We start from the raw sequence: 226,385 nt of genomic DNA on the forward strand, positions 1-226,385 counted from the left end.
ACAGTCTTAGAGGTGACTAGATATGGAGTTAGACTTGAAGGAGCTAAAATAAAACGACGTTGACGCGGATTAATGGCGTACTGCGTGAAACTTTCCTACGATTTTGCACGATCGAAGTTGACGTCGACACCGCGCGTCGATGTATATCACGTATCGCGATTCGATGATTTTTTGGAACGCGTCTCGTTAATCGTAACCACCACCTTAAGACTCGTATACATATTCTACTAAACGCACCAGATAATATCCTTTCTTAACGATGTTTTTACACTAAACTTTTAATATAGCCAAAATTTTAATGACCGCATTCGCGCGTCGAACAAAGGGCGAACGAAAAACAAAAAACGAAAAAGAAAAAAAAAAGAAAATAAAATATATATACGAAGCATCAACTTCCCTCGTGCCATCGATACATCCCGGTCGTTGATTTTACGCGAAACCTGCGAAACGCGACTTGCGTCACTTACGTTCCGATTGAAACAACTACAAGAAGAAAAAAAAAAGAAGAAAAACGACGAAACACTACGTACATACACACTCGCGTATACATACACATACACACACACAAAGACTTCTTTCGTATCGATCGATTATAACGACCATTCGTGTGCAAGTAGTCGTGATCAACGAAGCGCCAGCCTCGTGAATATATCCTAACATTTCAAACATTACTGATACCCGAAATAAAATCGACGACAAATCGAAATACGGTCGTTGTTAAACCGAACCGTGTCTGTTTGTTTTTTTCTCTCTCAACAACTCCATCCCTCTCCTTGCCGGTAATCGTTAATTAATCGGTAATTAGAAATGGAAAAGATTCTCGGACGCGAGAGTCTTCTCGAACGTTTCTTAGAACAACGCTCGTGTCTTTCGATACACCCGGTACGCATTCGGGGCCATCTCGCGAGATTCTCGACCGCGAACGATTCGACGTAAGGGCAACGGAAAGCGTAATCGAGACCGGAAGTCGGTGCTCGTTCGTGCGGCGCAAGTAGCACGGCGAAGTAAACGCACGGATGTAAATTGAGCGCATCGATCCTCCAATTTACAAGTAACAAAGGGCACCTCCCGCTCGTTGCTGATTCACACAGCACGTAGGAACCAATCAAGCGCAAAGCACACGCGTTGAAATCGTAAACGCGGCCCGGTTTATTGGCAATTCGGGATCATACGTGCTGTAAATTCCGACCGAGCTTGATTAGATTGTCGTTCCGCGGATTTGATAATGGCTGGATTACCTATCAATCGAATAAATCAATCGAAACTCCCGGCAAAATTTCGCCCAACCTCGCTACCTGGGAAACCGACCGGGCGAAATTTATTTTCGACCTCCGTTTGCCTCTCGGTTCTCGTTATTGGCCGTCCTTACTCTTCGCGGTTATCCGTACTCGAATTTAATGCGTTTCGAGAACGCGCAACGTGTCACCGGCTCGAAACCTGCACCGTGGTGCAACGAAAGAGGGACGCGGGAAATTTAATCGCCCCGATCCACGATTGTACGATCGCTCCGTCTCCTTATCGTTCGAGGCTCGCTCGAGCTCCGTTTACATCGGCGAAAAGAACGAGAAACGAACGGACGTGGCTAAACGAACGGGACAAGTATGGAACACTCAAAGCGAATAGGAAACACCGAGAACAAGTGGAACGCAGTTACATTCGATCGTCGGCCGTTTTCTTTGTCCTTTGTCGGATACGCGTTTCTCGTCCAACATAAAATACATTCGAGTTCGGTATCGTCTCGTCGTAAGTACCTCGTGGATTCGTACGTTGTTCCGAGACGATAAAGTAAAAATTGTTGAACCTTCGGTTTGTCGGTTCGGTGACGTTTATTCGTGATTCGCGCGCGATTGTTTATCATCGCCCGACGCGCAAAGTTCTCGAGCGTCGTCCGAAAATCGCGAAGCCCGAGCGTAATCGGATTCACGGTCCCCCGTTGGGATAACAAGTTTTCGCTTTCCGATCGTTTTTTAAAAGCGACCGGACAAAAGTGTCGCGGAAAAGTTCGAAAGGAAGAGAGGAAAAAAAAGAGGAGGGCCGCCAAGGACGAAAGGTGTGCCGGAGGAGCAGCGGTCTTTCAACGATAATTAATTTTCCCGCCGTAGCTGGGTTCCTAACGAGCTCGTTAAAAAGTTTTGACACGTTTAGAGCCGGAAATTCGGCCGTGCAAAAACCATTTAAGCTTCTTCCCTCGACGGACCGAAGCTGAACGAGCAGTCGGTCTCCTCGTTCGAGCCTCTGTCGCGAACGAACCGCCTTCCTCCTCTGTCCTGGCTTTTTCCCCGGTTTCCGGCCCCGGTCTCGCGCTATCGCTTACGCGTGGATTTCCCTCGGTTCCGGGCCGACTCTAATCTTTGCTCGTCAATGTCGAGTCTCTGTCGATTACTCCGATACGGAGGCAACGACGAGGGCGGAGAAAGGTCGAAAAATACCCTGGAAAGGAAATATATACACTCCTCGAGAAAGGGTGGAGGAACCGCGGAGGAAGGATCTCGGAAGAACGTCGAGAAAGTGGAAGCTGGCACGAGCCACTCTCGTTGTTTCGCTCTGGACGATACGTCGGGCCAGGTTTACGGCTTGAAACTCTGCCTATAAATTTTAACCCTCGATACGACTCGTTGCGTATTATACGAAACCGGCGAGTCATATCTAGAGGGCTCGTGTTTAGCGGAACACCGTGGTGTCGCGATACTTTTCCGTATCGCGGGACTGGCGAGCAAAAGTTTCGAACAACGCGAGAATCGCCACCGAATCGTAAATCGCGAAAGGTATCCGCGCAGCGGAACGTTACGAGGGACGCGAACGCTCCGCGAGACGTATCGTTCTCGATTCTCGTTCGTGGTAACAACCGATCGACGGAAACCTCGGGGGACGAACGTTCGTTCGACCGAATGGATTCCATTTCCAAGGAAGAATCGAAACGAGATCGAAGTCGATCGCGATCGATCGCAAAGTAGAGAGCGATATCGAAGCCGGCCGGGGGCGGAACGAACGAGAATCCGATACGCGCGAATCTTCGCGTTTCCCATCGATCTCCCTATCGGTGTCAAAACAGCCGCAACAACTTTCCCGTACAATAATCCCGCGGCCGATGAACGTCGAGGCGAGCCAGTCACGCGCACCGAACCAACGGGATCGAATATCGGTGGCCTGAATTCCGATCCTCGAGCCGTAGGAAGATGAGGTATCAAGTGGAAGACGAGAGTAATGACCGACGCATAAGAGGGAAAAGGCGCCGGAGGGGTTGCGGTGTCTAGCAGAGGGTGAATTAATGCCGCATTTGCTGCACCGTCGAGGTCAGTGCCGGCTTATACCTACGATCGGGAATCAAATATCGGTCGCAAGGTTGATCGTATCCGAGCCCGGTGTGGCCGGCTTTACGATTCGGTCAATCGTAAACCCCGATGGCCAGTCGTATCCAGGTACAACGGGACGACCGATCCGCGCGAGAAACCACTTCCAACGCCGAAACCGCAAGACCCCCGGTAACGTTTGACGGAACCCTCTCTTCGTGAATATTATATCGCGGCCCGTGATCGAATCGATGCCGTAGACAGAGCCACTCGACTCGATTCGATTCGATTCGATTCGATTCGATTCGATTCGATTCGAATTCGTGCGTTGCTCCAACGAGCCGATCGAGTCGCTTCTTTCTCCTGACACAGCACGCGCGCACCGAATCGGTCGGCTCGACTTTTCGAATAGCTCGAAAAATGACGAGAAGACGGTGATCGTCTTTTGTGCACGGCTTTACGCGCCGATTCGGTTTATCGTTCAATCTACAGCTTCTCGTTCTCCGCTCGGATTTCTTCGCCCGTTAAATTGCCGTCCGAGTCTTAAATTATCGAGAGAGCGAGCGCTCGCGCCGCGCCGGTTGTTCGCCGCTCTCTCGAAACATCCGCGCGGAATACTGCTCAAGAATTTATTTATCGCTGACGAACCCGGACGTTTCACCGGTCAAACGGGAAAATACGAAACTGGCTGCTCGCGTGAAATATGTACACATCGCGGCCCTTTGAGAACTAAAGTTACCCCGCCGCTTTGAACCACCTCTCGAATTTGTTTCGCGCGCGCGTCCGCAAAGTGCGCGCCTGAGCCCTTATCTCGCGATTCTAAATTAACGTTGCGCAACGAACATCGGGGAGCCTTTAAAAATTCAGAGATATTTTCAAACGGTCTCGCAGACCGTAACAACAACCGCGGAGGAATTCGGGAGCACGAGCAAAACGTCGCGGAACTAACCCGCCGTGTTTTCAAACGTTGTTCCTACTTTCCTGCGGCGGTGCATACAAACTGGTCCATCTCGCGGATTAAGGAACAAAACTGTCGGTCATTGAATAAATTTCGTAGCAAATGAAACGCAAATTTCAGCGCGCTGCTCCGTAACGGTAACGGCATTAGCACACAAATTAAAGGGAACGACTCTAGCCGGTTCGTAATATATCTTTCGCAATTTCGACTCGTTTTCTACGAATCTCTGATCGCTCACCCGAACTTCGATCCCTCGGTGTTGTTCGAAAAACCGTGGACGCCGAATCCGGACAGCGGTTCGCCGGTTACGTGGTCGTTGGATACGCTGCGCCACGGAATCTCTGTAAAATAAAACGCCCAGTTTATGAAAAGAACGTACGCGAAACACGGAGGGAAAAGTTACGTCGGGAACACCGAGTACTTTATTAAAGTCGCGTTACGGGCGTTCGAACGGCCGCGTGTTTCGCACGGCGAACGTTAAAGCGTCTTAATTCTCTCGAAGCGTATAGAAAATTTTCATCCACCCGTAACACCTTAAATTCATAACGCGACCGAGTTACGTACGCGCGAACGCGGAAGCGGACCGGGCCACGCTCGCGACCATTGTCCGGGATTATCGAATTACCGTACACTTTTTCTTCGTGCTTCCGTGTTCTCCCGCGGAGAGTGGCTTTTATTTTTTTATTTTTTTTTTCCCCACCCTTCGGGAGAACGGGACGCGGACACGAACGAGGACTCGTACGTGTACACGAGCAACGGACTTTACGAACTCGTCGGCGGCGGGAGCAGCACGCGTCCGGTGGGAACGCGTTTTTCCGCGGAAACGAAATTGAATGGGCGCAGTTTACGGCGCGAGGAATCGTGCGTCGTTATCCGGTACGCGAGATGCGTGTACGCGGCCAGTTCGCGCTTTTACGATCCTCGTAACTGCGGCTAATGTTCGCGCGGCTGGCTTTGCGGCCCGTGATTCGCCGGAGACGTATCAAGAACGTTTCCATTCGAAGCGGATCCATCCGTACCGGCGCGCGAACGTACCGTTTGATCGTTTTTTGACCGAACGCTGACTGCACGTCCCGAGACGAGTGCAGTTTCGAACAACGCTGCAACTACTCGATTTAACGAAACGATGTTACACGGGGAATATTCTTGCCACTTTTCGCGCAGAGCTCGACAACCGTAGAAAGGACCGCCGAGAGAGCGCTACGAGATAACGCCAACGAATTAAAAACAAGGGAAAAAATACGAGGTAGCGAGAACCGCGATAATACGAAAGGAAAATTATACGAGGACGGAGAGAGTGAACGCTCGTTGAGAGAAGAGGACGTACCAACGTTCTCTCCTCTCGCGGGGATGTTTTCCGTGTTCTCCAACTTTTAGAAACGAAGGTATCTTCCTCGTCGAATCGTTTCAAGATCGACTCGAAATAGAGCTTCCTCGATAAAAATCGGACAATCGGTTCGCGATCGACGCCTCTTACGAGTATTCGTTCGAGTTTCGAGGAAACTGAACAATTGCAACGAACCACGCGCCGCTTTCCCCGTCGCATCGTCGTTTAAATAATACACGCTACATCCGCGCAACGATCGAAATAATCGGTTATTCTCGGTATGTGGGCCGACCGGTTTTCTTTCGATTATTTTTGTCGACGCTATTACCGTTCGACCTGGCCCGATTCGGTCAAAAAAGACGCGCACGCGATTCGCGTAGCACGGGTCGGCAGTTCGATATTCTACGCTTTGCATACTCTCTCGCGGACACAACACCGGCGTAGGTAGCTTTTTTTTTTTTTTTTTTGTTCCCCTCCTCTTTTTTCGTTTCTTTATCGAACAACGGTAACATCGTTTCGACGCACTGAATAGTATCAACGGGAGATTGCGTTGCAATCTGCGTAAATCGAAACGGAGATTTCGTTGTCGAGCGTATTTCACGGCGGAATATGCAAATACGCGTTCCGCGGGAACGTAACGCGAAATCGTTGCGTCAAAAATACACGATTCGAAAACGACACCGGCGACTCGTACGTTATACGCGCGAGAGGAAACATCGGGACTGGCTGGACGAACCGAATGAATTTTTCGGCGATCGAGAGAGCGGGGATGGGTGATTTTCTTTAAAAATAATTACTTTATTCGCACTCTAGACTTTTTGCAGGTGTATATACATACATGAACAAGTTCACGCGATATCGGTAATCTGTACAAATTATAGCTCTCGCAGTACAAAAATACCGTTGCTTCCATATAGACGATCGGTTGCCGCGGGGGTTGCGGCTGCAGCGTGTCACGACGAAAATCAAAACGCTCCTGGCGAGTAATTTTCAAAAGGAAGGCCCAAATCGCTCAACGAATAACGCCCACACAAAGGACAAAGAGTCGCGGAACGGACGAACGCTGCGTAACGATTACGGCACGCAACGATCGTCCTTCGTCGACGCGTCAACAGGGATATATTAACCGTTTTCCGCCGTAATCTCTAAACAATCGTATGCAAGAAGGTACGTACAGTAGGTACAATGGGTGGAACGAGCGCAGCGATCTCGCCAAGGGTCGACGTGACATTTCTTTTTTCTTTAAAACTCCGAAGAAAGAAACTTCCGCGAGGGAAGGAGAAAAACTTTGATTCGGATCCGTCGAGCACGGCACCCCGTGGGCAAGAAATATCTTTTCGACGCGTTCCGCGACTCGTACCCGACAGGGGTATCGATCAACGGACCGCCCGTGTCCGCCTCGAGTGGATCGCTACATTCGTTCCACCCGTTGTAGAAACGAGTGTGCATCGAGCGCCAGGCCGTGCCCAACCGACCCTGGCGTCTTATCGTCGCCGTTCAACGATAATAAAACAAAATATTTTTAACTTAACGGACAACAAGCAACAAGGGAAACGAACGATTTTCGTGGTACCAGCGCACAAAAAATAGAATAAAAACGCAATAATACAACCGGAGAAACAACAACGCCAAACTGGTTTCTCTATCGAAAGGGGGAGGAGACGAGAGGAGGAGGACGCGGACAACGACTAAATCAAGCAGAGACACGATCGTGAAACGAGACGGGTCGGTCTTTTCTCCTTTTTGCGTTCTCGACCGATCGTCGAACGTCGGTGCGGACCTCGGTGCAAACGCCGCCGATGCAAACGTCGGACAGGATCGTGAAAAAGCCGTCGAGAAGAATCGGAATTCCCCGCGCGGGGACGATCGGTTCCCCGATGACTCTTCCGGCGGCGAAGAACAACGGGGAACGGGATAAGAGTAAGCTCGTGACTACCAAAGTACGATCGCGGTGAAAGCGTAAACATTGAAAAGAATTCGCGGAGCTCGACGTTCGTGACTCGTGTTTCGCTCTCCTCGGTTAGTTGACCTCCTCCTGCTTCATGGAGCTGAACTCCTCCAACATCGGCTGCAGCCCTTCGGGAACTTGTCCGGCGTCCAAATCCTGAACCCACTGTCGATACTGAAAAGAAAGTAACAAACGACACGATTACACGATTGTCGGATCACGCGCGGTCTGGCGTCGTTCGTTCTACTCGGAGCGTGCGTTTTTTGGGAATATCTTCGGGAAACTGGAGGGTTAGCACGGAATAACTGGGTTAGACTGGCTCCGATCTTCGTCCGGTGTTCGGGAAACGGGAAGCGAGGAACGGACGTCGTCGGTCGACGGAACTGGAAAAAAAGGTGGACGCGATGACGAATTCGTCGCGACCGTGTTACTTCGAAATCGATGGAACACACGCTTTAGCGATGACGATACGGATACGTACCTTTTCGAGTAGTCTACGCGCGTTGCTCTTGATTTTTCCGATGCTCGATCGTCGGTAGCGAACGGTGAAACTTGGACGTTCGCTTTTTTGAAAAAGAATCTTTGAACCGCGCGATTCGTATTCCCCGGCGCAAACGGAAACCGAGAGAGAAGACATTGGAAACGAAAGATACGGGATTTTCCAATGTTTCCACGGTGCTCGCATCTTCCGTTGCGATCTAGATGGCGGAACTAATTCCGGAAAGTTCCAGGCAGGCGTTGGTAAGTACTTGAAACCGGGTAGGAAGGAAAAAAGAAGAAAAACGCGACGTGTTTACGGTCCTCCGGTAAAAACTTTGCATCCTACGGCCGTTGCTCTCCTTCTTCTCGGCTCGTTCCAAATTTACGATAATAACGCGCGGAATGCCACCACCCCCGGCGAGCATGCGACTCGGCTTGGACCGCGGGGGAAAAAAATAAACGGGCCACGGCTATTCGATCGAGAACGCGTTACGACTTTAAAGCGCAACGACCCGCGAGAAAAGTTCGCGCGAGCAACAATGGATACGAGCGACTCTCGCGTTCGTCTCTCGCGAGGAAGGATTATCTACGCGGTCGTCTCGAGCCAAGATCGAGACAAGGATCGAAACGGGACTTACCATGTCCAGCTCCTTTCGAAGAGCGAGCACAGCCTTTTCGCGATCGGCAACCAGCTCTTCCAGATATTGGTACCTCAGCTTCTTTCGAGCACGACACTCCCGCGCACTCTGCCGACTTCGTTCTGCGAAAACAAACGAAAAAGCGCGAAACAGTTGAGAAAACGGTCCTGGAAGCTCCCTATCTTACGCACCCACCCGCAACCCACGCACACGTTGAACGGTATCCGCTACGTTTCGGCGAATCGAGCGTATAAATTTTTTTACGAACCGAAGACGGGGCACGTCGCGTTAACGACGCGAAACGGATTTCCCGCTCGGCGTCTGGCGCCCTCGAGATAAGCGGAACGGAAATTCTAATAACGCTCGACGGTATTTTTTCGAAACGATGTTTTCTCGCGCGACTTTTCTCGTCCAGGAAAGGCAAACATCGCGTCACCTTTCGATATCCCGAGAAATACGAAGGGTAATGCCCGACGACTGTAAAAATTCGCGGCTCGTAACGGTACCTCCGGAAACGCGTTAAAGGCGCGTTCGTGCGCGCCAACGTGCACCATAACGGAGCAACGCGTACGATTTTCTTTCCGGATAGACTCGAATCGTATCGACGCGGTTCACGGTCCACCGAACGATCATTTCTCGCGCGAATCGAAACGGTTTCGAGGCGACGAGTGTATCGTGCCCGTGCGATTCGACCGGAATCCGAAACTGTAAACGCGCTAATCGATCGTATCGCGAACGACAAAACACGGCGAAGAAAATTATTGGGCGTTGTTCGGAAAGTCGTTTCGTTTTTTTCTCGGTGAAAATGAAACACGATTTTTTCAGAGCGCGTAAACACTTTATTAAATTGTATATTCTCCGTTTTGGAGAACGCAACGACTATCCGAACAACCCGATGTTACGCAAAGATTGCAGATGTCCCGTGTAAAGTGGAAAACGATCCAACGATCTCGAGAATATCGGCGCGTCGCCGTCTCGAGCGAAACGAAACCGTGTCCCCGCCGATCGCGAGGAATCTCGAACACCGAAACTCGCACCCCATAGAGATCCTCGCTTTTAACCGTGCGATCGAACAACAATCCCTGTCGTTGCCCACACATTGCAAGACCCGCGTTGCGGCTAGACCACCGGCGAACCATTCGATGCGAGAAAAACGAGCGTCGGTAAATATTCCCCGGTTCCAGTCAACCCCCGGAACTCCCATAAATTCTCCGCGCAAAAATTACAAACGAAGGCGAAGGACGAGAGCGCGCGCGCGCGTGCGCGTGCGTGCGTCCATCGGGCGATAAATTCGCGGATGTTCGAAACGCGACGAGTGATTTTTCACCGGCGGGAACGCGATTCCGTCGGCGGTTTACGCGGCGTGCCAGCGTGGATATTCGCGAAGACGAGGGTAGGAAGCGAGGACGGATAAAATCGATGGTAAACGGGCCGGGTCGGTGCAGGATATTGTAAATTTCGCGTCGTTTCGAAACCGCGGCGCAATAGAGCCCTTTACGTTCGAGGATCGCGGCTATTATCGCGTCCACGGCTCGCTAAGCCCGCCTTTTACACGGCGATAAACGTCCCCGTCGCTCTCTCGCGCAGCGGAGACCTTCCGTTTTAAAAAGTAGCTGTACCTATCACCGACAAGGAGGACTGCTATCGGCTCTTCGCGAGATCCACCAGCCAGATCCAGACCGAACGGAATTCCATCGGAAAGATATTCGTCCCGGCCGGCACGGCGCATTAGGGGTTCGAGCAAGCTTGCCGGATAATCGATTCTGGCTCGACGCGGAAATTAAGCGTCCTCGCGGAGCCAATTTGCGGCTCCATTTAGGATCCGCCGGCGGCCGAGCATCTGGACGAGATCGAAGAAACTCCATCGGCCCTCGAACGAACACTGCCGGCTGCGACCGCGCGAGAACAGTTTCGCGAATCGTAGCTATCCTCCCGAAGGGATGGATTCCGTCCGTGCGAACGAAATTAGGGGAAATTTGATTCACGTTCGGCCGATCGCCTCGACATCGAGAATCGCGACCGACGGTATATCGGGGAGAAAACGAGAAGAACTCGGAATACGAGGAAATTGCGCGACGCCGCAACGTCGATACCGTGGTAGGAAAAGCGCGGAAAGCCCCGCGAAACTGGGAACCAAAATGGAGAATTACGGAATCGCGTACAACAAGAATGTAAGAGGAATCGCGCGGTTCGCCCGCAGAGCCCGGGAATAGCACCCGGATTGCGGACGCGAAAGTTCGTTGGTCGTAAAACGAGCTTAAAGCCCTTCCACCGACCTCCTCCCGCGACCGTGAGGCTTTCTCTCGACGTTAGAAACCAGTTTGAATGTGCGGGGGAGCAGCCGGGGAGATAATGCACACGCTATAGAAACATCGAATCCGCAGGAGGATAGTTCCGTCTGCGCGATTTCCTCGGGTGCTCGTAGCCGAAGACGGTATACCGCGGAGAGTCGAGCCCCTGTCAAAAATGAGAAAGAAGGACCAAGGAAAACGGCTAACCGAACTCGAGTTCACCTTCGATCGAACGTCGAAAGAAAACTTTCGTCCGCGAAAGGGTACCGTTGCTCGTACGATCCAGGGAACGTGGTGATCGCGAACGTTTACCACCGATTACTATTACGATCTATCCCGAGCGAATATTTTTTAACAATTACCAACTCGACCGTAGTATCTTGCCTCTCTGCTCGAATAAACGATTCGTTCCAATCGAATACTCGCTCCGCTGTCCATCGTGTTTGCAAACGACACCATATTTTTCTAAACCGAAAAATATCGCTCGCGATAGACCGCGAACGGGCCAAAAAAATAACACCAGAAACGGTTCCAAACTGGTAAAAATCACCGGGCGAAATATTAATACACGGATCGCGACAACAGACCCGTTTGCCTCTCCTCGACGTCTTCGACGAAGCTTCTCCTCGGAAAACCGACGAAATTGCGAAATTTCCCGCGATCTTCCGTCGTTTCGGTACATCAGGAGGCCACCGACACAGGGAACATCGGTTCCCGGTGGCAGGCTGACCCGACATAAATATTCATTTCGCGGCGGAGATAAATATTCCTAGGGTGTCGCGAGTCCAGGACTCTCGGACGGCCTCTCGACGCTCCGCAATCAACGGACGTGTAATTTCTCGCGCGTCCCGTGTAACGCGCCCGGTTACATCTTGTTTTCACCGGCGAGGTAATCCGACTTCTTAGGCGCGCGACACGGCCGGTTTCGTGTTCGTGGTTGCCTCTCGGAGGAAACACGTTTCGAACGATACCGGCTACTCCCAAAGTGTCCTACCGGTGTTACGGCTTTTCGATTCCGTATCGAAAACGTATCAAATCGAAGAGTAGAACGCAACTCGATCGAACGCGTTGGGAGCGCCGATTTTTTTACGCGAAAAGTGAGGCACTCGAACGTACGATACGGGAAAGAGGGACGTTCTCGATAAAGAGAACATCGATTTGCGCGATGCGCAGAAACGATCGCGAGAATTCGTACGTTCGAATACCTCGGTTTGTTAGAGATCGTACGGATACGTTAAGAAGATTTTTACCGAGCTTGGCTTTCATATCCGTCCTCTCGGACGCCTTCCTTCCAGGCTTCCGTCCCCTCTTTCCCCCCTCTTTCCGGTCACCGCGAGATCCCTCCTGCAATGAAAACAAATTATTGTAAAATTGCCACGGACTTTGATTTATATCCCGAAACTTAACCGACGCGAGAACACTCTCTCCGCAAATTACGAGCGGAAAGTTTCGATAGTCGTCGCGCGGTCCGCACGAGTGTACGAGATCTCTCGTCCGCGTTTTCGAAATTATTCGACCGAGTACTCTCGCGCGAGTTCTCGCTTACTCGTACTCGTTCCAGTGTTACACACTCGCGCTGCGAAAGTAACGGAGAACACGACCGCGACTCTTCGAGCGCGGATCATCGGCCGTTAACGTCGATAATTTCGACGCAGAAGCGGGCTAGGTAGACCGAAACGATGCGCGAGTCCCCACGGCGACGTAATACCGCTCGATCCGTTGTTACTTCCTACCGCTGATTAGTATCTCGAACGAGTAGCTTCGAGTTCGCGTGGTAACAACGCCCGACGTTTTCAATGGAAACAAAAGCTTATCGAGTCACGAGGAGCGTCTCCGTTAAGTCCGCTAAAAGCTCCGCGCGAAACCTCGACGTTGGCTGTAACGCGCGGCCGCGCGGCCGTTCCGCAACCCCGTCGACTACGACGGATCTCCATCGTACCGACGCTTCCCTGGCTCGAAACGACCTCGTGTTCGTAACGCGCCGTTCACCGAATCGCGCTACGGTAAAAGACCAATAACGATCCTTTTATCGTCGCTCGAGGCGTTGAACGCGTTCGACCCGACGCGACGGCGCACGATTTCGCAGGTTCCTCGTCGGGTCCAGACGCGGCTCGAGAGGCACTGAACGTCCTTGGGATTATAAACGACCGACGAGTCTATTAGCGAGTCAATTCGCCGAGGGCGTGTCTTCGAACACGGGAAACCGCTCCTCGAGGAAACGACGGAATCTCTGGTAAAAGAAGCGCGAGTAACCTTGCACGGAGACCAGCTCGCCGGTAGGGTCCGATCGAGTGTTCGTTTTCTCGTTCGTTCGATTCGCCACGAAGCTGACGATTCTCCTCGAGATCGAAACACGCTTCGTAACGAACTGTTGCACGAATCGCGAACGTTTGCAGATCTTTCGACTCGACGCGGCCGTTGAAACCGGGAGCACGTGGGTAAATGAACACCGAACGGAATCGACGGAACGGAACTAGAGTCGCACGAAGAAAGAATCTTTGAGTTACGAGTCATAGAGTTGAATCGACCGGGCAAAGCTACACGAGGAATCGTCGTCCTTGGCGTAACGTTGGTTGTTCCGCGAGGACTTTCGGAGGCCATCGAGAAAACTCGGTTCGAAGCGGCGGAACGCGCGTTGTATCGACGAGTTTTGAGACGAACGATCATCGATACGAGAAACAGGGGTCGAGAATTTTCTCGTCCGGGAAAAACAACGGACGACTCCCGATCGCGAATCCGAGCAACGAATTCGATCGATAGCGGTAACTCGCGCGCGAACTTTGCGAACGCGGACTCGGATCCTTGGAATCTTTTCCGTCGAAGAGGGGAAGAAGAGAATCCATCGGGGACGAGTCGAAGATCGATCTCCGGGTCCAGCTCGCGAGGAAGAAAGGAGGTCGTCGCGCGCGGGTATCGTACACAGCGTAGGCGTGTCGCGACCCCGCGCGACCCGTTAAAATTTACACGTCCCCGGAGCACGGTTGTTGCGACGAGCGAAGAGCCGGCCGCAGGCTTAGCTATGCATGTGCTCGAGGGTGACAAAATACAAATTCTGCCCCCTTTTAGGGGAGCTGTTTACCTTCGGCCCTATCCCTTTCCTTTCAATCCTATCTGGTATTAAATCTCCTCGAATCCTCTTTCTTTCCCTCGACCGCTTCCGACTTGTATACCCGGTGCCTTTGCCCCTGTCCCACGACTCTCGTTCTCTCTTTCTCTCTCTCTGTTTCTCTCTCTTTCCGTCTACCCTGTCTATCGTTTCGGTCCTGGTCTCTTTCCACTCCCGTCACGGTCTTTGTGGACGGAAAATGGAATTGATGTCTCGCGACGAGTAGCGCGATACGGGAACGCGCTCGTGCGAGGATTCCACCGGTCGCCCGTGATCCTCGGAGTCTGTACCCGAGAATCGTCTATCGCGAACATCGTCGAACTCGCCTTAAAGCCGAGTACACGATTCACTCGCGAGAACGGAACGGTTAAATGGAAAAATTAGATCGAGCTCCTTTGTACCACATCCGTGCACAATTTCGATCGCGAGATACGTCGGACTCGGCGCGTACGAGCTTCCGGAACGTCTGGAAACTCGGCGAACGACGCGTCGCGACGCGTTCATTCGCGCTGACGCTTCCGTCGATTTCCTGGCCGACCCTATCGCGACCGACGATACCTGTACGCCATCTCCGTGGCTGACAATTCCGATCGCCCGGCTACACGTATTCCCGTACATCCGATCGGTGCAGAAACGAACCGTCCGGTCCCTGGAATTCGTTCACCGCTCGAAAACGTTCGTTCCGCTCTTAAAACGCCCGTGCTGTTTTTTTTTGTTGGTAACTCGACCGCTGTGAATTATTCGTACGGACGTCGAACGGAAATCTTCTCCTCTGAGCGTGATTCTCGAAACACGGAGAAAACACGACCTTCGAAAAGTATTCCGTTTGTCCGTATCACCGTGGTGTTCGCTACGTTTCGCTTTTAGACGATCGAAAACGGTAGGTTCGAAGACGGAGTTGTATCGCGCTCGAAAATGCTAGACGAATCTCCGTGTTCGAACTTATCGTTTCGAATTATATGAACTACCGAATCGCCCTGAACTCTACCGAAAAGACGAACGCGTAAAATCTTTTTAAAAGTACTTTCTCGATGAAAAGCGACGAGAGTCGACTCGAACGATAAGATCGAGAATCGGGAACGATCGTAGGCCAGCGACTCGAGACGATCTTTCGCAAGGTGACGATCGTTGGAGGAGCCGGATGTTCGGTAGGACGGCACCGCGGCACGGGCCGGAAGCTCGTAAACCGCACTGTAAACGATCGAGCACAGAGGCTTTGTAGTTTCCCAGTTCGCCGGGCGATTTCCTCTTACGCGTATTTCTCGGGCGCAAAGGCCGGGTTACGCGGCTCGATTCGCGCCAAGGCTTCGCCGCGCGGAGCGTGATCGAATCTAGCGGCGTGAACGCACTCCTCTCGTCTCGGCGGCACACACGCGGCTCTCGGTTTCTAGTATAAACCTTCTACGAGCCGAACGCGCGACGCATGGCCGCCCGATCGTGTCAAAGGCGCTCTCGAAACGACCGAACGCGCTCGAACAATTAATACACGGGTAGCCATTTTCGGAAGCGACCTCGAAGCGAGACGTTCCACCGGACGTATACGTTCTCGCGTGCAAAAGACCCCGCGTTTATCTCCGCGTATTTTCCGTCAATATCGTCGACGATGCGTTGAAAATTCTTTCGTCTCTGTCCGTGTTGAAAAGCACTCGCGAGAATTGGGAGAAAAACGGGAGAGTGTTGCTCGCGTAAAAATTGACGGGAGCGGTTGAAACGTAAAACGACCGGACGACGAAAGAGAGAAGCGGGAAGATTTCGGCGTAATGAGAGTAACGGAGAGAGGGTGGGAGGGTGGAACGGTGAGACGGTGGCTAACGCGTTTAAGAGAGTCTCGCTAAGGGTCTCCCTTCCGCGAGTAATTCCGTTAATAATGAAAATTAATTGAACGACGAGTTCTTTCCGTGAAATTTGAGAGCGGTCTCGGTCGAGGGTGGGAGAAACGGAACGAGAACGGTTCCTCCGTGCCTTTGTAATTAAAGGCTTTCCACTCGAAAGGCGATCGTCCGGAAGTTGTTCCGCGAACTAGAAGGAATGGAGCGCGCGTTAGCGACCGGTAATTCGCTCGGCTGGCTTCGATGTAACCGCGAGTATCCCGGAAAAGACGACGTCTTAACTCGCCGCGACGATAAACGCTCGGCCGCTTCGTTTTACAAACGAAACGAACGCGAATGGAACGAAACATCGGACACGAGAAGAAATTTTCATTCGCGGCTGACCGAACTGCGCGCAACTTGTCCGAAAGCGACGATCGGGGCCGCGCGCGAGAGAGTTATTTATATTTCGCGCGAAACGAATTTCGCAAGACATCGATCGTCCATCGACGATCTATCCACTCTTTCGGCGTCGATGCGTAACCCTCGTTTCCAGTCCCCCGACGATCTCGGTGGGAAACTTTTTTCCAAAGTTACGATCGGGCCGCGATCGATACGACCGAACGATCCGCGATCGGTCGTTTCGATACCGAAAACGTGCTAGGTGAACGCGGACCGGTCGGAGCGTAGGCGGCAGCCATTTTCGACCATTACCGCTGAAGCGAACCTACCGCGCGCGCGGTTACCGAATCCGACCAGCGTACAACCTTATTATTACCTCCGTTCGTCGAAGGTTGCGCGATCCTCCGCTCTTCCAACGATGACCCAGAAAACGAGTCTCGCAAGAGGAAGTCGCGACTCGAGCGAGCGCTTCTCGAACGGAACCGGGCACGGATCGCGCGGCCCGACGAATGTAAATGAACTTCAGAACGGGCAGCTACGCTCGGCAACGGTCCTTTCGATTCGAAAGCGGACTTAAATACGGAACAACGAAGAAACATCGAGTTGGCTTTGTTTCCGACAAGCGTTGCGGTGTTTCGGGACCTCGGTTTTCGGTTTCTACGTTAGTTTCTTTCGCTCGATCGAGTCGTTTTCCGAACCGATCGCGTCTGGAATCGTGAAATCGCGCGAACCTTCGCGAACGATTCTCGAGGATACGAGGAACGATTCGAACACGGCCCGTTATTTCTTATTCGACGTTACGAACGAAACGATTCTCCGAATCGATGGACGACGGTCCACGGTTCGTTTCTACACCGGTTTCGCGAAATTCCCGAACTCGGTTCGAAAGGATCTCGCTCGGGCGACGAGCTTCGGGACCGACACCGAACGTTACCCAGCGAAATTCCTATCCCGTGGAAAATCCTAGCCGTGAGAACCTTCCGTTCGCTGTTCCTCCCTCTTGCATATTGGAAAACTCGTTGCATGTAAATCAGACGATCGAGCTCCGCGCAAAGGCGGAGGCGTCTCCGGTGAATCTCGTGAATTCGACATGAAATCGAAAGGACGACGAGGACGCGCTGCTCCTCCGAGGATCGCGCGAACGGTCGCTCCGACGAAAAAAGAAAAACCGGTGGGCGGGGTGGAGTGGGAGGGAGGGGGGTGTGTGTGGAAAAAAACGAGGCAACAACGCGGAACGCGCGCGTTAAAGCCTCCTTGGGCTTTTCCACGTCATTGTTCGCCGGAGACTAACGCGACCGGATGAGAGAAGGAGAAAGAGGAAGAGGCGAAGGGAGCCTCGTAATTTTCCAACCGCGCCACCGACGCCGCTACGTAACAATGAACGGAGGGAGGTTCCGCGAATACAATGGCAAAGCGCCACCGCGAAATCATCGCGCCACCCCCCTCCTCATTGCCACCGCCACCGCCGCCGCCGCCGCCACCGCCGCCACCGCCGCCGCCACCGCCGCCACCGCCGCGAAAATCCCGTAAATTTACCTGGACGCCGGTTTTCCGCGCGAAATTCGCGGCCGTGAGCCGAGCTTTCCATTTAGAGTCTAATATATCTGCCGCGGTCGATGTCGCGCCGCGATTAATGCTATTATACAGGCGTTCTCGAATCGCGGTTTTTTTCAACGTGGTGCCTCCCGACGTCGAAACGGAGGTAAACGAAACTGCCATCGTAAACGCGTCGTCTGAAAATTCGACGACCGAACAATCTCTTAGGATAAGTACCGGTATATTTGTCTCGCGGTTAGTGAACCGTTCTTCGGTCCCGCGTTAAAGACTTCGACGCGCGATTTCTTTCGACTTTGAACGATTCACCGAAAATGTACACGCGAAACGTTTTCACGGTAACGATACCATCGGTCGATAGTCGTCGGTAATTATCGCTCGATTTCGAAATCCGTACCAACGACGAATCGGTGTATCATCGTCGGCTAACGTGTATACACGGTCTGGCCAACGTGTCCGTCCATTACTCGTTATTTTTATTTGCGTCGGACAGTGCAAACAGTAATAGTCGCGTTATTTACTTTTCGCGGAACCAGCTACATTGACTAGAACAAATTGAAACAACTAATATCGTATTACCGACAATGTCTACTAAAACCAACGCAAATAGAAATAATCAGTAACGGAGAGACGCGTTCGTTCGGGCGATGGTACTTCGTCGCACGCGTCCCCGACGAATTTACCGGATCGGATTTTCTCTCAAAATGAAACCGCGGTATCGAAACAGTTTATTCGACGTTTTCGATTTACTTTCCACCCGTATTCTCACACCCTTTGTAACCGCGCGTACACGTTCGAAAATCCTCCGCGACGTAACTCCCCGAAAATGCAGTTACCAGCGTGTCGTATTTTACGATACATTCGTCGATTCGAGCGTAAAAATTTTTTTCTCTCGACCACCGAAACGATCGGTTCGACCTAAGATTCGCTCGATTCGGGTATCGTCGCGATACCGCGCGAGCGGGAGTTACGACCTCGCGGAATTCGCTCGAATTACGATGTACAGGTCGGAACACGGTTCAACTATTTAGCTGCGACCTCGTCCGCTATTCAACCGAGGTGTGTGGCAAGGGGAATACCAGTTTACACCGACGACTCGATTCGATTCAACGATAACAACTTTGTACAAATATTTGAGCGTGTATCTCTCGCGCTGGCGCTCGCACGCGCTCGCGAACCCGACGAGATTGCGCGCGACCGCCAGAAACCTTTTGCCAGAAATGCCTACGCGACGATTTTTGACCCGCGCGCCGACTCTTCGCCGAGAGCTGCAACGCGGTCGGTTATTTCGCGTCTAAAAGTAGAATTTATGGAAGGAAGGTCGAGGGGAAGGTATCGAGAGCGAACGTTGCCTCGTATCGATAAGCAGTCGTCGCGAGAGATTTACGAGGCGAGGAACATCTGTCGCGACGATGTTGTCGTTCGCCACGCTTCGATCGCTTCGCAAAACGTATCGAGATCTCGATAGGACACACTGACCGGAAGATGATTACGATGTACTCCGCCGCGAGCCATTGCATCCCTTAACGACCGAGTTCGCCCTTACGGTTCTCTGGGTATGTCTTGCGCAGTTGTACGATCAACTTGGTCCGATTTATTTCGAAACAGGGGAAGCGTGACGGCGAACCGGCCGAGAGAGCAAATATATTTAAGTAGCGTGATTTTCGAGTCGACGAGATAAGTAGACATTGTACGATACGATTGTATAATTTATACGCAAACGACGCATCGACCACGATCCTACGCTTTTCGAGAATACACCGAGCGATCGGAGAAGAGAAGATATCGGCAACGATCGCGTCCGTTTCGCGAGATTTAAAGCGAGGAAAAATTCGAGAAAATTTCAAGCTGCGACCCAACGGGACGCGTACAAATTTTGCAACGCGTAACGAGTTTCGAGTCTCTTCTCGTCGAGCAACGGCCGAAATTTCAACATTCGCGAACGACGCGCGAAATCCAAATCTCGCGACAGTTTTACGCGAATTGCAACGGTGAATACTGCCGAGCAACGTTACGAAAATTGCGCGGTTTCTTTGCTCCCTTTAACGCGACGTACCCGGAACCCTGTCTCCCTTGCCAAGAATCTCCCTTCCACGCTACACCCTTTCCTTCCGTCGACGTAACAGAATATTTTCATCGCGATTCACGCACGTACCGATATCGCGTACGCGATTCGATGGTTATCAACTGCCGAAAGCGAACAAATAGGCTCCGCGTAACGTGTTTCTCGTTGCCGAGTGAATCCGCTTGGGACCGAAAAGTGTTTGCAGACACGAGCCAGTAATGAAGCTCGTAATTTCGAGGACACGGTGGGTAACAAGGTAGGAACAGTGAAATAAACGGTGCGCCATTTATCCGACGAGATATTAGGAAGAGGCGATGTTATCGAGTTCTCTCGATCTCCGTGGTGTCGTTACGCGAGATAAATCGCGCGTTGCGAATATTTAATCGATCACCGTTTCGAGCAACGAAACGATGAAAATTAATCATCGATCGATCGATCGATCGATCCATCCCTAAGATTAATCACATTTTTTAAAACGAATTAAAATTAATTACAATCGAAACTTACATTAGAGAACGAAGAAACACCGATGGAGACCAAGTACCTTACGATTCCTAACCTTCGTGCTCGAAATATGTCGCTAGACGCTCCAAAAATTCGAAGATACGAGTAAGGTCCGGCAAACAGCGCCACGTTAAATTATCTCGGACGCGTCGTTCGTAAATTACGAGCTCGACTTAGGTTAAATACGAAACCGTTTATCGCCGGGAAGCCTACGAACGCTCCGCGACAAACTCGTTTTTCCTTACGATCTTGTGTACGCGTTAGAATTTTTGCGATCGAAAACACCGTCTTCTCTCACGATAACCGCGTAAATACCGCTGAATTGCGCAGTGGCGTCGCGTGTAGGCGACCGAGTCCAACTTGGCTATGTACGTATCGCGATCGACCGGCGTTTCGTGCGTAACCGCGTCGAAATTCTTTCTACGAGACTCGCGAACTTTAAAATCGTTCTCGTAAACAAGTGTCATCGATTTCGTTGTCTAACCGGCGAAAAAGTGAGCACACTGTTCGTCGAACCGAATCAACTGGGCATCGTTGGAAAATAGGGCGCGTACGAGACGTTTCGGAAACGGAATTAATTCAACGATTGGTTCGAAGTAAACAAATCTCACCGCGCACGCATGGCGAAGACGCTGTAAAAGGTCTTCTTCGACGATAGAAAAGCGAGTAAAAAGTGTCTATTGCAACTCACCGGTGATACGCGACGTGCGAGCTGTGTCAACTGCGCAGTTGTCGAGCTAGAACACTGCGTTCAGGGACGTGGTGCTCGGTACCGGTGCCCAAACAGTGCGACCGGTAGCACGAAAGATCATCGCGACGCGTAGCGGCGATTTACGGAAATACGCGCAACACTGACTCAACTTTCAAACTTCCTCAACGCGTAGGTAAACCGTGCGTTTCATTTTTCGACCGATCGGAAATCGTCTAGATCGTTCGACGAAGTTCAAATCGATAACGTTAATGGTTCGTCTCGTATGTTTAATACGTTGAATAATCGTACGTTCACAATTTGGCCACAATTTGTACAAAACCCTAAAAGTCACTTTTACGTTTAATACTTTTCTTGGGGTCAAACGATACTCTGTCAGTTCCTGCTACTTCGTATTAGAGTTTCGCAAATGCAGTCGCGTTGCAATGACGTGTATTGTTCGATCGGATACTTTTCAATACGTTTATCACTTGTTTTGGACGAAAAATTGACACACTGTGTTGCTTCTTGCTACAACTCTTTTGCTAACGGAATTAAACAGTCAAGTATTAGCAGATAATACAGAGAACAATTGTCGCGTAATAAATCACGTGCACTATTTATCCGTTCAATATTTTCTCGTATTGCGCAATCTATTTATTCTTCGAGTATCGCTTGAACCAAAGTAAACTCGGAATAATCTTCTCGCTCTCTTATTCTTATGATACATTATTGTACGTCGTATCGATGTATTCCCAATGTTAAAATCGATTTACGTGCATTCTTTGTTCAACATTGTGAGCAAACCATACATTTAACGAAATAAATCGCGTGGCAACGTTGCGTATGAACGTTAAATACCGGGCTATCTTTTATCAAAACGGACTCCCGTATATTCCGCGCCTGATGATCACATGATCGTTTAAAGACAGCAACGTCATCGCTTGACGATCGAATGAACGAAAACGCACAAGTGGCGCGATCAGTTGACAAGAATGCGAAAGAACGAGCAAAACAGCGCATCGAGCGCTACCAGCTTAACTATACGACACACTACGAAACGGCACACACAAACGATAGCCACCCTTCGGTTATGCGTGCCCCCTCCCCCTTTCCACGATCTCTTGCCAAACCCTCGATCCTACAGGTTCTAACATCGGACGTAAGAAACAATACCCTTTGTCATCAATCTGGAAACAACAAATGTCCCAAAGAAACAGACACATTGTACGCGCGCCCTCTTTGCACAATATGGTGTAATCCGTTTAACGCGCGTAATCTTGTTGCCTGTTTTTCATGGCAGTTTGCATCACGCGAGCACGTTGTCACTTTGTCGCTTCCACAAATTGTCGACTCACCGTTTCATTTTCTGCGATACACATGGGCTCCACTTCCATGTCTTCCGTAGATTTGCTTCTTTTCGACGTTTTACGAGAGAATTCTTCGTGACACGCTTTGTTCGATCGTGATTCCGTCTTATCTTCGACACTTTGCAACAACGTGTGTCTGTTTACAAACACTGCAAGGTCACACGGCAGACCCCCAGATCTCCGACTATCGAGTATTTTCGATTACGTCATGATCAGCAAGCGTCGCGCCACTTGCGGCGAAACAGTGAAATACCTTGAACTTGCTATGAAAATTGACGGTCGATAAACGAGCGGATGCTTTCTACGCACCTTTTGAAAATTTAACCATTTGAAATGTTCTTTTGTCCGGAAATGTTAGATTACTCGAAGAAACATTACTCTGTGATTGAAATCCCCCGTTAACGTGAAATATTTTGACATAGAAATTATTACATCGAAGCCTAAAAATTTCGTACAATGAGCGAAAAGGACCAATTTGATCCTGAATACTTCTGGATCCTACGAACGTGTACGAACGCTTTTAACGTTTACTTAACTATGCTTCATTTTATCTTTTACGATAACATCATAAATACCCAACCAAATTCTAGCCGTAAGTTACAAACGACATCCTTACAAAAAGATCCTTGTCTATAGCTCTTTAAGATCGCTACGAGGTTATCAACGTTTAAAGTATCATCTCTCACAATAAATGTAATAAAGTTACAGAGGCTTTATCATACTCGTTATTTATGGCAGCGATGGACCTTCTGGTATATACTATATTACAATAAATATTAAAGGTCAGAGCATGGAAAATAATTATATAAATAAACATACACTTTTTTATTATTTGTAATATAAATATCTACGTTCTAAATATTGTATCGAGCCGACTTCGAGTTCCATCTTTTTATATAAAAAAAGTTATATTTTAAAATGTATAATATTCGCTGTTAAATTTATTTGCGTCTGTATTTGCGTAAATATTCATTATCGTACAAATCGTCTCGATAATTTCTATCGTAACGTCTATTGTAAGGATAGTACCATTCTCGTTCGTAATACCTTTGCCGACTGGGAAAATATCTGTAAATAAATAATTGTCAATTTGACGTGATGCGACTCAAACACCGCGATAAAACCTTAATGGTAGCACGAAATTACCGATAATTCCTCGAACGAGGTATAACGTAGGGATCTTCTTTGTAGTAATCTCTAGGTAACGTATCTACGTTATAACGGAAATCCCTGTACAACGGTTCGTAATCGTTACGATAACGAATAATTGGATGTGACTTTTCCTTATGATAATAAATCGCTTTCCCATTTCGATCCAAGTATCGTCCTGCCTCGTCTTGAAAATAGTTTCTTCTGTTGTCTTTGTACAAATCATTTCGATATCCTCCGGTATAATCGTGATAATCGTTAATACTAAATAAGAGGATAAAAACGATACTTTAATTTTCTTCGTTTTACTTTTCTATACACGTAACAATTACACAATATAGAGTATATCACGATATTGAATTCCATCTCTCGTTTCTTTATATAATGTACACGTCACACTTATTAAAAACCATCCACATTAAAATGTTGGATATTCATAAGATGACCCGTGGTAACTTACTTCTTTCTATTGTCATACGTTCCCTGATTTGCTCGATCTCGTTCGGTGTAGGAAACATCGTGAGCACCGTCCCTGAACGAGTCCTGCGATTTTTGCCCATAATAACCGCCGCTATTCCCCGACGACCTATGGCCCCCCTCATTGTCGGTATCGTCGTAAAAGCTCGAGCTATTTCCCGACTCGTCCTTATGGTAGTTGTTGCTAAAACCGGTCCTGCGATGCCCTTTTTTGTAATATTCACCGCCGTGCCGTTCAAAAGAATTCTTCCCCTGATCGATGGCTTCGAATTCACCTAAACTATGCTTCCCTTTGTCGAACCCTTTGCTCATCGTATCTCGATCGTCGTACCTCTTTTCATCCTGCTTGCGCTCGTTAAATCCTAGTTGCCCTCTGTTACGAGCGTCGCTACCTTCTCTACTTAGTTTCTTATCATCGAAAATTACACGGCCCGATTCGATCTTTCCTTGCACGATGTCCGATAAGGAAGATCCTGATTGTTCATCGCCCTGCGGAGTAATAGAATCAGAGGCACAAAGAGTGCGTTGAACGAACACGAAAAGTAAAATATTCCAAATGAAAGGTGACATGTTTGAAAGTAACTTCCATTAATGTTAATGATCAAATTTGTCGACTGACTATTTGTCGAACGGTTCGCCTTCTCTTATATGGAAGGGAACGACCTTGTGTAGGCGACAAAACGAAACGCATCCTGTGCAGAGAAATTGAAACGTCCATTGGAGAGACAACGAATTAACACGACCTTCGAGACTTTTCCGTTCTTCGCATTAGGAAATAAGCCGGTCGATCGATAAAGCGAAACGACCGAATTGATCCGCTGTATTCAAAATTTCGCAAAACTATTGTTACAAGAATAAATATTGTTTGAATCCAGACACTTTATTCTATTTAAAACACTCGTTACGTTAAGATTCGTTTAATGCGTTAAAACTTACAAATAATACAAAAAAAATGATTTGAAATAAATTATTCCTACGAATATATTATTTACAGGTTACGAATACTATTAGAGGCACCTCTACAGTATAGTTGTTAAAGGTAAAGGTAAGAAATATATAGATATTGTAAAAAATATTCAAAACTTATATTTTACGTCGTCTTCGTGGAAATTCTCGGTGCAGAATTGTACAAGACGTTTTAATCATACTCTAAGTATCGTAAAGGGTAAGATGGGAGGGGAGAAGAAGGTATGCGGTATATAATACATCACTAATTGTCATCTGTGTTTCAAAAATATCGTAACTCTTTCTAAATAGTACTTTCACGCACACTCTCTTTCTCTTACACTCTGGTTATTCATATTGATCGTTTGACCAAGTAGCAGCATACCAAGCTATACAGTTTTGCAGTTTTTAACACAATTTAATAATCGAGATAACTTTTCTCCAATTGAAAAACCTAAAAAACTTTAGTAAACGCTAGAATACATTAAATACATGTTTCACTTTATTTTTCTTTTTGCGTTTATAATTAACGTAGAAATGTACAATATTTCGCCGTTCTACTGCAATTCATCTGCTCTTGCAAATAAGAAAGTCATCGTTTTCTTATCTGCGTATACCATTTTACGCTGTACGAATAAATTAGAAAATGTTCATTCGATTATGAATCAACAATTTGGAAGGCAATGATTTTAATTTCGAATATACGTCGAAAAATATAAGTACCATTCTTTCTGTATTAGATTACAAAATCATAATTACAGTTCGTGCGTAAAAGAAACACCTTTCGAAATGTTCTTTATTCGCTCGGTGATACAGAATGGCCAGATACTACTGGAACCCACAAAAAGCAAATGTTTACTAACAGCGATAGCTCGCCCCTCCCATACCGTGGCAGTATGTAAAAATAAAAGAAGCACTTCACAATTAGGTTTCTCGATAAAACAAAGTTACGTCAGTACACGCGCCACCGTATACCAGTAACTTTCAATTGCTGGTAGACTCGTATGAAAATTATCAAGCAGCGATACGCCGTGAAATAAAAAATGGATCTTCATAGACCACCCCATTCTCGGCGATGAATGGACGCTAACTTATTTACAAGTGTCTATACGATTAACATACCTCCATAATTTATACTTACTCTGTACACGCACTTTTTCAAACTACTACGAATGAATTAATATATTTACATAATTTGGCGGTTTGTTAAAATACTTAAAAATTGATGCGATACAATACTATCGCGGCACGCTATTCATCAGCTGCGTATGATTTTGGTCATCCACAATGACGCGACTTGTAGTAATGGAAGAAATTCTGATCAGTCCCACACTTGTTTATTTTCATGAAAAATAATATAGATTTACTGAAAAGTCCGCCTATAGATTTCTATGAAATTATTATCCGTTCACTGGCTTTTCTCATTATGTTCAATATAATCTGCGTCTATAGTGCACGTTATTTGACGGTGATAATATTATTACCATTGTGATTCTTCTTTAGACTTTAGTTTAACATCTTTTTTATGATATAAGCGTGGTATTATATAGAATATTCGTCCTGATAAGTAGTACACTGCGCATTTGACTTGTTAGGTTTTTGAATATTAGTACTAACTGGTGAATTACTTGGAGAATACTTCATTTCTTGTAATTCTTGTAGCTCCTTTAATGACCTCATCACCATTTGAACGTCTTTCTCTTGTTCCGTTGGTTGCACTACATTACTTACAGGTTCTTCTAGAATGATTCCAGTATCTTTTCGTTTGTCTGTTATTCCTCTCGGAATCACATCATCGTTAATAATTTGGCTCAAGTAATTAGTAGCAGCAATTGTCTCTTCGTTTTGTCTTTGCTCTTGCTCTTCTTTCGTAAGCGATGGTTGCTGTTGTTGCTGTTGCTGCTGCTGTATAGGCGCTACATCTGAATTAATATGCCCAACTTGCTTTTCCAATACTTTTGAATCCTTCTTTCTTTTTTTAACATCGTGTGATTTGTGCTTAACTTCCATACATCGTTCTCGTTTTTTATCCCTTTTCTCAATCTTATTAGACACATCGATATCTTTGTCCTCTATTTTTTTATCATTCTTGGTTTCAGTATTTTCATGTAGTAACCTGTGTTTCAGAGATATAGGTTTTGAATGTTGTGATGTTTGATTTGCTGCAGGATAGTTAGAATGTTGAGATTGTGTACATGAATATAAAGCTTCCTGTCTGTGTACGGAATGATGTCCACTTTGAGGCACTTCATTTGTATTTGGAAGAACATTCGAAGTTTCAGAATAAGCCGTAATAGAAACTACGTCTTTTTTATTTTCACTCACTTTTGTAGACGATTTGTGGAACTCATTAACCGGAGTGATCGAAAGTGAACTATTAGCTAGATCCATCAAATTAATCATTTCCACGTGACATTTAGCTGGCTTTTGAGCCATCAATTGAGCTGTAGGCACAACTGAAATTTTACCTACAGTGGAATTACTAGTCGTAACTGACGAATTTTCGTGTTGCTGTGTAGAGTTACAAGTATCTTTATTTTTATCCTTATGTTTCATACTATGTTGTTTCTTCTCGGTACCATCATTTGACTTTATTGTTCCTTGTTTTACATAATTTGTGGAATTTTCCGTAATATTTTGAACTTTAGATACATTTCCTGGCGCTTTTTCTCTTTCTTGAGAGGAGGTGCTGTTTATGGTTGATGTTTCAATCTTTCCAGCTGAATTGTATATGACATTTCCAGAAGAACTGGTGGTAGTACCATTGCCGATCTCTTTCAATTTCTTCGGTTTTTTCTTCGTGCTAAAATCAAACCATTTCATGGTTAAGAATAATATTACTAGAAGAGATACTATATATCTTTAAAACCTAAAAAGAATGCAAAAGAAGGAAATGAAGTAAAAATTACGAAATCATCATCGAGCCACCAAGACTTTAATAATAAATAATAGATAATACCACAAATTTTGAACAAATACTACAATCAATTTAAACAATTATATGTCTACATGGAATGATTCAATCATAAGTAAATTTAATTTGGTATTCATATTACGATATTATTTAGAATAAATGCAGTCAAATGTTGTATAATATACAAGCATTTTTCTACATATCCATTATTTTTAATCAAGGAGTAGAAAATATATTATTAATCCAATACAATCACCTCCCTAAAACATAAAATGACCGCAAAATAGAACTATTAATTGTGATAAAACATATAATTTCCTTAGTTATTATTTACAAAATAAAGAATTAAATGTCGAAAAATGTTACGCTTTTAAATATCAATTTAAACAACATCAAGTTTTTATGTTAAAGCATTTAACATAACAGAAATTTAACATAAACTTAGAGCTATATTAATATTAAATCAATACTGCTACTTACACAGGTTCAGACTCGTCAACAAATTTTAACAAAGTATGCACCGTCATGTATCCTTGCGGCCACAATGGTAACACCTGTCGTAGCAAAAATGACCCAACAAAAGTGTATATACTCAATTTTCTTGGTCTTAAAACATTGTAACATTGTCTCCTAGCATTCGCAATTTCGCAAACAAGTTTTCTGCAAAACGAAATAAAAATATAATATACCGATACAAGATCGTTTTTACTGAATATATAAAATCAATTTTAAAAAATTTACTTTGCTTCTTCTGTCCAAGGAAATTGTCTTTTAGGAATTTTTGCTTTATCCGAATTCTCACAATTGTCTTCATCATCGGAACTCACAGCATCAGCTGGCGAACCTTCCATTTTCCTAAAAGGAGACATTGGTTATAAATAAAGAAACGCTATATGATTATCGAAATATTTATAACACAGTGATGATAACGAATGATGATTAGCATTTATTGTTGATCAAATTTCATGATACAACAAATGTTTGTATTTTATACCAAAAATTCCTTCATTAAAATTTACATGTAATCGTCAAATTTAATTGCAATAAATATAAAACTCTATTGATATACAAAAAAGATGATGCTTATGAAAAACTAAACACTGATACTGATGATAAAAAGCCCCGTAATTTTTCCGCTATCTCTATTAGATTGGCAAATAAATGAGAAAGAAATGGTATTCATTTTCTACATATAGGTCGATCTAAATTATTTTCATGTATATGAAACATTGAGATAGCAACAATAAGTAAGCATGAATAGAGTAAGGGAAAAAGAGATAAGATAGACAAAAAGGAAGATAAAGATAAAGAACAACCGGAAAGGCGAGAATAGAAAGGGGATTCCTCTTACGAGGGGCACCTTACCAACAGTACCGGTATATATCCCAGTATAAATGAGGACTAAGAAATAGAAAATTATTGTAAGTTCCCATTCTAAATTATATAGACAAGTTCTTTTTACTAATATAAGAAAAAAATGTATGTCCTGTAGAATCCAACAAAATAGATATCAAATAACAATCATTTGTGAATAACGAATTGGATATTTTGATAAATACTTACTTTCCTTCCGCGACCGTTTGACACTCCAGATACTTGCACATCACAGATGACATTATATTATTGATGACTTCTTTTAACCTACAATAATATAATATTAGTGATTGCAAAACCATAAAAGTGTATTTCAGATTATGAAAATCTTTTTGTAAAATAAATCTGTAAGAATGTCTTACCTTTGTATAAGATCCTTTATTTTATAATCAAGATCTTGCACATACAATTTCTTTGCCCTATTTTGAAGGGCTATTTTACTACATGGTAAAAATCGTGCTAGGTGCCCATATGTTTCTGACCTCAGATTTGGGGAAGAAAGCATCCTCAATCTTTTCTCTAAACTGAAATAAAAATATTAATATTAAACATTTATCTTGTACAACTATCAAATATTCTAAAGCTGTTGCATACCTAAACAATAATGCAGTTACTGTTGGATTGAAAAATTTAGTCTTTCCTTCTTTACTATTTTCGGCACGTGCTTTCAATTTATTAACTATTTCTACAACATTTTCTGGAAGAGAATCAGGCAAAGGTGCTCCTTCTTTATCAATATCATCACATTCAGATTCTGTACCTATACATCTAGATTTGCCAGAGTCCGTAGTGTCTCTACTTGATTCATCTTCAACTCTCGCAGCATTAACTACACTCTCTATTGCATCATCAATATTACTATCTTTACCACCTAATTTTTTTAACTCTAACTTCTTCCCATCAAAACCATTGCTGTTAGATGTCTTTTTTTCGAACTTTTTATCTGACGTACTTTTACTCTTTTGCGTATCTGTTTTATCAGATTTTTTCTTATCTTCTTGATCCTCTGAAACTAATATTTAAAAACCTTTTAGAACTGTTTTATATTATTATTATAAGAATATTACGATCATTGTCAAAATTTATCCTATATATAAACGGACCACCTTCAGCATCTGTAGTTTCCCCCTTCTCCTTTCTTCTAGTCAAAGTATCTCCATCCTGTTGAGAATTTTGCTGATCTTGTAGATTTTGGGATTTCTTTTTCTTTTTGATAATATTTTCCTGAGCTTTCTTTTCTCCATTTTCATCTACTTTTTGTTTCTACAGAAAGTAATAATATTTTTAGTTCAAACTAGCAATGAAATAAAGAATACTGTGGTATAACTTTAATTACTTTTGTTGGTTGATCACCAGTAATATCTTCAGCTTCATCTTCATCCGTTGTGCTAAGAGTTCTTTTTTCTGATCTTTTGGGGCTATCCACATCCTCAGTATCTTCTTCGCTACTTTCACTACTTTCATCATCATTGCTATTGTTATTGTTGTTATTATTATTATTGTGAACCAATACATGTCGATCAGCTGTCCTGAATTCAAGAGCCCCACAATTAATATAAAAACCTCCATGAGCTGTAGTCACCTCTTCTGGTACAATTTCATCATACTACAATAATAAAATGATATATAATAGCACAAAATGTGCGACGACTACAATTAATAATAATAATAATAATAATAATAATAATAATAATAATAATAATAATAATAATAATAATAACAACAACAACAACAACCGCAAATAATAATGTAATAAATAATAATAACATAATAAATAATTATATAATAATAATATAATAAATAATAATAATAATAATAATAATATTGTCAGATCTTGCTTACTGCATCAGTATTGTCAATGAAAGAATCATTCTCATCGTATCCAGCTCCCAAATCCACATAATCATCGTATTTATGCCTTTTCCTTCCTGTAGTAGATGTTCCCTATAATAAAGAAATGTACAATGAATACTGAATTAATTTTCACAAATAAATTTTTATTCTTAATTGTTCCAAACATAATCAATTATATTTTACGTACGTATTTCGCCTCAAATCGTTTTGCCATATCTCGAAGTTTATCATCCTCGTCGTCATCATCGAATGACAGTCCGTTAGTTGCATTTTCTTCACCTGACTTAAGCTCTTTTCTACGTTTTTTCTACAAAATAAAATTATCCATTTGTTTAAACTTGAACGATAATACATCGTTTCCAATTGTTAACCGGATTTCACCTACTAACCCACAACGAATTGCGGTGCGCTTTAACTCCGGCGCGTACTTTCACTATTTTATCAAAAATTCAGAAATAGTCCACGTGTTGCGCACGCACGCAATTCATCAGCTTTGTTTTTAATACTCCCATTAATTAAATTCAAATATCACGCGTATCAATGCAGAAAGCGTAAAAATGCTTTTTTAAAATTGCCAATAACTTAAATATCGATATATTAAATTATATTTCGCTAAACATCGCATATACAAGAATGTTACATTTAATGTATTTTAAACTGAATGCATAAATAAATATAAAAAAAATATTAAGTGTACTTGCAATTCATTTATTAACAAATATTTAACAAAGAAAAACAAACACACGAGCGCGCGCGTGCACACACACACGCGCGTACACGCACACTTAATAACAAGAATGCAAAAAAAGGTGAGGATAAATTGATTCAAAAGAGGACATAAGCTATCCATTGATACCAGGAGCACATACTACACAGAAAGCATCACTCTAGCTCTTTCCTTTGAAACGCGCAACTTCTTGTTATCTACTGTTCTCCTAATACCAGAGACGCTACGGCGACTGATTGATCCCGACAAAAATGCAATTATCAATAAATTCGAACTTGAGCTTTTCATCTTATAAAAAAAAAACTAAAAAATAAGTTGCGTAAAATGTTTATAATCATGTAAAAAATGCACAATTTGAAATATAATGCTATATAAATTATATAATTAAATTACATACGCGTGAAAGTAGAAACCTTTGAACTATTATAATACAATCACATTTTAGTGCGCATTAAAAAAGTATTCTATATCTGCGAACAATATTTTTTATCGTCATCAAAATATTCGGTACAGATCTCATCCAAATCACAAAGGCGAAATTTAAAAGTAATTGATTTTATGTTTAGATTACACTAATAAAAAATGTAATTACGGAATGAAATCTATTTTATCGTGTCGATACATTATATCGATTGTGTTGAATCATAAACGATTAAAAAATAAAAGTCGTTGATCTTTCATTTAAATGCAACTATCTAATGATACGTGTATTAGTATATGCAGAAACGCTTTCATAAACTTTTAAAGAGAATAAAATTACAATAATTATACTTTTGAAACTCGATTCACGTTTTTTCTTTACTTGTGACAAAATTCATTCATTTTAAACAATAAAGATATTATCATTTAAATAAAACAATAATATAAACTAATATAAAGACATAATCGGGCATTGCTCTAAATATACAAGTTTAGTCTAACGTGCAACGTGTTACATAGGCGTCGATGAGCGCGAGTTCGTTTTCAGTGCATCGATCATAAAATTAACATCGAGATTTCCTCCATACACGCATAAGATCACCGCGATAAGCACGCGTAAAGCTCCGCAATGTATCGTAAAACATTTTAATAAAAGTAGCGTAGCTTTATGAACGCTTAAAAACTATACAAGCATACGCGTACGAATAACAGTCACGTCGTTTTGGAGAATTCGCAATGCCGGATTGTATTGTCTTATAGGAATAATTCCATATCTATTTTATACATGCTAAACAATGATTGTCGTGAAAACGATTGTTAAACGTTCGTTCGTAACTAGGTTTCAAAGAAAACTTCTAACAGACGGTGCCTTGTGTAAGCATACGTGACACGAACGTACACCGGCAACGCGTTGTGACGTTTCTATTCGATGGCTCCGAATTGATCACACCTTTTTCTGCCAGTCTATAGGCGCACCAACGATGTATACCCTGACCGAAAAAGAGATATGCGAATAAGAAAACCATACGTATGGCGAGATACCCGAATCTCATACGGCAATCGCGACATGACAATTCACCTAAGCGGCGCGCACAAGTTCTCCTCGTTTCATGCAATACGAAAATGGTCGATCCCATTGGAATTTTTGCAGTTTCTTGTCAAAGTATGTACGCGAAGCAAAATCATAGCCGGTATTTGCCTCAGCCAACGAGATGTTTTGGCAAACGTGACCGTATGGATAGAGCGTCGTGGGTTTTGTTTTTCTTTTGGTATATGCATTAACGAGTGAAAGGAAGAAACTGACCTCGGCTGCTTTGAGGAGCTGTGCATAGTTGAACTCAGAAAATGCCTCCTCGTTCGACTCTAGCAGGGTGAGTGTAAAGCGGAAGGAGGGCGCGAGCTGTTTGCCCTTTTCCCCCTTTTTCTCCTTCTTCGCAACGTAGCCCAAGGACTCCGGAAACTCCAAGGTTTGCAAAGGTACCCGTTTAGCCTCTGACATTCCTACATTTGCACCGAACTCAACGTGGATCACGGAAACACTGCGAACACTGCGGCAACAACATGGTCCTTTCTCTTAAACACCGCACCAATACCGCCACTCGCACGTCGCCATCTTCGGCTCGACTGTTTTTAGAGTGCGCTGTTGATGCCGCCGCCACACCGTAAACTTAACGCATGCGTCTGACACTACAAATAATCTTAAATGCCGTTTACATCGCACGACTGCGATGTTTTACATGAAAGCAGACTTAATTGTTGCAATAAATTATTGGATATTTTAAAAATATGTAACTATTTTAACAATATATCACAGTTTACGATGAAATTCACTTTAATAAAATAATGCAACTATGATCAATTGTTTAATTATGCCACGATAACAATATGTACTACAAAACGCCTTAAGCTTACAATATTCCACCACTCAAATCAGTCGGTTTGTTTTCAATTAAAATTAAGCGATAACAATTCAATTTGCACACGTGCTGTTTATTATGCTACACTCACACAATCGTTACAAGCTGTAATTCTGTCTATACAATGTATCTATCAAAAATGTATGCATTTATATACTTTATAAACGATATAATAATTTTGTTTCTGTATACAATTAAAAATTCATTTCAAAACTTATACTTCATGCCTGCAATGGTAAGACCAGATCAGTTTTGTAAGTCATAAAGTGTTTATCTGAATAAGAGTATCCAATTAATACCCAGCTATATTAAAAATGTACAATTTATATATATAAAAAAAAGCATTTTATAAAAATGCTCGATCTGTGTTCTACTACTAACTTAACCAGGAGTACCTGGATCGTTCTCAAGATTTGTTGGTTTGTTTACAATTTTAATTGCAGAAAATTGCTGACCTAAAATCTTCATCACTTCGGCATGCTTTTTGTTATGCTTTTTCTTTACAACATTGTAATTTTCTTTTACATAAAGTGCAAATCCAGTAAGTTCTTTTTTGGGTGTCCGTACTTGAACGATTCCAGATTTTGTTGTTTTATTTAATAATAATTCAAATTTTCCGTAGCAATGGCCACACCGTTTCTTTTCAATATCCAGAGATTTTGAATGTCTACCAATGCTAACACAAAAATTTAATTACGTATTAACAAATATGTAGATAAATAAATCCATTATACCTTAGAAATTTTATGCAAAACACTTTACCTGTACCCGCAGCTTACACATTTATACGTGAATTTTGTTTTAATTTTATAGTCATGACACCTTCGAATTGGTGGGAGCTCAGGAAATGTTTTCATAGCTTTATTAGCCCTAAAATGTTGTAAATCAAAATAATATTAAATAAATATGAAAATTGTAATTAATATTACTACAATGTACCATCCTGTCCAAAATGGACCATGACCATCCGAAACATCATTTATTAACCAAGCTGCTGCATGACACATTTCATGAATTAAAGTATCTCGAAGTCGATCTGGGGTATCTAAAACCTATACAAACGATTATAAGCTTAATTTAAATCTTAATTTGTTGTCTTTCTTTAAGAAATAAAACGTACTTTTGTTGCTAGAACTATTCTTGAAGACCTCACGACACCTCCAAGTGTTTTCAAAGATTTCTTATTATAACAAAAACCGGCACTTCCTCTCATACGAATACTCCACTCGATTAACATATCTTTTGGTAATTTGTTATCAAATACATTTTCATTGTATAGTTTATATAAATGATTACACAAATTTTCTTTACTATTCTTATAATCCACTCTGTACCTTTTAGCATTTGGATGTACATTAGCAATGGGAACATTTTCAGATAAAGAAGCTAAAAAACTGTTATGTTTTTCATATTTTCGGTTTCCAATTGATTTAATTGCAGAATTTATCTTAGATATATTTCGTGAAATTTGTATAGGATCTATAAAAATATTAAATATTTATGACTGAGACATATTATTATACAATTATAATTTAGTAACATATGTAAAATACCTTTTTTAGTTTTAGGTTTTAATGGTATATCATCACCAGGATCAAATTCACTGGTACTTGAATGTTCACTCTCATCGTCGCTAAATAACAATTTTTTTCCTCTTACTTTACAGTCTTCATTACTGTTATTTTTCTTCCCTTCACTTTCAGTATCTGTATCATATATTGCAATACCTCTACGAAAATATATTACAATAATTATTAACAATTCCCTCATACTTGTAAACATTCTAAAGACATATTCTTTACCTTTGTACAATTGATGGAACTGTTGATTTGGATTTTACTCTAATTGTTGATAATCTTGGATTTGTTAGGGCAGTATAGTACGAAGTTTCACATCCGCTTTCCGATGAGCTTTCATCATTAATAAAACTACACTTTTGCTTAACATTTTTTCGTGTAGCTTTTTTTGTCGAAGATATTTGTGCTTTCAAATCCTTTAAGGCTGAATAAAATTTTAAATATTTATTATTTTCCATTTAATATACACACAAAACCCAATATAATCGCGGTAATACATGTAATAATATATAATGTAATAACTTACGCATATTGCTACCATCATCATTCGAATCTGTTACAGCAACTTTTTCTCCATTTCTCTTTTTTCTGTAATATGCAGAATTTAATTGTAGTGTTATAAAGTGAAAAACAATACTTGTAATTTACCTTTCAGTTTGAACAGCTCTGTTTCTTGTAGATATTACATGCTTTCGTGGTTCAGATTTTGGAAACAATATATTTGCTTTTTCTCGCCAAGATGCACCATATAACTTGTCTAATATATCTGCACAATCCATAACATCTATATTTTGTGGTTTATGTATTGTAGGAGTTGAAAATATATTATTTGTATGATTATCCTTTGATGCAGGAAGTTGAAGAACATTGGTTCTTGATAGCTGTGTAGATTCGTGCAATGTAATTTGTTGCGATACTACAGGTTGAGTTATTTTATTGCAATCTTGATTCGTTATTTTTTCATTCATAAATATATGTTGTATCTTTCCTCTATTATTTGGAGTTTCGTAATTCATTTCTAATCTTTCTAGACTACTGTTTCCAGAACTAAAATCATCTTTATTACTGGCAGGCACAATATCAATGGAATTATCACTTTTTGAATCAGGTGAATTAGTCATGAGCCATGTTGAAATTTGTCGCTTTTTTCTTTCTGATAATTCCATGCAAATTGTCCCCTCATCTTTACTTGCATGTGGCGCATCTAAAAATCGACTAATATGATTTTTATACAAGTTTGTTACATTAACTTCGGACCCTTGAATAACATCACTCTCAGAATCTATTACAGTTTCGTCAATAATTTTATTGTTTATTTTTAAATTATTTTTGGGTGAAACAGCTGGATGTAAATCACTGTTTATGCTTTCGTCAATTATTAAATTTTTCTCTCTCCTTGGTGATTCGTACACCAATCTTGATGACTTTATATTTTTTATAATATTTCGAGCATCTTTTCGTGTAAACTGTTTCTTCAAGTTGTTATTGTCGTTATTATTAGCAATTGAAACTTGACTAGGTTGGTCAACACTTTTAGAGCTATTGCTACAAACATCAGAACTTGATATTAAATTTCTTTTATTCACTGTAGTACTATAGACCTGAGTAATTGTATTTGATCCACTTTTTATATTATCTGGACTAGAATTGATATAACTATTACTAGTTTTATCAGTGTTTTGAATATATCTTTTACATGATTCGCTACTGTCGGATGAAGTATCATCGGAAATAAATAGTGTATTATTCCTATTTACATTTTTTCTTTCCCAATTACGAATTGAAAGATTGTGTTTTTTCTTCTTCCGCCATGTTTGAAAGAATCTATCTTCTTGAGTATCTGAAGAATCTGAAGAATCCACAACATATACTTCTTTGTTTATAGTAAAATGTTTGTTGTATGTAAACTTCAATTCAGGGGAATGTTTGAAACTACAACAGCTAGAACTAGAGTCACTTATCACTATTGTATCTTTCTCATTGTTTGCAATTACATCTTGGGTATCGCATATAGTAGAATTTGGCGATAATTTTAAACAAAAGTTTTGCGACTCACTTACAGATTTTTCTATTTCCTCATCAGTCTGCATTTTTATATTTCCATACTCTTTGCATGTTTTCTTTTCTTGTACATTATTTTTTAATTCATAAAATATTTTATTTCCTACAAAAATTAATATAAAATTCAAATAAATACTATACAACATAAATATTTATATGAGAAATAAAGTTTTAAGTTTACTTACTGTGTTTAGACATTCTCAGTTTACATGTAATCTTTAAAACAAGGCTTCAAGTCATTTATTTCAAGTATATATTATGAACAAAACTAATAAATAGAAAGTCTCTATTCATTTCTAAAACAATAACATAATAAATATTTTGTATTACTTTTAATATATAGTTTTTCTTTTCATAAATTGAAATAAATCTTGAAATATTTAAAGGACACATGTGTAAACAAAAACACAGTGTAATTCAAACACATGTATCACATAAAATTGAGAAAACAAAATAGGAAATATTAAAATATTCTCGTTAGTACATACAGTAGAAAATAAAGAATTAGATTATGTTAGAGTACACCTACTTTGTGAATTTTTGTTTCAAATCTTTCAATTCAGGATATAATCTATAAAAAGCCGTTCAAACTTTCAATCTCTCGAGTTCGTTGGAGTTCAATCCAGCCAACTGTGCGGATATAAGTACCAATATGTCGAATCCTCTATGCTAAAAACTGTAACGATAGTCAATACCTCAAATTAAACATAGCATGCGTTTAACAATAAAGAAAGAAAAAATTTCGCAAAAGAAACTAATTGCAAAGGGTTTAAAAAAACAAGAGAAACCTAAAATTACGATTTCTTTCATAAACACATAAGATACAGAATAGATATTCAATTTTAACGGAGTGGTGTTACACGATCTGAAATACCGACGGTCGTATAATTTCAATTGTACTGATGCGACATCTTCGTTCAAGAACGACGATTCAGAGAACTGTGTTCAGCTGAAACACTGAAGTCGGTAAAGGTAGTAAACTTAAAAAAGTCATTCATATGTATTACATATAATCCTGTCAAACCACACTGCGCAATCTATTAATAAGATTAATTCCTATCCCCACAGATGAAATGTGAAAAATGTTGGTAACGCGACACTAAGAATATTTCCAATATTTCAGCTAGCCTTATAGGTTAATAAAATTTTTGCAATTTCATTTATCCTTCGGTCCTACTCTATCATACCTCATATTTCTAAGAAAGAAATAATCGAACTACAATTACTACGTTCAACTTAAAACTTATTACGGATCGCATAAAGACAATGCAAACAAAACGAAAACAGAAAGAAAGCTGCACACGTTGCACGAAATGAATTTATTGAAATAGATTAGAATTATCTTCATATTCTTAGGTTTCATTAAAATACTCAGACTTTCGTACAGGTTACAAATATGTTCAATGTTACAATATTACATAGTAACTACATACATTCATAAAATAATTTTCTAATGTAGTATAAAAATTCATGATAAATTATGAAACTTTTCAGTCGCTAATGGTTCTAAAACTGCTAAAGAGTCTTTGTGTCGACATCTAGCGACCTGGATAAAAATTATTCCTCGACAAACTTGGCCTAATAGCCACAGATTGCGCTACTTGTACTTGAAATTTGCATACTAGATTGTATATGTAACAATAATATTCTAAAATTATAAATAATAATAGTTTAAAAGTTTTACAATGGAAATTAAGAAGTATTAAAAATAAGTTAGATTTATATTTTTTGCTGTAGAAGTCTCGTAACAGTTTCAGTGAATATTTGTTCCTAAACGCGATTGTTATTAACATTTACACATATTCTGAATATTAATCTGCATAAATGCATAAATAAGATGCGTATTTTAAGATTAATAGTCGGAATAAGCATAAATGTTAATAACAATAGCGGAAATGAACAAACATTCACCGAAACCGTTTGCCTTCGCAGATTTCGCAATATCTTAATGTTTATTTATCATAATTATTAACAACCGTCGTAGGACATAGTTTACACACAATTATCTCGAAATAATGCGAAAATAAAAATGATTCTAAAAAATACTGTATTATAACTCTTATTACAAGGCGTAAGAAAATGTTTATAAAAATGAAAGAAGGGAACTGGTAACCGGTTACATACGTTTAATCTTTTTTCTTTGATCGAAACATAATTTGTAGTGAAATTGTTTATAGATTTCTTTTTGTGTTTATCCTAGAATTTTTGTGAATATGTTTTCGTGATAAATCAACGTTTTAATTAAGCATCACAATATTGCGACCAACCCAGAGAACAAACATCTTAGAAAGCTTTGCTTTCGTCATGATTGATTTTTACTTCGGGATTGGGAATTTCGTTGTATTATTTCGTATAAATAGATGGATCAGGACATGACATTTTATGGCTCGGAAACTAATATCATTGTTGCTGTTCGCGCGGAGAATAAATATCGCTAGATATATTCCCGTATATCGGCAAGATGGGAAGAAGGGAAAACATATAGTAAATGGATAATATTTGACGAGTACGTGATAATGTTTCATAAAAATGAACGGAAACGTATTCTTCGCAGACAACACTTTGCTCTTTTGTTCTCGACAATTGTTTATTAACAAGTTTTGAAGAGGAATCGTTCAATGATAAATTATAATATGTTAGTGTATTTCTGTAGTCAACACAGTTAATCACAAATTACTGTGAATTGTAGAAGGACAAAGATTAAGAACGATGACTTAAATTGCACTATTTCTTTGTCGATAAATGTTTTGGCTTGAATCCAAATGTTAGCCTAAAGCTATTTAGACGAGTTCGAGAGAGTTCATTTAACAGCCGAAAATCTCGCTAAAAGTAATATGTTTAAAACGATAAGTACGGTGATTTACCACGATACAAAATCTGGATGACTCGATCAGCACGCAGCATCGCAAATTATCTGATCCATATCGCAAAGTTTTGCTTAAACGTTTCTTGTTGAAATCTTTCTCGTTGAAGAATCATTTATTCGCAACGGAGAAACACAAATATTAAGAATATATCGCAAGATATTGATAAATACACATATTGCGCGTTGCGTAACGTATTAAATATATTCTTCGTTTCCAATATTCAATTATAGAAGACGAATTTATATTGTACAAAAAAAAACACTTTGTTCGATATTTTCTTAGATGTTTCATCTACGAGATGATATCTTCCCTCTCCAATACTGTAAGACTCATTGGTCTTGAGATAACATTAAATTTGCAAATTCAATTTGAGAGAAGATTTGATGTATTTTTCACCACTCGTCGAGACGAGAAAAGACTATCGATGAAGATCTGCGTAAAGATTTTATCATTAATTTTTATCGTTAACTTGTTTGCGAAGTTTTGAGCGTTTAAGGCGCTTCCGGGATTCGCGAGCTAAGAAAGAGTGGTAAGTGGTAAGTTTTTGGCAATAAAAAATGAATCCAATCAAATTCTTCGTTCGAATTTTAAAATCGATGTATTTTTCCTGCGAATTTGGTATAATTTTCTAAATAGAAGATCTGTATGTTTGTAAAACGATACGAAGGGAAATGTGAACATGTATATAGGTCAGTGTATATTTTACAATCTAAAAGGTTGTTTTTACACGTGTCGACGTTTAATAAATTCATAGTCATAGTCAGTGCATCGATAACACTGTGATTTGCTATTCTAACTGAGGTTTGTATTGGTCTTGCACAATATTTGTCGGTACGCGACAGCGCATAAATTTAAAAAATATCAAGTTCGTAGCATAATATCCCGAACTCGTTTAAACAACACATACGACTATTGATAATTTCGATGATCATTTCCGTTAACAAGACAGACAGTTTCGAATTCCATAGAATTTCTCTACGTCTCTAATTTAATAACTTGTTAACACGTCTATTCCGTTGATCGCTCGATAATCTCTTTCTGGCTGGAAATATCGACCAGAGTTCGCGACAACGAGTCCTCTGCTAGCTGTTCAACATGGGAAATTATTTTCATTCAATAGCGTACGATATTTTTATGAAAAAAATCTTTATCCGATACATTAAACCCGGTTATACGACTCACCGTGCAATTTATACGAAGGAGACTCTCATCTTATATTTAGTGCCGCTCCTCTTAAAATGTTCGTAACTATTTCAAGCGTCAAAGTACTTGAGACGTTCGGTGTCTTCGATCGATCCTGGCACGCATGTGAAGCCCAGTTTTTCCACGAGTCCTAAGCCCAGTAAGAACTTCGGGACACATAAACCCTTTCTCTTGACAGGATAAGTCAGGGGATTAGAATCCTGTTTCGCTCGAAAGGGTACTACTCGGTGTCTTATCAGTTTACAGCGTGCGATGCTTTCGAGATAACATTGTTATAAATTAATGCGACCTTGTTCGTTTCTATTTTTCTCTTTCTAAGATATCAAACGGTTCAATTATCCGCAGACGCGTTTGCCGTTTCAGTGATCGTTTCGTTGTGATCAACGATCAGATACGTGTCTCGTTCGACGAGATTTCAACCTTATCGAACGTCTGGTATCTCACTCGTCCGTTCTTTGCATGCACGAGAAGCGACGATTTCTTTGGTACCCGTGGTAAAGGTTCACCGGTGATTTCGTCGATATCTTTATCGTTTATCGACGAATCGTTCTTGCCCGCGATACATCGTTTTTCCCTCTCCCCGTCGTTCGATCGCAATTGATCCGCCGCGCGCGAACCGCTTTCGGCTCGAGTCGACGCATTCTCTCTGTACCCCAAAGAAAATCACAAAACGTGATGTTTACTCGTGTCCTTCGCGCGGATAGAAGCTAAGTTCGTATATACCGACCGGTTCGTATGAACCGGCCGTGAAAATTAAATTCGACGAGAAAACAAAGGAGGAACTCGAACGGAGAGGCTGTCAAACGCAGGGAATAAACGATCGACAAATTAACAAGCGTTTTGGCTTACTTGATGCTACGCGAGTGTCTCCTTCCGCGAAACACCTGGTATACCGTTCTGGGTCCACCACCGTAAGCCATACTCGAGTCTCTCGTGCTGCTGAGGTCGACCCTTGTAATGGAGGGCCTGCTTGGATAGCAGCAAAGTGTCTCCTTGAAAGCGCCTCGATACTTCGCGCTCATCACGTTATACAGAATTGGATTTATGGTCGTGGTGATGTAGTAGAGACAACCGCTGACTAGGTACAGCCATTGATTCACGTCGGCGAACATTGGAACTCGATCTCGATATACGTACAACAGTCGCTGAGCGTGGAACGGTGCCCAGCAGATGAAAAATAATGTCACGACGGCACCTGTGGAACGAAATCATCGATTTCCTTTTCGCGGACGCTTCGGAGTCATTGCCACCGTCTATCGTGATAAAAAAAAAAAAGAAAACATCGGACGCCACGCGATTAATGCAGCGATACTCCTCTGTTATCGAATAAAAAACCAAACGGTATTATCGATGAATAAATCGACACCGCTTTTGACTCGAGTTCTCAGCTTGCGATGTTAAGGTTCCAAAACGTCCTCGAAAGTGTTGTTGCATATATGCGATTCGATACAACGAACGAGATCAATTTTTGTCGTATTCCACACATCGTGGAATACGATGTGTAACGCGTTCTGCTCCGAAATTAAATACAGTACACGGCTGTGAAATAAATATCGACAGATTACGGTTAAATTTCGGATCCACTAAAATGTCAAAGCCGATTTTACGTCCTAGTTTTCAATCGCTCGTTCGGTTATGTATTTGCAAATAGGTGTTCCTCGGTACTCGGTAGAAAATTTTGATCGAATTCTACTCGCGAACCGGTTTTACAATTTTTTCGCTTTCAAATCCGTCAATGCTTCGATTAACGGACGAATGGAAACTTAGACGAATAAAAGCGAAATCGAGGGAAAAATTCGATAGAATTGAGTAGAAGTAAAGACGTCTTTGAACGCGCGAGAACGTGCCCACCGGAAGTTTGCTCTTGGTGTCGCCTATTATGAACGAGGATGACTTATACGGAATTTTAACGTTTCTAACGAATCGAAGCATCGACTCCTTCGTAAATTTTTAAACACGTTCATCGGCTCCTTTGTAAATTTTTAAACACGTTCATCGGCTCCTTCGTAAATTTTTAAACACGTTCATCGGTGTTTCATCGGTTTTGAACACGTTCATCGTGTATCATTCGCGTGAAATAGTACGTGCCGTCTAATGAATCGGAAAAACCCTCGCCATAGAATGGACACGCGACAAGATCGATACATTTACAGAAACGATACTGGTTACTCGATCACCTAAACGGGGAACGAAAAATGAAAGGAAACAGCCACTTTAATTAACGTTTGGACATTTACTCAGCACCCGAACGATGGTTTTCCGTGACTGAGCTTGCCTAGTCTCTCCGTGAACGGATCCCTCAACGGTGTGCTCGAGGCTGCTGGTTTGTATTCGAAAGCCCATCCGTGCGTACAGCACCGCTATAAACGCCATCGGTAGAAAGAAGAACAAGAAACAACTAAGTTCGTACAACGGGAATTCGGGTAGGTTCTTCATCGCGCAAATCGCCGATTCTTCCAAGTATCCTTTGGATTCTGAAATGCAAAAGTGTGATATAAAACGCGTTCGACGTTATTGGGAAGGAAACCGCGCGTTACGCAAAAGGCCATACGTTCTGAGCGCCAACGCGAGCAATCGATGAGAAAAGTGAACCGTCTCGGAGTCACTGAGACGAAACGTTTAACGTCTGTGTACGCGCGTTTACATAATATCTATCTACAAGCATCCTCGGTAACGTCTGTATCGATGTTGCAAGTGAAATTACCGCGAAGTGGTTTTTAATCGGTGTAACGTTACTTCGCATGGGAATGTGGGAATGCAAACTTTTCTCGTTACGTGTAAATGTAATTTAGCCACCGGGGAGTTGTTCCAATTCCTATTCCACGAAACTTCTAACGAAACACGCCACTTCGTATGTAGCGACTGCCCGATAAAAAGATGAGAGGGTTTAATATTCGCGATTAAGAAGTTTCGTTCGTACGCAAATAATCAAACGCACAGAAAAGGAAGTACTCGCCGAAACGGTCAGGGAATGTGAAACTGCTCCTCCTAATTAATGTTCGATGTTAAGTTCGACAACGACCACGGGTTACACGTTTATCGTACGAGCACTGGAAACCTCGATACACGGAAACTAGCAGTGAAATTTAAGCAGAAACTCACCCAGCGGATACTCGATGTAATTGACAGTGGTGTAAACAGCGAATGGCAAGGCGAAAATAAAAGCTATCAACCATGCAGCCAAGATAAATCGTATAGGGACCTTCACTCCGCTCGCGTAACGACGAAGCGGATGATAGATCGCCAAATACCTTTCTAATGAGAATGCCACTATCGTCAATACCGACACGTACGAGGACCTTCAACATGGAAAAGGACACGATTCTTTTAAAGTGTAATTTTTTTTCGGATCCAGCGTTTTCCTGTACGGTAATGTTACATCGACTTACAATTCGGAGAAGTACGCTCGTAATTTGCATATTACTAATCCCCATTTCCATGGATACTGTTCCCAAAGTACACTCAACTCCGTGGGTATACCTGAACAAAAATCGAAAGACTTTTATAGTTTAGAACAGAATCGATTCGAACGAAAATGTTGTTCGATACCGTACACGCGCGTTTCTTGAAAATTACCTCTTTTTAGACGAAATCGAGTTGTTGAAGCAAAGAATGTGTTACAATAAAATATATACGTAGTTGTTAAATCAATTAAGGTGTTCGTACGCAGCTAGCGGCTGACACATCTCCTAATAAATAGGGTAAATTTTTCCTAAATGCAAGCGTACGCACGCAAGCAGGATATGTAATGTGTCGTTCAAAAAATATTACATTTTTCGTTGGCAAACGGCGCATACATATATTCGTGTATCGAACGTTCGTCTCCCGAATGTAAAATAAATAACCGTACGTGCACCGACTTTCAATAGCAATAGCTGTTCGGAGGAACTTTTATCGCATACAAAAATAGATGCTGACAATAATTGTATAATGGAAGAATGATGTAACGTGACACGGTATAAATTGTTGGTATAAATTGTTTACGTGTCCTTTCGATGATCTGCACGATAAAGTTTCGCGAAAAGTCGTTTCTCCATAATTTAACGATGAACGGAGAAATAGAAGAAAGTACGATAATTTCGCGTTTGCATTTGCTTCTGAAAAAAAAAATCGCATTCGAGCTTTCGTTTCGCTTTTTAGCACCTATGAAATTTCGTTCAAACTTCGTCGATTCAAAGCCGTCGGGACGTTTCGCGAATTCAATCGTCGCGTCGATTGAAAGTATTCTACAAAATAGCGGCTTCGAAGAACAAAACGATCGAATCAGTGTACGCAATTTAACAATAAGGCTGCTTTCGATGCAAATAAATCCATTCAGCGGAATCGCAATCCAACACTCGGTACAAGTGAGATATCGCAACGAGTAACACGATACCCTTCGTTACATCGAGAAATATCGAACAAGCCATTAGTCGGCAATTAACGTTTGATTCGTGACGATCCTGCAAATATTGACTCGTAAGATACAGCCCTGCATAAAGTTACGAACTAAATAAACCAATTAATCGGTTCCCGGTGCAACGTAGGTGCCGCATCTATAAATGATCCGATTGTTTTTACTCGATCACCATTTTCGAAAACGAAACCAAACTCGATAAAACTCGTCGGTTCGATTCTCTTATCTACGGTTCTCGAAATGCCCCCAGCTAACGCATCGCATAATTCACCGCTGTCGCCACGGAAAGAAATTGTTCGAACCTTTGCTATTCGAAGAGCAATCGTGCCCGTACAATTTTCAACACACCGATTGAAAACCCACGCGATACATTACATTTTCCACTATTTCTCCTTTCCCGTATCAAGATTCATTTTTGTCGTGCTTCGAGATGTACCCGCGAAAACGTAAAATTTAGATGGGCGAGGAAATACGACGCATGCATACGTAAGAACGCAGTTCCTGTATCCCAGAATCACGTACTTGAACGACTTCCGTCTACCCATAAAACGCGTCTCTTTTCATTTTTTCGATCCATTCCGATCGTACCCGACCTAGTTGTTAATTAATCACGAACGCAAAGAAATGAGACGATTATTTCTTTCGATCGTCGAACGGTTCAAAGAGTTTGTCAATTTTGATACAGCTGGAAACAATTCGAGGATTAAAATGGAAACAATGTGGAATCTAACGAGTTTGAATGTTGCCTGGAACACGTATCCTTTTCTCCAAATGCACGTCTTTTATCACGCGTACTACTGTAAACTTACAAAGTGCATATTTTCCTGTATCCACCGTCGTATTTTCACGACATTGAATCTTCTACCCCCAAGAAATATGCATTTTCCGCTCGGAAATCAAAGCACGAGTGTTATGTGCGTAAAGTTGTAACTTCGAATAAAATTTCGTCTCTGTAGAACGTACTTTCTACTGTGTTTACTTTGACGACATCCGAATCATTTTTCGATAATCATTTTCGCGAACCTCGCAAATATCGCGTATTGAAACTTTGAAAGGAAACTTCGTCGAATAGAGTATTAATATCTGCGAGATGCGCGAACGAATATTCGAACAGCAGATTCTCGTGATTAAATTCTAAAAGCTTCGCTAAAAACAGGTTCAAAAGTAGAGAGAAAAGCACATGGCTGCTCAATACGTCGATGATCGATTTTAATAAAAAACTTTGACATTGCTCGAAGCATCGAAAGAACTTGTAATCATAATTGCAACATTACTGGTACGCGTTTCTTATACTCGTATTTACTCTTACTTCTAATTCATCGAATCAGCTAACTCTTCTTCAGGATGCTTATTATTGTTTACTAACGATCAGTGCATTTGTAGAGTAGATTTACACCGATTAACATCCACGTACACAATTTGGTTGCTCGTGTACGATATAAAACAACGTTTCGCACAACGGACGAGGAAATTGTCGGTTTTGTTTTCGTTTTCGTAATTTATCTACCCTCGACGAAATCAATTAATCATCGTAAAAAATATCTCCCGATAGTCAGTTCTATTATCCAACAAACGTTTAAGAATTATCATCTGCAACGGTTTAAAATGATGATCAAAATGCATTGTGTCTTTAGTGAAATAGTCGTTTGTTCTTAAAGAAATTTTTGGCGAATAAGACTGACACAAACTACATGGAATATATACGTATGTATGGGTAGTATAATAATTAACGAGCACGTGTAAACTCACCCAATATTAAAAGCAACAAATCGGACACCGCCAAATTGAACAAGTAACAGTTTGTCGCCGTGTGCATATTAGGGTGCTTTCTGATGACGATGCAAGTAGCTATATTGCCAACGAAACCAGTTACGAAGATAACGACGTAGACTAAAGTAACAGGCAACACCATTATTAGGGGCAAGTACTTGAGGCCCAGAACTTTGTTCAGAAATGCCGATTCGTTTAGATACGTATGGTCGCTAATGTTTTCCAAATACAAATATTCGTCCGAAATATTCATCCTTCGCGAGTCTTGGTCACCTTTCGAAGCGAAAATTGATCACTTTTGCTCCGTACCTTTCAGCTCGCGCAATAAAAGTTTATCTTCGCTTCGAAAACAACAGTCATTTTTCCTGTCGATGGCTTTTCGTTTAATATCGCGCGAAACAATCATTCGGTAAGTTACACCAAACATTCTACCTCGTAATTTTGTTTCTCGATGATATCGCGCCGTTTTCGATAAACAATTTACCCGTTACCGATCTGCGCCGAGATCGTCCGTACTTGGATCGCGTCACAAATGGATAAACATAAATTTTCAAGTCGCAAGTGTTTCGCGACTCCACTCGTCGATATTACTTGTATCCCGAAACCGAGAGGTAAACTCGACAGTTCACTGCTTGGCAAACCGTGGACAAGTGACGTCTCTCGAGTGTGCTGCTTTTCACCTTCGCACCACGCGCCCATCCACTACGCATCCAACCCTCAACTTTAACCCCCGCGTACTCGATGCGAATATTCGACAAGTAAAATCGAGACCACCCTGCGAAACGAAACGATTCGAACTATTTCGATGGCAACTTCAACGGCGTGATTACGAGAGGGATCTACTTACTTAAATACGCATACTTTGCGCGCTGTGTACAGCCCCGTTAACTCTGCTCGTAGAAACTTCTTAACGTAGCGACATCCAGGCCTGAATTGAATTAAACGACGGTTTAACATCGCTATTGGCTTCGACTTGTTGCTTATCCGCCTCAACGTCGAGAGTACTCAAAGCGACGATCTAAAACAATTACTTGTAAATCATTTTTTTCACGCAACCGTTACAGAGAGCGTACATCGTTCTTGATTCGTATTCCGATATTTTTATTACGTTTCAACGTATACGATTTAACGCGCGATGCGACGCAAATATTTCAGTAGATTTACCGTTCAAATTGCCGGCGCGATACAGTATCGATGCACATTTGCATTATTTCGGTCGAGAACTTCCGATCCCAAGACTCTCCGTATCTCTTTCGTAATCTTAAATTCCCATTATGTCGCGCAATCGCTCACGAATCTTGTTCTCGATCTTTGTCTTCGCGATCTCGTCTCAGATTTTCATTCATTCGTGTACCGTCTACGTTACGAAAGAATTTCTCATTGCGCGAAAACTTTTGACACTTCTTTATTGTCCGACGATGCACCATCAACCAAGAAGTGCACCATTTGTTTCCCCCGTCGAGGAGTCAAGGTTTTCCGCAATAGATATTCGGCCATTTCACCGCGACTATAGAACGGGTATTCGAGGATTTTCTTCGGCGCGTGTATCTGGTGAAAATGACAAAGCCCAAGATCCTCTTCGAACACGGGAAGGAATTCCACTGGCTCGGCGTACCCGTCGATGATTAAAATTATCGTGCCGAGAGTAAAAATGTAGAGAAAGAACTGAAAATTATTTCATAGATCTAGTAGAACTACACCGTGTAAATTCTCAAGTTGAATTTCAAGCTCGTAACTAAATATCATAGATCGTTAACAAAATGGAAATGATCCTTGTCTCCAGAATTCAGATCCAAGATTGATCTTCTCTTTCGTCGACTTTTACAACCGCGGGAAACGATAACACGTTTTACTCGAGCAACGTTACAACGTTATTCGTGAAATCTTTCGTAATACGATTGCACGACGAATGAACGTGGACAAAAACGGAAACTTTGGGCGCAAACGTGATCGTTTTCTCGACGTCTACGTACACCTTTACCTTCGACGTCTTCCGACCGAGCACCGACATAATACCGTTACGTTCTTTTACGTTTTTGTCCTTATTCAGTCTACGAAGAAGCTTTCAGACGATAAACATTGGATTAGAAAACGTTGCGTCTGAAAAGGAAAGAGGAAAATCAATAGGACCGCGCAATCTAGAGAACATACACGAATCTACTGCTATCGCTATCTTTCGAGATACGAATTATTACCCATTGCAATGATTTTTCTCCTCTTAATTGGGCGAAAATTTGTCGAAGAATGCATTCGTATACGGACGAGACAGACTCGATCGCTATCAAGATAATCAGTTCTGCGAGACAATTTAAAGATTTCAGAAAATCAAACACCATCGTTTTCACTTTCTCCGAATACTTTTTCCAACATTCTATCGTCGACGATAGAATATTGTGAAAATATATTAGACGGTTATACAGAATTTAGGTTACACTTTTCATTTTGACGAAAGGAACAAAGGAACTGGCGGTGCCGGCACGTATTCATTTGTTCGGTCTGGAAATTAATCCACAAATTTGTTATCCGGTAAATTGATAGTATTGACTTCACTTTGCGAAAATAGAGTTTCTTCGTTAGTGCCGATGGAAAACCTGACCGAGCGAGATAAATGAATTGCGTAACAAGGTAGTCAATAAATGAAACACTATAGTAATACCGTTTTCTCGAACACAGAACCCATTGTAATGGCTTTAAAAACTTTTCCCTACGCTTTCGCAAACTTCGACGTTAATACTATTACCGTTTACATTTTTCAATCGAAAGTTGCTACTTTTCTTTCGGAAAATAGCATCGAATGGGAATTTTTAGAACGCCGAGACTATATCCGGGCACAGTTAAAAATATTTATAACAGTTTCGTCAAAGAGGTACACAGCACCTTTGAAGAGCATAGTTAATACACTGTTAATGATATTCAAGCGCTTTGATGCAAAGTCTCTAGCTAACGACTGTTTTAGGCTAAACGATTCGTAGAGCTCGTATTGCTGGTCAGTTTTTGAAAATAATTGAAAACCCAAAGAAGACGGGAAAATAAAAATAATGTTTCTGCTCGCAAGTAGGTATATGTGTACTCATTTAGTCCGAAAGTTTACCATATTCATGGAATACGTATCTGCATGAAATTTCCTCGCCGAAATGCATATCATCTCGGTAAAATCTTACGCGATTGCAATGTGTGTCGAACGAAAAGAATTCGAAGAAATCGCAAAGAAATATCGTCTAACGAACTGATTAACTAATGGACGTTTATCGTTGAAATCTTTTACTAAATACATAAATTTTATAATCGGATAAAAATGAACATAAAAAGAATACGATTGTACGGTACATCGCTGGACAATAAATAACAATACGATCGATTAATTTACAGCTATTATTTACAAGTATCGTGTAACAGACAATGCTTAAATCAGTTTAACCGTTAAAAATGTACAGTTTGTGTAGATCACAAAATACTATTGGCGGTAGACTCTGAATTTTCTCTCGTTTGCCTTTCAGACGTAGAACTCGTGCTGTTCGTTTGTTCTCGAGCAACGGAATGCATTCGATCGAGAAGAGGTCTGGACGTGGAATCTTCTTTCTTCAACGGGTATGATTTACGAGGAACATTATCGTTCATGTTCCCGTCTTTACTCACACTTTCTCGACTTGTAGTGAATCGAAACATTTCCTTCGCTTGGCTGATGGTATACCTAAACAAGAATTATATAAATGTTGCCGACCCTCGGTATAAGAATATTATAATATTTAACGTAATATCGCGTGAGTACGACTTCTTTAACGTTACAACCTTACTGAATGCTTAAAGTTCGTGTTGTGCGTCTTTCCCTTTGGATTGTTTTCGGATATCTGCAACTCCCTGGTAGTCCAGCTCCTTCTTCCCATCTTTCTCGTTGTACAGCAGATCGTCTGTCTGAACGCGTTCCGATACTTCATGCTCATCACGTTATATAAAATAGGATTCACGGTTGTGCTGAAGTAATAGAGACATCCGCTCAAAATGTACAACCACTCGTTCAAGTCCGGATAATAGTCGGACTCTTGCGCGTAGACGTAAAACAAACGTTGAGCATGAAACGGAGCCCAACAAAAGAAAAACAATATGACCACAGCGCCTGCAACAATCCAATCGTTACGATTTAGACGTTCTGTTCAAAAGAAGAGCGAAGAATTATTATAAAAAATAACAAGGACAAATAGCTCGGTCTTACTCAACATTCTGATAACGGATTTCCGGGATTGAATTTGTCTGGAGTTTCCATGAATCGTGCCGTGCACGACCGAGTTTAGCGTGTCCCGTGTACTGTTCCATATCCTCAAACCCATCCTCGTGTAGACCACCAAAATCACCAGCATCGGTATAAAAAAAAATATGATGCTGCTCAACTCGTAAAGCGGGAATTTCGGCATGTACGGTAGGAGCATCGCGCAAATCGCCGAATCGGCCGAATAATTACCCGAACCTGTTCAATTTTATATTTTTTATAAGACGCTGACCGCACGTAATCTGAACGATGAGATGGAATTGAATCGCTTAATTAACCTGGTGGATACTCGACCAAATTGACTTTCGTATAGATCGCGAACGGTATCGCGCATACCAGAGCTATCGACCACGCAGCCAAGATGAAACGTATCGGTCTTTTGAGACCGCTTATCGTGTAAACACGAAGCGGGTGACAAATGGCCAGATATCTTTCCATGGAGAAGGCCACTATCGTGAGGACCGACACGTACGAGGACCTACCGAACAGATGCAACGTGTCAGACGCAAAGATCGTTGAAGTATGCGTATAAAGTATAACCAATGCTTCCCAGTGATTTCTTACATTTCCGACACGTATGCTCTTATCTTGCAAAGGACGACTCCCAGAGCCCACGGATATTGTTGCCAGAAGATGCTCAACTCGTTCGGTAATCCTGAAAGTGACCGAACAAACTTTGATAACGATCAATCGACGCGATAAGGATCAATCGATGAGAATATTTCGTTCCGAACGCTTTAACAACGGTAACACCCCATTTTTATTCTTTTTCTATATCGTTATCTGTGATCTGCTTTTGCGACGATCGTGCAATTGACGTCAAACGTCTCTGTCAGGACGCGGAATGACTAAGAACCGCAAGCAACACGCCGGTACGCAAACTCGTTTTACCAAAAGTAGATTTACGACCGACTTAAGCTCGGTAGGTAATTAACGCGTAAACGTCACGATATTTCACGACGATGTTCAACGAGAGAAGAAACTGCAACGGATTCAAAATTTATCGCGCATTTCGTACAAAGTGGAATTTCTGCTTCGTCGTTTGGAGCTTCTTTCAGACAAAGAGAGAGATTTCAGCGACTTATAAAGTCTACGTGAACTTTCGCGGCGCATCCTCGACGAATCCTCGAGACTTTACCAAACTTGTTTCGACGAATTTACATACGAGTTGCATGTTGATTAGCGTGTAATTTACGGAAACTGTGTCAACCCGTTGAATTTCCTTCTCGTTCGTCGAAATACCACCGCGTTCCATTTAAATGAACCCCAATGCTTAAACATTTTTCCAATATAAATAAACCGCGATCCGTCGGAAAACTGTATCAATTCTCGAATAATATCGCGCTTGCGTATCAATATTTGCCAAGTTAAAATGACCCAGTTATGTTTGTTGTTCGTCTCCCTTTACGAAGAAGAATTAATATCTATACAGCAACGTTTATTACCCTATAAAAATCGATGCCTGATATCGATATCGCGAACTTTTGATCGTACCGAGTGTGCGCAAGCATTCTGCGTACCTTATCTCGCGACAATTGTTTCGTCAAACGGTTTTCATCCAATCCACGATGCAACAGGGAATTCAATTCGTCTTTGCGCTACCGATGATCGATGCCGAAACAAATTCGTACTATTCGCTCGTTCCTAGCATTTACATCCCGTAAAATCTATTCACTTTCATTGCTAGGTACAGTTGCACAGACCGATATTTTCATCGAGTTCGACAAAATCGACACCTTGGAACACCTTGGAACTCTCAAAGGTGTTGTTCTTACAGGAAGTTATTCGATATCGTGACGTTCGCGCGTTCCAAAAGAAAAGTCTCGCGGTTTTTCTCATTGTACAAAAAGATACGTATGCCTTGCGTACAAATTTTCACGCTCCACGATAGAAAATGTTTTGAGATTCGTTAAATCGTACTTTCTATCTTCATTATCATTTGATAATTCTTGAACTACCGGTTCAACTATTCGGGGAAGGAGAGCAACGCGAAATAACACGTGAACGTTTACGGTTGGTAAATTGCTTCAAGATCGAAATACTTATACGTCACGACGTATACGTAAACGTGTGAAATCTCTTTAATTCATTCGTGGCGAACGCTCAACTTTTAACCCTGAAAACCCCACGTAGTAGCGCAAATAAAAACATTACGATTGACAAACAGCCCACTGTACAGATAACAATCGCTTATGTACACACGAAGCGAAGATTAATTTAAAGCATTTATCTTCGAATTTTAAAGGAATAAAGAGAGACAAAATGACAATCGTCTCGATCTAAACGCGATGATTCCAGTTTGACCGAACTTCTCTCGAGAATCTTCTCTATCTCGCTGTTCAATACTATAATAGTTATGTATATCGTTCGAGTTTACTTTAATCTCGTAAGTCAAGACCGTTCGGTCTTATTACTTAATAGTTTTGAACGTTGTCGACGATATGGACTAATGAAACTTAACCACGTATTATTGATTTTTAATCGCAATCGTCTTTTCGTCGGCAATACACGCTTAAGCCATTATTACGGTCCGTCAAATACGTTACGACATTCCACGCGCACGTAATTGAAATCGTTAAATTAAATCGTGTTATTTTTGTTCACACTTTCCTGTTTATCGTTATCGGTATATTTTAATCGGCTATCGAAATATCACTGTTCCCGATTGAAACGATGCCACCGTTAAACGAACCACTCAACGAACGCTGATCCAGGGGCACAAGCGTAAATCGAATTCGGTTAAAAACGAATTAATATCGCGTACAGTGGCGCTCGTTCTCGATTACCTTTATTAAGGTAACCGTTGTTAAACTCGTTTATCGCATTTTATTATCCTCCTTTGTAAATTATTATAAATTATCTGGAAGGAAACGCGAATCAACGGCTCTCGGTGAGACGATAAATTTGATGTATTTCATTTCCGTGTTACGCGCGGTAACATTTCGGTAAACATTTAAAGTGTACGGTCGACAAGACGGATACAGTGAAATCGAAAATGAAACGAAGCGCAAAGAAGGATGGGAGCGCAAATTGGACGGAACAAACAACAGGGAAAGAGATCGATCGAACGCGGAAAAAACTCACCCAACACGAGTAGAGTAAGATCGGATATAGCCAGACTGAACAAGTAGTAGTTGGTGGCGGTTTGCATCGAAGGATTTCTAATGACGACGATACATGTGGCAATGTTCCCGAAAATGCCAGTGACGAATATCACCACGTACGCTATCGTCAACGGTATCACCATCCTCATGGGCAGATACTTGGGTCCAAGTACCTTGGTCAAATATTCGGCTTCCGTCAAATTCCTCAAGTCCCAGTCCTTCCAGAAATCGTGCAAATCGCTCGCATCTTCGTTCGACGTTTCCATATTGACTATGTCTGTTCGGAAACAAAATATTCTCCCTCTACGTCCGACGAGATCTGCCAAAGGAGTTCAACATTTGCCGAGAATTTAAGAAAAGACGGATGCCGTGAACACGGATGTTTGTAAATATTGTTAGTCCAGGGAAAACGGTCTCCACGAGCCCGTCAACGGCCTATTTTAAGAATCTCTATTCGTATCTCTAGAAATAATTATCGCGTGTAAACAAAGCATTCGGTCGTGACTAGATAGTAGTCGATTCAAGAGAACGCGGTCGGTTGATCGTTAATGGGCCACCGACTGAATGCAAAAAGCTCGTCCGGTTTTTTTCAAATTGGAGCTCCTCCGCGGTGTTACTTCGCCACGATCGATAGAAAAATGTGCGTTCGATTCGTGCGTTCATTCCATCTTGAGACGATAGTCGTAGGTTGCCCTCCAGCCGATTTAATCTGCCATTTCAACTTACGATCGAAAATTGGCTCTATCGCGAACTTATACTTCCTGTTGATACTCCACCGGTGATACTCATTCTTCTTCCGCGAGATGCGTGTCATCTTGACATCCTTGATTCGGTTCCCGGGCCGTAGTATGTCTTTTTATTCTTCTCGGTGCAAAACGCCGTACAACAAAGGAACGGTCACCGATCAACTAATCGATCAATGATAAAAAAAATCACTCGCACGAAATATCACGACTTTCCGACGATAACGACCGTTTATGCGCGAACAGCAACACGTGGACTAATAGTAGAAATCGCGTAACACCGAGAGAGTGCGGTAAACAGAATTCAATTTAGAAACATTGCGTACCGTTAACGGATCGGGAAGCAATCACTCTTTGAGCTTGTCGGTCGATGTCGTTGACAGAAACGAAAATAAATAGACGAAACGAAGAGGAGGACAGCGAGATCGGTGAATCTCGCTGACGGGTGCGTGACTACCGTACAATGCGACTGAATGTAGTGTTCTTAGCGATGCCTTTGGACACCTGACGTTGCGACAACAACCTCATCCTCCTCCTGATCTCACTGATAAGAAAATCGGTCTAATATATCGTTCAATCGTATCAAGATTCTCAGTGCATTCAATTATCGCGTTTCTAACTCTCTCGGTGCGCAACGCTACAAATTCGCTAGACACAACTGAACGTAAATGCAACCTTCGCTGGAAAACCACGAGAGTACGCTGTTTCTGAATAAAAAGGACACGATGTTTTTTTTTTTTTTTTGCTTTATTTCTTTTCATATTTTAACTTTTCCTCGAAAATAATATGTTTACCAATAGGAATCGTAGTCCGGTGATTACATATTTCTCGTTGCTTGTATTCGCTTGAAATTCGTAACATTCGGTGACTGTACGTAATTACGCGTCGCTATCCAGTTATTCGATATTATTTATCTTTAATTTTATGTCGACGGTGGTCATTCAATCGGGGATCATTTCCGTTGAATCTTTTAAATTTATCATCGATGGTTACCATACTCGCTATAGATAATAACGGAACGCTGGAAAATGTTAATTCACTAAAGGTAGAACGTGTATAAAATTGAAAAAATCATACTAGCCGATAAGATTAATCAAAGACGTTGCAACGAGATAATTTTTACGATAACGTTCATTTGCGTCAAACGTAAGAATATTTTTATTCCGATGATATATTAATTACTGCGAGACAAGAACTTCGATCCTCTTACAATACTTACAACTTGACATTAGTCGATGTATAAATAAACGAATTGAAACTTCGATCTACGAACAAATGTTATATTTTAACAATAATCTAAGTAACTATTAATGTAGTTCGTTGAATATTTTAACTATTTTCAAACATTATTAGAAAATGAAGAATTAAATTAAATCGACTACAAAATAAAAGTATGTATATATTTATTTACAACTTTGTACTAACAAAATGTTAACTAGAGTCAGATTCGTTGGAACTTGTTTCACTGATGTTATCTTTTCCATTACTATTAAGTGGTAATCTATTTGTATTTACAAAAAGATTGTCCTCTTCGTTATCATTTTCTTCTCCATGCTTGCTGATTCTTCCTTCATTTAACTGTGGAATTTCATCGAATTCTTTTGGCCAACAATCCCGTGCACGATACAATTTTTGATGTTCCTAGCGGATAAATTCTTATTTTTGTCTTCTTTTACGTTTTATCATAGATAAAATTACGTATATTTGAAATAAAACCTACTCGGGTCAATATTTTAACGATCTCTGCCTTTACTTTATCTCCTTCTGGTATTGGCTCTACCAGCACGAAATCTCCTCGTTTTACCCAAATGTTTCTTCTAAACTTCGGTGGCATAGACACGAGATATTGATCTCCGGTGAAATTTACAACTTCGTGAAGATTATTACCACGTGATTCAATTATTCGTACAATTGATTGCGATTCGGTAGGAAGACTCATATCTTCGACTTCTTTAACGACATGTTTCCGTTTTGTTGCTTTAGACATTTTTATCTGTAAATTTAAATATAAAAACGATACTAAACATTTGATCTTTTACAGTAAAATAAACGACAGTTTTATATTTTGTACCAGTTCCTTTAATTAATCGATAATGCTTTGGTATTCATTGAATGTTCGTAATTAAAAATACTATAGTTTTCGATTAGGTACTTCTTTCTTTGTTTTTTTTTTGTTGTGCCAAGGTCCTATACATCCTCCTGTTTTCTTTATAACCGATAATATGTCCAAACTCTCTCCAGGTGAAATATTATATCCATTTTTCAATCCATGGACATTCGAAAGTGTCTTGCAGTCATCCCCTGATTCTTTGCGTAAAACGGTATCTACTTCCACGGAAGTGAAAAACGCTACCGACATTGGAAGGTCTTTCATTCCAAGCCTCGAAGCGCAAAAAGATCGTGTTAGAAGATTGGTAACATGCATGGCGAGTGCGGCGTTATATTTGTAGCGCGATGGTACTAAATATCGCACTTCGTCGTGAAATGATAAACAAAATCTTGCTTTGTCTTTCATAAGCCATCTCATTGAAACTAGCATCAAATGCAAGAAATCAACTGCTCCGCTTTGAACCACCCAATTAACTTTTGTAGGCAAATATTTTTCACTGTTCGTTTCATTTTCTAGAGCAACAGTTAACCTGGAATTTAGGAAGGGAGTAACAGGATGAGGGCTCAGAGCAATATTCTCCAGACTGTTGAACATTGCCGATTCTAAACCACCCAACCATTTAGGTCTCTCAAACATTTCTGTTAATGTTTTACCCGATAGCTTTGATATTTCGTAAGCCTCGTAAACTGAATATTCTATATCATTCAGGTTATCGTTAATATACTCGGGTTTCAATCTGTATATTTTTCTACCTTTAGTCATCGTCAACATTTTTCGAGATTTACGTGCAGCTTCTTTATCCGTCATAGATGGATTAAATTGTTTTAGAAGTCTTTCTGCAAATATTCGTCCTGCACCATAAATTCTAGCATAATTAAGAATCTTAGCTTGGTTTCTGGAAATCCCAATAACTTTTGCTGTAATGCTATGCATATCAGTTTCATTAGACTTGTTGCCAACTAGAGTCATCCAACCAAATGGTGTGGCTCCATGAATTTTTTTATAGTAAGCATCTCCTATAATCGATGCAATCCACAGCTCTTGACTATCAACATCTGCACCAACAATATTATATCCTGGTGGAGCTTGTATCATGGCCCGCAATTCAGAACCAACACGTTCAAGGTGAGCATTAGAAGCAGTCATCCATGTACATTCCACTGCTCGTCTAGTTAATGTTCCACAAGCAACTACCAAAGGTAAAATTGCCCCATACTGTATTGACTTTTCTATTGTTTTAACAGCGTTTGGTAAACAAAAGTTGTCGAACCATATTACAAACTGTGACATGATCCTGTTTCTATTATTTCTCCAATATGACAAAAATTTAGTAATTTCCAATACTTTTGCGGCACTGCTATCTAAACCAGCAAGAACGTTTTCAGAAAACTTATTCAAAAAATCTTTAGCCAATGGATTACCAACATTGTACTTTGCTCCATTTTTATGTGGCAATTTAAGAAAGTAACAACAATTATCTATAACTACATTGCACCAAATGGCACTCCCTTTATAAATACCATTTAAACAAGAATTGGATGCATCCTTATCTTTCTTTTTCCCGAAACACGAAAAATTTTTCTTATGTAACTCATTTTGCATGTCTTTATCCAGAGTTGACATTGTATAATGCATTATATTGGATTCGCATGTTTCTTGTGATGAAGAACACTGAACCAAAAGCTGTTTTAAAGGCACTTTAGTTTCAATATTTAAATCATTATTAAAGGGTACTAATATACCCCAACCTTTTTCTTTTATATGATGCAAAGGATAACCGTCCCATTTCAGATTCAACAGTTTTGGTACAATTTGCATGGAGGTACTTATATTTTGCGGACCTGGTGCCCAATCTTTATCATTGGGTTTAGAACAAAGTTTTCTATACCATGCAGGATACCCTGGCATATGTGGTAATTTTGCAGGTAAAAGTTCTCTTGTTTCTTTCAAATAGGAAAATTCTTTTTCCAAAATATCTTCTTTGTCTTCTTTATCTTCGAGATAATTTTGGGAATCAGTTTCTTCTTTTTCTGCATTTTGCACTTTATATTTCTCTTTAAATTTTTTTTTCATCAATGACGATTTCCCTTTAATATCTTGAGTACTCCAATCTTCGTTCCACATCCATAAATCTTCCTTGTATTTTTCATTGTGCATTAGTTGACAAACATCATTGGCTCTTTTAGCGAGAATAGATTTGGTCTCAGAGTTTAAGTTTTCGAACATAGTCTCTGATTCGTTCAAATACTTGAACCAATTAGAATTTGTAGGTAAATATGCTGTTCCAAGCTCTAACATTCCTGCTAAAGTAACAGGATGGGGAAATCTTTCTTCAAAAATAGGAAATACCTGGCATAACACTTTATATGTTGCAACTACATCATGTGCACAATAAGTCATCAAAGATTCAAAATCTTCTCTCACATCTTTCAAAGTTCCTTTTACAAATACATTTCTGAATTCTTTATTTAATTCGATGCCACAATAAAGTTTATGTACTTCTGCTAAACTATTCAAGGAAGTTATCTTGTGCAAATTAGATTTTTCTTCTGTATCTTTTTTTCCTCTTAAAATAGATCTTTGGTAGCTATTAATTCCACCAATAGAGACATGAAGTGACATTGTGTCAATGAACCGCAATCCTGTATGATTCAACCAATATTGTTCTTTAATCTTACTCCTATCAAATGATACATTGTGACCTACTATAATTTTCTTTTTTTTATGATAGTTACTTAATTTTTCTCCATATTCTGTAGATTTACTTTCCATTGGAATCAAATGATCCATATTAAACTGTTGTCCTTTAAAATTTTTATTTAAACCGCTTATTAAACACTTCGATACCCAACCATACCATGCTTGATTAGTTACTGCAGTAGCAATTGTTGGTAAAGGCCCTTCTTTCATACAAACTTCTACATCAAAAATTATACCAGGTTCTAATGGATAATCTACAGTCTCTGCTCCATCGCATGTATATCTGGTCCATCCTTCCTTTAATAGCCATTGATCTGGCATTTTAGGGATATTTTTTATAATGTCTTTTATAATTGCTACATAAGGTTTAATTTGTTCCTTGCCAATGTTATAAAAATGTTGTTCTATGTCATTTCCTTCTAAAGGAGGTAATTTAAGATCTACCTCCGGTAATCTAGTTGCATCTTCAATTTTTATCCCATATGAATTTAAATTGTATTTTATAGATTCAATTTCATTCTGCGATATCTCTTCTTGCTCATAAGACTTTTGGAATATTTGCTTGTGCAATGATTTTGAAAGCATTTGCATATTAATTTCATTAATTCTTGTGTTATCATTATTAGACATTTCCGTATCGTCTTTTGCATTTTCTAATTTTGTTATGTTTTGACATTTTATATTGGTATTAACATTATCCTTATAATTGTTTATGTCATATTTCTTAGTATTAAAATCATGTTCAAAATTTATAGATGTATTGGGTGGATTTTCTTCTTTTATATATTCTTTACTTTTATTTAATGAAACGATTGAAGCAGAAGTTACAATTTTAAATATATTATCTCCATCGATATCATTTTGTTCGTTTTTATGTAATTTATCAGTATTCTCTATAGAGGTTAGAGTATCCGAATTGCATTTAAAAGAATTATGTTTCTTAATGCGAAAAACTTCGTCCTTCAACTTTTTACTTTCAACGAAATTAGAATTATGTTTCGCAACACAACACTTGTAACGATTGGAAATACGAATTAATGAATTTCTCATTTCTAATCTGATCTGTTTATATTAGAATGAAAAACAATGTGTTCAACACGTGACTTTATTATTATTTGCATCTATAAAATGTGGTACTAATAAACTATATTAAGTAAAATCTTACCTGTCAAATTAAATTAATTTAGAAATATGACCCAGAAAAATGACGTATATAAATAACGAATATTTTAAACAAATCAATAAATGTAATAAAGTTAGAAGAGTAAAATGTCAAATATTTGAACTTTTATGTCGCCATATTGTCTCGGAACGCGCAATTTTAAAATCACTCATTACTGCAGTGTAAAACGGGTAAAAGATTCGTGTAATATCTATATTACATATGCTTTATTATTACCTACAAATATATCGTATTCATTTTCGGTAACGAACGCCAGTCACAAAAAAGATATTAGTAAATATAATATTTACATCGTATAGAAATATAATCTAAACAAACGGATGTAATTAGAACATACACATTAAGACATATTCTTGTTTTATTTATCCATGTTATTACTTTCATGCATAAAATATGAACATGAATTAATATTTTGGGATATTTACAAATGTCATGTATTCTTATTAGGCGCTATAGTGATCACGACGACATCTTCGTAGCGTCTGCCAGTTTATTGTGTTCATCATGGCTTCGACGGGTTAGTGTATATTTAATATTTATATTTTATGATTTTTTAATAAAATGTCTTCGTAAAGACGTCTCAAATATTTATTACGTATTTGAATATTTCGGAACTATAATTATTTAATCATTATACATGTAAAAATAATATAATTTCATTGCGGACTTATACTTGTCGTCATTTTTTATACTTTTTATTTAGTTTTACGCACGAATGTCTATAAGTTTTGTTTAATTAAACGAAAATAACAGTAGAATTTATTATTCATTCAGAATCCTTGGTATGTGATACACTCGATTTAAGTGGTCAAGGTCTTAAAAAGCTATCCCGTTGTCCGTCAGATGCAGATATCAGTACATTGATCATAGACGATAATGAGCTACCACGTCTCGATAATCTTGATTCTTATCATAGAATTACCAAGGTAATGTTTCTATATGTGAAAAAATAATGTATAATTTTATGCTCCATATCTTTATATTACATTCTACTATGCACTTTTTTTATTTACATATTAGTTGTAATGCATGATATAACAAATAAATAATTGTTTTTAAAACTAGTTCAATATGAACTTTCAGCTTTCAGTAGTAAGAAACCAACTGTTACGGATGTATGGTATATCAAAGTTACATAATCTTGTAACTCTTAATTTAGCAAATAATGGTATAATAGCCATAGAAGGCATAAAGGACATGATAAATTTACAAACGCTTTGTTTAGCTGGTAACAATATAAAGGTATGTTAGATATAATTATTTGTATAGGATGTTATAATGAAATTATTCATTATGTAAGTCTATTTCTATACCATGTTAATTTTGTATAGTCCATTGAACACCTGCATACAAATACAAAGCTGGAGCATTTGGACTTGTCTGAAAATAGCATCAGTCATATCTCAGATATTTCATATCTACGAAATTTGAAGGTAACATATATTTAATTTATTGTTATTAGTTTAGCTCTTATTCTATTCTTAAACCAAGAATGTAATAACAATTATCTAAGCATATTTGTTCTTAAATATAATGATATTAATAACATTTTAGGAACTTTTTCTGCATAACAATCGCATAATAACGTTAAGACAATGCGAACGCTATTTACCTACTTCTTTAGAAACATTTACATTGGCAAATAATAATATTACTGATTTAAATGAAATGTCACATTTAGCTAATTTAACGAATTTAATAAACTTTTCAATTGCCAATAACCCATGTGTTAGTGTGACAGGTAACAGTATGTATCCTTTTTATTATTTAAATATTATATTCCCGTTTGAAGTTTAGAGGTGGATTAGTGAAATAATGCAAACAAATTTTGTCACAATATAGACAAAAATATGTCATGTTTTATTATATTTAATATCATTACATATACTTAGAATTATTTTTTGTCAATAAAATAATGTGCTTGTAGAAAACTAGATACAAAACAGCACCATTTTTATTAACAGTAGATTTACAGCTATAGCTTATTCTTCTTAACAAATAGCTTATAGCGGGTTTGACTGTCGTCCTTTTGTTATCAATTGGTGTATGAGCTTGAAATCAATTGATGGCTATCCTGTTGATCCTATTGAAAGGTGGGTCTCTTTGTAAAAATATAATTATTTCATATATAATTTAGTAAACAGAACTGTATCAGTTCAAAAAATCAAAATTTATTTGAAACAATGGCCACTCAGTTTAAAGGCAGAGTGGCTATATTCTCAGGGACGTGGCAGACAATTCCGTGTTGGTGAACATGCACTACTTGCTCAGTACCTAGCATCTGTCTGCCCTCTTTCTGGTGAATCATTAGAAAATGAAACTGACAGGAAGCTTAGGCTGATTTTGAGTAAAGCACAACATCATCAACAACAATTAAGTCAACAAAGTGATACTGGAAACCTACACAGCTTAAGTAGCGTCGGAATGAGTCCTTCTCCAGCTACTAGGCGTAGACTTAGTCATAACAGGACAAGTTCTCCTAGACGTGCCAGTGAGTCTAATTAATCCTTCCTTTCTTTTGCTCTTGCGAGTACAATCAGAAACCATTTAAAGTTTTTCTATGTATAATTGCAAACGTGGACTAGTAGTAATGTACACTTTCCAGTCGTCATGCACATTATATATGTTCTAGTTATAATGTGTTTTCTCTAGTTGTGCCAATGTTGACATACTATGAAGATAAATGCTTACAATCACCAAAATTTTATGAAGCAAAGTACTGTGTGTGCCATTCGCCTTGTAAAGGTATCCAAAGTCAGAATGAGGATTTATCATATATGGCTATAATTGCATAATAAACATGTGTAAAAATCTAAAACAAATTTCATTCATATTTCAATGAAACTAAAACTGAAAATTGGTTTGGTAACATTTAAGGTATAGTGTTGTGCATTATAAAGAAATTTGATCTTTGATTAATGCACATGTTTATATCTTTCATGCCTAGTACGTAGTATGTTTTTAAATGACTGCTTTTTTTAAGCTTATAACGCAAATGACTTTGGAGAATGAGAAATAAAAAAGTGTTATGACAATGACGCTAATTAAAGGATTTGGTTAGCAAATTATCATTTGACGATTTGGAAATACATTTCACATAGTTCACATTTCTTATATTGTTTGTCTAGTTCTTAGTCGAATATCATTTGCACGCTTTTGCTAGCAAAGCTAGCCCTAAAACATTTTTAAGTGTAAAGGAATATGTAACAATGTATAAAACAAAATGAAAATACTTAAAATGTGTAAAATTTAATTAGGTTCATCAAGAAATTCGTTAAGAATAAGGTCACCAGACAGAATGATATCTAGTTGTCATACAGATGCTATGGTTTCTTCGTGCCATGGACTATTAAATGAAAATCATGAATCGTTAATGACTCAAAGTTTGGATCCAAATATGCTTTGTGGAACCTTAAACAATAAGATGTCAAATATTGCTGTTTCACAAAGCATCGAAGGTAAGTTAAAATCATTGCTATATTTCCATTTATCCATATATTTAAAAACCATTGGTTTGCAGAAACATCTAGTCCTTTACAAGCTGCAACAAAATTAGTACCAGTTCCAGAGTCTTTAATGAGTCCAGATTTTCGTCCACCTTCTGGTCTTTCACGAGTTTTACCAAAAACTCCACCAAGTAAATTAACATCACCATGTCAAATTACAATGCCCAATAAACTCACGTCCGACGGAGATGGCAAGGCTATTCCAATTATAAATACCGTAAATCCAATGGCAAAAACGAATCTCAGTTCTGTGAAAGCAAATGCACTTGTAAAAAGTAATTCTGCAACAAACTGCAATATTGGGAAACCAAATATCGCTAAACCAATTGTCATAAATGCTAATAAATGTCCCCATGCTGTGAAAATTAATAATTATGTTCAAAGTAAAACATTGCCTGGCAAACGAAGTACAAGAAATTCGCCAAATTTAAGCAGAAACATACAAAGGCCTAAAAGCGCAAATGACAGAATTAAAGGCGGTGTAATTAAAAAAAGTGGAGATGGAGATGCAGGTAATACCACTCAAAGCAGTGATGAAGATAATGAAGTTTGTCAAGCAAAATTGGACAGTATTCGCCATAGAGCCATTCAAAGAAGACAGGAGGACAATAATAAAGGTAAAGGTTTCTTGAAAAACAAAATTTTTCAGAATATAATGATTATTTTTTCTTATATTGTTTTACTATACTATTAAAATAGACCAAGACGAAGCTGAGAAAGCAGCAATTTGCATCCAAAGAATGTGGAGAGGCTACCATACTAGAAATCTTAATAAGAAAGCAACCAATATACTGAAGATTATCGAAATGACAAGGACAAATAAATATATTCAGTATGATGTTTATTCTCTCGTTGTTTATAAACAATATGTTACTCAAAATCTTACATGCTTTGTTAATTTTCTAGGAAACTTTCCACTGACATGGAGGCTACTAGAACAGCTTTGGAAAGCGAACATAAGTTGCAATTATTACAAATGCAAGCAATTAATGCACTATGGAAAAAAGTTGTAAGTCTTCAGCCTAGTGGTAATCGAGATTCTATAATCAATGATAATGAAAACATTACGCAAAATGTAGATGTTGTGACCAATTTAGCACAAACATGTAATTTGTTACATTCCCAGGTAAAATACCAATTACGTTTCAGTAGTCTTTCAAATAATCAAGTAGTGCCTAAACAGTTGGTACATGTTTAGGTTCAACAATTACAAGACTCTATGTCAGAAATAAAACGATGCATGTCAAGTATGCAATCAAAACCAATTCTTATCGATAATGCTGTTGCAACTCAAACTGAAATATCTGCTGTTCATACTCCAGCAGGTGAAGAAAATACATTCCCTTATGCACGGCCACATAGACCACAGACTTTGCCAATTCATCAAACTATTCACGAAGGAAATGAGAATAAAAGTTTTGCATCTAATCTGATCGACAGTGTGTTAAAGAAAGTTTCTCAATCTACTGATACAACAGATGATGAAGTTAATACTGATATACTAAATTCTAATGAAAATCCTGAATTATTGAATTCAAATGAACATCCAGATATGTTCAAAAGTTGTGAAGAAATTGTTGAATCTGACTTTAAGGATGTAATGGAACACGATGCTAAAAATGAATATGATGTAATTGATAATACTGTTATAAATGGAGAAGTTTGCGAAGAAACACTGTGTAAGGAATTGCACCACTTAATTGAGACAGAAATTGCAACAGAAAATAGCAAAAAACTTGAGAAAGAAGATAATTCAGAAGAAATTGAGAAAGAACAACTTTAATCTGAGAAAGTGTACAGGAAACAAAAAAGATGAGAGTGGAGGTGCAAAGTTATAAACTCTGAATAGAAATTATGAAAAAGAAATGCAAATTCCAGCGAATAGTGTCCAAGACCCAAGTGAAATTAATATATGTAACTAAAATGCTCACTGTACATAAGTTCAAAAAGTAGTCTTAATTATATTGAGACAACAAAATTTTATGATTTTAGTCACACAATATTTCCTACAATTTATAACAAAGGAAGATCAGATACTTTTAACAAAATTTAAAACTTGCTGCAGCATACATCAAAAAATAACAAGTACCAATTACATAATATTTATGAACTGTGTCGATAAACAATTTTATCATATATTGTCATACATTGTGGTCATTGAAGCAATTTTGAAATTTTTCCGTCCACATATCTGGCTTCTGAAAATTTCATCGGTGTACAAAGTGTGTATTAATAACGTTGTATATCGGAAAAAACTTTGCTCCTTCTTAAAAACAAAAATATTACTGTACAGGATGAACTACGCACTTGGCACAGTGAATTCCAATGCCGTTTGTCGGTTCTCAGATTGAAGTAGCTTCTAGAGTCATAGAAGAGCATTTTGATATATAAACGCATTCTTTATTAATGGCAGAAGAATTTTCCGTTTTGCTAAGAAGTTGTCTGCATAACACTATATAGGTAATTATTATTTTTATGTATTTATTTTCTTATTTATCTATTTATTAAGAAATATGACCTCTAGTGAAAATTAATATTACTGGCAAAGGTAGTTGATAATAGAAACATTTTTAATCTAGTCACTGCGATAACTCATATGCTTATAACTGCTGTAGATATTAACTGAAACTTGTTACATAGGTATACAGTGTTATTAAAACAAAGAAACTTAAATCTTTCAACGAAAACGAATGATTAAATTGTTGAAAAAAGATGTGAGTTTTTAATTATAACCAAAAATTGCATTTAGTGACCTTTCATATGCATATACACTTTTTAAGTTGTTTTTTATTAAAAGTATTTAGATATAATAAATAACTGTTGTTTTAAGAATACTAATATAATGCCAGAAACTATATGTCAGCTTCTACCGAAATCATACCGTAATATTTATTTCACTTGACAAGTTTCCATTGTGTGTCACATAAAAGACATTTTAATGCTCAGATTTGTTAAGAATATAATATAAATATTTAATAAAGAGCATACATTGAATATTTATTTACAGTGATATTTACTTCTACGTAATTGACAAACTCTTTCATTACATTTCTTTCATTTTTCATATTACGCGTGTATTTTACCTTTTGTACCAAAATACACTGCTTCAAAATTTGATAGAAAAATGTCATATACAATAAAATACGTAAAAGGAAAATTCACTATATTAAATGAGCACTTAATGCAATACAAACATTTTTTTCATACATATTAACTTTTAATAAAATATATACAAAACAAATATTTTTAACATTGTCTAATACCTATAAGTTGTGCTATATTGATTTTCACAATAATACGTTAAACACATATGATTCTAATATTATGTTTTAGCATTAAGTGTTTTCCTTCTTTTTTTATACTTTACATTGTTATCAAACAATACAAATAAGCAAGTATATCAACAAACAGGTACCTTACATATTGTTCTTAAAGTAAATTTACTAAAATGATATTTATCTTTACATTGTGTGCTTAAGCTTCATATTTTCCCTTATGAGAGAAACTATTCTTAAATAATTTTTAATATTTTAAGTTCAAAGAGATTTTTGTCGATGATAAAATATAAAAGTTAAATGATATATGCAAACATATATCACGTATATAACAAATTTACAAAATTTATTAAATATTATTAGAGTTTTATATAAAAATAATGATATTATATATATTTTTAATGTAAAATATATGTATCAAAACATTTTGTTATATTTACAAACTTGTTATCAAATATTTTGTTTTCATTTGAACATTCTTTGACACGATGCTTTTTCAATTGCTAAATATGAATTCATAACTTTTTTAACCTTCTCTATTTCCATTAAAATATCCTTATTATTAGGAGATATTAACAATGCTCGTTTTAAGTCTCCTAAGCCTAAATCATATTCATTTAATCCCATATATGCTTGACTTCTACGAAATAATGCTTTACTATTATTCTTATCCAACTGCAAAACCTAGGTACAAAATTGGTATTAAGAAACTGTTAAAGTAGCTTATGTAGTACATGCAATACAAGCTCACCTCTGTACATAACTTTAGTACTTCACGATGTTTCTTGGCTTTTAATTTAACAGCTGCAAGATTAAGCAGCAGAGCCATTCTAATATTTACTATTAATTCACTGCAAGGATCTACTGTATCCGCAGTCTTGATCATCCACTTATAGTAGCGTAATGCTTTCTTATATTTCCTGCCTGCATCCACATAATTCTTTTGTGAAAAATAATCATTTCCCGAAACTTTTATCTTCTTAATAACCTCCATTATGTACTTGTACTATAAATATTTATGAATGCTGTTAAAAAACATTTCATTCCTAAAAAACATATATTCCTGAAATACAATACTTGCATCAAATCCTTCAATGTGCATGGAATAATCCCAATCTTCTGGCCATGGAGTAAAAACATCTTCTGTACCATCGTTTTCTTCTAAACCCCAATCTTCGACTTGCGTTAGTTCTCCACAATTAGTTATATGTATTTTCTATGATAAAAACTACTGAAATCATTAAATTACTTTGCATATAAAACAAAAACACAGAATTTATTTTTACCTCAAGTGGCACATCCTTTATTGTAGTCACTTGAGACACTTCCAATATTACCCCCATTCCTTTTAAAACTTTACCAAAAACTACATTGGTATTGTCTAAATGCGTACTGGCCGAGATAGTAATAACAAATTGAGAACTGTTGCTATTAGGATAACCTTCGTTTACCATACTTAACAACCCACCCGTTGTATGTGAAAGCTTGAAATTTTCATCTTCAAATTGTGTTCCATATATACTTTCACCACTTGTTCCATCAAAATTTATTATGTCTCCACCTTGGATCATAAACTGTGGTAAAACTAAATATGGTTTCATTAAGGGCATTACTATTTATATTAACTTGATTGAATATCACGATCTTTTTTATTGTACCTTTATGAAATATTGATCCTTTGTAATGCAATTTTTTGCCATTGATCCCAACACCTTTTTCTCCCGTGCATAATGCACGAAAATTTTCTGCTGTTCGTGGTACAACATCTTTAAAAAGTTGTATTACAACTCTTCCAACTGCATCACAGTAACATATAAATCAATGACAAAATCCAAATACAACGTGTTTCAAACCAATAGTAATAAGATACAATACTTTAGTTAAAAGATGACATATTTCTCCCTGATTGTAACCTCATACAATGTATTACCTTTCTCCGATTCAATTGCTACATCCAGAAAAACAATTGGGTTATCTTTGATTTTAATATTTTCATTCATTAATGAATCTTCCATATTCTATTTAATAATTATAAGTGTACGAAGTCGGTTTCCAAAATGTTTCCAAGTACTGTCACAGACGAAGTATCGTCTGCTGTGCTATTGTACTATTGTACACACACCGGAGGTAAGCATGAAATCACGAACGAAATGTAATAGCATTTTACCTTACGGAAATAATGTCACGCGATCTAACATGCCGACCTGTTAAAATATCAGTGGTTCTAAAGCGACCTCTTCGTTTGAGAACGGTGATTTCAAGAACTATGTTCAACTGGATCATAGAAGTCGGTAAAAGTACAATACCGAAAAAACACATTCCTATATATTATTTGTGGTTCTATCAAATCTATCAGGCTCAAAAAATATTATAACAACAAGTTCTTTCATTCTCGCAAATGGGGCTTCAAATATTTTAGTAACGTGAAATCAAGAATATATTCAGTTTCAGCTACCCTAAGAGCTTGCTTTATCAATTATATCTATGGCTAGTACGTATGTAATATAGTGCTGCCCTCTACTACACATCTGTATTATATCACTTCTACTCAATCGCAAATTTTTTATTTAGTAATTGTCATGTATGTCTTGAACAATACATTGCAATGAGTTGCAAATTATAAATTAATACAAATAATTATTTAAAATTTACTTAAAAGTAACGAATATTTTTGTTTCTTTAAAATGTTTGCACTAGCAAAATGAAGGTCCCACCGAGATTTGAACTCGGATCGCTGGATTCAGAGTCCAGAGTGCTAACCATTACACCATGGGACCTTTCGGTGAATCCTTCTATTGATATTGTATTTATTTCTACATAATTTTTAGTTTAAAAAATGTAATTGTATAATCTTAAGTAATAGTAATTTCATGTATTCGACCTTTGAAATATATCCTTTTTATCGAATTAATATGGAACAAAGTAACACATTCACATATATATGAATAGAAAACACAAGACACATTAATTTTTTTATATTGTTGTAATAAGTATAACAATGAATTTTTTGACAGTATAACATATAATGTATATCACTTTGTAGTAATTTTTTTATACATTTATGTGTGTGTACATATACGTATGTATATGTACACATCGTACATATATTTTATACGATTAACTTATACCTTTAAATTCAATAAGAATTGTCTCTATAAATTATAGTAATATACAAACAAGCAATTCGGATTATCAGTACACAGATCATGTATAATCAAAACTCTAAAAGCTTATCTAACACTATAGTGTATTACACAATGTTACTATTATAACTCTTACACTTTGATACCTGTTTGAGAACAGTGATTATATGCTTCTTCTTTTAAAATAAATTTTTGTACTCGTAACACCAATTTTATAGGTAATAAACTTACAGAGATGTTAAGAAGCTTTCTATGTTTAAACGAACAATGCGTAAATTAACAATATTTCACGCGAAAGCATTGTTCATACTATTTGAGCAATAAAAATTTACATTTTACTTTATCTGTGTGGTAAGACATCAAATAATGTGCAATTACTATCTTATGTTTCCTTTCTACTCTGCCTCATTTGTTTCACACAGAAACGAATTTGGCTAAGAGTCTGAATAGTTTGAATAACTTCCTTTTCTAGTAATAGAATAATATGTAGCCAATATAAAGTAACGTTTTCAAAGGGTGTGGATTATATATCATACAAATAGAACCCCAAATAGAAATGCTGTTTCTTCTAAAGCCAAGTTAGATAAAGGTGCATGTTTAATGATTTAATAAAAAAAGAATAAGCGTTCTTGATCACTTCTAGGTAGTAATCTCCAACCACGTTTAATGGTTAAATATTGAACAATTGCCCGTGCGCAAATCATAACACCTAAAATTTAAATAAAACATATTTGTAAAATTTCCTTAGTACCTTACTACGATTGATGATTAATTAAACTAATACACATAGAAAAATACAAACCAAATCCCATTATCACCCACCACAGCCATGAATTTTCACGTGATGCAAGGTCAGTGGAATGTTTAACAATCAATGTCCACTTTGACAAAGATAAGCCGATACCAGATAATGCTCCATATCGTGATGCGATTGTATGACAGAAGCACATTAAAACTAGAAATCCGATCCAATTGAACAAAAATGCAACTGTAATAAGTGAAGAACATTTTCATTAGAAATGTGATCAGAAGAGTAAACAAATACTATAACTTACCCCAAAATGCTGTAAAGAACATGAAATCGGTACCAAGTAAGTCATTTTCTGAATCTCCTTCTGCAGCTTCAGTATCTACAGCAAGAATTGCTACAGGTTGTTGTAGTCCTCTCAAATGGGAAAGCTATAAAAACAAAAGTATTTACTAACTTTTATTTAATTTCTACAAATTTTTATATTATTATTAATTTGTATGAATATTGCATCAAATTACTGCACGTATTTCAGGATGATGTTCGCCTTGTAAAGATTTTTCACGTTGAACTTCTTCGTAACTGGGTAATTTTGTAGCTACTTCGTAAGGTGGTGGAGCTTTTGGAGGTGGTATTTCTTCTCCTTCGGCCTATAATCATAACTTTGTTAATACACATTGAAATATGCTGTACCAAATTTATATCGTACCATTTGATGTTCAATCAAAGTTTGAGCTGTAGCAATGTTTTCCGAGCGATTCATCATATCATTTTGTATAATTGGTAATGACACAGTTAATGTAGGTATCTCGTTTTGAAATGATGGCTCTCCATTTAAATCACTTATTGTACGTGAGGGCTAAAAGTGAGTTATAATTGCTTACGTTTAACATTTGTTATCGATAAAGGTAATCTACTTAAAAGGATCATATCTGCTTATACTGATAGTAGAAAGAAATCATATGTTGCTTTTATCTAGTGTTATGGAGATTAAAACAATATAACAAAGTAAACACTGTTTTTATTTTCTTTAACTTTTAATCTCATATTCCATTAAAAAAAAACAATTGTGGATCGGTCAGAACAATGTTTTTATCAGTTTTTTTGTGGCAATATTCGTGCACCATTCGTATTACAAAACGTGGCGATATTATTTACTGCATGTAACATCTATTCACTAAACAAAAGATATTGGGATTTGGTTGTTACCAACGAATTGTAAACTGACCAGTACTGTCTTTCAAACATCACATATGAACAATATTTATCATGATTCGTGTCGTTTACAAAACATACCATATTGTAACGAATATTATTATCCATTCCTGGCAAAATTTATACGAAGCTCGTGTAAATAATCCTAATTTCGTGCTGGAAATTAAAAATACTGTTTTTGTATGTAACGCTGCTTTCTAAGGCAGCAAAAGTTCTTACAATCGATGGCTGACAGCTGGCTAGGCTGTACCACCGTGATCGTAGATTTTTTCATAAAATCACGTCTATCAATCTCAATACTTTTTCTAAATGAATTTATTTTATTGTTATTTACCAATAATTCAATTCTTTCAGTTGGTCAAATTTTATGTCTTAGTATGTTTTAACTACAAATATGAATTATTTATTTGAAATTTTATATAAAAGAAAAGTAGAGGAACCAAATCCTGATTGGTCGTTAATGAATTGTCTTTGGAAATCAGGTTGTAGGACGGGAATCTAACAAACCGGAATTTTTCTTCCTACCGGAAGTGTAAGTTTAGTAATTAATGACATGTTAGTTATATAATTTGAACAAAAAAACATTATATTCTTTTCTAATAATAAGCAATTACATATTTATAAGGCTCGCTTAGTCAATCGAATGCCTAAACGGTAAAGTGAGACACTCGTTTGATTCACGATCATTGGAGGGGGTAATTTGGATAACGTCGTCATGCACAAACGACGCTCTACTCGTCAGTCAGTCGCTTGCCGATCGTGAAACAAGTACGGGGGTTGTATTATGTCGGAGGTATTCAAACTGGGTGATCTAGTATGGTGTGTACTCGTAACGTGATAATCATTAAATGTTTGTAATAAAAGTAGTGAAATAAATATAATAGTGATAATTAATCGATCTCTTTATGGATTTTAGGGCGAAGATGAAGGGATTTTCGCCTTGGCCTGGCCGGGTAAGTTCGAGTTAACTGCTAACGGTTCTGTGTTAACTACATTTCGCTTAGCCGTACGCGCCACGAAGTCAAACGCGGCCATCATTTTTGGCGGGAACGTGTTCAATATAATCTTGGAGTTTTTTAGTTACACATTTTAATACCGCGAATGAATATGTTTTGTACAACTGTCGACGCCACTGTTGGCTCGCATTGCATATCTCCCGCCACACCCGACCTTCGAATTCAAATTGGCGCGCAGACTACGAAAATATAACCTAAATTACGTTCTGTGATTTCATAACTTTTGCCATGATGTTCCGAGAGGGACTAAAACTTAAATGTTTACATTACATACTTCTGAACAGCTATGCAATATTTTTACGTACATTTAATTTCATTGCTAAAAATGAAAGAATTAAAATTTTGTCATTATCTTAGCGTTTATAAACGATATATTCGTTGAATGATATTAGCGCGGTAACTATGATATTCCTATCGTCTAAATGAATTTGAAAGGTTTAATATCTACAGAACAAATATAACTCTTTTGTTTAGAATGCTTTATTCGTCCCTTGCATTTATTTTATGCATAGTTTTATTTATATACGAAAGTAGGAAATATCGAACAGTTTTATCTTTTTTGTTTAAGATGAAATTATTTCTCAACTTATACATTATGAAAGTTGTGCATTACATTCATACTTTCTAAAATAGAAAGACAGTAATATATTTCAAATAAAACAGTTGACACAAAAATTTGATTGAAATAAAATATAATACAATATTATGAAATATTATATATACTTTTTATGCGTAAATATATTTGCAATAACAGTTAATATGTTATAAAATATGCAATATAATAATATAATAAAAGAATGATTTGCCATCATTTTTTTTCATATACATTCTTTTTCATTTGCTGTTTTAACTGAAAAATATTTGCAAATTACAATTTGCATTATATATTAATTTTCCCATGGCATCTTAAGGTGTCTAATCCTTCAAAGGACTTAAAGAAACCAACAAATACTAAGAAGGGGCCAGTTCAATGTATTTTCTTCTTTGGAACAAATAATTAGTAAGTTTTAAGCATATTTTTTATTTTTTATCTTTTTATGTCTCCTTATGCATTGACTTTCAAGACTTATAAGAATATTTCTTATAGCGCATGGATAGAGGAGTCCAATATAAAGCCATACCTAGAATACAAAGATACACTTATAAAATCTAGTAAATCTGGTGCATTTAAAGATGCAGTAGAAGCAATAGAAGAATTTATTGCTAATGGAGAGGTAAGTTACTTAATAATTGAAAGTTGTATCTGTATGTTTTTGAGATTAACAAAAATAAAACAGTGTATGAATAAATAGTGAATAATACTATCAGTTGTAGTTTCAAATAATAATATGATCATAAATATAAAAGAATAATTAATCATGCATATACAAATATTAATTGCAACGAGTCTTTGGATGCCATATTATTTGCTTCAGGTGTTTGAGGATGGCTTAGATCCTGATTCCTTATTCGATAGACTAAAAGAAGAAAGTTTATCAGAGAAGAAAAACATAGCAAAAACACCGAAGCCTCGTAAGGTTAGGTTTATGCTATAAATTAAGATCTTAAAAAGTTAATTTTTTGCTTTGTATATGTTTTATATAAATATTTGATGAATATTATTATTAATTACTGTTATTATTATAAATTACTGTTGCAATGTATTCTATGTATAATATAAATTCTGAAATTATTAATTTAGGAAACACCAAAAACTAAAAGATTGGATACCAGTGCGAGTGATGCTCGCCGTCCAGCCAAAAAACAGCGTAGGGAATCAAGTACAAGTAACAGTAATAGGGTTGGCAGCATAAGTCCTGCGCTAAATCATTCTACTCCTCCCAGAAAATCAGGATCAACACTCCTTAATAGGCCCGCAAATATTGCTAGACCTGTAAGTATATTTTATATATTACTACTCCATAATAATAATAATAATAAATACATTACGTTTTTAATTCCTAATGTAAAATAAAAATGAAACAGCCCAATTTGAAATACCAGTTGTAAAATATTTGTTGAATCTGTGAGAATTTGACACTCGCAGTAAGGGTTCTTAACTAAATATTTAGTTTCAGTAGGAGCTACAATTTATGCTTTTTAAAAATAGTAAATTTCCATTTATGCTTACCTACTTGTGTGAATAAATAAACAGCAACAACATTATGCCTTCTTTGATTCCTTTCCACGATCGTACAATTGCTATTGTTCTTTATAAATTGTAAAATTTGCAAAACTTATCATTAAAAACATATACATAACACATGTATGTAGTACATAACCACATACCCTTTCTATACAAAAGTGTCTATTTATTAAAAATTACGAATAATATATAATTGCATATCATTTGTATTTGCAAATTTGACCATAAACAATACAAATGCATTTTAGTAAAATTTCAATTAATAATTTAAATATTTGAGACTTAATTTGTTTAATTGAATTATAAAGTATTTGCCCACTGACATTAATTTTTAATGTCTTGTTGTAATGCTATAATTAATTTTCGCAATCACATTAAACAGTGCTTTGATAATCAAATATTAAGGTAGTTTATATCATCCTTTTTTTTAGTTTCTATGAATAGTATAATAATATTGTTAATTTGTGTCTTACTTAATAAAAGTAACACTTCATATAAATAGCAATTTAATATATATCTCACTGCATAATTTTAATGTATTTTTTAATCAAATTTTTTGCTATTTGAAGGAGAATCATGAAAAATATTTGAAGCAAATTACATATTAATATAGTTAGTCTGCTCTATACATAGAATTGTGAATTTTTTTCAATTAAAAAATTATTCAGTTTTATATTATAAATAAAACTCTATAAAGTTTTTATTTTCAATGTTGTGCAAAATAATAATTTTGTAGATGAAAATAGCTTTTGAATCTATATTTTTTATATCACTGTATGTTGATTGAGAACTTGGTAGTGTGGTCTTCAATTTTACACAAAAATTGATCGCTATGCCGGTTTTTGATATTTTCATAACACTTTTTCCGTTTGTTTCTTTATTCGAAACTTTTGAATTGAGGCAGAATTGTCGGAAATTGTATTGTTAATACCTTACTACCTTGCATGGCAGGTGACACCTCCTTTAGACGTGGAAACATTGTCGCAAACTCTTAAAGAGAAAAACATCCTTCCATCAACCTTGAAATTTGGGTTCCTTGGTTTGGGTATCATGGGTAGCGGCATCGTAAAAAACCTGATCAACAGTGGGCACAGCGTAATTGTGTGGAATCGAACACAAGAGAAGGTATGTACCGTTCATTTATTTATAATATAATATGACGATATTACGGTGGATATACGGCTACTATAATACACGAGGGTCACATATTACGGAGAATGCTGCCCTCCATTTATACTTATAAAAAAAAAAAAGGTCGTGAAGAATTAATTGTTACTTTACATAATACATAATGGCATCGTACAATTTTTCTATTATTTTGTTCCTAACATAGTGAATTTGCCAAACAGTTTATTAAACATTCAGAAAAATTGAGTTTTATAAACATTTTCGATAAACATTTTTTTCAATTTTCGAATAAGCACAATAACGTTATTCGTTATGTGAAGTGCACAATTATCATCTTGTTATTGCATTGTCGGCAAATATGACATTGCCGGTTTCAAGACTTCGACAACGTATTTCGCTTTCGATAGCGAAATTTCAATTTCGCGACGCGCAGCTACATTCCTGGGCAAAAAGATAGCACACATGTGCTATCACTACATTCTCAGGGATAAATTCAAAATTCTCCAAATGTGACGAATGGTACATAAACGTTACCTTATAGTAACATAATATACGTCTACAAATCGAAGCTTTGTTATTTTTCTCTGTATTTATTAATATTGATAAGCGGCCGGTGAAATGATACCACAATTAAATTTTCATAATAATGGGTCACGGGAAAAAATTAAATAAAGGGAAAATTGAAACAATTTCGAAGATTGCAAAGTCAATGAAGAGAAGATGGAAAGTTCTTTACAACCTATTAAAAAATGTAAATAATTACGGTCCAAAGAAAAGCAGTGGACGACCCCTCGCGATTTCTATTCGTGAAACACGTGCCGTTTTGTCTACTGCATCAAACTCGTACCTCATAAGGAAGCTAGGAATATAAGGAGGATTGTGTCAGATTTGCAAAACGATATGTTCAGTAGAAGGAGAAATGGTGAAGAATTATATTTATAGACGAGAAAAGATTCAATCTGGATGATCCAGACAGCTTTGATTATTACTATCATCGCGTACAAAAAGAGGAATTGACAAATGTGCGACCTCAAATTGGTGGAGGGAGTATAATGATTTGGGCGGGTATTGGTTACAATGGAAAGACTGACATCGTATTGGTTGAAGGCCGTATGAATGCCACCGCTTATCGCAATTTAATACAACAAATTAAGAAGTAGTATGCGGTACACATTGTTGGTAGCAGTAATTTAATTCTTCGTTAAAACAATATTGAAGTTTGTACTACCAAAATTGTTCTCAAAATTATTTTTCATATGAAAATATTTCGCGTCTTAACTAACCAGCACACTCTTCCGATTCAAATATCGTTAAGATTGTTGGAGACACCTCGGAATAGTTTATAGAGAAAATAGGCAATTTTAAAATATTCGTTGAATTTGGACAACTTTGAATCCATTCTTGTGAACTCAATGATGATAGCATTCGTGTGCTATCTTTTTGTCTGGGAGTGTACCTTCTGTCGAGAGTTATTTGACCGATTCCGTTATGAGACGTTCAATTGCGGTGTTTCATTTTTCGAAAAACATTTGAAAGAATTTGTGGAAAGAGAAAGGGAGTAACATGGGAGAACAAAGTAATTCAAGAAACAATCTTGTTTATTCAATTATTCTGTAAATTGAGCATGTTTTTAAATCGACCTGTTTGAAATTACAATTTTAAAAAAGCGTTAGGACGATAATGAAAAAATTAATCGTTTGTCGGGCAAGGAGTGAACAACCGTACGGAGACAGAGATATTTGAATTGTAAAAGAATTCAGCAACTCGCTGTCCTGACTAAACGTTTTGCGCGATGGAAAACCATATATATACATATATATATGCACTCGTTACAAGTTTCAAGACATTTTATGTTCTGTTTTGCAATCGGAAAGTTCGTGATGTAAATAAAATGTTTAATTTTCTCTAACAGTAGTAATATTATTTCTATAAAAAGTAAATATAGATTTACGAATTATTGTTTGTATCTGTAACATGTATTTATCGCCAGGAGATTTATTAAAAACAAAAAAAAAAGCGGAAAAATACAGACCACCGAAGCACTCGAAATATCGCGATAAAGTTGTGTTTTTGTTAGAGAAACTTCAGGGTATCGACAAATTGTTATGCAATTCGAATAATCTAATGTAACGAAATATGGTGCATCCGCACAGATTTGCATTATCTTTCGTTTTGCTAACACAGTTTATAATATCTTCCTTCAGGAATGTGTTCATAGTATTTACTCCACAGCCTGCTTTTGACGAGTGGTTTTCTGATAAAGTACGTCTGTCGCCATCTAATTCACGTACCTAAGAGCGGTAATAACTGTTTAACAATAATTAATCCCGTAGTTAGTACTGAAAATCATTTAGAATGAAACACAATCAGCGTCTAGCATTATCGAAAATTAAACGTTTACAGAAACGGTTTAGCGAGTACTACATGTGATTTTATTTGGTCAACCCTTAACCCCTTGCCTTGTAATATTATGTCAGACTCGTGATACACATTACAGGATAAACATAATAAACACGACGGGCAGCATTCGTAAAATTAATTGCATTCAGTATTATCGTGTAATGTTTAACTGTTTTTTTTTTCTTTCTTTTTTTTTTTAAGAAACAATTTTTGAAACTTTCTTGTCACGGTTTCGTCGGCTTCCAGCCTTATCGATAAAGACAGATTGGACGTTTGTTCCGGCGCGCGAGGAAATTCACTGCGCCACATATAATCACAAGTTAAATCGTAAAGCAAGGGGTTAAAAGCATGCGATTGAGTGATCCCTTATCGTGTCTTGCTGCTTCAGAGAACCTTCAGATTTATAAAAGTCTTCATAGAAGTAATATCTTTCCACGTTTCATTTTGGATGGTATCTACGATCGATTTTTAGTCGAATATATTTATATATCGTATATTTCTACGAATTGCGGCCACATAGTTTTAACGAAACGATTAATCGAAGATGACAAGCAAAATTTTACAGTTGCGTATGTGAAGATGAAACTTGATGAAAATTTTACGAAATCGGCAATATCGAGCTCTTACTATTTCTCTCGTTTTTGCAACTAGTCGATCGACAACTGTTCGTAGCAGAGTAGTATTATAATAAAAATAATACTTGCCCGAAAACATAAATATTGAAAATGCACGAGTACTTTAGGAAATGTCGAGTAACCGAGACTGTGGTTCAAATTGAGTCGGGTTCCAAAAATTTCTGGCCACATAGGATTTCTTGGATACATACAAGGTCTGCAAAACTGTTTTCCACGACTACAATATTATCTCTCTGGAAACAAGACTGTCTTAGTACCATCTCTTTTTTAAATAATGGGGAGAAGCGTCGCTTACAAAAGTTGTACGACTTCAAAAGGAGCATAATACGGTGGTAATAGTTTCATTGTGGTGAAGGCATAGAAAAGACTTGAAAGTCAATTCCGTTTCTTTTAATTGAGACACTCAGCTTTTTATAACAAAACTCAATAGAGGAGTGAGTTTGAAAATAAAAGTATTGAAGTAAAACTGACGGTTGTCAGATAGTTGCTCTTAAAACTAACAGTTTTCAAAATGTGCGACTACTACAGTATTAAAATTGTCATCTTTGTACTGTGTTACGAGTATGTTTCCTCACCTCGAACATAAACGAACAATAAATAATATTCTAACGTTGGATTAGAAGGCGATTCTCTGAAATTTGCTATTAAAATAGCAAAAATACGAAAGTGAATCACCCGTATTGTTATTTTTATTATTTTTTTTTGTACATAGCAAACGCCTATTTTTTATTATTATACTTTTAGTTTTGTTTCGTATATTCAAATTTAAAATAAGAATTACAGCCTATTCTTTTCCCTTGAATTTATTCTATTGAACAGCGTGTGGAGTGTGAAGAACTCTAACGCCTGGATTGGTTTCCTTTTCGTATGCTCGAGTAATCTTATGTGGCAAGAAACTCACGAGATCGCGATAAAAGAATTCGATACTACGCGACACGAAGTTTTCGGATAAACACACACCATTCATAAATATAAATCGTCTACTTGAAAAACTAGGAAAGCGTAGTCTCAAGTTTATACGTGTGTCGCATCAGAAAGAATAGTATTTGTAATTATATAATTCTAGATAACAAATTGTTCAAAAATGACGGTGGTATATTCAAAGTTTCAGCCGTAATATCTTGTATAGGATAAAACTGTATTCGCTGCAACGTCGAGCACTATACAAATCAAAATGGCGCGCGTGCATCGCAAGCCCGCAAGGTACGCGAAAATGGATTACAATTGATAGTTCAGATCGTGCGAAGCGCTACTTCGCTACCCATTGCTAAGATTTACAATTTGCCGCACATCGTCAAATACATCGTCTATTTTTCTAACGGCGTTACGTTACACGAGATTGAACGAGTTTTCGGTAACGTAGTTTGTAATGACAGTTTTTCAGTCGGACAACTGCCCCGTTTTCCCGCGACTCGTCGTCCCCGTTTTCGAGGGATGATAAAATTTTATCTCTTCGAAGGCGTTGAAGCGATCCAAAAATAACGTCACGCAGCTAACTCGCGCTAGCTGGCTGTCTTGCCCATTCGACGCTGTGTAACGTAGTGGGGAGGGTTACGGGAAGGGATGGAGCGGGTGGAAGGGCGGGAACGAGAGAAGAAGATGGGAAAAGGAAGAAACCCAGAAACTCTCGCGCGTTTTAATACATTACCTCGAATTCAAAGTTTCACGGATCAGGAAACGTAATTACGCTTAATTTTTCATCAATTGAATACAGAATATCGCTGTTTAAATATGCACATTAAATTGTTTGTTTAAATCATCGGAAGCGCTAGAAAGTTGTTCGTACAGAAAATGTTTGGTTTTGAAAGGAGAAATCCGATCGTGCAACTGAATATTTTTCAGACGCTAATTACGGCAGGTTGTTCGTTTTTTTTCTCTTCTTTTCTACGGAACATATTATATAAAAGTCTAAGGTTAGGTATACTTCACGAGTAACGCAACAATTACGTTATCATGCGTTTCCAAGAGCGCTTCCTTATTAATTTATCGTTCCATATGAATCAGTATCATTAAGCTGTATATTTGTATTCTACCACTTCATTATACGCCCTAAGAAGAATTCAGTGAGCTGAATAATCTCCACTGCTTTCAGCTTAATGCAGTGGTTCTCATCTGTTATTTCGCAGATCAATGTGTCGTGGATACCAATACATTGCATATATCACGGTTGAGAATCATTGTCCTACGCTGGAAATCGGTGTAAATCTATTCGTAACGATATCTCGAAAAGGGTTGATCAGAGATTCCTGTTATTCGACTCGTGAATTACATTGTAAGAAAAATTTAACGAATATATATGATTCTATTTAAAAAAGACACGGTAGTAATCTTCAAATCTCGGCAGCTAATGATAAAAACGAACGTTTGTATGAACAACTTCCTTCCATCTTCGACGGTATAATAATTGTGTCTATATATTTAAACCGGTTATACTTGAAAATAAGTATATACTTTTTATTAATGTCTGTATTATATTTTGTTCGTTTACGGTGTTTCAGCGCTTGCGATTACAATAAAGTATAACCATTTGTAATCGAAAAATAGTTTTTCATAATTGGTAAACACGTTTGATTGTTTTTTAATTGCATTTTTGTTCACCTTTTTTCCCCCTTTGATCATAGAGATGATCAAATATTGTAAGGTCAAAATAAATAATGTAATATCAACAAACTGTTCCCTGGCCAGGCAAAACTTTACAAATTATCTATAGGAGTTGAGTTATCATGAAATGAAATATTATGAAATGTTGCCAAGTCGAGACCCGTAGTTTCACGTTAACCGTGCATTAGTCTAAGATACAACTGGTTTAAACATTATTTTGACGAGACTTTGATTCTTTTCTGGTTGTATTTTGTAATCGGAATTATTTCAATTTTCTAGAAATTCTTCGGCGCGCAATCAGCGCTCGTGTAAAAATACAGAAGGGGAAAAGGAAATCGACCAGAATCCATGGCTTAGGCCGTCTGAACTGTACGATGATAAATTGTACCGTCATTATCGTACCTTTGCGATGGCGATTATCGCGATTAGAATATTCTTCTGTTTAACGCCTCTAAATTGAGGTCTGTCTACCAGTCGTATTAACCAATTGAATCAGTCGATCTTTTTGATAAATTCTTTAAATTTGTTTTAATGTTACAAGTAATGATTTTCGAGCACAATTCTCTATAAAATAATCTATTATAGAAGTAAATCGAGACTACAGCGTTTTGTATATGTAATGAGCAATCTAGTTGACCAACATCAATTTCGAATGAACGTAGGAAGACGCGAAGAACGGAATTTGCAACTAAAGGGGAAAAGTGAAAAACGATTGAAAATTCCTTTACGCGGGTCGAATTATTTCAAGAAAAACATGCGAACAGCTCGATGCGTTAAAAAGTTCAAAATTTCTTTTGAAAATGTTACAAGTGATCGTCTTTCGAAACGGAAGTGGACATGACGGTGTTACGATAATTAAGTACATTCTTCTTTTGCTCGGTAGTATGATGCCTTTTTTAAAATAATTATATATTTTACAGTTCAAACAAGTTGTACTTTACCGAAAGAGAGATTGACTGGATGTTGATAGTCTGATCTATTATCGAAGTCAAGAGTGAAAGAAAGAAAGAAGAACACTATCTAAACGGAACAACAAACACCGTATCGGTTTTATCATCGGGCATCGATCAATTAGATAATCATGGACGATGCTTGCCGAATCGCGGTTCAGTCTTTCGTTTAAATATTATAATCACACGTCTGCAAACTGCTAAATCACACGCACAGTTATTTACAGCAGAATAGTGAAGCGAGTCGATCGATTTCTTCGAAATCGTTTTACCTTTCGTGAAATTGACAACTAGGTGAAGTTATTACAGTACCATTGAGTACGCGCGTCGACCCCCTCTCCGTTTCTTTCCGCTAGTTACTTTCAGCGACGTTGGCTTTGCGGCAGATCTGGCAGTAACACTATAATGACATCTTACGATTTTTTCTAGCGCTTTCTTCCAAGACCGTTGATAAATTAAATTAAACAGGCGCGAAGTGCAAACGCGGACAGGTTGCAAGTTTGTCGATCGGATCACGAAAGAGACCTTGGAAGCTGTCCGCAATTTTTTTTTTGTCCCCCCCGTTCTCCTTAAAGAGCACACGCACCTACGATCGACTGCTTCATCGATATCGGTATAGGAACACGCGTCCTGTCCCTTTGGTACTCGTAGGCGGTCTTATTTCGTCATTTTAGAGGTATATGTTCTCTTATTAAGCGTAAGAAAAGAAAAAAAATTCGCTTCAAATAGTCCCACGAGAAAAAGGTACCGCCGTTTATCCTCGCGAATACATCCTTCACTTACCGGTGTAGAGGCACTTCTATGTATATTTTTCTCACATAATGATCCAATGGCAGTACATTCTCGTCTTAATTGTAATCCTGCTCCTATAAAGATAGGTTAGTACCCTTAAACACTTGTTCCAGAGTCGTCTAGAGTTTGGTTTCGTGCGGTAGGTCGGGTAAACTGGTGCTGGGCACAAATAGACCAAGAACCTCCGTCGTCTCTTTAGGCTCTTTGGCTAAGACTTCGGTACTGAAGCCTCTGAAGTCAGATCTGACGTGATCCGCGTCTTTGTACACTGACGATGAACTTCCATCTTCCTCGATACTGTGCAGCATGATCGGATGTGGTAACGTCCCGTTGGACAATAGATCCAATCGTGGTGGCGGGCTATTGTCCTCGATGTAATTTATATGAATTCCCTCCAGCAGGTTTACAGCTCCGTGTGGACTAGTCGACGAGAGTTCCGTAGGCGTGTAATACTCGCTGTTCAGATCTTCTATGCTCGCACCGTTCGTCAGATCGTTGATCTTCGCCTTGAAGTACATGTCCACGCGAACGGAATCATCCTCCTTCGGATGGAATACCATCGAATCGCTTTTCCCGCAAGAGCCACTTCGACAGTTGTCGAAATAAAAGCTCGGTAGATTCTCTAAAACTTTGTTCAACGTCTGCTGCTGGTACTTGTAGCTCTCGCGTAATCGCAATACCTGATGAGCGCTGAACTTTCTTATCTTGTTACGCTGGAAGACATAGTTTTCTCGTACCCAATTCAGCTGACCGGTCGAGTAGTCCCGTGCCTTTTTCACCTGTTTCGGGATCAGAAAAATAGTGTCGTGAAATATTCGTAGATTACGTGTAAAGGATGGTTTGCCTGTTGCCTATATAAACGTTTCTCGTTCTCCGTGGAAACATGTACAATTTCGTTGCGATCAATTACGTCGTTACGATATTAAATCACGTTGTACTGTCAACGCGCAGGGTACTGTTTTGTTCTACGTTAATCCAAGTATTTTTACGGTACCGTTTCATTACCTGATCGTAATACTGATCTCTGAGTGCCGTAAGGTGGCTTGTTCCGTAGTCTCTTATGTCCCTTATGTGCCTCATTTGACCTTCGTAATTGTCACGAATCCATTCCACTTGCTGAGCGCAATTCTCTTTTATCCTGTGCACTTGCTGGGTGTAATTTTCGCGTAACTTCTCCAGTTGTTGACTCTTGTATTGCTCGATGCTATCCAGCATTTGATAAATTTGTTTGGCGCGTGGCGTAGAGCCTACGCGTCTACAGCACAAACACCAGTTCAAACAGCCGCACCTGTAACGGAGAGAAGCAAACAATTCATTCGTTGCACCAGTTGCATAGCGAGTTTACGTTACGCGTGCTACCGAGCCGATCCGCCTGTAGTAATTAACGTAGTTACAGGTGATCCACGCAGCAAGGTTTCACGCGAAACGATCGCTTCGGTTTAACATTGATGTGTGGGGTGCGTAGAGGTAGATACTTACTTCACCAAGAGATAACGAAGCAGTTGCAAGAACAGCGTTAAGAGAAGAAAGGCCGTAGCGCTTGCAGCGCCTACCAGGATACTGATGATCTGGATTCTGTATAACGTTATCGGATTCATCTGCAAACTAATATAGGTAGTGGCATTGGAAATCGGGTTGACCGCAAAACACTTGTATTGTCCAACATCCTGCCTGAGCAACGTCGTGATGTACAAAGATCCATTCTCGAGGATGCGTACGCGACCATCGTCAACGAACGGTACACTTTGTTCCCATCCGTGTACGGGAGGATGTTCGACAAAAGCGTCGGGAAAAGCTGGATCAGGATTCCAGTGCAGTACCTGGAGAGTCGGCGTGACCCATGTTAAGGATGGCGTGGGATTGCCGTTGAACTCGCACTCAAGGAGCACAGAGTTTAACAAGAGATATTGTTGAGCGGGTGTGGCGTATGCCAAGAACGGCGGGGTGCAGTTCAAGTAACGAAGAGTTTGAAGGATATCGGCGGCCCCGTCGATCTCGTCGCCGCACCTGAAGCCGCTTTGGAAAGCGGTTCGTAGGTGCGCCTTGCTCTCGGCCCACTTGACGAACCAAAACATGCGGCAGTCGCAGGCCCACGGGTTCCCTTGCAGCTGTAGCTCGTTTAGAAACGACAGCTGCGCGACGTTTGCCGGGAGGAAGGTCAGATTGCTATCGCGTAAATCGATCTTACGAAGGGCCGGTGTGCGATCGAGAGCGCGCCGAGATATCTCGCGTAACGGGCTTCGATTAATCTCCAGTGTTTCCAGTGCCTCCAATCCCTTGAGGTCTTCGTTACGGAGTATCTCTAGCCTCGCACCGGACAACAGTAGAGCGCGTAGCTTTCCGACCGGTCGCCAGACGTCTTGCGGAAGCACCGTGATCGGTAGAAACCTCAAGTTTAGCCATCGTAAATTCGACAGGCTCTGAAACGTCACGCTGGACAAGTGAGTGATAGGATTCCCAGAGATATCGAGATGCTGCAGGGATACCAGATCGGCGAAGAGGCCGCGCGGTATCGTGTCGATCTCGTTGTTGGCCAACTCCAATGTCTTCAATTCGTTCAGCCCGGAGAACAAACGGGATGGAAGTTTGGTGAGTCGGTTCCCGGACAATCCGAGTTCTTGAAGGTGCTTGTTGGGCCTGAAGCTATGATCCGGCAGAGACACCAACAGATTACGGGAGAGGTCCAATCGGGCTAGTGCTTTCGACGTAGCGAATGCTTGGTAGGGAAGTACCGACAGTCGATTCCGCGACAAACCGATCTCCTCGAGATGATCCAAACCTAGGAACAGTACTCGTGGAAGTATGGTCAGTCGGTTGCCAGTGAGATTCAGGTACTGAAGTTGGTGCAACGGATGGAAGACGTCCGACGGCAATTCCGCCAGTCTATTGTCACCTAAGTTTAGATGCTCGAGGAACGTTGTCGCGCGAAATACGCCGGACTCGACGCGCTGTATTCCGCTCGAGGTCCAGGCGAGGCTCTTGAGACGAACGGAATCTTCGAGAGCTGCAACGGGTATAGTAGCGACTCCAACGTTTTTCAACACGACGTTCGTCGCCTGTTTCGGTAAGCCAAGTCCGAGGAAACTTCGTTCCTCGCAGAGCAGAATCTGTCCATCGTCCACGCACTCGCAACCCGTGGCACATTCTATGTCTGACGAGGACGACGACGGCGGCGGCGGCGTCGGCGGCGACGACTTCGCAGACCCTGGCGACGGAAGTTCTCGTCGATGATCCTGCGTATCCGCGACGTGCACTGCTATGAGAAAAACGATTAACCACCACCACGAGTCCCACGCCAAAACCCGTTCCCTCATTCCTATGACCTGTAACGTGACGATTTTCACGCATACAATCAAGAACTCCCATGTCCTGATGTCTGATCTTTGCGAGATCCTATTTGACGATTCTTCTGCGAACTCTTCGAGCTTCGAGCCACTGTACCGGACACCGTTTTGTTTATCATTTGCACTTTCGCTTCGTAAGAGGAGTACTCTAACGGAAAATGTATATACTGATCGTCGTTTTATAATTCCTCCGGCGCCACGTGCTCACGCGGAAACGCAAGCTTCTACGTAGGTATCCCTTTCGACTTTACTATTTCTCTGTGTGTTACCTACCTACCGCTGAGCGAGGATCACGGACAAGCCGCGAAGCACTGACCGTGTCTCTCGGCTGTGGGCAAATGGTGAGTTAACCAATGGTGTGTTCTAACCGTTCGCAAAAATTCGGCCCCAGTGTCTTATGGACGTACTGAGATCGCTGAATTTATCGATGGCGGCAGTGATGTTGCTGCGATTGCCGTGTCGAGCCGGTAACATAATTGTGCGCGCTCTAATGGAACGACTGATACAGAGTTCCGAAAATTGGACGGGAAGGGAAAATCTGCCACCGATACGACAAGACGACGACGACGACGACGACGACGACGGCAGCGGCGACGAAGACGACGTACACAACCACTCGCGCGCACAGATACGCATGTGAATGGGTACCACATACAAACGGGCCCACACATCCACGCACATACACACACACGCACACACATCCACACCCAGCTTCTATGCCTTTCTTTGTCGTCGTTGTGTATTATTTCTTTTTCTTTCTTTCGGTCCTGTCAATCGTGTGTCACAGCGACCAGAAGGTTACTCTTATTTCGCATGTCACATGACACACTCGTGCATCGCGACACGACTAGCGTCGTCCGTCGCGTTCCAAAGACAAAAACTAACTGCGAGATCCGAGTACGGCCGACTCTCGCTTCTCCTCGTGGTAGCCCTTGCCACATAGAGCCGGCAACGTTGCCAGCTCGGTAACCGCGCCGACGCAAAACCGACATCGTTGCACTTCGCAACGTAAACCGCCCCGACGGTGAGAAAGAGAGAAAGCTACAGATGATCAAACACAGCCCTTTATCCTGATTGTTGTCCACCGGCGAAACCCTACCGACCCACGATATTTTACTGCTCAAAGATGTCTTTGTCATCTAGCATTTCCATTATTTACCATTTATATCAGTTTTTGCGGGCCAGCGACTGCGCGTACGCACGCATACCTAATTGTCAGTCTCGTGCACTTTGCTCCACGGTTGCAGATTCTTCTTGCATCTATTAGCTCGGAGCATGTAACATCTCATTTTCTTTTAATCTGACTTTAAACACGTTTAATTTGTTTTCACTCGTCGTTCGTATTTTTATTAGATACAGGAGAGGCACATTATTCAGAACTCGGTGTTTTCTTTGTTACTCGATTATTGTTTCCACCAGTTTGGAGAAGACAATTCATTTCGAAAATTGAATTTGTTCGTTTCTCTGACTGATCGAAGGCACTATCTTAAGCGTTATATTCATAACGTGAAATAGGAAATGTTAAGTAACAGACTGAGAATCTCTTTTGAGAGCTAATGCACTCACGTGGTAGGAAACTATGATGGGTTTAGCTTCTCCTTGTATTTATTAATTAGGCGATTTTTATCTACAATCTTTCTGCCCTGGTAAGCAGCGTCACTACCGGTTGCACAGACAAACCTTTCGAATCTTATTTCGTAAAAAGAGAAAGAACAGTATGCTCGTCTTCGATTGTGTACTGTATGTAATTTACTTTTGGCTTCCGATTGGAGCCACAGTTTAATTAGCCAAAACTCGTTAAGGTTCTCTGTTCACTCACGATCAAATACGAACGAAATTGTTTGTTCAAGGATAAATGAAATCGATTTCAAGGAAACATGAAGTTCGACAAATTTCGCAAGTGCATTACGCGATTAAATGTACCTTTTCCTTGATTAAAACTCATTTTCTCTGTTCGTATAGCTAGTCTAGCTGACTTTCTGGTTCTGTTGAAAACAATATCTTCGGCATTTAAAATGATAAATTCCAAGGCCAGTGCGATCTCGTCTATATGATTGAAATAATTTTGTTACGATAATAGTCGAATTACTAGTTACGAAAAAAGTTCGATTACATCGGGAAGTTGAATTTTAAACGGCCAATTCGTAATTTTATTTACCATAAATTCGAATCAATACCATCGCGTAGAAGGAACGGTGTTTGTTACCCGTTATAGTTTGGGCAAAGAGTTTGACGTGTATACTCGCATTAATAATGTCTCGATCTAAATTCAGTCTGCACGAATAGAAATTTCATTTGTACGTGATCACGATAATATACTTCGGGATCAATTATAAAAAAATTAACAACAATATGCTTGAACAAACCGTCTACCGATACATTCGTTCATGGTATCACATTACGCGCCTCTGCATATTTCAATAACGTTCTCTTGATACTGTAGATGCCATTAGTTTCGCTTCAAATCTTACGAACACCGTTCCATTATCGTGTAGGATCGATCTAAAATACCTTAGTCTCGATTTTCACTTAACGTTGAAACACGACTGTGTTACAGTATAATTATATTTTTACACTTACAAAAAACGTTCGAAAGCGTGTCTGCGTGCCAACTACGTTCATCAAGAAGAAATGATAGTTTATTGGTAATGGATGTCGTCATTAACGCGTGAATATAAAATGAAAACAATCCAATGAGAGAGTGTCCAACTAATATAGTAATTTGTTATAGTCGTAAAGAGGTTGCAATTTTTATAACGGAAATATTTACATCGTAACAGACTCTCGTTGTAACATAAGATGGCAGACTACGACTTATGTACATACGGCTGTTGTTCTATAAATGACAAAGGATAGCGTTTTACATGGAACAACAAAGTCGCCCTTGAGAACTGTACAACTGCTTCGATCGAAAGAAAGCACTTCCATTGAATTATATTCCTTTCGAAATTAAATACTTTTTGCGCGAGTAACTTATTTCTGATTTCTTTTTCTTTTTGTTCTCAAATTACGCATTACATTGAATACTTACTAGGTGTTCTACGTATTACTCCGAAGTTCATTTAAATTCGATATCATGCACTAGTGCGATGAAACGTCAATTATGAATCACTTTTTAGCTTCTTTCTTTCAGACTTTTTTGCTCGCGTACGGACAAAGTCATTTCAAGGCTCGTAAAATCATTTATACTAAAATTTACACTACCACCTCCGTCATTCGAATTATAAATATTGTGTAAACTCATCTTCTTTAAAAATGATAAAGAAAATGTTAATTTCTTTATCCTAATAAAAACTTTATCCTAAATTACTCATTCGAATTGTCCACGTGCACGATTATACAGTTGTAGCTATCGTTCAATTTTGAATACCGTGCAATCTATAAAAATGAATTTTCCGCGTCGTATGAACAAGAAAAACAAGTAGAGAGAAGAGATAATGCTGCAATTTAGTTGTTAGAGAACGATCTTCGTTCGGGCTTCCAACGATCATACGCCATTCGCCTGTTCGCAAGACAGTATCTATTGCATATTTCTTACGTGTCTACGAATGTTACAGATTCCCGAATTTACAATGATAAAAAGAAACTTTTACGCGTTTTATTTCACACGATATAAAGTGAACGATAAATATCTAAAATCTTGCGTTCAAATAGATTTGGTACACGATACCATATGTTCGTTTCGCAACGGAAAGTTTAAGGTAAATAAACTCCATCGTAAAAACGTTCGACTACCAATAACATATTCCAGACAGTATACGTATTCAAATTAACGATAACAAATACATGGAATGGCCGGTCTATGATATTCTCCAGTTGCGCTTACAGATACGCTTGATAAGCGCTTAGTTTGCGCATATTTTATTCCTCTTTATCTTTGTTGTTCACCATCAAATTTCACCCCACCGTGCCTCATAAACTGGATTCAATAACGTTGCAAAACATCGAATGCTTATCGTTCTTTTTTATCAATACGTAGAACTAGTTCTAAACTCTTGTTACATGCTTGATTGATTTACACTTTACACTTAAATTTGAATTAATGCTTATTACGCGACTCGAGCCAAGTCCGGAAAATCGCTTTTCGGATCGTCCTTTAAAACTAGATTTGCGTGTACAATACCTAATAAGATCGCGTTGGACCATTGTAGGTCACGTTGTGCTAAGACCATGAAAATCAGTTTCTCCCCTTTCTCCATCTTCTTGGCAGTCATGGATCAAGGGGAGCAGCTGTAAGGGTAGGAACATCCGGTCTTTTATTCTAATCCATTATGTTTTGTAGGTACTTCCCGTTGCATCATTCTTCCGAGGTAAAAAAGAGTGTAACCTTTGACGGATTTTTAATGTTACCCAAAAACGTGAAACAAGCGATACGTTATTTCGATTCTTAAATGTGATTCTGCATTGTCAAATTGCTTAGTCTTGGTGCTTCGGCAGAAAGTAAACATGAATGAAAATGAACATGCAATTATTGACTAACAGGTGTTACGTAATAGATAAGTGGAATAGAGGAATGAATCCTTGTAAAGAAAATGCTTTAAGTAGATTGATAGCATTTGCACAGCTTTTATAAGTCGTATTCATTCTGGAACATTCATTGTGAAGGAAACGTGTACCATCGTTCGCGGAAAATGTGAATAAAAAGCTTGCTTATTCTCGTTCGGTGAAATAAATTAACAAACGATACGAAAGTATTCTTGAACGTATAAGGATTGTTTTTTAATCGACAAACAATTCTAAAGATAACTTATTCAGCGGCGTTACGTAATATCGTTGGCACACAGGTTTTCAGAGGGCCGAATACGTAAGACGAGTAGTAACGATGGTGGCGACGAGGTAGAGGGAGTAGCCGTTTCAAAAAGCGGTGTGTTCTTTCGCCCTTCGAGATGTCGCAAGATTAAAATTTACATAAAATCGTGTTTAAGATAATATGCAACTCGAATCGAGCGAAACGATAGATTCTCAAATTTGATTCGAGAACAAACACGATATTCGCTCGTTCGGTGTGTGTAATACCTTTCTTTATTGCATAATGTCGGTCGTGACTATTTAGTTGTTGGCTGGAAGGAAGCGTACCCCTCGTATTCGAGTTAAAACGGAACGGGCAATGTAAGAAAGGAAAGGCCTCCGCGGTCGAGTCGAGGCGATAGTGTTGGTTGCCAGTTACACGAGAGAGACGACGAGTTGGCATGGAAGCGAGAAAACGCGAAGAAACTGGGAGGGAGAGGGACACGGTCGTGCGTCGAGCAGCACCAGTAGAGCTCGATCAGCTGGGAACACAGCGACGTTGTCACGTTTCGTCGCGTGACCCCCGGCTGGCGACCGTGTCTCGGCTTCGTGGATCAATATTACAGAGATCCGACAACCTCGCACCGCTATCCGACTCTTTATTTATACGTGTCGGTCAGACGGCGCAGGCCCGCTGCGATCCTTCCTTTGGTCGCTTTTGTCCTTCGTCGCCTTCGTCTCCTTGGCCTTTGCCGGTTTACCACGATTCTGATATTTTTGAAAGGTTAATTCGCCTCGTCGAGCTGCAAATCTACCCGAAACAGGAATGCCAAAATGAACGGGCTATAGACAGAATCGATCTTGGCCATTTCAGAGTAGAAGATTCCTTCGGTGCATTAATCTCGTCGCGTGTATAATATTTTTAGGCCGACGTATATACGTAAGTATGTATATAGGTTCGAATAATCAGGGACGTACGAACGCGCGCGAATTACAACGCGTTTCGGAAAATGGTTCGAACGAACACGTGTCGTTCCAACCTCACTTTGCCGACTCGTCTACCACATAATACGAACTAACAAAATGCTAACGTTGGTCCGATCTGAATACGAAATTGCTGTATGTATGCAGCACAGTTTGGAAACACTCTCGTGCGCTATCTTATCTTCGTATTGTATATCTTGATGTCGAGGAATAATTTTTGTTGTAAATCGGAACAGTTTTTTTTTTTTTTATTTGCCGAACATTTATTTTAGTTCATTGCCCGTACCAATAAAATATTCGATTTGCGGTAAAATAAAATTTCAGATTTCTTCGTTAGAAAGTACAAGATACCGTCGTCGTATCCGGTTTCTAAAAATTTCAAGTGCCCATTAAGTTTAAGATATCTGTTTAAGCTATCTTACTGCGTAGCTTTTAGAAAATTTTCCGCTACAGGTACTACGAGGAGCAAGAGAGCCGCTAATTACTCTTCTGCTGTACGTACTCTTCCTTCCACTTTGTTTTCCTTGTCCTCCCTTATCTCAACGTACTGGTTCTTACCAGCGTCGCATCAGCAATTCGGTCAAATTAATCCCCAGTCGAGTTTCCGCCCTAGCGTGTTAATAATAATCGATACACGGTGTCTAAGGGAGCTCGAGAAATACTCAAAACTCGACATCTTTTTGTTTCGAGTGAAAACTAAGTTCACGTAAATAGGCTCGAATACCAAAGGTATATTTATCGACTCATTTTTCGTTTATCAGTTATTCTCTCGTTTACAGTAACTCCTTCGTGCAATTTATTAAAACGCTTCCGAAGCGATCTCTTGGAATTCCAACGGAGTCTTATTCGCGTTCCGATAAATCGTTTCTTTCTTCGAAAATTCCCACGGTTCCGCCATCTACTGCTGTTTCATTTCCTAATTGCGAACAGCGCACGAGCTTAACAATCGCGCGAACCTCCGCGATTAGAAATTTTATATTATTAAACGGTTTCCGTGCGTTCACCGTGTGTTGCAAAGGTCGATATACTTAGTCCCTCTACCTGTACCCGCACAATTCTACATCCGCCACCTCTGTAACTTGTATTCTGGCACGTCAGTTTCGTACTTGTCCACTCGACTGTCTCTTGTGTCGATCAACACGTATACACGTGGATCTTTCCGCCACCGAGTGTCCCAGTTTTTTTTTCTTCTTTTTTCTTTCTTTCTTTTTCTTTTTTTTTCGAGAAAAGGGAGCACTCGGATACGAGAGGGAGACACTATCGAGTAAATTAGGCTTCACACGTGCTCGACATCAAGTTGTAACATTTCCAAGGATAAAAAGCATTTTAAAAGTATTTTTAGTTCTACATGATTTCATTGTCATCATTTTTCATACTTGAACTGAATTCTTCTGGCGTTTTTACACATCCGAACGATTAACAGTCCACGGTACGTGTACAGAGCGCTCCAAAATGACTGCTACATCTTGCAAGTAATTCACTCTCGCTAGAAAATATCGAAACTATAGAAATACTATTTTTATACGAGTTTTCGTTGCCAGAGAATTGATTTTGAGCATTCGTGGAATACACGCGTGTACTTTTTCACGATTTATTTTTCCAACAGAAATCTGCTCCCGGTTTGCACCGCGTATTTCAGGACACCCTGTACTTCGTTTTAAGATCTAGTGGATCTTTATTCGCTGCTGCTTAAACAAAACTTTAACACGTCGATTCCAGTGTTTAACGTCTGCAACAAATCCACCCACGTGTTATGTGGGCTTGAAATACTCACACATGGCATGGAATAGTGAATGCTTCCTGCCTATATACGGTTAGGCACGGTATACATTGTTATCACTCAAAATGTACAACTGCGCGTTCTCATGGCCCAAAGATGAAAATTATTCGGATTATTAAAATACGGGTTGCTACGGTTACTGCCGTGTACCGTAAATATTAATATATGCATAAACGCGAAAATCAGGGAACGTAACTTTCCAACGAGGAATTCTAGGAAGTAGAAAATTTCATAATCATGGCTTACTACGGAGACATTCGTAATATTTTCGTAGCGACACTTGCATTCGAAAGAGCGGAACGCACGCTGGATGCAATCGGAGTACAATTGCTTCGAGTATGCGATTGCATTCGTTTCTGGAAACCGTTGAATTTTTCCCTCGTGTAAGCCATACAAGTCAGTTAAGTTGATTCAAGGTCACCTGATAGTGCACGCGATCACACAGGAAGTTTATTTTGGTATGAACTTTTCTTATATTGGAGCAGAAAATCTGAGTACGTTCGACAATTCCTTCTTACATTTGTAATAAATTTATGTTACACAAAACGCTTGGAACTGGAATTGGTATTGCGTAAATGAAATGTTGAAACATTACAAATATGGAAAGATACGTACGAAAACCATTATATTATTATTTTGTCGACGAGAAGGGTCTACGTAAACGTATATGCAAAAATCCGACGAGAGTCTAAACGCGAGCCTAGTCCAAAGTAACGAAAATAATTACATTTTAAGTTATAAAATCAACTGCACTTTCGTGTAGGCGTATTATTTCCTTCCGGTTTTGTAATTTGGGCATGTGTAGCAAACGGACGTGGCAACGATGCAAGCAATTGAGAACTCGAGGACATACAACCGCTTTGCGTTGCATCCGCGTATGTTGCACAAAAAGAGACAAAAAGAAAAAGGTTGCTTGGCCATTACTCTCTTAGCCGTTTTCTTTTCTATTTAACGCTTACATTCAATTCTCCTTTACGTCCACATCGTCTACGAGTGGAGATTAAGAAGACTATCAAATTATACAATAAAACACTTTACCCGTGATAAAAGAAAGACACGTTAACGCAATGATATTCGTTGTAGGTAATTCTTGTTTAAATTGCATTCAAAACAAGTTTGTGCCGTGTGTGATGTTCGGTCGACACTGCACTATCTCGGTTCAATTTTTAATTGATCATTGTATCTTACGTTACACGCCAGTGCATAGAAATGCTATTTTTACCCAAATAAATTTTACGTGCAAAATAATACAGGTCAGGAATACGATCGATGTATACTTTCTGCTCGATTACCTTTGCGCACGTGCAACGAAACAATAGAAGAAGCAAATCAATTTTTATATTCGTTTGCTATGGTATTGCTTTTGTACCGTGCACGTATGAACGTATTTCGTAATTGAACGTGTTTAAAATTTGTTCGTGCTTCGTTCATAAACACGAAAAGGGTTACGAAAGATAAAAGGTTGTTTACTTTTCTCCTTCCTTTTTTTTGTGCAACATTTAACTGACTTGTTAACTCGACACGATAGCCGCGGTAAAATATGCAGCCGTTAATGTTACAAGTTACAAGTATTATTCTCTTTCAGTGACTTCGAACTATACAGTCATGAATTATCTTATGGCACGTCAATAAAAAATGTCGGAAAGTAATAGAGTTATTGTATTACAGTAGATCAGTGTTCATCATTGTTCGATTTAATAACGTGAAGAGGATTTGTAAACCCTCGAAATCTAGAAACTTGATGATAAAATGTAAATTGTGCGAGAAACGACGCCATTGTACATTTGGAAAATACATTATTGATTTTGCTTAGTAGTCTAGAAAAGGATCAAGACTCGTGAACAAACATGGCATGAGGCCAGATATTCGATGAAATTTAATAAAATGTTGGCACTAAACGCAACGGATTTCATTCTTCGATCTCATTGTCTGTATCGTTTCGGTTAATATAACTCTCAAACGTTGTATATTTGTATACAGATTCGCTATAGATCCTACGTTCTTGTAATTTGCTTCGTCGTTTTTACATTTGCACTTCTCAATTGGACACCATCGTTTCCGACGTACCGAAAGCCCTGAAAATGTCCAGAAACTCTTCGAAATATTGTATCCAATTTGCGATGTCGTAAACAAGACAAAACGGCTTATGGATTCCTTGAACTTGGATCAATGCATAGGTACACCTTTCAGTTTCGAGCGAGAAATATCTTTAAATGATGTAATGGCGTCGTTTGCTGATGTGGCAAGCTAGTCTGGAAACGTTTAGCGTCATAGCCGTTGGAGCAACGTACGTGACAAGAATGGCGACGGAAATGGCGAGTGGCGAGTCGTGGCGACATCTATCGGAATCACGATCGTCGAACTTACATTGCGTTACTGCATCACACCGACTGATGTCGCTACGATGCTGAAAGCAAACCAATCAGGGCCGTGACAAGGGTTCAACGATCCCCTTAAATAGAAAAAAGAAAAAGAATATCTATATTAGTTGAACACATTATCCGTGGATCCCGGAACATTTTCTATTTTTAGTTCTAGCGATAAACCGTTGGTCACGGTCAGTCTTGGTTCTCCAATCAATCTCGGTTGGAGAAAATTATTTATATCTAAAGCGGGGGATTTTTTTTAATTATCGCGGGCGGGGATATTACAGTATAAATTTAGATTTTATAAATAAAATAATATTTTACACACTTATATATGAAGCAATTGACCTACTTTTCCCGATTACATGTTAAAGAATATTCAGTTGAACGTTATTTTCTACTTTACAGTGTGCAGACTTTGTAAAAGCAGGAGCAGACCAGGGTTTAACGCCATCCGATGTTGTGCTTGCTGCCGATATTACGTTCTCTTGTGTAGCCGATCCGCAGGCTGCCAAAGATGTGAGTAACGGAATGATATCAAATTTTCGTTGTTCGCGATTCATGGTACAATCGACGAACTTGTGTACCCGTGGTTCGGGCAAATTCGAAACCGTAGACTAGAACTTCTTTTTGTACAAAAAGAAAAAATTACATTTCCAAAGAAGTTGGTTTCGAAGATTCATTGGACACGCGTACATTTCCTATCCGATTGTATCACGAATTACGTTCACGAATTATTCTGCACACGACATTATACATCGAAGAACATCGAACGAACGAAACGTTCGTATTGGTTGTAAGTGTAAGAAACGCAATACGATGAATATTTTGTAGATGGTTTTTGGAAATTGCGGAGTTCTTACGGAAATATCTCCAGAGAAAGGATACGTGGAAATGACCGGTATAGACGCGGAGACGTCGCAGGACATCGCCGAGGCAATAACCGCGAAGGGAGGACGTTACTTGGAGGCTCAGGTACAGGGTAGCAAAACACAGGCGCAAGAGGGTACTTTGGTAATCCTTGCGGCCGGCGATCGGGCTTTGTTCGATGAGTGTCAGTCTTGCTTCGAAGCGATGGGCAAAAACAGTTTCTATCTCGGAGAGGTCGGAAACGCTTCCAAAATGAACCTCGTGCTTCAGTTAATGGCGGGGGTCACCCTTGCCGGTTTGGCCGAGAGTATGGCACTGGCGGATCGCGCCGGTCTTCAGCAGAAAGACGTACTGGAGGTCTTGGAGCTGACATCGTTGGCTTGTCCTGCGATTCTTGACAAAGGGAAAGGTATTGTGTTCTTTCCTTCCTCCTTAGTCGAGTATAGGTAGTTCCGATTCTTCTTGGTTAAGCGATGTCGATAATCTCTATAAACTTTTCAGCCATTATCGAGGGTGGTTTTCCAACACAGTTACCACTGCAGCACATGCAAAAAGACTTAAGACTCTCTTTAGGTATGAGCGATCAATTGGAGCAACCGTTGCCGTTGGCTGCTGCCGCGAACGAAGTCTACAAGCACGCTAAACGCCTTGGTTACGGCGAACACGATGCCTCCGCTGTTTACATCAGAGCCAGGTTCTAACGGAGCATGCATCGTCGAGCTTTCGCTATACCATATTTATTGCAATATCTAACGTTGTTTCCCGTCGCTACCAGAGAAGAGTAGTGCGCTATTAATCGAGAAGTAGTGGAATCACTATCGGATGCTAAAGAAAGCACTGCGACTGTTGTTGATACGTCGTGAACTTGTTGAGATGTAAAATAAGTTCTGTTATTTACTGTAACGAACCGGAACCAAATTCGTCATATTTGAATGCGTATACAGTGAACTTTCTGCACAGGCCTTGTAGCTCGATTTAACACGATGTATGTATAAAATATGAATATAATTGTACGTTTTTTTACGGTTTTTTTTTTCTTTCTTTTCTTTCTCTTTAAGAAAACTCGTTTTTCGTACGTACGAATTCTTTTTCGTTTAATATACAGCGACTACTTTTCTCGATAACAGCATGGGTCATGATAGCCGATCTCTCGAGTCGTTTCCCGACTTCGATCCCGTAAAACGCACTCCTCGCTTAAAAACTTGAGAGACTTGGGACGTGTCGAAAATGTGCCTTACGATACCGTTTGAAACAAGGCTTTTTGATTCTTTTCTTTTCCGTTTTTATGAGGTTGCACAATAACGATTAAGGTACTTTGAGTATTTGTGAATAACGCAATACAATGAATTTAAGTTACACGATGAAAATTGGCGGGACGATGCACAGGAAAATGAACATTATATTAGACAGAAAATAATGATTGTAGATAGATTATATGCTTTATTGGTGCAATTATAAGGTATAATAGAAGGACCATGGTTTCGATTTTGTAAAGAAATTGTGGCAATATTTTAGAAGCGTCCGTTGAACAGAGTGATGATTAGATGACGTGGCCAGAGATTTTTACGATTTCCTTTTTACCCGTCCTTTTATTCTAACAGTAAACAAAATTTTATATTACTTTTACTTTACCGTTATATTTAGAATATTTCTTACAAAATTCATAGTAGTGTGCTTATTAAGTATCAAAGCGATGCATTTATGAGTATAATTTATAAATTTGTATAAAATACAGAAGAACGTATTTACCCATGTATTGTCATCGAATTATTCGCCCTAGGAAACTTCTGATGTATCGCTGAAAAAATTACATTTTTTACTTAGAAATTGAATACTTCTTGCGTTTAGCGCTATCACCGCACTGTTTCATTTTTGTCGACATGGCTTTTAACGAATAAATCAGTCAACAACAACGCGGACTGAATCCGTCATGGTAGCGTTACAAAAGCGATAAGAAGTAGACAAAAATATAGATCGTTAATTAGTATATATGTACATTACTATATGTGGAGACTTTTCGTATTTGACGGGTATCTCTTTAATTACTACTAATAAGATTAAATCATTACTCAACGAGGTATAGATTTACATGGAACGAAGGCATGAAATGGGGTGTGATCTACTGACGATTGATAAAAATACTTAATAAACGAGTACTTTTTCTTATTCGTGTTACTTCGTTGGGAATAATTGGAGTGCTCCTTTTACTTTGGAAATTCCATTCAACGTTCACGATTATATTTTCCATTACTTCAACTTTCACAGCACCGCACGAACAAGCGTTTTACGTTTGCATGAAAACTTAATGCTTGTAATATGAAAACTATTTCCACGAATCACGATTTTCTACTAACTTTCATAATTGATGGTATCGCATGTTCAACGAACATGGACGTGTCGGGACAGTTCTTAGAACGATTTCCACGATAAAACGTACTCTGCTCTCTCTCGTGTGCACCGTGTTGCGAACATTTTACGAAAAGAAGGGAATCTTCTTGATGAGGAGGGAAGTGAGTGGCGCTTCCGTTTCCCAGGACGGTCGTGCGAGTCTCACAAGCGACACGCGACGAAGTCGAGAGCGGCCGAAAGGTTGCGAGTTTGTTCGCAGATAAATTTGTTACGGAGTCGGTTGTACGAGTTTACCTACATTAAGAGACGAGTAATGGACAAATTCCCCCCTCCCGACTATCAGATATCGGACGATAGTTTTTACAAACTTTCTTCACTGACAATCGGTAAATATTTTTCTAGAAATAATTTAATATCGACTGAAAAGTTCATCGAAAATAATACCGATGGACGATGCTTGATTTTAACGATGGATCAATGTATGTACTTCAAAATTTTTCATCGGATTCTTTCTGGATACAAAGGAAAACTCGTATCGTTGACTCGTTCATACAGACACTTGAATGCGTGGGAAATCACGTACCACATAGCTATAACAGTGGCTAGGCGCCCATATCATATATTGTATATGTAATTAGATTATGGATAGTTCTAACAATACAATAATAAATTGTACATCTATGAGATGAAACAGGAATGATGGAAATAGAAAATATTAAATATTCTACAGCAACATAAAGAAAAAAAAAATATATATATATATATATATATATACATATAGCTAGTAAAGTGTATAAATCACAGAGAGAGGGAGAAATAATGCGTGAGTGCGATTGGGTGAGTGAGAATACGTCATGAGCATTGCGTCAGTAACTGACGTTATATGTTTTGTCACGAAATACACTGGTTTTTGAATAAATATCTATTTGAATTACGAAGATTAATATTCAATGCTTGGCACCGTCAGCGGCTTCTGTGTATCCTTTCGTATGTAAATTTCCCTGCCTGTTTTTTTTACGATAACGTACGTTACGTGCATTCTTTTTGAACGCCTACAATTGTAGACATTGATTTTTCTAATGTAATAATAGTTTATGCCTCTCACCCGCGGCAAATAGTTTATCTTTTAGTTACACCCTGTGTAACGTATAAGCTAATCCATAATTACAATTAGTTTTGATCATCGTTTGTTATGTATCTCACCAATTATCTTTGATAACTAAAGCAAAGGACTAATTCGAAGAAAAGTGGAAAAAGCCACTGTCGATATCGTTGAAAGAAGTCGTGCGAAGCACGTGCCGCGTTCTCTTGGTTCATAGGCGCCGCGAGTAGACCGAATGATATTGCACGATTATAGAGGAAGCCGGTTCGTGTGCGCACGCGTCTCCGCCGCTATGGTCAGACGTGTGCGTGAAAGTATCAAACGAGAGTGGGGATCGAAGGCGGGTGAGGGAACATAGGTGGGGGCAGAGGGGTGGAGCAGCCGCTGTCTGATGACACCTGTAGCTCGACCCCCACGATCAGTTCAGCCGCGACCGTCCACGCGCCGTCTTGTTACGACGTTTTTGCACAGCTACCACTTTGCATATCCGTGTACACTTGCGCATGTATACATACATAGTATCGCACCTAATAGTCTACACTCGCGCGCGTAATTCACGTGTTAAGTATGTGTACGAACGTCAGTAAGCGCACACGTGCAAACGGGTAATTTTTACCCTTTACCACGTGACAAGAACGTCGTGCGCATCTGCCATTATTGCGAGCCAACTGTCATTGTGCTCTTTTTCGTTCGAGATAAGAAAGAAGAGGAACGCAAGAAATAATCGTACATTCCAGTATGTACTATGGATATTGTGCTCTGCCCAACGATTGACATTTTACAAGTATTCTTTCTCCCCATATCGACCAGCCGTCTGTTCACGTACGCCGTTGACAACTGCTGCCAGCTCCCTCTACCCGTATGAGGCAAAACTTTTACGTTTGATTCTAGCGTTGATAGATGCTCGATACGATTGACGCCTATGTAGATCCTAGGAACAAGGTCGTCGATGTAGAGCGTTACTTTCTAGACGATGAAGTACATACTCCGCGATCGTTAGATTCGAGTATTATTATCGAGTCGGATTATTTGCGAAACAATCCCGTGAAACTCTTATTTTCTTACGTGACGCGCGATTGGTGTTGCGTTTATAATTTTTATCGTACGTAAAACTTCTATCTACATTTTCTCGTGGTATTCGAGTAGCTGTTGACATTGATAACGTTGATGCCTTACGAGTTCAGAACAACAGAGTTTTTCTTAGACGAGATTGAAGTGAACGTTCAAGAAATTACGGTCGTTTTCTTGGTAGTGTTTCTTGGCACGATCTTGCGAACGACCTTATTCCTAGGGAATGATCGGTGGTGTTGCGACTGTGCGCAAGAAAACAGAACGTGGCCTGTATGCCCGGCAATGCGAAACGAAGGTGGCGGAGGGGCATGTTTCTCGCGCGTGTATTCACAACGTATGTCGCACGGCACACGGAAGCAAAAGATTCCAGAAATTGTGCTTGTGATCCCGACTATTCTCGTGTACATAACAGTGAGGTATATGGTAAAGACGCAATGACATACCTTTTTCGCGCAAACTTACGACGTTCGCTTGTTACGATCCAAGAAATCGAGGAATTAACACGTAACCTCTGTAAGTATCGAAAGTCAGTAAACCTGCGTATTAATTACGTATATTTCCCAAAAAATATCGTGTTTCGTAAATGTATTTTCTTGTTCGGAATTGTCGTTGGTACGTAATTTATTATAACGCAAATCGTCAATTTATTTACAATTTAATTCACATAGATTCTACGTCGATTCAAAGTCGATTTTTATCTCGACGTCATCGGTTCTATTTATTTTTTACACTGGAAGTACAATACTGTATCGTCGACAGTTGGAAACGTACATGACAGTTTTGCAAAGAAATTCCAAGAGAATAAATGCAAGATTAAAGCAACAGTGTCGTGGGATGTCATGAATACATCTTTTTCCGCCAGATGCCCTGATCGTCACCGAAGCCGATCGTCGCTTATACGTGCATTGAGTTTGAAAAATAGCTCGTGTCGTTTGGGACGCTATCTCTCCATTCCTCTTTCTATCTTGGTCTCTCTCTGCTGCTCGGTAAATAAGACGCGTGCTGTATCTACGCGTATCAAGTGCACATGTGTAGGATAAATAAGCGAAATCGTGTTGCACGTACAATAGCCCAGTAAGTGTTAGTATCCACACATCTTAGACGTGGATCCGACAAATATAGATACTCGCGATGGCAGTGTACGAGCACTCACACCAGATAAAATAGCGTAGAAAAGGAGGTGAAGGGAAAACGGGACGGAGAGATGGTAGAGGAAATAGCGTGGACAGATTCCATTTGTGTTAAACAGAATCACCGTATTTCAAGTAGAAATTTTATATCAAGGTAGAATCAAAGTATTTTTTTTCTCTTCGTTTCTCCTAATCGATCTCAAACTTGTCGATATTATTCGTGAATTGAAACAAGAATATCTACATTGCGGGTTTCGCAATAATTATATAATTTTTGTCGTTAGAAAACAGGCGTATTTGTTTTCTTGTCGATGAAAAAACAGAAACGATAATTTCTCTTTCTCGGCAAACTCAAACGTGTTGTGTGTATGCATGTAAATGAATAATAAGGAGCCGAGACGCTGGCAAACGACGCATCGTGTGTACGGTTACACGATGAAGCGAATGATGGCATATTCTTCGGTGTGAGTGCAATCGTGTTTGCATCGTTCGGACTGGGGTGGGGATGGGTAAGTAGAGTTAGGAGGATCAGCAGCAGGTCCGGTGGGGCAAACAGTGTGGACAGGTTGTGTTCGTGTTAAGCCGAGTCTCGTCGCCTCTCGCATTCCGAGACGCGGATTCCGGAGCGGTTTTCTTTCAAGAAAGAGGGAGGGAGAGACAGAAAGAGAAGTGGAACGCTTACGGTACCGATTTTCCAGTAAGCATTCGAGTCTACACGTTCCTTTTTTCGTGGTAGTCGGTGAGGGCGCTTTTCTACTTCGAACAGCGTCGCGCACAAATACACGAACCATAAGGGTAGAACGATCGTTGCACCTACAGCTGCTTATCGACTGGATCACGATCCCACTTAGCGTACGTCCTTGAATCACGTAACGCTTTTACTCCTCAACTTTTCGTCTCGTTACTTATTCTTCGAAAGTATCTTCGTTTACAGACGGAAAATGCGTGCAGCATTCTTTCCTAAAATAATGTACAGTACGACCTTGGAATACCCATAATATTTGAATATTAGTCGCTTAAAAAAAAAATTCTTTTTAGCTCGGTTTGGTTTAAAAATGACACGCGTTAGGTAGAATTTTGTCGAACAACGAAAGGGTCTGATACAAATTGGACAAATTGTACCGAGGAATCGTTCGAAAATGTTAGCGACTCGATGAGTAGGTCATTTGCCCTTGTTATGCCGGATACTTTCGACTTGGGTTGCCGGCGAGAACGGTACATCGGTTCGTAAAAGGATTGCGGACTGCTCGCGTGTTTCTACCGATCCGAGTACGCTATTATTACGATTTAACGTTCGACGTATGTCGGAGATATTTAATCTACGGTACATCAGGACTTTTCGTGAAATTTCAGAGGTCGTGAGCGTTGGGTTCAAGTTACAACCAATATTTCGGATTAGTACAATTGTCGTTTTTAAAACTCAGTACGTTTGCCTTGATAACGTCGTTTTAAAATTCGGATCGTAGAATTAGGAAAGATACAAAAGGGAACGATCTGCCGTCGTATCGATAATTTTAACGTACGTTCGATTCGAGAGTCGCGGAAGATACAGTGAAAGTGCATAACAGGGTTAGAATCTGTGGGAGAAAGGAATAATTATAGCTTATGACACACTGTTGCAACGGACGATTTCTTGCGTACCCAATAATACATTCCTTGGGCATTCGTATATATTTTTTTTTTTTTCGACAATTGTGTCGTTTACAATTTCCTCCGGTGTACACGTGGCATAGTTTTCAACTAGGAGAATTTTTTTAAGAGTTAACGAACGCTCGTTGCGAGAAATTCTTTACCTCTTCGACGGGACGAGTAAAGATCGATAGTTTCGTTTGTGTTACCGTATCGTAAAATTCGAACTTCGAAGAAACAACTTTTCATATACATTGACCTAAAAACGACGAATGTTTCGAGCAAACGAGTTCATGGTTGCCAAAAAGATGCATCGCGCGTCACGAATTTGCATTGACAGGTCAATAGTCGCGCCATCTTGGAGTCGCACGACCAATCGTAAGATCGGACAAGTAACACGTGGTCCTCGAAGTCCGCGCAGAGTGTAGTTTACGAACGGTAAATCGAACGCGAGGGACGCGGCGTTGGCCTCCGTCGTTCCTGCGGTCTCTCCCGGGTTCCCTTAGTTTATAAATAAACGACGCGCTCGATGGACTCACCTGGCACGTTCCGCTTTCAACCGTGACACTTATCTCAACGTTTTCTACGCCTGGAAGACACGTGTGTGGATCGTTGTTCCCGGCCATTCGACCAGGTTCACCGCTGCAACGATTCCAACACCATCTGATTCTCAAACCACGAACAATGTATCGACGTTCGATCCGATTACCGAAATTCGTCGCGTTCGAAGCGTCGCTCGAGAAATGAGAAAATTCACGAGGACTCGCCACAATGTTTCTTAGACCGCGCACTGCGAAGACTTTCACTCGAGCGGTTAGAACGTATCTCGATTTTGGCGCCAACCGTATTCGATGCCTTACAACCGTCTAAACTACCGTGAAGAACGAGCGTCGAGCGCGTTAAGTCGGTGCATACGAAAAGCTTTTCTCCGAAGTTGAATTTGTACGGTACTCGAGAGAATTTTTTCAGAAATACACCCTACCGTAAATAATCTCCGCATTCAGGGATACCGACTCGGTAAAATTAATTCCCAACGTACATATGTACGTACATTTATATATATATATATACATATATATATATATATATATATATTTAGGATGTTCGTGAGTTTGGTTTACCACCAAATACCGCCAGATGGCGATCGACATAGTCGTATCCCGCGGATATTAAGTATGTAGTTACTATTCCCACGTACAGGAGTCATTATATTCGATCTCGAGTTGTGGAAAATTGATAATATCGTTGAGGTTACCATCGTTGCCGAGTTTAATCGATCGAGACTGATCAATTAAGATTATACGCAGCAGCTAGAGATAAAAACATGGCCAACGAAATATTAATTCGCAACGTGTCGCCGTAAAGCGTCGTGGTTAATTTTTCGAGATCGTATCGGCGAGTTTTGACGATGTCAGAGGAGCATAGTGGGGCGGGGGAAGAGAGAGGGGGAGAGCTGTTGTTTGATAGTCAACCATGTTTGGGCCGAGTGTTCGCACGTGTCGAGGGAGCTCGGTCGGCAGCAGTTCGAGGGGGAAACAACGCGCTTGGAAATGGTGTTCGTTAAACGAGAATTTCTGCCTTTAGGTGGCCACCGAGCGCGAAGAGAGGATCGTCGATGTCGCTTAACGATCGATTTCGAAAGCCGCTGAACCTACTGCGATATTGAAGAAAATGGTTTATCCGTCTAGATAATTGGGCGAGAGTACGCTCGGCGAGACGTATTACCGACTCGTTGACAGTGTTGTTGTTCGGCCCGTTATCTCCGCGGATGATTTCATCGAGGAGATCGTTGAACACGTAACCGGCGATAGAGAGTTGTCGTCCAGTCGGCGATGTAACGCGGTCCCGTGATATGCGTTCACGCGAGTGCCGAGTATTCTTTTCCGAGCGTCGAATAAGTTGTTTTCGCGGAAAACGATGCGTTGCGCGCGTAGCAAAACCGAGTAGCCATATATCGTGGGTACGGTGAATGGAAAGTTAACAGATCACGCGACAGTGATGCAGTGCCGTAGTGTCAGTGCCAAGTGCCACGTGCCCATTGCTTGGATTACTTGAAGATGCCGTCGTCCGGTGGATACTATGACGACAGGAATCCTCTGCTCAAGGGCACCTTATCCAGGTGAGTCCCACGCGATTCCGTATCGAATTATCGTCCCGGTATCGTCCGTACGTACGCCATATGCGATCGGTTCGAGGTTCGAGTCGCGTCGGTATCTGCCGGATCGCGTTGCGCGATTCCCAGAAAAAGTAACAAGCGCGAAGAATGGTTGGTTCGCGCGTTGCAAACGACCGGAGGAAAGTGTGACACGAGAGATTCATTTTACCCGATTACTCGACCAGAGTGGGTTGATCTCCTTGGTGCCTAACCGGTCTGTTGGTTCGCTTCTGTTTTTAAATGCGCGTCGGCCTCCGTTTACGACCCGAGCGCGTTCGATCGTCGCGCTGCGAAGGCTCCGTGGCTGGAATCGACTCGAATCGACTCGAATCGACTCGAATCGAATCGAATGGAATCGAATAATTCGTCGATTATCTTGGAAACGGAACTATCGGTGATCGTCGATCTCTCGGTTCGCGCGTCCCTGTCTGCTGTAATTTGTAAACGAGCTTTTCTCAAACGACCTTCCGTTTACCGATCGATTTCGCGTCTACGACGTTCGACTGCCAACGATCCTATATAGGGCGCAACGCGATGCAAATATTTCGCGAAAGAGACGAACGCCGCGGAGTAAGGGCAGAGGAAGGTCTCGCCGCGTCAGCGTTTCGCTCGCACCTGTCACCGGGTACTGTGTTTAAGGTGACGTCGTACGAGATTTATACGATCGACTCGCCGTAATTCGCAAATAGATTTCACCGGGCAACGAGGAACTTTCATACGCGCGGTGTCGAGAAGAATGGATTCCTCGCTATAAATATTAACAGAGACGCGCCGTTTCGTCGATTCTCTTTCTCCGTTGGACAAAATAGAGAGAAAGTGTATTCGACTTTCAAGGTCGATCGAAAACATCCTTCAAATATCTACGTACAACGAGTATACGTGTGCCGGAGATGTGGTAAATATTGTACGAGTAGAGACCACGAGAGGCGACAAAATCGAATCGAGTCTTCGGACGAGAATATAAAACGCAAATATGTGTAAAGTTTCATCAAAGTCCATTGAGCCGTCTAGACGCGATCGCGTTAATAGACGTACATACGCACGCGGACGTACGTACGTACGTTCGAAACAAATTTTCTCGATCGTGTACTTTCTTTTCTATAGGTCGTCGAGCGAAAACGACCTCGAAGAAATCGTTCCATCGGTGGGTTCGTTCCGTCGAACAATTTCACCGTGTTTGCTAGAATTTTTTCTCGAGAGTTCGTAATCGACGTGTTTCCGCTCGAACGGTGTACCCGGTATACTCGGTTATCTGCGCGAGGAAACGGGAGTCCATAACTCGCGTGGAGGCCATCGCGTCAATATCGACTTACTCTCTCGAGTCGGCATCGCGGATACGCGAGTGTCCCGCTTAAAGTATCGAACGCGGTAAATCGTTTCGTGTACGCGGATAAACAACGCCGAGGAGGACCGGGACGAGGACGATCGCGACGAAGGCAAGGCGGTTTCGCGAAACGTTTGGTTCACGCGCGCACGTTTCGCGCCTCCAACGATGCGAGATACGCGCGTAGTACGGGGAGGGCGCGTTATCGCGGACCGTCCGCGCGAAACAATCCCTACGTAATTCCATTTCCATCTGGTGTACGATCGCGCGGGCGAACCGGCGAATCGTCTCGCTATTATTCCGCTGGTATCCACCGTTTCTTTTCCAACGGCGACGATTTACCAGGAATCGGGCTGACGTAACGTCGATTCGTCGTGTACCGTTAGGACGTTTCTTCGAAGAACGAGTTAGCGGACGAGACGAGCGAACGAGTTAGCGCGCCTCGAAAACACGAGGAAGAGAGAAACAGAGAGAGAGAAATCGAGCGTCGAGCCGCCGACTACCGGATAAATTTCATCTTTCCGTAGCAACAATGCCGGCACGTCGCCTTTGTCTCGGTTCTCGCTACGTTTTTCGTCGTTCGCGTTCCCCACTCGAACGCCGCTGTGATCTCTCGAAAAGCAAGTTATTCTGGATCGGACCCAGACCCGATCCAATTTACAAATATCGCGCGGCGCTGGTCCCGAGCGTCTCGCGATGCTACCGACGATCGTTCGCCTATGAAATTTTGCAGGATCGAATCGAGAAACGTCGTCGTCGAACGAAACGCACGGTTCGACGAGTTGCATTACGCGCGAGCGACCGAACGAACGAGCGAACGAGCGAACGAACGAGCGAACGTGCAGCCGCATAGAATATCGTAATTGGTCGACGCGTAGCCGACCAAATGAACGATGGTCGACGTAAACCACGAGGGCAATGGACGGGAACGCGGTAAAGGGATATCACGGAATTTAAGGCGCGCACGCGCGTCTGCGTAATTCGCTTAGGTGGAAGCGTGACGAGTGCATCGGCTGACAGTGACCTAAAAACCGATAGGTATCGTTCGGAATCTCGGTTTCCGCATCGACGGCCAATCGGACCGATTAACCGAAACAAAATCACCGACGGACTCGAGATAACCATCGACGCGATATCGTTTCCGAGTATTTTTCTTTCTTATTCGTAACGAGCTCTAGGAATCGTTCGACGAACGAGAACGCGGTTTGCCGGACACACGGCAAACAAAGTCGTACAAACGTGCAACAAGAACGTCGATGGATCGGGCTCACCGTCCCTGACCTCCCTCGTTCCTCGGCAATTTCGGATGGAATATATCGCGGATCAACCGTGTGGAATAGAGTTTTGATCGAGATGAGAATTTCGTAATTGGAAGTGTACGAATGTGGGACAGGGTCGTACGAAAAATGCCGCGCCCGTGTGTCTACGTGTCGCGACAACAATTCCTCTTTCGCGCGAAACAATTCGGACGATTCGTAAAGTTCGCTTTCGAAAGTAGGTCGCGCTACGTCTTTACAATAATAAAACTAATAATAATAAGAAGAAGAACAACAACAACGAGAGGTCTCCGTTCTACCGAGATCGTACGTACGAAAAAGGAAGTAAACGGTAGCGCGTTATTCGGCGAAGAAAGTAAAACGAACCGTGTACGATCGGTACGAATACGAGGTACGGTCGTACGCTGTTATCGAATTAACCTCGAAAGCTGTATAATACCGACGCGATAAGGGAATAAAGATCATGGAAAAGAGAAGAGAGAGAGAGAAACTGAAAATTGAAAAATAAGAATAAATCTACGAGACGATTACCTCGATAAGAAAAGGAAATATTACAATGTAAATGAAAATAATACGAGCGGCTGAACGTAAAGTTCGGGGACGATAGCAACGGAGAAAAGTAAGAAACATCGTAACAATGATACCACCGGTTATCTTCGACGATGTTCTACGACGAACGCGGTGAATTTTTACGGCGATAAATATTCTATTCCCTTTTCCGTGCGATTCGAACGATTATTTCTGCCATATACAATGGCCAGGTTTCGAGGTTTTAGAAAAGCTTCCAGCTCGATCGTACGTACGATATTCGTCGGCTCGAAACTGCCTTGACCCATATGTGGGTCAGTGGTCTGCGAACGCGTCAAGACAGAAATACAATAAAAGAAGTTGGGGTAAACGTACGGTTCTGGTTCTCCAGTTGTAACCATCTTTGCGTTCCAGTGATATAACCGATACCGTCCAAAGTTCCACGAATAGCGCGCGATATCTCGTGCATCGTTTCGTCGACTAGTTTGGAAACGGTGTTCTTCGAGTTACTTTAATTCGTCCATTTACTTCCCGATAAGAGGGTTCGAGAATCGTACGGAGCGAGGAAATTTTACGAGCGTATAAAGCGCGAGCTCGGTGGGGGCAGGGAGGATTGGAAAATCGTCCGAGCGCGTCGAAGTGACCGAGTGGCGAACGAGTTAGTTTTAAGGGCGGTCGTAAGAGCCGGAGTTTGGAGATTCGCGAGGGTAAGGAGAGCAGAACGAGTGTTCGGGCTTTTAGAGAGTTTACGCGGAACGCGAAGAGAGAAACTGTTACGTTGGCGCGCGGATTCGTTGTCGGCGTATCGTGTTCGGTGAACCTTCGTCGAGCACGATTCGGGACCGTTTAACGCGGGAATTGTTCAAAATAGGATCGCGCGTATCGAAGCTTTGCGTTCCGTTCAGCGATGGGCGAGCAATTCGCGCAACGCGAAGGTAACCGCGGCTCGGGAACAGGTCCGAACAGGGCTTTGTTTACCTTGGCGATCTGCACGAAATAATACGCGACCGGTTGTGCCGGGAGTCGTGGTTCTCGTTTCGCAAAAACCTCGACTCGATGAGCGATTTCACGGCACTGAAATCTCCGCGAAGCAAATCGTGACGCGAAGAGAAAGCGTCGGTCTAAGCATCGGCAACAATGCTCAATGACGGTAATCGTTCTGCGACGATCCTCCGAACGTCCTCGGTTTTCCGATATTTTTTCCTTTTTTTTTTTCTTTTCTTTTCTTTCCCCGAGAAACGCCGCTTTCGCGACGCCGCATCGGTGGTAAATTCGCGTCTCGTTTCTCCGTCCGCTCGGCCGATTGCACGGTTCGACGCGTGTATTTTTAACGAACGCCGCGATTTTCCTGACCGAAAGGTGTCCTCGGTCGCCGCGTTGGAAAAATTCCGCGATCTTTCGTACGACGCTAGGTTCGAACGGGAGAGCGATACGCGGCGAACTCTCCGAATCGGTATCGCGAAATTGGAAACCCAGGTTCAGCGGTGTTGGAACACGGGGCAGGATCGTGGCCGATTAACGCGCCGAAGTAAAGACAATTCACCCTTGTTTGTTCGATCGTTGGGTCCATTCGCGCGGACACCCTTCTTCGCGCCTCGTTTAATTTACAAACCTCCCTGTACGCCCCGCTCCTACCGGGGTATAGATTTCGTTGGGCGCGTAGCTAGACCCGCGAGCGTATTATCGACGATGCTTCTGGCTCGAGGCGCATAACTCGGTAATGGTCCCCGGTGGAATTAAACCCGCCGCGAGTAACATATTCTCTCTCCGACACAACTAACGAGCTTTCGCGGTGGAGGCGGTGGAATCGGTGGAGTCGGTGGAGTCGGTGGAGGTGGCTGCTGCGTTTGTTTCGCGAATTTCGCGCGCGCGTGGGACGCGTGTCGGGTAGGCGCGGGCGGTAGCGCGAACGCGATGGTACTCTGATTTCAAAGGGTGGGGGCGCGAAAGGTGCACGAGCGAGGGCTCGGATGGCACCGCCCTTCTGTTCTCGTTATCGTGCGGCCGGGATCCTCGGGAAGAGACGCGTGGTTTCGGGGCACACCGGTCCACCGTCGTTGAATTCTCGCCACTCGGACCCGATGGGAACAAATGGGATTCACCGTAAGCGAATTAATCGCCGCGACGTGTTCAATCGCGCATCTACGCGTCGCCGAGCCCGACACTGTTTCCCGCGACGCGACGCGACGACGGTGAACATTCCAACGTCGCTCGCCGTCTCTCTCGGCTGGTATCGAACGTAGGACGACCGTGGAATACAAGCGAGATAATGAGAAACCACGAGGGAGAAAGGGTGGAAAGGAGGCGTACGGAGATAGGGTGAAAAGGTCGAGCCGCGCGAGAGGCGGGGGTAGATAGCGGTTGCCCTTTTATTTTGATTATCGCGCAGCCAGAGGGCGTTGGAAAGGCAAGCCCGCGGCCCTCCTGGGCTTTCGTCTCGCGCCGCTGCCAACGGATCGAAGTAATTGCGTTAATAGGTGTAATTAATTAGCGGCTTGACAACTCTATACTTTAATCCGACGGGGGGTAGGTGCGGAGCTCCGGTAAGCGATTGTGGCCGCGCACACGAGCCCGATACGCGGACAACGCGGCCAACGCGGCCAACGCGTTTCGCGAGCGGATTTCGGATACGTAAAACGAGAAAATTGAGTCGACGCGATCGTGTGTCGCGCGCGACGACCTTGTTCCCGAGATCGCACTCGTTCTTTCGTTTCGACGAGTCTTTCGAGATCGGTTTCTCGAAACTTCGTTTCCCGAAGACGGGTGTACGATTTCGTCGACCGATCGAGAACACGCTCACGTCGAGCCGTACGAATTTGACAATTGGCGGCGCGAGCTTTCATTCGAGAGAAATCTACATATTTTCCCCAAGATCGAGGAAAAGACGCGCTTTCGACAACCGTCCCGTTTTTCCGTCCGTCACCTTGGCCCGGTATACAACCCCTCGACGGAAAGTCGCGATACTTTTGCGTCGCGCGAAAACGACCGTCGAACGAATTCAACGACGCACGGGGTTGCAACGTCGAAGGTCGCGCGACGTTTGAAACGACGGGAGACCGAGAGGATCTCGTCGTGCATCGCGCAAACACCGTCACGGTGGATCGTCGATCGTTTCGGGTTGCAGCGTTTCCTCGAAAAGTAAGCAAATACTTTACGCAACGGTAAGGTGGACGTAACTCGGAAAGAGAATCGAGGAAGGCGCGCACCGCCCGCCTATACGTCACCGGACACTCGTTCGTCCGGCTTGAAAAATGCAAATTAACACGTCGAGTGCCGAGCGAGTTTCTCGTGCCTTTCCATTCGCGCCAAATGCCGCAGAGACGTTCTCGGGTTATCCTCGACGTTTGTTCGACTTATTGCGCAAAAACCGGGAGCGTTCGCGAGTCCTCCGTCGATTAACGGTATTACGAACGATATCGAAACGATTTACCTTAGAGTTTACCCGTTCCGGACGGTCCAAGACGGAACGGAATTCTTATCCGGATGAAAATCTCCAAGAACGACCAACGAAAGATAAAGAAATTTTTATTCGTTCCTGGTCGAATAAAAATTGGAAACGGAATTGTACAACGATATTGTATCTCGCTTTGAACGCGAAAAAATTGATCCGAGTTTATCTCGTCGGCTCGAATAAACGTTGCTCGCGTTGTTTTTATTCCAACGAAATTGTTCCCGTCTCCGCGGTCGATCCGTCGGACAAATCCTATCGAAATTACGAAGCGTTGAACGTTCGAACGAACAACGGTACGCGGTTTTACGCGGAATTTGGAAAACTGGGCCGTGTTTGGGCCCGGATCGGTAGCGCGACGAGAGAATCGTGAAACGCGGGACGGCAAACCGGGCCAGTGGCGCCGTACTTCTTTTCTCGTTATCTCGACCGCAGGGTTCCAATGGTATGCAGCGTTCTTGGTACAGTAACCCGTTTTTTTCTCCTCGGCTTATCTCTCGAGTAACGAATTCCCCTTGCCAAACGGAAAAACGTGACGACGCGAACGATCCGATCGGAAGATTCGAACGTACCGTCGAACGTGTTCGCGATGGCAAATTTATCGAAGCTAGAAAGTAGCATGCGAGTAACAACACAGCGGTCACAATCTTATCTCGGATGTCACGCTGTCAAGGCAAAACGTTTGCCGGTCGAATGCACATTATTCGGTACCGAGGCCGAATCCGTTCGCACGATCGAGAGAAGCGCGCCGTTTGCTCGACCGCTGTTGATAATTTCGTCGAAGAGAAAGGCCTTGGAGCCGCTTTCGCCGGACTGTTTAGAGTCGAAGTTGGCTCCACTGTAGCGGGCCGAGGAACGCGAAGAAAAATGTAGCGATACTCTCTTTAAAACTAGAGAGGCTTCTTCGTATCGGGCCGGTCTCGATCGCGTTCGACTTTGGACGTGGCGATAACGTTCGACTTTGATGATAAATACGCGATAACAATATTAACGATAATCGACCGGGCAAGCCGGGGGAAAGGTTCGACGACAACAATGGAACGTTCGTTTCTTCCGTCCCGGTTTTCTACGATTCGCGAAACGGACGTTGCGCGTTTCCTCTTAAAACTGGAATGAAATCGATAGGCTCGGCACACCTCGTAACGTCAATGGCTCCGTACGATCAATGGGGACTGTTCTACGCGCGATTCTTACGAGTATCGTGGCTCGCGGGGTACCTTTGCTCCAATTATCGGACGACGAGAAAGGTTGTTCGCATCGTACGCAAAAGTTGCGGAGGAACGATTCGCGGTGCGGTTATTTTCATCTCGGCGGGCGCGGCGAACGCCAACGTGTAATTTCATCGTGCGAGTTTCGAGGATCGCGGGGATCCGTTGGGTCCAAGGAACGCAGAAACTCTCGTCGGGTGTAGCACGGGCGCGCGAACGCGTTCGAGTAGCTCGAAATTCGAGCCAAACGGTTCGTCCGCGTTTCGTCGAACCGAGTCGAGTCGAGTACTCGCTCGTTTGGCTCGTAATTCGAGCGACTCGGTGCGGATTCGAGTACTCGGTTGGATTTCGTTCGTTGTCCAGACGCGAGGAAATCCGTTTGGATAGAATTTCAGATCGTTTCGAGGAGCAGGAATCGGTCGTTGCGGCAACGCCCACGTAACCGTGTCGTTGCGTTCGCGAACGGTCCCCACCGGTCCTCCGTTCTTCTCGCTTTCCTTGGCGCTCGTGATCGGAGAGGCTCGATCGTTCGAGTTTGTCGGGTTACGTTCTACGACGCTTTTCTCGCTCGGCCAGTTATCGTCGGTTGAACCTCACGTTCTCGAAACGAGCGCGATAGCTCGCGGTTGTTTCTCTTCCGTTTCGATCGGGTAGCGTTTTCCGTCCTGCGATATCGGCGCTCTTGTACTCCGGTTCCGCGAAGAGAATACGCGTCGCGTCGAGCCGAGCCGAGCCGAGCCGAGTCGAGCCGCGGTACGGCGCGTCCCAGATGGCGCTGAACGAGGCAACGTAGCTCGCGGCGACTCGGATGGACGGTTTTCCGGGCGTGCGAACCCGCGTCGCTCGTAGCAGCGAAAGTTCCTCCTCGAGGACGGATCGAAAGACCGACTCCGGGGATACCGCGTTCGAGTTCGCGTTCTCGATTCTTCGACGGCGTGCAAGTCGGTTCGTTCGCGTTCCATCTAGCGGAGGAACGGGGAGACACGGAGGTCGTTCGACGCCGACTCGAAAAATTGGTTTTCCACCTACTCGGTCGTAGGATCGCGCGGCATCGGTCGATCTACCGCGCGCAGAGAAAGCGTCGTTCGCGCAGCGAGCGTTGGTTCCTCGGGCATTCTAACCGCCGCGTCGGTTAGGTTTGATGCACGAGAAGCTGTCGTGGCCGTGCACTCTAACACTTTCACCGGTGGATTTCTAACACCGCCGCCTGCGATCTATCGCCGCGTGCACACCGCGCTACCGTCTCGAAAACGGACGCGCGTACCGCGCTCGCGAAAAATCTATAAACATTGCCACGCGCGGGAGAACGAGCCGCGAGACGGCGCAAACGGGACCACCGCGGCAACGTTCTCGATTCAACCGGTTTTAACGGGTACCCGAATATCCGATTAACCGGTTGGCAACCGATTGTTCGATTAGTATTCGTGCGCGCGGATCGTACCGACGCCCGGCTACGGTTAACCGTACAACCGTGCGTTAGCGTTAATCGGACGACGCCGATTAACCGGTTCGGAACGATCTTTCGTCGTGCGAAACCGGCTAGTTGCACGCTTTTCGAACGTCGACGATCGATCTTCGTTCCTCCGTTTCTTATTTTTGTTTTTTTTTTTTCTTTTTTTTCTCTTCCCGAACGTTTCCTACAAAATCGCGGAACGCACGGTACGCGACGGCACTCGACCGGTTCCCAGAAAAAAGGAATTCCGTTGGAGACTGGTCGGGTTACTTTTGGAAAAGTCATCGCGGCGCGCAGGTTTGCTTTTTCGAGCGAAGCGGTTCTTTCGTATATAGCCGAAAATAACGGTGATATTTCGGACTCCGGTGTCGAGTGACTCATCCCCCGTGTAACGTATCGAATTTAGAAACGCCATGGCGCCGAGATATCGAACCGAGCTACCGTACCACCCTTTACCGACCGAACGAAAAAAACGATCGATAGCTTCTCCGCGCGATTTATCTCGATCCGTAAACATCGTTTCTCGCGTCCCGTTCGACGCGACGGATTCCGGTCTCGTTGGATTTCCTCGAGGGGCGATTATTCCCTCGGTAAATATTTCCTCGAAATTGCGTCCATAGCGAAATTTCTGTGGTGTTTCGGTGAACATCGAGCCAAGCGCCAGTTGGCTCGGTTTCTGTTCGCGGTGAAAGTTTGAGTGTCGAGGTGCATGGCCTCGTTCTCCGGTCTGTTATCGACGCGATGTGAACGCCCCCTAATACACGAGACAGTAGCATTGCGCTTCGGCCACGAGCGTGGCAGCGCTTCGTGTCTGGAAGCTACGACGAAGAAAACGAAGACGAAGAAGGGAATGCAGAAGGGGGTGGGGGCGTGTGGGGTGTGGGGTGGGGGGAAACGCGGCTAGTCTTACCTCGATAGAGATACGCCCGTACCGCGATACCGTACGCCTGACTCGCGACGTTTTTCGCGCTTTCGGCCATCGAGACGAAAAACGAAGCAACGAATCGACGAACCTCTCGCAGTCGATTCTTCGAGCGCGATAAGCGAGAGGAACGACCAAGAAGGACGGAGAAGGACGGAGCGATACGTCGAGGGCGCGCGCGGGAAGAGAGAAAGTCGATTCCTCCGCTTAGCATTCCCTTTCGCGCGACGCGAGACCGAGTCACGGCAGTCCGATAAATTCTGAAGGGAAGTTTGAAAAATAGACGACGCCCTCCGAACGAACCGTCAACGAAAGGCTGGTTATTCGGTAGGTGAAAAGCTCGTCGAGTCGGATCTCATCAGTCCGTTTGTTCCGGCGTGAGAAAATCTTCGCCCGTATCCCGGTGGCGTCTCCTTCTCCGAGTGGAAATATCAGCGATCGTCGCGCGAGATTGATTCACCTGCGGCCCGTCTGAAAAGGCGTTCGAAAAGGTTACCGTCGGATCGATCAGCGTTCCTCGGCAATCTATTCAGAATTTTCTGCTGTATTTGCCGCGATCCCTGCTACGACGACTACGCCGCTTTTAGAGAATTCCGAGCGGCGCGAAGCGGAGCAAGTGCCGCTCCGAGGGCATTTTTAGAACTCGCCGTTGCAGGAGTCCCGCTGTCGGTTCCTGTCGTCCCCCTTCCTTCCTGTTTCTCTTTAGGGTCGCTTCTCGCTCGTGTCTCGCCTTCTCTTTCCGTTCGAAAGAAGAAAGAAAAAGTAACGAAATCGATCTTCGAGTCTCGTCCATCGTCGGGTTTTAACGGAACACCCGGTGCACGAGATCCGGTCCTGCGCCGCTTTTCGAATCCCGATACGACGGATCCGTAATCTTATCGAGAATGGCGCAGAGTGGCGGAAAAACCGTCGCGTCTAGCGTTAGCCGCGATCGCACGGTAACCGTAAAAAATCGGATTCAAGGTCTTTCAACGGGAACGGAAGACCCGTTATTGTCTTACATTTTACGCAGATTTACGTACGCGTGCAGACGGTTTTCGATATCGATTCGACGAAATATTCGGATCTCGAAACTGTTTTCGTTCCCGTTCCGGTTCTCGATTGGAAAAAGCGATAATTGGCGACGGTTCGCGTTGCATCGTTCTTCCCGCGATGGAGAATTTTATCGGGGCGTTAACGTCCCTGTTCGATAAGCATCCCCCCGTAAACACTTTTACCGTACTCGTTCGACGCCCATCGGTATCTCGCGTGTCGGGACTCGATCGAGACGAATTCGATTAAAGTGTTGCGCGTCCATTTTCCAGAAAAAAAAAAGGAAGAAAAAAGAAAAAAAGGCGGCGCGATCGATCCTCGCGACGATCGACTCTTACCTGGCGATCTTCGTCGCGAACGGTCTATGAAACCGAGCATTAGCGATAATTCCGGCAAGAAGAGGACGATTATTACACCGCGTTAATCCGGCTCCCCGTCTTCGTAATATTATTATTTCTCTCTTCTGCGTGTTCTTCTCGGTGAACGACGACGGGCTGCATTACAGTTTCTTACCCAACGGCTGGCTGGTCTGGCGATTACGCCATTATAATCGTGGCTCTCCGACGACCGCTTTTTCACCGTGCAATTAGCGACCGAAACGTTAAACGCAATCGTAGTAGCTGCACGAAATCCGCGCAATTTCACGATTCACCGATAGACAACGACGACAACGACACCGAGCGACGCCGACGCGTTCAGATTTCTGCCACCGCCCCCCTCCCCCCTCCCCCCACCCCTCTCCACTCCCGGCAATTTGTGTCTCCGGAATAACGACGGAACGCAATTACCGTGGATCGGTCGGTAGTTTCCATTGAAATTGAAATTCGCGAGAAATAATCGCGAAAAACGCGCTTCCCAGAAGACGGAAAGGGGGACGCGCGTAATTCGCGCGCGTATCCGTTTCGCGGAATCGGGCCGTTACAATTTCTCGCGCCGCGATTCGGTAACGTCGGGATCGCCTAGAACGGTTCCGTTAGATCTCTCTCTCTCTCTTTCTCTCTCTCGGACGCGAAGCGTCGCTGCTTCGATTTCTCGAAGCGTCGAGGTTGTCGGTTATCCCTGTTCACCTGCTTTTCGACGATCCGCCAACGCCGTTGGTTCTTCGTTTATTTGTTTTCCGCGCGCACGGCTCGTTCGACCCGTAACGTACATCGCGTGGAAGAACGAGCGGTGTTTCGATAACCCGAGCGCGGAACGTCGAAGGTTCTTTCGAGAATACAGTTTTTCGTTGTTCCTCTCGGTGAAAATCGCGCGAATCGTTTTCGATCGGCGCGTTTCTTCGATGGTTCGAAGAAGATTCGAGCGCGTTACGGAAGATCGTTGTCGCGAACGGACGCTCGAGGTTTCGTGCGACGCGTTTGCGATACACAAAGGGGGTCGTCGAAGACGAACGAGCTTGCGCTTACGAAAGCGTTGATACGACGGCGGCACTGGCTCGCCGTGTTTACGTAACGTTGCTCGCCGTTTGCTCGGCTACCGTCCGTTCCCGAATTCTCCGGCTCTTTCCTCGTTAACACCCTATATGCAGATGCTCGCGAGCAAAATGGTCCTTGAATTCGCGGTCGAAGATCTGGGTCAAGTACGAGAAACGTCGCTTTTGTTACTCGTATCGATACGTTTCGCGCGCGTTCCGTTGCATAACGCTCGTTCCGCGGAATTCGCCACTGCTCGAAACGAATTATCCTCGTTGGTCTCGCGGTTCGTGTTTCCCGGCGATCGAGCACACCGTCCACACCGCTCGACCAACGAACCACGCGTCCTTTTCGTACGTTTATTCGAGCTTATCTCCGCCGTGTCGCGCCGCGCCACGCCGCGCCGCGCGGACAACTTTCTTATCGTCGCGCGTTATTTCCATAGACAAGCTCGGTACCTTTGATCGGTAAATTCTGACGGAGTTGGCGCGCAGGACTTGCCCGCCGGGGCGTTAACGAGCGAATATTTTCCTCGAGTAATTCGAACGCGAGAGAAATTCCGGATTACCGTGGATTTCGGGAATGATTCGTATCGAGGGTTACGCAATCGGCGATCACGGTTACACGGGACAACGTTCCCGCGTCCGTTACGCACTCGCGAACGGAGAAACGCGTTCTGGATGCATCCTCGTTTCGGTACTGTGGGAACATTTTCTCCGCGGAGAGGGCTTCTCTCGAGACCGCGAACAAACGCGCGCAACCTCTTCCGTAATTCAGCCACGTTTTTTTTTTCCTTTTCGCGCGCAGGAAGGTCGTCTTTCCGCGCGTCTTCGCCGACGCGAACGTACCGTACCTTCGTAGCCGCGTGATACGCGGCCTTGGAACGACCTTGGATTCGTTTAAATTTAAAGCCACACGCGAAACTTATTTTCTACGAGGTCCCGGTTTCAGCACCAACGAAAGACAACCCGTGAATGTAAATAAACCTGTTCGCTATCGCGCGACGGAAAGGAAAAATACGTTCGAACGTTAACTCGGTTCCACGATTATCGCGATAATAAATACTCGAAACGGCGTCCTTCGCGGGGCAGTGAGTTCTCGAAAACGAGCAACCACGGATCGCGATTCTCTCTCTCTCTTTCTCGTGGAGAACGATCGTTTTTTCCAGCTCGATTCGTCGATTCTCGACACCGAGGTGATTTTAAGGTCGCGATCGGAGAAGACAATTACCAGAGGGGGGTGGGGTATTTGGCCCTCGTCGATGAGTCGAAACACCTGTCCAAACATCCCGTGTGCGTGCGCGGTAGACGGTAGACGTCTGGTCGGCGAGGAAACAATTGGTAAAAGAGAAGAAGGACGGGGAGCGAAGGACGCGATTTGATAACACGGCATCGATCCAGGCTCTCAGGATGCCTGCCTGGCTTCCACCCTGCTCCGTCTCCGTTTCTCCTCGCTCCCTTTTCATTTCTGCCACCCCTCGTGTTCCCGGTTTCCGCGATTCTCGTGCCGCAACCAGCGTAACTGTAAATACCGTCGACGTTGTACGCGTCGTCGGTCGCCTCGCTCGGTTTACGGGATCAGCCGACGGCAGCAGGCTTCACTCGTCCTGGTTAATCCTCGATAAATTCCTCGTCGTTGGGTTATTTCGGACGCCTCGGACTCTCCGAAAATATCCGAAGACCGCGATGGGGACACGTAGGTGGTTCAGCGGCCGTCCGCGGACCAAGATCCACGACCTTTGGTTCTTTCGGTCCGCCGGGTGTATCGCGTCGAGGGATTCTCCTCGAAACGAGACGATCGCGCGAGTCGAGCGACACGGGCTACCGCCGTATCGGGAAACTGGTCCGGTCGAGGCGCGAACGCGCGAAACGCGTGAAAACCGACTACGATCGTCGTAGACGTCTCGCCAACTTTCGACCGTGTCTACTCGAACGATCGAACGATCGGTTTTCCATTCGGTTGAAAAGTTTCGTCGAGATCGATGCGCGCGACCGGCCACGGTTCTCGCCGCGCTTTGTTTACGTCGGTCGAGCGAGTGAAAGTTTTCGTCAGGCAACGACCGGACCGATTTCGTGCGATTTGTTGCACGTGCTCGCGTTTGGGCTAGTACGCGAGCGCGTTGCGGAGCGTCGAAAGGAAACCGTCCAGCGTCGAGAAAACGCGAAGCGACCTTTATCGCGACGTCCGAGCGCGCGTAACAAAAGATCAAGGAGAAAAGGGTTCTCGAGTTTCCTCGTGTCTCCTATTTCGCGGGACACCCGGAGACACGGGGAACCTACGCGTACGACTCGCGGAGATAAAAAACGGGGGACACGGACGACTCGCGAGCGAACGCGTCGCACTGATCTCCGAACCGATGCTCGACGGATTATTTCGAAGCTTGGCCGAAAACATCGGGGGAACGATCCTACGAGGAATCGTGCGAACCGAGAAGAAGAGTAATCGCGGGTAAATAAATCGGTTCGTCGTAAATTGCGGCCGCGTTATTGAATTATCGAGCGTTCCGGGGCAACTCGCGTTACGAGCGGAATGCGAATGGAGCACGAGGCGACAAGTGGCCTGGCCAGTGAACCTACGACTCCGCTCGGAGACCACCGCCGCTTTCGGGCCACGAATTAACAGACACGAGGACGCTTCGAGATCACCTGCCCTCCAACCGCGAAACCCGTAAAACGACTCTCGGGGGCGGGATCCTCGGAGAACTTTCGGCCACGATTTTCTTTCCACGATTTATCCAAAGTCGTTCGCGCGCGAACCTTCCCGGAATGGTGTCGCTCGTAACGATGCGTTTAACGCGAACTTAAAAAACTGCTAGCGCTCGACGATTTTTACAGTCGCGTGAATATTGCGTTCGGATCGATTCGATCGTCGGCTCGGAATATTTATTGGCGAAAATGTTGCGGTACGAAGGAGGTCGGGATATTTCGTGGCTCTAGGACGAAAACGAAAAGAGGAAGAAAATCGTATCGATCTGGTACGCGTGCACTAAACTGCACAGACGTCGAGCTGGACGCGTTCAACAAAGTACGCGCGCGTTCTCGACGTACGTTTTTAGCGAATTTTCGCGATACGAAGAGAAAAGATGTAAAAAATATCGGTTTACTATATCGCGAGGTTTCGCGAGTAAAAAACGGTCTCGCGGTAACGTCGACCTTCGGCCGTTTATAATTCCGTCGTGAATCTCCATCTTCGGTGGCAGGGTGCCGGTGTGGAAGAGGTAGTTGCGTTTCGCGTTCCTCGAGCGGTTGTTTCGCGGCCGAACGAACTCGGCGCTCGGTGGAAAACAATCCGCGGTAGTCGCGTACGCGGCTCGTTCTCTTTGTTCGCTCGGTCGGCTCGAAGGCGGTTCTTTGTCGCGATACTCGTCGCGACGTCAGAGCGCGTAACGCAATTACGGTGGAATCGGTGACGTCCCGCGTACTCGCGCGTTCGCCTCGGTTCTCGTCGGTGAAAATTGCGTCTCGAACTCGCGTATCGGTTTCGCGAGTTCTCCCCTCCGAGCGCGATGCGCTTGCACGATGTCGGTTACCAGCTGTCGGTAAACTCCGCCGTAAACAAACGAGAAAGGACCGTCGAACGTTAAAGATACCACCGGCGCGTATTCGAAACGTTCGGTCGGTCGTCGAAAGCAACGTCGTTCCACGCCGAATAATCGTTTCCACCGCGGCGAATACGATCGTTCGCTCGTGGAAGGTTTCTTTGCCCGTTCGATAACCTCCCGTTCCGGTCTCCGCTTTCTCGTCGTTTCCACGTCGAGCGACGAATCAATTGTCGGGTATTGTGCAACGAAACGTTGACACCTCGTACGGTCCGTAATCGCAGGAAATATCATGGACGGAACGAGACACGGCCGAGACGATCGTCGAGCACGAGGCGGGACGCGGGTCGTTTTTACGAGCCGAATCGGTCCGTGGAATCGGCGCGGTGCACGCGGTGCACCGGTCGGGCGAGTGCATCGGACGAGATTTTCGGAAGGCGCGTAAATAACGCGCGTACAGGCACCGAGAGCAAAGGTTCCCCGGTCGGGACGGATCGACCGATCGATTTCTCTGCGGCAGAGTCGTTACAGCGGCGTCGAGTCGATTCCCGTTCCCTCGTTCGTCGGTTCCCTCGTTCCCTGTTCACGGACGCGAGCAACCGAACAACGAAAGACGGAGACGGATGGAACGCGATGGGATTTTTTTCTTTCCCCTCTCGGGCTAGAAGATACACAAACGAGCGTGCTTTCGCTCGCGTTATCCGCCCCGTTCGCCTCTCTCGAGCGTTTCGATACGCGCGCTTGTATATGCACCGATATATATTTAGCGCGCGCGGCATTTCTCGACCCACATACTCATCGGGAGGCAGAATGTCTCGTATGCGTGGGGTCATCCCACCGTTCACCGCGACAAAGACGTCGCTTCTTTTTCTTTTTCCCCGTTCCCTTTTCCTCGTCCTCGTCGCAGTCGTTTTCGGCGTCGACGAATCCCGAGAAAGGGTCGCGCTGGCAACCTCGATTTTCAAAAGGCTCCATTTGCCCGATTTCCTTCTCTCTCTCTCTCTCTCTCTCTCTCTCTCGCTCGCTCGCTCTCTCTCTCGTGGACGCGCGCGCGCGCTTTTCGAAAGTCTCCTGCTCTCGGAGCGACTGTTTCTTAACGCGTCGACGGCCGGTCACCGAGCGACGCCGTACCGTTTTTCGACGCCCCGTGATTCTTTTATTCTTTCCTCGCGGACGAGAAAAATCTTTCCCTTCGTCCGCGCGAAATACTTTTCCAACGAAACACGGCTGCTTTTAAATTCGCCCGGCAGAAATTGAAACCTCTCGTTGTTAACGCCTCGATCGGTCCTCGAGGGCGAAGTAGAGTCTACCATCGCGCATAGACGCGCGTTTTCGCTATACAGTGTTCCCTTTTGCGCTTCGCGGCGCGTTTCTGAACGATTGTCCGCACGAGGCGTTGCGTCGCGTCGTACTTGGAGAAATATTTCGTCGAGAATCGTAGCCAGCCGCTACTTCGATCGTTTCCCATCCGTCGATCGGTCAACGCGCCGATTAAACGTCGAACATTCTCGGTGAAAGCACTCCGAAGATTCGAGAGCGTCGCATAAATTTGCAGCGTTTCTTCGCGAAGAATCGGTCGCGCTCGACGACAGGAGGAACTACGTGACTCATCGTCGATGAACTGGGGGAACCGTCGGGTGGCCGCTCGCTAAATCGGTGTGCAGTTTCGCCGACGTCGGTGCATTATCGTCGCGCGACCCCCTTGATTCGTTTTGCGCATCTGTGCGTGACCGTGCTCCGACGAGGAAATCGATAAGATCGTTGAAAGTTCGGGCGTCGGTAGCGACTCGACGCGACCGCGTTCCTCTCTTCTCGTCCTCGTCGACCGATCGTCGACCGATCGTCGACCGATCGTCGACCGATCGTCGATCGACGCGGAGAAAAAGAAGCACCGCGGATCGCGCGCGAATCGTTAGAATGCGGATGACGTGAAACGAGCGTGCAAACCGTAAGAGCAGCACGCTTCATAAATTCGTGTCCGTGGTTCCGGCCGAGGTACTCGATGCAGCTCCTTTAATTGGTTTCCTACGCATCTGGGCTCGTAGCGAGCGGCAACGAAACCGGTATCGAAGATTTATCGACGGATCGGCTCGAGTCGAAGCGTTAAAGCTTCAAAGGCGCGCCACCGCTGGCTCGCGAAGAATAAATCGATTCACCGCGATGGGAAGAGCTTCGCCGGGTCAAGAAGCAACAGCTTTCGAATTATTTACGCAATCGGTCGCGCGTGCGCTCCGCGGATCGGACTCGTTTATCGTCTCGCCGCGGCCGTGTAATACGCGGGATCGCCGATAAATCATATTAAACGGAGCGATCGTGTAACGCGCGATCGCATTAGAGATCGGCCGGCGTTGTTCGTTCCGTTTTATCGAATCGATAAGGTCTCGTTGGCGCGCGTGGCCGAGGGATGCGCGCGCGAACCGCGCGAACAAATGACACCCTATTAATCTCGAGCGATCCGTTAACGTTTCTTCGAACGTCATCGCGATCCTCCGTGCCGTTTATATTTCCACGCGGCGCGGCGCGGCGCGGCGCGGCACGGCGCGGCACGGCGCGGCGCAGCGCGGCGTTCACTTTTCCTCGCTATTGCGGTCTACGTAACTCGACCGGCGCTGATCCGACGAAATAGGTCCGTTAATTGACTCTTCGTGTAGCGGCGGCGTGCGCCGATAATCTACCGGGTGTTCGCGAAGAATCGAGCTTACCTTCACCGGTCCGAGTATCGCGAGAGAGACGTTTAGCGTTTCCCGCGATAGATGGAATTACGCGACAACTGATTCGCTTCGTCCGAGAATAACGACGACGCGGGCGGTAATAACGGAGCTGGTAACCCGCGCGGCGAGCTAATCGCGGTAATCTCCGATAAGTTGTAGTTCGGCGTCAACTGGTTCGCAACGCTCGGTCCATTAATTTCGACGATATCTAGGTTGGCGGAAGGCGGTAGGTGATAGAACGGAAAGTAGACGTCGGTGAATTATGGTGTACGGCCACCGTTCCCGCTGGACAATTTACCGCGAGCGATCGCGAGATATTTTTGACTCGCGACCGAGCTCTTTTCTATCGCGATATCGCCGATACGGGGCGAAATCGTCTCGACCGTTCCAAGACGCCACGCGGATAATTAATTCTCTCCGTGCGATACGTCGAGAGATCCGATCGACTGGGGACGGAGAGAGAGAGAGATCTCGATCGATCCCAGCCGGTCAGCGCAGCCCGAGTACCCTCGTCGAGTAAATACGGAAGACACTGGAACCTCCGTTCGTTTGTTCGGGAAAAGAATCGAATTAGCCCGACGACGCGACGATCGAGAGACGCTACTCGTCGTCGATCGAGTAACGATGATTTACGACGCAGCACCGAGGTGAGCAATACGTGGAACTAAAGTCCGATCGTAGATGCCCGACAGGAATTGTTCGCCGGACCGCGTACTCGAGTAATGGGATCGGTATGCGCGAAGCTGGCGCGTTCGTTTCGAAAAGAGGAAAATTTCCAATCCACGTAGCGCGCACCGTTGTCTTTTGTCGCGGAACGCTCGCGACTCGTTCGACTCGGAAAACGCGAGCGGCGCGGAACGAAAATGATTTTCCTTCATCGCGATATCGCGGTACGCGAAATCGATCGAACATCGGTCGAAGGAAATTCCCGAGACAACGTTCAATTCGGTCATTGAGAGTTCCATCGTAAGAAAGTCCGTCAGCCGTGATCCTCTTTTCTTCCACGGTATTTGCTCCGAGTTGCTTAATTGAGCTCTCATGGCCGTAATTACGGTACAAACAATCCCGGGTACGGCCGACCGAAAGTAACTTCAACCGGTCGGGAATACCACCTCCGACGCCCGCGCCAAGTAGCTCGGAGTTCGAAACGTTGTACGTCACGTAGTCGAAGAGTCGTTGAAAATCCTTGGACAAATCGCGTCGAACCGTTCTCGATATTCCCGTCCGTTAAATCCCTAAGAAATCACGGTTCAGCGAGCGCCACGCGCCTCCCACTCCGTCCCCTTTGACGAGGTTGCTCCATTAATTTGTCCGTTACGCGTAGTGGAGTAATATCGATAGTATCTGGACGCGCGAGGGAGGGTTAGCAGCGGTTAGGGTGGTCGAGAGCGGAGGGAAGGAGGGAACGAGGGAACGAGGTGCGGATTCATGGGTTACGCTGCTCGGGTTCTGACGTCACGACGCTTGTACGCAAGTTTACTACCACCAGCACCGCACCGGCGTTACTACTTCTACTATTCCTACCACTACTCCAATGACTACCACCACCGCGGGGCGACCGCGCCGCACCGCACCGCACCGCACCGCACCGCACCGCACCGCGACGGCACGTTGGGGCTGTGTTTACGACACCGACGCACCGACACACCTCACACCGATCCATCGACCTCGTGTGCGCCCGTACGCTCGTATCGCTGTCGCTATCGTACACGCTGGTCGGTGTTTGCGTCACTCGCTCACCGTTCCGTTACCACCACCGGTGTGACTGCGCACCACCACCGCGCGACGTTCGGCCGTGTACCACGTTGCATTACGGCAGCTCCGTTTACCACCACAAATAAGTCGACAGACAGTGCACGCGCGGACCGCGTGCTACAGACAGAGAAAAACTTTTCTTTCTTTCTTTCTTTTACATCTTCCTCCCCTCCACCCCACCGCTCCAACCTACCGTCTTCTCGCTCTCTCCCTCTCGGCCAGGTACTCGCCGAATTACCGCAGAACCGTCGCAAGAGAGAATAAGAGGAAAGGAGGGAAGGTGGAACCGAGACGGAGCGATGGAGAGAAAGCGGCAACGAGAGAGCCGATACCTAATCCTCCCTTCGTTGGCCCACCCTCGGCAGGAAATCAATAGAGAGGGACTCGCTCTATCCCTCCCTCCTCCCTTTCCTCTTTCTTTCCGTCTCGGTGTTCTTTCTTTTTCGCGTTCGCTGTCCCTCTTCCTGACGGCTGGCTCGCTCGCTCGCTCGCTCGCTCGCTCGGTCGCTCGGTCGCTCGGTCGAAGTTTAGAAACAGACGGGCTCTTGTTTGCACCCCGGCCCACCCTCTCGCGAGTCTCTGTCTAGTTTCCACCCTCGAGGGCCTCCCCTGCGCCGTTTGCTCGTCCGAACGATACCGAAGCACCGATCGCCGCGTAATCCTGCGAGGAGCGTACCGCGATCGCCGCGCCGAGATTTTTGCGCCAATTCGTCCAAGGTGGTCGATAACGTGCTCGAAGACTGGTAACTCGATCGTCGGTTATCGATATCGCGGGATTAAACGCGACACCGAACCGGGCTCTGGTCCCTGTCGGAACCGATTTTCCTCGTTGTCGAAAAAAAAAAAGAAAAAAGAAATGAAGTAGCCGGGCAAGAGCGGGCGGCGTGCCGGCGTGCCGGCGTGCCGCGGCGCACGGGTCTTTAAAGCGATTCAGGTAGCTTTCCACGGCGAGAGAGGTCGAGTTACGATCTCGGCTGCGCTTCGCGAGCCCTTTAAACCGAAACAACTGCGCGCCGCCCGACAATGGATCGATGTCCGAGGGAAAACGAGCCGTCGTTTCGTTGTTCCCGTCGCGTTCGTACGATGCGGCTCCTCCTCGAAAGAAATCGTCGTCCGGTTCGGTAGCCTTGAAAACGCGTCCATCACCGGCGCGGAAAGAATCGACTCGACTCTGGACGCGTAGGTAGCGCGATAACTCGAAAGAACGGGAAGCTCGGGAATTTTCTACGCGGGAGGTGGAAACCTATCGGGATTTGGTTTTCATCGAGCGGCGTGTGTCGAGCCGAGTACGCCGCCGGGGGACCGAAAGGAGAGATGCGCGACGATGGGCGGCGCGTCCCGCGTGACGTAGCGGAAGTCGTGCGTCACCGATGACGTAGCCAACGTCGAAAGAGGAGGAACGTCCGCAAGAGGCCATTGACGAGGACTTGTTGCACGTCCTTTTCTGCGTGTGTTCCGGTATCTCTCGATCCTGTACTCGTCACCGCCGCTGCCACGCCGAACCTCCGTCGAACGACCGATCTCGTCTACCGTCGTTTCGTCTACCGCGAAACGAGCCCGGAAATCTTTCGGATTTCGAGCTCGGCTCGTTGCGCGTTTTTTTTTCTTTTTCTCATAGCCCCGCGCGTTTCGATCCGGTTCCTAGACATCGTAGCGGAACGAACGCGCTTCCGTTTTCGATCCCAGGCTCCGCGTTTTCGTTCGCGGTAGTTCCCTCGCGAGAAACGTTTCCCCGAGTCCAAAGTCCGGATCCAGCCGAGACGAGGTAAAGTAACGTGGACTTGTTGCGCGCCCTTTTGTGCACGCGTTTCCTCGGTATCTCTCGGCGGTGTTCTCGAGCTAAGTCGCGGAACGTAATTCTTTTTTCAATTCGAACAATCGCGTTTTCAGCCGCTTGTCCTCCTCGGAGCGAAACATGCTCGAAAAAGTCTTTTAATTCGAAGTTCCTCGCCACGCAACGCGAAGCAAAGTACCATAGACTTGTTGCGCGTTCTTGCTCCGTCTGTCTTTCGACCTTGTTGCCCGCAACGCCGGAACGAACGTAAATTTGATTTTCGATCGGAACGATCCTGGATCGAGGCGCCATCTATCGCTCGTTCGTGATTTTTCAATGGGAACGACGAGTTTTACGACCGTCCAACGGGACGACCCTCCCCGACTACCTAAATATTCCGATCCTTGTATGCGTCATCCGAAGGGAAATTACGTCTCGGAATCACCGATCGCGTTACGAAACGGGTCTCCCAAACGTTGCGTTATCCTCGGCTACGAAAACCTTGAAGACGGAAAGAATCGAAAGCGGTATTCGAGGATCTTTGTCGTTGCGTGTCTTTTTCGCATCGATCGATCCATCGATGGTTTCTCAATCGATATCAAGGAACACCGCGCAACGTTCGACCCAGCGGGATTCCTCGATCCGTAGTTTCGGACGTCTCTCGAGTCCACTCGGCGAACCGAGCCGGCCACTGTCGGCGATCGCCGCTAGGAAAGCGAGACGAGGTGTTGCTCTTACGTGCATCACCGTTGGAAAAGCCTTCCCACCTGGACTCGAGCTGCGCGCAAGATGGAGCGAAGTAGCGTAGACTTGTTGCATACCCATCCGCGCATGTGTGTCTCGAGTCTGTCGCGGTAGGCTGGAGAAACGGGGAAAGTTCGTCCGTGTTTTACGACACGGGGACCGTAAATTCTCGTTGATCGATCGGATGGTTGGTACGCGCGCGCTGGACGCGACTCGCCTCGCGAACCGACGCGGATTTCCGACTACGTCGCGTTCTGTGCGCGCGTCGGCTCTCGATCGAAGACGTCCAACGACGCAGTTGCGTGTTCCTCGTTCGAACAATTTCTGAATCGAACAGCTGTTCCCTAGACCGATCGAGGACCTCCCTATCGCGGCGAACGAGTCACGCGTGCGAGTATTTCGATCGAGTCGATCCTCTCGGGTCGTGAATTGATAATTCGCTGCTCGACTCGAGACACGCGTCGACGTTCGTTCGCACGATTCTCCCGTTGTGTTTCCTCGAAAGACGAGACAAAAGTCGAGCAATCGTCGCTCGAAAAATCTTACCGAGCTGCGAACGCAACGTTCGCGCGCTCCGCTACGAATATTTGCGTAGACGTGCGAGCGGTCGAAAATAGAAGGAGAAACGCTCGCGATAACACGGTGATCTCGATAAGGATAATCTCGCGGGTTATTGATCCGCGACACGAAATATGTACGGTGGAGACGTTCGTAACCTTTGGTTCGATTAATTTTAGAAGTCACGGAGGAAGCGCGTACGGTCTCGATCGTAAGTTTAGAATCGAGAAAACTTTCGGTGCATTGACTCGCGAGGGCGCGGGCTCGTACGTCGAGACTCGGTCCTCGTACGAGTTCATTTCGCCACGGGACGATTAATTTCGAACGAGGAACCACTCGTTTCGTATTTTATTCGAGCGTTCGTTTATCGGGCAGCGTTGTTCGTCACCGAACGCAACGATTTTCGCCGCGCTGCGAGCAGATATACATCTACTTTCCGCCGCGAAACAGGACTAGACCGCAATGTTGGTGTTTCCTGTTTTTCTGCGTCTATGCGGTCGCGAAGTATTTCCTGTGCGGTCAGAAGTATGTAATCAGAATTTCGATGCTCCGAACGAAGCGTGCCCGGTGCGTGCACGCGTGCACGCCTGCACGTCTGCACGCGTTCACGCGCGCTCGCGCGCCATTAGTTAATAATAGACCGACTTTTTGCCCGAGTAGGTTGCGCGAAATCAACGAACGAGCAATCTTATCGCGAAGCGTTACTCGAAACCTCGGTAAAAGGCATTCTCTCCGGTGTACAGGTTGCGTGCACGTGTGAGCGGCGGTGCATCGGGTTTTCTTAAACTGGATTCAACGCGGTGCGCGCGTGTGGGTGTGGAAACACGAATACTTTGCGTTCTTCGATACGTAACGATCCTTCGATAGATCGGTTTCCACGTACGCAGAAATGAAATTCAATTTCAAGTTTTTACGGTTAATTGCTCGCTGCCGATAAACGGCGTTAGTTGAAATCGAGAAATCCACGAGTTCGATGCGACGCGAAGCGGCGTATTCGAATGTCCGGGTACTCGAGTAACGACGCGACGCGATAACGATTAACATTTATTATTCGATGCGGTAACATTTTCTGGCACAACTTTATACTCGTCGCGGAAAGTTTCGCGACCGGGAATTTAAATTGCTCGCCGCGAGGTGTTTTAAATTATATCGGGTGCCGTTCCTTTTTTTCGCTCGATACTCAAAGGCGTGTAATTTCGTCGAAACTCGGTACGTTCGATCGAGTCGGTTTAACCGTGATTCGTCCACGCGTTCGTTCGACGATCGAACGTCGCGTCGATGGACGATCGAGCGTCGTCGATTCGACGGTTTCGTCGAACGGGGCGAATGAAACGAAGAGTCGAGGAGAGAGATGTTTCGTGCACTTTGCTCGAACGAGACGCAAGGATATCGAATGAACGGCAGTCGTCGACTCGCGTGCGTTTCAATCCGTCGATAAGTACGCTCGAGGTTGGCTCGGTACCGAAAAGTCCCGGGAGATGGCGCCTACGTAACAGGTGCACTCGACCAATCGGCGTGCGCGCAATCCCCCTTGTCCGTCCACCGATTGGCGCTCTGGCGGTGTCACGAACAGCGATCGCAATATGGCTTCCGCCACCGCCAGCAAGTGAGAGTACCTCCGAAGGTGACATCGGAACACGGTGGAATATTTAGGGATGCGCGAGGCGTCGCGCGTGTGAAAACGATCGGTGCGAGTCCTTGCGCGAGTCTCGCGTCGAGTTGCCGAACGTCGAAGAAACGGTGCGTACACTCGAGGAAACAAAACATTTCGCCGAGCGAGAGGGACCGTGTTCCGTCTCGGCCGAGAGAGACGAATCGCACGCACGGGCCACGAGTCGGACAAGGATAGAGCGACGGAGTGATACACCAGTTCGTCGGGTTGAAGGTTCGTGACACGAATGTGTATCGCTGGGAAAAGTGGAGGATTCCGTGTCGTTTTCGGTTTCTAACGATCCGTCGAAGCTCGTTACGCGACGGTTGCGATCGAAAAAAGGGGAGTACCGAATCTTTCGATAGTTCGGCGCGGTGCGCGCGACTCGTACACGTCGAAAGCGTGGCTCTGTCGGTGTGCGTTACGTCCCGTGCACGCTGTGTCGTCCCGGCGCGCGTATTGGTACGTACGTGTGATCTCTCGGTGTTGGAAATTGAAAGAGGATAGACGGACGGTGAACGACGCGAGGAAGAATGAGAAAAAGAGTACAGTGGCACGGGGTGTGCATCGACGAGCACGACGACGACGTAACGGAGAGAAGAAGAGGCAAAAGAGCGAGCGAGTGAGCGAGGCGACGTTGCCAGAGTTTTCCTTCTCGCGTTCCCTGCCGTACAGCACGTCCCTTCGTGGCTGGGTACACGAGACGGACCGAAACGGAGAATCCAACGTGACAAGGACCGAGAGAAAAGTAGCGTGCCAAGAGTCAACGCGCAGAGACACGGGACGGAGCGAGACAACGATAACCGAGAGCGGCGCGAGTCGCGCGAAAACGATCTAGGGAATTTTTGCGCTCGATCGACGGATCGATCGATTTCGATCGAGTCGCAAGCTCCGCTCGTGCCCTTTGGACGCGATTCGTGGATGCCATGAGACGACTGCCGATGACGTACGCGCGAGACACGTGACACGCCGAGTTAGGCCGATCGACAAGCCATGAAGAAGCCACGGTAAGTTTCCCAAATATTTCGATTCGTACGCGATGGTTCCGTGCGGTCCATCGATACGGACGCACGAGTAACCGAGTAGCGTTCTCCCCGCGAAATCGACTTTACGATTTCGTTCGTCGAACGAAGCTTCGAGTTTGCGAACGCGAGCGTACCGTTGTTCCGTTCTCTCCGAGCACACACAGGGTGCGTGTCGCGAAAGTGGCGCGTTTAACGCCTCGTGACGTCGCTCACCATAAATAGGGGTTGCGTTGGTCGGTAGGTGTCAGCGAATTTCCCGTTGGTCGGGGGGATTTCGACTCGCGGCTACGTCACTGAATGCAGAAACGGGTACACGCCGTGGTGGTAAAATGACACGATTATGGGGGGATGAGTCAGAAGATTGACGCCTTGTTTATCGATTTCGACGGTGGTTGATGCTTGCGTTACGGTATCGATATCGCCAAAAGTTTTCCTACCAGCTTTCTCCCTCTCTCTTTCTCTCTCTCTCTCTCGTTCGTTCTCTCTTTCTCTCGCTCGTTGGAGTAATTCGTGCAATCGAATCGCGCAACTTTTGCACGAAACAACGTTTTCGGTTTACCAGTTACTCGACACGATCGCGTCGAGCACCTCGAGCCGTAGCTCGCGTCCATCCGTTTCGCGAAAGCTCCGCTCGCTTTATTCTCTCGAGTTGCGGTGTAAACTCCACCACCGTGGCGCACCGACCACCCTTAAGAACAGTCGCCCCGTACGAGTACGAACACACAATTTGCGGCAACCACTTAGCCGCTCCGATGTACGCATCTTTATTTATTTAACACTTTCGGAGGTAGGATTTTGTCGTCGCATTCGTCAGGCGTGTACCCCGAACGCCCGTAGGCATCGCCGAGCGTCGCAAAGTTTCCAGCACGCGATACGAGCACGGTTTCTCTTCCACGAAGAAACGCAAACGCGAGATCTCTCTTTCGAAAAAATCGCTCCGCGCGATGTCGCAACGTTCGATTCCGTGGAACCGTTGTGGAACGAACGACTCGTCCGCGTAACTGTTTCGCGCGTTATCGGAGCCACCGAGAATCGTGGGACTGGTTGATAAATTCACGGACGATTCCATCTCTCGACGATGACGGTTATTTTTAGCCGAGCATCTTCGAGTCCTACTTAATTATCTCTCGCGTTATTGTTGGGAATCGCTCGGTCCACCGCGCGATAAACGCGTATAGTAACGCGCTTGCATAATATTTCGGATAGGATTCGCGCGGAAGACATTTCGCGAGGGAGGTAGCGTTCCAAGTATTGACCACCGTTATCTATCTTCGGTTCGCTCGTCTTTGTATATATCGGGGAGGAGATTGAGAACAGCGAGGCGGAGTCAACGCGGCGGAGATAGCTACGGGACGTTGTGCGAGGCATTGGTGTGTTTCGGTGTCTCGTTGCACGGGTCGCGTGTGCGTCCGTGTCCGTGTAGCGTCGTTGAGAAAATTTCGTCGATTCGGTACTCTCATTCTCGTCGTTGACGCATCGTGACCGTTTATCGCGCGCACTTTCCGCGTTGCTGCGCAACTTTCGTCGCGCGTTGTCTTTCTTCTTTTTCTTACGCGTTCTTCTCGATTCGTTTCGCGTCGAATCAACCCTCGCGATTGAATAAATAATAATAATCCGATTCGGGTCAGAGAAATGATCGCGTTCGTTGTTGGTAGTCGATCGAATCGTGTCAGGAATCGCGCCAGCGAGCCAAGTATCGGGAGGCAGGCGAGACGAAAGAAACGCGCCGTTCCTCCTCCTCCTCCTCCTCCTGCTGCTTCTCCTCCTTCTCCTCCTCGTCGTTCTCCTCCTCCACGTCGGAACGACGTCGCGGCGCGCAGCGTCGAAGAGAGGAGACGAAGCACGGCGCGAGGAATTCGAGGCTCGAAGTCGAGAAGCGACGAGAACGTTCCAAATACTTGCCTTGGTCCTCGTCGTCGACGATCGGGCCGCCCGACTGAGTTGCGTAGGTTGCTAAATTACCAAGGGAACGAGGGAGGGAATACGAGTTGGATGAAGAAAACCGCGGACGCGCGTCTCCGCTTCCACGAGACTCGTTATCGCGTTCCGCGCGATTTCGTCGCGACGGTTGTCGCGTTGTTACGCTTTTCTTCGTTCGGGAATCGTTCCGTCGACTCGCGTACGAGAGAATCGTAGCGTTCACGGAATCGATATCGACCTTTCGCGGTCGAAATTCGTTGTTGTTGTTGTCGTCGTTCCGCTCCGTTATCGGCGCGTCGTCGATGGAAAAATATTTCGATAATCGCGAAAGATGGAAGATCGCGGTACGGGTACGCGAACGTCGATAAATCTAAATTGAGAGACAATTACGAGGGACGGGAGGGTAATGGTGCACCGTTAACGAATCGACGCCTGCGAAAGCCTCCCTCGACCTTGGGAGCGTCTCCGTAGCCGTCGTTCCTCGTTCTATTATTAATTGACTTCCGAGAGCGTTCGCGTAAATAATCGGATCCCGCGAGAGAGAGCAACGTTCCAGCTCGTTTCACGGCGTATTACATCGAAACGAATCGGGAAACGAATTACGTCGCCGCGTCTCGTCGACCCTACTTCGAATTACACACCGGCAATTACCGTTCGCGTAATCCGGTGTACATTGTCGGCCAACGACCACCTTCCGTTTCGCGGTTCGATTCGAGAGTTTCTTCAGGAATCCGTGGATTCTTCGAGCCGGTACGGAGCTAGCTGCCGATCGAAATCGAACTCGACGAACGGCCGCTCGGTTCGCTATTATTCTTACGGACCGCTTCGAGTTCGGGACCACCGAGCCTTGGACCGTGGAATACGACAGTGTCTCGTTTAAGGATCGAAAATCGAGACCGACGGTTACCTTTGCTCGAGGGTCGGTAAAGAATTTTTTCTTAGAACCGATCGAACTCCAACGGTTCGCTCGACGACGACACCGAGAACGAACGAGGTGGAGCAACACCGTGCGAGTCGTCCAAGCTTCGAAGCGATATCGGATCCGTGTTCTCCGCGTGTCGATGGTAATGAGAATTAAAATTCGTCGCATTTTTCGTTACGATTGGTTGCTAGATAAATTTTGTCTCTTCGATGAGAAATCGAGCGTGATTTTTCTAAAGACGGTACTACCGTTCGACGAACGTGGAAAGTTTCACGATTCGTCGACTCGTTCGTATATTTACAGTCGTTCGAATTCGAAGCGTCGTCGTTTCCATTTTTTTACAATGGAAAAAACGAAAAAACTTATCGAACAACCTAGTATCTTAACGAAAGTCCCGTCGATCGATTCGCGAGGTTGAAACGGTATCTCGTTCGGAGAAGTTTTAATTAGAATTTATTCGAACGATATAACGCGGTTAGAAGTAATCGGAACGAAGTCGCGTTCGGCTCTACTTTCACCGAGCGAATCTCGGCGAGCCATTGATAACGTTTCCACGAAGACGCACCGAGGAGCGGAAATATTTTCGATTCTCGTTTATCGGCGCGTCGCTCGCGCCACGGAAACACGAGGATGATTTTTGATCTCGAGTTACCGATACGAATTCGATCCTCGAGCGAGGCAATATCGTACATACGGGTAACGCGGCTGGATCATCGAGGTCCCGGTTTCACCGAAACGCAGCAGCTAGTCGTTAACGAGGGGACCGTCAATTAGGGTCTTTAATGGTAGAACTGTTCGTACGTCGATCTCGCGCGACGCCACGAGCACGCGTCGACCGCTTCGCAACGATCGTCGCAACGATTTGAAATCAATTATCGCTTATTAGTCCCGACTTCGGTGTACGCGCCTGGCCCGGACACCGACCAGTTTTTCTTCCGCCGACGGATTCGAACGCGTTCCCGTTTTCCCGCTCGACGGCGGATCGTAGAGAGTTACTTTGTCGGGAAGTAAGTATCTCGAGCGAGATCGCGAGAAATTGAAATTGTCGTTTCTCCTTCTCGAATCGCTGCGAACACCGTTACACGTTCCGATGCAACCTCGTTGTTCCTCGTCTCGCTTCGAGCCACGGAATCTCTCCGATCCCGTTCGTACCGCGAACTTTGGTCCAACGTCGTTTCACCGTGTCGTCGAGGGGATCGTTCGTTTCGCGCGGCACGTACGAGTTTGCCCGCTTCCGAAAAAATTTCTCCACCACGCGTGTATCGATGGTCGGTAGTCCCGATTTCCGAACGTTGCGCGAACCATCGGTGTATTTCGCGCCTCGGTCGAAAGATGTTTACTCGTAGCGCAACTTTACGGCGCTTTCTCTTTACTTTTACAAACTCTCGCGCGTGGTCGCCGAGCCGATGTCCCGGGGCGGCTGAAACGCTCCAGGTACCCGATCAACGATCGAAAAAGAGTTACTGCGCGAAAAACTCAACAGAACGCTTGTCATCTGCGCGGCAAGGGACACGCACGCACGGCCACCGTGCGGCTGTGATCAACCACGTGGTAGCCAGAGCGGAGCGTGTTCAGAAACCGATCCAAAACTCGCGCATACCTTCGGAACACTTGAAGTATGCGGCGAATGCCTAGCGGGCCGGCGCAGAGGACATAAAGTATGCAGAAAACGAGCACCGTTCCACGCTTGATTTTATTGCTTATTCACCCTGTACACCAACAGCCAGCCAGGGGCTCGTACGTGTTTAGAGTCGATCTCCTCTGGCCATCGAAGGAAGACGCTCGCCGTGTCCATAAAATCCCACGTCCTATTATCGCAAATTCTGGTCTATCGACCTCGCGATCTAATTCAATCTCGACCAGCCCCGAGGCGACATTGTAACTCGCGCGAAACGCTCGTATCTTCTCCGTTTCTGTTTCGCGTTTCGTTTCGCGGCTGGATCGCGCGCGACCGAATCACCTTTGCGCGCGTACCTCGAATCTCGATCCTCGAGATTCCCAACGATCGTTAGGGATCGTCGACGACGTCGGTGGAATCGGAAGGACGATAACTCGGTGGGAAAAAGTAGGTCGGAAGTTGGGAACTCGTTTAGCAGCTCGCGCGCCGCGAACACGGGAACGTTACTTTACACCGGTTGAAAACTCGAGGTTTCGTCGTTAAAGAAACGCGTGCCCTTCGACGTTGTCGAACGAGGGAACGTTGAACGCGACGGTTCGCGAGGAACCTTTTCGACCACGGTGTATCTTCGATTAATTCGTTTCCCCCCAGTAATGGTCGAGCATTGTACCCGAGGTCATTGGTTATCGCGATACATTCCGACCGTATTCGGAACAAAATCAATTAGCCACTCTTGGGGTTACTGCCACCGTGGAGTTTCGAAAGCCCGCTACTCCGTCCCTCGTCCCCACCGCTCGCTCGCGATCCCGAATTTGCCGTTTACTTGCAAAAACCACGTTTCGAAATCGTGAAACGACAGTTTCGTCGATCGATTACCGTTTCGATTCCATCGATCCATTTATCGAAAACTTTATCGAGAAGCAGCGTTGGTCGACGATCGATTTGAACTCGAGGCGAGAACAAAAATTGTACGATACGGTAATTGCACGGTCATCGCGGGCGACCTTTTGATATTTCTCAACATTTTCTACCCACGGAAAAATAGGGGCGAATCGACGCAAAGTTTTACTCGAAAGTTCACCCCAACGGATTTACGAACGAACAAAATTCACGAACTCTGTACTATTATTTTCTACGAGATTCGCGTATTCGTCGAACAGATCCAAACAAAGGTGTCGTCCGACTTTCGAAAGAACGTACTCCTATCTTTGGTTAGGTTGGTCGTTTATCTCGTTTCTCAGAAAATTTCTATTATCTATTTATAATCGAAACACGAATCGGAGTTTATTCGTTGATAGTGATTCAAAACTATAGCGATATCGTCGACCAGATAGTGGAAAGTAAAACACTGTACAAACGTTACGAGCGATTTCGAATTCGCGATAAGAAGGTATACGTATTTGTTACATCGGTCGTGGATAAGACGTTCGTTCCTTATCCGAGAAAACCCGGATGGAGACAAATTGACAAAAATTATCGTCGTTCGCGAAAGAGACGAATCTTAGTTCGTATTAGTTGTAATTTAGCGTTGAGTCGACACGCAATTCGAAAAATTCGGGGTTGTCGTCACCGAATCGCAGCACCTTTGCCCAACGCGTCACGGAAGCGTTTAACGCTCCGTAGTGACTCTACGTCTTAGCTCGCATTGGTTGCAATTTAGCGTTGAGTCGACACCCAGTTCGAAAAATTCGGGGTTGTCGTCACCGAATCGCAGCACCTTTGCCAACGCGTGACGGAAGCGTTGAACGCTCCGTGGTGACTCGCAAACGTCGACGACTAAAGCGAAAAATGGTAGTCAAAACAAAACGGTAAACATCTCGTATCGGCGATGCGTCCAGAATCAACAACGCGTGTCCGCGTTGCAGTCGCGAGCGTAAAGGTGACCCTTGACGCATTGGTTCGACGCAAAGGGGATATCCGAACGGTATCGTCGATTGTCTCCGCGATCGATGTATTCGATCGGAGACCAAACGCGTTTTCGTACGCGAGAAATTGTGTCGTTCACCCCGTCTTTCGTTCGACGAATCGATCGTACGGGTCGCGATGTTTTTGTTTCACGGTCCGTAGAAAAACGGGTAGTCGGCACGAGAACACCGTAGCGGCCACGATTCTTCGGTGAGATTTCTCTCTTTGGAACGTTCGTCGTTTCGACGCTCGCCCGACTCGGGCCTTAACCCTGTCGGATCCGTTATTATCGCAAAAACCAATAATCATCCCAGTCGACGTTAGCGACCTCTCTTTGGCATTCGTTTACCGAGAGAGCGCCGCTCGTTCCCGAGAAGAACGGTTCGCGACGCTCGCTTTTCTCGTTAATACGGGGAGACACTTTTCGATCGTTGAATCGTTCTTCGGACACGATGGCTATAAAGAGTCGATCGAACGAAAAAGATACAGTTTCCCTTCTCTCGATCGTCGTTCAACCCTTTGCCAGTCGTTCCACGAAATGCCTACTTGCTTTTTTTTCATAAATCGGTTGGTCGCGTTACTCCGATGAAAAAAGAAGCGACTTCGAGCGGCAAATAAGTTCTCTTCGTTGCAAAAAACGAAACAAATTATCTGTGAATGTATTGGCTTGTTCGCAAAAGTCGTATCGTTTTCCAAAACTATAAACTCTAAAAAAATCGTGTTTCATTTTCACCAGAAATAACGAAATGACTTTCCGAACAACCCGATATACGCAACGTTTCGATACAAATTGTAAACGCGACGAAAAATTTAATACAGTTTCTCCGGGACGACTGTACGTTTCCGCGTAGGTTCGCGATCGTCGCAGGTGCTGGTCGAGCACGACGGGTTCGATTTGCGATCGTCGGCGAACCGATCGCGTTCGCGGCTAGTTCGGTGGAATAAAATCCTGGCCGTGTTCCATGGTAGGATCGGTACGCGTTCACGGAGCCCCGTAAGAGTCAGGATTCCCCGTTAACGGTACGCCGAGCGAAAACAATTACCGAAGCGCGCGCGTCCGCGTTCGCGCAGGCGCAGGGGAAGGTAAAGGCGCACGCGGCCGCGCACGCGCGCCAGCCATTGTCGTCGCGACCGAGGGGATTCCGTGGGACGAAGATGGACGCGGAATTTTTCGAGGGACGCGGCGGTGGTCGCGTTGCGTCGCGCGTTTCGAAAAGGCAGGTGACGAGGCGAGCGGAGGAAACGACAGCGAGTGGAAAGAGACTACGGGGACCGATGGGGGCAGGAGGAGGAGGAGGGGTGGTCAGTTTGCTCGCGGAGGGCACGCATTCGCAACGTTGCCGCCGCGACTCGTTCGCTCGTTCGCTCGTTCGCTCGTTCGCTCGTTGGTTCGCTCGTGTCGGTGCTCGGCCGTGTTTCCGCGCGATTTGTAATGCGGTGTAACGTGCTCGGGCGCTTAACGCGCGGCCACGTTGCTTGCTTGCCTTTGTGTACGCAAACATCGCATCGGAACATAAACATCGTTCGAACGTGTGCAGGGCGTCGAGCGTTAACGCGAGCCCGAGCAAACACGGAACGAGTCGAAGAACCGGAGAAACCTGCGCGAACTCTCTCCGATTCCTCCCGGTCGTCCTCGTCCTTCGTTTCGCACGCGCGAACGCGGAAGGAATCGAGCACCCGAAACGGGAAAACTCGAAACCGGCGCGAACGATCACCGAGAGGAAACATCGTCGCAGGAACGGGCCGATGGACGATCGAACGAGCGCGGAGAGGTTTTCTCGATTTCTCGAGAGACGAGAAACAACAGCGCGCGACTTTTATCGTCCACGGTATTCCGATCGTAAACGCAACGCGTACGATCGTGAAATTGCGTACATCGCGAACACCGTGCTATTACGTTCCCCCTCGGTTCGCGTGCTCGCCGGACTGCGACGACAGGGACGATCGACGGGAAAGTTATCGATCGGGCGAGGATAACGTTGAAAATCGGCCGCCGGTTACTCGTGCCGCGAATCGATGTTTATCGCGGCCATCGAGCCAGCTATTTAACAGGGTAATCGAGTCGGGTGATTAATACGTACGATCGTAACAGACCTATCTGGATATCGGACGATATCGATAATAGACCCGTTACGTCGGAAAAATTACGGTCTCCGTATCGACGATTACGCCGGAGGCGGTGGTCCCTCTCGACGCCTCCGAGAAACGGATTTACGGGACAAGAGCCGATCCCGTGTCGCAGCTCGCGGCGGAATCGGCGCGAGTCGACGGTTTCCGGTGTCCTCGGTACACGGAGTCGCGGCGAAACGGGAATTATTTTTACTCGACGCGCGATACCTTTCGCTGGAAACAAGTGCGTTTTTACGCGCGATGTATCCACCCTCGGGATAATCCCGATCGCGTAAACGTAAAGGTTGCAACGGTGCCGCGGAGATAAATTTCGACGTTCCGTACTCGAGCCTCGTCGTTATTAACCGAGGGTAACGGGGGGCATCGTTTGGGTAGACGTTGGCGATTGATCGTTCGCGAGTTCGTTCGCGGCGAGTGGTTCGAGTCCTTTGTCGTCGCTCCGGACCGTTGTCTCGGAGACGTTGATTCACCGGGACACGGTCCGTCTTATTTTGGCGCGGTTACGCGTACGCCGGCAATTATCCCTCCGTCCGTTTCGATACACGCGCGCGACCCGTGTATTCCTCGGGTCCTTCCGTGAGAGCGATCGGTCTCTTTCCCTCTCGATTTCCTACCTTCCTCGATCCTACGGAATCCCACCGACCGATAACTCGACGATAAAGGCTGTAGCTGACAACCCGTTTCGATAGAGGCCGCCTCGACCGTGCAGGCGTTCTTGTCCTCGTCGTTTGCAATTTCGGAAGCTCGAAGCTATCGTTACCTTGCCTACGCTCTTCGGTGCTATACTTTGCGCGAACCTTGCAAACCCGAGCTACGAAACGAATACGCGGCGACGATGGAGCGATCGTTTCTTCCCGTTTGAGCAGCCGCGTACCTTTGTCGCCGCGAAAGTGTGTCTCTTCGAGGGGATTTCCTTCGAGAACGAGTGCTCCGCGAGGAGATTCAATTTTACCTTTTTTTCGTCCGAAAATAGAAATCGTCCGAGTCGCGCGCAAGCGAATACGTGCAACGAATTTTCCGCGAATCCTGTACGGGCTGGTTCCTACGGTTATTCGATTTGAAAATGCACGGAATTTTATCAAATTTATCGCATCCATCCGTCGGTGTGGATTTTTAACTTTGTCGAAATCGACGTTAAAATTTGCCAACGAGAAACTCGAAAGGTTGGAAATTCGGAAGAAATTGTCTCGCGGTTCGTTCCCTTAGAAACGGTTAAAAATCCGCGTCGCGGTTCGCGCGAGGAGGACGCTGCTTCGTATCGACGAGATACGAGCCGCGGGTAGTTTTCCATCGGGTACGAAGTGTCCTTTTCGGCGAAACGGGGAAAGAAAAACCGCGAAAGGTTTACGATGGTCGCGCGCGTGCACGGTGAATTTATAACGGAATGGTGGCGAGCGGAACGATTTTTCTCGTTTCTCGCGGGGAGAAAAGAAAGCGAGCAAAGAGCCGGTGAAGTCGACAGATCGAAGAACGCGCGGCGTCGTTCCATCGCGTATCGATTCCGCGATGCGTTACACCGCGACGCCGATTACGATATTTTATTTACTCGAGCCAGTCGTTGAACGACTATAGTTTTTCCACGCCGTCGGGGAAGAGTACTCTCCTATTTCCCTTTCGTTTCCCGTGTGTTCCATCGCGCGGCCATTGGTTCATCTTCGCGACTCGAACGCTTCGTCGTTTTCTCTCTGTCCGTACGAAAGCGTCGTTGCTCGAAAATTTGACGGAAACGCGCGAAACGCGGCCGTTGACCCTCGACCATCGGAACCTCGCCACGGCCTCGAGAATATCGGAACGAAACGCGCAACGAAGCTCGTTTTCGAAAACGATCGTCTCGACGGGCGTTGCGTCGCGTCGCGTCGCTTTCGACTTTGATACCTCGAGCGTCGTTTAACCTTTTCGCTCTCGCACGCCCGTACTGCCTACGCATCGAGTGTTCTCCTCCGTAGGTTTCTCGCGCGCGATGCGAGCAAATATTTTCGCGCACGCGTAAAAGCTTCAAAGGGAACGCGTTGTTTCGATATCGTTACGGCTCGACTCTACGGTAGAAGTTCGCGATGGAAACGATCGCGCGTCGTTCGGGAACGATTCGTGAACGAGAGGGTCGAATCTTCTCCGTTCGAGAGTCGAATAAAAGGCTCGGTCGGAAGGAGCAACTGCAGCCAACGAACGGGGTGGTCGGGGCGGTTGCTCGTTCTTTTTCCGGGTATCCCCGGAAGCGGAGCAAGATGCAGGTAGCCGAGTTTACGCGTAGGTGGCCAGTTGGCCGTACGTGGGTGGATTTCCAGGGAGTGTCGGTCCTCCCGGTAGTTTCCGGTGCGCTCGGGTCGAAGGTCAATACTGCGGAGAACCCGTAACCTTTGAGTCTCGGGGCCGAAGTACACCGTGGGTACAGTGGGTAGTCGGCACGTGGTTTATCGTTTGTCGACCGTTTTCAACCAGGCTACGTCGAATCGTCCCGCGCTCGCTCCCGCCACTCTCCGTGAAATCGATATTACTCCGTTTCATCGACGAAACCCCTTGTTACCCGACAGCCGTCTCTCAGCATTTTGCAAGCTCCACTCCAGCCGCGATCATAATTATCGTCCCTTGTCATTATCGATCGAGCTACTAATTAATGCGGTTTAAATTCGTCGACATCGTCCACCGCGAGAAATAACGATGCACCGATTGACGGTCCCGACGCATTTGTCGACGGGAATCGAATTGTTCGACGCGCGACGCCGGGGATTATTTCGTCGGAAATGTTCAACGCCGGCCGGCTCGATGCCCCGCCGTTACGGAATTGCGGCTTTTCCCTCCGGAACCTCGAAAACTCGTCGTTTCGATAAAAATTGGCCCGCGAGTGATCGCTGTTGCTCTCGTACCTAGGTAGCTTCGATCGGCCGTCTGACATCGTTCCAACGTCGAATCGGATGGATACTCGCGCTGACCGCTTCACGGACCGAGCGCGGAGGCTCGAAGAACCTCGACTTTGAAGTATCAACGAATTCGTTTCGCTTCGTCCTCGATTTCGTAGGTACGCCGGGAAGCAACATCGAGGACGAATCGCGCATCCTTGCTCGACGATCGTTAGCCAAGGTTAAGCCGTCGGGATTTTCCGTCGATTTTCTAAGGTTTCTCGGCGACACCTTATCTCGGTTCGTTTACCTCCTGACCAGGTGTGCCGTCGCTCGAGCCGCGGTAGAGGGGAGAACGGAGAGAGATCCTCCGTAATCGAGAACAACGAACGACGGCTCGGTAATAAACATCTCGCTGGTCGAGGTTTCGGGGAGAGGAAGAAGAAGCTCGACTTCCGTTCCGGAACGTCGTCTACGAGGGTGAGCAACCGTGTGGTCGTTGCACGCTCGAAATACCTTCGTCCCAATTCTTTTCCGACGATTAACCTCCGACCGTGGCGGAGAATCGGTTATTTATTAAAGCTAATAGCTACCGGCCGAGTTGGTTTTACTTCTCCCCGGAAGCGGTCAATTTTCCGATACAGCGGCGTCGATCGAACGGTCGATCCACGGTTCTTCTAGGGACTCGCGGTACGTTTATTTTTCGCGCGTTGCCCGTTCGAAATTCGTCGGTCGTAGGATACACCGACCGTGGTAGAGGTTGTTAGCGAAAAGCGAAACTCCTCGACGATCCGCGGTCGTTAATTACGGCTGGATCGACGTTCGATCGATCCTCGTCGAAACGAAGAACTCCTCCCCCGTGGATAATCCGGAATCGTCGATTCCTTTGAGGGACGCGTTTCCTCTCGGATATTTTTGGTCGGGACGCGAGAGTCTCGTTATCCTTTCGCGCGCGACGCGAAGCATAATGTTTTAATTGGATCGGGCGTTCGGAGCGGGATTGATACTCGCGAAACGGTCGCGACGAGATTCCATCGACGGCCGTGCGCGTCCCGTTCGGAGGGAGAAAATAAAAAAATAAAAATAAAAAAAAAAGGAAAACTTCGTATCCGATTTTTCCGTTGGTTGGTTGCTTTTATTTTCGTCCGGGGTGCACGTGCTCTCGCGTGGGAGCGCGCGTGCAGAGGCAACGGAGGCGGCAGACGCGCGAAAACAGAGACGACGAAAATGTTTATCGAATCGAGCTTCCTCCCCTTTGTCCCCGCGACAACGCCGTCGATACAAAGCGATTCGACGAATTCGTTGCACCGCGGACGAAAAAAAAAAAAAAAAAAAAAAACTAAAAACAAAAATCGGCTCGAAAACCTTTCGCCGAAAGACGAACGTTTACCGTACTTGGCGATCGAGAACGGTCGCGATCGATTCCGGTGTTCGCGAATCGCGGGGGCGTTCTCGCTCGACGATTCGAACGGGCGCGCGCGGAAAATCTCGAATCGAAATCGTTCGGCGATCCGCTGGATGAATCCTTTCTGTCGTCGTTAGTCGGATTCACGGTGAATAACGGAACCGGAGTCGTTCACTGCCGGCCGGGTAAAATGGCGGGGCAGAGGGTTAGGGAGGAGAATTCCAGTGCGCGTCGATTTTTCACGTGCTAATGACTTCCGATACGCCGTATTAATCTCCGCGCGTTCCCTCTCTTCCGCTCCTCCGGCGAACCCTCTCGGCCCCCGGCGTTCTTTTTTGCTCCTTGTCTCGCTCGTTCCGAACGTATTTCCGCGCACCGAGTGTGCGTGCGTGAAAATCAAACTGCACCTGCACCTGCACCGCGCCACGCTGCGCCGCCGCGGTAATCCGTTCGACGCATCAATGAACCAACGAAATCGTACAACGGTTACGCGGAGGATCTCGCGCGTTTACCACGGAATCGTTTCATTTCGTTACCCGATCGGACTCGTAGCTTCGCGGGCCCACGACGTATCTTTCGGTGACGCGTCTCGAGCCTCGAGGTCGACGTTTTCTTCCGTTCGTACCGATTCGATCGTTCGATTTACGTATCGTCGCGTGTAAATTTGGCGTTCGCGCGAGTCGAGTTTTGCGGCAATTTGCGCGGAATAATCGATCGACTCCCCGAGTGAAAATTAACCGAGGGCGTTGAATTTTGATGCGTCCCGAAGTTATAATTCGCTCCGTCACGCGATCTCCTTGAACGTTCCCCTCGTATTTTCGGTGTTAAAGTTCAAGGTCGAGAGTTCGCGGATCACCGTTTCACCACCGTTTCACCACCGTTACCGTACCGAAACACCGAGAACGCGTACCGGTGATCGTTGCTCGCTAATTGCACGTAATTACCGTTCGTTTGCCAACGCGGAACGATCGTTTCGCCCCGCGACGTTTCCAGTCTCGTTGATATTTTCCAAAATAATCGAAACGCCGCGTTAATTCTTTCGCATCGGGACGGTTATTTACTCCGGTACGCGCAACCGCGGCCAGCTGTCCCGGAATTACCGTATTTTACATTTTGCGCGAACCGAATATTATTCGCAAAGTTTGCGGTACGGGGGAATGCTCGAAATAATTTTATTAAACGGCACGCGCGAATAAAGTGAAATAATTTCGAGGGGAACGAACGATTCGACGTTTACGGTGCGCGCGCGGAAACTCGAGAAAAAGGTTTCGAGAAGCGTTTAGGGTATTTCGCATCGGTCGCTCGCTCGCTCGCTCGCGTTACGAGACGAACCGTGGCGAGTCGAGCCGAGCCGAGCGGACGGGAGAGGACGGGTAGGAGAGGAGAGGAACGGGAGAAGCGGATCGGAACAAGAGAGGGTTAACGTCCGCGAGCGTTGGTTCGTTGATTGAAAGCAGCGCGATGGTATCGCGGTGAAATTTTTCGGAAGGGCCGTGGTCCTCGGTGTATTCCGGGTCGTGGTCGCGGTGTTCGTTTTCGGCTTCCAAGGATGATTCACGGAAGCTCGGTTGCATCGAGACCAGGTAAAAGAGAAGAGGGGCTGGTCGTTGAACGATGTCTTTTATAGCCGGCTTAGTTCGCCGAAACACGGGTGGTCCCTCCTCGAGATCGTAATCCTCTACGGAGTGTTTGGTCCCGCGGCGCGGTGTACTCGTTAATTGCTCGGCGCGTTCACGGCGGAAAGAATTTCCCAGCCGTGACAATGTCGTGCGCACCGACAGGACGCATTGTTTCTGGATTACCCGCGAGGAGAATGTTTGCTCGAGCGCGCTGCTCCATCCCCCCGATTCGCGTTTCAGGTAACGCGGCCATTGAACGGGAGACCGTGGCTCGAGCGACCTTCGCCTATTGTAAACTTTGCAAACACTCGGAATACGCGCGCGCCGGATATTTGTTCTCGGAATCGATACGCGTGTACGTACTCTTTTCCTATTCCACGCGCCACACCGTCGAAAAGATGCGACGGAACGGAACGAAACCAAACGAAACGAAACGAAACGAAACGAAACGAAACGAAACGAAACGAAACGAAACGAAACGAAACGAAACGAAACGAAACGAAACGAAACGAAACGAAACGAAGAGGAGGAGGAGGACCGAGGTCGACCGCGATAATATCGCCGCGTGGTCGCTTCCGCTTCTGGAAATCCGCTCTCCCCTGTTGTTCCCCCTCTTTCTCGGTCTCGTTGCAACGTCCGTGGATGTTTCGCGTCGAGTCGGGGATCCCTGGTTCCGTGTCCGTAACTATTTCGCGGCGCGACGTCGATACGCGCGCCTAATGGGAATAAGGCGAACGAGTCGAACGAGTCGATCGGAATCGAGAGGCGAGAGACAGAGGGAAGGAAGAAACACGGTGGCGGAAACGGGTCGGGAGGCGCAACAGTTTGGCCGTAGGAAAGTTATCGCCGACGTCGGAGTTCGGTTTCCCGATCGGCTCGGAAATAAGAAGATACGGTGTATAAAAAGGAGCGATAAAACGGTTCAGGGGCGAGAGCGCGCGGGGCGAAAAATACGTCGTCTCGCGCGGCGGGCCGATCGCCCGCATCGAAACCTGTTCGCTCGTCGAAATTAACGATACTTTCGACGAGACGCTCGATCCGGGACGGTTAACACCGGCTCCCTTAATTGCGGCTGCGCGAGCAATTAGATAACTTCTTATCTCCGTTTAATAGGAGCCCGCGAACCTCTCCCGGGAGATCGTAGAAACTTTTTAAGACTCTCGGGCGCCTGGATTTGCACGGTCGTTTTCGAACGCGTTCCACGCTCGCGTCGAAGCCCGAGTCGAACAACCCCCCTCCCCGCACCCGTGTCCCCCTTCGGGCTTCGAAATCCTATTACGCTCGTTGGCTGTTTTTCCCCGCCTCAAAGTCAGGGTCGCTTTACGGTCGGAAAAGGGCCGTCGCCGGTAAACCGGACCGTATTTCTTCGTTCGAGACGTCGTTCGTTCTCATTGTTTCGCGAATCGCGGGCCGAATGGTAAACGAAATCGTTTCTCCGAAAGTCGTCGTCGAGGTGATTACGGTTTACGATTGTACGCGGCACTTTTCGGGCGTCGTATAAACGCGGCACGATGATACCGTTTATCGCGGGCTTTACCGTGCGCGCGCGTCTCGCGTTTCCACGAATCGGGTACGAGCCGGTCGGGTGCCTTCCGAACGAAAAGAAAAGGAATCGTCGTACGGCGCGAGGAGATCGCTGGTAATCTTCGGTCGATCCGTCGAACCGTTTACCCGCGGCCCGTGTAACTTTTCTTTACCGTTCGCTTCGACGAAATCCGTGGTCGGGTTGACCGTGGTTCGTAAACGGGGAAATCGGAATCGCCGTTACTCGCGGGTGCACAATGGAATCCGGTCGTCGGTAGCTACGCGCGTACGAAAGTCGAACGGTTCCGTGCGGTGGCTCGTTTCAATTTCGCTGATCACGTGGGTTCGCGCGCGTTCTCGATTTCGGTGCGCGTTCGACGACACGGCGATCGAATGCGAAGAAGGGATCCTCTCGGTTGGAGATCGGTCGACGGGACGAGACGATGCTCGAGAACGGTGAAAATTGGCGCGGCGCCAGATCCGCGCGTGGAAAATCGCGTCGAGAAGGAGCGAGCAGCTATCGAGGTGGTGCCGCGAGCGAGCCGACGAACCACGCCGCGGAGAGCAACGAAGGAGCCGCGTACCTAGTCCTGCGCGGTGCTCGCACGACGCGGCGCGGCACGTGTGAGCCCAACGAGTGCACTTAACCGTAAAACGAGGCTGCTCGTAACGGCTCGTGTTGCGAGAACGATATCCAGTCGATAACGCGTAACGCGCCGTTAACGCGCGCGCGTCTGCCGATACCGCGATAACGGCCCCTATCGTTTATAAATAGCCGCGCGGAGGAAGCACTCGAGGGGGAGGCAAAAAGAGAGAGAGAGAGAGGGTGCCCAGGTACGTACCGCGAATCTTTCCACCGTCGATGCTTCTCGTCGATTCTGTGCGTCTCTTATCTCCAGACGACTCGACGATCGTTTTCGATATCGATCCTCCTCCGAGACGAATTCCAATTTATTTGTAATTCTCCACGTCCGCGAATCGAAGAGAGAAACGCGTTCCGCTTAGCGATGTTCGAGCGATTGGGGCAGTCCGAACGCGCGACGACGCACGTGCACCGATACACGCTTCGAGGATCGTCGTTCGAGCGAGGAGTCGGCTTCGCGGTCGAATCGGCGATTCATCGCGGCCGATAAACGATCGCTTTACCGGTCGGGTTACGCGGGTTTTGTCGCAGAGAAGCTCGCGCGCGCAAGCGACGTTTTTCCGTCGGTGATACAGGTTCCTCTTTCCGTCCCTCGGATCCCCTCGCCGCGAAAACTCGCGCAATTTTCCTAGCTTCCAGGTTCTCGGTCCGTTCTCCCGTTCTTTCTTCTCGTCTCGCGTCTCCTCCCCTCTTCTCTCGCCTACCTCCCGCGTCTTTCCGCGCCGCTTTGCAAGTTCGATACTACTTTACCGAGAGTAGATACAGAAGTCGACGTCGACGAGGACGACGAAAAGCGTCGACGAAATTCCAGCCGTTAGCAAAGTGCCGTTTATCGCGTTTCGAGTTTACGGGCTCGAAAGGAAAACGCAACGGGCCGGTAACCGGTCGATCGTTTCGAGAATCGAGAGTCTTCGAACGCGTATTCGAGATCGATCGATCGAGGGAGGAACGATCGTTGTCGACGGGTCGTCGGTGGGTCGAAGCCGGACCTTCGAAGCGACCTTTGGATTCTCGATCGGCCGCGAACGCGGAAGGTGAGTCAGCGAGTAGCGAGCGTTGTCCCGGTGATTCCGTGTCCCGTAATCCGCGTATAGTTCCCGCGTCGCACCGCTCGATATCGGCTCGAGCGCGCGAACGAGATCTCTTCCGTTCGGCTCACCTTCGGGGCCCCTTTCTAGATTCGAGCCCGAAAGGTAGGAGAAGGACGGACGTACGCGGCTGCCGGAGTAGGTCATCGGGTGATTCCGTATCCTCGCTCGAAAGGAAGGATGCATGCCAGCGGACGGACAGGAAACGGGCCGAGGCGAAAAAAGAACCGACGCCGATGCCGGTGGTTACCTTTGCCGTATGCCACCTCCGGCCCGGCCCTTCGTTCCTTTCGTTCTCGCGCCTCGTCGTTCGACGTTGCCTTTGAACCACGAACCTCTCCTATTCGTCGTCGGAGCTTCGACGCGTATTTTCCGCGTTCGATTTCGCGCGATCGCCGCGAGAAAGAAGAGGCGCGACTCTTCAACGTTTCGACGCCGGGGACACGGAACGCGACTTCCTCGTAGCGAAACGACCCGAGAGAGGTTTCCGTCGGAGCGAAAGACGCGTTCTCTTTGTGGCTCGTTGGAAAGAGTCGACGGTGGGGGAGAGAGGCGAGCTTTAAGAACCGAGAGGCCGAGAGGAGGACGCGTCTGGTCTTATCTGGGCCAATGGAACGCAACCTCGCGTGTTGCTCCTCTCTCGTCGGATCGGTGAACCGCGCTCGTGCCGCGCAAAATCTCCTCGAAGCTGGAATAACTTCGGCGCGCGAAATAATCCTCGAACTTGTCGGTACTCGCGCCTCGAGTTCCCCGTTTTTCTTTCTTCGTTGGCGAGTAATCGTTTCCCGGTAACCGAGCGCGGCTCGAGGTAACTACACCCCCGAGATCTAATTACAAAGAGCAACGACGAGAGACCGAGTAGTCTCGACTCGTTGCGTCGTCGACGCGAGATCGAGATTACGCTCGATCGAACGTTACGCGACGATCGACTATCCGAGAGGATAGATCCCGGGATACGCGGGCTCCCTCGATCTCCTCGTTGAAACGGATTCGCCCGTCGAGCGCGCTCGATTCGATATCGGTCGCTGATCTATTAAATTTACCCGGTCGAATTCAAGGTCGAGAGTCCGCGATCTTGGAAGAAATCGCGGAGCCAGCCTCGTCTCTCGGAAGAAAATCCGCGCGGTTCGCGTCGACCGAGCCGTAGATAAAAATAATCCACTGACTAACATCTAGGTTTCGGCGACTATTATTATCCCGAATCTCTCCCGCGAGATAGACGGGTGGAAAGAAACGGGCTCGAGGGTCGACGAGAGACGCGCCTAGGGGAGGCTCGGGAAAACCGATACACTTTTTCGTCCGGTTGTTTTGATCGTTTTCTTCGGGAAAAGGTGCGCGCGACTCGACGGTTGCTCTCCGGTTCTTGTCCGCCGTTTGAGATCGCTTTGCGAGGAACGTGGTCGAGTTCCAGGTATTTCGCGTATTCCGATGAAAACGTCCGGTCGGCCACGGCCGAGCAGCATCGTCTTTCCCATTCCGCGAGTTCGAGTTCCGCGAAGTCACAAGACTCTTTCGCGCAGTTGCGTTTTCCGGAGGTACGCGATTTCGCTGACGCTCGGTATTCCCGTTGCGTTTGCTAGAATTTCACCGCGTCGAGAAACCTCCGCGGAGCGTCTCTCCTCGCTTTGCGTAAAATCGTCCCCTTCGGTTCGATAAATAAGACGCGCGAGGAACAGAGAGAGAGAAAGAGAGAGTTGGCGTTCCCAGCGGTCTGGAAACAATTGATCGGTTCTTCTCAGACGGCCGTAAGCGGCGAATAATACAAATAAGCGGTTCGCGAGCGATTCGTACAAACGCGCTTCGATAACTCGGTCCTGTTCGAGAGTAAATAAATCCCGGAACGCGAACGGGAACCGATCGGGTAGAAGATAAAAAAAAAGAGAAGAAGAGCGGAGGGAACGACGCGGGGTCGGGAAAAGACAAACAAGCAGGTTCTTTTTCTTCGGCAATTTTTCCTCGGTCGATCGGGGTCCCGTCTCTTCGGAGAACAACACGGTCGGTGGTGTCGTAGGTCAGGATTGCCGAGCAGCCAATGGCTGCACTCGGGTTGGTTCGATTGTCGGGAACGCGGCGAGGTGAATGGCGGAGCCGCTGGGATTCCCCCGACGTGCCAATTTAGCGCGGAGTGATTGACGGACGCCCAGCTTTTGATGGCTCCGGTCGTCGTCGTCGTCGTCGTCGTCCTCGTCGCCGTCGCCGGCGTCGAAGCGGGAACCGGCCGGCAACGGGTTAATTAGTTCGATGTGTTTTCGCGATAACCTAGATACCGCGCCGGCTTCTTTTCGTTAATTGTACCGGGCAGAGGCGGTCACCGATTATTACGCCGTTTACACACGACGAGAAGGGTGCGGGGTAGGAACGGTCATCGCGGGGGATTAAATTAAATTCGATATCCCTCGGTTCCGGGATATTATTTTAAACGGCGAGTGCCGATGGCGCGTGTCCTCGTGGGAGGCAGAGGAGGAGGTGGAGGCGGAGGTGGAGGCGGAGGAGGAGCGGCTCTAGGGGCGTTTAGAAGGGGATTTCGGAGCGCGTCGATAAAAATCCTCGTAAAGGTTGGGTCGGGGCTTTCCAGCGCGCGTGGCTTTTGTGTCGCGAAACGTATCGGAAATTAATATGCCAATTTCCTCCGAAAACCGGCTTGGCACGGGTTCGCTCCCACCGATGTAACGCCCTTTGTCTCGAAAATTAGTTAAACGCGGGAACGCGCGTTTCGAACGTCAAAGTGATTTAAACGCAATATCTGCCTCGTCCGCGGCTTCGTTAACCACCGTTCCGTTGCGGTTCGCTTTAAATTATTTATTTATACGTTTATTCGTTCGAACGCGGGATCGCGCGCGAAATCGTTATCGTTCGATGTTCGGCGAACGTTCGAATATCGCGCGCGTCGAGAATCGTTCGGAAACGGGGGACGATTACGGCGGTAAACAACCGACGAAAGCCTAGGGAGGGAGAGAGGGAGGGGATCGGCGGGTATTTCGAAAGCGATAGGACGCGTTGGGCTTAACGCGAGATGCGAAGAATTTTTGCGCGGGCGGTCGGCGGTCGGCGGGCGGCGGGCGGCGGGGGTGGTTCGGTGTCGTCGTCGTCGTCGTCGTCGTCGTCGTCGACGAGTAGCGCAAACGGTAAGTAACTCTCGCGGCAGCGTTGCGAGTGTCACGGTAGTCCATTGGTATTACGATCGTGCGGCAATGCGCCTGGCGGTTTCCGCGCGAGGCGGCGTGTCGGTCGACCGAAGAGGAGGAATAGTATCGTAGGAATAGGCGGCGGTGCTGGAGGAGTAGGAGGTGGAGAGTAGGTTGCGCGCGCGGCCATTTTGATAATCTCCCACTCCTCCGTCTCGCTCTCCGCTCCTTGCTTCTCCTCCAGTCCTCTGTCTCTGTCGGCGATCCTTGGCCGTCTCTCTCGGGCTCGCTCGGTTTCTGTCTCGCGTGCACGCATACCGAGTTTTCTACACACGTAACGACGGGTACATGCGCGTGCACACGAACACGGGGAAGCTCGAGAGAGGATGAGAGCGAAACGAACGACCGAGCGAGAAGAGGCAGGTAGTGGATGGCGGTGGAGGAAGGGGGGACGGGACGGACGGTTCGTACACAGAGGATCGGTGCGTACTTTTTTTCTCGTGCTCGTAGTGCATAGCGAGCTTTTGCGGCAAAAGAGCGTGTGCAGAGGAGAGTCGCCCCCGTGGTCGCTAGTGTCGCGATTTCCCTTCTCTCTCGTTCCCGCACTCTCGGTAGGAGCGCGAGCGCGAACGCGAACGCGCGCACGTACACGGCCGTACGTGTTGCGAACGAGTGCACGTGTTATACGTGTATAGGTTCGTAGGTGTGTAGGTGTGCGCGCGGGCACGGGCGCGCGCGTCTGTGTATCTCCGTCCATCTATCTCGCTCCTTCGGCTCTCCCTCTCCTCGTCTCGACCGGAAGGTGCCAGTTTCTCGTCGACGATCGTCTCGTGCACACTCGCGCTACGTCGTCGCCGTTTCGTGAATTGTCGCTAACCTCGGACCTCGTCGTCGTCGTCCTCGTCGTCGTCGTCGTCGTTGTCGTCGTCGTCGTCGTCGTCGTCGTTGTCGCGCATAACCAACTCGGAACACGGGTGCTGCGATGTAAACAAATTGGATTACGAGTGTCGTGACCCTCGGCCGAATTCCGAGGAGAACGAACCAACCGCCGCGTGTGCCCGTCGAGCAGTGCAAGTAAACAAAGAATGTTGTCGCGTCAAGGAGACTGGTCGCGATCGGTGTGTAATTCGTCGCAGTTATCGCGTCCTCGTGCCGCTTCGTGTCGTTTCTTCGATTCGTTCGCGCGATACCTGCCGCGTTTTCCTAGCAGTGTCCTTTCATCGATAACTCGATTCGTTCGGTCGAACAGACCGGAAAGAGGTGTTGACGTCGAAAAGTGTATACGTGCCTTTATCTTCTCGGTGAGTCGTCGTCGCGCGGTGCGGTTCCACGAGCGGGAGCGCGCGCTTCTGGATTAGCCGCTCCTCTCGTGCGTTCGAAACGTTGATCGGGCGCTCCGTTCGGTAAATCGCGTTCGAGCGCTCCGACCGTGCAACGAGAATGTTTTTACGCGTGAATTTCGCGTCGCCATTGGCGAAACGCCGACCCGTTGCCTCGCTTCTCCCGATTCTCGGTATTTCTGGTGGTTCCGGTGATCGCGGTTCTAGCGACAACTTTTTCTCAGGATTATTTTTGGATACTGCGACGATCGGTCGGCTCGTACGTTCTTGAACGCACGGTGAGTACGCGCGTACGCGCGCAAACAACGATTTCCGTTCGGTTCGCGCGACCGAACCTCGAATCGGAGAAGTATCCGATTCGATGGATCGCGCGCGCGATCGACCTTTTCCGCGACGAGGCGAAAAAGAAGAGACCCGCGTCGCGATATCCGCGCTCGATCGCGCCTCACCGCCGCTTGGACGTTTTTTTCTTTCTCTCTCTCTCGATTTTTTCTTCTTCTTCTTCCGCCTCGTCGTGCATCCTACTTTTTATCCTAGAACGCTTTCGGAGAAAGTACGTCGCGGCGACTTTCGCGACCGCGGGGGAAATTCATAGGTGTCGTCGTTCGCGTTTCCCCGCGGGAAAATTGTCGTCGATCGCCCGACCACCGTACGGTGTTGTCTTCGTTTCGCGAGCGTTCGAGGCGATCGGCGCGCTGTTTACTTCGCTTCGGGAAGACCGACGACTCCGGACGAAACTAGATTTCGCTCGATATAAATACCGAGCCGCGTCGTAAACGTGCCGTGCACGGTCATCGCCGCGACGCGAGCTACCGCTGCTCGAGCGTTCTCGGTAATGCCAGAAAATTATCGACAGATGCTCGCGCGTAAAAACCTCGGCCGGCGGCCATGTTCGAGACCGCCGCTCGAAAGATATCTCGATTTCGTCATACCACGTGCCGCCATTTTTTTTTCTTTTTCTTTTTTCTTTTTTTTTTTCTCTCTTCCCGTCCAAACGCGCTCCGTTACCTTCTCAGCCGCGCTTTTCCGTCGCGCGACCGCGCTCTTGTTTACGCCTCGCGCGTATTTCTTTCCCCGCGTTGATCGCTTTTTTCTCATCCCGTTCCACCGTGCTGGAAGCATCGACGACGCGCGAGATTTCGCTCGAGACGACAACAACAATAACAACGGGCGGTAACGTGCCGTTTCGAGTACGTGCTTGTGCCAAGGTATGATTCATGTTTCTACCTACAAGACCCACTTACGAAGGTACCGGAATAACGTGTTATCCACGTGGTAAACAACGCGCGGAGTGTACCGTCGATCGAAAGATCGCCAAGAATTTCTCTCGAATTCGAGGACACCCGCTCGCTGCTCCGTGGCGAACGCGATCTTCTTCGAAACGTCGAACTCCTCGATCGTTCGAACGGAACGTTCGACTCGATCGGAAAGAGCCCGGAGAGGACGCTCAACGAGCGGGGAAATAACAGAGAGTCGATTCTCCGACGTTTCATCGGCGATCCGCCTCCGCCCGCGATCTATAAATCCTGTCGTTTCGCAACGAGCTAAATTAGTTACCACCTATGGTATCACTGGTTAAAATAAATCTTCGAACGCATCGAAGAACAATTCGATGCGATGTCCCTTCGTTGTCGTTGTCGTTGTCGTTTCGAGGGGAAGCGAAGAAAATCGCGAATCGACGTACTCGAATCGGGGAATATTTTCATCGTTCGGTCCGCGTTAAGGGTATTTCCCTTTCCCGATGGTTGTCCGGCGTCAAAGCGCGATAAATCTCTCCCTTTTTCGTCCGTGCAAAAAGCGTTCACCGATGACGTCACTGGTTAGCCAGGTCGCTTTAGAAGTGACTCAAACGCGCCCGCCGGGCTGGGGAGAGGGAAGCGAAATTTTACGGTTGATCGTCGAAAAACTTTGTCACGATTCGTCATCCTCTTTGACGCGGAGTCCTCTCGGTCTCGGTCTCGCTCTCGGTCTCGGTCTCGGTCTCGCTCTCGCTCTCGCTCTCGCGCGTTCCACCGTTCCATCGTTCCACTCTCGTGCTCCGTTCTGTTCCCTCGGCGCGGTACGAAGCGGCGCGGCGCGGCGCGGCGTGGCGTGGCGCGGCGCGCGCGCTAACTTTGGATTACATAAGTGACAGAGAGCGCTGCTACCAAAGAGCCTTGGTTTCCTTTTAAAAATGGCCGTCCACTGGCCCGAGAAACATCATCTCGTATCGAAAACATCGGCCGTTCTGCGCCGTAGCCGGGAGACACCGCGGTGCTGTGTCGTCGCGTATCGCGAAAACAAGAAGAAGCGCGTCGCGCGCGACTCCACTTTCGTAAACGATAACAACGGTGGATATTTTCGTTGCGCGAGGAATTCAACGGAGATCGCGAACGTCTGGATCGGTTCTCCGTGCTCGTTGCGCAGGGACGGTGCATCCCTTCGGCTCGGAAATTGAAAAGGAGAATCGAACGGACGTTGGGAAAAGGTCGAACCATTTTGCCGTTCGCGCGAAAGATGAATCGGCAGACAGCGCGCGCGCGTACGCGTACGCGTAAATATTTATCGGTGAATTGTACGTTGACGATACTCGCGGTCGGTTCGAGGATAAAAATATTATCGCCGGAAGCTGTTGAGTCGATACGTTCGGCACGGTTCTTTGTTGCCGGAAGTTGCGACGAATCGGCGATACCGCTGTTCGCGGCGCGAACCTCGAGATACGGGACGAGAAATCCACCGAACATCGTAACCGGATGTTGACTCCTCGAAAGCTCGGGGAAGCTCGGAACGTTGTTCCCGTGGAGTCGGAGGGTAAAAATTTCACCGAAAGTGACAAAGAGTTTCGAAAAACGTACGAGGGAAATCGTAACGCGACAACATCGTATTTTGTCGAGATTAGGCGGGCGATAGCGGCTGATAATAGGTTTAATCGGGCGATAACGAACGACCGAGCGAAGATAAAATTCGCTCGCCGGCCATCGATGTTCCGCGATGTTAATTTCCTATTGCACGGAACGCAAACAATGGGTATCGCGTCGAAATTCAATCGTTCGTAACGTCGGGCTGAAAGTTTTTCCCGGCGCACCATCGGATATCATTATCGCGGTCGTGTTTGTTGAATTTGTTAAACACGAACGTGTACACGTGTTACGCTTTTCTTTCGTGGCAATGAAAACGCGTGCGTCAATCGTTTCGAGGGAAACCGGCTGGAAATATTGGCTACGAATCGCGGAAATTTATACACGCGGATAAATGCTTTTCATCGAATCATCCGCGCGTTTTATTTTTCATTCGCGACTCTTTGCGTATCAAATACGACTTGGTTCGTCGAACGAACGGATCTCGTTAGCGTTTTACCGAGGCTACGCAAACGTATAGTTTTTCGTTAATCCCGGTGGTCGATTCGACGCGCTCGCGACCGAACGCGGGACAAATTCGTTTACACGGTCGACGTACGGTGGAAAATTAAACAAAGATCGGCGTTCGCAGCTGCGACCGAGGAAAAGACGAACGGTTCGCGGAGGAGGTCAGCCGCGAACCGACGATCGAACGATATTTAATATTCCCGGGAACGAACGCGTCGAACGACGAGGATCGTTACCTCTTGCTCGAGCTCGGTAAATATTCGTCAACGCGGCTCGTTCGTCTCGCTCGTCTCGCTCGTCTCGCTCGTCTCGCTGGTCTCGAGATCGGAATTTTTTCGCGTCTTCTTTCCGGACAGAGTCAGAGTCGTTAAGCGACATCGTTACGCAACGACCATCGACAATGGACAAGGCGTAACTTTCGGTCCGGGCGTATTCAATTTTCGAGTCCGGAGGACATCGCGAACCCGCCTAGACTCGACGTTGCCATCGGGTCCGTTCAATGCCAGGAACGAGGGAAAAAGGGAGTCGAAGACGAGCCGACCGTTCTTGAACTTTGACCGAGTTACGTACGTGCTATTTGTTGGTCGGCGGTTCGCTCGACCGAACTAATTGGAAAACTTTTCTTTTTTTATTCGGCGTCCAGCGTCTGGCAGCATTTTCGGAGGCGTTCGGTTTCGCGGGTCGTCCGCGAATTCCCGAACGGGAGAAACGATACGAAACGGGCGGGAAGTTGCGTTGGATTCGACGCGAATCCGATATCGAGCGAGATCGCGAAGCCGCTGCGCGTTCTTCCCGATGGAATTTTCGAAAATCGGTGGATCGACGCCGAACGCGTCCAGGTTTAGACACTTTGACCCCGTTACTCGAACGCGCGGTCCATTGGGTAATTACTGTCAACGCTCGCGGTTTAACGTTCCAGAAGTACTCCGGTTATATTTATTTAGCGTCTAAGCGTTAAATCGGGTCAACGCGGAATATTCGACGAATTCTGTCAGTTTCGCTCGAAGAGCGAGGATCCGCCACGGTTTCCATCGAGATCAGGGGAAGGAGAATCAACGACCGTTTACGGGAGGGATCTTGGAACGGTTCGACGTTTCGGGTAAAAATTCACGCGGCCCTGACATCGTCCGTCTCGTTGCACCCGAGTTTCCAACGGAACAACGATTCGCTTCGAGGGACTCCCGTGGTTCTCGGCGTTGGTTTCTTTCGCAAAATTTTTGCCCGCTGCAAAAACGGTGAAACCGACTCGTTTTCTCGTGTACGTTTTAATCGGCCGGAGAGTCTTCGGTAGGAGTCGAGTCGCGGTCCAAACGAATTCCGCACCAACGAGGTCACCGAGTAGCGGGGATCCGGAAACAAACGGAAAGGAAAGTTTGCTTTTTACGAGCGACCGACTCGAAACGTTAATCGCGAGCGTTTGATGAAATATACGCTCTCCGTCCGAACGAGAACCTATCCGAATAACGAGCAATTCCGTCTAATTTGCGAGTGGATGGAAGCAGCTTCGGTCAATCCGTTCAAGGAGATTAGCGCGCTGGCGCGCGCGCGTGCTCGCCTAGAACGAAACGCGGCTTTCGAAGGTTGTCGTCGTTGTCGTCGTCGTCGTTGTCGTAGTCGTAGTCGTAGTCGTAGTCGTAGTCGTAGTCGTAGTCGTCATCGTTGTCGTAGTCGTTGCGCTCGTCGTTGTCGTCGTCGTTGTAGCCGTAGCGCGAAACGATGTCAGTGTGTCAGTGTCAATGGAACCGAGTCGTCGAGTCGGTCGATTGTGATTCAACGGGAAGATGGTCTCGCGGCTCGACGGAGTTCGCGAGAAGGAACCGATCGACGTGTTTCGAGGAAGGAGGGGGAGCGGGAGTCGTCGTCCGTGGACGCGATCCTCCCCGATCCTTTTTCCCGTGGCGTCGACTCGTTCGCGAAACGCCGCGTAATACTCTCGAGGACGCGATTCGTACTCGGTCCGACGCGAAAGTGGAATTTTCCTGCTCGCGGGGAATCGATCCTCGTTGCGACTCTATCTCTCGTCGGGTTATAAGCTAATGAAATCGGTAATTAACGAGCGCCGGGTGTCGACCGGTGGCAAAGAGAAAACGAGGATAGCGAGACCGATTACGCTCCCGAGATAGAGAGAGAAAAGGCCGTCGAATCGCCGGGAATTCGCGACCGCGCAATCCGGCATTTAGCCTTCGTCGGCTCAAAATAAACGCGACAACTCACTCGTTCCCTCCCTCCCTCCCTCTCTCTCTCTCTCGCTCCCCTTCTCCCCTTTCCCTCCGGTTCGCCCCGTTCTTTCCTCGGCAGCCCTCGCTCGGTCTCCGCCTCTCTTCTTCTCCGTGCGTTCGTCCTTATCTTCTCTTCGTTTCCCTCCGTGTTCCCTCTTCCCTCTTCCCTGTTTCCCCTTCCCCCACTTCGCCCCTCCTCGGTCGTCCCTCTTCTCTCTCTCGTTCCCTCGCGCGAATACTTTCGCCGTCTCGGTCGTTTATCGCCGAGTAGCTAACTAAGCACGAATCCAATTCGCCACACGTACGGCCACGTGCGTGCACGCTCCCGAGCCGTGTGTTGCTCTTTCGCGTGCTCGTTTACACGTATATATAGTCGCGCGCGGACCTCGCTGGATTTCTAAAGAGCACCGCTCGCGGAGATGGGCGAACGGGGACGAGCGACCTGCTCGCGCTCGCTCGTTGCACCGTTTCGCGCCAAAAAAGACGCCGCGTCGCCGGAAAATCGTATCCTTCGAAAAGTCCCGATCCGCGCGACACTCGGAACGAGGAAATTGAAACGTCTCTTCGCCCCGTAGAATCCAGGGCGCGTTCGACTTCGAAACCGTAAGCCTCGAACATCGCCACCGTAACCGTAACCGTTTCGAACTCGTCGATTCGACGCGCGAATGGAAACATTTTCGACAATTAACAGATTCGTTCGCGCGTCACGCGTCAACGATTGACGCACTCTCGACGTGAGCATCGTCGATCGGAGCGAATTTGAGAAAAAAAGGAAACGCGCGCGGTTTTCCGGGATTCTCGCGCGAGAGGAGCGTTTCGCGGGACGTCGAAGGTTAGCGCGTCACGCGTTGCGCGAGCGTCATCGCCGACGTCGAGCGAACCTGAACCGGTACCTATTATATCCGCGCGCGTTCGCTCGGACGTTGCGAAACTCGTGGAAATCGGACGACGTCGTTTCGTTCGCGGCGAGATACGGAGAATACGACGGTGCTCAGCATCCGTCGAAACCGTTCGCCGGAAACCGCGACGGAATTCCCAGTCGATCGACGAACGAGTATCGCTTTTCGTTCACCGTAACGCGTTCGTCATCGCGCACGCACGATCGTGTCGCGAACAGTGTGTTTTTTCATCGTTGGAGGCATAGAGAAAAAAGAAAATTTCGCACGATCGCCGAGATCGAGATCGAGAACGAATCTCTCGTATCACCGGTCTCGCGGATGCTTCGTCGGTCGCTAGAGGGAGACTCGTTCGCTACTCGGCCCCGATAACGCAATAATCCTTTATCGCGCGATCGAAGAGCACACAGATCCGGGCGGAAAGCCGGGAATACCCTTTGATCGTTTCTGGTCTCGTTGTTCCCGGAACGGCGACGTTTTTGCGAACGCGACCAGGCGAATCGATCGGACTCGGCGCGGTTCGGCGAACAGCTCGTACGATATTTCCCGGTATCGTTCGTTCGTGTTTCGAAGAGGTACGCGAGAGGTATCGGTCGCACCGCGGACGTTTCTCGCTACGAAACGATTAATTTCGCGGAACGAGATCGCGGAACGTCGAAGAGCGCAGCGCGTAGAAAGCTAGAAAGTGGAACGATCGAACGGAACGAGGGAAGTCGGATTCGTTGGTTTTGTTTTCCCTCGATTGGCTCCTCGTTCCTCCTCCTCCTCCTCCTCCTCCTCCTTTTCCCTCGCGTTTGTCGCGAATCGCGGCCGCCCGAGAATCGTTTTAACTCGTTCCGTCTTCGTTACCATTTCAAATGGACCGCGATTAACGCGAGTTAATTATTTCCGGCGGCGATATTCCTCGGCCCCTCGTCCACCCCTCCGGGTCGCTCCGTCCCCGGTTCCCGTCCCTACGGGACCGGAGGGCGGATCGGTCTCTCGGGGAACGATTCGTTGGAAAAAGTGGCTGTCGGGTATCCGACGGGGTCGTCCGCGAAGTTAAAAGGTATCGGGTAATCCGTTGCTCTTTCGCTCGGTGCGGCGGGCGGCTCGTTCCAGTTTACCCCGTCGGTTCGTCGATTCGACGGGAGTTTTTCGGCACAATATTTGGCACGGAAACGCGTACCGCGAGAAATCGCGTACCCGCTACCACCGCGGCGAGTATAAATAGGCGCGTTATCGGATCGGGTTCTCGGAGGGAAAGGAGAGACGGAGAGGCGCGAGAGTCCCGTTCGCAATTTCGAAAGATCGTCGCAGAAACGACGCACGCTCTCGGAAAGTTCTCCGGTTCGCGGGACTCGCGAACCACCGGGATCGTTAATCTTCTCCGAGCGTATCGCCGATATTTATAGAATTTATAGGAACGATACGAAGACCGTCCAACGTTGCGAAAGAACGCCGAGACGAGACGCGACGAGACGAGACGAGACGGCCGCGGATTCGCGTTACGAGCGACTCGAAGCGTTTGTACAACGGATTAACGGCGCGGCGGAGAGCGAGCTGGCGTTGGAAAAAGCGTCGGCCGGTCGCTATCGAATCGACGATCGATTTGGTCCGTCCGGTGACAGAGCGATTCGCCCCGACGCTCGATGACATCGATAGACGCGCGCGTCGTCGGTCGGGTAAACTATCGCGTCGCATCCTCCCTCGAAAATTTGGAAAATTGCTCGCTCGGGGAGTTCCGTCCGATCGGCCGAGCACCGGACCGGAACTCCTCCGACGCGACGCGTTTTAGTTCGTCGAGGTAGTAATCGCGAGAACGCGCGCGGATTTCGTTAGCTTTCGATCGTAATCGCGCGCTCGGAATAGACACTGGAATCGAACGACCGGAGCGGTCCGCTCCGGAAGAGGAACGCGCGGGAATCGTCCGATAATCTCGACGGAAACTTTGATCGTCCTATTGGCCGCGAAATTTCGGAACTCTTCGAGGTGTGTGTCTCGTGGCCAGGAGCCGACCTCGCGAAACTCGTCGAGGGAATTTTGCACCGTCCGTTCGCTCGGTTTCTCGTATAGCGTTTGCTTCTTCGTTTATCGGTGCCACGTGTTCTCTACGCGCCGTTACCGAACAGCGTTTGTCCGTGCAACGACAACAACGGTAACGAGCACCCGATAAGAAGGAGGAGGACCTCGTCGGGATGGAGGAACGAGCGCGTACGAAAATCGATTCACGCGGCGGATCGAGGCGACGGAGGTACCGCGTCGATGAAAATTCGTCTCTCGGTTCCGGCGCGCGTCGTCGTCCAGTCGAATTATTTTTTCCACGCGGGATGGAAGAAGGCGTCTTGGAGCGAGATCGTTCGGCGAACCGGCGGGTAATTCGTCTCTAATTGTTCGAGCGAGGAGAAGACGCGGCGAGATAACGGGACAGAGCGCGAGCATTGTCCGCCGTTGGCGAAGTTTTCGGTCTCGAAAACTCGAAGAACGAACGTTCGAAGATAAAAAGCGAGCGGACCGACGATAAGTCGCGATAAGATTACCATTATGTACCATCGGTCGAGGCTCGTCGGTTGCGTTCGGCTTCCGAAAAATTGTACACCGTTTCGAACGCGTCTTGGAAATACAACGAGGTGTCCTCTGCTTACGGGGTCCTTCTCGGTGTCCCCCCGAATCTTCGGGCGGGTCGCGCGTCGCGGAGCGGACGTTTCCGCGAAAGTATCGTCGGCTCGGCCGGGTACGGATCGCGTTTTAGCGAGTAGGAAATCGGTCGTATCTAAACTCGTAATGGGAAGAGATACACGGGCGCTGCGCGGAGGAACGAGGCGCGATGCTTTGCCGCCGGTAATATCCGTCCTGTCGCCGGCTCGTCGGCCAATGGCCCCAGACTCCATCGAACGAACGCCGCGCGTATCCCGGGCCGCGGATTCGCCTCGTCCCGTCTCGCCTCGTCTCGCCTCGTCTCGCCTCGCCTCGCCTCGCCTCGCCTCGCCTCGCCTCGCCTCGCCTCGCCTCGCCTCGCCTCGCCTCGCCTCGCCTTGCCTCGCCTAGCCTCGAAGCCTCGTGAATTTTGCACGATCTCGCGCTATCGCGCCGCTTCATCTTCCCCGCGCCGCGTTGTTCGTCCCCGTTGATATTTCCGGTAGACGCGAAAAAGTGACGAAACAATGGGGGGTGTTTGGGCCATTTCGGGGGCGGAACAACCGTCTCGTAATGAACGCGGCCGTGGATCGGCGTGCACCAGCGCCGAATCGATTTCCGCTCGACGGAAATTATCGATCGTTCTCTCTTTCTCTCTGTGCGCGCGGGTGACGCGCGCGCGAGAAACCAACGAACGAACGAGCGCGGAGAGCTCTCGACGAGAACCCACTGCCGGAGATAAAAAGTTGAAACGAGAAGCTCGAGCGACGCGACGCGACGCGACGCTACTCGGCGCGAAGAACGCGTGGAATTCGCCGCGATTGCGACGCTATCGGCGAGTCCGCTCGCTCGGTACGGCAAACCCCGGCTTCGCCGGAAACGCGACTAAACAGGTGTTTGCGGCAGCTGCAGCTGCTCTCTCTCTTTCTCTCTTTCTCTCTTTCTCTCTTTCTCTCTCCTCTCTCGTTTCGCGGCCGTCTGCGCGTCTCTCCGTCTCTCCGTCTCTCCGTCTCTCCGTCTCCCTTTCGGTATTTCCTCGAACGTGGGAGTTATTCTCGGCGATGTGTGTCGCGTACGCGATGGAATTCCTCCTCGTTGGATTTCCTTTCGGAAGAGAGCTACGGCTGCCCGAATCCTCGGTCACGATTACCGAAACTGTCCCGCGAGTTTCGACCGGTTGGAGAATAGTCCTCGATCGGGCAATTTGCGCGAGAGTGGCGCAACGTCGACAGAGATCGAATCTTGCGCGGAGGCAAAGTTCCATCGGGAATCGATTCGCGCGTTCTCCAAGGTCGCGTTCGCCGCGACGTCTGGCTTTCTCTCGCGCGTCTTTGGAAGACGGAATCCGTAAGGGAGGTACGAACGAGAGCGGGTAAAGTCGTAGCGGTTGAAACGTTCGAGGAACGATGAAAGACGAGTGTTTCTCGCGTTGAGAAACGTTAGGCGCGTATAAAGGGCCAGGCTCGCGACTCGCTCGATCCCATCGCTGGTTCGATCGAACGGTGCCGAACTCGGAGCATCCTCGGCGGGCTCGGGAGGGCAAAGGGAGTTGGCTCGAGCGCCGGAACCGGCGGGAGGTCTCCCGAGTCGAGTCTTTCGTTGCCTCCGCCGTACCCGACCAACTTACTCGAGTAGGCGATCCTCCAATTATTTCGTGCTCCGTGCCGCTCGCTCGTCCGAGTGTACGAATCGATTATCACGGCGATGACTCGCGGGGATTAATCTTCGACGAACGTTTGGTGTTTCAGTGTGGACCGGGACCGGCTTCGGGAGCGGGAACGACAGGCCCGCGCGGCGATGTCGGTCCAGGCCGAACAGGCGGCTGCGGGAGGTGGTCCTGACACCAGACACCATCACCATGGCCATCACAACCACGCTCACCATCACGCTAATCCGCACGCCGTCGCCGCTCCGCTGTTCCGTGCTCCCGTCAGGGTAAGTCTATCCGCGCGGACTCCGATCTCGTTTTTGTATCGTTTACGATACCCCCCGAACCGTTCGCCCGAGACGACCAGACGTCGCGCTCCGATTTCGAGCACCGTCGACGCCCGGAGGGTTCCTTCGACGAGCTCCTCCGAGTCGCACGGTGGTGCACGATGCGCCGATTCGTTTCTATCGCGACGTTGCGAGGCGACGGAGCGTCGACGAGAGGAACGAACGGACAATTCGTCGAACGACTCGTCGCGATACCCGATACGTCGTAGCCACGGTTTCAAACGTCGAGGCAGTTTCGAGCCGATACGCGTTCCTACCGTTTTCTCGCGTCGCACGAAAAGAATGTTCGGTTCGCGCGTTCGTCGCGACATCGGTTCGTCGATGGCTCGCTCAGGAGCCATATGGCGTCGTCTCCTCTCTCTTCTCTCCTTCTTCACCGTGGAAACATTCGGGGGACGCACCTACGATCCTCGGGGTGTTCCGATTTCGCTCGCGAGACCGATGCGTCGGCAGCTGCACGAGGGCTGTACCGAGAAATCCCATACGAGCCTCGCGAGACTCGAGACTCTCCCATGGGTTCGTGAAGATCGCCCCACGGTCTCTTCCGGCCTCGCTCGGATCCGTCTCGAACCGTCCCCGATCGAGACGCGAGGAAATCGAAGAGTTAGCTCATCGCCACGGATACGGGCCGAATTCATCGAAGTGCGTTCTCGCTCGCGGGCACAGGGAGTCGAGTACGGACCGACTCGTCGATCATCGCCGCGATTTCTCGCACGACGCGCAAACGAGCTTTCGAACGTCCTCGCTGGTCTCTCTATCCGGTACTCAACAGGTGTTTCGCGACTTTTAAACTTTCCTAATAACCGTTTTACGAGCTCCGTGGATTTCCGTCTCCGTGCGGCGCACCTGCTGCCTCGCCGAAAAATTTCGCGCCGGGCAAACTTTTTCCTCGGCGACGGTTCGTCGAAACGACGAAAAACGTTGCTCGTTGTTCGCCACGAGGCGAAGAAAACAACCGACGAAGAAAAGAAACGCGCGATATTCCGCGCCACGGGTCTGCTTCTTCCCCGTTCGCGACGGGAAACGAAAAATGATTTTATCCTCGATGCACGGTATACGCGAGTACGGTATCCATCGTTTCTCGGGTCGTTCGTTTGTCACGAGGACCCTTCTCGCGGACAGAGTACAGCGCTCGGGCAAATAATTCCGGTTCGGAGTCGATACGGTGGTATCGTTTTCGGAATCGTCGCCGTTCGTCCGTGAAAGTAACGCTTCTCGCGAACCGGAGACGCTGGAAATTCCAAGTTCCGAGTCGGTGGAGCGACCAACGGAAAAATTCCGTGCACTCGCTCGCAAAGACGGTTTCGCGCGTCCCGACGACCGACTCGCGGCCAAAGGGATCGAGGAACACCGAGCGAAAACCTAACGGACGAGTCGCATCGTTTATCTAGATCGTAAAGTCGCGCGCGTGTTTTTTCTCGCTTCGTCGATCGATCGATCGTTTCGCGATCGGAAATAAAGACGCGCGTTGTCGGAGGGGGATACGAAAAGTTGTACGCGTGTACGCCCGCGGCGAGAGTACAGCCGCCGCGGCGGCGGCGGCGGCGGCGAGTCCGCTCGCGAACTTAAGCAGCAGGCGCGCGTATTTATTACCGAGATTAACGACGCGCATTTGCATTTCCATGTAGCGCGGCTCGCACGGCGAAAAGTTGTGATTTAGAGCGAGCAACGGCCGCATCGGAGCGCGAGGGGGACCGAGCGGTGCCGAGCCGAGCGACGGAGACGGATGCACGCGGAGGGGTTGCGCGAGGGGGCAGGGCAGGCCTCCGCTTTTTCTCCGATACGTCCCGCGGTAATGCACTCGGCCGTGCACGAATCAGAAACAACGACCACGACGACGACGACGACGACGACGACGACCGGAGGGACGAGCGGGCGGGAGCTCGGGCGCCGATTACGCGCGACTCGTTCCCCGCGAAATCGTTTCTACCGGATTCTCTCGATCGATTCGCTCGCTGGAATCGACAACGAAATTAATCGCGAACCGCGACCGGATCGAGTTATCGTCCGCGCCGTAGGTGTTCCGAACGGTCTCGTCTTTCCTTCCTCGGGAAGGAACGCGTCGAATCTCGAAACGGCGAACCTTCTTCGCGAGGGACGTTTTCCCCGAAGCGATTACGAGCCGGATAACTCGTTGGCGAAAGGACAAAGGGAATTCGTCGCGGCCTCGTTTCGACCGAGAAGCTCGCGCGAAAGATCGCCGAGACGCTCGTTTCGAGAGACCCGCCCGTAGGCGTCTCGATTTCCGAACTCGCGCACTTGGCGCGGAAAGGTTCTCGTTCGCCTCGTATTTCCAGGGGCGGGAACGTTGCTTCTCGACGACACCGGACCGTCGTTTTATTTACGCGGGTAAGAGGCTCGTCTTTTCTTGCTTCTCAGTTTTGGCGCGAAACCGAGGCGTCGACGGAAGGTCGACCTCGAAAGCCACCGCGGTAATCGAGAGATCGTCGTTCCCTCGTGCGAGGGCTCCAGTTGCGAAAACTGGAAAAGCTTCTCGCCTGTTTCCCCTCGTGTCTTCTCGGCTTCACCTCGTAAAGAAAGCGCGCGTTCTCGCGATTTATCGCCGTTGACTCGTACTTCGAATCGGGACCCGATGCGTTTTCCTTCGTTTCGGGTGCGAGTCTCTCGAGAGATCTCTTCGGTCGACGACTCGATACTTTGAAACTACGCTTCTCGCACGAAGATTCGAAGGAACGGATAGATATTCCGTTTCGCGGGTCGGTTGAATTTAAAGGTCTTGGACGCGTTTTTTTTTATTTTTGAGTGCGCGTCTCTCGAGAGATCTCTTCGGTCGACGACTCGATACTTTGAAACTACGCTTCTCGCACGAAGATTCGAAGGAACGGATAGATATTCCGTTTCGCGGATCGGTTGAATTTAAATGTCTTGGACGCGTTGCTTCGTCTTGGTTGCGGACAAAGATTTCGTCGTCCCGTAACGCGGCATTTTCCGTACGGAGTTTTCCCAGCGGTAGGGCAGAGTTGTCGAATCCCGACGCGGGACCGGTCCATCGTAAACAAGCGGCTCGCGGGGAACGAGTCCGCGTATAAATCCTGCTCGCCGGGAACTTTCTTTCGCGCGACACGCGGAAGAAAACGTCGTCCCGCCCTCCGCGCAACGCCACTCGCCACTCGCCACTCGCCACTCGTCACACCGGGTAATGCTAAATCTCGAAACACCTCTGCCCTTTTCGCTCGACGGGTAAACTTTACCGTTCGTCGACGCGCGACGCGGTGAAAGCTTTCGAATGGAAGATTTCCGGGCGTTACGCGCGGCCAAACGGTCGCGCGTTTCAACCGAAACCGAAGAAACTTTTAAAGGACGCGATCCATCGACGTTTTCCGCGCGCGAGAATTTTCCATTGACGTTTCGTCGATCGTAGACACGATTCGAGATCATCTTTTCGCGAGCTCGACGATCTTACCGCGTGGTTGCACCGGAAGTTGATTCGCGAGTTCTTTAACGCGCGAAACGGGCCGTGGTCTCGATCCGAAACGATCGAAAGTATCGCTCGGAGCGATCGTTCGCGAGAAGCGTGCGAGAGTACGTCGACGGTGCGTCGGTGTCTCGCGCCCTCGATTAACCTAATTAGCCACCGTCGCGTACTCGTTAGGGGCCGGCAACGGTTGCCCGCCCACTCGTCCGCGAAACTCGGCGATTTAACCGGGAATCGTTGCGCGGAATTTCTCGGCTCCTGGTTCGTTTCGTCCTTCGCGCGAACAACGCTCGATCCGTACTTGGACGCGATCTGTCGAGAAGCGGACTTTCGACCGAGGTTCGAGCAACGTACGCATCGACGGAATCGATACGCGATCCAAGACGCGGCGTATCTCGTTCCGCGCGTCACGCGTCGAACAAAGAACCGAGAATCGTTGCCGCGTCGCGCGATCCAGAATCGAGTCATCGAATCCCACGTGCCGTCGGTTTGTCGATTACACTGCGTGTCCCCCGTTTCTCCCGCAATTCTTCTCGCGGGTGTTTCGATTTTCAGTAGGCGCGATAATCTCCTCGAAGATGTAAATCACTTATCCACGATTGCTACGAAACGCCGGGAAGGAATTTGCAGGTAACGTTTAACGACTTCGGTGCGATCGCGCGCGATACGAACGGAATTCTGCGCGATCGTCGAGGGAGATACTCGGTGATCGGGGAGATTGGAAAATCGACGAGAAATCGGCAACGGTTTCGCGACGACGATCGTCGAACGATCCACGACACCTCGCAATCTCGTATCGATTCTTCGTCGAACGATCCTCTTTCCGCGGTGACAAACGTTATCCCCTTAACGGTCGATTAACGTTTACAGCGAGTACAGTATTCGAAGTTCACCTCGGGAAGCGAATAACGCTCTAAATCGCTTTAGACGGATCGCGGGTCTCGAACGCGACTTAAACGAGCGTCGAGCGTCGAGAGCGATTTCCCTCGAAATAAAGGGTTCTCTCGAGCCTCGATTTTTCGCGAAGGAGCTCGGGTCTCGACGGGACGTTTCCAGAGTCGACGCCTAGTCGTACGTCGGATTCCGCGAGCAACGTCGATAACCGAATATCGCCTCTGTTCGCCGCGTTTCGTCCGTGGACGCGCGCCGGCTTATTGCCGATACGCGATGCGTTGCGCGGAGCGTTATCGATCCCTGGATTACGTAATTCGCCACGGAGGCTCCAACTACTGTACACTGACGACGATCGGTACGATAACGGTTCGGTCTTTTCGACGACGACGACGACGTGTACCGATCCGCTCGAAAGATCGCGCGTCGAAGAACCGTTGGACGATTTTCCGCGATAGAAGAACCGGACGAACGTATGCGCGTTTCCTCTCGTTTTCGCGTTTTCTTCCGCAACGTGCCTCGATCGCGACTGAGCGATGAGAAACCAGCGAGAGGACTCGGAAACTCGAAATCGACGCGAATCGTTCGCGTTTTCGGTGATCGGTTATCGATTGTGAACGATACGCTTGGCGAACGTCTTACCGAAACGAGCACATGCGTTGATTCGTCGTCGGATCGGAGGAACGGAGGACGCGCGTCTTTCGCGATCGTCTGCCGATCGTCTGTAGGATTAAGTCGTGCTCTCGCGTTAAGCGGAAAGCGAAGCCCGTGATTTGTAGGTCGTTTGATCGCATTATACCTGCCTCGTGGTTTACGTAATCCCTGCGTCCGCCCGTGTGTAGGTGTGCATTTGTGCGTGGCAGCCTCTCTCTCTCTCTCCGTCTCTCTTTGCGCGCGCGGTGGCGCAGTAACGTCTGTTGTTTCGCGCGTATACCCGGTGTATCGATAGAAACGATTCGAGCGTCGCCGTCTCGACGAGAAGAAACGTTGCTCGCGACGACGACGACTTCTTCGTCGGCGGAGACGCCTGCAGAAGAGAATCGAAGGTCGACCGCGTTCCGTTTGCTCTTTTCTAGAAGGTCTATTTTTTATTCCGTTCTACGAACGATCGAGACGCGAGCGCAGCACGGACGGTATCGACGTTACGCCGACGGAAGCGGAAACGCGAGCCGTTCGCGCGATTCGAGTCCACTGGCAAGCACCTCGAGCTTCGCGCGCGAAGATTCGTTCGATTTTCAACGAGACACCCTGTTCGCGCGGCAGCGTCGCTGCGCGAGCGCCAAATTATAGGTTAGGCTAGATTCGCGACGATTGTACTCACCGCGTTTCTCTCCTTTCTCTCCCCACCAGATCCTCTCCCTCTCCTCGTCCTCCTTCCGCCCGGCTTTCCGTCTTTCCAACTCTCGCTGTTCGACCGAGCGCGTCTCTCAAGGTCCGCGCAACACGGATTCGTAGGAGAGTTCCTTTTAAGGATCTAGCGTTTTTCCTCGCTCGGTGGAGTTTCCTCGCGAATACGCACGCGTCCCGGAATACCGTGTACTCGGTATTTTTCGGTAGCCTTCTTTTCTTTTTTTCTCTTTCTTTTTTCTTCTCGGTCTCCCCGATAACGGGCAATTCGTTCTCCCTCGCGCTCCAATTCCCGATCGGGGTCATCGCTAACAAGGTCGGCGAAATTTACCAACTTCTAGGAAGATATCGAGCAACGTTCCGTGTAACGGGTATCGCGCGATACCCCGTGGCGAACTCGACTCGTACGTGCTCCTCCGCTAACGAGCACCGCGACGCGCTGTATCGATCTCTTTCCGCGAGTCGCGGTATCTTTTGCGAAACGTTCGCGCTTCCTGTCGCGCGACGACCAACCCGTAACGTCGTCGCTCGACGAGTATCTTCGTTATCGGCCCGTTTGCCCTTTCTTCGCCTCGACGTCTCGTTCGAGTTCGATGCCTCCGGCCGGTCGCCCTTTCGACGTCCCGAGAGCATTCGGTGACCCTCGCGAACAACCCCTTCCGGTAAGATTCGCGGAGAACCGAGTCGAAACGCGTTCGCGGTAAACTGTACGATTACCGCGAGGAAAGTATCGAGAATCGCGTTCGTTGGTACGCGGTAACGTTTACGCGGTGAGGAGATAGCTCGGTTGCGAAAAACGAGCGATCGGTTGTTCGTTCCCGCGAGCGGAAAGTCGCCACGGTCGAGCCGCGTTTCCTTTGGCGCGCGAGCTCTTCGGTGGGTGGGTGCGTGCGTGCGTGCGTGCGTGCGTGCTCGCGTACGTGCGTGCGTGCATGCACGCCGCAGTGGCCGTCTTCGTCGCCGTTCGTTCTCGTCTCTGACCTCGTTTTCACCGTAGCTGTCGGCCCGACTAATCGGATGGCAGACGTCGGAACTCGCCGAGTTAAATTCCTCGCGGGGCGATTTTCTGTCGCGGATCCACCGTTCGTTTCATCGCGGGGACGTGGAAAACGTTTCAACGATATCGTCGTTCGCGGTTAGGAACCTCGTGGAACGAGCGTTGTTTCGGTTCGGTTTCTCGTCGATCGGTAAGAACGCGCGAGACTTTGGTCGAGGCTCGCGACGAATCCCTCGTGTATCGATTCCCTCGGAAAAACCATCGCCTCGGATTCTTCTCCGGGAATTAATTACTCCTCCGGAGACTCGTTATCGGTTACCGCGGGCAACCCGTAGCGTCCGCCACGTGGCAACCACGAACCGCTCTCGGAGCAGTGATTCGACGAGCTGGGCTCGCGAAGCGCAGGGCCGCGCGTTATCTTCTCCCCGCGGGAAGTAAAAAGCTCCTCGGAGCCGCGTCGAAACGAAACGATCGCCGGTTTTTCCAACGACGGTGCTCGGTATTCCCACGAAGAGAGTCCGCAACCGGTGCTCGCCGTCTCGCGATATTATCGACGATCTCCGCGCATTTATTCCTCTCCGCGTCGCTCGTTTGTCATTTTCCGTACGACCGGTTGGAATTCCAGTCGGACGCGAGCCACGTTGGAACACGAGCGTATTTACCGGAGGTAATTCCTGTTGCGTGTCGAGGCGTCGCGCGAGAATACCGTCGCGCGTGCACCGTACCCCGATACCTCGATCCGTGGAGAAAAAAGAACCGATCGATTTATTCTCGCGGTTACGAAACGATCGGCCGTTCGACCAGTCTTTATCGACGAACGCGCGCCGCGTTCTAAAATTAGAAGGTCGCGCGAGAAACGAGGAGCGAGTCGAGAGAGTCGCGATCGATGCGAGATTTATCGTTCCTCCGGTCCCGCACCGGCGTCGAAAGTCGTTGCTCGAACCGTTCCACCAACGTCGAAGATTTTTGGAAAAAGCTTCCTCCTTTAACCGGTATCGATTCTTTTTACCACCTCGGGCCCCATCGAGAGCGAGCGGTCTCGGATTACCCGCGGTTCTTCGCGCTTACCGAGAGCTTTCCTCGTCGAAAACGCGAACTCGCTCGGACCGGTTCCGATCGCGCGTCGTTCGAATCGCTCTCGGAAAACGCTTCCGTACGAAATCGAAATCGATTCGAACCGGTTTCCGTCGGGAGACGGTCCCGCGTAAAACCGTGTTTCGGTAAAATCGATCGTCCTCGCGACAACGGGTGGGAACGAGGGGCAGATCGCGAGATCGGCTCGCTCGCCCCTTCGATTCGTATCGGGCTCGACGACTTTAACCTCGCGCGGACAGAGCGGAATCCCGTAAACGCGTTCCCTCTCGGGGTTACGGTTCGTCCGTCGTTTTCCCTCGCGCGGCTTTCGAGTTTTGGATTTCCAAGAGTGCAGACGCGGCGGGAGAGAGACCGAGAGCGCGACTCCCGGCCCGCTACATTATTCAAATACGTCGCAAGAATCCCGGGGTGAATTTTAAAGGGAAGAAGTGGTCGAAGAACGGCAAACGTTCTTCCGGTCGGTCCCTCGGACGTCTTACCGTCGATCGAGTCACCGATCGAGCGCGAACGAGCGTCCACGTTGAGGATCGCGAGCTTTTAATCGAGGGTGACGCGAATTCTCGGCCGTTGGACGGAATACCTTCGAATCGCGATCGCGTAATCGGGATTCGGGATCGAATCGGAGGGTCGCGCACGGGCGCACGCAACGAAATTGATACGTATCCAGAACTGGTCGCGATAACTCGACGCGATCACGCGATCCGTCGCGAACGGCGTCCATTGGACGACACGCGTTCGAAAATCGCGGGTTTTTCCGCGCGATGAGTCGTCCGTCGCGCAGGCGCTCGGTCGTGCGCGCGCGCGCGCGGGCGGGCGGGCGGGCGGCCACCCGGTCGCGCGTCGACGTCGTTAATTACCCGATCACTTTCACCCGACTCGATACGGCGCGGCGCTCGACTAAGCGTCTTTCACGGCGCTGGTATTTAGCGTAATTTATTAAACCGCCGCCGTCGGGCTCCACCGGCTCGCTTTGACCGCGCGGAGGGGCGGTCGAGGTAGCGGCTTGGCTTGGCGCGTGGGTGGAGCGGAGCGTGGCGGGACGCGCACACGGAGCCGCGCGGCGGGCTACACACGGCGCCGCGCACACAAAGAGAGCAACCCTGGCTTTCACGGCGGGGGTGGTATGACGGAATCAATACCGGTGTGTGAGAGGGTGGGATAATGCGGTGGCTCGACGAGAGTCGTAGCCGCTAACGGAGAACGGGAAAGAGACAGAGCCGGCCGGTAGCGGGAGCTCGGGACCGCGAGAGCGGGCGAAAGAGAAGCCCCGATCGAGAAGAGGAACGACTCACGGGGCTGCAAGCCCCTCCTCGGGGGTGCTCGGGGGTGCGCCGGCGAACCAAGAAACGCTCGGGAGACGAAGGAACCGAAGAGACGGGGGGGAACTCGGGACGCGACGCGACGCGTCGGGACGGGGGCGGGAGAACTCGAGGACTACCGGAGGAAATAAACAATGGGCCGGTAAGCCGCGTTCGGTGGTGGGTAGGTACACGCTGCTGGAAAATTACCTACGATACCGGATAATGGAGAGAGACGGGGCGAAGAGCGGCGCGGAGTCGCGGCTGGTAACCACCTTCTTCCGCGATCGGTGCAGCCATTCTTCTCGGCTTTTACTTTTCGCTCCATTTTTCCCTACCCCTCGTTTCTCTCTCTCGGCTTTTCTCTTTATCGGCGAGTAATAATCGCGAGCATTACCGCGGTCCATTTTTGCGCGCGAACACCGCGACGGAGAACCACCGCCAACGGGGACGGAAATTCCGTTCATCGGAGCCGCGTTCGAGACGCGTTAATTTCGACGGTTCAGGGGGCGGGGGAGAGGGAGGGATTACGCGCGAAAAATGCGCGAGATTCCGGCATCGGAGGCCCTCGACCGATCTTTCCGCAATCCCGGTTTCTCTTGCTCGTTTTTCTCGTCTCCCGCGTTCGGTGTCCGGACAGTTTTCTTCCGAGCGAGTGGCAACGATAATAATCGCATCGCGAGGGGCGCGTTGAACCGAGTCCGTTTTAAACGCGTTAATTTCGCGGGGAAATTATTCGGCTCGCGGGCTAGGCGTTCCGTTATCGCCTCGTCGCGAAAAAAAAAAGAAAACAAAGGAAGAAACACGCGACCGGTGAGAAACGTAACCGCGGCGACGATAGCGTTGTACCGACGCGTGCTCGTACACCGCTTACGAATAATTTCGCGAGCGCGAAACGGGAGTCGGCGCGGGGAGGACAGTTTCCGCGGTTTTTCGTCTCTTCGGCACCCGTTGGCGGTTCATCTCGTTCAATCTCGTTTCTCCGTCTGCCCCCTCGGCTCGTTACGAAGCTCGGTAATCCGAGTATATCTTGGCCGGTCGGTGTCGGCCGGTCCGTCGGCTCTCCTCGTCGAGTCCCCAGCGGGGCGGCTGCATCGAGCCCTGGTTCTTCTCTTTTTTTTTTATCTCTCCGTGGCTCCCGACTCGTCGGTTCGTTCTTCCGCTTCGATGGATCGATTCGCGCTGCATTTGCCTCGCGTCTTCGATCTCGAACGGTCGGTCGGTCGGTCGGTCGGTCGGGCGTCGCTCGAAGCCCTCTTCCCTCGCAACTCGGTAGCAGCGTCCCGTTACGATGGAAGCGCCGCGGGAGACCGAGAGCTAGACGCTACGGGGTTAATTAATCGCACCCTTGGCACGAGTCCACCGTGTTTCGCCGTAGCGGACCTTCGACCCCCTTTGTCGTCCCGTTTCTCGATCGTCGGGCTGATTTTCACCGCGCGAAACGAAATTGGGTCGACTCGAAACGCGGGAAGCGAGGATCGCGCGTCGATTCGTAATCGCTCCTTAACTAAGAACGATCGCCACGAAATTGACGATGTATCGCCTTCTCGTCCGTCTCGCCGATTTTTCTCCGGTTTTCGTAATCGTAACGAGCGTTCGTTCACCGCGCGCAAGGATGCCTATCGGCGGTCGGTTGACGCGCGGGCGCGCGTCGAAAACGCAAAACTGTGTCAAGTTTGCTCGCGTCCTCGAGCATCGATCGACCTACTGACACGCGATCGTCGAGAAAACAAAACCGTCTCGCGCGCTCGCTTCGAGGGTAGCGGACGCGTCGAATCGCCCTCTCGAAACCCACCGAGGAGAAGGATCGGCCGTTCGAGGCCGAGTTACCAACGATCGACGCGGTATCGGTTCCGGAGACCGATCTCGGTAGCTTCCTTCGCGAACTTTGGCTCGTGGTTGCGCAACTCGCTTCGCGGATGTACGATCGTCCTCGCGGAGGTTCGCTGGTCCGCGACGAGGAGACAGGAAATTGTCCGGGTACAGGAACCGAACGGTCGTACGGTTCTCGTTGGAGCGCGAAGAAACTCGCGATAGCTGCCGCGCCCGAACGCGTCGAATTCGTTCGCGTTACCGAACGAAGAGAAAAGGCTCGAGAGCGGAGAGGAAGAGCGAAGGGTTGAAACGAGGCGAGACGATCGAGTAGGCGATCGGCCGCGGTGGCGGTAGACCGCAAAGGACGCGCGCGACTCTATTTCGGGCGCGCGCGAGACCCGAACCGGCACGCCGCGACGCTATAAATACGGTGGGGAGAACGCGCGATCGCGCCCGGTATAATTTCGTCCCTCGCCTCCCGTTCGGCTTTCCTCGCGAACGTCCAGCGTACGGTGGTTACGCAAGGGTATCGAGAAGAGGGTGGCGAGAAGGTCAAGGGAGAGGGAAAAGGACGTAGGACGCGCGCGCGTGAAAGGGGACGGTGGCCCGACGGGCCAAGGGAACAAGGACGAAGGACGCGGGTCACGGACCGACGGGAAACCTTTGATTTTCGAACCTGCCCACCGCCCTCGCCGCGATACAAACTCCTTCGACTCGACGCGCTTTACAACTACGCGGGGAATCGCGTTCGATTCCTAGTCCGCGTCGAGATCGATCGCGCCCTTCTCCTCGTTCGATCGTCGAGCTCGTCGAGTTCCTCTCGAATCACGGCCGGCGATTCATCGAGCGGTTTCTCCGCGCGATCCGCAATCTTTCCCCCGTTCGCTTCGCCTCGACTCGTCTCGTCTCCGGGGAGTCGCGGTTTCGGGAGTCCGGCTCGAAAAACCCGATATCCTCGACAATAGCGTCGCGTCGCGTTTCCCGAACGGTTCGTTCGATTAGTCGGTCCCGAGTTTTCCTCCGTTCCCGGGAGACGGCACCGAAGACGGGAGAAACTCGCGAGAGTCGATGGAAACTTGCTCCTTCACGGCGCAAGTAGTCGCGGCGAGTTTCGCGCGTTCCGTTCGTAGGGAAAAAAGTCCACGGAGCGAGGGTCTCGTCTTCGGTGTTTCCGTTTTCTTTCCCCGTAAGGTTCTGGTCGCGCGTAGGAGGTTCCCACGGGCGTAGGTGCGCGCGGTAACAGGTGGTAGGAACGGTCCCGCACAGGACCGTAACGCGTCGAGCTCGCGTCCTTAACGCCTCGCACCGCACCGCACCGCACACTCCCTAGCTTCGTCCAAGTGTTTGCGAACCTCGTCCCGCGCATCGAGACGTCTCGAGGAGGATCGTCGCGAGGAGATACTCTCCAGGCGGTGATCCCGGACCGGTCCTCGCCGTATCCTCGTCGACGTCGATACCGTGAACCGAGCCGGGATATTCCGAGACTCTCGACGCTCGACGAGCCGTTCTCGATCCGTACGGAATCTCCTCGCGCGTTCGGGGTACACGGAGGAAAACAAACGCGTCGTTGAAATTCGACCAGCCGTCGGTGATCGTTCAAACGAAACGTTTTCGAACCGCCGACGGGACTTCCAACGCGTCGTTTCGGGTCAACGAACGGAAAACGTCTGCGCGACGTTCCCCGCGGATCGGTTATCGGCGAACGGTCCCGAACCGCTTTTCCATTCGGTCGAATTCGATGGTTGCTCGACGCGTCGTTTCCCTTCGGGGGTTCGTTTCCGCGACGGAAGAGTCGACGGTAAATTTCGCGGGATATCGTTTCGGGTACGGAACGATTCGCAACGGTTTGCCTTTGTCGCGTCGGGTTTCGAAGTCGGGCGCGTTCGTAACCGCTTCCGGCTTCGTTTCGCGCCGAGGACGAATTACGCGAGTCGGAGAGGCAGGCAGGCAGGCGCGCGACTGTGCGTCGCCACGAATTGAATTCGCGGCGCGGTGCAGTCGGTGCGGAGGGAGGAAAAAAAATATTTGCGGTAGACGCGCAATTAACTCGACGAGCCCGAACAGGGTGACCGAATAGGGGCGAAGTGAAGGGAAGGTGGGAGGGGTAGCGAGGTCGGAGGGCGAGCGAGAGAAAAGGTACGCGGAACAGAGGTTGCTTACCTTCGCGAGTCGCGGCTCGACGAGCACAGGACGCAGTCGTCGGTCGCTTAATGCGAATTTCACATGCATAGAAGAAAAAGGAACGGGCGAACCGCAGGAAGCGATGCCGGGCACGTAGCGTTTTAAAATGGAACGGCGACGAGTGGACGGAGGGAGAGAGGGGTCGTTCGGTGAGGGTCGGGGTTAGGCGGCTAGGTGGTTAGGTGGTTCGCGGGCGGGAAAGCTTCGATCTTTCGCGTTTTCCGTTCTCCGTTCTCCGTTCGGTGTCGGTCCGGTGGTCCCCTCTCTTGTGTCTCCTCGTGGCTCGTTTCGTTCGCGTTCTCTCGTTCTCGGGCTTCGTCCGTTCGCGTTTCCATCGTTTCGATTCGCGGCGCTCGCGTTCTCGTTCTCCTCGTTCTTTCCGTTCTTCCCGTTCTTCCGGGTCGCGTTCCGTTTTAATATCGCGAGCGTCGCGAGCTTCGAGACGATTACACTCGGAATATTCGAGCGTATTTCCGCGAGCGAACGTTTCGCGACGCGAACGGACGGAGAGGCGAGAGGGTCTCGCCGTGGCGGTAAATTTCCGTGCTCGAGTATATCGCGCGCGACGCCTCCTCGCCCTTTGCCCGGCGTATAAATTTCCACGCCTAATCCCGCAAAAACCGAGCCGGAGCGGCGTCGACCGCGAAACAAAAAGAGCCGACTTTTAAAGGGTTAAAAGGGAGTCGAGAGAGCTCGACCGGCCGCTTCGAGCTCGCTTTTTACGCCAGCGTGTTCGCGCTCGCGCGCGTGTTTGCCCGCGCGACTTCGAACCGAGCCGCTAATAAAACCCTAATTAACGGTTTCGAACGCGGCCCGCGAGCGAATCGAACGGTTCGTCGGGGCGGCTACTCTCGGGGACTCGAGCCGGTGATGGATCACCGGTAACGCGTTCGTTCTTTCTCGCGTTCGTTCTTTCTCGCGTTCGCTCCGCGGAAAAAACCGCGATCCGCCGCGCGGGCTTTCCCCGTGAACGACTCGACGCGAATCGAGCGGGTTCTCGACGCTTTCCACGATCGTGAGAACCTCGAGGACGCGATCTTCGCTCTCGATCGCGTCCGGCGTCTATTATTTCGCGGCGGAGCGGGAGCTTTCGGGCCGCGAAACAGCTGTCGGACGGGAGCACCCGAGCGGAAAGAGAATTTCCGAGCGGCGTCGGTAGTCGCTCCGAACTCGGGATCGTCTTTGTCGTTCGTCGAAAACCTCGGCCGGGAAGAACGCGAGGAACCGCGAACCACGAGCTTCGAAAATCTCCGACTCGTTGAGCTCGTACGGAGCGGAAAAAGGAGCCCGAGGATTTCGAGCCGTGGAAACGATCGGGTTGGAGCGCGTTCGGTCGTCGATATCGTTCCGCGCGTTTGCACGACGGAGGAAGTTTCGGGGACGCAAGAACCGCGACAAAATGACATTTTACTCGTTACGGGGAGTTCTCCCCTCGACTTTCTTCGTCGTCTCGCTTCCTGGCGCGCGTTGTCCGTTACGTTCGCTCGTACGCGCGTGCATCACCGGACGAGCGCGAGGCAGCTCGTTTAAATCCCTCTCGGTCACCCCCGAAGGGTAGCTCTAGGGCTCGAAAGAACGGAACACGACTCCGACCGAAAATCCTTCCGAGCGAGACACTCTTTTCGCGCGCGTTTTCCCTCTCTCTCGCGTTCCTCCGTTCGGCCGGCCGTTTTCCTCGACGACGCGCGATTTTCCCGGGTCTCGATAAACGCGTTATCGTCGATTCCGTTCCAGGTCCTACTTTCGAGTACGGTCGACCGGTTCGTACCGTCCCGTGCAGGTGGCGAACGCGATACGGACGCCTCCGGGACAATTTCCGTGCAGAGGGGAAGATCGATAACTCGGTGCTGGATTCGCGAACGAGAAAACGTTGCTCCGAATCTCTTCTTTCTCCGGAAGAGAGGAACCCTTGCCGGTTTCTTGCGTTGTCGTTATTATTGTCGCGGTCGTCGGGCGAGAGAAATCGCGGACTCGTCGGTCGCGCACGCTTTCGTCGACGGTCGTTCGAGGAGGAGCACGCCGCGCGACGCCGACTGTATCTCGACGGAGCGGGCTGCTAATTTCGGAGCGCAGGCACGAAAGCAAATTTTCTCGCGACGCGTCACCGGCGGGCTGAGCGATCTTTGGCCGTGTTTTGCTCGCGCTTTGCGCCTGTCCTCTCTCTTGCCTATTTCGTTCGAGGCTCGTCGCGCGTTGGGATTCGACGTTCCTTTTCTTCCTCTCGATCGACGGTCCCGTGGAAGCGGCGCGAACCGACGTTTCCCGCGCTCGCGTTCGAAACGAGCTCTCTCGGGCGTAGGCCACGAGTCGCGTCGCGTCGTTTCCGATCGGAATTCTCGGCGATGATCGGTCGGTAAACGATGTTCGCGAGAAGTTTGCGTCGCGAGGCCGAATCGTTCCTCGACGTTAACGACGCGGCGAGGCGAGGCGAGGCGAGGCGAGGCGATGCGCGGTGGTAACGTTACGAGCGCGTATATATTCCGAGGTTTTACGAGGTTTTCGGCGATGCTTTTACGGCGATTCGCGAGTACGGCCGCGTCACGGTCCGCGGGAGAACGAGAGAAAGAAAGAGAGAGGGAAACGGTAGAGGCGATCGAGCGGGGCTCCGGAGGGAAGAAAAGTCCCTGACCCGGTCACCCGAGCGTTCTTCTCTCTTCTTTTCTCGGCGAGGTTCCTTCCTCGATAGCTTCTCGCGGTATCGCGTTCGCGTCGTCTCGGGTCTCGGTCCCTCTCCGTCGCGCGATCGTCCGTACGCACGGCCCTCTCGAAACGGGCGAAAAGCATCGGTTCGTCGATTCGGTCTCGTCGCGGTCGACAAAGGTCGTATCGTAAACGCGCGAAGAGATCGGGGTAATCGGGCGACTCCGAAGCCGCGGAACGGAAAAGTCCGTTACTCCGGGGCGATGGATCGCCGTTTGGCATAACCGGCGTTGGCGTGCTTGCAGGTTAACCCGGACGCTCGGGACAGCACGACGCAGCAGATCCAATCGAAACTGGGCAACTATTCTCTGGTGAAGCATCTCCTGGACGAGCCGAAACGGCTGATCGGCATCGAGGGTGTGCCGCCGAGCCCTGCCCCGTCCCCGTCGCCCTCGTCCCTGCGAACGAGTTCCAGCACGGTCGGCTCGAATTCCAGGAGCTCGCCCTCCTCCCAAGAATTCAAGAAACCCGGAGGGCCGCGGTCCGGCTCGTCCTCCTCGTCCTCCTCGTCGTCCTCTTCGTCGTCCTCCTCGTCGTCGTCGTCGTCGTCGTCGTCGTCCACCTCCTCGTCGTCGAGCCATCAACGCGGCGGTTTCGTTAAACCGGCCGACGGGAAGCCGCCGTACGGGGGCAGGGGCGGCTACCCCGGGCAGCCGGTCAAGCACGGGGGCAACAGCAACGATCATCGCAGCCACGGTTTATTACCCGCCAAAGGACCGCCCCCGAATTCGCCCGGGAACGGTACGCTCGTTGGCAATTCGAATATCGGGAATTCCAGCGCCAGTAGGCTTCACTGTGCCGGCAGCAGACTGTCCAGGTTACCTCTCGATAACGTGAGTATCGATTTCCATTGTTTCGTGGCCACCGCCGCCGCCGTCATCGCCACTGCCGCCGCCGCCACCGCCGTCGCCACCGCCATCGCCGCCGCCGCCGTCACCACCGTCGCCGTCGCCGTCGCCGTCGCCTCCGCTTCCGCTACCGTCACCGTAGTCTCTAGTCGGCCGCCTCCGCTCCGTCGTTCGTCGTTTCGGTCGTCGTTGTTTACGCGAGTAAAACGTAACGCGCGTTCTTCTCCTCGGGGGTCCGAGCGGTGGTTCTCGATTCCAGCGGCGCTCGTCGGGGCGCCGTGCCAACTTTCCTCGTTCGTCGTTCCGCGATCGGTTCCTCTTCGCCGAGTCGGAGAACACGGTGACGACGAACCGGTCTCGATCGACGCCCTCGCGACGACAATTTTCGCGTTCGCCTATCGGAACGACCACCGCGCGAACGGTCGACCGAGCCGAACCGAGGACAAAGGGGCTGTCGCCGATTTTCGCGAACCTCGCGACGCGAGAGTTTTCCGTCGCGCGGAAAAGGAATCGCTTCCCGATGGAAATCTCGAGGGAGGAGCGCACGGGCCGACGGAAGACGGAGAGAAGGAGGGTGGGGGGGAGAGGTCGTCGACGGGGTCGGGGTCGGGGTCGGGGTCGGGGTCGAGTTTGGCCGAGCCCTATTACGCGCGAGTCCTCGAGGTGCGAATTTCATCGAGATCGAGTATCGATCGCGCGTTCCCCGTTCCTTAGTCGCGGTCGTGTTTCTCCGTCGCGAGGTCTCCTCGAGCGCGTCGAGAGACCGGCTCTCTCGCCTCGCCTACTTATACAATTAGGGTTGGCCGTAGAAACGGCGACGTCCTCTCGACTACTCCCATAGTCGAGAAAATTGATTCCCTACCGGTGACTCCTCTTCCTCTTTTCCGTTCTTCCCACGGCCGATCGTCTCAATTTCTCGTCCCGCGCCAATCGTCCGTTCACGACTCGTTCGCCGTTCGTTTTCATCCGCGAAATTAGCTCGAAATTGCGCGCGAGACCGAAGGGAGGTAAAAATAGAGGATACGGTACGGTGGCGGCGGTGACGGCCTCGTCGCGAACGCGAACGTTACGTTTTATTCGCCGTTCGAACACCAGAGAACGCGATATCGGAACGAAACGCCGGAAATAAAACTTACGATCGTGCCGACGAAGAAACGCGGGAATCTTCCGGCCGAGGAAAAATACGGGTTTCTTTTCCCGCCGAGCTCGACGTTGCACGATTTTTCGAGGCGTTTACGAGCTTGCGGAGAACCGAGTCGAAGAAAGACGTTTACCCGCGACGATTCATCGCTTCGATGGACTCGACTCTCGAAAGATTCGGAAAAAATCGATCTTCAAGGAGGATCGTCGCGCGAAGTACGTTTCGAAGTTTTTTTTTCGCGACTCGCGGAAACAAAGGAGACGGTCGCGAACTCTCGAGAAATTTCAATCGATCTTATTATTTATTTCCATCCGCAACGGTACGGTGTACTCTCTCGATCCGCGGTCGTTCTCGTTCGATGCGTCGATCGGGTTTTTCCGTTGGTCGCAATTTTTCACGGTTCCGTCCCCGTTCGCGATTATCCGGCCTCTTCGGGTTTCTCGAATGCGATGTCCTCGGGGTAAAAGTCGCGTCCCCTACCCTATCCGTTTTAGTCCGGAACGACTGCGGTCCACGCGTTTTCCCCCATTGTCTCCGCGTTTTCCTCTTACGACTACTCGACGTAACTCGTAATATCTCCGTTCCCCCGGCACCCTCGCCGCTCCTTTCGTCGCCTCTTTTCCTCGGGAGAAGAGCGTTGATTAATGATCGCGCGCGCGCGCGCCCCACAGAGAGAGAAAGAGAGAGATATATAGAGGGAGAGCCCCGTGATAAATCGGAAAAAGAACGCCGCGAGAATTTCACCGAGAGGCGCGGATTTCGTCGTCCGATTCGGATCGCTTTTTTAATTAACAACCGCGTAGGCGGCTGCGCTCCCCGCTCGAATTCGATCGTCGTTGGTTAATTCCGGTCTACGACCAAGGAAAATATCGCGCAATTCGGGGACGGAGGCGGTAGCGGTGGCAGAAGCGGCGGCGGCGGCGGAGGCAGAAGCGGCGGCGGCGGCGGAGGCGGAGGCGGAGGCGGTTGCGGAGGCGGTGGTGGCTACCACGGGCGAAAAATACGCTCGAGCTCCGATCGGAGAATTTTAATCGTTTTAAACTGTTTCGCGGCGTTATTTCGAACGTCGCGTTTCGTTCCGCGCAACTTCTTTTTTCTTTTTCACCGAGGACGAAAGAATTAATAATCCGAGCGGAATATATTTCCCGGCGTGGAGAGATGCGGCGGTCGACGCCGTATCGACCGAGGTAGCCGTGTACGCGCTCGATATCGATACGCGAACGAGAGATAAGATAATCGAATTGGACCGCGAGGTGTTCGTTCAAGGTCGACGAACGCTCGACGAGAGAAGGCACGTCGAATCGACGACCGTTCTTCTCTCGTCGTTTTGTTCGCGCGAACCACTCGGTGTCTCGAAACTTTCGCAATACGTCCGCGAGACACGGTTCCTCGACTTTGAGCGATTCGCGAAGATGGAAGCATCGATCGAAACGAGATTTCTTGCTGTTTCAGGGAACGAATCCGAGGCCAGGCCCCACGGAGAATTCGGCCGATTTGGAGAACATTCTGAAGGTGAGTGGTCCTCGCGACCGATCGATGGGAAAAGATTTTTCTCGCCCGAGACGACGCTGAACGCTAATTTCGCGCGAGAGGAGAGAACCCATCGAGCGTATGCGCGCGCGCGGGCGCGTTCTTTCCGCGCGAACGAGTCTGGAACGAGTTTCCGCGGAAAAGAAACGGGCCGTCCGCGGCCGATTCGGTCGACGTCGAACGCCACCGACTATTTATAGAGGCGTCCTTGAAGCGCGGAGGTTCGATTCGAGTTATTTCGAGCTTCGCGAATCCACGGACACGGGCGTCGAACCGATCGAAACTTCGATCCGCCCGCGCGGATCGACGATCGATCGAGGCCGGTGGGGTGTAACAAAGTCCTCCTCTCACCTGGTCGCGCGGACCGAGCGATCGATTTTTCCACGTTATCGGCACGGAGACCGCGGCTATCTCCTCGATCGCGCGAGATTTCGCGACAACGACCGCGAAAACAATCGCGCGCGAATTACTCGTCGACTCTAAACGCGAGCTACCGGTCGTCCCGTACTTTCTCGCGCGATTCCGCTCGATCCGGACCCAGTCGGGACGAAGACGGTCGCGTCGGATCGGCTTCGATCGAAATTTACCGCGGCTGGGTAATCGAATTTTCGCGTTACGATTTTTCATCGCCGTTGGGAGAACGAGGCGAAAACAATTTGTCGCGTCTTTGGCGAACTCGATTCCACCGCGGACGGTCGGTCAGATACGTCGCAATCCGGTTGATAAACTGTTGGCCGACCCAGTTCCGTCGGTGAATAGAGAATAACGACGGTGCGGGAATAGCCGGGGCGTCGTGGGAGTCTAGGAACCCGATCTTCCGACTCCCGCGGACAACGGGGACGAAACGTCCGGGAGTCGCACGAAAACGCCCACCGTTTCGCCCGTGTAACGAGATTCTCGACGCGACGCGACGCGACCCGACGCGTAAAAGCTTTCCTCGTTGCGGTAGGCACCGACGACGGCTAATTTATGGCCGCGGTTAACCAGCGATTATCGCCGAATCGATACAATTACGTAGCTCCGCGATATCGCGAGGCACCGTGCTCGCGATCGACGTCTTTATCGCGCGACGTGTGCGCGTTATCGGTAGCGATGATCGTAGACGATGACCGAATCTCGAATTCCTTCGAGTTTTCGTCCCCCCTCTCTCTCTCTCGCTCGTAATTCGCGGTTCGGCGATCGCGCGGGCTCCTTTCGTACGAAGTGGTCCGTCCCAGGGTGTCGGAGTTTGCGGAATCGCGGGAAAATGGACCGTCGTTTCGCGCAGTTTCCGTCGACGTTATCGTTCTCCGGGCTTTTCCACTTTGAGCGGGAATTTACGAGGATAGCGGGTCGACGCGAGTCGACGCGAGGCGACGCGGTGCACGGTTCTAGCTCCGGTGGGCTCTCCCCCGTTCCCGCGGCATCCTCCTTCCACCGTGGCTCCGACCGTTTGGTATAGAAGCACCGTCGAGGCCCATGAATTATTCTCACGGCTCTGCCCGTGGGAAAATACGAGAGTTGCGCCAGTAGGCATCGTAAATGCGGCTGCTAATTGCGCTCGCCGACGACCACCGCTAGCGCGCGCTCCGAGCGAATATCGCCTTCTTTTTCGACGCCGCTATCGCCTCTTCTTCGTCCACTCCTCCTCCTCCTCCTCCTCCTCCTCCTCTACCTCCACCACCTCCCTCGTTCGCGATCCTCTGCCCGCTCGGCGCACCGTTCGTCGATCGATCGAGAGATTTTCAGCTTCCATTACGACTCGACCGTCCGTCCGTTCGTTCGGCCCGCGGGGATATTTAGCCCGTGCAAACTCCTCCCGGACGATCGTCGTTGTTGCCGCAGGATTTCCCGCTCGAGCGTTTTTTTTTTTTTTTTTATTTCTCCCTCTCTCTCCCTCGCTTAAATTCGATTCCCGTGTAGCCCCTATAAATCGTCGCGGGTAATCCACTTTTCGTGCGCGCACGGCGGTCCGCCCGGCGCCGTCGGTGTTTCGATCGACGGAAGCGTCGTCGAACTTTTTGCGAGCTCGCGTGATTTCGCGTCCGCGAGGCGCGCGTTTTCTCTCTCTCTCTGTGTTTTTCCCTCTTTCTCCAGCCGCCCCCGTGAAACTCGCGATCCGTTAACCGTGCACGCCAGGGGAGACAATTAGGCCGAGTTAATAAGGTCAACTCGACGACGTTGATCGAGTTAACTCGCGACCGAAGTCTCGACCGTGCCGCTCGCTCCCGTGAGCGAGGCCGTACGAGCGAAACTTTCGCGAGGTTCGCGGCCGTTCCTCGACGGAAACGTCCCTCCCGTTCCGCGCGTTTACTCGTACGGATCGAGGTAGGAGGAGTCGATCTCGAGGGCTGCACCGAGCGAATCGTGTGCTTTCGATTCCCGGTCTCTCTCTCTGGATGCTCGACGCGATGCGACGCGACGCGACGCGACGCGACGGGACGCTCGTTGCCGGAAGCAACGGTCCTTCGGACGAAAGAGAGGGAACTTTGTACCGCAAACGAACGCCACGCCGCGAGTTTCCTCGAAGAGCCGACGCTGCTGCACCGGCCATCGACTATCCGATAACGGGTTTTCGCTCGTTCTCGCGTGCCCCGCATAATTACCGGAAGCTACCTTCGCGTTGCTCGCCCGGCGAGTCTTCTTTTCGTCGCCGTGGACGCTCCGTTTTCGAACGCGGGCAAACTAAGAGCCCGCGCGTCCACTCTCCTCTCCGAGTTCCGGTAAACGTAACAAAAAAAAAAAAAAAAAATGAGAAAAAAATAAACCGAGAGATCGAACAAACTCCCTCCTCGATGGCCTCGAGCGGCCACTTTGTCTCGTTCCCGCGTACGGGCGACAGAGTTCCCGTGGCTCGTCGTCGCATCGAGTCCTTTCACCCCGTGTCGCGGTTCGAGGACAACTTTCGTAAATCACGCGAGCTCGAGATACGCGGGATTTTCTTGCCCGGGACACGGTGTTTTCTAGTCACGCTACGGATCGTCGAACTCCTTTGCTCCATCGGCTGCTAGGAATAAATAATTCAGCGATCGTCGCGAGGACGAGCCGCGGTTATCGTCGCCGCGGGGCTCGGTTGAAATTTTCGCGACGCGCCGATCGGGGCGAGGATTTTCGGACGTTCGGTGTCCTCCCCGTCGGAGGAGGAAGAACGGAAGTGGTCGGGTCGTTGTTCGATTTCCGTAACTCGCGGTAGCGAAGAAACGGTAACTGGTCCGCGCGAAACGGTACGCCGCGAGGTGACTCGGTCACCGTACAATTTTCTCTCCTCTCGGCAAACGCACAGTGTCCTTTCGCGTTCGTCCCCGTCGTCGAGCCGCGGGATGCAAATGGATCCGATTTCGTAGGCGAGTCACGCGGCTCTCGAAGCCGCGCACGCCCGAACGGGAATAATAAGTCGCGATTAGCGACTACGGCTCTCGTTCGCTTCGTTTATCGCCCGATCGGCCCGCGAGTTTTTCTTCGCGCGGATCGCTACCCGTGTCCCTCGAACCTTATCGTAGATCCCCTCTCCTCCCGGCGCGAGAAGAACGAATCTCCTCGATGCGAGAAAAAATCGAAACGTCCGCTCGGCGTTGTCGCTCTTCGCGTCGAGTCGTGCGCGCTCGTCGAACGATTCGATCGGATCGCGTTCGCGTTTCTCGCGGTAGATCCCCGATTTCGAAACTTCGCGGCACTCGACGTCGCGTCGATCTTCCCTCTCCTTCTCGTTTCGCGGCTCGCCGAGGGACGGAGCCGAGTGGACGTTCCGTTCGCGTTTCTCGACGCACGTGCGTTATCTCGCGCGCGGTAGTCGCTCGGTCTCCTCGAGGTCGGAGTCTCGTATCGCGGGAAACTCGTCGAATTTTCCCGGCCGTGTAATTCCTCGCGAAACGAGCTCTCTGTCGGCGATCGCGGGAAGAATATAAGCACTCGCGACGAGAGCCTTTTGTCTCGGTCGGTCTTTGTTCGCGTCGACGGATGTCTCGACGGGTCAACGAATCGGTCTCGACGATTTCGCTCGGTGGAAACGCGTTTCGTTCGATGCGCCGCGCCGCGCCGCGCCGCGTCGCGCCGCGCCTCGCCTCGGCGCATTGTTCGCGCGTTTGCGACTTGTATCCGCGGGGACGTTAATAGGTACGGTACCGAGCGAGCTCCCGAGGCCGACCGACCGGCTACTCGCGAGTCGATGGCAAAATTTTAATCGACGATCGTTCCTCTCTGTTTCAGGAAATGACCATGCCGCCCACGCCACTGACGGCCATCGCCCAGACGCCGAGGAAGGAGCTCGAGTCCAAGTTCACGTTCAATCCCGTGCTGGCGAAGGTGAGGAACCGGTCGTTGTTCGTACGCGAGGCTGACGAAAACGCGAGAACGGTCGAGAGCGGGCGCGTATCCGTTTGGAATCGCGTCGGGCGGTCCTCGGGACGATTCGCGTTCGGTTTCGGGCGCATCGATCGCGGAAACGTTTCGCTTCGAATCGTATCGATCGCCGGGAGCGTTTCGTGCCACTTGGCACCGCGTCAAGAGGCTCGTCTTCGCGGACGGACGCCGTTTCGTCCCGGACGGAGCGGTGGCTCTCCGCGTTCCGTGAAATTACCGAGTCGAGATCTCGGTTTCTCGCGCGTCGATCGATCGACCACCGAGAGCCGTCGCGAAACGCGAAGAAATCTCGGCTTTCCCGCGGCTCGCGGCCTCTTTTCCTCGGAGCCGATCGATCCGGACCACTCGGAAAATTCATTCCTCGACCGTCTCGCGTACGCGGAGTCGGACGATTGCTTCTCGAAGCGATCGTCGATTCGCCGCTCGAACCAGCCCGAGCAATCGAACCTTTATCACATCGACGAATCCCTGTTTCTCTTTACAGTTGACCGAGGTGCCGCCGCCGGAAGCCACCAAGCCTCGTAAGTAAACGTTTTTTCGCCCCGTATTCTTTCCTCTCTCGCGAAGCGATCCACCGTCGAGCGTATCCGCTCGAGCTCGGTGATCCCGTTACTCGTTTCGGCTCGAACGCGACCGCGCGCTTCCGCGACGCGTCGAAAAGTCGTCCCATTATCGGTCGAACGTAGCAACCACCGCGTCAATGTCGCGAACCGAGAATCCTCTCGGGGCAACGACTTTCGTTTTCCCTCGATTCCCCCGAGCCTCGATCCTTCGTCGAAACGCGTCGACGAACGATCCTCGCGGGGAAACTTCCCGCGCGAAGAACCGTCTTTCGAAAGATACGAGTTCCCGAGGTTGAACGGGCCGAGGGCTTTCGACGCGCTCGCCCGGACCTGGTTAACATTCAGAGTCCATTACGCGATTAACTCGAGCGGACCGAGAGATTTTATCGCCCGGCGGAGCGTCGTTATTGTTCTCGACGCGGTGTTTAGCATCAACGATAATATTTCGACGCGATTTCGTCTCCTTTGTCACGAACGGGACGCGAAGAGACGCTCGCGCGAGAATTATCGATTCGCGGTCACAGAGCTTCGCCGTAAACATCGCGTTTCAGCGATTTATGATCGACTCGCGATACCGCCAGCCGCGTAAGGGTGGAAGGCGACCAACGCACCACCCCTGAACCTCCGAAAATTCTGTCCGCGCGGGAGGATTCGCGGTACCGATCGTTTCGAACGTAAAAACGACTCGCGAGATTTAGCACTCGGTTCGCGCAAGGATACTTTTCCCCGAGAGAGATCCCGTGCGCGTTCGATTTTCGACGTCGCTTCGTCCGAGTGGTTAAAAATCCGGGAAATATTTAAACGAAACGGAGTTTCCGGCCTCGGTCCCGTGCAACACCGAGGGACGTTATTCGTCCGCGAGAACGCGGGGAACTTTTTGTCGGATTGGATGTTTGTTCGCGAAAATACAAATACTCGTTTCAGCTTCCGAGCGTCGGCGACTCTTTCCAGGTTTGTTCGGGGCGGCGATCGGTGACCATGCGCGCCGTATCGCCGTAGCTCCGAGTCCCGCGAAAAACCTGTGGATTCATCGATATTCGAGCGTTTCCGAGCGGTGGCGGAGCGGAGGGGCTCGAAAACGGCCGAGGGAGCAGGGATACCGTTTCATGAATTAACCATTCGACGCGACTCTCCCCCTTCCGTTTGTCACCGATGCTCGAATATATACCGGCCACTTTGCGACGACTATTATCGCCGTTACGGCCGACCCTCTTCTCGGGTTACGCGATTCGCGCCTCGAAACCAACCATCGCGAGACTTTCGCTTCCGGTAGTTTCCGCTCGTTTCTCGCGCCCTTCCTATCTACCTCCGTGACGCGATACGGTTTCTTTCGCGGAGCGTTCTTCCGCGGGGTAACCAACTCGAGAAGATCTCGAGCCGATGGACGAGAAGACCATCACCGTGTTTGGAATCGCGACTCGCAGTAACCGGTGTACCCGTGTTCGAGGACTTTTCGGACGATTTCTCGTCAATTTCCTCGTCTCGCGAAACGGTCCATAAAACGCAGAATGATATTCCGTTACGGCGTTCGGTCGTCGCGAACACCTGTGCAAGGAGCACGCGGCCGCAGGTCGGCACGTGGAGGCTAAGGCGACCGTAGAAGAGCGTAACGTATAACCTTCCAGCTTGGTCGCGGGAGTTTTCCTCCCGCTTGGTCTTCCGTGGTCTGGCCGCGCCACCGTGGCTCCCGGTATCTACCCCCGCTCGTCGCTTCTCTTTTTTCCCCCTGGTCTCTCTCGTCTCTCTCGTCTCCCCCGTTCCCTGGTCCTCCTCTTTTCGACCGCCGCAAATGCTTCGAGAAGGACCAGCGAGAGCGGCGAGACGAGGTGGTTTCCATGGAAACGAACCAACCAGCCTCCGTCGCGACGCGGCGCGGCGCGGCGCCTCGGTTCGGTCTTCCATCGTCGCTCGCGATAGACCGAGTCGAGAACGATCGGTACCTCCGATACCGATCGCGAGAACGTCGCATCGATGGATCTTTGGTCGACGAGGCGTTCGGACGTTAACGCTCCCGTTACTCGTCCCGATCGCGGCTCGAGAACGAAATCGATCGGTCGCTCGAGGCTGTCGGCCCGCTCCTCTTCGATCTCCTCGAGCGAATCGCGGACACGCGCCTACGAGAAACGAACCGACCTTGCGCGACGAGTCGATCCTCTCCGGATCGACGGGGATCGAGCGAGCGCGGAACGGTTCGATCGCGACTCGAAACTTCGAGTTTTCATCGGACCCGGCCCGATAAACTCGCCGAGACTTTGCCCGGCTTGTCCGCCGGATAATCGCAGCAATTATCCATGGACCGATCCGCCTCGAATACCGCGACAGGGAATTTCAAGTTTGCGGTAGTAACTCCGCCGGTACCATCACCGATGCGCGGCAATTCCCGTGACATTAATTATTGAAATCGCCGCCGGCGTCCTCCCCCAATCCCCGCCTCTCGCCTCCTTCTCCTCCTCCGTTTCCTTCTCCGTCTCCTTCTCGGTTCTCCTCCCCGTTCCGGGGCGAGCCGCCTCCTTGTCATCCTTGCCGGGTTCGTCGGTTCCGCGCTATCTCGAACTCGGTTTCTCTATCTTTCTTCCCGTTTTCCCGCAACGGTGTATCGTCTTCGTCGGTCGAGTTTCCTCTCCCTCGGTCCCTCGGCTGGGCGTCTCGCTCGCGCTCTCGGACCTCGTAGCTCTCAGCCTCGTTTCCTAGTTCGCAGGAAGTCCCTTGGGCGAAGTTCGCCGAGAGGCAGACAGAGACTCCGCCACTTAATATTCAATCGCTCAGCCGTCTTGTCGCTCCTGGCGCGCGACGAGAACAAACGAGACCGATAAATTAATATCGCCGATCGAGAACTCGGCTCTTCGTTCTCCACGGTTCGCGGTGTTGGCACCGACGGAGTTTCCAGCGCGCCTCCTCGCGATCGAGCGTATCGTCGTTTCGTTAGTATTTCCGCGCGATCGCTCGATCGCGAGAAACGGGAAAATTTCCGTGCCTCGACCTTGAACCTACGATTCGACCGAACGAACGAGCGAACGCTCGCGAATTCGTCTCGAACGCGATCGACGAAACGAGCGAACCCAGCGCCGAGTAGTTTTTACCTTCGTCGAGGATCGTCCGAACGAACGGCTCGAGCTTTTTACCGCGAACGTTCGCTATTTTCCGCGGCTATCTCGTCGCGGAGGGAGGTCGTGTTTACAATCGCGGTAGAAGAGAGGGACCGGTGTCGCGACGAGCCGCGACGATAAAAACCGGTGCACGAGTCGAGGTCGTTGGTAACGCAGCTGGACGTGTCCGAGCGACGATTTAAAGCCGAGCGACCACGGTTTCCGCTCGCGACTCGCGATCAAAGACGTTCTCACCGTAACGATCGTCCTCGCCTTCGCCCTCGCCTCCTCTCTCTCTCTCTCCGACTTTATTAAGACGAATCCGGTGCTCCTCGAACCCCTCGAAACCCTCTCTCGCGCGGCCCTTCCGCGAAAGCTTTCTTGCGCGCGGGATAATTGCGTCGTCGCGGTGTTCGAGACCGCGGTAGGTCGTTAACGATACGCTCCCTTTCGAGGACGACGAGTCGTCGGTACCGATTCGATCGGTAGCCGAGGCAAGCGCGCTCCGAGTTTCCCTTTCGCCGCTTCGAAGTGCGCGGAACGTTCCAGACGCACGGACACCGCGATTCCGTTGCCTCGAGAGCGACGTTATCCACAAGCGTGCGTACACTTGAACGCGGAAAGTGTACGCGCAAAAAATCGATGCAAAGTTTCGCGAGCACCGATCCGAACTCGTCCAAGGGTTAACGAGACGCTCGATGCTCGACCGATCGGTTTCGTTCCGCGTTGTTTCGGTGTACGAAAAGGCGCGCGAAAATTTTGGCAACGCGGACCCGAGCACCGCGGTGAAATTCGAAAGGTCTATAGAACGAAGGACGACCGGAAAGTTAATTTATCGGGAGAAGGTAGGTTCGCCGGGGGCACCTTTGACATTTGCCGGAATCGATACCTGTTGAGGCTGCATTCGGTAGTCGGACGCGCGTGCAGCTGGTATTATTACCGAGCTGTACACGTGTACGCAGGCTGGGCGCGTGTATCATTATGTCGGTTCATGAATATATATGCGCGGTGTATCCGTCGAGGGGACGATCGATATACGTAAGCGTTTTTGTCGAACTCGCGCCCGCGTCCACGCAAACGGCTAATCGGAATCGTAATTAACCGCGGATCGAACGACGACCACGACGACGATATACTTTCCGCGAAATACGCGCGCGAAAGATCGTTCTCGATTTCGATCGATCGTTGGACCCGCCTCGCGATCGTTCTCCGCGGAGAAATCCGCGGAACTCGCGGCTAATCGTACGCGATCGACCGTAATTTCGTTTCCCCGCAACTCCGGGACCGTTTCGATTTCCGTTTGGAAATTTCGTCCGAAACGGAATTTTCTTTTCTCCGGTAACGGTCGATTTCGAACGCGCGGGTCTCCTCGATCGGGCATCGTTCGCGATCGATGTCCCGTGTACGTAGCCGACCGGCGAGCCACGAACGCGCAACGTCTATTACGGTTCACCGTGGAATACTTGGCTCGATCGATCCGATAAAATCTGGCTGGCTGCCACGCGGACGGAACGCGTCGTCGAGAAAAACTACGATTCCGAGTAATCGAAACTCGGATCGGTATTCCGTTTCGGAGATAAATAGGCGCGAAACGCGCGCGCGCGATTCTCTCCACGCGTGTCGTCGCGGATGGACGAAAGTTTAGAGCGCGTTCTCCACGCCTCGCTCTTGGAATTACTTTCCGAGTTGTACGTTGTTCGTCCGAGCTTAATCGGTGTTAGCGAGGAGCGTTTCGTTTCAGATGGAGAATCCAACGTAAATCGAACGCGATCGTTCGAGCTTGGACTCTTATTGGAGAAAATATCGTTGTCGTGTTTCCCTCTTGTCCGATTATCGCGAAATCGTTCGGAGGTTTCGATTCCGTATTTGCCCGGCGATAGTCTCGCGGACGAGAAAGCGAGCCAACGATCGAGATTCGAAAACGGGAAACGAGATCGGCGTTGGAATTTTTTTCGCGAAACGAATCGTTCGGCGGTCGCTCCGCGTCGGTGGTTCTCGCCAAGTCTTTAAACTCGGTCGTCGCGTCGCAGCCCGAATTCCAACGACGACGACGACGACGACGACGACGACGACGACGTTCTCACGTCGAAAGAGCGTATCCCGCGCGAACGCGCGTTAGCCCGATCGAGCGGCAAAGTCGGTCGCTCGTTGGCCCTGTGCCTCCTTCTGGAAGAAAATTCTCCGCGACGAGTCGGTCCCGAGTTCGAACACTCGGACGCTTCTGTGCGCTCTCGCGTCGGTTTATCGTCGAGCGAGCGCGAAAGAGGACGAGAATCAAGCGGATGGGAAAAGAAAGGTCCATTTTCCTAATAACCTCGAGTTCGGGGGGTTGGATTCGTCTTCTTTCCTACCTTCTTCCTCTCCCTCGCGTCTTCCACGTTCCGCTTCCAAGAACGGCGCAACGGGTTTCCTTCTTTCGTCGGTCACGCGAACGTCTTTTCGAGCCCCCGTTGAATCTCTGGACGTAGTTCGAGATAAACACCTGAAATCTTCTCCGAGAGGATCGCGCGACGAAATCGCTCCGATCGAGAGGAATTGGTCCGCGAGTGGTTTCGTCCGCGCTAAGCTGCACCCCGTGTATATCGATCACGTCGTCCCTCGAACGCGCGACGCCTCTTTAAAGGGAGACCGTTCGTTCACCGGAGAAGAAGAAAGGATCGTTAACGGTCGAAACCGGAAAGAGTTTCGAGGATCCCTTCTTTTTTTTTTCCTTTCTCGCGGCCGGAGGTGCGGGCACGGCCGGGGGTGGAATTTATAGGCGAAATCCGCGCGGAATTTCGTTCCGACGCTTTTCATCGAGCGCGAGCCACAGGCGCCAAAGGAAGAAAGGGACGATTCCGTGGGCGAAGAGAAGAAAGGGTGCGAACAGAAGGAGACCGGAGGGTAGCCAACTCGAAGGGACTCGAGGAGGCGAAGCGAAAGGGGTCGATAACACGTATTCGCTCGAGTCTCCCCGCTCGCCTCCTATCCGTTCTGCCCTCGAACATCCTCGAATCACCCCGCGCAACCAGGTCGGAGTTACTTAACGCGATTAGATCCTCCCTTTCCGCCCCTGCCACGGATTCGTCGTCTCCTACGGGCTTTTTCTCCACCGGCCTTTATCCGCGAGCGATCTCTTCCTTCGGACCGATCGGCCCGTTCGGCCCGTTAACTCGTTTGCGTTTTATCGCTAAAGCGGCGTTCGCGCGCTCCGAATGCCCCTTTTTCGCGGCTGAATACGCCGAGCACGGTCCGCCGGCCGACCGGCCGCCCTTAACCCGCGCGCGGACCTATTCACCGATGCGTTCGAGTATTCACGGGGAGGGGAGAAAAAAAAAAAAGATGGAAAAAAGAGTCGCGGACTCGGACGGTTCGCGAGTCGAAAAGGTTCCCCGTGGCTCGAAGAGGACATCGTCGTCGGTCTCCGATCGACGAGGCGTTCTCGTTTTCCTTCCCGACGGTTACGCTCGTGGTCGTTCTCCACTCTCGGTTATTTTCTCCTCGTTTTTCGTTTCCTTCCCCGATTCGAGACGAATCCGATCGCTCGCGGTTCCGAGCCCTCGAGATGGAAGTGATTTCTCTCTCTCTCTCTCTCGAGGTATTTGTTTTTTTTTCGTCGGAGACGTCTACCTTGGGGTTCCTTGGCGGGAATAGGGAAAAAACGCGAGCGAGCGACGCCGGGAAAAGAGCATCGCGTAGCGATCTATGTATAGTTATGCGCCCCGACGCGGTGAGTCACGTTTTTCGCTCGAAGCGCGCCGCTCGCGTTCGGACGCGTAGTCATCGGTGTAACTTTCCGACGCGTATAACCTTAGAAATAGATTTACAACGATATCTTGCCGAGCGCGACGCCGAGATACGCGTTGTATTTATATCCGCGGCGGCGGTGGTGATTTTGTTTATTTACACCGGCTCGGCTCGGCTTGCCGCGGCACAGGGAGGGGAGGAGAGGGGAGGAGTCGCGTTCGAGCAGGATTTTAATCCGCTTCCGCCGTATCTCTCGATGGCGTGCGCGTTCTCTCGAGAAGCGACGGAGAACGGTAGGGGCAGGGAGGGAGGGGGGAGGGGCCACATCCGGAAGGAAGAGGTTACCAGGCCGATCCGCTCGGCCGAAGCGTCTCGACGCATGGTGCGCGTTGCGTCACGAGTCGAGGAAGTCGATGACCCACCTCCTCCGTCTCCTCCTCTTCCACCTTCTCTTTCCTCCCTCCTTCCTCGCGGCGAGAGCCGAGCGCCGATGCACCGATGCACCGATGCACCGAGGAAACCGACTGCACACGCCCGGAACGCGTGCACCCGTCCGCGATCAACTTTCTCGCGCGTAATCGCGAGATCGGGCCGTCTCTCGAACCCTCGTCCTCGTCCTCGACCGCGAACGCGACCGCGACCACGACCACGACCCTCCGGAGGGAGGAGGGAGGAGGGAAAGGTTCGATCGAAAAACCCTCCTCTCCGTTTTCGTCTCCGTCCCCCGGTCTTCGGTTTATCGAGGAACGCGATCCTTTTTTCGCTGGAAAGAATCGTCGCGCGTCGAGGGGTTAATTAAGATTCCCGGCGCAACGCGGGAAGGGGGCCTCCTTTTCTTCGGTCTTAATTGGAGGGCTCTTTTAGCAATTAGAAGCCGAAGGGAATTCTTTTCTCTTAATAATTCGCCGTTACGAAGATATAAACGAACCTTTCGGGAACATCTCGGGGAAACCGTTCCGCCGTCCCGATCTTCCGGTATTTTCGCCGCGGTTCTTGGCATTCGAGCGAGCTTTCCCGTGAACCGGCCCGCCCTAAGCCCGCGAAATTTATTTTATATCCCCCAGTTTTAGGTGAATAGGAACGATCCATTGAGATTCGGGTTGCCTTCGAGGCCGGTTCTCGTTCCGCGCCCTCCCTCCCTCCCTCCCCTGTCTGCGAAAAGGATTTTCCACCGGAAATCTTGGACGAAAAGACGCGAAGCGGAGCCACTGCGTTCGACCTTTGCCGACGATCCGTCCCGACCGAGTCGAGCCGGTTGTTCCCAAGACCGATATCGAGCCGTCTCTCGAATGCAAATCGAGCGGAAGTCAACGACGAGCCGGAACGAACCGGCCGTCTTCTCCCTCGGTTTCTCCTCGGCCGGAAAGAGAAGAGAAACGGAAACCGAGGGCGCGAAGAAAATCGAGCCGGCTCGATCGAAACTCTTCGCGATCGTTTAACCTTCCTTTTTCCGCTCGCGTTCAAATTTCAAAAAAATCGGTGTTTTTCCGGCGCGGCGGGGTGCAACTAGTCGCTTTTGCGCCAAGAAGTTCTCCGTTTTCTCGATCATTCGCGTATCCGGTTCTCGAGGGGGGAAGCGACCTTGAACGGTCGAAACTCAGGCGATCGGTAAACTTCGTTTCGCGACGGAAGAAATCGTCGTGGAATTTTTCTTCTTCCTCCTTCAGGGCCCCCGAAACCGTGTCGGAGGGACGCGCGACGAGTTCGCGTGCGTCTCGAGGCGCGTCGAAAAGACAGAGGCGGAGGGGAGACGAACGCCGATAAGAAAGCGGAGACGCCACGGAGGCGTACGACCTTCGGCCGCGTATCGATTAATCGCGGGTTAAGCTCAATGCCGAGCCGAAAGCGATCCGGTGATCGGGGCGACGTCGAGTCATCGATCGGAAAACTCGCGTCGACGCGCCGTGATTGATTCGTTCCGCGACGCTCGAAGGACGAGCGCGAAACTTTTCGGCGCAAGCGATCTCTCCACTGGGCGGTTTCTTTCGGCGCTGTTTCTCGATCGCAGGGAACGAGCCGCGTCCCTTGCATCGTTTTCGAACTCGAGGCGACGGTAAGCGCGCGCGTTTATCGTCGATGAACGGATTCGTCGGTATCGAGTGCCATCCGTCTTTCGCATTGTTTTTTACGTGGGCGCGCGCAGAATGCACGGGCCGATGGTACGGCGCATTCGATAATACACGATTCGGTTGACCCAGTTCCGAGGTATCGAGTCTCGAAGTGGCGAAGCGTGGCGGAGTGTTAGCGGTTAGCGGTTTGCGCGGTAAACGGGGGTAAATACCGAGCGAACGACCGAGCGAACGAGCGAGCGAGCGAGTTCTCGGGACGCGTAGCCGGAGCATCGATGGACCTCGAGGGCGGAGATTATTAACCGAACCGGGTTGGAAGCGGAAAGAAAAGTTGCTCGCAGGGGCGAATACGAAACGATCTCGGAACGACGCGACGGGACGCGACGTCTCGTTAACCAACGGCGGTTCTTGGTCGGTATCGGCGGGTTCGCGGTCGCGAGCGGTAGTTAAATGTTTGCTCTTTATTCGGGACGCGAACTCGTCGGAACTCCCCTCCGTGGAAACTCGAAAGTTAACCGCAAGTGCGAGCGGCCCTCCAGCGAGGAGGAGAAGTTCCGTCGAGTTCTCGAGGCAACTTCCGGCTTCGACTGCGAAGAGGAGTCTTCCGTCCTTCGAGGACGCTCTCCTCCCTCCCCCCTTTCGACGCTCCAGGCAACAACCTCCTCGATACACGCGTCGAAGGGTTCGCCCGCGCGGACCGTTGCGCTCGAGACGCCGTTTTTCCTCGACGAGCGATCGCGCTCGATTTCCCGACGCCGAGTCGATAACGTCGATCGACGTCTCGGTCGATCCGCTCGGACGAGCATCGCGAGACTTCCCGGGCCGCGAATCATCGGGTTCTCAGTTTTCGGGTAAGCGTCGTTCCACGTCGACGAACGATCGCCTCGACGCGGGCAATGTTTCCAGGCATCGCGCGCGACCCGGAACATTGTTGCGTTTCAGCGAATCTGGGTCGTCTTTAACGATCGATCTCGTTATTTCCCTATTCGGCGTCTTTTATCGTATCGGATGCCACGCTCGGCTATGCCGAGGAGGGGATCTCCGTCGGGCCGCGAGCTCTCCTCCGAGACATCGAATATTAGAAATTCCGTTCGAGCTCCTCTAATAACCTCGTTATTATCGTAATCCCGGACCGTCTGATTTTTTTTCCGAGATACGGCTCGAGGATCTCGTTAGTCTCGCGTCCGCGCGGAGACGGAAAAATAAATAGGGAAGAGAAAAGCGTCGGCCTCGGTGATCGGGTCCGAAGCGGTTTCGTTCCCGACGGATGCGGAGGGCCGCGAGAACGCCCGCGGCCGGTTCGCGGACCTTCGTAAACGGTCGAACGCGTTGTTAATAACCGAGTCGATAAACGTCGCGCGATCGATGGAACCGAAAGTCGAGGGATTAGACCGCGAAGCGACGGAGCGACGTAGCGACGCAGAGGCGGGAGAGTGCGGAACAATCGACCATTGTTGCGCAACCGTTTGTAAATACGATCGAACTCTCGTCGGTAGCTCCGAGCGGCGAACGATCGACGCTACCGACGCTTCGCTCGCGCCATCTGCCGCGAGAAATCGGCTGCGAGACGGGCCTGCCTTTTAAGGGTCTGCGTTGCTCCGGGCGGAAGATATTGGTCGCTCAAGGGCACCGTTCGACCGTGTACGCGGCACCGGCCCGTTACGTCGCGTCGTACCGTTTCTTACGCGCGGCATCCGGCGCGATTTACGGTCGTCGATGCGACCTTGACGGACAAGCGTCTTCCGCCGCGAGTATGGTACGAAGCAAGGGCGTCGCTCGGTGCGCGGAAATTGGCTTCGCGAGGCGAACGGATACTCCGTGAAAACGCGGTCGAAAGCTGATTTCTCGGGTCGGGACGTCCGCGCCGATACCACCGGCTCGTCGAATCGCGATCGAGGAGCCGGCGAGACGGACGAGACCGAGAGCGAGCGAAACCGCTCCTCGAAGAAGGAGCGGGAAGGAGAAAATCGAAGGGTAAGGTGGTCCAACCAGATCCGTCCGCCGAAACAGGTGCACCGGGGTCCGCCTGCCGTTCGTCGAGGCGTGTGCCGACTAACTGCGCGCCTTAATAACGCGCGTTCGATCCTTTACGGACGGCGCGCACGCACGCATTTGCATAAACGCGGGCCGAGCGGTACGCGTACCGATCGATCCTAGCTCTCGCGTCGATCAGCGATTAGATCGAACGTCCGTGCTCGAATATCGAACGAACGACGATTCGTATTCGCGCGGCACTCGACGACTCGCGAGGAGGTTCTTCACGTGGCAAAGAAGAAGAGGGATTCGAAAGTCGGTCGGAGAGGGGGGAATCCGTTTCGGTGGATCGGAACGTTGTTCGAACGAATTCGATCGGCGAGTACTCGATTCTTGGAAGTTTCGTCGAAGCAACAGTTGGCCAGCAGTTTGCGGCGTCGCGACGCTGCCACCTAACGCGGTTTCGAAACTCGGTCGATCGTTCGCCAAGGTCGGCACGGATCCTGCGAATCGGTTTTCGAAACGCGGGTAATCGCGACGGGAGGGGCGTCGAAGAAAACGAACGAGAATCGCGAACCCCGGGACTCGAAGGACCGTTGAGAAGAGGGGAGCGTCCAACAAAGCGATCGGTACGCAGGTGAAGCGAAACGACCGTCTGCTCGGCAAGCTGCGTCGACCCGGCGAAGCCCCGGTTGGCGCGCGTGCGACTACCACCGGGCAGAAGCGTAACAGCGCCAGCGCCGGCAACTCGAGCCGGCAACGGGCCGGCTCGGGCCGGGCCGGGCCGTGTACGGGTACGGGCCCAGGTCCGGGCCCCCGAATGCCTCAGTCGACCGATGCGCGTCACTGCGAGCGTACGCCGGTAACCGCTGCCCGCTTCTTTTTCCCTCGTCCACGGTGCTCGCTTCGCATCGCGAAACACGTCTCGATGTGATTTCGATCCTCGGTTCTCGGCTTGCGCGCGACGCTACGCTAGGCCACGCGAGGCGAGGCGAGGCGAGGCGAGGCGACGCGACGCGTCACTGGGTGTGCAGCGACCTTGGAACACTGCACCAGTGTCGGAGGCTAGGCGATTTGCATGCGCGTCGATCGATGGGACGCGGTCGGTTCGAATTTACGCGGCGCTGCCGGCGCCTACTCCGATCCGACGTCGGACAAAAGCGGCCGTTGCTCGAAAACCGAGGAAAGGGGAGATCGATCAGGCCGCGCGGAAGCGGCCTCGAAGCACGTGCACGCGCGAGCAACGCGAGACACGGGCCCGAGTCATGTTCAGCAGGTTCGAGCTGCTCCAGGGTGCGGTCAGCTATCTTCTGTTATCAGGTGCGCGCACACCGTCCTCGATCCTCCTTTCGAAACTCATCGCCGAGCGGAAAACGACCGCGATACACCTTACTCCGGTTAGCACCGAGCGGCGATAATTACCCGTTGGAACGTCGCCAGGGAATATTCGTCGCTTTTGTCGAAACGAGAGTTACGACGCCCGGCCTGGTGTACGTACTCCGCCGCGAAACGATCTCGCGCGATAAATCGTCCCTCGCGTCGGAGAACGCGACGCGTCCAACTCGGTAACCGTAGCTCGTTCGCGGTGCGCGCGGAATTCGCCAACGGGAGAGTCGGATTCGAAGCGAACGTTCTCTCTCTCGTCGGTTGAAATTTTATAAAACGCGTCGCGATCGAACTCGGTCGAACACCCGTTGTCGAGTCGCAACCCTCTCTTTCGAGGCCGAGCTCCCCCTTTTTTCCACCTTCTTTCTCTCTCTCCTTTGACCCAGTCGCAGCACTCCGTCCTTGTCCGTCGCAGCCCCTTTCTCGCAACGTACGTGCGTGCGTACGTGCGTGCGTACGTGCGTGCGTGCGTGCGTGCTGCTTTCCATTGTTTACGCAATGGCTCCTCGAGCGGCTCGGTGCGCTCCCTCTTTCTGGCTCTCCGCGCCGTCACCTTTCTTCCCTCGTTTCTTCGCTCGTTGGGTCATCGCGTTACCAACGAGCGAACTCGCGCCACGCGAGCCGAGATTACCCGCTCGGGGATCGTTGCCGCGTTTTCCGTTGGAATTCGAGCCGGAGGGGAGGGAGGGGCACGGCTCGTCTCTCGCGCGAGAAAACGCGTCGCGATGCGTTCGCGATACCGCGTCGATCGATAAATAAATTGCCGCGCGGTTCTTTCCGTCGAATCTCGAAAATTCGATCTCTGGTCGTTCCAATTTCGCGGCCGGTCGTTCCAGTTTCGCCGCGAACGAATCTCCCCGCAACGACGTCGTTCTCTCGGTCGGGGAACTCTCCGCCGCTCCTCCTCCGGATCCGTCGTCCTTGGACGCGGACGACCGGACGCTAATTGACTTCGCAGATGCTAATTACCGTCCCTTTTCTTCTTTGTTTCAGAGCGCGAGAGGCACACCGCCAACAGGCTATCCGCGTAAGTATCCTATAAATTCGACGTACCTCGAGGAGGGCGAACCAATCGTCGGCCGCGAACGATGCGCGGCGAGCGTCGAGATCGCCGCCTCTGTCGTCCGCGGAGAGAAGAACGAGCTCTTCGAGATCGATCCCCGTCGAGGACGAAGTTAATCGCGCGTTCGCGCGTCGATCGAATCGTTTCGCTTGGACGTTTTCCTCGGGACCGATTCCTCTCCGTCCCGTTCGTTTCCCCCGGGGACTTTGCGCGATTGTTCGCACGGGTTCGAAATTACGTGCTCGATGTTCCGACGAATCCGAGGAAGACGTTTTCCGAGCGGTTCGGAGACTTCCTCTCCGACGGCTTCGAGAGCCTCGCGCGTTTCTTATCGTCGGGACGATTTCACGGTTTTTTTCGAACGGCGATAAACGGCGAACTCGGTCGCCTCGCGAATATCGGGGGCAGTGTGTTGAACGCGCGCGCCCGCGCGCGTGCGTTTCGGCTCTCGAGAATGCAAAAGAGATAGACGAGCAGCGCTCGCGATCGGAGCAACCGTGGAATCGTTAACCGCGAAGGTTATCGAAGTCGTCGACTTCTCGTACTCTTTGACGGAACTCGGTGCTCCCGCGACGTCTCCCACCGTTTTCGAAAACCGATACGCCGAGGTACGCGATACGCTGACGCTGACCGAACCGTTTACGAGATACCGTCGTAAATATTCGCGATAAGCTCGAAACGAAACATCGTAGGTCGAGAAGCGACTCTCGCCGCTTTCACGGGCGAGAGCCGCGACGCCCGGGCCATCGAACGAAAAGATCCAATTTCCGCGTCGAACCTTTCGAGCGTGTTCTCACGGGCACGAATCGTCGACGCCGATCATCGAGCAGAAAAAGATTCCGGAACGTCCGCGACGATATCCTCGAGGTTAAAGCGATTCGTCGAAAGATACGTTGCAAACCGTTGCGCAACGTCCTCTGCGTATGTAAATAGCCGAGTTAATTTAGCGCAACAACGTAACCCGAAATATTCTTGTCCTCGCAACGAGACGGAAATCTCGTCGTTGCTCTCGCGAATCGTTTCGCGACGTTCGAACGTCCATCGACGCGATTCCGAGGGATTTCGAAAGTTTCGCGATGCCCGCGAAGGTTCGCGCGGGTCTCGAATCGAGAGACTTTAACGCGCAGCGACCGTAACGCGAAAGGGCGACGTTGCTCGTTAGGCGCGAGGGAGAAACCTCGCGAGACGATCGAAGATATCCGCGTACGAATCGGGTCGGAGATTTTCTCGAAATCGAGGCTCGTCGTCCGATCGAGCGAGCGCGAGGAAATTAACGAGCCTCGAAACGGTAAGCGGAACACGTTCCCGCTTTCGACCCTCTCCGGGCCGTCGTTGCTCGAGGGTTTTCGGCCCCGACCGGCGTAACTGCCCCTAATAACCCTGCCTGAGTTGGTTCTTCGATGGAAAACTGGGTCGTATCGCTTATCGACGTCGCTTTTTCGCCGCAATCGGGACTCGGTCTTGCGTAAACAACCGCCGCATCGCGCCGCGCTCGACGCGATTCTCGTCGGTGTTTTTCGTCCTCGAGAACCGGGACCGCGAAAAATTCGAATTTCGCGGCTCCCGGGGGTCGTCGCGTCGCGAAGCGACTCGTGATCTCGAATAAACGTTAACGACGCCTCGGAGCCGGAAGGACGGTTAACTTCTGCGCGGATCGGATCGGAACGCGACGCGCGGCTTCGACGCTCCGTTTCAGGGAAAGAGTTCGCAAACGGTAGTCGTCGATCGTTTCTTACGCTTCGCGCGCGCGTTCGAAGATCACCGTGCGACGGATCACGCCTCGTGCGCGAACGATATTTTTTTCCACGAACGCAGGCGACGACGCCGGAGAGACCCGGCTCGTTATCGCTCGAACGGCTCGCGACCTTGTCCAATTCCGATAACGTTCGACGCGAGCCGCGCGCGACGATAGGGGATTTCGCTTCTCGCGCGAACTCGCGATAAAGTCGAGCACTTTTCGTTCCTCCTCGACTTTGTCTCTCCACTTCGACTCGATCCTCTCGATTTCCCAAACGCGATAGCGGAACCGCTCGGCGATAATCCCGGTCCAACGATCGTTCGATCGTTTCGAAGGCCGAGTAGCGGTCTTCGATCGACCGAGACGCGACCAATCGACGCCCGATCGTCTTCCACCGGTTTACATCGGCTGGCTAAAAATCGACGGGGTCGAATCGCCACCTTCTCGCGAATACGATCGCGAGATTCGGCGAGTCAGATGGAACTCCTCGAAATTCCGACATCGACGGAAACGACGTCGAGCAATTGGCTCGAATTCGATCCATTCGTCGAAGTAACGCGTGGAAAAGGGGAAACGAGCTCTTTCTCGCGGAGTCGATCGAGACGGTGGCATCGAATCGCCGGGTTTCCGGTCGGAATCTCGGCAAGCGCAAACTCCTTTCTTCGCGTGCGTACGCGGCGGTGGAAACTCGATGTTTAAAAACGGAGAATTTGCCGAAAGCTACTGTACCTTTGCCAATCTGGCGGCGCACGTTTCGCAAAGTTTTCACGGTTTTGTTTCCCGTAACCGATCCTCGAAGGGAACACGAGATCGAATCGTAGTCGGATCGAAGAACCGTCTCCGGTGGGCGCCGGAATCTCGTTATCGCGGTGTCTCGGCGTCCAGTGAAATTTTTCTTCTCCCCGCTGGTCGTCTCGCGACGAGAAAACCACCGTGTCGGGGACAACGCTCGTCGTTGTTCGCCTCGCTGTTGGATCCCCTCGCGGAAAGGTTGGCTCGGACAAGCGCGTCGTTATTCGGTTTATCTCGAGCGCCCGTTCTCACGGAATCGTGCGAGTTGGCGCGAAACGCGAGACGACGACCGTTTTCACGAGCTACTCTTTCGCCGGAATGGGTTCGCGCGGCGAATCAACACCGCGAGAATCGTCGCGAGTGGAATTTTACGCGTCGAAATTTCGTCTGAGCGTCGATCGACGAGTTCGACGTCTCCTTTAGCGATCGAGTTTGTTTCCCCTTGGCGCCCTACCTTCTCGCGACACGCGTACTCGCGATACACGCGTTTGCGCGTACACTCGTCCCGGTTTGGAGATCCACGCGTTTCAAAGATCCACTGGTCCGCTCGGTCTCGGATCTCTCGGATAATGTCGTAATTACGGCGTCTCCGTTCGCGAGGAATTCGCGCGCGAAGCGAGAAGGAACGGAACGGGTGCAGGCAGGGAGGTTGGCTCGAGGCGACTTGGACGCGCAGATGGCGCGTAGAACCGGGAGCGGCGAGACGACCGCTCGAGGGGTTAAAGGCGAGAGTGGAAGCGCGACGCGCGGACGCGGACGCGGACGCGGACGCGGACGCGGACGCGGACGCGGACGCGGGAGAAGAGGAAACGGGCTCGGGAGGCGTCCAGAGGGACGTAGAGAGAAGACGAGAGAAAAAGAGACGCTCGAGGTAGAAGCAATAAGGGGTTAAAGGGAGGAACGGACGGGGAGAGTGCCGCGGAGCGCGTATCGAAAACGCGCGCGCGTTCGCTCGTTCGTTCGCTCGCTCGCGGGAGGGGTTCGAAACGAAGGAGGAGGAGGAGGCGGCGGAGGAGGACGAAACGAGACAGAAGGGGGAAGGAGGGCGAGAGAGAAACACGACGGTACACGCGCTGGAACTTCCAAAGTTATTCGCAACAGGCAGCTCGCTGGTCCGCCCCGTGGAATTCTAGGTTCCGGTGCCGGGAGCTCGGTCCCCCTTCACTCCCCTTGGACCGTTCTACCGCGCTTACGGTCTCCTCTCGTTCCTGCGCGCCACCTCCGGCCATCTTCTTCCGCGGTGTCGCGGGCGGCGACGATCGGCGTCGCCCGGGTCCGGGAAACCCCGACGTCGCGGTCGTCTTTCGAGACGGACACCCGGTACGCGTATCCCCGCTTCGCTCGACGCTGCCCGCGCTCCGATTCAATTATCGCGCGAAACGTTGAACGATCGTTGGGATCGCGGCCGCGCGATTTTCGGGGAGAGACGCGAACGATCGACGCGTCCGAGAAGGGTAAAAGGTTTATCGGCGTTTCGATTACCTAGACAACGGGGTCTCGCGACGGTTAGGATCCTCGTCCGTTCGCGACGAGTGTAAAACTCGCGTGGAATTCGAGTTCCGTCGCTCGTTCGCGTTTTCGAGCACCCGGTAGGTCTCGGTAGGTGCAACGTTCGTGGAAAATACATCGCGCGAGCCGACGGGGATCAACGTTTGCCGCGCGAAACGTAACGGAATTTCCACGGGCCTTTGAATAAAATATTCCAGCGAATCGGCGGAACCGAAGGACGGTTCGCGTAAAATTCGTCGGTCTGGTCTGTTTCGCGTTGGCAATTACACGGGCGTCTCGTCAAAGCGTTTAATTCGATGAAAGGGCAGCCGGGTCGCGGGCCCGGTTGGCTTCCTTTCCCCCTCCCCTCCCCTCCCCTCCCCACTCCGTTCCCCGTTCTCCGGTCTCCGGTCTCCGGTCTCCGGTCTCCGGTCTCCCCTGTTGTCGGCTCGCGTTTCTCTCTTCTTTTTCCCCGGAAACGTTTCGCGTTCGTTCCCAGCGGTGCCGGATGCGCGGTCTTTCTTGTCGCGCGTCGACACACCGCTCCGGTCCGCGTTTCTCGTTCGTGTCGTCTCACCGGCACCTATCCACCGCCGCCATCGTCGGCTCGTTCCGTTCCGCGTGTTCGCGCGCTCCTCGTACGTGTGCCGCTCGGTGGACGCGGTCTCGTGCGCGTGCAACCGCGCGGCTAGGATACGGCCGTGTTCCGTTGTAAACCGGAGGGATCGCGCCGAGGTTAAAGAAACCTCGGTTCCCCGTGCCCCGCCGCAAACAGGTTCTGCTCCTTTTTCCCCGCGATCGCCGGAACGAGCCGCGTTAACGCGGTGACAGATGGAAATAGATTCCAGCCACGATTACCGAGTACCGTTTACCCGCGAATCGACCTTTCCGACGCGTACCGTCGCGAACGGTGTCGATAATCCCCGCGTGGATTCGTTCGACGAACGCCCGCGATCTCGGATCGTCTCCATCCGGAAACTCGACCACTGCGGAAAAAACGATCGTCGAAATCGAGCTCTCCTCCCGTTACGAGCACCGCTGAAATTACCGGATCTTCGCGAAAAACGGTAGCTTCGCCGCGAGGTGGGTATTCGGTTGTCGCCGATCGGTACTTTCGATTCCGTGGACCCTCGTGAAACTCGTTCGCAGGCACGAATCGTCCTTCGTTGAGAGCCTTGGTCCGAGTTCGGCGTACGTCGCTCGGCGCTTCTCGACGGAAGCCGTTCGTCTTGTCGCAGGGTAGGAAGTTATCCGCGGAGCCCGGTAACGAGAAAACGTTCCCACGGAGCCGCGCGAGCAATTTGTACCGTTCGAGGGTCGCGCGTTCCTCGAGTGGTTCTCGCGATCGCGACGTTCGCTCGATCGAAATTTTTAACGCGACCTTGGACCCCGTCGCGACGCCAAATTCCACGGAGAGGGGAAACGGTCCGCGAGACGATATCGTTCGGTGGAAACCGAGCGCGCGACCGCACGCTGGCTCGCTAGCTCGCTCGGCCGTATCCGCGAGCATCGACGAGGACGCGGGACAGCGTGTTTAGGGTCGATGACCCTCCGTACATCCGCGTTCGGCGCTTCGCGTACTTTACCTCTTTATCTCCCAGCTCGCCTCCATTTCCTTGCTTCCACCGTAGCTACTTCTCGCTGCTTTCCATTCCCCCCTTGCTCGCCACACTTTGTCCGTTCTGGGAGTACCGCCTCCGTCTCCGTCTCCGTCGCGTCGCCTCGCGTCGCCTCGCGTCGTCGATCGAGGGTGAAAGGACCCTCGTCTTCGTGACTCTTTTTTTCTTTCTTTTTTTTTTCTCGTTCCCTCTCTCCTGGTTTCGTTGGCTCGTGCGCGAGCGGACAGAGAGATCCGCGGTCGGACAGGATGTCGATATTTCGGTGCCCGCCGCGACGATAAATCGCGCGGTATTGTGGCCCCGTCCCCGTGCACGGGGACAAACGCCGACTGGAAGTTATTTTCGCGGAAAGTCCGGTTCGTTCGTACGAAACTCCGATCCGAGTCGCCGGATTTAGAACGGAGACGCAGCCGGATGCGCGACGCGAGGAATGCGAGGTTCGCGGAAGGTTGCTCGAGATCGAGCGACCGGTGCGTTCAACGCGAACGTACCGAAGCGAGGAAAACGAGAATCGGTGCCCGATCCTCGGTAGAGGCGAGGACGTCCTCGAAAAGATCGCGGGTGCCTCCAGCTTGCGAGCCGATCGAAACCCCGTTCGGTTCGTGCGTCGATTCGCGGCCCGTTGGAAGTCAAAAGCGAAAGTGTCAACGGGGAGCGCGAGGAACACGCGAACGGAGCTCGGTGACAAAGAAACCGGCGCCGGAGGAGGAGAGAGGCGCGCGTGAAACAGCAGTTTCAGAGATCAATGAACGATTGTTCCTACCTCGACTCCGCTCCCCTCGTCTCACCTCTACTCGCATCGCATCGCATCGCATCCCATCGCATCCCATCGCATCGCATCGCATCGCATCGCGTCGCATCGCATCGTATCGCATCGCATCGTATCGCATCGCATCGCATCGCATCGCCTCGCATCGCATCCCATCGCATCGCCTCGCCTCGCCTCGCTTCGCCTCGCATCGCCTCGCATCGCATCGTCCGTGTTCTACAGGTTGCCGCGGCACGCGTTCATCGTGTACGCGTTCTTCTTCTTGTCGATTCTAATCGAGAGCGCTTCGTCCTCCCGATCCGCTCGCGGGCTCGTTCTTTCCACCGACGACGATTTCCAGGGATATAAGAATCGGTCTCGATTCCGATCGAGCTCTACGAATCACCCGAAAGGAATGTCGGCGTAAACGTTGCCGTTTCGTTTCTGTTGCAGAGATTTAGAAGGGGACCTGAGGTTGTCCGAGGACAGCGACGATGAAACGAACAAGGTACGGGGCGAGACGTTCGCTCGAAAACGTGATCCGTCGATCGGTTCTCGATCGATCGCTCGGTAGTGGGAGGAACGGGGGTTGTCTCGTTCCGCTTTGCCGTGCGAAATTAATTGGTAATCGTTTCGGTCTTTTTCCACAGGGAACGTCGTCGCGGGCAGCGAGGGGAAGCAGAAGCCCCGACCTCACGGTCGAGTAAGTATCCGTTTCGTCGATACGGTCGTTAATTAGCGCTCGTTTTGCAGTTCGATCGAGCAGCGCGAAAATTAACGCGGCCCGCTATTCGTAACGATTCTTCGAGGCAGTCGTTGCCGCGCGATTTCTCCGTTTCCCGATCGTTTCGGCGTTCGGTGTATATTCCGCGAATACGCGTCCCGTTCGAAACGAGTCGGCGGGAGTTTGCGCTCGGTCCAATTAGCGTCACGAGGGGTCTCGTTCCTCGCGATCGTACCGTCGTCGAACCATCGCCGGGCCGGAGAAGTTTTTCGCCGAAGGACCGGCCCGGTACCGGTAGCGTTCGTCGATCCGCTCCCGTTTCACGTTCCGCCTCTCGACGAACGTATTTTGCTCCCCAGTTTGTCGACGCCGTTGATACCGGCGATGACACCGGCGCCGCCGCCTCTGGCGCCCATGTCGCCCATGGGACTCTCGCCCGTGGGACCCTTGTCGCCGTCGAGGCCGCTCAGTCCACCCAGACCGTCCTCACCGCCCAAGCGGACGACACCGGACCGAGCCCTCTCCCCGGCACCGGTCAGCCCTCTGCGGTCCAAGGGCTCCCCGAGCCCGACGATACATCAGAGGCCGCCCAGCCCACCCGGACAGGCGCCCCAGAGTTCCGGAAGCGCGAGCTCCAGCTCCGATTCCGGATCGGATTCCGGATCGGACAGCAGCGACGACTCCGAGGACGAAACGGGCAACCAGCCCGCAAAGGGACCCTCCACCCCGCCCTCCGTCTCACCCAAGACCGACAATCCGATCGAAGACCCGCCGCCCGCGATAGAGGAGTCGAAGCCCAGGTGGAACCTTAGCTCCTTCTTCAGCAAAACGGCCGTGCCGCACGGCGAGCAAAACTCGGAGAACAAACAGCCGCAGGTACGCTTCGATTTCGACCAATACCGCAGAGTCCGTCTCTCCCTCTCCCTCTCCCTCTCCCTTCCTCTCCCTTCTAGGGAAACGTACCTTTGCCTCTCCGAGTCCTCCGAGTCTATCGCGACTCTCGATCGCGGTGCAGCTTCCTCTCGTGAACGCGAACGTTCGTTTCCAGGATTGCAACAGGCGGCAGAGCTCCCCGGTGGTCACGGTGGACACCAGAACGCACAGGGACAAGGCAGCGGCCCACGATTGGAAGCTCGACGAGGCTCTCAAGAGGACCCACAACGCGACGATGATAAGCCTGCTCAGCGACAGCGATCATCACTCGGATCAGGAGAAGAGCCAGCCCGTCGAGGAGACGCGCGCCCAGACGGAGAAACCAAAGGCGGCCGACACCAGGAAACGGGGACGACCCAGGAAACCCACCAAGAGCCCGAAGCCCGGTCACCGGACCTCCGACGAGACCCTCAAGAACGGGAAACCGCGAAGCAGAACGAGAGGCGTCGGCAGTCCCATGAAGAAGAAGCAACCGATATCGAAGGCAACCATCGCGACCAGCGACGACGGCAGCGACGACAGATCCCAGGGTGCATCCAGCGCCTCCGACAGCGATCGACCGAACAGGGTGTCGCCGGTGGTCGCCACCGTCGTCAGCGAGAAACGACGAACGAGATTGAGCGGATCTTCCAGCGAGGACGAGAACCCGACCACCGGTAAGCGCAACAGCGCCTCAGAGGACGACACCACGCGCTGGAGGAGAGTACCCATCAAGAGGAGTAAGCTGGCCGACTCTCCGAAGAAACAGGAGAAGAAGAAGAGCCCGGCGAAGGCAAAGTCCAGAAAGTCCAGTTCGCGGGTCGCCAACGTCGGTGGCTCCGATTCGGACAGCGAATCCGAGGTGTCGGTGAGAAACAGTCGCATCCAAGTCGCCAGGTGAGCGAACCTTTCACGCGCAACGGTGTATTTGCGCCAACGAGTACGCGGACCGAGTAATCGTTTCTTTTTCTTTTCTCTTCCTCGACAGGGTACCTCCGAGACCAAGGGCACCTCTGACGAGGACAACCTCCCCGGAGAACTCGGACAGCGACAACAGTCCGGGTCCAAAGTTGCAAGAGGAGGACGCCGGTAACGTGCAGGACAAGAAGAAGAGCGACACGCTGCGAAGGGTGTTCTCGACTTCGGTGGGTGGCGGGAAGGGTGGCGGTAAGGGCGGGAAGGGTGGTAAAGGCGGAGGGAAGTGCGGTATCTACGTGGAGGAGTACACGACGTCCGCCAACACGCCGACCGGAGGGGAGAGCCCGTACAAAAGGCCATCGTCTCAGGCGTCTAGCGTCATTCAGTCTTTCCCGTCGCTCGCGTACGTGAACGGTGTCCCGAGTTTGCTCTGCAGGATCGACCTGACCAGGTTACCGCATATATCGCAACTGTCCAGAGGGCAAGAGCTCAGGCAGCGCACGGAGCTTCCAGACACCAGGCCGTCGTCGCGGCAAACCTCCGCGTTGGTCGTCCAGCCCCCTCGGCCGCCCACGCCGGAAGAGGGCGAGATCGTCGACACGCCGCCGCCTCAGCAGCTACCTTCGGAGACGAGGATTCACGGGGACGCGTTGTTGGCCGACGGCGACCACAAGAATCGCGCTGTCGTCAAAGGCGAACCGATCTCGGACTCGAAGAACGGTTGCGGCATCGTGTTGAGCGGTGCCGGTGGCGGCGGCGGTGTTGGCGGTGGCGGCGGCGGTGGCATCGACATCGGCGGCATCGGCGGCATCGGCGGCGGCGGTAGCGTCGTCGGTGCAGGTGCTAGTGGTGCTAGTGGTACGGGTAGCGCGCCCAAGAGGAAACGTAATACGAGTTGTAGTTCCGTGTCCAGTTTGAGTACTGTGTGTTCCGTGGAGTCGAAGGCGAAAGGCTCGGGAGAACACAAAGAGAAGAAGAAGAGGAAAAGGAAACGCGTGGACGTCGAAGCTGTTCTATCCAGGCCATCTTCCAGTCAGGTAGATAACATTTCGCCGATCGTTTATCCGCGCGAGCGACGCGGCTGTCGCGTCCCGGATCTAACTAAGCGCGATCTCGATATTGTTCAACAGCAAAGTGATATACAGCCAACGAATCACGAACGGGAAGAAAAACCCGACACGAGTCTATTGCCTCCACCGCCCCCGCCTCAGCGCGTCTATTATTCCTACTTCAATCCTCAGAACGAAGTGTTGGAGGATCAGGATAGGTGGTAAGTGATCGAGGATCGCTCTCGCGAACCTTTCGGAGCGAACTCTTTTCGATTGGGAATTTTGGCTACCGCAGGGACCAGAATCAGTACCTGATGGAAGCGAAACGGCTGAAGCACAGCGCCGACAAGGAGTGCGAGCTCACGGCGCAGGGTATGCTTTACCTAGAAGCCGTTCTCTGCTTCCTGCTCACTGGCAATGCCATGGAGTCGGATCCTCTCACCGAGAGGGCGTCGTTCACCATGTACAAGGATACTCTTAGTCTCATCAAGTGAGTACATCTCTAATTAAGCGCAAACTACGACGAAGAGTGCTTCCTAATTAAAGCGATCTCCGATTTCCCCTCGCCCCTCCCGCTAGGTACATCTCCTCGAAGTTCAAGAGCCAGCAGAACAACTCACCGGAGAGCAATATACATAACAAGCTGGCCATTCTAAGGTGAGTGCGCCACTTCGAGGCTTTCGTCTATCGCGCGATTGCGTTTCAAAACGCTGTTGTCTCGCTTTTGTTGTTTCAGCCTCTTTTGCCAGTCCCTCATATACTTGAAGCTCTTTAAGATGCGCAGACACGAAGTCAAAGAGAATCAAAAGATTCTCACCGACTATCATCAAAAGGTGAGCACGAGCGGAGATACCGCGCAGACTTTTACCCGACTAGCCCGACCACCGACAAAAACCAACGCGTTTCCTTTCGTTGTCTCTTCAGCCCGCCCAGGCAACCTCGGTGCAACCGGAAGGCCAAGGAACGCCTTCTTTGTCACCGACCCCGTCACCGGCCGGCTCCGTGGGTTCCGTTGGCAGCCAAAGCTCCGGGTACAGTAGCGGCGAATTGGCGAACCGAGGTGTCGCTTCCGGTCAGCCGCAGCTAGCGCCGTGCGTTAACGTTCCCCTCGGCGTTCACACAGCCATGGCGAAACAAAATCAACATTTCGGTTTGCTGTTGAGCTGTCACGATCTCTGGGACCAGGCAAACGCTCTGGTAACGGACAAGCACAGAGGTGAGCTTTGCGAAATTCCCTCGTTCCCGGTCTCGATTACCATCCAATGGTAATTGGATTACTCTCCGTTTCCCCTTTTCCTCAGATTTCTTCATCGAGCTGGATGAAAAATTGGGACCCCTCACGTTGAAAAGTTCACTGCGCGATCTGGTGCGTTACGTTCAGGCTGGCATAAAGAAGCTCCGAGATCTCTGACCACAGTGGCATAGCCCCCGACCACCCACCCCGAATTACATCACTTCTCTCCCGCAAAACATGGCCACGTATCCAACGATGTTCACGTAAGGACGGTCGCGACGCGTTGAACGGTCTTCGTGGGATTTGGAAGGAGCACGAGAACGCCGATCTCGTGCCGGCGGTGTGATACGCGTTAGAAAAATTTCGGAAGAGCGCCGGAGAGAAGTCGAGTTTATTCTTAGCAGGCGAGGACTGTTCTCTTTTGGGGTGGCACGAAGAAAAGAATCACGGTGGTCCGGGGGGAATATTCGGCCGCGAGGAGATCGTTGATTGCACTCGCTCGCGCCTAGGACAGCTAATAAGTTTCTCCATTTCGGGGTCGAAGCGCCCTGGCATTTTTTTCGTTCGACTCTTAGCATCAACTTTATAGTCAATTCGAAGTGACTCGTCTAACCAGTGAACAGCAAGAGGGGGAGGGAGGCTCGTCCCGCGGGTCCGTTCTCGACCGCGCGGAGAACCTCTCTTGCACACTCTGCGCATAGCGTGCATTACTTATTTTTGGAGACGAGGATTCAGCGCCGAGGAGAGAGGAAAAACGGCGATGTAAAATCGAAGAACGAAACGATACGCGAGGATAGTGGAATTTGGAAAGAGTACGATGGTACACGCGTTTGGAGAGCCAAGAAGCGTTGTTTCTTTTTATTTTTACTTTATTTTTTTTTTTATTTTTTTTATTTTTTTTTTTTTTTTTTTTTTTTTGGTTTCTGTTTGTGTAAATTACCGCGATGAATTGAAATCGAACGGAGAAGAGAGGAGAAACGGACGAAGAAGACGAAGACGAAGACGAAGACGAAGAAGAAGAAGAAGAGGAAGGGGGGGGGGGGGGGGAGAAAAATACGACGAAAAAGGAATAAGAAGTGCCACAGAAGCGCCCGTGTGTTCTCGCTTTACGGTGCGCCGCAGCCGACGTTACCTGAAGCATGAGTTTCGTTTTGGCGATTCGAGTGCGACGAATACACAAGGATATATACATATATGCATATAGTTTATTACTTATATAAATATATAAATAATTATAAATATATATATATATATATTATATATATGTGTGTATATAAATATAAATATGTATATATATACATATATATATATATATATGTATGTATATGTATATACACATAGATATGAATATATTTAATGAAAAGAGAACCAACGCGTCACGCAGGCCTGCGTTTCGTTTTTAGCAAAAAAGAAGGAAATGATTAAGGCGGTCGCGAGATACGCGAGGGTGGGAGAGAGAGAGATAGGATGGGTGAATCGGTGGGATGTATTTTCTCTTCGGTGGAGGGATGTACGCCGCGCGAGCAACAAGATCAACGGTCGATTACGACCGACGCACTATAATAAATAATTAACTAACGTTTGACGTCTGCGAACGAAGGACGCACGACTCTTTTTGTAGATAGGTTACAGAAAAAGAAAGAAAAGGTAACTTAGATTAGACAATTAATACGCAACAAGGAGAAGAACAGAAAAAGAAGAGTAAACGGTAACAAAAACAAAACCAACCAATACACATATTATTTACATTACTTAGAACTTAAACGGGGAATAAGTAGAGGTTCTAGCGATGAGAAACAAGAAATAAAAAAAAGATTATTCAGATAATTGTACGTATAGCGCATACCACACACATTATACATAGTGCGATTAAAGGAGAATAATAATAATAAATAAAAAAAAAAAACAATGAAGTGGGAAAGGGAAGCGAGAACAGACACGCCGGACGCGAAATAATAAAAGAATTCGCGTGTAACGCAGGGATACACCGCGCGCACGCTCTCTCGCGTTACACGGGACGCAAAAAGAATAATAATCGAAGGAAACAAACGAAAAGAGAAAAAAAGGAAACAAAACGCGTAACGGATAAGCAAGTTGCTCATGTGTATATTTTTGTAAATAGGTATTTGCGAGTGCCGCCGCCTTGAGGGTGGCCTGTCGACGCGTCGCGAGCGCGCCAGGCCGGCCCGCCCCAATTTTTGCTACCACAAATCTTATCGAGAATCAGGAAATTTCTGGTAAAAAATGAAAGAAAAAAAATATTAAAGTACACGACACACAAGATGTTACAGACATGTCCGCCGAATTTGTCCCGATGGTTCTTTCCGAGTCTACAGTGTTCTTACTTGTACGCGTAACGTAATAGCTTTATTTCGTTCGTTCTCGTCGTACGTATTCACTCTTCATTCGCGTCTCTCTCGAAATTGGTTCTTGTCGTCGTTTCGTTGGCGTTCGCTCGTTTTTTTGTTGCTTTCTTTCGTTTGTTCCTTTTTTTTTTGTTTTTTTTTTCTTCTCTCCTTTTTTTTTTTTTCTTTCTTTCTCCTCTTTCTTCCTTTTGTTCTTCACCGACAAAGTGAGCGAGATAACCGTTGTGTCGCAGATGCGCGCGCTATTTCAGCGAACTTCCCTGTACTTTCATCGATCCAGCGACCGCGCGCCGAGGGAACGAAAAGGCTTAAAAGCGAAATGTATACGAGGCCTGAGTGTAATGCGCTTCTCTATCTTTCTCGATAAAACGGCGAATTCGATTCGATGGCGCGTCGGGACGAGGAAAATAAACAGGAGAACAAAGGAGGGCCCTGAAGAACCGAGACAAGTGTTAGCAACGATTATTCTACCGGGTGTACGAAACACCTCGTGAACGAAATCTTATCAATCATTGGACCATCGTATCGTCGAAACAATTAATCTCGAATGAACCACGCAGTAAAACATATCCGAATGAAAATAAATGAAATTCGATCGAAGCATTGAGAGCCTGTTTTTTCCGTTAGATTTTACGTCGTCGCGCAGAAGTTGGACCAATCGATCTATATCTATCCAATCGTAGCCGAACCGATCGGGTTGCTAATACTTGTCCAAGCTCGACGGACGGACGGACAAAGCTGGAACCGCGATTCAACGAAACGATCCACTACGGTTGACGAGATCACGGGGGGCCCATAGAGTTACTAAGCGCGGTCCAATGGTTCACGGGATACAATTTTATACCTCGCGTGCGCGTGCACACGGACGCAAAGGACAAAGAGACTAAAAAGACAAAAAAAAAAAAATAAGCGAAAGAGAAGTCTATTAAAAAGTTTTGATATTTTCGAGACACATATTTATAGCGGATACGTATATAAATATCAGGCCCCTTTTCTCGTCGGACATCGTCGTTTCCCACGCGACGAAATCGAACCCGTGTCCGCGCTTTTATCGAGAAGAAGTTGCAGCGTGCATGGGTGGTTCCGCGTGTCCAACCTGCGTCACCGATTCTTCTTTTCGCGCATGGTCCTCGATGCGATTACTTCACCGTGGTTTTCCGTTTCTACGATCGTTTACGCCATCGTATTTACCGTTGTTTCAAATAGCAACACACACACAGCGGTCCTCGCGCACAGAGGCATTCTTTCTATATACTTTCGGCGAGTCTACGTTCCTACTTGACCTCCAAAGACGAAAAGCGAAGGGTGCTGTCGTTCCGATTACTATTGCCACGTAGGGGTTTCGGGGACAAAGACTTTTTGGTTTTTATCTCCTTTTTATTATCTGGACGCGATCATATTCTCGTTTCGTTTTCTTTCTAGTTTGTCTTTAACCGATCATCGGTCGGGTCGCGTGAACCTTCTCTACGGTTTAAAAAGAAATTTTATCGTCACGCGTATATTATCATTATTATCGCAACCTTTATTATTAATTTTATTATATTATTATTATTATAATATTATTATTATTATATTATTATTATTATATTATTATTATTATATTATTGAGTTATTGGTACTACAATCGTTATTATATTTCGAGGTATTTATACGAATGAATGGGGCCGAGAGGTACGAGAGGGTATCGGGGTTTTGCGTGTCTGCCTGCGTGTGTGTTTGTTGTGTTTGTACGGGAGGAGCGAGAGGATCGGAAGGAGAAAGATACGGTTAAACAATGCATGTCGCAACGTCAGTTGTATATTGTACCTAATACAGCAGCAGAAATGGTTTTCGACGGTCGAAACAAGTTTGTCGAGCGTATATATTATATATACATATGTATTATATATAATAATCTCGAAGTTCAGTTAATTGCCGTTTGATTTTTGTCTTCTTTACCCGCTACGCCGTAACTGTAATATAACTGTTATATACATATATACACGCAGCAGCACACACAATACAGACACACGTACACTCGGACACGGACACACCCGAACACGAGCATATATATAAACATAGACATGCAATCATAATTATATTGTTATATAAATAGTATTATACGATAATTATTTTACTATACTCTCGTATACGGTCACACTGCGTGCCACCAAACTCCGATGCTGAACGCGTTGCTCCGGCTGGAGAATCCACCGGCCCCTCGCGAACGTGCCAATATTTACCGCGATCAACCATCAGGCTGTAACGTTTTAACCCGTGAACCATCTCGGCGAAGATAATTTCGAAAAGACAGACACACACACACACAAACACAAACACCCCGTCGTCGTCGTCGTCGTCGTCGTCGTCGTTTATATTTCTTTACCGTAGCCGCGAGAAAACGAAACGAAACGAAACGGGGCCGGAGGGCTCGTCTATTCACGCTGACCGAGCAGCCGTGCGCATCAGCAGTAGCGAGCAATGCACAAGCAATTATAATTAGTTACGTATCGCGTAGCAGCGATCGACGCACGGAGGATGGACTCTGCGCACGATTCGAAGGGTAGTCGTCCGAAAAAGGGAACCGAGAAATAGAAAGTCCCGATCGAATCTCGACGATCTCGGTTTCTCTGGTCGATCGAAAAGAGAAAACGTGAAACGAAAAGGAAGAAAAAAAAAAAAAAAAGAAAAGAAAAACCGAACAAAAACGAACGCCACGCCCCGCGCCGTGTTTCCAAAAGCAGACTCTCTACTACCCATCACTCGTCAGAGTCCCGATTTACCACGCGGTTCTCCGACCTCCGTTACAGCGATTTGTGTGAATCGCGGCGTCGATCGGCCACGCCTAGACACGGAGATCATCTCAAAGAGACGGCCAGACGAACGAGCAAACAAGCAAGCAAACAGATTTGCAGGATTGCAAGGGAGGGCAGCGAATGGGCGTGTGAGTGCGCTGAAGAGTGTGCGAGCGAGAGAGAGAGAGAGAGAGAGAGAAAGAGAGAGAGAGCGCATGCGTGAAAGAGAGACGATCGAGTGGAGAAAGAAGCAATAAAGAGATACATAGAATGGCAACCGCACCAAGGAGAGACCAAACTCGCTTAACGAAAGATATTTTATAATTACTTACTTGCTTTTTATTTATTTTAATTATTAATGTTAATTAATTATTGTATTTATTGGCGCGGAAGGCTGAGACACTGGGACGGAAGAGACGTCGACGAAACTAGCGCGAGTGCTCGGTCCGACCTGTACCGCCCCCATCCCTTTCTCCTACCCCAAAGAAGAAATTCAGAATCGATGGATTCCGAGGAGACTGCGTGGGCGATCGTCGAGGACGAGTCCGTTTTTTTCTCGTTACTTAAACCGTAACTCGATCGTTCTCGTCCGGCGAAACCATCGAGGAAATTTCGTAATTAGCGCGACGTTGCGTTTCCGGTATCGGTGATCCAACCTCGATCCACCCTGACGCGGTTCCGGTCGCCGAGATCCACTCGTTCGCCACACGCACAATTTTCCAGTCGAAGATTCCGATCGACCTTCTCGTACTTTTCTACCCCGGAACGTTAGCTGACGAATTCGAAGCAAACGATTGGATCCGAACCGATGTTTGGCTGGGAAATCGCCGTATAACGACCAGGTCGATCGATTTCGTCGGTAGAGCGTGGATTTCGTTCGAATGGGAACGTCGAAGGTGACAGATTCGCGAGGCTTGTCTTTCTTTCGTTACGTTTATCGGCGACTTTGCACACTGGGGACGCGCGAACAGAGATACACATTTCACCATTACGGACCTCGACTCGATCTTCGAGACCGCGCGTGATTAACAAGCACGGGGCGAGGTGCGTGGGACGGAGGAAGAGGAACGGAAGAAAGGTGAACGATACCACGAGGAAAAAAGACCGTGACAATATATACATATATACATATACATATATATATCTATATATTTGCAAGATATTTTGCGAGCAGGGCTTTTTTATCTATTTTATAGTAATCTCAGCTTAAGCAGATCGAGAGAAAGAGAGAGAAAAAGAGAGACAGCGACAGTGAGAAAGACAGAGTGAGTGAAACGATCCTTTTGATAAAAGTGAACAATAAGACTAGGAAGAGAGAAAAAGGGAGAGAAAGAGAAACAGAGAGAGAGAGAGAGAGAGAGTGTGTGTGTGTGTGTGAGAAAGAGCGAGACAGAGGGGGAGGGGGCTGGGCGAAGACGGAGAGAGTGAGAGGGATTTATGCGCAGCTGACGACGGGTTTGTAAATTGCGTACGTAACAAATAATAGGTAAATACCGTCGACTCGAAAGTGGAGGCGGTTCACTATGTCGTATACTCTACGTTTTGTTTGTTTTGCGCCTTAGGCTTGCATTATGATTAATCTGATTATTATTACTATTATTATTATTATTAATTATTATTATTATTATTATTATCACAATCATCGTCATTATCATTATACTCTTCTTCTTATTATTATTAATTTTATTATTAATTTTATTATTATTATCATTATTATTATCATTATTATTATTATTATTATTATTACTATTATTGTGTATATGGTATAAATTGTAAAAAGGAACGTATTTACTATAACATATTCATTTTACGGGATTTACGAGATCCTTCGAATGAACAAATTGTTTAAAATAAAGTGAAGGAATAAATAAAATATTGACCAATTAACATATACAGTCTTGAATGCCCTTTATGTGTTCCAGTTACTCGGTAATTACGTACGTACATGTCTCGCACGAACTCGAGTACCAGTCCCGTCTTAAGAGCGCGATCGCTGGGAACCGTACTCGATTCGATCGTCAAATTTGCTAAAGTCCGAATACGTAAAAAGTCTCTTCCCTTACAGGATGTACAGGATTACTAGCACGCGCAGGACTCCGGTTTCGTACAAACGCAACGCTTGCAACACGAGCGGATATCAAAATCGAATTTTCGACAAGTCCTAGGACAATGCTTCGTTAACTTTTTCGATCGTACGCATTTAAAAACGTTCGTAGGCTCATCCGTTGATCGAGATTTATTAACGTTTAAATATTCATTCGTTAATCAACGATCGTAGCGTACACTCCGACGCTTCGCTCCAATTCTAATCCCCGTTCGTACTTCCTATTTCAGTGCGAACGATCGGTCGGCACGATACTTGCGATACAGTTGCTCGAAGGACGATGCGAATTAGGTCGAACAAAGCTCTATTTGGATACGTTTGTATCGGGGTAACCCAGCCAATCCACCGGCACCGGAACGTGCACTGGAAAACATAAAATCTGAAATTTTCATTAACGAAGCACTCGTCCCACGCACGACACGGGTCGCTTTTTGCCGACAGACATCGATCGCAAGTAGACCGAGACACGTTCGCTGTTCTATCTCGCTCGCTTTCCTCGTTGAACACTCATCGAAAGACTCGGTCCCAGGCTGAGACGAAAGAGACCGTTCCTAGAATAAGAACGCTATCCTACGGGACTTACTCTACTTTACACTTCACACGCTCGCTTCGCGCGTGAAAATCGAGCGCATTGAGCGAACTAATCTAAATAATTGTTAATAACAACTGTTATTACTCCGGTACATAATTATTTGAGTATAATTTCATCGGTAAAAGGGAATAAGATTGTACGAATTTCTTATGTAGGTATATATACTTATAATTGCACAAATATTTATACAAGGCATTTGTTATTAACATATGCGAAATGTATATTTATGTTAATAAACAATACAAATTCAAAGTATATCGAGTGTTTTTTAATCGACGCTTTTTCTTTCCTTTCCTTCTATCGCTTCCTAAAATTATACAGTAGATTTATCCGGTAAGAGTAAAGGCGAAATAGAGATTAAGTTCGTTACTTTTACCAATACCTTGCAATAATTTAACTAGCGGAAATTCTTGGAAATGACGTCACGTTCTACGAATTTGCAAGATCGTGCCACCTCCTTGGCTATCATGTTCTCCTGATACCAAAGTCTCGAAATTGTCGAACGATCGTTGCGAAAACCTCGTAAATTTTAAATCCCGAATTTCTTGGAAATGACGTCTGATACTGGGAACTGGCGAAATCGTGCCACCTCCTCGGCTATCATGTTCTCCTGATACCAAAGTCTCGAAATTGTCGAACGCTACTTGCGAAAACCCCGTAAATTTCAAATTGCGGAATTTCTTAGAAATGACGTCATATTCTGAGAATTGGCAAAATCGTGCCACCTCCTCGGCTATCATGTTCTCCTGATACCAAAGTCTTAAAATTATCGAACGCTACTTGCGAAAACCCCGTAAATTTCAAGTCGCGGAATTTCTTGGAAATGACGTCAGATTCTGAGAATTGTCGAAATCGTGCCACCTCCTCGGTTGTCATGTTCTCCTGATACCAAAGTCTCGAAATTGTCGAACGCTACTTGCGAAAACCCCGTAAATGTCAAATCGCGGAATTTCTTGGAAATGACGTCAGATTCTGGGAAGTGGCAAAATCGTGCCACCTCTTCGGCTATCATGTTCTCCTGATACCAAAATCTCGAAATTGTCGAATGCTCGTTGCGAAAACCCCGTAAATTTCAAATCGCGGAATTTCTTAGAAATGACGTCATATTCTGA

General features: G+C 47.7%; 13 protein-coding genes and 1 non-coding gene across 38 annotated transcripts; 3 read left to right on the forward strand and 11 right to left on the reverse strand.

Moving 5' to 3' along the window:
* Positions 1 to 6,345: 6,345 nt before the first annotated feature.
* On the reverse strand, positions 6,346 to 22,590 carry Reptor-bp (REPTOR-binding partner). Its single transcript, XM_076320961.1, has 4 exons — positions 22,418 to 22,590; positions 12,183 to 12,276; positions 8,642 to 8,763; positions 6,346 to 7,697 (listed from the first exon to the last, which is right to left on the reverse strand). The coding sequence occupies exons 1-4, from the start codon at positions 22,454 to 22,456 to the stop codon at positions 7,596 to 7,598; spliced, it is 357 nt and encodes a 118-aa protein (XP_076177076.1). The 5' UTR covers positions 22,457 to 22,590; the 3' UTR covers positions 6,346 to 7,595.
* Positions 22,591 to 23,246: 656 nt separating this feature from the next.
* Positions 23,247 to 24,673, reverse strand: LOC143151624 (uncharacterized). Its single transcript, XM_076320960.1, has 3 exons — positions 24,039 to 24,673; positions 23,576 to 23,842; positions 23,247 to 23,497 (listed from the first exon to the last, which is right to left on the reverse strand). Exons 1-3 carry the CDS (start codon positions 24,623 to 24,625, stop codon positions 23,371 to 23,373), a joined length of 981 nt encoding a protein of 326 aa, XP_076177075.1. The 5' UTR covers positions 24,626 to 24,673; the 3' UTR covers positions 23,247 to 23,370.
* A 297-nt stretch (positions 24,674 to 24,970) lies between these two features.
* On the reverse strand, positions 24,971 to 33,919 carry Yem (yemanuclein). Of its 2 annotated transcripts, none has more exons than XM_076320956.1 (11): positions 33,593 to 33,919; positions 31,330 to 31,449; positions 31,131 to 31,232; positions 30,625 to 30,894; positions 30,392 to 30,551; positions 29,883 to 30,300; positions 29,651 to 29,812; positions 29,478 to 29,555; positions 28,656 to 28,769; positions 28,395 to 28,574; positions 24,971 to 27,803 (listed from the first exon to the last, which is right to left on the reverse strand). In XM_076320956.1, exons 1-11 carry the CDS (start codon positions 33,785 to 33,787, stop codon positions 26,543 to 26,545), a joined length of 3,060 nt encoding a protein of 1,019 aa, XP_076177071.1. In that variant the 5' UTR covers positions 33,788 to 33,919; the 3' UTR covers positions 24,971 to 26,542. The 2 variants fall into 2 exon arrangements, with proteins under 2 accessions (XP_076177071.1, XP_076177072.1); XM_076320957.1 differs by having other exon boundaries at positions 24,972 to 27,803; positions 30,395 to 30,551.
* A 344-nt stretch (positions 33,920 to 34,263) lies between these two features.
* Positions 34,264 to 38,669, reverse strand: LOC143151112 (uncharacterized). Its single transcript, XM_076319933.1, has 11 exons — positions 38,632 to 38,669; positions 38,373 to 38,519; positions 38,029 to 38,139; positions 36,431 to 37,946; positions 36,309 to 36,370; positions 36,008 to 36,206; positions 35,759 to 35,934; positions 35,326 to 35,684; positions 35,145 to 35,257; positions 34,968 to 35,075; positions 34,264 to 34,881 (listed from the first exon to the last, which is right to left on the reverse strand). Exons 3-11 carry the CDS (start codon positions 38,039 to 38,041, stop codon positions 34,587 to 34,589), a joined length of 2,841 nt encoding a protein of 946 aa, XP_076176048.1. The 5' UTR covers positions 38,042 to 38,139; positions 38,373 to 38,519; positions 38,632 to 38,669; the 3' UTR covers positions 34,264 to 34,586.
* Positions 38,670 to 41,970: 3,301 nt separating this feature from the next.
* Positions 41,971 to 48,332, reverse strand: LOC143151669 (neuropeptides capa receptor-like). Its single transcript, XM_076321019.1, has 6 exons — positions 48,059 to 48,332; positions 45,303 to 45,393; positions 45,016 to 45,212; positions 44,151 to 44,387; positions 42,763 to 43,108; positions 41,971 to 42,043 (listed from the first exon to the last, which is right to left on the reverse strand). Exons 1-6 carry the CDS (start codon positions 48,330 to 48,332, stop codon positions 41,971 to 41,973), a joined length of 1,218 nt encoding a protein of 405 aa, XP_076177134.1.
* A 3,084-nt stretch (positions 48,333 to 51,416) lies between these two features.
* Positions 51,417 to 56,653, reverse strand: LOC143151025 (neuropeptides capa receptor). 3 transcript variants are annotated; one of them, XM_076319747.1, is made up of 8 exons: positions 56,517 to 56,653; positions 56,174 to 56,355; positions 55,428 to 55,766; positions 52,908 to 52,998; positions 52,622 to 52,821; positions 52,290 to 52,541; positions 51,869 to 52,193; positions 51,417 to 51,770 (listed from the first exon to the last, which is right to left on the reverse strand). In XM_076319747.1, the coding sequence occupies exons 2-8, from the start codon at positions 56,259 to 56,261 to the stop codon at positions 51,524 to 51,526; spliced, it is 1,542 nt and encodes a 513-aa protein (XP_076175862.1). In that variant the 5' UTR covers positions 56,262 to 56,355; positions 56,517 to 56,653; the 3' UTR covers positions 51,417 to 51,523. The 3 variants fall into 3 exon arrangements, with proteins under 3 accessions (XP_076175862.1, XP_076175863.1, XP_076175864.1); XM_076319748.1 differs by having other exon boundaries at positions 51,417 to 51,758; positions 56,174 to 56,653; XM_076319749.1 differs by having other exon boundaries at positions 51,565 to 51,770; positions 51,874 to 52,193; positions 56,174 to 56,653.
* A 283-nt stretch (positions 56,654 to 56,936) lies between these two features.
* On the reverse strand, positions 56,937 to 62,323 carry LOC143151378 (DNA polymerase subunit gamma-1, mitochondrial-like). Of its 5 annotated transcripts, XM_076320455.1 has the most exons (4): positions 58,343 to 62,066; positions 57,911 to 58,183; positions 57,616 to 57,831; positions 56,937 to 57,455 (listed from the first exon to the last, which is right to left on the reverse strand). In XM_076320455.1, the coding sequence occupies exons 1-3, from the start codon at positions 62,048 to 62,050 to the stop codon at positions 57,622 to 57,624; spliced, it is 4,191 nt and encodes a 1,396-aa protein (XP_076176570.1). In that variant the 5' UTR covers positions 62,051 to 62,066; the 3' UTR covers positions 56,937 to 57,455; positions 57,616 to 57,621. The 5 variants fall into 5 exon arrangements, 4 of the variants coding, with proteins under 4 accessions (XP_076176570.1, XP_076176571.1, XP_076176569.1 ...); XM_076320456.1 differs by lacking the exons at positions 56,937 to 57,455; positions 58,343 to 62,066 and adding an exon at positions 62,166 to 62,323 and having other exon boundaries at positions 57,570 to 57,831; XM_076320454.1 differs by lacking the exon at positions 56,937 to 57,455 and having other exon boundaries at positions 57,570 to 57,831.
* A 274-nt stretch (positions 62,324 to 62,597) lies between these two features.
* Cep97 (centrosomal protein 97kDa) lies at positions 62,598 to 68,558 on the forward strand. 6 transcript variants are annotated; one of them, XR_012993268.1, is made up of 15 exons: positions 62,598 to 62,700; positions 62,958 to 63,109; positions 63,267 to 63,425; positions 63,515 to 63,616; positions 63,738 to 63,930; positions 64,186 to 64,276; positions 64,379 to 64,674; positions 64,836 to 64,928; positions 65,441 to 65,641; positions 65,704 to 66,306; positions 66,389 to 66,521; positions 66,596 to 66,815; positions 66,888 to 67,603; positions 67,682 to 67,911; positions 67,983 to 68,558. XR_012993268.1 is itself a non-coding variant. In XM_076320194.1 (13 exons), the coding sequence occupies exons 1-13, from the start codon at positions 62,688 to 62,690 to the stop codon at positions 67,470 to 67,472; spliced, it is 2,841 nt and encodes a 946-aa protein (XP_076176309.1). In that variant the 5' UTR covers positions 62,598 to 62,687; the 3' UTR covers positions 67,473 to 68,558. The 6 variants fall into 6 exon arrangements, 1 of the variants encoding a protein (XP_076176309.1); XR_012993269.1 differs by having other exon boundaries at positions 63,738 to 63,934; positions 64,193 to 64,276; positions 66,888 to 67,911; XR_012993267.1 differs by having other exon boundaries at positions 66,888 to 67,911.
* Positions 68,559 to 69,188: 630 nt separating this feature from the next.
* On the reverse strand, positions 69,189 to 71,125 carry Cyp40 (Cyclophilin 40). 4 transcript variants are annotated; one of them, XM_076320198.1, is made up of 6 exons: positions 70,840 to 71,050; positions 70,623 to 70,760; positions 70,251 to 70,538; positions 70,046 to 70,180; positions 69,716 to 69,970; positions 69,189 to 69,648 (listed from the first exon to the last, which is right to left on the reverse strand). In XM_076320198.1, the coding sequence occupies exons 2-6, from the start codon at positions 70,728 to 70,730 to the stop codon at positions 69,430 to 69,432; spliced, it is 1,005 nt and encodes a 334-aa protein (XP_076176313.1). In that variant the 5' UTR covers positions 70,731 to 70,760; positions 70,840 to 71,050; the 3' UTR covers positions 69,189 to 69,429. The 4 variants fall into 4 exon arrangements, with proteins under 4 accessions (XP_076176313.1, XP_076176311.1, XP_076176312.1 ...); XM_076320196.1 differs by having other exon boundaries at positions 69,190 to 69,648; positions 70,251 to 70,525; positions 70,895 to 71,125; XM_076320197.1 differs by having other exon boundaries at positions 69,191 to 69,648; positions 70,895 to 71,051.
* Positions 71,126 to 71,669: 544 nt separating this feature from the next.
* Trnaq-cug (transfer RNA glutamine (anticodon CUG)) lies at positions 71,670 to 71,741 on the reverse strand. The gene has a single exon. It is a non-coding gene; the product is annotated as a tRNA-Gln (tRNA).
* Positions 71,742 to 71,923: 182 nt separating this feature from the next.
* Positions 71,924 to 74,319, reverse strand: Ndfip (Nedd4 family interacting protein). The gene is made up of 6 exons (XM_076319768.1): positions 74,152 to 74,319; positions 73,565 to 73,714; positions 73,377 to 73,505; positions 73,163 to 73,286; positions 72,910 to 73,095; positions 71,924 to 72,816 (listed from the first exon to the last, which is right to left on the reverse strand). The coding sequence occupies exons 1-6, from the start codon at positions 74,176 to 74,178 to the stop codon at positions 72,713 to 72,715; spliced, it is 720 nt and encodes a 239-aa protein (XP_076175883.1). The 5' UTR covers positions 74,179 to 74,319; the 3' UTR covers positions 71,924 to 72,712.
* A 494-nt stretch (positions 74,320 to 74,813) lies between these two features.
* Ndf (Nucleosome-destabilizing factor) lies at positions 74,814 to 100,495 on the forward strand. 2 transcript variants are annotated; one of them, XM_076321221.1, is made up of 10 exons: positions 74,814 to 74,889; positions 74,987 to 75,023; positions 75,998 to 76,086; positions 76,174 to 76,300; positions 76,502 to 76,603; positions 76,768 to 76,959; positions 78,163 to 78,336; positions 99,328 to 99,438; positions 99,754 to 100,198; positions 100,291 to 100,495. In XM_076321221.1, the coding sequence occupies exons 1-10, from the start codon at positions 74,855 to 74,857 to the stop codon at positions 100,488 to 100,490; spliced, it is 1,512 nt and encodes a 503-aa protein (XP_076177336.1). In that variant the 5' UTR covers positions 74,814 to 74,854; the 3' UTR covers positions 100,491 to 100,495. The 2 variants fall into 2 exon arrangements, with proteins under 2 accessions (XP_076177336.1, XP_076177337.1); XM_076321222.1 differs by lacking the exon at positions 76,502 to 76,603.
* On the reverse strand, positions 79,920 to 89,929 carry LOC143151770 (uncharacterized). 2 transcript variants are annotated; one of them, XM_076321220.1, is made up of 4 exons: positions 87,538 to 89,929; positions 87,197 to 87,315; positions 86,723 to 87,005; positions 79,920 to 86,496 (listed from the first exon to the last, which is right to left on the reverse strand). In XM_076321220.1, the coding sequence occupies exons 1-4, from the start codon at positions 89,029 to 89,031 to the stop codon at positions 85,837 to 85,839; spliced, it is 2,556 nt and encodes an 851-aa protein (XP_076177335.1). In that variant the 5' UTR covers positions 89,032 to 89,929; the 3' UTR covers positions 79,920 to 85,836. The 2 variants fall into 2 exon arrangements, with proteins under 2 accessions (XP_076177335.1, XP_076177334.1); XM_076321219.1 differs by having other exon boundaries at positions 87,197 to 89,929.
* Positions 100,496 to 103,675: 3,180 nt separating the features above from the next.
* On the forward strand, positions 103,676 to 218,472 carry Lilli (AF4/FMR2 family member lilliputian). 8 transcript variants are annotated; one of them, XM_076319611.1, is made up of 19 exons: positions 103,676 to 104,024; positions 108,655 to 109,189; positions 168,485 to 168,671; positions 184,737 to 185,324; positions 187,933 to 187,992; positions 192,196 to 192,291; positions 192,833 to 192,869; positions 206,146 to 206,179; positions 213,054 to 213,108; positions 213,251 to 213,303; positions 213,684 to 214,200; positions 214,373 to 215,133; positions 215,225 to 216,191; positions 216,285 to 216,424; positions 216,499 to 216,693; positions 216,783 to 216,860; positions 216,940 to 217,036; positions 217,128 to 217,419; positions 217,505 to 218,472. In XM_076319611.1, the coding sequence occupies exons 2-19, from the start codon at positions 109,128 to 109,130 to the stop codon at positions 217,612 to 217,614; spliced, it is 4,329 nt and encodes a 1,442-aa protein (XP_076175726.1). In that variant the 5' UTR covers positions 103,676 to 104,024; positions 108,655 to 109,127; the 3' UTR covers positions 217,615 to 218,472. The 8 variants fall into 8 exon arrangements, with proteins under 8 accessions (XP_076175726.1, XP_076175725.1, XP_076175733.1 ...); XM_076319610.1 differs by having other exon boundaries at positions 103,676 to 103,976; XM_076319613.1 differs by lacking the exon at positions 103,676 to 104,024 and adding an exon at positions 104,044 to 104,062.
* Positions 218,473 to 226,385: the final 7,913 nt, after the last annotated feature.

The sequence above is a fragment of the Ptiloglossa arizonensis genome, chromosome 9, assembly GCF_051014685.1.
Source record: "Ptiloglossa arizonensis isolate GNS036 chromosome 9, iyPtiAriz1_principal, whole genome shotgun sequence".
NCBI classification, from domain to species: domain Eukaryota; kingdom Metazoa; phylum Arthropoda; class Insecta; order Hymenoptera; family Colletidae; genus Ptiloglossa; species Ptiloglossa arizonensis.

Excerpts from the sequence above, each read along its gene's own strand:
- LOC143151669 (XM_076321019.1), bottom strand. The coding sequence starts at position 48,332 with ATGAATATTTCGGACGAATATTTGTATTTGGAAAACATTAGCGACCAT. Across the intron at positions 45,213-45,302 it reads CGAGCGTACTTCTCCGAATT|GTCCTCGTACGTGTCGGTAT; the intron begins GTAAGTCGATGT and ends TCCATGTTGAAG. Across the intron at positions 44,388-45,015 it reads TTACATCGAGTATCCGCTGG|AATCCAAAGGATACTTGGAA; the intron begins GTGAGTTTCTGC and ends TTTGCATTTCAG.
- LOC143151025 (XM_076319747.1), bottom strand. The coding sequence starts at position 56,261 with ATGACACGCATCTCGCGGAAGAAGAATGAGTATCACCGGTGGAGTATC. Across the intron at positions 55,767-56,173 it reads GATAGAGCCAATTTTCGATC|ATCTCGTCGGACGTAGAGGG; the intron begins GTAAGTTGAAAT and ends CTCCTTTGGCAG. Across the intron at positions 52,999-55,427 it reads TCTTACTCTACTCGTGTTGG|GATTACCGAACGAGTTGAGC; the intron begins GTGAGTTTTTTC and ends GGTCACTTTCAG.
- Cyp40 (XM_076320195.1), bottom strand. The coding sequence starts at position 70,979 with ATGGAAGATTCATTAATGAATGAAAATATTAAAATCAAAGATAACCCA. Across the intron at positions 70,761-70,894 it reads AGCAATTGAATCGGAGAAAG|TTGGAAGAGTTGTAATACAA; the intron begins GTAATACATTGT and ends ACTGTGATGCAG. Across the intron at positions 70,181-70,250 it reads TAAAGGATGTGCCACTTGAG|AAAATACATATAACTAATTG; the intron begins GTAAAAATAAAT and ends TTTTTATCATAG.
- LOC143151112 (XM_076319933.1), bottom strand. Across the intron at positions 35,076-35,144 it reads GGTCCATTTTGGACAGGATG|GGCTAATAAAGCTATGAAAA; the intron begins GTACATTGTAGT and ends ACAACATTTTAG. Across the intron at positions 34,882-34,967 it reads TGTGTAAGCTGCGGGTACAG|CATTGGTAGACATTCAAAAT; the intron begins GTAAAGTGTTTT and ends TTTTTGTGTTAG.
- Ndfip (XM_076319768.1), bottom strand. The coding sequence starts at position 74,178 with ATGGATAATAATATTCGTTACAATATG. Across the intron at positions 73,506-73,564 it reads CTTTGATTGAACATCAAATG|GCCGAAGGAGAAGAAATACC; the intron begins GTACGATATAAA and ends TTATGATTATAG. Across the intron at positions 73,287-73,376 it reads ATCATCCTGAAATACGTGCA|CTTTCCCATTTGAGAGGACT; the intron begins GTAATTTGATGC and ends TTGTTTTTATAG.
- Cep97 (XM_076320194.1), top strand. Across the intron at positions 63,617-63,737 it reads CATATCTACGAAATTTGAAG|GAACTTTTTCTGCATAACAA; the intron begins GTAACATATATT and ends ATAACATTTTAG. Across the intron at positions 64,675-64,835 it reads AAGTTCTCCTAGACGTGCCA|TTGTGCCAATGTTGACATAC; the intron begins GTGAGTCTAATT and ends TGTTTTCTCTAG.
- LOC143151378 (XM_076320455.1), bottom strand. The coding sequence starts at position 62,050 with ATGAGAAATTCATTAATTCGTATTTCCAATCGTTACAAGTGTTGTGTT. Across the intron at positions 58,184-58,342 it reads AAAAAAAAACAAAGAAAGAA|ATAAAAATGTCTAAAGCAAC; the intron begins GTACCTAATCGA and ends TTAAATTTACAG. Across the intron at positions 57,832-57,910 it reads TCGTTAAAATATTGACCCGA|GAACATCAAAAATTGTATCG; the intron begins GTAGGTTTTATT and ends TTTATCCGCTAG.
- LOC143151624 (XM_076320960.1), bottom strand. The coding sequence starts at position 24,625 with ATGTCACCTTTCATTTGGAATATTTTACTTTTCGTGTTCGTTCAACGC. Across the intron at positions 23,843-24,038 it reads ACGTATGACAATAGAAAGAA|TATTAACGATTATCACGATT; the intron begins GTAAGTTACCAC and ends CCTCTTATTTAG. Across the intron at positions 23,498-23,575 it reads CCTCGTTCGAGGAATTATCG|ATATTTTCCCAGTCGGCAAA; the intron begins GTAATTTCGTGC and ends ATTTATTTACAG.
- Ndf (XM_076321221.1), top strand. The coding sequence starts at position 74,855 with ATGTCGGAGGTATTCAAACTGGGTGATCTAGTATG. Across the intron at positions 99,439-99,753 it reads ATCCGCAGGCTGCCAAAGAT|ATGGTTTTTGGAAATTGCGG; the intron begins GTGAGTAACGGA and ends AATATTTTGTAG. Across the intron at positions 100,199-100,290 it reads GATTCTTGACAAAGGGAAAG|CCATTATCGAGGGTGGTTTT; the intron begins GTATTGTGTTCT and ends TAAACTTTTCAG.
- Yem (XM_076320956.1), bottom strand. The coding sequence starts at position 33,787 with ATGTCAGAGGCTAAACGGGTACCTTTGCAAACCTTGGAGTTTCCGGAG. Across the intron at positions 30,895-31,130 it reads TCATTGACAATACTGATGCA|TATGATGAAATTGTACCAGA; the intron begins GTAAGCAAGATC and ends TTATTATTGTAG. Across the intron at positions 28,770-29,477 it reads CAAACGGTCGCGGAAGGAAA|GAAAATGGAAGGTTCGCCAG; the intron begins GTAAGTATTTAT and ends GTCTCCTTTTAG.
- Lilli (XM_076319611.1), top strand. The coding sequence starts at position 109,128 with ATGCCGTCGTCCGGTGGATACTATGACGACAGGAATCCTCTGCTCAAG. Across the intron at positions 216,425-216,498 it reads TTGGAGGATCAGGATAGGTG|GGACCAGAATCAGTACCTGA; the intron begins GTAAGTGATCGA and ends TGGCTACCGCAG. Across the intron at positions 216,861-216,939 it reads AACAAGCTGGCCATTCTAAG|CCTCTTTTGCCAGTCCCTCA; the intron begins GTGAGTGCGCCA and ends TTGTTGTTTCAG.
- LOC143151770 (XM_076321219.1), bottom strand. The coding sequence starts at position 89,031 with ATGAGGGAACGGGTTTTGGCGTGGGACTCGTGGTGGTGGTTAATCGTT. Across the intron at positions 87,006-87,196 it reads CTTCGTTATCTCTTGGTGAA|GTGCGGCTGTTTGAACTGGT; the intron begins GTAAGTATCTAC and ends TCTCCGTTACAG. Across the intron at positions 86,497-86,722 it reads GAGATCAGTATTACGATCAG|GTGAAAAAGGCACGGGACTA; the intron begins GTAATGAAACGG and ends ATCCCGAAACAG.
- Reptor-bp (XM_076320961.1), bottom strand. The coding sequence starts at position 22,456 with ATGGAAGTGGAGCCCATGTGTATCGCAGAAAATGAAACG. Across the intron at positions 8,764-12,182 it reads GGATATGAAAGCCAAGCTCG|AACGAAGTCGGCAGAGTGCG; the intron begins GTAAAAATCTTC and ends TTGTTTTCGCAG. Across the intron at positions 7,698-8,641 it reads TTCGAAAGGAGCTGGACATG|TATCGACAGTGGGTTCAGGA; the intron begins GTAAGTCCCGTT and ends CTTTCTTTTCAG.